This window comes from Thunnus thynnus, chromosome 11, assembly GCF_963924715.1.
Source record: "Thunnus thynnus chromosome 11, fThuThy2.1, whole genome shotgun sequence".
Classification (NCBI taxonomy): Eukaryota; Metazoa; Chordata; class Actinopteri; order Scombriformes; family Scombridae; genus Thunnus; species Thunnus thynnus.
The window spans coordinates 15,643,941-15,891,603 of NC_089527.1; the positions used below are offsets into that span (position 1 = coordinate 15,643,941).

General features: G+C 39.2%; 10 protein-coding genes across 13 annotated transcripts; 4 read left to right on the forward strand and 6 right to left on the reverse strand.

The window, feature by feature from the left end:
- Nucleotides 1–48,012: 48,012 nt before the first annotated feature.
- On the forward strand, nt 48,013–73,182 carry vwc2l (von Willebrand factor C domain containing 2 like). The gene is made up of 3 exons (XM_067603318.1): nt 48,013–48,515; nt 58,052–58,181; nt 65,249–73,182. The coding sequence occupies exons 1-3, from the start codon at nt 48,102–48,104 to the stop codon at nt 65,398–65,400; spliced, it is 696 nt and encodes a 231-aa protein (XP_067459419.1). The 5' UTR covers nt 48,013–48,101; the 3' UTR covers nt 65,401–73,182.
- A 1,823-nt stretch (nt 73,183–75,005) lies between these two features.
- On the reverse strand, nt 75,006–99,239 carry bard1 (BRCA1 associated RING domain 1). Its single transcript, XM_067603319.1, has 11 exons — nt 99,060–99,239; nt 97,276–97,332; nt 96,180–96,328; nt 94,529–95,613; nt 93,788–93,868; nt 91,399–91,571; nt 84,424–84,550; nt 84,182–84,314; nt 81,659–81,751; nt 77,104–77,201; nt 75,006–75,510 (listed from the first exon to the last, which is right to left on the reverse strand). Exons 1-11 carry the CDS (start codon nt 99,155–99,157, stop codon nt 75,163–75,165), a joined length of 2,442 nt encoding a protein of 813 aa, XP_067459420.1. The 5' UTR covers nt 99,158–99,239; the 3' UTR covers nt 75,006–75,162.
- A 1,324-nt stretch (nt 99,240–100,563) lies between these two features.
- Nucleotides 100,564–170,355, reverse strand: abca12 (ATP-binding cassette, sub-family A (ABC1), member 12). Its single transcript, XM_067603320.1, has 71 exons — nt 169,973–170,355; nt 168,747–168,824; nt 168,477–168,570; nt 166,307–166,457; nt 164,128–164,252; nt 163,608–163,681; nt 162,423–162,593; nt 161,542–161,735; nt 160,815–160,933; nt 160,461–160,561; nt 159,280–159,426; nt 158,494–158,660; nt 157,822–157,955; nt 156,916–157,046; nt 155,855–156,019; nt 155,370–155,581; nt 154,731–154,864; nt 153,417–153,531; nt 150,417–153,056; nt 149,318–149,430; nt 149,011–149,078; nt 148,404–148,552; nt 148,095–148,225; nt 147,595–147,737; nt 145,938–146,099; nt 145,481–145,698; nt 143,539–144,486; nt 143,258–143,364; nt 141,934–142,034; nt 141,286–141,485; nt 140,734–140,810; nt 139,985–140,115; nt 138,403–138,573; nt 135,939–136,103; nt 135,566–135,761; nt 134,936–135,075; nt 134,168–134,287; nt 133,913–134,003; nt 133,309–133,488; nt 132,237–132,564; nt 131,199–131,313; nt 130,477–130,806; nt 129,669–129,738; nt 129,431–129,565; nt 127,681–127,842; nt 127,265–127,448; nt 126,506–126,724; nt 125,500–125,696; nt 124,252–124,409; nt 122,849–123,082; nt 122,478–122,622; nt 121,863–122,109; nt 119,706–119,795; nt 118,639–118,726; nt 118,358–118,485; nt 118,030–118,117; nt 117,602–117,710; nt 115,247–115,301; nt 113,408–113,585; nt 112,998–113,113; nt 110,921–111,083; nt 110,342–110,595; nt 109,557–109,761; nt 107,955–108,064; nt 107,152–107,302; nt 104,464–104,598; nt 103,861–103,964; nt 103,417–103,509; nt 103,150–103,255; nt 101,968–102,105; nt 100,564–101,465 (listed from the first exon to the last, which is right to left on the reverse strand). Exons 2-71 carry the CDS (start codon nt 168,810–168,812, stop codon nt 101,361–101,363), a joined length of 13,491 nt encoding a protein of 4,496 aa, XP_067459421.1. The 5' UTR covers nt 168,813–168,824; nt 169,973–170,355; the 3' UTR covers nt 100,564–101,360.
- A 2,398-nt stretch (nt 170,356–172,753) lies between these two features.
- On the reverse strand, nt 172,754–181,493 carry pofut2 (protein O-fucosyltransferase 2). The gene is made up of 9 exons (XM_067603326.1): nt 181,255–181,493; nt 178,969–179,222; nt 178,582–178,726; nt 178,247–178,357; nt 177,515–177,581; nt 177,109–177,234; nt 176,375–176,555; nt 176,003–176,126; nt 172,754–174,010 (listed from the first exon to the last, which is right to left on the reverse strand). Exons 1-9 carry the CDS (start codon nt 181,428–181,430, stop codon nt 173,857–173,859), a joined length of 1,338 nt encoding a protein of 445 aa, XP_067459427.1. The 5' UTR covers nt 181,431–181,493; the 3' UTR covers nt 172,754–173,856.
- Nucleotides 181,494–182,460: 967 nt separating this feature from the next.
- On the reverse strand, nt 182,461–186,033 carry LOC137192551 (trans-1,2-dihydrobenzene-1,2-diol dehydrogenase-like). Its single transcript, XM_067603328.1, has 7 exons — nt 185,799–186,033; nt 185,056–185,167; nt 184,797–184,960; nt 184,451–184,703; nt 184,205–184,329; nt 183,485–183,635; nt 182,461–182,968 (listed from the first exon to the last, which is right to left on the reverse strand). The coding sequence occupies exons 1-7, from the start codon at nt 185,886–185,888 to the stop codon at nt 182,856–182,858; spliced, it is 1,008 nt and encodes a 335-aa protein (XP_067459429.1). The 5' UTR covers nt 185,889–186,033; the 3' UTR covers nt 182,461–182,855.
- Nucleotides 186,034–187,687: 1,654 nt separating this feature from the next.
- On the reverse strand, nt 187,688–194,377 carry LOC137192547 (tubulin alpha chain-like). The gene is made up of 4 exons (XM_067603323.1): nt 194,218–194,377; nt 189,660–189,882; nt 189,236–189,384; nt 187,688–188,979 (listed from the first exon to the last, which is right to left on the reverse strand). Exons 1-4 carry the CDS (start codon nt 194,218–194,220, stop codon nt 188,005–188,007), a joined length of 1,350 nt encoding a protein of 449 aa, XP_067459424.1. The 5' UTR covers nt 194,221–194,377; the 3' UTR covers nt 187,688–188,004.
- A 1,121-nt stretch (nt 194,378–195,498) lies between these two features.
- On the forward strand, nt 195,499–201,861 carry LOC137192549 (tubulin alpha chain-like). 2 transcript variants are annotated; one of them, XM_067603324.1, is made up of 5 exons: nt 195,559–195,574; nt 198,004–198,088; nt 198,337–198,559; nt 198,990–199,138; nt 199,233–201,861. In XM_067603324.1, the coding sequence occupies exons 2-5, from the start codon at nt 198,086–198,088 to the stop codon at nt 200,205–200,207; spliced, it is 1,350 nt and encodes a 449-aa protein (XP_067459425.1). In that variant the 5' UTR covers nt 195,559–195,574; nt 198,004–198,085; the 3' UTR covers nt 200,208–201,861. The 2 variants fall into 2 exon arrangements, with proteins under 2 accessions (XP_067459426.1, XP_067459425.1); XM_067603325.1 differs by lacking the exon at nt 198,004–198,088 and having other exon boundaries at nt 195,499–195,574.
- A 1,324-nt stretch (nt 201,862–203,185) lies between these two features.
- Nucleotides 203,186–206,504, forward strand: LOC137192546 (tubulin alpha chain). The gene is made up of 4 exons (XM_067603322.1): nt 203,186–203,271; nt 204,592–204,814; nt 205,165–205,313; nt 205,401–206,504. Exons 1-4 carry the CDS (start codon nt 203,269–203,271, stop codon nt 206,376–206,378), a joined length of 1,353 nt encoding a protein of 450 aa, XP_067459423.1. The 5' UTR covers nt 203,186–203,268; the 3' UTR covers nt 206,379–206,504.
- Nucleotides 206,505–207,042: 538 nt separating this feature from the next.
- On the forward strand, nt 207,043–219,046 carry dnajb2 (DnaJ heat shock protein family (Hsp40) member B2). Of its 3 annotated transcripts, XM_067603331.1 has the most exons (11): nt 208,000–208,286; nt 210,528–210,624; nt 211,098–211,207; nt 211,541–211,594; nt 212,005–212,124; nt 212,460–212,534; nt 212,863–212,992; nt 213,814–213,884; nt 214,270–214,569; nt 218,385–218,456; nt 218,633–219,046. In XM_067603331.1, the coding sequence occupies exons 2-10, from the start codon at nt 210,560–210,562 to the stop codon at nt 218,411–218,413; spliced, it is 954 nt and encodes a 317-aa protein (XP_067459432.1). In that variant the 5' UTR covers nt 208,000–208,286; nt 210,528–210,559; the 3' UTR covers nt 218,414–218,456; nt 218,633–219,046. The 3 variants fall into 3 exon arrangements, with proteins under 3 accessions (XP_067459431.1, XP_067459430.1, XP_067459432.1); XM_067603330.1 differs by lacking the exons at nt 208,000–208,286; nt 218,385–218,456 and adding an exon at nt 207,043–207,138; XM_067603329.1 differs by lacking the exon at nt 218,385–218,456 and having other exon boundaries at nt 207,997–208,286.
- Nucleotides 219,047–219,362: 316 nt separating this feature from the next.
- ptprna (protein tyrosine phosphatase receptor type Na) lies at nt 219,363–241,137 on the reverse strand. Its single transcript, XM_067603321.1, has 24 exons — nt 240,489–241,137; nt 237,747–237,797; nt 233,220–233,330; nt 232,668–232,785; nt 232,380–232,527; nt 231,777–231,972; nt 231,393–231,545; nt 230,088–230,213; nt 229,923–229,957; nt 229,574–229,836; nt 229,334–229,420; nt 229,054–229,133; nt 228,796–228,860; nt 225,958–226,167; nt 225,231–225,497; nt 224,970–225,117; nt 224,742–224,815; nt 224,076–224,153; nt 223,733–223,852; nt 222,696–222,862; nt 221,785–221,838; nt 221,162–221,226; nt 220,710–220,783; nt 219,363–220,526 (listed from the first exon to the last, which is right to left on the reverse strand). Exons 1-24 carry the CDS (start codon nt 240,562–240,564, stop codon nt 220,455–220,457), a joined length of 2,838 nt encoding a protein of 945 aa, XP_067459422.1. The 5' UTR covers nt 240,565–241,137; the 3' UTR covers nt 219,363–220,454.
- Between the last annotated feature and the right edge of the window lie 6,526 nt (nt 241,138–247,663).

Genomic DNA, 247,663 nt, shown 5'->3' on the forward strand with positions numbered 1-247,663 from the left:
CATTTTGAACATCGTATCTCAATATGAAAAAAGGACCCGCCTTTAGATCCCATGTTTTAGCTACAGTCAAAAACCTTGCGGCAGGGTTTTGAAAGTCTTTTTGACATGGCATGGCCATGACAAGGCATGTACATACAATAGCTTCAGTGTCTTAAAAACTGAGCATATGGTAGGTCAATTCTCTGCAATGTTCCTAAGACTGACATAATGATTAAAATTAAAGTTGGGATCAAATGTTATACCAGTATTTCTAGCTATATGTTTAACCTTGCAAGATAAAAATCCCAGATTTGCTGTGAATATTGAAGCCTAAAATGTGAATCTGTCATCTCAGAGTTTGACTGAAAACATTTATTTGACTAGTATTTTTGTACATCAGCTAGACAGTCCTGTGATGAATGTAGTATGTAAGGTATAATTTTGTGTCATTGGCGTAAAAATGAAATGAGATCCCATGGCAGGAAAATATAGCCCTGAGGAAGTGTTTACGGGACCCAGAATTGACCTGACCTTGAGGCACTCAAAACCTTATTTTGGTCAACGGAGAGACATAATTGTTTATGGAAACACTGAACTATCTATTTTCCAGGAAGGAGGAGAAGCAGTTTAGGACGTTGCCAAAATTTCTGACCAAGCCTTGGTAAGAATGCATCGGTTGGTAAACAGTTCAAATTTGAACAAAGTATATGCCAGCATCCACATTCATCAGCAAGTCATTAACCAGGGGCTCAGGCTCAGTAATGTGGCAGTTGTGGTCTAAAGGTTAGAGAAGCAAGCTTGTTACAGGCAGGTTGTTGGTTCAATCCCTAGACCAACAGGATAAATCTGGGTAACAAAAGCAATGCTTGCCCTTCCTTCATTACCACCATCAAGGTTTCCTTGAGCACTTAATCCCAACTGCTCCAGCACAACTGCTCATCAAACTGTGTTTGTCCATGTATCTAACTGTGTGAATGCGATTAGGGCATTCCTGCAAAAGAGAGGCTTCCTCTCTGTGAAACTTTCCTTCTATATATATATATATATATATGTGTGTGTGTGATGGTGACAGAAACCAAGTGAAAACTTCTCATACACAAACATTATCAGGAACCGTCTGTGGGGATAAAGGGCAAGGTGGAGTGTAATAGCTCCAAGGGAGAGAGGGATGAAGACCAGACTTCTAGTCTCACACACACAGTTATTAAAATAATCAATGACACATCCAATAGTTAGCAAGGAAATAATAATGATAATGCATTATGTAATTGCTTCAACCTTCTAAAAAAGTATAAGAGGTACAGGAGACAGAAATACCAGAGGGCGGCAGGGGTTGATTAAATTATCAATAGTTTTATGTAAAATTCTTGCATTAGGGTGATTGGCAACAACAAGCTATTACAGTATGAGCCAAACACAGACAGTGATGAATAAAAGTAGCTTTCATTTGTCATTTAGCGCAAAGACATTTCACTTATGTATAATCAATAGTTTTAAATGCAGTGTGATGACCCACTCTCTTTGCTTCCTGTTCTGGGCCTTGTTTCCCAGTAACAATCGATCTTAGAAGTTCTAAGAAGTTCTAGAAACGCTTTCCAAAGCAGTACTTAAGAGCAAGTTTAATACTTGAAATTCAGTTTTCTGTATGAAAGCGAAGGTTCATGAGCAGTAAACAGTCTACAGTCATTATAATTCACCCAGGAAGCCAGTTTAAGAAAGTAAACTTTGATTTATTTTGCTGCTACTCTGAAGATCATATTAAAACTAAAATGAAGCAGTGGAGATTCCTATAAGTTTCATGAATATGTGTCATTCATTCTGTCATCATTTGTATTATTCGTATTGCTTTATGTAAGTGTGAGACAAACAACATACTCACCATAAATAGAAAGAAAAGAGAAGATATGGAAATGGAAAACAAATGGAAGTGGCATTTGAGTCAGAAGAGAAGATGAATATATTATGAAGAAGAGGGAGAGGAGGACAATGACAACAAACATAAACTGGAGAATCAATTGTTGAATTGATTTTTACGTGTTGGTTTAGTTTTACTTTCTAATTTAAAGATCAGCATTACTCATTTTACTTCAAACATCATTTAACATAAAAGTATAGACTTATAAATGTACAAAAACAATGAGAACGTAAATAATACATGTAGCTTTTGATTCCTCCTGCAAGTTGCAGTGCTTCTTAAGATGCTCTTAGCCTCTTACTAGTGGACAGGACTTACTGGTTATCCTACGATCATTTCAAAGCAACTTCAGTTACGGTTACGACCATCTTAGCCTTAAGATGCTTTTGGCAAGAGAGGCCCTGTTCTACCCTGTTTCCCTCTGGCAGGAGCCCAGGTGGGTCGAGTAATTGGCTGCACCTGAGAGGTGGGAGTGGCCAAGGTCACAAAAGGCCTGCTCGCTCTCTTCCTCTTTGGGCAGCCTTAACACCATCTTATCTCATAGTCTCCATAATGCTGTAGTTCCTTTCGATTTGCACCTTATACAACACTACACACAGTACATACCTCTACTCATCCAGATGTGCTTTGTACTACTGGCTCCTTCCATATCCCCACACCTTATCTTAGTTTTCCTTATTAATTAAACTTAATTTGAACCATTGTGTGTGTGTGTGTGTGTGTGTGTGGACTCCTCTCTTGTTACAATACTGAGCCTAATTTGTAACAGCAGCTATAAGAGAATCAGAGGTTTCCATATCACTCACCAAACTAGTCAAGTTGGAAAGAATAACACTGACATTTGGATTGCAACTTTCGGATCACATCACTGCAGATCCCTTCCCAGAGGATGCATGTCGCACAACACCACAGACAGCTAAGTGTGGACTGCGTAGAGGGAAAGCTGCTCATGAAGTTGCTTGACTTGCTGGATTTTACGCACAAGAGATCTTCAGGTGCCAGGATTCATGGGCTTTGGAAGGGATTCTTCTTTGACCTTGTCTTCACAGCATTTCCCCTATATCCATCTAATGTTGTGACATTCATAGAGAGCAAGTGAATTAAGTCACTTGTTTGAATTTATCATTTCTAGGAGGCTTTAAATGTAGATTTTTTTACAGGTAATGAGCAAATTGTATTGGTCTAACAAAAAATGAGTGTCGGTGATGAACATGCTATGTATTTTATAAGAATAGTACTGAGAAACGTGACTTTTTATACGTCCGGCCCATATGTAATCTTAGCAATACAATCACATACATTCACCCTCCTTCACTCAATCTGTGTGTCTGTTTATTTTTTCAAAGCCTCTCTTCTCTTCAGTGATTCCGTGTGATTTCACCACTGCCTGCTGTGGCTTGCATGCAGTCCTCCGTGGTAGTTCTGATCACCAGACTTTAATCCAAACACGTCTTTGATGTTCCCAGACAGTTCGGACCCTGCCTCGAAATGAGTAGAACAAACAGCTGAATCAGATGACGTGTGTCTCTGAGGATCTTCAAGGCTGCTGAGGAAATGTCAGTGCAGTTTAAATTACGCATGATCTGATAAATTGAGCTGCTTTCTTGACATTTCTGCCGTCTCTTATTTTGTTTTGGGGGATTTTTTTCCTACAAATATGGCATCTAATTTTTTCAGTGGTGTGTTTGGAACATCCATAACACAGATTTCTTGTGTTTGTGAAAGCAATCTAGCTCGCTTCTGTTTGAATCCAGTTGGAATTTAGATTTGATTGAATTTATTTAGGAGGAAAAATAATTAAATCAAATGAATCAGTCTTATATCTGAAAATCATGAACTCTGAATACAGAGACCCCCATCTCTGTTGAAAAGGAATGGATGAATACAATGACTTGGCAATGAATCAAGATATTTATTGAACTGCCAAGGAATAGGGATGAATAGGGAACCATTAAGCATATGTACATATATACAATTGAAATGAATGAATGGGTAAATCAAATTAACAAAAACGCAAGGAGGGGCAATTAACTCTAAGTAAAGCCAATAAAAATTAAATTTTGAATGGGTCTTGCATCAACTCTGAGCATGGTAGATGGTTTTCCTACTGTTTCCGTGGTGATGAAGGTTTGATGATGGGCAAAGTTCCCAGAAAACCCTGAGCAAGGTGAAGCAGACTCGGTTATCCTCAGGTTGCCAGAGTGAAAGCCATATGAGAATCGTTGCAGTAGGTTCCGTGAAACAGCTTTGGTTCACTGCTTCTCAGGAGGATGAATACAGTGTCAGACTACCTGAGGCCACATAGTGGACACACACAGCAGGGAAGTGTCCCTGTCTCGGTGCATTCAGTGGCAGGCTGCAGAGTTGGATGCATGGAGCTCTAAACTAATCAGAAGAGTCCTTGGAAAGTCTTTAAAAGTTTAACTACAAGATAAAAATAGGAGATTACAAAAATAATAGATAATAGATAATATTCAAGTGTCAAACAGCACACCTTGGCTTGTGGCTTAGGCATGTTTGCAGTCTTTTGCTTCTTCGTTGAGTCTCTTTCTGGAGCTCTCAGCTCTCAGTCAAACAAAAAAAAAGAAAAAAAAAAAAAAAAAACGCCTGAAATGCTGGTCAGCAAGGCAAAAAGCAGAAGAGGAGCAACAGCCGCCTCACAAAGAGTTGTAGAAGTTTTTATAGTCTAGGCGCCGTGTTTATGGTGAAAGAGGATCCTTGGCACTCTTTGAGGGAATGCCTCGATTACTAATTCATTTCTTTATGTGAGGAGAAAACTGACCTTCAAATAAAAGGGAGATAATTTTATTCCTATCGACTATCTGAAAATTATGCACTTACAAATTGAATTAACACTCATTTCTATCACCAATGCCAGTTTCATCAACACATTATGAACCAGTGAGAACACTTAGAAATGGTAATATTGATTAACCAAATGAAATACTGAATAAAATCAATAAATCTTAATTTCCTGATCTGTAATGAAGTCTATTAAGAAAACATCATACTAGCAATCAAACATAGCGAAATAACACCCTTACACTGGTTAATATCAAATAAATCAAATGCAATAATATGTGTGACTTATAATTAACACGTTTTGAAGCAGAGTTTGAATTTCCATAATATCAAACTAATTAAATTGTTCATGGGAGTTAACATCAAGTTAACACATAGACTGTATAAAAATATGGACGTACTTACCGTGACTTCACCCGTTGGTTTCTGAAGAGCGGTTTTGAAGCTCAAAGTGAGCCGCTCCGGCCATCGCCATCTTGGCAGTGCATGATGCTATGTAACTCCCAGCCAATCAAAAATGGGCAAAGAGGCAAGCCGAATGGCTGAAACAAGCCACCTAGCAGCTGACAGACCTGTCACTCAAAGCAGCCATGTCCTTCATTATGCATAACTTTACGGTTTAATAAAATTTAAACGGGTGAGTTATAAAAAAAATCACCCCTCGTACAGTTGTCATGAAAGGGGAAATTAGCTATAGAGACCTAAACCGTTTTTTGTACCAGGTTGTAAACATGTTTATTTCTGCTGTAAAGTTGGGCATTTTAACATGGGGGTCTATGGGGATTGACTCGCTTTTGGAGCCAGCTTCAAGTGGCCATTTGAGGAACTGCAGTTTTTGGCACTTCTGCATTAGCTTCATTTTACAGCCCCGGAGGTTGCCGCTTGAGTTAACATTGGTTAGACAAGTCAAGATACCTATATATATTTGCACATTTAGTAGCATTTTCTGATTAATTAAGACACTTATTGTGCATTAAAGAGAGAGGAGGGGGAGGAGAGGGACACTCACTCAGGAATGTTGGACAGCTGAAAAGAAACAGTCATTCATTTCCAAAACTGTTCATTTTCTGTGGCTGGTGGTGAGAAGGCTGGGTTTTTTAGTCCTGTCCAATACTTCCTTGACAGCACAGCGCCTACACAGACAGACTGTTAGGTCAAAAGAAATCATAATGATTTTTGAAAGAATTAAACTTTTCTGTTATATTACTGGGTTTCTACAAAAGAAACTGTAAGACAGTGTTTTCACTCTTGGGCTGATTGGAGAGATGTTTTGACTTGAGGCTGTTTTCCCTGAGAGTTCAATATATTTGTGCAAAAGTCAAATTGGGTGGAATGTGATGCTTTTGATTAGACTTTGAGGAACCTCCCACTGATTTGAAATGAAAAACCAAAGAGAAAACTTGTGATGAGACTTGTGATGAGACAGTTTTATCACCTGCAACATACAAAACAGCATCCTGTAGGTTGATCACTCTCTTTGTTTGGATGAGGCAGCCTATGTCTCCATCTATCACCTATTGTTCAGTTGTGACTCACGGCAGCTTCCTCAGGCTCCTGGCAGGAGCAGAAAATCAGAGCTGATGTAGCCAGCCACTCATTATCCTGTGATTACAAGCCCAAGGAAAGAAAAAAAAAATCACCCCTACCACAGCATCGAGACACACACATACACACGAGTACACACACTGCCATAATTACCAGTGGCGTGGAAGACATTGCATGCAGTGAAACACATCCCTGTCTGACATCAGCAATAACACTTCTCCCTACCCTTGAGCATTGTCTATTTCTGAGCTCCTCTAACAAGCTATTGTGGAGCGTGTGTGTGGTGAGTGTTGTTTACATTCTGAAATGTTGATAAGTCCATCAGTATGAAGGTGATGGCTGTCAGAGTCCTCTTCATATTTTGATATGCACGGGAAATACTAATGATTACAACGATGATGAGAATGATGATAAGTTTGTGGTTTCATCTGTAACTCCCAGTAATCCTAAATGCAATTTGAAAGTGATTACATGTTGCACAGCAGTTTTCCCAATCTGCTAAGATGTATTTGTCTTAATGTGATGGCTACGCAGCACATATACTTCAGACCGCACAGCATGGACTTAATAGCATTTGCATGGAAAATGAAAACACAGTTCTTACCTAAGAACAAACATTTCTAGTAGACTGCACAACATTCATTAATGAAAAGTGAACAGTTGTCTGCCAAATAACCTTACCAGTGTCTTGTCACCTAAGCTTAATAACTAAAGTGTGTTTGATACTGCTATCTTAGGGATTTTGTCAAAAAGAAACAAGACATCTAGTAGCCTAGATGCACCTCAGAGACAAAGTCTAGAGAATGACATTCCCAATATGAGTGAGGGTCGTTGGTCCTTGGAGCCACATCATAAGTAGGCTGTTTGGGGCCTTGAGCATGATGGAGATGATTTACCAGGTTTGACAAGTCATTTTTGAGGGGTATTTCCTTTAAAAATGGTTTCAACTCATGTTTTTGACACCGTTATGATCAAGACAGTATTTACCCTAAGGACGTCAAAGGTCTTTATGACATTCTGAAGAGTTTTGTCCTATATTTGGGGGAAAAAATACTTTTGCTGCACCAAGGATGCTGTATCTTGCCATATTTGAATATGAAAATACAACCCTATCTCCTAGAAATTACATTTATGTTCTACTAAACTGCAACAGCAAAATATGTTCTGCAAGAGATGTAATGTTGGCTGAATCATGTTTTCTGTCAACCTAAAAATGAAATATTTTTATTAATGTATTAAAGTATTCGGCAAGTTGCAAAAATGTTGATACTGAACATAGGAGTAAATATATTTATATATATATGAAGTTTGTATATAGGTCTGAAAAAATAACAGTAACAAAACATAACCCTTTTGCAAGCGAGTGGGTACTGTTGAGTTTTACATTATGATGTCTTCCCATGTTAATATTATAAAGCTGGAATCACTATTATTATATGTTTATTGCATGTGTAATTAGGGTTTGGGGAAACAAAATACAGCTTTTCCTAGAACAAACTGCCCACATAACAATGTCAACATATGAGTAATGTGAGGAAATAATACAGCTGGACACCGCTGTGCTATAGCGAGAACGCAGGTGTGACCTGAGCATACTGTGCCGACAGCTTGTGTCTGTGAGATAAAACCTCTGCCAAAGAAGAATGGCAGCATTTACAAAGGACACACATTTGAGCACCAGCGCACACATAAAAAGGGGTAATGGTCAGAGTCTGCCCTCTTGTTACTGCCGAAATTGAGGTGTTAAGGACAGCATGGGGTGACAGCTACCTGATAGCAGACATCACCCCAACTCTTGAAATATAATGGAAGAATACAAATGTGATATAGTCTTGGATCTACAGTACACAGAAGTTCTGAAAGGAAATTCTACTCTTTCTTCCTTGTTAGCTGATGGTGTTTCTGGCTTTTATTTTAGTGACTGTTTGTTGTCAACGACATCAAAAATAGACAAAGTGCTGTGAAATTAGCGTCTGAATGTTTTGCAGGAGCAATTTTAAAAAATTATAAAACATAATAGGGAAGGCAGAGATGTCAATTACTCCAGTGTCCAAATGTGATGACGAAAATGCAATGCGGCAACAAAAGAAGTGTGTTTGAAATAAGAGGCAAAAGCAATAAGTCCTCCAGATTAAATGACAGAATTTGTTCTTTGTCCATGCCCTCTAGAACGACACATATAAGCGTTTTCTAATCTGAAGCCCCTCAAGGTAAGAACACATTGTGGTTATTGTCATGACAATGATAACTATTTGGTTAAGGTTAAAGAACAACCATGATATTAGGGAAATGAAACCCACTGACTGTTGGTAGGGAACAGGAAACAAACTGCAGTCTCCTGTGTTAAAGTCTGAAATTTTCATATTTTCATATATGAAAGTTCATTCTAAAAGGCTAAGTTTGAAAGGCAGCACAAATTAATTAACTGCAATGTAGCATGATGATAATTTATTCATTGTACTTTATAGAATATTTGATTAAAACTTGCATTACTTGCATTTTCACCTGCTCAATGATGAATGAAAAAGTAGTATTTTTCCATTATATCATCTATCTATCTATCATTAAATTGTACTTTAGTTTAATGTCAATTACTGGACTCTGTGCCTTACAGGGTGTAGGCTGCTGCTGCAGTTTCTACTGGGTAGTCAGTTAAGTCAATTAGTTGAGCTTGATCTGTCAGAGGTTTCTTTATGCACATTTCGTGATCATTAAAGCTAATATCAAGAGTCAAAAAGAGTAATTTTATCTTTCAGTATCTTAGTTTTTTTTCTTATTTCCATGCATCTAAATGTTCGACTAAATCCCCTACTACAGTAACGCACAGGCTTTCAGTCTCAGCCTCAATTAGGACAGAGCTCCCTTCATTAATCATTGAAGGGAGGCAATTTGCTCGCACCTGTCCCAAGTAGGAGGCTATTAAGGTTCTCAGTGAAAGAGGAGCCACAGACCTAATGGTTGAGGAGTAAATGCTCATTTACAAAATATTGCTTTCTTTGGACTGCTTGATGGGTGAAGCCCACCTCCAAGGCAGTTTTCTTCCAGATGAGTGCATAAACATTCAGTCAGCCTTACAAACATGTTATCCTCAGGTAAAGTGTGTGCTTAGTCAAGTCACAAAGATTGTGATTGATTTTTGTTACGCTTCCTTTCCGTTGTTCCACAGTATGTATTGGAAATGCCCTCTTGAGACAGGATTGCACTTCTGTTCACCCAAATCAAGATCCGATATTAGCAAAGCCATGTTTTGGCTATTGCAATGTAGTACCTCAGTTCACCAAACCCTCCAGGTGGCAGTTCTTATAAAACAAAGCTCAGTATACCATCTGTATTTACCCAGCCACCTCACTGCAGTCTCCCCACCCGTTTCATGCAGCATGCCAAGTTTGAGGTAATGCATTCAGGATTATGGCGCTGTGATGCCAACTCTCTGAGGACTGTCCAGAGTGTTTTTCCACTGGTCAGAGCAGAGGCAGCTTTGTGCTCTCTACAGTCCCACAGTGCCACACTTTCCCTTTCCTTGACTGTCTGAGCTTTGAGCCTTTCAGTAGTGATCATAATGGCAGGAACTATAACAGTGCCCAATAGACATTCTCCAGACAACATCCTACAAGGTTCCAGTGGGTAAATCATATAATAGGGCTCCCCTCCCAAGAGATCAAGTTCAGTGTGAAGCTGCTACACTGAGATGACCAAGTGACAATCATTGGAGAATTTTGTATATGAAATATTTACACACTCTGCACCGCATTGTTTTTAGAGCACACTAGACAAACAAGAAAAAAAAAAAAAACTCCCACCTGCTTTTTATTTCCTTCCTCTCATCCCCAAGGTTGTTGTCAATTGCTTGTTGTTATGACAGACAGCTTCTCAGGCTTCTCAATGGCACTTTTTCAGACTTATTCAGAGACAACACTGTAACAGAAAATGTACTGTCCTTACTTTCCAGTTTAAAGAAATTGATGGATAACAGTTTTCAAGGGCACTTTGAAAAATATAATTATAAATATTTAACATTTTGTAAATCTTAAAACAAGTAGAAGGTGGAGATGCTCTGCTCAAAATTCAACAAAAATGGCGAGAGGTGCTGAGGCAACTGCCTGTCTCACGTAATTAATGGTATTCTGACTCTTTTGTCCCATAGATGATACAACAGTATAATCTTTGTAAGGAAGTAAATTGGGATTTTAACCTATTTTAATTTATTTTAAAATAATATATTAATGTATTCAGGTTTTCTCTATGTCACATAATATATAGACACTATCATGTTTGTAACATGAATTCTTTTGTTAGGAGTATAATTGCCTTTGTAATAAAGAATCAAGGCTTGACAATGACATGGTAATTAAAGTTTCAAAGTGGTTTTAGAAACAAGCCTAATACATCTGGAAACAAGAGGTTAATACAACCACAGATTGTATTGTACTGTCAGCCCTGAGCGACGCTTATATCACCATTTAATATCAAAATCCAGTATTGAATGGCAGCACAGGAAGATTTGTCTCCATTTTCCACCTCATTGTCTATGTTGCAAGACTGAAAACTTGTTTGGAAAAACATAAATATGCCCAATATTTATGAGGTTTTATGAGTTTATTTTTTTAAATAATAATGATATAATGTTGTAATACTTGATTGAATCATGATTGAATCATGATTTTACTGTTTTATAAGGAGAAGATAAAAATTAGTTTTTACACATGCTGATTTATATTTTTGCATATCACAGGGGCTCAATAAGACAACACAAGAAAACCTCCTCTAGGGGAAACCTACCATATTGACATGGTAATGTTGCATGTATGATTTAATTACACAAGCAATTGATACTGACTTTAGCCTCTGCAGAATACCAAACTTCTCAGTCAGCACAAAACGAGGACAATGTAAGAGCCATTATTCCATAGAATTCCAAGCTTTGCAATAATAAAATGTTCTAAAACAGGATTATTGGTAAACGGACAATGAATACGGACTCATGCTTAAAAAGACTGAAAAGCCTTTGAAAAGACTCTGTAAAGCTCCCTGTAGTGTCTCACCGATTGCAAATAATGGACTTTTTCTTTCTCAAACTTTTATCATGTTGCACAAAAGAAAATTTTACACAGTATTGCTGGCCTGTCCTCCAATACAGACAATTGGAAGAGGTGATTATTGGAGTTGTGTAGCTCTCTATGAAGTGTTGCCCCCAAAACCAAACTTTATAAAAAAAAACATTTTTAAAAAACTCCAAAGGGAATCTCATGACAAGGCCATTTTTAAAAAAAGTGAAAAATAAAAATAAATAATACATTTTGGATGACATCTAACAGTAATGTCACTAATGCATTTACTCAGTACGACCACTTTTTTTGACATCTGCATATGCTGCTGAGTACTCCATTGACATGAATATACAATGCAGACATCAGCCAAACTGAGTCTTTGTTAAGCATTAACAGTTAATGCAGAGATGGCGGTGTCCCATTTTCAGGGATGTCCCTGTCGGCAGAGTCGGACCTATCATCTCTCTGGCAGACAGGAGCCGGACAGAGCCCAGAGGACGGGAAATACTAATTCACCAGCCAATGTACTGCCAAGCTGTCATTAATCTCCATGCAGCTCCAATGCTTTGGTATTAAACATTTATTCCATTTGCATACAAATCAGAATCCCAAAGAAATCTAATGTCAAAGCCAAGGCTGGGGTAAAAATCTTTTCTTTAAATATCCTTATGGGGCTGATGTGTGGCTCATCAGCTGGGGCAATGGTTGGGAATGAGGTCAGCGTCTTCCCTTGTTATAAGAGACCCCCAAAACCCATCCACCCATCAGTCAACAGATAATGAACAAGCAAGGCATAAAAATTATCACATTGAAATACAGAATTTTGTATATCCCTTTATAAATGGGATTTATGATGTGCTGCAGATTTAGAGACATATTAATGTCACTTTCTTAATGACCATTAGCATTACTTGGCATTAGCCTGTGTGCCTGCAATGCCTTGTGTGAAGCATACTTACTTCAGTGGGTGTCATTTCTTTGGGTTCACATCCACCCATCACATTTCATTTGATTATTTAGCTTGCTGTATATAGATTGTATGTAGTGAAATCCTCCACTTGAGACATTTTCAGCACCCTGATGAACGACATGTGAACGGCAGTCAGAGCCTTTGGCAAAGTCAGGAGGTTGGCTGTGAGTTCAGAGTCCTGACAAGCTCCAAAGGTCTCTCAAGTGTGTTCACAGCACAGGTCAACCACAGTCTTCCCTGGAGGTTGACCTGTAAGCAGTGGCCTGGCCACAAGAGATAAGGGTGGCAAAGATGGAGGCCATCATAGGAAGAAAATTGCACAAACACAGCAGGGCAAACAGATGGCAAAGAAGCTGTGATATGCCTGTGTTGTGCTGAAATACAGAGGCAGTGACCCTTATGAATTGGATATGTTGCTCACCAAAGCTTTATACTGGTTGGCTGAACAGGTAAAAGGATGTGAAAATATCGTGTTTGCTATATGTTCTTTAGTTGCAGCTCTGCGGCATAGACTATAGACGAACGTAGCGTAGTGTAGTGATATGTGCTGGTAAGTAAGCTTAACACCGAGTGGTGCACATTTGAGCTACCATTAGGTACTTTAGCTAAATTGTGTTAAATTGTGCGACGAAGGTCCCATTCAGTGTGAGTCCATGAGCCAGGGAGAGCAGGTGAGTGAACTGTCAATCACAGCTGTCAATCAGTGCCCATAAAGCAGACATCAAAGCTACTGTAAGTTTTCAAATCTTATTAACGGAAGAATAATAGGGCCCCGAATTTAGAGACCATAATGACTTAATAAAAAGATTGACTTAGTATTTCTAGAGACAAGTTGAAACTTTTTGAATGGGAGTCAATTGGAGCCAGCATGTAGCAGCCGTTGGTGGCATAGCATTTTAAGGTACTTATCGTATTGGCCTCAGCCTCAAGCCGTGGTATAGTTGCCGTTTTCTCTGCAGTAGCTCAATCATAATAATAACATTATGGAAAAGGCTCCTCTACTTCCAACAAAACAATTAAATTAATTATAGACGCCAATATCAGATAGCACTAAAGAAAAATTTGATATTACTATATCTATTGAGACCACATAAATAATCAGCCACGTAAGATACCTAAGAGGAAAATAAAACACAAAAATAGGTTTGAAATCTCTCTCCAGCATTCTACTCTATTACCCAAATCCAGTGTTTGACCGTGAAAGGCACTCATGTTGGGGAAATAAGAAAAAAAAATCAATAAACAAGTGCACCAACTGTTTTTAATCCGTTTCACTCATCCTCAAGCCACATACAAACACACACACATTCACAGAAACCTTTTATTTGTCCCAGAAAATGGTTTAAAAAATTAATAAAAAATCTCTGAGACATGAGGACACAAACCTGTGCCCTTGCTGTCCAAGGACTTTAAATCTATGTACCCTAAATTTCTTCGCAATAGCTGCATTTGAGCATAATTCATCAGATAGTAATGAAAGGGAAAGAGTGTTTTCAGATTTTTTATTTTTTTTAAATCCTAAAGTAGAGCATAACTTCCTTTAAATGAGTCCTCTTGGAAGCATACTATGTCAAAATCAGCCAATAATTGTGAAGGTCTTGCTGACATGAGGAACAAAGAGAACAACTAAGCAAAGGGTGAATGCATCACCCAGAACTATACTTCTAAGAGGAAATTTAACTTTCAACTTGGCGTTCCTATCCCCCTTTGTGTTGCATTTGCTTGGTACACTTTTGTAAAGGATTTACAAGGATTTTGGAATTGAGGGAAAACAAGTCCTTTACAGTTTCTACACACCTCATGGCAAGATCATCAGCTGGCTTTGCACACTTTGATCGGTGAGGTGAAGTGGAATACACAAGCAGAGCCCTGAAAGGTACACACGTAAAATGATTTCTTAAAGTTGTATTGACATGGTTAGGACCACTGTTGCAGTACTATAAAGTCTGTGACAGAAAGGTTAGTTATTATTCTGCCTCATCGACCTCAGACTAGTTACTCTATATCACATCACATAATGTGGTGTAGTCATTTGTAAGTATCTGCTCCTATCTCAAACAGAGTATCAGCTAATTTGACTCCTTTGCTTAGTTTTGAATCTTTTCCTTTCTATTTGTCTCGCTCTCAGACCTTGCTAATCTTTTTTAAACTTAATTTTAATTTTATTTATCGTAAATTAGTTGCTTTTTTTAACCTGACCAACTGAGCCGCACAAGAATTCCAATGTGCAATTTCCTCATCAATTGGCCAAGTTAATTATTGTAGGATAGAGCATGTTTGTGTTTGGTTATATCAGTGTGTTTGACCTGTTGGCCTTAAATCCTTGCAATATAATAATGAAATATGATAAGATTCAAGGAAATTGATTTTACTCACTGTTGAAACTATTTATTATTTCATCATGTCACATGAAAGAAATGTATCATCACTTACATCACAAACAAACTGAGATGGAACATCAGTGACCAGATCTGGATAATTAATTCCCAGAGGTGTCATGGAACTTGTCATCTTACTGATAATATAGGCATATTGCTTAATAAAGCTTTAAAATAATCTGTTTTTGTAATACTCAACTTTAGCCTTTAGACCTACCCAACAAGACCAAATATTCTTAAAAGGAATGCTAAAACTTTGCTTTATATTTGTATTACCTTCTCTGCATTTTTTAAGCCACTGACTGTTTATATAAAACTGTATAATTTCCTCAACACAAGTCACATAAAGAATTTTTTTAGGCTTTAACACATGAATGGCAGCTATTTCATCCTTAGCTCCCTCTCATCAGTGTTTTAATCAGGACATGATAATGAAGGGAGGAGAAGACAGGGTGCAGCAAGACGTGGAAATAATTCAGTGAGCCTCCAAACAGCAATATTATACTCTTAACTCGTCTGAAACAAATTTCTGGCACCGAAAGGTTAGAGGCTTGGATGAATACATTTTCAGTTGACTCATTCAGTGATTTGAGTCAGTAACTAACAAAATTCATTTAATGTGACTTCAAAGTGAAAAGACTTAGTGGCAATAGCAGTGGAGGCTCTTAACAGCAAATTTCACTTCTTCAGGTCTTGATGGGTTACCGAATGTTTACTGGACAAATATGACTTAAAACAGAATCAACATGACAGGACAGGAAAAATAAACATGATGCACATTGATTCTGATCATTTTAAATTCAAAACTACCTCTCAGTAGTACAAAATTGTCTCATGAAGCTAATGGTGTTATAATTTAAGAAATTTAGAGGCTGCATTTGTTTCCCTCATTTAATGTTTCAGGGTAATATACATGCACATATAGTTTTTCATAAATCTGAAGCACTCATAAGTTCCTTGATGATGCATGTAATTTATAAAAATTATAAAACCACACAGAGCATTTTGAATAACATTAGGCTCAGTATTTTATTCATCCAAATATGTATTCCCGAAATTGTCTGGGTATAATGTATGCATGAGGTTCTTTGCCAGGACCAGAATACAAATTATTGGAATACTTGGAACACAAAGGTCTTCAGTGAAAATCACAGTGGGATGGAGCAGTTGCAGACACACAGTGATGAGACTTCTAATAAGGGCTGCATGAAGTCAGTGCCTCACTCTCGGCAAAGATGTCGCATGATAAGACAAAGTGGCTTTGACACAAAATAAACAAGGTGATTTTCTCTGACACGGTTTTCATCTTTATAATATATATCTTTAAATCAGATTCAAAGACATTTAATTCAAAAGGCGATGTACGATAGTGATGCAGGATTATTCATGAAGACTGCAGAGTGAATAGGTTGGACACCTGCCACTGCCATTTTGAAATATACAGTGTAAAAATTCAAACTCCATTATCATTTTGAACCTGTTCCTTTACAGATTTACAGATTTCCTATTTATATATAAGGGCCAGTGTGGACTTACATATCTGTGAATGCTGGTATAGGCTACATGTAACCTCTATAGAGATGAGAGATGCTACAGTGGCTCAGAGACACAGGAGGTTCTCTGCTTGTTCAGACAACAGATTTTCATTCAGCTAAGTCCTGCCTTGTGCCGTTTGGCGAAAGTTCCAGGGCCCCTGTGATGAGAGTCTTCTTTTGCCTAGACAACCACCTCATCATGACTCGTGCTCTTGAGTGAGCATGCTCCACACAGTCTGCACCTAACCGGGTTGGGGTTTTCAATTGACTGGGCGAGAAACTCCCTCCCTGCCCAGCCAGCAGGCATTGTACCTGAGACTGTAGCTCAGCTCTGCCATTCTTTGCACTGGGCTATCAGAGCCTAGAAGCATGATGATAATCCAATTATTTCACAAAGTGCATTGTGCGCCTGGTAGGCATTATGCAGCAGCTCACCCACTGGTTTCGCTGGTGCTCCAGCTCAAGGAGGCTTCAGTGACAGTTCTTAAGAATGGGCATTGGCATAAAATCATCACCTGTCTATTTCAGCCAACAGCTGGACCATCAGAAAAAACAAACATTTATGATGCAGGGATTTATGCTTAGCAAGGTCTCCTACTATTACTGCATTATAACTGCATTTCTGGCTTATCATTGTTATTTGTCTATTTGTATTTAATCTAATTTTATCTAAATGTTTCAACTTGACAGTCAACGGCCCGTTTTCAGAAGCGGTGCAAGGAAGAGGAGTGCCATATTCTTCAATCAAGGAAATGGATGTTGCATCAGGAAAAGGATGCTGAATGGGACAGGAAGGATCCAAGTGTGTTTCAGCTATTTTCTCTTGTCATGCTGGTTTTGGTTCAAGGTCTTGAGATACCCTCTCCCATAAGCCCACAGGGGAAACTTCCCTTAAGCTGCTCTGTTTGAAGGGAACCCTGTTGATAGCACTAATCTCAGTGAAATGAGTGAGTGACTTGTGCGCTCTGTCGGTCCACCCTAATTGTTTGCTCATCCATGTGGGCACCAGCATACCAACTGATGTAATCTGTACCTGATTATATCATGATGTGCGTGTTTGTGTATTTAAATTCAAATTGATTATTCACAATTACGCTCACAAAAAGGTTTTTTTTACAGTGTGTGTGCACCAGCACTTGTGTGGAAGCTCAGTGTTGCTGTAACAAAATGTGTAGCACTGAGTTTTGCAAAAAAGCATCATACAAGCAGCTAATCAACAGACTCTTACTGATGTGTTCCAAATAATTAAAAAAATCACTTTAACCTTTTAACTTCAACACTTGAAAGAACTATCACCCTATATATTATAAGTTTTATATAACACATAATGACATACTCATATAGTTTGCTTATGACATGTAATGTAGCATGTAATTACAGTAACCAGTCCTAACTTAGAACTGGTATAAATAAGTCATTGTGCACCATCTATTCATAGCTGGGCAGTCGTGCTGACAGAATCGTAGGGGTGTGATTGGCATCTATTCATTTCCTCTGAACCGATAAAAGGCTAAATCAGAGTTAATCATTGACCCTTTCAGACAGATACCAAGCACTGAATGATGCAGAGGATTAGCTGTCTCTGCCATTCCCTTGTTTACTTCCTGTAATCGTAAGCCAGAAAATGGCTGCATAAATTGCACAAAACCATTAATCATAGCATACAATTTTCTCTCCTACTGCAACCCCTTCCCATGCAAAGGCTTTCATTTCCTGTTCAATCTCTTGACAGAAATCCAATCAACACTGGATCATAATTTATTCACACTTGGAGAGAGAATCAACTTCAAGTATATGAAGACATCTCATTATTTTAACACAATACACACACAAGTGAGACAAAGCCTGCAGTGCTGTCTTACAGCTGAAATATACCAGGCATGGACAGGGCATGCCACATAGGCGGGGTGGAGCAGAGTTTTCTACCTGCTACTGCGTGCATATTGAGTTTTGTGATAATGCAGTTGGTTATGAAGGGTTTGGAAGCGTAGGCTATACTAAGTGGTACTGAATTAATTAACTAGATTGTTTTAACTACAAGATCATGGATACGCATTGATTTGATTGATTTATTTTAATGTGCAATGTAAAAAGAAAAAAACCCACAAGGTTGCACTGCTCTGTCATTTTTTACACAGTTCTATGTAGTTCTTACCTTTTAAAGGGCCACATAGCCACGTGTAGAGAAAAAAAAAATAGACCAGCCATGAAAAAATAGAGATGAGCCGCGCAACACCTGCACAGGTGCACACGACTTCCATGGTCAGTGTAGCAGTGTCAGGTGATTATAATGGATGCATATATGCATATAATTCTGTTGTGGCCAGGCTGCGTCTGTGCCTGGTGTATTTTCGCTGTTTGCAGGCAGCAGAGAGAGATTGCGTTTTCAACTTGATTGACAGGGAAAGGGGATATAGATAGGAGATATAAATATTCTTTATTTTTCTTTTTGATGAAGAAAAAAGAATAGCTTTCCTTTTTTTGTGGTCCTCCTAACAAGGACATACAAACAATTGCTTACTGACTACTGGTTGTTCAGAGACAAGTCTGTATTCGCCACAATTATTAGGCGACAGTGGTAACTCATTGAATGGTACATCACAGTATCTCCAAATACCAGAGGACCCACAGCCACATCTCAGTGTCTCAATTTAACATGTGTACTCTTAACTGTGTAACGTCATTGCTTCCACCACCACTCATAATGGTACATCGTACAACTTTTATTCCAGGCCCAGGGTTTGATTATAACTTTCAGAACAAAGGAAGAGTGTAAAGAAAATTAGCTAAAAAACATTGTAAATTGTTTAAAACAGATTGATGTTGAGTAATGTCGATTCAAATGCATGTTCATGTTTGCATTGTAGTATTACTACAAGAAATAGAGATGCTTTCTAGAAATAAAAGAGAATTGTGCTGAAATTTAAAAGAAAATGTAGGCTGCTGATCAGATCACACAATTATATTAAACAGCAAGTATTCCAGTACTTTAAGTATACTGACATATTGAAATTAACAAATAAAAGAAATCTCCTGGCACCATATGGTAAAACAAATTCTTCTAAGCAGTGGCGGCTGGTGACTCACAAAAGTGGGGAGGACAGGAGGAAAACCAATATGGAATCTTACAACAAAGCGCATCAAACTATATCATTGTTCCCCCACCCAATTAAATCAGAGGGTTGGGGCAATTTTATGTGTCAATAAAACAAAAACCCCTGAGTGGTGAGAAGGTTGCTTCTTTAAAGATATTTGGCATTGTTTCTAAACAAAGTAGTGCTCATTTTAGCCATGGAGTCGTTCAGGTGTGTCATTTTACCAACAAATTTAAATTCAAATTTATAGTATTGTTCTATTGTGACAACAGATTTATGTTCTCATCAAAAACAGACAACATATCACATGATTTACATGTGTTTCTTATGTATTTCCTTAGTATACAGAAATGTATAAAGTACCACAAAGCTTATAATGTGATACAGGTTCAGATCAGTGCTGAATACTAGAAAGACTGAACCCTAAAAACAGTCACAGATCTAAAAGTTTAGGTTCACATCATGTATCAAGTACATGACTCACACACTCTTATCTATATGCATGACATGCAAAAAATAGCTAACATAGCTGACATATTAACACTTGTTATTCTAGTTACTTTAACTAGAATAACAAGGCTGAGCTTAAAAACGAACAATCAAGAAATTGTCACAATCAAGCAGCCAGACCTCCCTTACGCTCATTCACAAATCACTCAACATCAACAGGTGACTGAACAATCACTCAATTAAAAACTGGATACATTCCAAATGAATGAGTCCAGACAGCTCACTGTAACTTCAACAAGCAAACTACCCACTGCACATATTCACACAACACAGAAAGACATTTAACCATCAGAGAAGAAATTAGCGACCAAGGAGACAGTTGGTGCATCTGACTCACATTATCTGATTGTCTTCTTCTTTCTATCACGGAGATGAAGTATCCATGTCATAACATCCATTTGTGGCTGTTGGTCATCTTGTTTGTTAGTTAACAGAACTTTGTCACTGCTGGTTAACCAGTCTGATATCATTAGCAACAATGACAAACAAGCTAACTCTCCTGGTTGTTTCATTTAAATTATGTTGTTAACTTTCACTTGTTGTTCAGAGGAGTTCACTTCAGAGCAGTGGTATGTCAAGCCGCGGCACATCACTGTAGCCCCGCTGAGGGTCCAGCCCGGACAGCTGAGGCAGCAAGGCCCAAGGCTGCACCAGCAGCACCACCATTCGCTCCCCGGTGGCATCCTGCCACTGCTGCACCCCCCCAGTCCAAATCCATTCTCCTTTTAGCTTAACAACAGTCCTTAACAGTCCTTCAGGACTGCTACTACAAGCCAACTGTGGCGTTGGCTAACACAAGCTAGAAAAGATGGGAAACATGACCACTAAACCTGAAAAAAAGGAAATTTGGACTATTGCTTTACCGTATACAGTGGTAGAGAATTGAAAATGAACTTTGGAAACTGTCAGTGGACCATATGTCCATATTGTGTTCTGGTTGTTGATTGGTTAGAGAGGACGTCCTCCCTTGGGGTGTCATTTTATGTGTTTTGACCAATAACAGATTAGTATGAAAAAGAGAGGTACATTAAATTGATAGAAGAGATCCCACCCTAGGGAGGACAGCAGGAGCCCGTCCTCCTCTGACCCCCACCACGACTTCACACCGACTGCCCTCTCTCCTCCTGCCTGCCCTGCAAGTGTCGCTGTTGAAGCATTTTAATTAGAATTTCAATCATGGACTTTTTCCGAAGAAAGAAACATTATTTTATAAATGATACTGAGATTTGGTAAGATTTATTTCAACCAATTACTCTTTTTTATATTTTGATCATCTCCCTCTTGCTTCTCAAAAATAGATGAGGAACAACCTCCTCTGCCTCTATGGACCAGCCTCCTCTACTTCTGAGGTATATTGATCAACATAGCAACAGACAAATAGCAATAAAGAAATGAATACAAGATGAATAATAAATTAATAAATGAATAATCTTAATGTTTCATGTTACTTTCACAAAGCCCACTGTCCATAGTATTTAATATGTGGCCTATTAATTATGACAAAAACGACAGCACAACAGTCAGCCGCACAAACAGCACAAACAGGATTTTATGACTCACTTCTCGTTCTGTCATCTATTTTTTACCTCGCTCACTCAGTGACTACTTTTGTGAGTGGCTTATCTAGTAAGTAGTGTGAATGCCCAGAAGATGTCAGACTATTGTCCGACCACAACTCAACAAAATATGATTGGCTAAGACAACTGTTAAAATCAAATTCATGCCCACATTGACTTTAATTACACAGGCATTCGTTACAGCTACTGAAGGTCCTGGCAAGGGGAGTCGTTGATTCCCCCAGATACTGTCAGAAGAAAAACTGTGATCCATTTCTGTTATATTAACCCACTGTTCACCATATTAGTCCAAGTTTATAATAATGATCTATAATCATTATTTCAGTGAATGGAAATAATTTAAAAAAATATTTATTAGGAGTACAAAAAATATTTCAATATTTTTCTCAGGCTTTCACTGAATACCTTGAAGGCCCAGAGGGCTCCCCTCTGGTGTGAGTGTATGAACGTTGATGGTGGAATTGGCTGCAATGCGAAGGGCACCAGCTAAAATCTTGCCTTGGGCACCAAATTGATCAGGGCCGGCTCTGGAACAGAGGACTCGGTATTTAGTAGAAACAGCCTCAAGCAAAGCAATGAACTTTGTTGGCAAAGTAGCCTGCCAGGAGCCAATTATGATAAATGGCCTTGTAGGCTGTTTAACAATGCCTGCTGCCTGATAAAAAGCATGTAGTGGTAGTTAATTGGTAATTTTTTTGGTAAATTTTTAGATTTTTTTAAATTTTAAAACCAAATGTGAAGCCACATGACAGATCAAATGTATTAATTTCCTAATATTTGTTCAAGTCCCACTTTGATCAAAAACTCCCTGCTCTGTTTTTCTGTTTTTCCACTGCTGGTGATTAATATGATCCTGTCAGTGCAAAAATGCACACTTATATATATATATACATATATATATATATATATATATATATATATATATATATGTAGTTATACCTTTGACCTTTGAAAAATCCATCTTGATCTAAAGCAGAGGATCATCAGATGATCCGTAAAATGTCCAGGAGGTATCATGGAGAAAAAATAAAACAGTTTGTGTGTGCATTTAATAAATCGTGCTCTCAAATTAATAATTCATGCTCTTGAGTTAATAATTTGTGCACACAAATTACTTAATTCATACTCTTGATTGATTTAATAATTTGTGTGAAATTAATCTAACATATTTATTTTATCAAAAAAAGTTTTTCTAAGAAACTTCAGAGGTGTAGCCATGGGCAATCCATTTTCATATATATATATATATATATATATATATATATATATATATATATATATATATATATATATATATATATATATATATATAATGTAAATATGATTATTTTTTCTCATTAGGAAAGGTACAGAGGCATTACCAAATAAAATTGTGTATTACATAAATAAAAGACTGGGCACTATTTCTTTCAGCAAACCAACTCTGCAGGCTTAATAAGGAACTATATGATCAAGATTTCAAGAGACAAGCTTTGTACTTTGTACTGTAGAACCTCATCTGTTGCAGCACTTTGAAGGCCACTGAAAGTCCTGCATTCACCTGATGCTCCTCTTATGTTGTTTATTTACTTTTATGTACTTGCAATGTGTGTTATGTGGTTAACACTTCAATAACAAAAGTTTGACTGAAAACTAAAGCAGTATAAAAACATGTAAGGTACATTCTCCTGTGGAAAACCACCTTCAAATGGTGAAATAACCTTGACAGAGAGGTGGAGGTGGATGTCGAACATATTTTGTTAAAACCGGAGGCTAGATGGATGTCTGTCCAATGGCATGGTTGATATCCTGTCAAGTGAAGCAAACGGCACTCCTATTGCATACTGACAAGTCAAGGAAATCATTGTTGAACTGAGTGTGAGCTAAGAAAGATTTTTTTTTTCTTCTTGTGTCTCTCTCTCACTGCAGTCTGGGTTGTTCATCACTGTGAGTGATCAGTGTGTAATGATTGTGTATGTGTTTGATAAATACATTCACGGTACCTCTGGAATGAACAAATCAACTGATGCATGAAATAAACAAAAGACAGACTATAATACGGCTTCTCTTTTGAAGCAATTACCAAGCAATGAAATGTAGCATTCATAATCACATAGATGCTAATACACATCACTAACCCTCCATGGCTTGAACTCCCAACAACTTGTCAGGAATCCAGGATTCAACAGATTCAATCGCCACTGTGTGAGGAGTAAGGACTCTGATCAGGTGTATCAAATGGACAGAGCTCATTTTCTGTTTAGCTTTATTTACTGTTTGGCTGACTTCCTAAACTTCCTACAGTACATCAAAACTACATTACAAAAGGTCTCTGTATCATCATTTTAAAAATATACATCATAACCTTTTTTATATTCAGAGCATAATAATAGAGGATATGTCCAGAACAATAAATGTAACGTTCTGATTTTATTTAATTGGGGATTGATACATGTGGCTCCCACAGTTTATGATATAATCCAATTTCGGTTCATTTAATAATCAACAATTTTCCAATCACATCCAGAGATTTGAAAGTTCATGCTGTCAAATTCATGCACAAAGGAGACGTGTCTCATTGGACTGCCAACAATATAAGTATATTGTGCAATGTGCAGCAGTGCCTCCACAATTGAATTGTGTCTTTCCTTTGAGCTATGACACGGAGAGAAAGGAGACTGGAAACAGTTTAAACTCACATCTCTATTGATTTATCATTTATTGTTTGAGATTTATGAATTATTGTAAATCTGATGGTGTCTCTCATAATACTGCCACAGGCTTTTTAAATCACGCTGACAGTCTTATTATTGAGCTCCGGCAGAGAAGGCAGCGTAGCATGGAGGAATGTACCATCCCTGATACAGGAGGAGAAAATATTACCCCACACTCCCTGGTGGGGAGAAGTTGTTGCACCCGAACTACGTCCCCAAACAATTGCAATTGCACTCTCCATCACTCATAGCAATGAAATAGCAATGGCCTAACAGTAATGGAATCTAGAGCGACTCGTACTGCAGATCTATCCCACTAGCTTTGTTGATATTGCATGACTTCTCTCAGACACTAATAAATATTATAACAGCACTGTCACACTTAACAGTAGGTTGTGCATGCTTAGGAATGTCCCTGATGATAATCTACATGGATTCAAGTAATGCATTAATAATGGGTGCAAACCAAAAGAGAAACACAGTAATAGGCAATGTAAGGGATTATGGCCACTTTTCTTGCTGCAAGAGGTAACAAACTGAAAGATAAAAGTGCGTCCTAAACAGCAGAACTCTATAGGAAATATATGAACCTACAATTGTTAGATCTGTTGGTATCCTTTACACTGGGATGATAAAAAATTAGTATTTGAAGTTCAGTTTTTAGTTACTTCACGCTGCCTTTCAAGATGTAGAATACAATCTAAACAAAAACTCTTTGCAGGGACTGGAGTGAATGAATGTCGTAAGAAATACGTCCAATCACTGTCCATGTTTGCACAAGAAAATAATGTGAAAAGTGATTCTCTTATAAAGCCCATCGTATTACACTTGAAGAAACCCCATGCAATGTAAGTGCTCATCTTAACTCAGAAGAACAGCCGAGGCTGCATGCCTCATGAATAAAACTGTGGTCTTTAAAATGTCCTTCTCTCAATAGTCTCTGTTCTTTCACTCTGTATTTTATGAAGTATTTTTAAAACTGCCATTACACTGAAGTAGTGGGAATATGCTTTGGTTTCTAATGCACCATATCTACCTGATATACTGTATCTCGGATTTATCTCTGGCACTACGAAAAATGAAAATGTGTGCATTTTTTGGGAGCTGCCACTCAGTTTTATCAGAACCACTCAGCTGCCCTCACAACACTCTACCATCCATGTTGTTTGATAATAAAATGTTTGGCCTTTTTCTATCCTAATATATGAGTGCAGTCTGAGATTAGACAGATTCAAATTGTCCAAGATTCATGTTTCAAATTTAGGAAACACTGCAGATAAGGCAGTATAGAGAGAATAACATTAAACAACTTGGACACATTTAAGAGCCCTTACTCCCTTATTTTCCAACATAAGTTGGTAATGCTTAACATGTCATGCTGGTGACTTTTCAATCTACACCAAAAAATGTAAAATGGTTGCTCGGGTTCAGTTGAAACTGGGACAGAAATATGATGAATTCTTACTGTTTGGAATCATTTATGTGCTACAAGATAAGCACGGCATTTCTGATTAATGCTGAGTTCAGTTCTGTGGTGTCAGTGCTTTGTTCTGTCGCTTGAACTATTAGTAAATTGTATTTCTGCAGAAGGTCACTGTTGCATAGTCCACATGACAGGCTACAAAGCTGTCAGATATACTCAGGGGGCTTGTGTGGCTTCCTTTAAATGGATAAACAGGCATGCAAATCAATCATTTGTCATGCTGATAATATCGCTGATGAGATTTCTCTTGTAGCTTTCTCATTTCATGTTACAGAAACATTCTTGGAGAATGACATACTAAACATTTGAGCTGGGTGTATTGAAGATATATTAATTTCTGATTCATGTCTTGTGATTTACTTGCTAAATGTTTGATTTTATCCTCAACTGCAAGCTCTTGGAACAGTTGCCCGGCCATCATTTCATTTTCATTTTTTAGCCACACTAGCAGCATGACTCTGATGGCAATGTTGGTCTGTCAGTCCAGTCCAGACTGAAATATGTCAATAACTATCGAATTTTTAATTTGTCCAATACTTTGGTTTGGACTCATCACCCTCAGCTGTACTGTGTTAAGTGTGCCAGTATACCTGCTTAACATAGTGAGCATGTTAGCATGCTGACATTAGCATTCAGCTCAAAGCACTGCTGTATCTAAGTACAGCCTCACAGAACTCTTAACATAGCTGTAGACTCTTAGTCATGTTGTCTTTACTGTCAGGATAAGTAACACTTTACAATAATCACAATAATTCAACATGCCATACATCTACTTTGCAAAAATCAACCCGTGCAACTATAGCTCTGGTAGCTTCATGTACTCAGTGACACAGACACAGTTATAGAACAGTTTCTAATTTAGTCCATGAAGAGTGGGCCTATATGTTTTTTCGAGAAAACTCTGAGTCACACAACTAAAACACAGTATGTCACAGCTGTTTTTTTTAAATGGTGTGTAATTGTGTTGTCTTTAGAAGTAATAAGATTTTCAACTGGCTTGAAGTGCTGCCTTCCTCCCTTCTTGTGCAGGAAATTTGTATCACTGAGGAATACCTACCCAGTTACTGAAAGACCTTTCATGTGCATTAGTAATCACTCTGTCCTTTTTTCCCTGGGTCAGCCACATTTCTGGGGGTAGAGCAACTAAATGCTGATGGGACCAAAGCAGTGGCCACAATCCCATTTGAGCAGTCACTGGTACTTTGTCTTAAATGCTTTTCAATCTGCTGAAGATCACATTAGGCAGCTCCTTCTTATCGACTAATCTAAAGAGTTCATGTCTTCATCTAATTAAGGACAGTGCTTCCTTAATAGCTTAATGCTTAGGCTGAGTTATTTCATAAGTGTGCAGCTTGGCTAAAAGTCGACTATGTGCTACTCCACTGTCAGCTTAAAATGATATTTTAATACTACCTAGTTCTGTCTTTGTTCATGGAATTATTATTGTCATAACACACACAGAATGTCACAGCAAAAGTATGGAGATAATCAGCACTATTCTATTCATTACATGCTTAAGGGGACTTTTCTATCCTGTAGGTGTACAGTGGTGATTGAAACAGCGCTTATCTGGGAGACTTAATGAAGTTGCAAGGATCACAGTTCAGGCAGATATGAGTTATAGGCAGATTCAGGTCCAAGGTGTCCACGGCCAAGGCCTGCCAACTCAGTCTGTTTCCATGCTACTCTGTATGTCATGAGGGCAAGCCTCCTATTTAGACAAGGGAATGAAAGATGGGGCTGAGATGTATTATGCATGTGAATGCAGGGGAGGCAGGCATCTGCACTAACAAGCCAAGTCACTTTCACAGGGCAACACACCACCCTGTCTTTTCCCTTCACAAATATAGACTGCACTTATAGAGTTGGTCCACATGGAAAACTGCATCTAGTAGTTATAGCAATAATTTGCCAACTTTTCATTAAATGGCATTTGCAATAATCTGTCATCAAAAAACATGATAAGGGATTCAACTTTTAGCAGTTCAGAACAGCTCTCCCAGTCGTTGCTCAAGCATGTCATGACGTGTGGAATTCCAGACAAAAAGAATTAACAGAATGTTTCAGTTATCAGCCGCATGTGTTATTGTGTTTTAGAGCAACACAATATTTTTTATTCACATAGTATGCATATTCATACATGACATTACAAATTTTATTTACAAGGTTACTTTTAAAGATATTTTTTTTGTGTTTTTTGCACAGTACACAGAGTAGAAACAGGAAATATGGGTAGAGGTGTGTGTGTGTGTTGGGTGGGGTTGACATTCAGTAATGGCCTATGTCCTTGTGTTTGAATTGAGAATGTTGTGGTTATGTGGTAGCCTGTGTATCTTCGAGCACTAGTTCACCATGAGGTCACATATATTTATATTTTAATTTGCTTTTGTCGTCTCCAGGCTGAATCTGATCTCCTTTTATTTTTGTCAGTAGAACTTAAATATCAGCACTTCAAGTTGCTGAATTAAAAGTTGTTTTTTTTTTGTGGATTCTTAACTATTTCTTTTGTCAGCATTTCCCACAAAGGAATGATTAAACTAAACAGAAAACCTCGGTAGCTTACTCTATACTCAAAAGATGATGACAGAAGCACCATATTTTTTTCAGTTTGAACCGTTTCACTCACACTGCAGTCTAACAAATGAAGCTGCAAAAAATACTGGCATGTGTTCAGAAACGTACACCTGAAGCAAATTCATAGGTCTATACTGTGAACGTAAGACTCTGAGGGCAGTGCACACATTGACGGACAGTAGAAAGCATTATGTAAAAGCAGAATCAGAGTCAATTTTTATTGTGATCATCCCAGCTGACGAATACAATCTATTATTATATTGCTGTCCTTGCAGTGGTTGATTTCACGGATGAGAGCAGTGCCAAAGCAATTTTACATATTAATACAAAACATCTACATTTAGCTCACTTGTCTGCACTTGCTCTTGGTTGGCTTCCATCAATAAACAATTTCTGAAATCCTTCCAGTTTGGCAATTTTGCACCATGTGAAGTGGAAAGTCTCTACTCAGCAGGTTTCTCTCCAATGAAGGAGGTAGGCTTCTGCTGTCAGCCTCTTAGTGTCCACTATTCTGACTGTTCTGCCAATGAAGAATTTCTGTAATAAATAGCCCTTCAACCAAACTGCATTTAGTTGCAGAGTGGCCTGTGTCCCAGAGAAGTTTGCTGAGAATAAAGCAGCAATAAACTGACCAGTCTGTCATCAAGGAATTGTCCAAAAGAGGAGCCAATCTTCTCTTTCTGTCTGTTCTGGGCTCACTCTGTCGTGTGACTTGCAAATTAGTTTCTCTCATTTTGTTGGTCAACTGATAAGTCTGATCTTATGTTTGATCTCTGTGTCAGAAAAAAAAAAAAACAAAGGAAAACTATGCCACCTGCATGGACAGTGTAACAGCATATTTTATCACCAATCTAACAAGTCCCTCTGTGTAGGAAGAAAGCATACAATCTTTCCTCAGTGATCTGATCATTCAATTAATGTAGCGAAGCTGCGAGCTAGCCCAGGCAGCGAAACTCAAGTTCACAGCTGCATTCACATGGCATACTCCTCTGACATGGCATACTTTTCTCACTACAACATAGTATGTCCAATGCACCCTTTGAATCATAGCAGTATATTTCAACTGTCAGTGCCCTGATCACTCTTTTGCTGCATGTCTGTTGCTACACCACTCACTTGAAAGCTATGTTGTTGCTTGCAGCAACTGCTGCCATTGACAGAGGTTTGAGGAGGAAATAACCACGTTTGCATCGCGATTTCCTCTGCTGCTGCTGTCACTGGCATTACCCGTTGCTCCAGGACTCTGTTCAGCGGCTGTTCATCACTTTAGCTGTGGGAAGCCAACACACACTTTGGGGCGGAGGTCAGAGCTTTCATGACTGTGCTGTGGTAGTTCAGGGACAGCTCTTAAAGGGACACTTCAACCCAAAATCAAAAATACATATTTTTCCTCTTTTTTTCCAGTAGTGCTCTTTATCCATCTAGATTGTTTTGGTGTGAGTTGCTGAGTTTTGGAGATATTGGCCGTAGAGATGTCTGCCTTCTCTCGATTACAATGGAACGGGATGGCACTCGGCTTGTGGTGTTGGTTCCTCGCTGTCATTGATTGGGATAAATTTAGTTGAATTTGCAGGTTGTAGCTGCAGGTTGTGAACATAGAATACCAGTCAAGAGTTTGGACACACCTTCCCATTCACTTGAATTAGAAAGTGTGTCCAAACTTTTGACTGGTATTAGGCTGGCACTTAGAGAGTTGAGTTTCTGCCTACGGAAATTCAAAAGCAGATTTGAAAATTAAATAAAATGTTATCAAAAACTCATAAAATATACTCAACATTAATTGCAAAGCTACAAATTAATTATTTATGTTAAAAAGTGATGCATTAATATTATTCCTTTGGGGAAAGAAAATTGTCTCTGCCCCTAAAAAGTGTCGAGCCTTGGAGGTTGCCATTCCTGCTGTCATTCAGTTGCAGTCCTGCAGATCCACCTGTGAGCACATCTTTGCTGACGTTTAGTTTCTTGCCATGCTGCTCTTTGCTATCCTCCTAGCTTCATGCTATTTTTGCATTGCTATTAATTATGAATTAAATTCTTGTGAGCTGAGCTCATTTCCTGGTTCATTCAGGAAATGCTTTCATGCTAGTGGTTCAATGGTGATGTGAGTACTATTTTTTTTCAATGAGCATCATGGACTTAATTGGTTTTGCAGTGTAATCCCCCCTGAGTGTTGTTTCATTTCTGGGTGGGTATTCTTCATATCAATCAGATCTAAATGGCTGAGCTCATGTTTTGCTGTCTGCACTCCAGTCCAAACTTATATCCATGTATTGTTGGTCATCTGCTATCACACTAAAATTATAACTAATAAGAAGATATTGTCTGCTCCAAGCCATTAATTTGGGATTTTAATTATTTTCTGTGTAGCTGAGTATTGTAGCCTTATTCTGCACATGGTTGTACATTGCTGGTTTTAGATTCATCCATTTCACAAGATAGAATATTCCCCTGATGATCTGAGGTGCCTCGCAGGCGGATGGCCTCACAGCGGCTTGTGCCTAAGCCCACATCAGTTTCACTAGATAGCATATTACCCTTGCGGATTGAGGTGCCGAATTCCAGCCTTCACTGTAGATTCCCCATAATGGCTGGAGTTGGGCTTTGAATCTAATGTGGATTTGGGGGGAAGTTAGTATGATTGTTCCCCACTCCCTGCTGTGCTGAACGTGGTGCTTCCCTGTGTGGAGTAATGAGGTCAGATCCTAGGGGCCAAACATTAAGGCTGGACATTTACATACAATCCTTTCTATGTGTGCTGGCCGACTGAAATACTGTAATGTCTGTAATGAAAACTGTCTCAGTTTTCGTTGATAGAGAGGGTCTTAGACTCTTAGAGCTTTAACTTCTTGTTATTTACAACTCTGGACTGCTAAGAGACCTTACAGTGTCCTGTGAAGTAAAATGCCGTATGAATAAAAAACCTAAGGGGGTTAGGGGGGGCTATTATCAGCTATATACATTTTTCAAGAAGTAGTATATGAGTGGGTGTTGTTAGGATATGGAATATAGACTTTAAACCAGAGTCGCATAATTTAGAGAGATTGTGGAATATACAGTAATTTTAAACTTCAGCTTGCCCATTTTAAACTTTTATCCCATAAAAATGCTGTGAGGTCATTTCTACTCCCACTTGCACATTATACAGTAAGACTTGCAAAGGCACATAAATGCATGTGAGATGGGAGTTCCCACATAGTTTTTTTTCCACTTAAATAGACTGTTTTTATGTTGATACTCCTCTTACAATATATCTAGAGAAAGAAATTATTAATTTAATTTCATTATTACTATATAGGAGCACCGAGCGCTTCATTTTATTATGGTGATAAAGTTGTGAATAATTAAGCAGCCAGTCTGGCTTTTATAATATGCAGACTCATTTTAACCAACTTCACAACATTAGGCTGGTCCTATTCACAGACAGGCCTCTTATTAGAACCCTGTTCTGCATCAAATTATTCAGAACAAACACGAGAGCTGTGGAATACCAAAATAGGAATTAAGAATTAATTTGTAGGATAATTGTGATGCAAATTAAGGCAGATGTCTACCTCAGAACGAAATTCATTTGCTATTCTTGTGATCTTGGGGCACTCTCCCAGTTGCAGTTTATGACCAAGGGCGTTTCTTGCTATACGCGGACTACACATGTTGCGCCAATGTTTTTTTTTTTCTCTTTGAATATAAATTGACACTTTTGGTAACTAAGCGTTGAAAGCCTTCTGTTTTAATCTTCACAGTGATGATTGTGTGTAATTTGTTATTTGTTCATAGTTCATTTGCACCTTTATCTTTATGCCTGTTTCATTAAGCTCTACAAATACTTTAGTTGTCTGATTTGCAAAATGATTTCCTACTTATATCTTGCTTTTGGTAGTGTCACTTCATAATACTTCATTTTAAGTTTATTCTTGTTTGTAAATTTATGAGTTATTCAAAACATTGTGTTTTAAAACAAAAGTCATTTTATTGGTTCATTATTTATAATTTGCATGTTCGTTTTGATTTTGATGTTAACAATGCAGCAAAGGTCCTTTTAATTAAAATAAGTTTTTTTTAAGTGTAAAGAGAAGTATTTGGTTCCATTTATATGCATATGGAACATGATGCAGATTTGGTGTGTTGAGTGCTTGAAATGATGGGGTGGCGGGTGCTAGAAACGGTCTTGTTTACATCTAATGGGAACATAACATGCTGTCAGACAGCACTAGTGATGATTATTAGGGGTGTTTGACAGCATTTTGTGGAGTGGATCAGTTCCACACTGGGAAATGTAGCTTTTACTGAGAAACGGTCAGAATTCAGAAAACCGAAAAGAAAAAAAGATTAAATATATTTTGGGGTCGACCTCTTGATTAATATTCCTGATTTGAGAGAGAGTTTTTCTCTCCTGGTATCAGTATTCATGTCATGCGTAAAAGATACACCACAGGAGACAGCATTGCACATTGTACAGCCAAGTGAAAAATAGAACTCCATGTCCATTCGCTGTTATATTAATGGATGCACACACATTTATTGAGCAAAAAAGCATCAATCAGTGATATCTGTGTTTCTGTATTTTGTGTTAAGGTTACCGGAACACACATTTTGCAAACTGTATATGGATAATTAGGAATCATTGCTGTTGAATGAACAAAATCAGGAATTTAGGATTGACGTTAAGATAATACAAGTTAACATATCTGTCTTGTGTCTATGGCATCCAAAAGGCTGAGAATACACCTGACTACCCAAACATGTAAGCACAGACTATCCAAACTAGAAGTATAGAGAGAATTCTACATATTCAACTGCGGAGCAGAAGGTCAAGCAGGTGAAGGAATAAACTGCTCTACAAAGGCACAGACCAGTAATAATGATGTAAAAAAAATAGGCATGGACCATACATGATACCTAAAAATGTTGATGCTTCTTTGTCTTTGGACAATGCCCAGGCAAAGCAAGGGTAAAACATAGTATCTATAAACAAAATGTTTCTGTTTCCTAGTCCTTTTGGGCTAATTTGTCTAAGATTTTTTTTTTCTTTTTGTTTATTTTATTATTTATAATTCTTACTCTAGGTCATATTGATTACATTTATCTATAGTTTTGCAGTGTACACAAGCAACCTGAAGTTCGCCCCTATTCATTTTCTATGGGACATGAGTGAATTGCTTGCAGCTTGGCACAAAGTAGCACTAATTGTTGAGTTGTTCATTTACACAATGCTTGCTAAGAAACACTAAAAACTAAAACTTGTAAAAACTTGTTGACAATGAACCTCATGCAAGAACCACTCGTATGAACAGATTTGTTCTTAAGGGGCACGGATTTCAGAGAATTCGTGGCGTTCATCAATTTTCTTTTACTCAGAATTTTCTCTTCCATTCAAACAGAATTTACCTGCCACTTGTTTGATTTAGAATTAAAATGTCTTAATCTGAATGAATTAGGAGTTTAAATATGATACCAAAATCAACTAAAATAAAATATATTGCTAAAACAACATTAATGAAAAATTAATATTCTGTTCATCATGTTAAAATCATCATGGCTGCCAGTTTACTGAGAGGTTTCTTTTAGATTTTATGATTTTTAATGGCATATTTTGGTGCAGCTACTTCTACATTTCAGTTGCTAGGAAACTTCTCTCACTCCAACAGCTGCCACATTGTCTCTCTGCAGGTCTCTGTCCAGTATCATCATCTGTTGCAGCTGACAGTGTCACCTACTCTTCACCTACTGAAGGCTATAATATTTTCTTGTCTAATATGCCAGTCTGTCACATGACTACCTCTCATATTAGTCTTGCTTTAGAAAGATGTGTTTTACCATTTAACTTTATGTCAAAGCATTCACTCTTTATTTCTGTCACAGTACAGAGTTGATGACACATTGTATTAGCATTTTCTAATTGTTGCGGGTCCCCTACTACTGACAATCCTAAACTTATTATGTTTTTGTCTGCTGATTTCTGAAAATTTGTTTTTACTCGTTGGTAACACTTTTGTGAATGAAACTTGCCCACAAACAGAGTGGAACAGGTGGCCTTATATTTTGGGGGCATTGATTATTTTAATGATCAGGTCTCACAGACACACACCTCCTCACGAACAGGTGATTCATCAGGCTGAAACAAGTGATTTACAACAAGTTCAGGCAGTTAACAGAGATTATTGACTTGGAACACTTGTATGAGCAAACCTTTCACACAAAGAATACAGTCGTTAAGTACACTGATTTCAGACTAAATTTATCACTTAATTTCCCAGGCTCAAAACAAGAGGGTTACCACAAGCACAGACAGGTCCGTAAATAGACAGAGACGTGAGCTGCGAACAAATCATAAGGCAATTTATTTTTAATCAGTGCACAATAAATTAAAATCAAGAATAACAGGTAATTTTACTAGTATTAAAATACCTTATGTTTAAAATACAAATTCATTTAAAGATTCCCTCCAAACATGTACGTATATATAGACATGAATAATAATTTGTGTCTATCTGTTTTGTTTTTGTTTTTTAAACTTCAGTTAACTAATTAAAATTTATTTAAGTTACATCTCCTCCGTTTCCCTCATTGATATATATATATATATTTTGTCTAAAGTTTAAGTACAAGATGGCTCCTTTATTTCACTGAAAAGTCCATTTTCAGTGTATGTAGACTGGTGTCCACATGACACTTGTGCACGTTGTATACTGAACCACGATTGGCTTCCAGACTAGTTGTGATGTCACAAATCATGCTTGTAGATAGATGTTTTAAATGTAGATTTTCAGTGAGTGCAGGGAAACTTTCTGCTTTTAGCAGATGTTTCTGGTGAGCTGACAAACAGACACACACTGGGGTGAATTAACACAAACTGTTCCAGCAGTCAAGTTCATGTAAATGATGTGAGGTGAAAAATTTGTTTTGATTTTGCTTTCTGCCAAAACACACTTAGAGAGATGACAGTTACTGCTACTCTTTCAAGATGTATCATTAAAAAATTATATTTTTTAATTACACGAAACAACTAAGGCAAAAACAGTAGGTAAATGTTGTGTGTGGCCATCTCATCAGCTAGGTAACTACTGAGTAACTACTCAGCACAATGCATCACTTTACTTCAAGGGGCACAAAAAGCATAAGTAATGTTTAAGTAATCAGTAAATAAATGAGTCATTACTGTTGCATGCCACTTAGCATCTGGTTCAGAATTAATCAGGAATGACTCATGAACTTATTCAGGAGCTATGTTCTTATTAATGTTTTGTCAGTTATCTGGTTGATACTGAGTCATTCCTAAGTAACTACTCACAATTTTGTGTACCATATTATATAGTGTAAATTATTTATTGTCAGTTAATGATTAGTATAATCATGTGTCATCATGATACACTATAATGTGCCTCATCAAATCTTTAGAAAAGTATTCGATGTAAGGGACATAAATGCAAGAAGCCAAGCAATAACAGAACAAATACAGATTACTATCTTGCTATATGAGAAAAAAAAACAGCCATTGCCTGATAGCAACCTCTCACTGTTTGCTGAAGCTTCAAGGTTCCTTTTATTGGCCATAGCACTGTTATTATCGTATGTAAGTTTGTAGCAGCTGAAAAGTGGAGCGTAATAATTTGCAAGCTTTGTTTCATAAATACCCTGACATTACAGGTGAGTAATGTAAAATGACTACAGTGGATTAGTGCTACAAGCAAGAGCAGTGGGTATCAATTATCTTACAATCTGGAAAGAATACTGACATAGTGGGACAGAGGTCAGAGGAGCAGAGAGCTGCGCTTCAGTCTTCTGTGGGGTTAACCATGTAAAGAAATGACACTCTGTGCCACTGTTACAGCAGCAGGTTGTCCCATGTATATCCTATGATAACATGCAGCAATAATGATCAGTTCAGTATTAACTCTACTTGTATAATAACAGATAAATTAGATGTCTCTTGACCTTATTATGAAGATAGAGTATGCTGCGCCTGGGGAACACCTATTTGTCACATTTTGCTCTCTAGTTCTTGTCGTCACTCAACTCACTGAACAATTAGTCAACAAGTCAGGAAGGAGTGGGAGTGTATGTTTGGAAAGTACTTTTATAAATGGATAAGGGCATGAATATTAAAAGCATCCCAGATGTTGGGCTTGCTGCTAGTTACATTCATTTAACTGTTAAATGGGTTTGCATTTCATTTGCAGGCCCATTTTTAATGCAGTGTCTCTTGCGGTGGAACACCTGGTCTTATTAGTATAGTGCACAAATCCACATTCTGCCATCTGCAGTAGTGATGTCAGCACCTCGGTGGGTAACTATTCCCACCTCTACATCTCCCAGAATCAGTGTTGTTAGATGGAAAAAAGAGAGCCGATGAAGAAGGGGGTGAGCAGAGTGAGTAATAGAGGAGATGAAAATCCCTGCGGTGAGACGGGTTTGATTCTGCCAGAAATCAGCACTCCCTTGAGAAACAGTCTCAGAGCAGCAGAGACGGGGAGGATGGAGAGGAGCCATGTGCAGAAACTCTTTTGTATACTACTGGCTAATTATCAGCCCAACAAGAAACAACCAGCTGTTCACATCCACCACACACTATTAGACTAATATCACACATTAGCATGAGGAATGTTCGCCTGCCATCTTGGGAAAAAGTAGTATTCATAACAGATGATGGGTAAAGTTGGCATTACATATCTTGAATAGATGCTTAGTTTAGAAATAATTTCTCTTGTATTAACAAAGTGGTATCCTGAATATACATATTTGTGATCCATGCATGGTAAATAGTGTTTCCAGACTCCTGGTTTTCCAAGTTTTCAGATGCATTGTCTGGTTCAGAACATTTAGATGTCTAGCCAGAATCATCTTGTAAATTATATTTCATGACTCATGAGCCTCGATAATACTTGTCGTGGGTGGATTTTGGTGCTTTCACAAGCTAAAATGATTTTAACAGCCTTATAACTGGAGTGAGAGTAATCGCTATGACTTGTAAAGGACAGTTTCATCACCTGTTGGTGGTGAGATAGTAATATTGTAGTAAAAATAGTATTAGACCTACAGTACCTCAAGTGTTAAGTGGGGAATATACATATTTTACCAGTTCCCAAACCATTTAGGAAAATATTTTTAATTAAGCAACAGTGCAACTCCACGTCATCCATATCTGCTCTAGTTCATTCCCAGAATTTTCCAAATAATATGCTGGGGGAAGCTACAAGATGTTTTGACCTGAACACCAGCTAATGTTTCACTATGAAAATGTAATAACCAGTGAAAGTTATCATCTTTGGTGGAGGTCTGCATAAGCCTGTCTTTTTAATGCAACATTCATCGATTTAAATCAGTCCCAGTTTTTCAAATCAATGCAGCTGGCTTTTCAACCCTGAGCTGATGTATCGCAATTGATTGACTCTATATTTACATTATTTTTACCCCCAGAAACGAAATACATTCATGCCTTTATAACGGAGAGCTGGTAATTGGTAATCAACCAAGTTGATGAGGTAAATTCATTGACATTCAAACCAAACATGAAGTCAAAATACATAGGACAAGTTAGTGCAGACTGAACATTTAATGTATTCAGTTTTTGCATTCAATATATTCTGTTAATGAGTTTTGTATTTTTATCTGTTTTGACTGCTGCCCTGTTGCCACAGCAGCAGCTCAGGGTTCTGCTCCTCGCCTTTTGGTCAGCTTTAATGAGGATAATACTGTACATTAATGTCAGTATGAAGAAATCCTTTTCATCTGTTCAGTTTTCAACCAACATCCACAGTATTTTCTCTTCAAGTATAAGGTTATTGTACAACATACAGTACCTGTAGGGACCACATGTCAACAAACGTGAGTGCAGATGATTACAGAGTTGGTTGTGTTTGGGGTGTAAAACACACTGTTGCCTGCTAACTGCCCTTTCAATGACCTGGTTCTATCTAAGACTACACCTATTTGGTTGTATCATTCTGTTGTGAAACATGGACATAGAATAGTGTTTCTATTGAAATAGAATGTTTTTTATAATCATATATCCTTGCACACAGTTATCTGTAACCAAGGTTTAACAGATAATTCTTCCACTGACCACTTGAGATTTGAAAATGTTCTCCTAGTGATGGCATGACTCATGTATGCTTTTGATCTAGATCAACGATTTAAAACTCAACTACACGAGATATTTTTTTCATTTTTTCAAAATACAAACTGAGTCTAGGATTAGTAATGTGAGATTACCACTAAATGATTCACTGTTGATTGTCTGCAGATTTATCCGTATCAAATTCCAGTTATTCCATTATCATGGCCACGATGTGCACCACATTCAGTGAATCTCAAAACTCAAAACTTTAGAGTGAAATAAAAAGTGTTTGTGAGTGTTTCATTCAGAGGTCCTCACCAAAGTTACCATTTGAGGGTACTAACATGAATGATCGATAAGATAATAATATAAAATAAAAAGATAATAAAATATAAATACAATAAAACTGAATAAAATAATTATAAATTTAATCATATAGCCATAAGATTTAGGTGGATAGTTATTCCAAATTGTTTCTTCATTACAGGCAGTGTTTTTGTGACAACAAGTGAGAATGCTGTCAAAGTCAGCAAAGGTCACAATTTAGTAGCCCACATCCCCAGGGGTTAGTGTAATTCTAGATGATTACCTTTGAATACGCTACGGTCATGACTGACACCCCTTGATAGCCTTTGTAACCAATATAATTGGCTGCCAAATGCTGCAAAGCATTCCCTAGTGTCTTATGAGTATTATGAAATCCGAGGAAGTTCATGCTGTAACACACCATGTCACTGTGAAGCCAACTCAAAGCAGTAAATACTGGTAATCCATCCCCTCCCTGTGCAGCAGTAGTGTACAGACTGTACAGTAAGTGGATATGGGTCTCACATATGAAAATGACTATAAATGATGTCATGAATGATGATGATGCTACCATATGCCCACGTTGCTTGCATGTAATGTAAGGATCATGACGTGTACAAAGTGACATAATAGGGCTGATTGTGATATATATGTTGTGATAATAAACATACTGTTTTGTTGCTATGCCTTGGTCTGGTATGACAAGTAGCTTATGGTGGCTAATGTTTGCTAATGTTAGCAATTTTTTTGATAAATATTGCTGTGAAACTGACATTACTGAGTCAGTAATCAGTTATCATTATCCTGTTGTAGTGCTTGAGTCCAGGACTCAGACTCGAGTCCGATTAGAGTCCTGATTTTCAGGACTCTAGTCCTGGACGACTTGCGTACTTATGACTCGGAGTCGGACTTGGACTCGAGCATTTACGCATTCGGACTCGGAAGTTGAAGACGAGGACTCGAACTTGTTAATTGATAAAGAAGTAATATATATCCGATTTTTTGCCGGTCAAATTTTCACATAGCCACACTATGGTTCACGTCACGCACACAGCAGCAGCTCCGGCACAGACATTGTAGCCACACACACACAACCTGCACGTCGCGCGCACAGAAAGCCACACAAACACACACAAACACACACACACACACACACACACACACACACACACACACACACCATGCAGTCGCACACACATCGTCGTTGGTATGGAAGTTCTTTAGCGTGAGTTAAGAAGACACAAAGTTAGCAATTAGTAATACCTTTAAATCCAAAAAAATAATAAAAATAATCTTATTTAATTCTTCTAAAGAAAATCAGAATCGCCATATACAAGAAAATTGCAATCGGTGCATCATTAATATTAATATGAATTCACAGGTGTGTCATTTTTGTTTAATGTAACGTTAGACCTTTGTAATTTGTATGTCAGCTCTTTGACCGTGCGAGTGGAGCACTGGAGCCCATCTTGGAACTTGACTCAGACTCAACCTTAATGACTCAGACTTGGATTCAGGTCATGGGGACTCAACTTGGACTCGATTCAGACTTTTCTTTGGTGACTCGGACTTGGACTCAAACTCGAACACTAGGGATTCGAGACTCAACTCGGACTCGAGATTTAGTGACTCGACTACAACACTGTCCTGTAGGCTAAGTGCCACTTCTGTCTGTTCAAGTTAAATCGTCTTGCTTTAAAGTTTGACATCTTGTGAAATACACTGTTTTCTTGCCGTGATTTACATGAGAAGGTCAATGCCACTGTCATATGTGTGCGTTAAGCATGAAGGCAATTAGCTTAGCATAGCATGCAAGCACATCGGATCAGCTAGCCTGGACATACAGCACCTGTCAAAAGTTTGACACGTTTGACACATTTTCTTATTCAAGTGAATAGGACGGTGTGACTTTTGACTTGGAACTGTATAACACATTTAAGTGAGCTTATGAGGTGCTGGTAGGCATATTTTTAAAGTTTGGACAGAGCCCAGCTAACTATTTCCCCTTGCTTCCAGTCGTTTAAGATTAAGATTTCTTTATTGTCATCTCTCAGTACTCACATACACTGAAATGAAAGTGATCCTCTGTATTTGACCCAACCTATACACACACTAGGAGTAGTGTGTGTATAGGATGGATCAAATACAACTCCAGTTCTTTTTGCCAGTGCCTTGGTCAGGGGCACTGGCAGGAGTATTAATTAGGGATGTGCAGAGAGCCCAGTATTTGTATTTGTATCCATATTTGTTGAGGCAGCAAAATTATTTGTATGTGTATTTGTATTCAAATAAAAATGGAAAGAGGCTTAAAAATCCTGTTTTTGTTACGTGTGAATGTGAGTGTTCATGAATAAACTACCTTACGAAGGAGGTCCCCACACCAGGTCTCGAACTGGAGTCTCCCAGATCATAAACAACTGTGCTGACTACTGAGCTAAAACTTTACTCATCACCTCATTGCAGACAGACCTCTACCTATTTATACACCCATAACACAGAGACAGCTTGTAATGTGTAACATGTGGGGAAGAACTTCAAAGGCGATTCTTGCTCTGCATTTTTCAGTTATTGCCTATTTTTTACAACTCAACTTTGTGGAAAGGAGAGGGGGAACAACAGGTTATGAAGAGTCCCTTGGGAGGACTTTGCTTGTGTCAGTAGCTCAGCTTTATCTCTGGGGAACACCCCCAACTCTGGGAGTGATGTCCAAATTAGGAAATGTGTATCATGTAGCAGGTGGATGTGACTCCCCTCACTGAGATCTGAGGATAGACATAACAGCAGAGCAGAGGAGTGAAACTGAGATAGCGATGTAACCAACCTGTGTGCTGGTATTTGAAATGGTTTTTTTTCTTCCCAAAAACAAATCATTTTTAAAATATTTGTGTGAAACAAATATTCGTACAAAAAAAAAAAAATAAATAAACTTTGATGGTGAGAGGAAACCCAAGCAAACATGCACACTCTACACAGAAAGGACCTGGAACAGCCAGGGTTTGAACCCAGGACCTTTTTGCTGCGAGCCACCGTGCTTTTATGCTAAGTTAAGATTAAAAAAAAGGATGCTACACTATACGCATGCTTAACAGACAAACACAAGAGTGGTATATTCTCATGTAACTCTCTCCAAGACAGCAACGGGTTGACATAGTATCAGTTTTCAATTAATTTCATTGTATATTCAAGAAACTTGCTCCAATTAATTTTGCAGCATGTGTTGAAGTTTAAATACTGTATACTTTTAATAGGCAGCCAAAAATATATCATAATCATAGTACCTATTATGTACACTGTTGTTGTCGTCGGTATTCATGTAAATTCCACACAATAAAATCCAGTAGATTTGCATTTGATTCATATGCCAAATTGTCCCTCCAGGCCTTCCCTCCACTTCAACTCTATTTGCATGTCTAAAGCAGCAGAGTCATTAAGAGGCAACCAACCACAGCGATGCAGTCTCAGTGCTCAGTGCCTCCCTGGAGCTGCTGAAGCATCGTCAGCCATTGGAGAAAGTGAATCAGGGAGTCTCTACAGGTCCCCTATGGGAGGAGAAGAGAGCTCTTATTCTAACTCAGTGGAAAATGCCAGCACCCACAGGGGCACCGTTACACACATCTGGGATAATAAGTATCACAGGGAGACCCATGATCCACTAGCAAACTGAAACCAGAGCATAGATTCCTTCCCTGTTCACCGTTGCCATCAAGCTGACTTATCCCAAAGAGCCAATGAATCTCTCTCCCCCTTGCTTTATAAGGGACTATTTGAATGTCTGAATCAGTGTGCCATGTAATATAGGATGTGGTTTACAGGGCCACAGGGAAAAGTGGATGAGGTGAAACAGTGTGGGGCTATGAGATGCACTCTCTGGAAGGCAGGCTTGATTTGAAACACTTAGGCATACAATACACATGGCACAGACTACAAAAAGCTTCCAGTCTGAATTCATTACGTTGTTTCATACTGTCTTTAACCACCTATCATGCAGTTTCCCCTTTTGTTTCCCCCTATGTAGCTTTAAGGTTGTTAAAATAATCTTACATCCATACTGTCTGAAAATACCATGCTGCATCCTGTATTTATGTGATATTGAGTAAAATATTCAAACCCATGTTTTTATGGATGCACCATTCCATCAAACGGAAATATTCTAGATGTCTTGTGCATCATTTTATACATATTTCCCCCAAAACATATTTGGTATCTTTAGAAACTTCTATCTAGCATCATGAAATCAAATACTCTTTTCATTCTCTGAATGCTATGATGCAGCATCAGTACTAATAACACATATACAATGTGTAGAACAATGTAGGACCTTTCTATAAAATCAAGATGATTTAAGTGCTAATAAATTCATCATATTAAGATAATTAATTACTTTTCTGACTCCAAGCAGAATCTGCAAGACTTTTTTTTTTTTTTTAAATGGCATGTGGATCAGCCAGAGAGACATAAATTCACATTGTTGCGCAGTCGAATCAGCAAGGGATTGCAGGAGCTCAAGCCAAGGATTAAATTTGTCACAGTAAAACTGTACTACTGGTGTTAATTTAAAGGCAAGAACAGAATACTTAGCAAGTGAGAGGCATACTGCGTTGTTAAACATGAAATTCCCTATTAGAAACATTAGCACAAAGCGTTCCCTTTATTAACCCTTATTTCCATGGAAGAAGGAAAAAAATTATGCTTTACTCACACAAAAGTCTCGATTAATAAGACCCCATCCCTTTCCTCTATCTGTTTCCTCTCTTTCTCTTCTCTCTCACTTACTTCAGCTCTCTCTGCTTTCTCTCTCTCTGGCATTCAGTTTAATAAGTTACCGTGAATAGCGGTGACCGAATATAATGCCTAAGATTTGCTAGCAGGCTATAAATGTAGCCCTAATGGCTAAACCATTATAACATTTGGTACAGACTGCCATAGTGAATGTGTTGCTGCAGGAAAACAGAGGTGGTGGGAGGCAGGCTGGGGAAGGGGGGATGAAGAGCTTCCTTTCCATTAGCTGATTGAATTGGAACCCAGTCATGTGGGCTGGGAATTGTTTGCTTCACATCACACAGAACTGAGATGTAAACACTTCTGTTAGTGGGCTCAGGAAAATGTCATTTGAGAGCATCGTGCCACCAATAAGACTACTTCACCACCCAGTAAGACACAGGTAGTCTGTTAATAGAAGTGGTTGCTGTAGTACATTTCTCAGTACCGGTGTTGTTTTGTATTATCCACCCCATGTTTTTGGTGAGCCAGAGTGAAGGCCTAATGGACCATGGCATGCTGGAGTAGCTTGCCGGCTGTCGTAGACAACACAGTTCACATTAGGATCCAACATTTACCCAAGTGCAATGTCAGATTTAATAAATGATATATATATACTTATTCTGTCTCCATCACAGAGAGTGGTGTGAGAAGAGGGAGAAAGATGAGAGGCTTTATGAACCATAAGTGTTCCTTTTCTTTATAACCAGGTCAACGGCCAAGATGTTTCTGTACAGAGAGTGGGGGAAGGGATGTGGGTAGGGGGTTTGTGGTGCACACTTAGGCACACAGTGTAGTGCAGGCTGGAAAATGCATGTTTTTTTTTTTTTAGATCTAGGATGAAATGCATGTCTTAGAGTCTGAGAAATACATGTACTAAGAAAAAGACATGCATTTAGGAACCACAAGGGATTGTTTGGTGTTAATTAAAGGTTTCTTAATCTGAAACAAAACACATCTATGTCTGAATGGGGAATAATGTCAATTTTGTTAGAGTGAGGTGGGAAATACAGCCACCACGTGCAACTTGATGAAGTCAAATGCAGATTCTAAATGATGAGACAACAGCAGTGAACGTTAGAGGCAATTAAGGAAAATGCAAACACCATATGAGAAAGTAATGAAAAAGTGCGTTCCTCATTTCTGCATTCAATGGAGGAGAAAAGTTAACAGTGCAACCTCAGTTTGCCCTCATGTGTTTGCCTACTAAATGTTTCAGTTGACATGGTAATTATGCACTTTGTGTGTGTTACCAGGAGTTTGACAAACCTCTGCTTGCAAAAGGTTTTGTTGTGTTTGCAGCTTTGCCAGCATCTGCATTTCAAACACCTGCCACCTTCTAGAGATAACTAACCCCTGCATGATCCCTGTCAACGGCATTGGTTGCACTGTCTCACAACTTGAGTGACTTAACACTGTGCTCAGATGGATTATTATTTAGTTTAATGACAGAGATCATACACCTATTTTGAATCTGCTTTGTGAGCCTTTTGATTCTCTGGAATTAGGAAAATAACAAGCGGCATGTAGCTGGCAGGAACTGGCTAACGCATTGCTCTTTAGATAAAGTGTTATTTATGGAGGTTGAATGTCACCAAGCCTGAGCTTGATGCTGAATGTACTTGACAAATGTTACCAGAGAGCAGGCTAGCTGTTTGCAGCCCAGAATCATATTCAGAGGAGATGAGACCCAGGATATGCCCATGCATTAATGAGCATATACTCTTGATATATTTAGGACATCCTAATGTTGAGCTGCAGTGTTTTCTTGCACAGTCCACATCTTGGCTGCCTCAAACCTTAAAGGTTTTCCCTTTTATCCATTTCTCTTTATGTCCATCTCCTCCCATGCAATTAGTGAAGATTTAATAAGGGAAATTAGCATGGGATGATGGCCTTTACCTCATCAGAGGATGAAATGTCCCTCTAATTTATTACATTATAAATGTCCCTCTAATTTGATACATTATATCTACTACTGAAGACTAAAGACTAAGACCCAGCTCTTTTGCAAACACCTCTGCACTTGATGGACCAAAGGAGGGGGGAAAAAAAGAAAAAAATCTCCTTCTATGCAGTCTATGCACTCTATGCTTTGCCTCTGTGTACCGCCTGTTGACATCTACATCCTATTGGACTCAAACTTAGCTTTATGGCACATACTTGTGTTGTTCTCTCCTGACTAGATCCCTATTTATGTGGTATCAGCTCTCAGATGTAAATAAAAGTGTTTGCTAAATGAAATAGTAAATTGTAAATTGTACTATGAACACCTAAGCAAACGTGTAGATGCCACATGGGTCTGTTGTCGAGTCATAGTTAATGCCTGAAACCATACCTGCATTGCAAAGATGTATATCTTATATCATATATGCCATAAATCATTTTAAGCTAGTTTTCAGTCACCTTGTCACAACATGTGAATACATCTTTTTAATTAGACTGTTTGACCTTTCATGATGGGTCAAGTGTGCAGCAGATGTAATTAATAATAATTCATAGAGGTGAGTTTTGGACTGAGTTACCCTGGGCAGTGACAGGTGTTTCAAGTGAATGAGCTCCTATTTTGTATTAAAAAGCAGGTTTACATCATTACTCAAATAAAGGCCATGAACACATTGTTATATTTGGATGAGACAGGCCATAAGGTTGCCTTTGAAAAAATATGTATGATCCCTCGTGGGAATAACTAATTAAGGAATGATCTTTGGGGTATCACCCTTCATCTGTGCTAAGACTGACAGGCAGTGGCCCCTACGGGCTAACATCTGTAAAACAAAGCTGATGCTGCTCTGCAAACGCATACTGTATTTTTCTGTTGTCGTAGGGGCTGAGAAGTCAGACTCGCTTTTGCGTTGCACCGTGGAATACAAATGGGTTTCTGTAAACTGTGCCGCAAATGAGTGACTCAGGGAAACATGCTGCGGGTCATGTGTGAAGACACTCTGGCGCGGACAGGCACACATGCGCACGTAGACAGACACACATGCACACAAGCACACGCGTGTCCAGACAAAAAAAAGGCACTCACACATTTGACAGCTTTAGCCTACCCCCTCAATTTACCAGCTGCTCCTCTAGGAACCTCCCTGACAACTGACCACTTATTTCGTCGTTTGACTTGGTTTTAGCCTTTAACTCTTACGGTGCCACCTCTGGAGATGCAGTCGGAGTTGTGTTCGGATGGTGGGATGTGAGTGTTGTTGTGTCTGTGGGTGACGGAGGGGGGCGTAGGCCGCTCTGCTCTCCTCAGTGCAGGACGCAGGAGACAGTCGCTCTCCAAGGTGCTGAAAGTCGGAGCGCTCCCTCCTCAGTCTCGCCTACTGACGATGAAGGCGAGCTCTGCCGAAAACAACGTAGGCTATGAAAAAAAAGAACTGGCTTCAATCCCACCTGGTTTAATTTTCTATACTGTTTAACTTCTACCCTTCTGGATTTTCATTTCTGTTTTTCACGTAATCGCTGGATGTATACACACATGTATGTGCAACAAGACTGACCGCTGCTTTCTAATATTCACCTGCAGAAATACTGAATTGACTCCGGATTCTCAGGGACCGCTACAGAGGATTTTCTGGTTGCTTTTCTTTTTTTTTCTCGATCTCTCTCTCCGTACCGCATGCCTTTGGACGTGAACAGTGAAATTGTCTCTAAAAGGTGAGTCCGATGAGGATAATCATGAAGCAGAGCTACTTTTACGTGGATATCATTTTCTTTGCACTGGGAAGGGAGGATCATACCTCCAAAAGGCTGGTGTTTAATTTGTTTTAAATCCATCATCACGGCCGAGAGGGAGGATTATAGTATCTCGTGGAGCCTGGTGAAGTTTCCAATAGGCTATAGTCGACTATCTGTAATCTGCTCGAGCCCTCTATGTGTTGGGCTCTCTGGCTTCGGACTAAGTGGATAACAAGCAATTTCAACGCGGTGAGTTTGCCCTATCGCTTAATATACATCACTGTTGCCACTGGTATTTCAGTTGATCTGTCAAGACACGCAGCAAATGATTCCAAGCCAATGGCAACATTTATTTTCACCTATATTGCTCTGGATTCTGCTGCGTGTTTCCCCCTCCAAGGGGGTGATGCATTTTGGGTTAAATCACTGCGCATTTAACAATGATTCGGGAATTGTGTATGCTACATGGCTGATTTAGTAAGAACGGGTTATTGTAAGTCCAGTGTCGGAGCAGTAATTTGTTTAATTACTAGCTTCAATGGCATTTGAAACTGACTAATAGCTACCTGTTGTCTCTGGTCGCTCCCATGGAGTTTTAAATTGTACAAAGATAGCTAATAGGTTGGGTTTTATTGAATGAGTAGAAGACTGTGCGGACCCCACTCCACCCACTTCAGATAATGGATATTTTAACCTTTTCCTCTGTTGTTGAACGTTCATCTATTGCTGCTGTTTTGCATGGAGAGAATAATGTGTATTTGAACACCCCCGTACCACCACCACCTCACAGGCGCGCACATATAGACTACATGCTTCTGTTATCAGCAGCTTTATTTTCTTTCAGAAATAGTGGCATACGTTTAGTAGGGTGGAAGAAAGAATTCCATATGTATCTGGAGTTATAATAATGTGAAAAGAAACTTGATAAAATGATGCCCATGAGGGCAATTGGTTGCAGCAGTTGGATACAGCAAAGAAAATATGCCTGAGAATGAAACGTATTGGAAAGGTGATGTTTACTAGTTTCTAAGGTTGTGTAAAACAGCAGCAGTAGAGTCATCATCCATCATATCATCTCGTATTTTTTCCACTGCAGCCCATTTCCTCAAGTGGTCATGATGATGGTGATGATAATGAAGCACAGGACGGATCCGGAGAGGATACCGGGAGCCTAGGGATGAAATCCACACAATCTTGTTGAATGTGGATGTCGATGCCGCGGCGAAGGATGGGCCCTCTCCTCTCGGCCGCCTTCGTCTTTCTGCTGGCCCTGGGCGCCGTGTCTCCGGCTTCGGTGGGTAACCCCGAGGATTACGCCGCGGATGAGGCGGAGCGGACCGCCGGTGAAAACATCGTGTTTGATGACTATCGGGGGAAAGGATGCGTGGATGACAGTGGCTTCGTCTACAAACTCGGGGAGCGCTTCTACCCGGGACACTCGAACTGTCCGTGCGTGTGCACGGAGGACGGGCCTGTGTGCGACCAGCCTGAGTGCCCCAAATTGCACCCCAAGTGCACTAAAGTGGAGCACAATGGATGCTGCCCGGAGTGCAAGGAGGTTAAAAACTTTTGCGAGTACCGGGGGAAAACGTACAAAATTCTGGAGGAATTCAAGGTAAGATCTGATAAGTATCCAACATAGATCTTTTTTTAAAATCAATCTTCATTTCTCACATTTTTATGTTCAATCAGCTGCTTCAGTTTACAAAAACCCAAGTCATGGCAAAATTCTACCATTTAAAAAAGTAACATCAACATTTCCAATATGCATCATATCTCCTGTCTCAGGAGTAGCATTTATGATGTTTTGAGATACTGTTTCCAGTCACATTGCTGACATTTAAGCTTTGTCTTCCTGTATGATTATGAAGTCATGTGTATACACTAAGATCACATTTGAACTTATTTGAGGGCTAAGACAGTGCCCAACTGATGCTCCTGAGATTCAGTCAGTCTCAATCAATGAATCATTTTGGTCAATGTCTGGATGCCACTTAAGCAACCATCTTACATAGGAGTCTGTCTGGGCTGTTCATTTGTCAAAAAAAATCATATAGAATCAGATGAACACCCCTTACTAGACTTGCATGTTCATGACAAATAATATAGGTGAATCCATTCAAAAATAATGTAAATTTTAACATCATGAAGGTGTCATTTTGTTTGTCTCATGGGAACAAAGGCCAGATTTAAGGAATATTAAGTAGATTTAACACCTACTGTTCACATTGCTTTTGGTCTTGCAACTTGTTGACAGCAATCTTCTTGATGATATTTATTGTACAAAATTGCAAAAAAGCAGCACAGACCTGTAGCGCAGAGGGTTGTTAGGGTTCAGGTTAGTGAGGCTAGCGTGAGTATATACATGATAGTAAACGTATAAAGATAAAAATATCATGAAAAGGTGTTTATTGGCCAAGGGCATGAAGATGGCTGCTTCCTGGAATGATGTCATCCCCCTCTCTCTGCTCCCATCAGCTGAACACTCAACCAGCATCACTAAACAGACAGATGCTAGACAGTATTTTAATACTTTGATTTGTGGACAGTGAGTAATTGCTGGAAGATCCAGTTTCCTAGTGTCTCCTGCAAAGGGAGCACTGTTTCTACCCATAAGACCGGTGTCTTGGTGGTTGTTACAGAGCATGACATTATTGTCTGATTAGAAATGACACTAGGAGCATGACAACTACAGTCTGTGTTTAAACTGTTGCTGCCCGTGAGGAAACTTCCTCATTCAAATTCCTCACAAGTGGATTGGGGCTGTAAGTGATTAAAATATGGTATGACAACATTGTGACACATTGTGGCCTATATGTATATACACTAACAGTCAAAAGTTTGGACACACCTTCCCATTCAATTGAATGAGTATACTGTATGATCTGGAGAGATTAGTAGGCAGGAAAACAACATCATATGAGCCCAGCATTCGCCAGGAGAGACAAGTCCACAAACCTGGTTATATGATGACATGACTAATTACATATTGATTTTTCGAAACTCTGTTGTAGATACAAAACAGAGTATTGTTCTAAAACAAAACAGCTGCAACTCTCACCACAGATTTATTCAGAAACAGATTTCGGTGGACAGTTCAGAGGAAGCAGACAGTTTTTCCAGTTTAAAAGATTGAAAATAAGCAATGACAGCTCTGTGAGTAATAGGTTCATCCAATCAGGTGCGGGAAGGATTTATGTTTATATGTCAGTGAAGAAGAGCACTTCCAATCATCTATTTTGTGCAGCCAACTTGAAAGTGTACCTGTCCCTCAGTGAATGGCTGTTAAGTGTTGCCAGCTCACAATGAGGGAAGCTTCAGTTACACAAAAAAAATTGATTGGTGCAACCTTAAAGTTAGAGAAAGATCATGATGATTGTTAAATAATAGAAATCTAAAGGTTGGCTTACAGTATTAGAGGAAAACAAATCTGAGCTGCCTGTGTTGAAAACAAACACATATATCAAACTCTTAAATCATTTATGCTGAATAGTTACATATGAACATAATCTGCAGCAAAATCCAAGCAGATAGCAGTATATAAAGTCCTACTATTTACTTTTTTATTGCAGATTTCCCTGCAGTTCTGACTGGTATTTGGGTCTGACCATTCCCCAATTACTCCCACAAACCCAAGGTCCCCCAGAAGTAAATTGTGCTTCACAAAAAAAAACATCACAACCTGGCTTGATGTTAGTCATCAGTGTGAGGAATGACTGCATGTCTCTTTGTCTACGTCTCTTTACCTGCTATGAAAGGCTCTAGCAAATTGTCTTGTAATTTATAAAAGGTTTGGATTCATCATGACTTCAAAGCAAAACAAAGACACCTCTGCTGGGAGATGTTGGAATATGTCACACCTCTGAATATTAGCATGTCATGTCACATGAAACAAATTGAAGCAGGCAGGTGGCTACACAGTGAGTAAGCATCACTATTAACCATTCTGCTACAGTTTATCTCTGCATTTTTTTTTTTTTGAAAAATCTGACAAAACCCAAATGACCAGAAGGATAATAAATAAAATTAAAAAAAATTAAAAAAACAAGTGGCCTGGCATTGTCCATTCTAAGCTGCTGTTTATCTTCACTGGCATGTATCTAGTACATGCAGCTAGATAAGCGGAGAGTTACAGAAATGGTTTTCCATTGTTTACAAGGATTTTTAATCCCCCTAGTAGGGTCCACACTATTATGCTAGTGCAGAGAAAATAACTTAATTAACTAATCAGGCAATTGCTATAAGAATCAAGCAACAATAATTGAGATATGCAATTAATCGTTTAAGTCATTAATCAAGCAAAACTGTAATATATTGCTGGTCAAATGTGAGGATTTGCTTCTTTCGTGTTTTATATTACGTTAAAATGAATGCCTCTGGGATTTGAACTGGTTTTTATTCTTTTATATTAAATGATTAGTCAGATTAGTTAATCAAAAAATAATAATCTACTAATTGGTAATGGAACTAATTGTGTGTTGCAGATCTAGATTTTGCACTGACTTTAAGAGCTTGACAGTGATGTTGTTAATAAGGTCTGTGTGGTATTTAAAACCTGTTAAACCATGTCTTTAATTGACACTGATTGGTGTGTTTGCACATCAGACAACATCAAGCCAAGTCCTGCATTGGGATGCAAGCCCACAGATTTTGTTGGGCCACTGTGAGTGCATAAGCAGTTGCAGTTTGATGTGGGATGAAGTTCATCAGTAGTGCAGTTCACCTTGACTGGAGGACCCGGAGAGGGAAGGACAAAAAAATATTCAATTGTCTTTATTGATTATCTCAATGAAAATGACATGATAGAAATACACACACACACACACACACACAACTAAGACCACAGAAGGTGCTTTAATGCCTCCTCAGTCCACATCCAGTGTGAAGGTTGGGTCTCTTCGGTGAGGACATCAAAGCCTCAGAACCCTGCAGTGTTCAAGGAAATCAAAGGCTGTCAGTATCTGGTATACAGACCCCTGTTTAGAGATGCCGACAGGTTAACCTTTGGCGTGGGCCTAATTGGCATTTCCTTTGCAGAGATCGTGCTGCATTGTGCAGATGCAAACATTTATATTCAGTAGCAGATGATGGCGAAGAAATGCAGAGACACAGCATCTCCACAAGACAACAAGATATATGCGACAGTTTAGAGCTTCTGGGATGTCTAAGTTTGAATGAAGAATTATTGTAGGTGCACAATTTAGCAACACTTGATTATTTTCCTGTTCGTTATGCTGAATATCCCATCATGCCTAGGTTAGTTATTAGGTCCAGAGTAAGTAGTGTATGCAGTCATCGTCATGCAAGTGGTAATTGGCATTCATTCAACAGAAAGCAGCTGACTGCTGTGCAATGTCAGCCTGTCATTCATTGAATTGAATGCTGGTATAACTCATGCGTCAGCAACCTGACAAAACAGTCTAAAGTACATTTCCCAGTGCCAACTTGTCCACTAAAGTATTTACTTTTAGCAAAATAGTATTTAATATGATGTTGATTATGTAGGTGCAGATTTACTACAAGTGGGTGTATTTTCTACTCTTTTGTTTTACTGCCCTGTGAGAGTCGTGCCACTCAACCTCAGTAGGTGTTTCACCTACAGGGTTCCCCATCAGATGAGGAAGGGACCAGTCCGCCCAGCATGGCTGCCGGCGTGCCTTTGGCCTCAGCGCAGCTGCAATCAAGAACCAGGAGATATAGGGTGAGTTCAGATCCCAGATCGTCAGGCTAGGGCTGGGATGTGAACTCAAATGTGAACAATCCCGTCCATGCTTCCTGCGATCCCCCTAGGGAAGGGATGCAGAGTTGAAATAGGGGGGAGAGCTCCAACATTTTCAGTAATGAAGATACACACAGTAGGTTTAACCATCAGACTGCCTTGAATAGTTTCTCATTTAATTTGCAAGGAATATACCCGCTGAAATGTGAAGCCTTAACACTTCATTTCCACTCACCTATTCAGTGCAGTGCAGTTAAGGCCTATTACTGAGGAGGTCTTCAATGTTGAGGCAATTTCATTTTTTAGAGATACCAAACTGCACCTATAATAGATACAAATAATAGAAAATGCATACAGAGCTGCCTACACATCGCACATAACAGTAATTAGTGACTCTGCTTTGCAGCACTGATACCTATGAGACAAAAAGCAGTTGAAAATGATTGCTCAAATTGATTTTCCTATCCAATATGCCAGAGGCAACAAGGGTTCTAATTAGAAGATATTATTAAGTGCAAACAATTAGGCCACAAAGAATTTTCAAAGAAGTTTTTCTGATTTGAACTTGTACTTAAAGCACCCTTGTACAAATATCAAGAGTGTTTTTAGCATCCACCTCCCCTCATCCTCAAGTCTTGCCTCCTCTCTCTCTCTCTGTATTCCCTGACCACCGGTAAAATATTGTTTTGACTTGGACAACAGCATCATGCAGTCTGACTGTCAACCCATTCCCGTCACTCCTATTAACCGCATGGGTGAGTTTCCTGTGACCCTGTTGTCCAGCCTCGAAGTATTTTACATTACCATTTGCCCCGCTGAAGGTTATTTGACTATTCATTGCTTCCCTGCCCCGTCTCCATTTGTCTCAGAGTGGGAATGAAAAGCATGACAGCCGATTCACTCTGATACCCAGCCAATAAGATGGGGACAACAGGAGACTTTTCTTCACCAAAACATCTGGCAGCACGTCTAAATCCGCTGCTGGTGCTCTATTTTCTTTTGTTAGTCTGGGCTATGGCATGACTGATCCTCTTCACGGTAGACCTCACACAAAAGGACGCGCTGAAAGCACCAGGCACTGCTGAATACATTGAAGGAACCTTTGCTATGTTTCATAGGTACATGGAGTAGTTTTCTATTTCAAATTACATTTTCAATATACTTGTACCTATGAAGCATCTTCAGGCTTCCACCAGAGCTGCTTTAGAGGCCAATCTTTCAGATTAACTTGCAGAGAAATGCCACTTCAGCTTTGAAATGATTTATTTTTAAAGGCCAATTGTCATAGTGAATAAACATTACCATCTCTTATAGCTACAAACAGGAAAAATTGACCCAGTCATTCAGTTTGTACTTTATTACCACTGCTTTCTGCCGATCAGGAAACACCTCTAGATAGGAAAACTCCCAACCTTGCATACAATATGTCAAGAAGCCAGCTGCTCATTTCTTAGACAATAATAAAAAAATGAATGTGAGCCAGAGACAACAACAATAAAGTCTTACTTTGTTGTTTCTGGCTCACATTCATATTCAAAGATATTGATTGCATCGTCTCAAACCCAGTGAATAATATATGTTAATTCTTACGTTGAGTGTAATTTCAATTTCTTCTTACACTTCACTAGCAGCCACTGTTTTAAAATATACACTCGCTAGGGGAAACAAATTATAGGTTTATCAGATTTAGTCATGCATCACTAATGTGTACTTTAAGGACTATATGATGTCTAATATTCTCCTTCTCTATCTTCTAAAGATAGTAATATGCCTTATGGGAGAAAGGGGATACTGTAGCTGTGCCATTTGCAGATTCCAGTGCAGTGAAAGTGTGTTGCCATTTAGAGCAATTTCCTCTCTATATATGTGGCAGCTCATCACATATTAATCAAAATTGGTGTGAGCTGGATCCTTACCATCCACTTAAGTAACTGTCCCACTCCTGAAGCAAGTTTGTGTTTGTGTTGTGCTTTCTCCCATAATTACAGTAGCTACTTCGAGCTGACATGTAATCGACCACCCACTGCTAAGCAAAGGCTCTGTAAAGGAAAGTAATGTTATGTTCTTAGCCTGTTACTTCTATTACCAGCAGAAGCGGTAATACATTGCATTCACAAAATATTGATGCATGCTTTTGTGTTGATCTTGTTCTTATCTGTTTTTGTATTTTTTGTTTGGAAGGTCACCTGACCTAAACTTTGTGGAAAGATCTGTTTCTGTGCCAACTGAGCTGTTTGAGCAGTTAAGAATAAGATTGGTTTCTGGCTGCAAGGACTCTGCTGCATTTTGGTTTTAGTTTTTCTATGTTATCAGCAGTAGTGAAAGATAAGAGCATCAATACAGTTCATACTCCCCATTTATTTTAACTAACTAACTACTGCATAATGTGAGTTAAGGACATGGCAGACAGTGATGAGGAGCCTCAACAAAGGTGTATCCTACTTTCTATTACGGTACTCCAGCTGGCATATTTGGGTTTTTCAAAAAACAGGATAAGCACCTGTTTCTGACAACAAAGCATGATGTTTACATCAAACATTAACTGGGATTTTTCCCAAAACCTGATCATAACTGAGATACTATGTGCATGTAAACACACTGAGTGTGTTTGGACCTCCATTTGAACACTGTAATATATACAAAGTATGCAGCTCATTATTGTTAACAAGTGTTGCTTCAATTCCCTTATGAGAAATATTTGTTATCTTAACTAAACCTGGGAACTTAGGTTTTTTTCTCCTGCTGACAGTGTCAATGTGAAGTAAGGTGTAATTGCTCTTATATGTTGCCCAAGGTTAAAATACCTAATTCTCACTCAAACCACAAAGCTCGTGGAGAGCAACGCTTAGTGAGCATTATATATTTAATTACTGGCCCCGAGACCAAGCAGATATTCCTATTGGATACACATGCAGAATTGTAAACCTCATTGGTAGCCATTACATCATGAATACAGATTGTATGTGTCAGACACAGCCCCATTGCTCCACTGCTGACCCTGAATCCCACTTTACCAGCCCCCCTCACGGATTAAGCTTGTCAGGTTGACAAAATATAGCCCATCTTCCATATGTATGACACAACATCTTGCTGGTTAATTGGTACATTTCTGTGGGAGCGCTCAAACTGACAGAGAGAGATGACTGGTGTTTAACTCTGCAAAAGAGACATATTTTTGTTGCGGTCTGTTTATGTGAGAGCAAGTGTACTTCTTGTGTGGGTAAGATATGTGAGAACTTTCTGACAGGAATTTCTAATCTGAGGAGAGTCGAGTTTTAGATGTTCAGGTCATCTATAGGCAGTTATTAGCTAAAGTGCAGCTACAAGACAAAAGGAAAGGCCTCAAGATGTGTTTTACCGCAGAGATGGCAGATCAAATAACGTGCAACATAGTGAAAGAGCAGAAGAAATCATCATTACCATCGCTAAGGGTGTTAATCTTTAAAAACATAGATACAGAGCAGAGGCTTTTTATAGTAGGACACAAACAAGTTACAGTCGTTGCCATGCATATATTGCAGTCACTGGCTCAGCCCTTCATCATTTCCTTGTAAGGAAGCTGATCTTTAACAAAGTTTACTGATATCTGTCTGTTGTACTTTATAAAAATCATAATGGTTTCACGTTATGAAACCATTATGACGCATCACAGGGAGTATGTATCTGATTAACAGTTGAGACAGTTTAATACTTTTCTGCCAGAAGGAGGGAAATTGGAATAATGGGAGGTAAAAGTGTTTGTGTCTGAATTTTCTTTCCTTAGAGATCTAATGTACCATTGCAACAGTTATACTTTTCATTTCAACATAATTTTGGAGATCTCATTCTATATAGAGATTGTATGAAGTTCATGTCGCCATGCTTAACATTCTACTTTTCATCTCTTAATGTTGCTCATAATCAATTTGTGGCTGCAGTGCATCCAGACTACCATAAATTCCAATAAAAATACAAGCCTGACCACTTCCCATTTTGTGTCATTTATTGCATCCTGGCAAAATTGGCTGATAAAAATCACATTAAAGCATCCAGTGTTACCATAGCCTTTTCACTACTTTTCTCACACAAAACTGGATTATGAACCTTGGAATTGTCGTTATTGCTACTATTAAATTGTACTATCGATGGAAATATCGCAAATTTGCTGTAACTAATGCAGTCAGGATAGTTGATGGCATAATGACAAAAAAAAAAATCATAACACCAAAGCACAACAGTCAGTATTGAAAGGAACAGATTGACATTTTGGGAAACAGACTTAATCACTTTCTTGCAGAGAGTTAGATGAGTAGATCAATACCACTTTCATGTCTGTACTTAAATATATAGCTGGAGCCATCGGTTTGTTAGTTTCGCTTAGCATAAAGACTGGAAACAGGGGGAAAATAATAGCCTGGCTCTGTCCATACGTAAGAAAATCTACTTACCAACACCTTTAAAGCTCATTAGTACACACTTTATCCCTTGTTTGTTTAAATAGGGGTTAGGAGCCAAACTATGTCTTGGTCGCAACCAGTAGTGTCTCAACTGGTCACCTTCAAGAGTTATTTTCAGAATTTTACTCACAAAGTTGTTGTTTTTATAGATCAATTGATATGCATTTAAATACTGACTGCTGCAATTTGGGGAACATTTTTGGACTAAAAATCCCTCAAATGGATGAAACCAACCCAGTTTATTATGACTCATCTGAACCATTTTGTTTAGTCACAGTTGCTGATCTCCAAATACATTGACCTGCCTACCAAACAAATCAATCTTCTATCACTTCATTTTATAAATTGCAATAGAGTTATCAATATGAAGCATGTAACCCCTCTAAGGTTAGTAAAGAGTACTGAGTGGGTGCAGTGAGGTCTCCAAAAGACAGTTTACTGTGATGAGCAGAAAGAAAATCTAATATGATGAACAGTTGACCTTTCGTGATTTGGAAACAGTTTGTATTTTTCCACTCCATGTAATTGCATCACAGTTCATTTTCCGGTCAAAAGGCTTTGTAGAAGATAGAGTCAAGTAAGAGGCAGCAGCACGGAGAGCTGCATAGCACTGATTTACATGTTGCAGAGGTGGTAAGATAAGCCTCTGGACTGTTTCCTGAGGCAGGCCAAAGCATAATGCAGCAAATATCATCAACACCACTTTATAGACTCCCTTATTAGAACTGTAGAAGTCAGCTACAGGCTGTTTGTTGAGATGCAACTAGCCTAATAAAGCTGGCTTGTTCAATAATTTATTAACTTGTTTCTTTGTTTATCAAGATGGTGTGAGATGCATATAATAGGGACGTTTTTAATTGGGAAATATCATCAAAAATGCATATAGGAGCAGACTGTTTCCTGTACTGATCATGTAGAGCACACACACTCATAAAGGTGAAACCTACTGAATCATCTAACCCAGATTCTGTGTTTCTTTTCCCCCTCTGCCCACAGCCGTCACCCTGTGAATGGTGCCGTTGCGAACCAAATAATGAGGTGCACTGTGTGGTGTCCGACTGCGCCGTCCCAGAGTGTGTCAACCCTGTGTACGAGCCAGAGCAATGCTGCCCCATCTGTAAAAACGGTAAACACTCATCTCTTCTGGAATTCAATGCACACTCCTCAGAAGTCATTAAATTTTCATTAAACCAATGACGGCAAGCTTATCTGTGGTATCGCCATTTGATGGCCGCACCTTTAGAGGATGAGGATGTAATTGATGTTTTATGAATTAAAATTATTACCTTGGGCCCGTTGGACACTAATGAGCAGTACTAGTTTTAATTATAAATGACACACTAAGCAGAGTAAACATTAGCTCATTGATTAAAGGCATGGTAGGAGGGACTAATGGGTCCTCAGAGAGCCTTTTATCTCTCAGTGCCCTGACACCCTTGTCACACACAGCCAATCCCTAAATTAGAATTATAGGATTCCAATGGTTCATTGGCTATTTACAAGGCGAGGTGGGAGATTTCCCTTTGCAAGCACCAATCCTGAGGGACAGATGGAGCTTTATGACTAAAGTACAGTAACTGCTTGTCTGGAATGTGATCCTGGATGGAATGACAACAGCAACGCCTGTGAGACAAGATCAGGAGTACAGTCAAAATAGATTTTATTTTGTCATTTTACATGGCTCACATCTAAGCTTTGGATAATTAAAGAGCTGAAAGAGCTGGCAAAGAAAGTTTTCCAACAGAACTCTAATAAGTACCCAATAAACAAGAGTGTAGTTCCATGAATATGCTTTGTTATTGCATTCAGTCTTCTTATTATGTAGTGTCAGTCCAAAATTGGAGGAACTGTTTATGAGTATCCCTTCTGAAAGAAGGCAAAACAAATACCCTGAAATATTTTTTTCTTTTTCATTCTAGTGGTTGATCTATAAATGTGAAGAGAGGAATTTAGTTTGAGGCAGACCATTTCACCACACAGCTACCCACATTTTCTTTCACACTTTCTCTCATTTCCTCTTTATTCTCCTTGCTTTCTTTTATTCCAACGCACCCACCCACACACCCACACACACACACACACATTCACACACGCACGCTAACAAGCCTGCAGAAGCTGCTAGGAAAGAGCTAATCCAGGCTGACAGGACACAGTGACACCCTTGGCATTTCAGGGTAGGCCTGTCGTTTCTAGGCTCCCCAAGGGTGCCAGGTCAAGCTCTGGCAGCCAAATAAATCTCTATGGGAGAGGATAGCTGAGGGGTGTGGGGAGAGGGCAATGAAGTAAGGCTGCTTAGCTCTCATTTTTGGCCAAAGGACAGAGGACTGTGAAAGGAAGACATCCACTTATGTGCTCCAGTTAGACATGCAATCCGTGGGAGACAGCCAGATTTGTCTTCTACTTAACCTGCTGCAAGAGTTTGGTTTCCAAAAATTATTTGAAATGAGCACAACACTTTGAAAGTCAAATGTGTTTTGTACACAAAAATTGGTTCTCACCAGGGAAGGATTATAAGAAATAGACTGCAGTTAGTTGGTGTGGCGGTTGTGGTATATGTTTTAACCAGGAATTATGCTTCTCCAGGCTGCACGTAGGTGAATGCGACCAGGGGTTGCTTGGATGCATTCACATGGCTGTTTCTTTTATATTTGTATGTAGTGTGCTTATGTTTATTTTCAGACCCACCTCCTGACAAGAATGTATTCAACCAATTAACCTGCTTGACGTGCAGGTCCATAAGACACATTACTGAGATTTGGAAGGTGTGTGCGATGGCTCCTCTGCAACCTATGATTACTCATAACACCCTTCTCTGCTTGGGTTGGCAGAGATGTATAATTCCAGCCTAAGAGTATCCACATGGCAGCATTGCTTACGGTGAGCTAAATGCTAATGTCAGCATGCTAACATGCTCACAGTGACAACAATAACATGCTACTGTTTAGCAGGTAATGTTCACTATTTTCATCATCTTAGTCTACCATGTTAGCATGCTGACATTTTCTTATTTGCACTGAACACAACATACAGCTGAGGCTGATGCATGAGTTTTGCAGGTATTTGGTCATAACCAAAGTATTGGACAAATTGAAATTGCCTGATGATGGCGCTAGATGAAAAGTTTGGAGATCACCAAAGTCATTAGAATTAAGTCTCTGAAGACAATAAATGTGTGTACAAAATTTCATGTCAATTCATCCAATAGTTCTTGAGATATTTCAGTCTGGACAAAAGTGGTGGATCAATTGACAGATCAACATGACATACCTGGAGCCATGCTGCTAGTGTGGCAAAAATGCCCAAAACCTCAATCACAGTATAGCCACAAACAGCAATGAAAGGGGTTCAAGCACAAAGGGCAGTCTTCGACTCAATATCTTAATATTATAATATCTTCAGAATTTGAAAACATGCCACATGGTTGGCAACTATGAGATGGCCACCTGGGGATTCAAAACCTGGACCACTGTATTCCCAGAGAAGGTGACTTACTGAATGTGCCACTGGGGAGACATGGTTTCCACACACCTTCAAACAATTTGAGGCAATGCCATTACATGTGCCAGACTGGGGAATTGTGTCTGTTTAAACATAAAACGCTCATAACAGTCAAGATGTTGGTGAAAATATTATAGAAAAAAATCACACACCATTCTGCTGGTTTCAGGTGTATTGTCAAATATTTTGGCGGAATTTGTTGTAAAATTAGATGAAATGTTGTGCATACATTACAAATTACAGTGAGATATTGAATATCTCTGTGAACCCAACATTTGACCAATCTGAACACCATTTGAAACACTTCATATCTACCACATAGAGAATGTCTGTTTCAATTTTTGTAGCATTTGAATGAAGACTCGTGGAGATATAGATGCTAATTGATTTTGCATATTTTGATAAATATAGAGTGGACAGACTTCTGAATTGACCATAGGTTGCAGTGAGGCAAACTTTTGTCACAATTCAGTGGATGCACTGAAAAAAATTCAGCTCTGTGGGATGTACGGGTGACTTGTTTTGATTTTATGAAGTTTGGAATGTGAAGTGTCTAGAAATTTAGATTTGTTGTGATAAACCACACTAACTTCAGTCAGTCATTAACAAATTTTATGCATTGACTGAGTCATCACCCTAGATTGTGCAAACCACATTTCGTACAAATCCATGCAGCCTTTTACATGATATCAACTTTTCACATTTGTGGCACCGCCTAGTGGCAGAATATCCCAAGACTGCATAGCGAAGCTCTGACCTAGCATCAAAACACGCGCACCAAGTTTGATTATAATCGCTTAAGCCAATTTTGATTTAAATTTCTGAAAAACTTTTTTTTTTTTCCAGCTTGGTCTAGACATGCTATGTGCCAACTTTAATGCTGATAGCTCAAAATCTGTAGGAGTTGCAGCGAAAAAATAGATTTGGACAAAATTCAAAATGATGGAAAATCTATCCAGGTGCAAATGGGATCTATATTTATATCTGAAGAATCTATCTTTTTCTAATGGCCAAAAGTAAAGTTCGTTGTTATAGTGCCTGGCAAATTGGTATAATTTTTTTTTTTTTGTGAGTAGTGGGTGACATTTCCAACATATCTGCTGAGTTTGGGAGCTGTAGCTGTACAGTTTCTGAGACCCAGATACATTTAGGGCAGAAAAAGGAGAAGAAGAGTCCTAACAGAGACAATAGGATTCCAGCAGCTTTGCTGCTTGGACCCTTAATTATTTTAATTGGCCAACCTTGAACAAAGTTTTGCCTACAACTGAAAAAGTTCCTCTAATTTCAGTGAACAGTTTGTGGCATTATTGTCACATCATCCTGTTTAGTTTCACAGATGAAGAGGCCTATATGGACTACTATATGTCTACTCATGTCACATTATACACAGTGCTGTGGTTAAAGGGGTTGTTTCATCTCCACACTACATTTGCACTGTTCTGGCACAGGTTAAAGGTCTGGCTAAACCCATTCATTTTGAGATAAAGTAATTTAAGAAAAGTTTCTGGGTTGTTTACATTTTGTAACCAATCAGAAATGTAAATCAGTGGCCTCATTGCTAAGGGTTGAAATGTTATTGAGGAGTGTTTTGGCTAATTTGCCAATTCCGATTCCAAATGCCATTAATCATTGATTTGGAGGTTTAAAAATGTTTGGATGCTTAGGTTAAATCTAATTGAGATGTGAACATTTTAAACAGGATTAATGACCATATTTCAATGTAAAGCAGGTCATAACTACATTTCAACATCTAAAAAACATCTTATCTTGACAAATGTGGCCTGCTTACAACCTTGACACCTTCTAATCTACAAATAACCAGAATGACATGTTCTATGTACAAGCAGCAGTTTTTTGTGGATTAAGAAGTTTTTGGCAGGTGAATCTTTATGGAAGCTGTTCTTACCTCTAAGCAAGAACCATGATCGACTGTGAGCCAAACAGATTGTAATGAGTCCTTATATGCATTCACTCCTTCAGCTGTAGTCAGGAAAGGTATGATGTGCCGAGACAGTTGTTACACAGGACAAACATTTCTGACTTCACCAGATTTTATTGACCATGAATTGATCACAGGCTTGGACGGATGACCGTCTGTCCTTCAAGCTGTGACAGGTAGCTGAAACTGTGTCCTTGTGGCTCCAAATCTATCTGGCCATAAACAATCACACTTGGCAGCAGCACCAGTCACCCTCTTCCCTCATCAACCTCTACTGAGTTTGTCCTGTAACCTGTGCCAGCTGTCCAGAGGCAGATCAATGAGAGTTAAGACTTGGCAAGCGCTTTCAATGTCTCCTCTAAGCTCAGATCAAAGGGCTTTTATCAGGTCCGAATAGACCATGGGACTCATCTATGCTGAGGCAAAGGATGGGGATACTAGGTATCCAACAGCTCCCTTTGTCAGTGCCACATTTATTTATTGCCTTTTGCACCTTATTTTCACTCATACACACTGCAGGAAATTCAACTAAAAGAGAGTAGGACAAACCTCTGAAGCCAAAGTTTGTGAGATATTGAAAGTTCTTGTAAATGTTTGTTGGGGGCCAACCTTAATTTGCCTATCTTTAGGCTATTAAAACACTTGGTTAAGGTTAGGTAAAGGTCGTGGTCTTGGTTAAATACTGAAAAAGTCAGGATGACTTTTTTAATATTTAACCAAGACCATGAGCTTTACCTAACATTAATCAAGTGCTTTGAGTTGCCTAAACATAACCATCAACACATTAATGGGCCATTTTCACAGTATTCATTTTGACGTGTCATAGAAGGAAAAGCACTGGTCTAACTAATTAACGATAACAGTGTTCTATTTAAGTGTCCTAGTAAGCCATGGCAGTGTGACAGTTATCTAGCATGCACAATACCAGGACCCTTCAAAGTGAAGCAGCCAAATGGAATTCAGCAATCATTCATTTTATTTAATCTCACCTGCTTTTCCAACTGCGACATGTATACCTGGGGAACAAAATTGTAATACACTGAGAGTGACCGCTCTGCAGATAACATTTTTTGTTTGCAGCGAGCAGCATCAGATACATTCAGTACAAACATTTCTTCATTATGTTAATAAAAAACCAAATCCGGATGGCATTATGTTTCCCACAAAACTCTTTTCAGGCAGAGAGTTGATGAGGCTACAGAGATTGTGGCTGAGTGGTGTTTTTCAAAAAGCACTGCTCTTTAATGCAAATGTGTAGTGTTGAATTGGGTCCACGGCAAAAACAAGCAGTAGGAAAAGAAAAGCTAAAAAGGGTATCTTAGAAGCTCAAATTGGCCTTTTTCAAAGCAGACTTTTTGACTTTCCATAGCTGGAAACGCAGGTGTAACTAATAACATTAACAATGGCTTTGTTCTATTCAAGTGTCCCAGTAAGCCGTGACAGTGAGCCGGCATGCACAATACCATGACCCTGAAACTGAAGCAGCTAAATGGAACCCAGCCATCATTGTTTTAGTATTTACACCTGTGCTTTTCCCATACTGGCCTATACTGTTCTCAAGTCGAGTAATTGTGCAGATTTGCATGCAGCTGGCCCGAGTGCCCAAATGCATCCTGTTTAACTGGGCTTTTAAGGACGACAAAGCACAGTTTCACATTGCTAGCTTTAAGTTAGCCTGCACTAAATCAAATCCACCTGGACACTAAGATGTCCATGAATATTAGCCATGAAAGCTACTGTGTCTTCAAGAGTTATGAGACATATGAGTTTTTATGACTGCTCATAGAGGAGTCTTGAATCTGGCAGGTTTTACGGAGCTGAATACTGAGAGCGATCCAAAGTCACCGTCACACCAATTGAGCTGCTGACTGCTTAATTTAAATGATTAAAACTGGGGCGATTTCCTGGCACCTTCTGGCTCTTTTGTCTGAAGAGGTGGAGGTAGAGATACATTGCCCCAAATCATCCCAAGGCAGAGAGAAACAAATTACATATAATAATTTTATGTGATATTTACCGATACTGAATGCACTGCATCCTCACAAAGATAACACCGTTTTTGGCTTCCTCGAGTACAGATCCAAAAATGTACCCAGGGTAATCTGTCTCTCTATCTGCTGAGATGATCAAGTACATGAGTGTGAGGTGTTCCCGTGGTACAATCAAACACATTTTAGAATTAAAGGAACCTCAACAACAAAAGGGATCAACAAAAGTAAATCCTACAGTGTTTTAAGGATAAATCAGATGTCAAAATTAATCTGACTTCTTTATTGTTTTAGAAGTCAGCACAGCGTGTGTGTGTGTGTGGAGCGAAACTGTGTAAGGAATTGCTAAGGAGTTCTGTGGCCTTTTCATACAGACTGAAGTGATTAACACCATCCTCCCTACTGCCTCTCAAAGCAGCTTTCTCTCTCTCTTCCTCTGTCTCTCTCTGTACTCCAGCCTCTCTGTACTGCCAAGCCAGCGCCTGGCAGGCTTCTCTGCTCGCAGCGCATTAGGATGCAAAGCGCTCCATGTCGAGGGAGAAGGGGAGACTAACAAAAGCGCTTTAGTGTTGCAAAAACAAGCCCATCGGTGCATGCCCGTGAAAAGATCTGTACGTCTGCTCTGACTCCCCTAACTCCCTGCAGCTCTCTGCATCACTCCACCACCCCTCCGAAAAGAGAAGCTCTCAGGAGAGCCACATCCATTTCTTGTCGTTCTCATTCCTTCTTTCCTGTCTTTCTACCCTTTCTTCCCTTCCCATGCGGCAGGTCCAAATTGCTTTGCTGGAACAACGATCATCCCAGCCGGAATTGAAGTAAAGGTGGACGACTGCACCATCTGCCGCTGCCACAACGGAGACTGGTGGAAGCCAGCACAGTGCTTGCGGCGGGAGTGCCTCAACGGCCAGACGTTGTCATAGAGAGACTCCGCCGGGGATGGTGGAAAAGCTCAGGCAAGGCCCTGCCTACTGCACCATTTTGTATGATTGACAGGGCAGGAGCACAATTCCTAAGCAACCTGAGAAAGCATAGTATCACAGAGATGCTCTCACAAGCTTCACACAAACACAAATATAGCCACTGAGAAGAAGACGGAACTTGTCTCAAGGCTCTTTCCACCCTCCAGTTTTAATTGTCCTATATATTTTCAGAAGTTGACTTGCTTGACTTGCTGCTCTCACACAAAAAGTTTCTAAGCTTTTTGAACTGTTTCCTAACCATTGGCAATGTGAATTGCTCATGTTGATTTCTGTATGTATGTCATCAGCTTGTTGTATGTGTCTCCTGTCACAATCACATTGATGTTGTAAAATTCCAACAGCAGGTAAACAAACTGTAAGCACACTTAACGGCGCTTTTTTTTTTTTTTTTTGGTCACACAAGGATTGACACTAGTGACAACACTGCATTGGTGTGCTTGAGTTTCACGACTTCACCCTAAGAGCTTGTTTACAAGATGCACATCACACACAAATGTTTGTGTTTTCATCAGACTTTTTATCGCTATGGCAGGAACTCACCTCTAACACAAATGATGCTACTGTCAATTTTATAAACTATGAAACTATAAAATGCAGATTTTATTGATTATCATACCATAGTTTTGAGTGGTGTCTCTACACAATAGCAGCACGGACTAGTTAAGTTGGAACTGTAGCCGAACTGCAGGAAAGGTGGTAGCAGCAACAGTGAGAAGTAGTTTTTAAAGTATTCCACCGTAAGACAAGTAGGTGTTAAATTCTGCAATTCTGCATCAAAACAGCAACTTTTGGGCAGTCCCTTCCAGCTTAATTGTCGTTATTGTTTTCTGTCAGAGGTCCATATCCTCCAAAATATTCCCACCAACGAACTGCTTGAACTTGCTATCAAAGCAATTAGCAAGCCAAGAGCAGCCTGCTTTAATTTCCCTTAATCAAGGAGTATTCTGTGATAAATCATCCAGCTGGGTGCTTGGCACTGCCGCAGCCTGCATGCTGGGCACACTCAATAAGAACCAGCAGACAAAAGGGGAATCTGCGTATGCCTAAATGCTTTTAAGCAGCATTCACATGCATGTTGTCCTTGTGAGCATACAGTACCAGTCAAAAGTTTGGACACACTTTCCCATTCACTTAAATGAGAAAGTGTGTCCAAACTTTTGACTGGTAATGTACACAAGCACGCTATTCATCCACAATCTCACAGGCACAGTGTGTCGATCTGCACCCAATGAGGTACTTAAACCTATAAGGCTTGTTAAGATACAAAACTGTTACATTGCCCCACTGCTTGTAGATTATGTAATCTATTTCAGTTCCTCCCCTGTGTGATTTGTCTGAATAGCTCATCCAATGTGATGTGGCTATAGCCAGGGATGTAACATAGAGACAAGCAAATGTATTGCTTTGATATTTTCCCAGACCAGAGTGGTCCTCACGTGGTCCAGAAACTGCAAGAAAAAGCATCCAACCAGGGCCCACGACACAATGTTTTTTGAGATGATAAATACTAGTCATTAATTCAGAGGTGAATTCCAGTAAGCTCATGCCATTCATCACTAGAATTTTTTCCATTTCCAGAAAATCCGTTCCTGTTAACCTTTTATACCCTATTCCTGGGTGGTGATGGATGGGCTGCTTAATAGCAGCTCCCAGCACTTTGTAATGAGACAGAAATGAACATAGGATAAAGACCAATGACTAAAGAGGTATATTACCTTAAAAGGCACTAAAACTAATTTTTGGAATAATCTGCAAAGTCTGCTGCATAGTGTGGCGCGGCAGCACATGGGTGATGGAGAAATCACAGAATTGAAAAAAATGTGGGTGAGGTTCAATCTTGTGGCGATCGAGGTTCAACAATGGAGCTCAGGTCATTTTTATCATTAAGCTACAGTGATTTAGTGTCTTTCAATGTATAAAGACAGACCTCATCTATCTGGTTTGTGGTCTGCAGTCTCATAAAACAAAACTGACATCTATGGTTTGTCAATTACAGCCTCAGTACTCCAGACATTTTAGGATTAATAAAGCTTCATTCATCTTAATTACTCTTAAAGCCAAAATTATTTTTCAGCCTAGATAGATAGATAGATAGATAGATAGATAGATAGATAGATAGATGTACTTTATTGATCCCAAATTGGGAAATTCTTGTGTTACAGCAGCAGGTTATCCAGGCATTGCACAGTAAATACACAGTAAATATATATATCAACACTAGAAGAGAGAGAGAGAAATATATATCTATAGAAAAAATACACACAACAAATAACAAAATGAAATAACAATACAAGAATAAGAAAAAAACCCAGCATACACTATAAATATAATAAAATATAAACATAGAATATTATATACATTTGACAAGTGCGCAAAGTTGTTGAAATTTTAAAATGCAATGAGGTAGAGTAGGAGTATAAAGATGTGCAAAGTCACCATGAGCAAAGTTATTGAAGGAGCAAAACAGAGTGGAGTTTGGTTGAGACAAACTATAAAGCTGAGAGCTCTGAGAGTTCTCTGTTAGACAGATGTGAAGTGTTGTAGAGAGTTATTGCTTTGGGCAGGAAAGATTTCCTGTATCGGTCCTTGTGACAGCGAAGCTGAACCAGTCTGTTTGAAAGTGCTCCATTGTCTGTCCAGTAGGTGGTGGAGAGGGTGGTCAGGATTATCCATAATGGATAACAGTTTGTTCAGTGTCCTCCTCTCCACCACAACCTCAAAGGTGTCTGGTTTGCAGCCAATTACAGAGCTGGCCTTCTTAATCAGTTTATTAAGTCTGTTGTTGTCATCGGCTCCAATGCTGCTCCCCCAGCAGACTACAGTGAGGTTCAGTGCACTGGCCACAACAGACTGATAGAGGATTTCCAACATTTTGCTGCACACATTGATGGATTTCAGCTTCCTCAGGAAATAGAGTCTGCTCATCCCCTTCTTACATACAGCCTTGATGTTGGTCTTCCAGTCTGTTGTCGATGTGGACGCCCAGGTACTTGTAGACCACCTTCACGCCAACATCCTCTCCCAGAATACACAGGGGTTGTGTAGCCGTCCTTTTCCTTCTGAAGTCGATCACCATCTCTCTGGTCTTAGCCACGTACAGAAGCAGATGATATCTTCCAGACCAGTGTACAAAATCATCTACTAGTGCTCTGTACTCTGTACTCCTCCGACCCATCACTTATACACCTAACAACTGCAGAGTCGCTGGAGAACTTCTGCAAGCGGCATGACCCGGAGTTGTATTGAAAGTCTGAGGTGCAGAAGGTGAAAAGGAAGGGAGACAGCACAGCCCCCTGTGGAGCTCCTGTACTATTCTCCACCATTTCAGACAGAGCCTGCCCAGTCAGACAAAGTGTGGTCTGCTTGTCAGGTAGTCGGTAATCCAGAAGATGGTGGATGTGTAAGCCCTCATTGTGTGCAGCTTCTACCTCAGTAGCAGTAGCTGAATGGTGTTGAATTCACTGGAGAAATCAAAGAATGTGATTATCACAGTGCAGCTGGTTCCATCCTGATGCGAGTGAGCTGGCAGCAGCAGGTAGATGATGGCATTGTACACTCCCAGATGAGGTTGGTAGGCAAACTGCAGAGGGTCCAGTGATGATTTCACCTGTGGTCTAAGGTAGGCCAAGACCAGCCTCTCCAGCAACTTCATCACATAAGATGTAAGGGCAGCTGATCGATAGTCGTCAAAGCCAGATGGAGTCATCCTCTTGAGAACAGGAACAAGGCAGGACATCTTTCATAGCACCGGTATATTCTCCTGGTGCAGGCTCAGGTTGAAGAGGTGTTGCAGAATAGCAGATAGCTGGCTGGCACAGGTCCTCAGAAGCCTGGGTCTGATACCATCAGCCCTGCAGCCTTGCCTTCGTGGAGTCTCTCCAGCTGTCCCCCAAACTGGCCAGTAGACACTGTCAGGCAAGCGAGGGTGCTCATCATCTCATTGGAGGAAAGGCACTTCAAAGGTGGGAAGTATGGGGCCAAGGAGCTCACTAGGGGGGATTGAGAGGGGAAAGGCAAAAGCACTGCAGGCAGTGGGGGTGTGTGGTGTGTGGTGGAGGAGACAGTTGAGGGCTGTGTATTAAACCTGTTGAAGAAACAGTTTAACTTGTCCTCTCCAGGCTGTCCACTGGATGTCTGTAGGCTCTTTTATACAGAGATCCTGCATTATAGCTGTAAAGAAGATCGATCATTAAGCCGCTTTTGCTTTTTTACACTGAACCAAACAAAGCCGGCATAATGCTGTCCCTGTGTGTGTTTTTACATAGCATGCCGGCATTCTGGATTCAGAGGCGTGACATGTAACACAACAGCATCAGCTCCCTGTATCGCCTTGCTGGCTGTCCCTTTTACACACACACAGTTGATCCGGCTCTGTGACTACCTCCGTAGCCGGCTTACTGGCGGAGAAACTCTGACCCTCCACTCCGTACCCGTACCTTTTATACAGAACAGCAAGGCAGAATAAAGGTGCAGCATTCCTGCCTTAACCAGGCTGTGTAAAAGGGGCTTTTCTCTCATCTTGAATGCAGTGATTTCCTTCATTCCAATCCACACATTCCTCGTGTTGCTCTGCTGGAGTTGCTGGCCTCCAGCTTCCTCCAGTAGGAGTCTTTGCACTCCCTCAGCTTCACCCTCAGGTCGTGCTGTACACTCCTCAGTTTTTCCCCGTCCTTAGACCCGAAGGCTTTCTTCTTCTTAAGTAAGTACTTTCAGGTCACTGGTGATCCAGGGCTTGTTGTTAGGGAAGCAGCGTACAGTCTGGGCCAGCAAGGTGGTGTGTTCACAGAATTTGATGTATTCTGTGATGCAGTCTGTCATGCTGTTGATGTCCTCCCCGTGTGGCTTACAAAGCACATCAAAGCAGTCCTGCAGTGCCTCATTAGCCTCCTGAGTCCACTTCCTCACAGTCCTTGTGGATACAGGCTGCATTTGGGTAAGAGGGACATACTTTGGTGTCAGCAGAACCAGGTTTTGATCAGATCTGCCGGGAGAGGGGGGGAGGGGGGCAGTTAACATACTGATAAAATGTTGATCATGTTTTGTCCAGTGTGATATGATTAAAGTCCCCAGTAATGGCTACAAAAGTATTGGGATGCTGAGTTTGAAGTCTTGCAACAGTGGAATGAATAGTGTTGCATGCTACTTCCACATCAGCTGATGGAGGAATGTAGACAACACCAACAATGGCAGACAAGAACTCCCTCCTTGGCAAGTAATATGAACGCATCCCCACAGCTAGCAGTTCAATGTCCAGACCACAGAAACGTTCCTTCAAATTAACATGTCCAGAATTGCATAACCTTTCACTCTCATACAGTGCAATCCACCCTCCCTTGTTCTTACCGCTCCGTATAACATCCCTGTCCACCTGAATAATCCTGAAGCCAGGTACAACCGTGCTGTGACCCGGGAAGTGCTAGTGTAGCCATGTCTCTGTGAAACACAAAATGCTGCACTCACGTTCCCTCTGGGTCTTGATCAGCACACTGAGCTCGTCCATCTTATTGCCCAAGGCCTTCACGTTCCCCATGATGATCGCTGGAACAAAAGGTTTATATTTCCTTTTCTTCACTCACCGCTTAGCTCTGGTTCTGCAACCCCAGCGTCACCTCTGCAGCTCCTCCAGGATTTAGGGCCTCACTCTGGGCAGTAGCACTGGTTTACTTAATGCGATCAGCTGGCCACGTGGGTAAACAATGGCCTTATTCCTCTCTGCATGACTCCCCGTTACAAAGAGTATAGAAAGTAACAGAAAACCACATGGAAAAATTGCAAAACAAAAATTAGCCATTGCCACTCAGTCACTGAAATGAAAAAAACACACACGAACAAGAAGATAAAGTGACAAAGTGATGAAAAATCAAAACACCCAGTGGGAGCTGCTGTAACAGGCTGCCACCTAGCATGGTGCCATCTTAGCTATATGTGTATCTGCAAATATATTGGAATGACTTTACTGAACAGTAACAGAGAAAGACTGAATGAGTGTGCTGGTTGACAGGGCTCAGAGGCATTGCTGCCACCGCCGATGCCTTATTGCTACGGCTCTAAATAAGATTCACAAAGCATGGTCTTTGGCTTCATGCAGTATGAACAGTGCAGAATGCTTTAAGTGCTACTTTGTTTGTACTCTGTGCAATGGTTTACCTTTATGTTTTATCCAAAACTAGCTATTATTTTGCCCTTCAACATTCCAGTAACAGTCCGCAGGGTGAATTAGTAGGAGAACAAGGACACAAACGACTTAAAATACACCATGCTCATTGATAGGAGTAAATAAATAGACAGCAAAAATGGTAGATGGGATTGTCAAGTAAGTATCTAGGAAACTTGATCTGACTGTGCTGATACATTGCATTTGTTAAACTCAACTAGAGGTGTCATGGCTGCTCTTCTACTTATTTTTGCAAGCTGCTTGCACCAACTGGGTGTGAAGGCAGGAGTGCAGAGGCCGGAGTGGTAGGTGTCAAAAGACAAGGTTATGCTCAACTGTCCCTCTGAAAACACGAGCTGATCCACGCTGCTAGTGGGGAGCAAAAAAGGGGAAAAAAGACAAAAAAACATATATTCAAAGCAGGTAATACAAGTGGAACGACAGCTGAGGTAGTTTTTTTTTGTTGTTGTTGTTGACATCAGGACTGTAACGGTGCATTCATTCGATTCTTTAAACAGATGTCATGAAAATGAAGTTTATTCCTCTCTGACAACTAGAGGATGGGAGAAAAACTACTGCCTATGATGGAGTTAGGGATATTTTCTTCTTTAAGAATAACCCGAAACAGTTTTGAATCACTCAGATTAACATACAGTAGATATATATGGTATGTGTCACTTTAAAAAAAAATGGGCTGCATTTTCTAAACGCAAAATGTGTTTATGTGGTACACATCCACTACACACAAATTACATTTCTCCTTCATGTGAGGCTGCACAGTTTCAAGGACAGATCAGCATCACAGTCTGTCTTTGTTTATATATCTGCCAAGAAACTGCATCTTTATGTCTGTCTGTGAATGTCTATTCAAATGACCCCATCTGTTCTCCCACCATTCAAACCACAGGTTTGTACGGTTTGAATGGTATACCATCTTGTAAAGGTATACCATGCGATCTTTCCATGAGACACCGATTTACTGTAGCTGGAAACAACAAAAGATTGTTTTATTCCCCCTTATGTTATTTTAATTCACAGAACTGTTATATAAAGTGTGCCTGAAAACCAACACAGACTAGTGTGTGGAATAGGAAGAGAGAAACACTGTTATTATACAATCAATTGTATTAGTTTTTGGGGCACCAAGGGTTGGTTCATGTGGGACTCAAATGTGGGATAGTATCATTTCTATAACAAATCTGAAATTTAAGTTTAAAATAGGTTGAGAGCATATTTGATTGTATATGAATACATGCTCGCACAGGTTCACCCAAAGCTGTGCAAGAAATACATCCAAATTTCAAAAGGTTTAACACCCTTGGTGCTCCCCGTGTTGTTCATATGTAAATACCTTCAAACGTATAATGTGTATTCTGACATCTGAGGTGGAGTAAAAAAAAAAAAAAAAAGACTCAAGAAGTAAAATAATGTGTATTATTCATTGAGACACAAAACTATTTTGTTAAATAGACTTGAAAAGAAGTGTTACTTGGCAACAGTGAGTGTGGATTTCTTTTTCATGTTTATCTTTTTTTGTCCATGTTTCTGGACCCCAGATCTTCTAAGATGGCATGAAAACACACCATAGACACAGCATTTCTCTGCGCCTGAATAGATGGCAGTGGGTAGCATGTGAGGTAAAATTCAATTTAAAAGAGGATGCTGCAGGACAAATCTCCATGAATTCAGCCACATTTTCTATAACAATACATATGAAATATGCCCAGAGTTTCCACCTTTCTATAAGGAGAACATTGCAGAATAAATAAAAGTATAGTATTTGCCAGGATCATGAGCTGTGTGAGAGGGAAAAATAAGAAGATACCAGTGCTTAATGGTTTTGTAATGCTCAGTGAGTTCAAGGGCATTACTCACAGGTTCATTCCTCCATTCTATTTCATTACAAGTCAGTCCGGGCTTCTATCTTGTCCACACTGCTAATTGCCTTCTCCCACCTCTCGCCGTGGACAAGAAAAGGGAAGCAATTTTATGCAGCACATAGCAATCAATAGCAATTAGGTGCATCCCTGACTAATCCTACTGAAAATGGCATCTTGGGAGATGGCCAGCAGAAGACCTCTTAAAGCTCATGGACCTGCAGCCCTACACTGTTGGAAGGAAATGTACACACACCCACACACACACACTCCTTGTGGACACAAAAGAAAAGTTTAGCTTTTTCTTCAAAGCAAGTGCCAGCCCTGTGACGGAACAATTAATTGCTTTTTTTTCCTACTCTACACTTCATATTGAATCTCCATCGATCTGTTCGGGGACCCGCTCGCTCCATTTGTTTCAAGCGGGCCTCCTCAATTAGATAATTAGATAATTGTCTTTTCCTGGTAAACCACTGCAGATTATGGAAAGCAACTCCTCTCAAAAACTGTTCATTAGACATTGCAGCAGACAACAAATGACACCAACTACAACCAAAAACAAACCTCCAAATGAACTAGAAACTGTGCAAAGGTTAAAATTGTATGAAATTGGTGCAGTGTCAGCAGTGATGAGTTCATTGTTTTGGTGAAAAGGGAGCAATTTACCAGTCAATCTACTCGTGGTCATGAGGTTTGGTAATTACCAAAAGAATGAGACCATTAATACAAGTGGCTAAAATGAGATTCCTTCACAGGGCAACTGGGCTCATCATTAGAGACAGGGTAACAAGCAGCATCACTGCTCCTTCACATTGAAAGGAGCTAGGTGAGGTGGTTTGGGGCATCTGATTAGAATGTCTCCTTACACTCACCCAGTGGAAGATTTTCAGACACGAATACCTGAAACAAGATCACAGTGGAGACCTGAAATATGTTGGATGGATTATATACAGTATCCCTTCAGCCCTGGAAACGCTTGGAGATTCCCCACGAAGAGCTGGATAATGCGGTTGGGGAAAAGGACTTCTGGGATACCTAACTTAGCCTGCCGCCACCGCAACACGGACTGGGAAACCAGGAAAGCGTGAAGGGAAAGAATCTCCACCGTGGCTCAATGGCATGAAGTTATCAGATTGATCAAGCCCTGTTAAGCACCTCCATGTTGCACAATATTACATTTGATCCCTTGTCACAGGTTGCATATGTCTTTAAGTTGGGACCAGTTCCACCAAAGAAAGATTTCTCAGATTGTTTAATTTGAATAGTTGCTAGATGCCGCACTATCCAACTTCTTACAATCACAATTTAGATTTAGCTAAGTCCCCCTAATTTGTGCAGCATGAGTTTGATTTTTCTTCTTTCCTGTCCCATTAAACATGTTAATGTTTTATGGCCCTTGAAGGGCTTCTGATCCTTTGGTATGAAACTACTGGTTTATTCTGTTTATGTTGGAGACATTATCACACCATTAGCACCAAAAATGAAGAACAGAAAAAACACAAACTGCTTTTTAGTTAGTTTGAGCTACATTATTTTAATATTGTTTGTGATTTGTATAAACAGTCTCACATCAACTTAATCACCACGTTAAAAAAAACAACAACAAACAAATTATGCTCAAGGATAAGTGATACCTCAGTGCAGAATTATTAGTGAATATGTAAAAATGGTTTAGACCAATGTTTGAGGGTCTGGCACAGGGAGGAGGCAGAAGGCTGCGATGCAGTCTATGAGCCAGGTGGAGGGAGCTGACCACACCTTGCCACGCCTAACCACTGCCGGCTTGTGAGGGCCCTGGGGGTCAAAGATGATGTACTGGGTGCAGAGGGCCTGGTCGGAGCCTGGCAGGGCGTGGTAGGCAGCAGCACTCAGGGTTTGAGTCACATCGCTGTCTGGCTTCGGCTGCCGGCTCAGGAGTTTACCTCCTCCCTCCCGGAGCAGCTTGGTGAGCTCATCTTTGGTAGGCATCTTAAAGGAGCCCAGGAGGAAGAAGAAACAGCCGTCGAAGAGCGGTGGGAGCTACAAAAGATAAATGATTGGAAATTCAAGCATTAGTAAGAGTTTTGATGATTTACTCAACCTTGGTCTAAACTAATGCTTCCTTCTGTATCAAAAACCTGGCTCAGAAGAAAAAGGACCTGTTATCTATTATCTCCTTCCAGTAAAACATGTTAGTCACTCAGTGCCAGCAGCAGGCGAATAATTTCAGTCCTTATGAGAGCAGTGGTAGAAGGATTGAAGTCTTTTTGTTTATGATGAAGATAAATATTTCTTTGCCACTAAATAGGCTCCTATATAATACATGTCTCAGTGTGTGGATACTTTCTTTGTATTTACTTCTTTGCTGCTGAGCCAGAAAACATTTTATCAGCCCGCTTCTCCAGACAAACTCTCAGCCACTTACCACTGGTGTGTTTAATGCAGCAGTGAATTAGGCCACTGGAGACTGTTCAATTCACAGCATCAGTGAACTCAAGTGTTTTGGTGTGTAAATTGGCTCTCTCAAGAGTTTTGAGCAAGACGGTTCTTTGACTACACTTTGGTTGGATTTAATTTTGTGTCCTTAATATAGGATTATGATTGATGATATTGTTGTGTTTCTAGAATAGACATTTCAGTCTGCACTAGAGGAAACATAACAGGAGACGCCAGCGATGAGGACATCGCCAATGTACTAAAGAACTTGTGTTCATTATCATGTCTGCCTGCCTGGGGTCATCACAACAACAAACTCAGTATTAGTCTGCTTCACAGGACTCTGGGAGTGCAACTATCCTTCGGGGAATGAATAGGTAATCACTCACAAAACACTGTGCATACATTAAATGCTTATCTGAAGTATTCTCTACCTTTGAACATTTTTCATATTTTATTGCTTTCTTACATTGAATTGCTGTGGATATGATTACAGTTTTTAACCAATAACCAGAAAATTATGCTTTCATTTCAAAATGAAAACAAATCTCTCAAATATTTCTTAGTATAAATGAAAAGAAAAACAATTCACAGGACATTAATGATGTTTTAAAGCCATACCTATGTAGCTTTGGCTCTGTTTAGTCATTGTCTTTCTGGAAAATAAATCCTATACCAAGTCACTGTTCTCTTGCAGGCTGCAGCAAGTTTTCCTCCAGGATTTTACAGTATTACACTTAATCCATTTTATTCTCTACCTTTACAGACATTCCTGGACCTGCTGTTAAGATGCATCCCAGCAACAATGCCCTGCTAACACCAGGCTTCATGGTGTTTCTGCTGATGTATGATGTTTAGTTTCCACCAAACATCACCTTAGATATTGTCAAAAAGTGCTCCCTCCCTATTTGGTACTTATCTGTCTGCAGCCTTCTGTCTTGTGTTTTGTATTTAGTATTTTGTTTCTGTTCGTTGGTGTCAAAAGGAGATATTACATCCACAGTGGTTTTGTGCTGCAAAATATACAACATGAAAAAGTGAAGGAAGATGAACACTTTTAATGGTATTTGATGTTGCTGATCGATAACCGTGCGTCACAGCCTGGGGGAAAAAACTTTTTTTTTTTTCCAAGGACTGATGGTCTAGACAATCTATACCCATCTTTTTCATATGTTTGTTCGTCTGCTTCTCATTTACCAAGCTACATCTGTTGATGCGGCTACGCTGGGGGCCTTCTCCTGCTTCGTGTTCGGTTTCGGGCATCCACTTGCCTGCCTGCAGACATGCCTCCACCCCTAGCATCAAAGAGAGAGAAAAAAAAAATTAAAGCTACAGCCAATTATGTTGACATGAAAGAGTGTGACAAGGCAATTGCAAATGGAGGATGACAAAGCTCGTGCCCATTTTATTACGAGTTGGAAGATTCCAAGTATTGGCAAAACTTCAGCTGTTGACAGAGAAAGATGCCCACGGCATGATGGAGTTAATGATACAACCCTCATTTTAAGTAAAGCATCTCAAGCTTAAGCAGAATTCAAGCATCATCTTTTTCTCTCCGTCTCTCAGGGTTTTTTACAGAGTGAAATTAGAACTGTGACAGCCAGCATCATGGCATTTTTTGGAGAAGAAAAGAACCTTTTATTCTAAAACAAAAAGAGAAGCTTTTCTAAAGACAGAAAAGTTTCTTTAAAAAGTATAGGCAGATATGGAGAAGGGGAAAAAATTCACATATTTTAATGACCCCTCACTGTCACAGATGAAATATGCTTCTGAACATGACACAGATCACAGTGCTGCTGTTCTCAGTAAGTGTTCCATTACGGGGTGTCATGTTGGGCCTGTAGTATTTTCACTCAAAATCTATAAAGCTAGATTTTGAGTGAAAATACTACAACTTTTCAAAAAGGCATCAAGGATGTCAAAGAGCCCTCTGCATAACCCTTGGCCTGAATATAAATATTTTGACTATGAAAGTGCAGAGACTCCTCACAACAGTTTCCAACCATAGACTCAATGCGTAGTATATCGACATTTTGCCACACTCACACAAGCTGTGACTCATTTCACCTTCAGTTGCCACTTAGTGTTCCACACAGTAACTTCCAGCTGCGTGATATGGTGACATGAACAGATTAGGGTAAATGTGTGTGTGTGTGTGTGTGCCCTGTCATAATACAGCACCCTGACATGAAACAGCAAATTACATACATACATATACATGCAGAACAGAACATGGGGTGAACTGTAATTACATTTCTTCATCCACCTTTATTATAGCTTTCATTTAGCAGGACCCTGCCAGAGACTTAGGCAGAGGAGAGGGGAGATGCTAGGGTTAATCGCTCCGGATGATGGCACCTAGAGCTGTGGAGTCATTAGCATTTTGGCTAACTACTTTGACAAAGACTGAATGCAGAGAACATCTCAAACCCCTTCCTTCCTAAGTCGGTAAATGAAGAATCGGATGAACCCATTTCTTTGAATAACCATGAGACCAGCTGGAACTGTGATCTCTTTATGAGTACAATAACTAGATAATAGGGATTGACTGATATGAAATTCTTTTTTTAAGTTACATTGTTGGGTATTTTTTGCCTTTAATTAATCGAGAGCTGTAAGTGGATAATCAGACAGGAAACAAGGGGCGAGACAGAGGGGTATGACATGCAACGAAGGTCTCAAGTCGGAGTCAGACCAGGGACATTGCAATAATGTGGCATGCACTGTAACCATTCAGCTCCCAGTGCGCTTTTGATATGAAATTTTTATGGCCAATACTGACACTGCAAGTACAATAGCTTATTCTTAATCAACAGTCAGTATCCAACCATTGTCATGCTACACAATAAAACAAGTATTCAGTAGTGCACAGGTGGTATGGCAGCAAAACACCAGCCCACCATGGGGAGTTGTGGGTGGTGTCCATGGAAAACGTCTTGTTGGCAGTCGAAAAGAAGCAACTGAAACTTGTGTATTTGAGGAACACATGGGTGTACACACACCCCCTCCAGGCAGCAGAGACAAGAACTACAGTGCAGGGAAATTATTCATCACAAATTGGGAGGAAAAGGGGAAAGATTTTTGGGAAATATGCCTTTTTGCTTTCCTTCCAAGAGTGGCATGAGAAGATCAATTTACACATCATGTCTGTACATTAAGTTTGGACCTATAGTCAGGATGTGGTTAAGCTTAGCTAGCTTAACATGAAGACTGAAGGCAGGTGGAAACAGTCTGACTGGCTGTCTACCCACACATCTAAAGCCGTCTTAATTACACAATGTGTTGTTAAACCCATAATAGAACAGAAATGTAAAAATCTCAGTGTGTGCAGTAATTCTGTGCAGCATCTTTGCTATAGTGCAGGTTGCCAGATACAGTTGGCAAGCACATGTTCTGATTTCCATGATGATACCACACCTGGGGACCTCACTGTGACAACAACACTCCAGGAAGTCTCTGCACTCAGCTATTGCTTGCCAAGAAACAGTTATTATTACATAGCTCCACATAGCACCACAAAAGGTCCTTTTTGACCAACTAATGACACACAATATGTTCATTTTGGAGCTTTAGATGTCTTGGTTTGCTTTCTCTCCTGCCTCCAGTCTTTATTTTAAGATAGGCTAATCTAAATCCCAAAATGTTGAACTATTTCTTTAAGTGATAGGCGTGTAAGGGACAAAAGGATTTAAACCATTTTATGATGTCCAATGAAACCTTAAGGCTTTCAGCTGGAATGAAGCCCCATCGGGCAGTATGAACTGACTCAGGTTGATTTTCAAATATAAAACTGAGGTTGCTTTCCTGAAGATACTGTACTGCAATGAAATGGAAAAGGTAAGCCAGGGCTTGGCCTAGCTGAGAGCGATGGCATACAAAAACATGTGACAGTGAGAGCTCAGCTACTTGTGTGTGTGAACACACACATACGCAAGGATAGAGACAGATAGGATGCCACCACGATTGTCATGAGGGGGACATGCTGTGTCAACTGCTCAGCCTGTGTGGACGAACAGGAAGAGGAGGGGCTGAATATGGGGTCCAAACACACAAACTCTTATATAGTGACACAAACACACACCTAAACACACACACATTCAAACTTGAAGTAGCTTACTGGCAGAGACAGAGAGAAGTGTGCATGCCATTTTACTCTACACACACACACACTCACAGTGAAGAGATGCTACTGACGGATACACCACTCAAGGGCACACCAAGGTGCCAGAAAGCTGTTTGACAGCAGGTCTCTTTTTAGCAGACTTCCTCTGAATATGTGCTTGTTGACTTGTTTTAAGGATACCAGGGAGACTGGCTGAGAATGCCTAATTTTTTGCAAAGTGTTCATCTTGGCATAAATCAAACAGGAAAAGAGACTTAGCCATCTTTTCATTGCTAGAGATATTGAAGCCTTGAGGCACATTGATTCCCAGATTCTCCCCTGCTGTTACCCACCCGCTCTATTTGGCTGTCAGACGTGTAAAGCCGGTGCGTGTATACACAGCAGCGAGCACAAACAATTTACCTGAAAATTGCTTGTTGTGGAATGTTATTTTAATGTTTCCCAGGACATTCCACGTGTTATAGAAAATAAAAAGTATTGGATTTAGAAGTTCCTCTCCTGACCACAGAGAGCCTGATTTCTCCTGAAAGGTTGCAGCAGAAAGGAAGCACAACATCGAAAGGGCATGTCTCCAACGACTTTGGTACTTCACTTTAAGACAAACTGCACATTAGCTAATACAACTCTACGCTAGTTCTTTCTGAAACAGAGATGGCTGGTAAAAATGTTCTTTGAAATCCAAATAAGATTACTTGTGCAGCACAATCCCTCTGTTCTGCACTCTAGTCCAACAGTTAGATTTTTCATACTTGTCCGATACTACACCAAGAGTCAGAGGCACCCATCAATAACTTAACATACAAATTTGATAATTACTTTCATTTGCTAATGCCTGATAAAGTAGCTCTGTACCATGTTTTGAAAATGGTCAATAAAGAAGTTACTGAGCCTAGATGGCTGGGATCACAAAGCTAGTTAGCAACAGTTGTTAATTACAAACCAATCACATACAACATCAACAAATCAACACTGGATTATTGAATGGGAGATAAGATGAGATAAGAAATAGTTGATATCCATGGGGATATTTGGTTATTATCACGGTGGCAGAAAGAAATATTCAACAGAGTAAAAAATATACAATATAATCACACAGCTAGAAGAGAATAGAAGCAATAGAAATAGCATAATAATTTACCGAAACTAAGGTTAAGGCTATAAATAACTAAGAGTCTACACTGAATACACTACATTAATCTATACTATCTGTATAATACTATCTATACGCTATAATACAATCATTGAACTACACTTGGAGTTACACTACATAAACTATATGGATTTTCCTTTCTTTCTGGAAAACTAAAGCTCATATTTGCAGCCACTAGTCCAGCGCCTTGTTCATACACACTTCACTTGTGTTATGTTTGGCATGAGGATCAGTACAGTATATAATGAAAAAAAATCTACTATTTGAATGAACTCTTCCATTAAAGTTTTAAACACAAAACAAGATCCAGCTTAGGCTACAAATGCATTTAACATTCAGAATATGTTGGATAAAATCTGCCTCAGCGTCACTGCAGTAGTGCTGCTGCAAGGTTCCAACAGAAAAATAGATTAACGTGACATTCAAAAATAGCATCTACAGAGCACTTCTCTAGCTGGTGGCTCACACCCTTTACTTACAGCTGTATTTCACAACCCAGCAACCAGCAAGGAGACCCAGAAGGGCAGAGTAGGTGGTCGGCATAGGTCCTTCTGGCACCACGACATGGCTCACTGGAAGACAGAGATACAAAAAAAACAAACAACAAAACTTGAAAATGTATAAATGAGTTGCACTACACCACGTACACAAATAGCTAGGGATGGGAGTTGATATGATTTTATTGATACCAATGCCATTATGGGTCCGATTCTTTATCGATTCCCTTATTGATTCCTGATCAATTTTTTGTGTGGAAAAAAAAAATATATGAAACATAACTGGAAGATAAGATGAATGGTTTGCAGCCAAAAGTTAACTGCATTAATTAATTCATTAATCTGAAAGCATCTTACAGTGTCCTGTCCGTATGAGAATAACAAACTGAGGGGGAGGCGGAGTGCTGAGCTGTGTTGTTATTAACATCGTGTCTCCAGTAATGAAGAGCAGCCTCTCTGCTGCACTGTTAGCTCCAGGGAAGGCCATCGCTGTACAACACGCTGAGTGGGCACAGGGTTTTTGAGGTGAAAGGGACAGACAGTTGGTTTAAGTTGTTTAATGCTGCAGTGTGTGTTGGTCAGCCGGTCTTGTTTGTTACTGCTGATCGCTGCTCCGCTCCGCTAACTTTAGTCTCTGGGTGACGGCGTAGAAAGTTCACGATATATTTCACGTTTGTCTCGCAAAGGTAATTGTTTAGTCATTAAATCAAAACATGTTTGCAATCGCTGCCTTTTTCAAGATGAATTACAAGATAGCTGAAAGTAACTTTAGCGTGTGTACGCCGTAGGCAATCCGGAGGCTGCACTTCCCTTACAGCTGAGTTCTGCTGTTTTCGTTCTATCAACATCACATGCTCGGGCATCAATGAGAGGAATTGATAAGCTCAGAGGCATATGATTCAGATTGATTGGATAATTTGGAACCGGTTCTCAACTAGAACCGGTTCTCGATTCCCATCCCTATAAACAGCTGCCATCTTCTTAGTGTGTCTGACTGCTTCCAGATTGAATGGCAGACTGTCCAGCTACTGAGTGCGTGTATGTATGTTACTGGTGCAAATTTCGATAGATGGATAGCTAAAGTCTAACCTGACGCACCAGATAGTTTGTTACCTTCTGAGAAGTCATCCTTGGAAACTGGTTGGAAAAGGGAAGGCACTTTCAAAAAATACTTGGCAGGTGATTGGATGAACCATCTTTCTATCACCATCTATCACTGCTTTACCTTGCTAGGCAGCTGGATTCATAAAATCACAAGATCGTGTGAGAACCCTAACAGGATGCTGATTGGTCCAAACCATCAGTGGTTCACACACACAAGTGCATAACTTGAAGCCTGACAAGATGGACTCTCATGTGATCTTGCAAATCCAGCTGCCTCGCAAGGTAAGCTAAATTCAGGGGGTCACCAAAGTTATTACAATTCATCCTGAGGGACGTGAAGGTCTGCATGAAATTTCATTGAATGAAATCACCTCTAAATGTAGTTCATTTTTCACTTTATTAATAATTTGCTGATGGCTCTTACTTTGCTTGGGTGAAGAGGTTAACTCACTGCAAACCTGTCAAACAGTTCATGGCAACACAACAAAAGGCCAAGCAACAGCTTATTTCATAAAATGCAGCACTAAAAGGACACATAATTATAGGTTAATTAAAATTTAAATACAAGCTTATTGCCTCTTCATTCAACAAGTCAATGTGGTTGACAAGGGCAAAATGAACATAATTATATTTCCAGGGCAAAGTCTTCTTACACTGTGCACTGACCGTGAATTCCCATGGATTTGTAGCCTTAAGTTCAAAATGTAAACCATTCTCTGAAAGCACCGACTCTCACCCCTCCAGTCAGAGGAGGCAGAGTTGTGAGAAACACTTTTTCATTAGTGCTTATTCATCACCCCGACAGTACCTCCAAACGTTTTATGAGGAATGATTTCAATTACTTTTGCTCTCTGGTGTTCTGCAGGCCATTACTATGCAACAGTGAAGGAGCTGCTGTATCACAGTGATGTATACAGCTCTAAAAGCACTTGTTAGTTACTGTTGAACCTTCACGAGTGATAATGCTAAATCACCTACTCTTGGTTTTTACAATACAAAAGGGTCTGTGTAAGGCACTGAAGCCTATAAAGCTCGGCTCAGAATGAAAAGGGACACTCAGGCAACAATCCCATCTCTAAGGTGGTGGAAGTACTGTACAGTATATCATTTTCATTACAAGCATCAGGACCAGGCTAGGGCACCTAATATATCTCTCAAACGAACAAGGCCTCAAAATGATTGGCCATCACGGTGTCTGGCAGTGAACAAGCTTACCGGCCATGATCCCAATGTACCAGCAATTGGCTGATAGCTGTTGTTAATCTGCAGTGTTGCTAAAAGCCCATGTGTCACAAATAACATTAAAGATCATATGTGGCTAGGCTTCAAAGGGGTTTCATCTGGTACATTATGGAAGATAAAGCCTGTGAGGAGGTTGCTGCTTCACCACACAAACAGTACCTGAGCCAGAAAAGGTGTCAGCCATCCTCCCTCCCAGTAGTTGCCCCAGTTTGGTCAGTTGATGCTGTTCTGTCTGTGACAGCTTGCTGCTCAGAAACACCATACTTTCATCCCTCCTCACACAGTCACTCACCTGAGAAAGGACATCAAAACACAGTTAAGCATCATCTAGGCTTATAATGCAAAAATAATCGCTTCTCTAGAGTTAAGAATTTTAAGGGAAAAAAAAGATGCAGACGTACCACAGAGAGACTGGCTGAGGGGCTAAAAGATGTATTAACATTTTGGGTTCCTTCTGAGGCCTCCTGGAAAATCTCCAGCATCTCCAGACTCACTGCGTAATCTGCAGGCCGCCTACCATGCAGATTACTGTGAAGAAGAAAATTCAAAACATAATGTGCCTCGGTATCTCACAAAGCACAAACACTTGTGTACTTTTGCATTTGCTGTAATGGAGACAATCTGCAGACTGCAGAGACCGTCAGATATGTTAAAACTGATTAATGAACTAAATAATTACTTGTGTTTTTTTTTCTCCAAATTTCCTGGCACAAACACTGAAACTTGTGAGTTTTGATAAATCATGCTCAAAATGATTTCAATTTTGCTTGAATACACAAGAGATCTGTAAGCTAACAAAGTATTTGAACTGAGGCAAAATATGCAAGACATTTCTAAAATGTCACTTTACCCTACTCTAATAATATTACAATAATATTTTTATTCTGCAATAATTCTTATTTTTAGAGCACTTTTCAAAAAAGTTTCAAATAAGGCCAAAAATTTACAATAATAATAAAAAAAAAAAGTGAAATAATAGAAAAAGACAACTGGATGCTCTCTGATAAAGAAGAAGGGATTTAAAAGATCATACTGACTCGGCCACCCTTATTTCTTCAGGCAAGTTGTTCAGAGTCTTGACTGCAAAGGCTCTGTCTGTTCTAAAGTGGACGTATGCACATTTTCAGGTCTTATATTCTGGGGCTCTAACAGAATATCTTTGCATGATTTACAGTTAAAATAACTCCTTATTTATTTTATACTGTCACTTTACGGAACAAATGGCTGTTTGTGGGTATGCACAAACAATCTGATGTCATCACAAGGAGGAAGTAGAGATAACTTATCAAGCGGAGCTTTTGACTTTCAGGGAGCATTTTTTTTTTTTTTTAACATACGTTCACCTCAAATTTTGGATCGTTGACCGTGTTTAACGTAGACATCTGACATCCTAACAGTACAAAAATAAGAGAAAATCACAAAAAGCGTGACTTGTCACCTTTAAGGAAAGAACAAAAGGTCTCTTTGCAGAAACTACTTAAAATACTTTGCAGAAAAACCATGCCTTTCAACACATCATAAAGTGCCTATATACACTTCTGACTAGCGAGACACACTTGAGCTCTTCCCTTTTTCAAATTGTCTCTCCTTGTTTCACAGATACCGGCTTCTTATGAGGGATTCTCCAGCATTTGGCTAGATGACAGGACTTAAAACCTTCTAATCCTAAATCTATGTAGCTAGTTAACCATAGACATTTCTGTAACCAACCTGCTGTTCTGACTGACTGCCTATCAGACAAAGCTTTCACAGACACTAATGCAGCATTGATGTTACTAAGCGATAAGTCCAAAACAAAGTCTTCTCCTAAACGATAAACACTCTGTCATATCGTTTCATCACAATCCAGACCATTTTTTTTTTAAGTCACTGGCCAAGCATAGCACTAAAAATCAATATTTGCAAGTCCAAAGCTCTGAGAAAAAAACAATTTGAGGATGTCACACCCTGCTTGTTCTGTGAAACTGTGCACCCATGTGTGTCATTCATTTGGTGGAGCATAATTGTTTGATATGAGGGTGAGCTGAAATCTGTCCTCTGTTCTTCTTCATTCATGTGTCCGTATCCAACACACTAGACTCACTGCATGCAGAATGTAATTACCAAAGGGCTGTATGACATTAGCTCATCAATTACATACATTTATGTTATGAGAAGACCTTATAATGCAATGCCACAGATGGCCGCTAGATGCTGGCTCTAGAAATACTAAGTCTTTTTTTCCCCCCAAAAGGTCATTATGGTCTCAATTGCTAAATTTAGGCCCTCTTAATTAGTGTGCTGGTGATCATTTTGGAAATTATCTCTAAACTGCTGCTCTCCCAGCTCAGGGACTGAGTCAGTCTATTGTTGCAATATTTCAGTAGGTTTGATGCTACTTAATTACAATACCTGCCCTGTTCAAACCAGCTCTAATGCAAACCAATGGGTGATGTCACACCTCACTACGTCCATCTTTATATACAGTCTATGGTTACAACAAGGACATTGAGGAAACAGCTTTCAAGTACATCTTTAAGTTGAAGTTTGAGCTGCATGAAGCAAGACTGGGGTCACCTTGAGGAAAGAGGGAGAGGAGAAAAGAATGAAGAAAATGCACAAGAGGAGGATGAGGAGGAGGAGGAGGAGAGACCAAGAGAAGAACCAAGCCCAGCAGGTTGTCTCTAAAAGATTAGGCGTCAGCAAAGATAACACCTGGGGGACAATTAATAGGTCCACTGGTCCATAAAATATTTCATTTGGATTCATACCCCCAGCCACATATACACACACAAATACAAACAAACATAAAATGTCCTTGACACTTATATATATGCGCACACGCAAGCCGGTTTATGCAGCTGCACGTGACAGAAATATCTGAAGAAAAAATAATAAAGCGTGGAAAATTGAGCAGGAGGTAAAGTCACAGTCACTCTCCCGCAAACCCCTGCTTAAGTACACAAGTGGGAGGAAAGGCAGTGGTGGTTTAAGTGGATACTCACTGTAACCACGATTCTTATTCTGACCGGGGGAGAGGAGATTGAAATATTAATTTCAAGCTAGATATGAATACAAAGCGAGCGATGCATGCTTCCATCAGTTCACATCTAACACCATTCATAGTCTTTGTAGATGCCGTCTCTTCTTCGCCGAACAAACAACATAACAACACTATCGCTGATAATCATAGCCTTTTATTCTGTCTGTTGATACATACTTTCACAAACCACTACAGGACCTGTCTGTGTCAGTCTACATGCATTTTTTTTTTTTACTTAATGTATATGTATTTATCTATGACTACAGCCACATTTCTGTTTCAAATTTGTTCTCATATGTCTAACGATAGGAACATGTGGCAAGACTGACTGGCGGGTTGTAGGCGAGGCCTGAATGCATATTTAATCAAAAGGTTCATTAATCACATTTCCTTCTTATACAATCCACTCTGAATTTATCCTGATATTTGGATCAGCTGGGTATTCCAGTTTATAGTGATGATGCGGTATATGACTCACCGCGTGCCTCCGTTTAACTATGTAGAAGCACTGTGTATTGTAATTCTTAGTCATATGCCCTTCTCTGACACCAAACTGTGTAAATCACAAACAATGAAGACAAGGGCATGTAGCACTTTGCTTGATGGACCTGAAAACTGCTTTATTCAAACCAATAACAATGTGTCAAACCTTGTTATTTGAGTGGTGGAAAAAAATCTGAATAGTATGGGGGATAAGAACAAAAATCATCTGAATTGTGCACTTTCTCTAACAAGAGGCAGAAACTTTCCACACTGACTGAATACATGCAGTATATTTCAAAGATGGGAAGAAATGAGAAAATGACATCTATTCATTGGAAGGTGAAAATATCCTATCTTATAGACAACAGCCGTGCTAATCCAATTAAACAATATGTCTCATGTGATGTCTTGATCCAAATGTTTTTTTCTGTGTGTATTTTAAAGCTGAATATGAATTCTGTATTCGGTATTGTATGTAATATCAGAGGTGAATTCGCTGATTGATGACATTTGGAGACTGTCGTTGCTTGTTTGTTGTTTGTCTCTGTATGTAGTATAATTATACCGACCCAGTGTATCGGATTGGTGTTCGGCATGTTAATTAACGTCTGTAAGGACTCGGGCTTATGGTCATTAGGACTGAGTAAACAGCCAATTTAGTCATGCTGGATGTCTTGTTTCCCATATTTCATAAACGCAAATCAATTTTCATATCGCACTGTTATGGACTTAGTGGCCTATTGTGTGCTTAAGAGAATTATTGGCAGTAAAGTACACAAAATTTGTAATAAATATATAAAATATACCACCGTGTTTTAAGTTTGTAAACATAACTACCACATTGTCTCATTTTAGCTGTCCGAATGTGCTGCACTGGTAGATATTTATGCTTACAGGACTGAGACTCATGGCCGTGAGCCCTGCGTGCATGCTGTGTAGCTTCTCAGAAAATGCATAAACCTGTCATTTTTCAGATAACAGGGAACAGTCGACTACGTAAAATATAGTAGTATTTAGTGGAAAGAGTAATGATATATCACTGCAGTCCCGTAACATTGTCAGACTCACAATGGAAAAAAACGCTAAAGGATCAAAATACAGCAGAACCAGAGATGTCGTCTTTTTTACCCTCACTTTTTAACCTCGCTTCTCCACACCGCTCCAGAGTTTTTTTTCAAACCTGTAGTCTTCAGTCCCGAGTTGACGTCGACTCCTGTGCAGTTTACTCTGGAGCCTCAACAGGCTTTATACAACTTTTTTTCACATATGCAGTAGTACTCTCCAAGACCTGTAAACAGCCTTTGAAGTGTAGTGTAGCGGTGGAGTTCTGCTTGCAGTTTGCCTGTTTTAAGACTTCCTTCAGTGTTTTTAATACCTTGCCAGCAAGTCAAATACTTGAGTGGGACGGCTGTAGGACTGGGCCCAAACAATGAAAAAATGCAGCCCAATCCTTTAAACCAAGCATACACACACACAGACATACACAGAGGCACAATGATGATCTGCAAAACCTGCATTTAGAAACCCAGAGCTGCATGCCAATCATTCCATTAGAGATTGCATTGGCAGATGTCTTGGTTTGATTCTTCGCTGAGTGTGTGCGTGTGTGTGTGTGTGTGAAGCAAGGGGGGTAGCTGGGGCAAGGATTGCATTCATCTTGCACCGTCACAACAGACTGCCTGAGTCGCCGCTTCTTTTTTGCTTTACAAGGTAAAGAAGAGAAAATGTAAGACCCGGTTATCAGGACCCATCAAAGCAATAAGACAAATAAAATGTAATGAAGAGGGGAGAGGACAGAGGATGATGGGTATAAAGTGATTGCAAAAGAGAGCGGTGAGTGTGCAACACAGCAACACATACTGACCCTGATCAACTACTCTATTGATCCTACTGATTAACCAGCATCCTTTCCCTCATCATGGACATTGTATTATGCATCTACCATGCCCCCGCAGGCCAGAAACGCTGATACAGCATCAACTGACTGACCAGCGACTAATCAGCACCAGTCAATTTCCTTAGTCCTCCTACCTACAGTACTAATGCACACCCTGTTCTTAACAATAAAGGGCTGAATTCCTGATAAAATGCCTGGAAAACTGGCATCAGACATTTTACTCAAGAAGTGGAAAATAAGCACTGGTCGAGACATCAGAAGCACCTCTCTGATGTAACGCTATGAAACACAACAAATAAGAACTTTCTTCAAATTGTAAGTTTCCGTTGAGATTTCTACTTCACTTGTCTGACTCAGGTGGACGGTGTAATAGTGCGTCCACCTTTACATACACAGAGGAGCAAAAATATTTTATTTTATTATAATTAGGGCTGTAGTCAACCAAAGAAATTCTTGGTCGACTAAAATTGTACATAATCTTCAACTAATCGATTAGTTGCGCGCGCGCGGGGGGGGGGGGGGGGGGGGGGGCAGCCACACATTTCTCTGTTTTGTATCTTCAGGTTAGGCTAAACCATTGTTGCTAACTTTGGAGCTAACCCCCTTCACTTTTCCAGCATTTGGGGAAACAACAGACGTGACTTTTTAGCATTTATTAACTGACACACTGTAGTCTGTACTGTACCAGACTGACAACTTACTACTGACCTTTTCCTCTGCTCCGCTTGCATTCACCGTCACTTCTCTGCCCCTCGCTCTTTCCCACTCGCTACGCAAACATACTCCTTAACGGAGCCACGCTACCAATAGTTTCCAAGGCAACGACACAAAAGTTGACTCACGTACCGGAACAGCGCTGCACAGAGACTCCCAAACGCTGTCGATTTCAAATCAAAATCAAATATTAAAATTTTTTTTTGGGGGGGGGGGGTTCTCGTTGTGTCATTATGGAGAAACACTGATTCAGTAAACGTTCAGTACGTTCAGTAAACGTTGAGTACAGTTGGACCCAGCGGTCTCCATTAGGTTGGGCGAGTTCAAAGTTGTGAAAACAACGGGGGTGTTTTGAATACACCCCCGTTTTCACAGGTAATTTGTTAGTCTGTCACTCCCGCCGCAGGAAATAATGGATTACTCCGGGAAAGCTATTGATGTAGCACTTTTCTCCTTATGAAAATAACACGGAGATTATTCGACCAATGAGAATTTAGTCGGACGAGAGCATATCGACCAACTAATCGACCAGTCGACCAGCAGACTACAGCCCTAATTATTATATCACAAAGCAATGCAATCCAATTCAACACCACAAACCACAAACATACTTTTCTGACAGTCTCAACAAACAAGCCAAATCGTGGCTTTGTTGCATTGTATTTTGTTCTTCATACACAGCAGTAGCCTCATGATCTCTAACAAATACCAATTCGGATATCATACTAATAATAATTATAAACTGAAATTTGATTAAAAGACACAAAATAGTTATAAGTTGTAGGTTGAAATATGCAGTATTTAAAATATATTTTCTCCTTTCAACAGCGAACAGATGTGTTTTGATCTGCATCTTATACAGTGATGCACAGTGATTTTTTTGTCATTTTTTGAAATTAAGTTAACGCTTGATAAATTCACTTTATAATGTGGCAGGGATCAAAACACTTTTAAGTACGAGGTTAAAAGTTCTGTTTCTGTTTTGAAAACAGCGACTGAAAATTCTTGTATATAGGTCAGATCCTGGTCAGCACTTGATGATTTTGTCTTTGAAAAGACCAGTGCCGAGCAATACACGCCATCTATGCAGTTAATCACTTGTCACGCATCTACCCTTTTTCCACAAAGCAATCCACGTTACATGTACAGGTCTGATCTTGTGATGGGTCACTACGTGATTGACTTGAAATGAAGCAACCCTTTTATAAAAGCAACACTTCAGCCTGCAATAAACTGAAAGTATGAAAAAAAACAACTCACAGTACATTCTGTGAAGCTCCGAGCTGCAGCAGCATTTTGACAATGGCTGGGTGTCTGTTCCTCACAGCGTCATGAAGCGGAGAGTCATTCTCATAGCCAGGTGTATTCAATAAGGCTCCCCTTGAGACCAACACCTCCGAAACCGCCAGGTGACCCAGGTTACACGCCTCATGCTGAAAACAACAAGCAGCAACATTCACAATTTATCTTGCTCTTCTTTGATCTGTTTTTTAGCCTCAAAATACAGCTTTATCAACAGCGTGCAATCTAAACTATCCATTCTGAATCCCTATGACATATCACTGTAAAATGTATGTTTTTTTCCCCAGTTGATTCTGTTTAAGGTGAGGTTCAACGAGTTCAAATGAATGTGAATCTACATAATGTATAGAGAGGTTTTAGATGAGATGTTCAGTTCCTCCTTGGGATATTTTAAATGTATAAGGTAGCTGGGTAACTTAAGAACCGTCAGTCAGATAGTACAGCTTAATCACACTTCATTAATTTGTAGAATATAATTCATACTGAGTACGATCCACTGAGGAGACCATTTAAATATCATCCTGACCTACTTTTCTAAAAATTAAAATGAATGAGGGATATAGCTTAACTGAATTGTTTTGTTTTTTTAGTTTGTTTGCATATTTGTAGCAAAGTTAAACTACAGTATGAGAGCTTTTCATTCGGAAATGAGATTAAGACCAATTGGCAACAACCGCACTGTATTTAAATACAGCTGTGATCCCTTAAATCAATTGGGCAGCTGATTTTTTTCCCCTCCCCGAGCATCCATTTGGCTCAGGTCATTTTTCAGCAGCACACATCATACTTTTTAGCTTACACCTGCAATGGATAACACAGTTACTTGCTAAAGCTTGTGGAGTTATTCCATCCCAACTACTGTGTAAAAACATTTACCTGCAACACAAACCAGCAAATATTAAGGGAACTATGCAACTGTTGTTTTTATTTGTCTACTTGCATCTCCCTGATTTCCAACTCATACGAAATAAGAGTGGGGTTTTGTAACAATCATTTCATGTAATCCTGTGAACTTTCCCCAGTTCTCACAGTTAGGAACCAAAATTTATGGATTTGTAAGTACTTCTTAAAATCTGGTTCATTTTTTTTGTTGTTGTGACAATTTAGGGTTGATAAAGACTGTGAGCATACTGTAGACTTAAAACATTTTTAAACCCTGTAACCCTGACTGGACAATAAACCAAAGCAGTTAAAATGTTGCTTAAGTCTAGATGATTGTAGCATGTCAAGTGTCAACTTTGACAGCTCTCAGCCTTTCCAGATAAAAACAAGTCAATCAAATATGAATATGTCACACCCTAAGCTTATTGGTAGCAATTTTTAAAAATATATATATATATATTCTGCCATTTTTTATGCCTTTATTGGACAGGGACAGTTTAGAGGTGACAGGAAACAATGGGAGAAAGAGACAGGGAATGACATGCAACAAAGGTCCGCTGCCGGAACTGAACTCCAGATGTTGTGGTTATGTGGCGCGCATCTTAAACAGTAGGCTACCGGGGTGCGCCTATTTGTAGCAATTTGAAAGATCAGCGGCAAACTGTCAAAACTCAAATCGAAAACTCAAGTTCGAGTGCAGCATCTTGACAGAGAGTAGCAGGGTGGGGAAATTAACACCTGCCACCATCCAAACGCTGGTAAAATATGAAAGTGGCTGATAGATTTCAGGCTGAAAATAATGATTTACTATTGAGTGGCTGGTGAATTTAAACATTTATCTGTCAGTGGCCGGTAGTAAAAGTTAATTTCCCACCCTGCAAGTAGCCGTGTAGATGTGCTGCAATAAGATAGCAGCAAGCACTCTACTGCTTGCTCTCAAATAGAAAACCATGGCTCAGGCAGCACTGAGGGATTGTACAACTTGTCAGGTGCAGGCAACTTCGGGCTAAATTATTAAAAGAGCACGAGCCTACATATTTTCGGGGGAAGAAAGTAACAGCAAGAGTAATCCAGACAGGAAAAGTAAGCTTCTATGCATATTCATAACAGCAAACAACACACAATGATTACGCATGCTGGTTTACCAGTGAAGACACTACAATAATTGGTAAACGGAGAGATGCAAATGTTGAGTAAATGTAAGAGACGCAAGTATGAAAACCTTCCTGTTGTCAGAGGTTTGGTAAACCAGAGTAGCACAGGGTGACTAATAAACTGTCAATAACCTGTGTTAGGGATGAGAAACACCACAAATACATTCCATCAAAAGGAAAAACAGCCCAACCGTGTAGAAAAAATAGTCATTTAACAATTGCTGTTTTATTTATAAAACATTTAGTCACCGAGAAATGTTCAATACAACAAATAAAGCTTTCAGGTGTATCACTCGGTGTATTAGTCTTACCAGGGGTGTCCAGCCAGCGTTATCCTTCAGGTTGGGGTCAGCCCCCTGGTCCAGTAATTCCTTGACAGCCTCTACATCTCCCTGCAGAACCCAGAAAGGACAACAAACCTGAGGTCAGAATTGCAGACCTGTAAACACAACCGTTCAAACACAGTAGCTGATCCCAGTGTACCGAAGCCTTGCTGTTTATCAATCACACTCCACAGTAGGCCATTGATTACCTTGTCTAGGATCTAGAGGGGGATTACGGCTGTGTTTGCAAGGATTACTGTAAAATGCTTTATTCTCACCAGACCTGAACTTGTACTGTGTGATCATTTGAAGACTAATGTGTGTGCAACTGAAGGGGAGAGAACGCATAGGAAGAGAAGATATTCAAACCAGCATGCCATATGAAAGAAGGAATAATGAGGAACATTAAATGGCCAAGTTTGTATCCTCCAACCCAGAATTTAAAGCCAACTGACACGTCTTTAGAATTTTAAAAAACATAGCAACAAATTGAGGGACAGTATAATTTCATTTTAATGAAGTTTGATTCAAGTAATCCATATTTGTTTATAATTTAAATAACCAATGTATTCAGGATGTAGAGCAAAAATAGTGTTATTCATTTTAAGTCCTCATTTAAGGAAAGACATGCTGTCGGTCTACTGCAGAAATTGTTCAGAATTGCATTTGTAGAATACAACAGAAAACAGGATATGGTAAATAGGGTGAATTATTCAGAAACCTCTTGACCTTTATAGCAGCTAGATGCAGTGGAGTCTCTCCCTTGTGGTTCTTCTTCATAACTGCAGGGCTCCCTGTTGTGGGCCGGCCAACAGACGTGTGAGTAGAGGGAGATTTTCTACCTGCGACAGAGCGGGGGCTCTCTCCCATCTCTTCTCTGGGGTTTGTGACTCTCTTTTCACACCTAGGGCTAGTCAAAGATGGAGGGTAAAGGACAGCTGGAGACATCTGACCCGACGATTTTCTCCTCTGGCCCGGGGAGGCCCTGGGCCTTTTTGGCGTAGTCTCCAAGGTGATGACCTTCTCCTCTGCTCTGGATCTTTTTGATGAGTGATTTGGGGGAGATACTTTGTCCTGTTTTTCAGGATCAGCAGTCGTGATGGGGTCATTTGCAGACGGCGTGTCGTGCTGGATGACGCTGTTTGACTTGTTCTGACAGAGCTGGGTTTGGTTATTGAGTACAACGATGCTGCCTTCTGAGAGACTCTCCCTCATGGTGCTCCTGCCAGGGCTGAGGGAGAGTTCATTAGTGCTCCCCTGTGACACTTCAGGCTGAGGCTCGTCAGATGTGACTGCAGGGCTTAGGAAGGAAACCCTTTTACTAGACCTCCTTGCCCCTTCAGTACAGGGCTGCTCTTTCTCCGTTAAGGCATCTACCCCCTCAGTAATCCCCCATTGCTGGTTTATGGTCTCCAGCATCTTCTTCTTCTTCTGCTGCTGCTTGGTCTGTTTTTGTGTGGTCCTCTTGGCCCCTTGTACTGACACCTTCTTGTTGACAGCGTTCTTCTTGGTTGACTTGTTCTTCCTGTTCTTGTTGTCGGTGTGGCATTTTTGAGCACAAGAGTCAGAGCAGGAGTCCTGGGAGGATGACATGAAATTGAAAACTGACAGGTCCTCGCATTGAGCGGTTATGGTACCTGGCTGTTCTGCGGTTGTTTCTCCAGGAGATCTGCTGTCCGGTACAGTGACCTCTGAAGGCTTCTCCACTGTGCAGCGTACCTTACGGCTGCGAGGGCTGAACCAGATCTTGAAATTCTTCTTGTGCTTAAGTACAGGGCTCTCAGTTTGTGTTCTAATCTCAGCTAGAGGGGAGTCTGTAATGAGGTGTGAAAAAACAAAACATTACACGTTTAACAAAACAAAAAGTTACCCTGCAGTGTATACTAAAATGTTTCTTTGTAAACTGCTGTCAAGAAGGTTCTTTGTGTTTGTAATAACCTTGCACTACCCGTTGAAATGAAAAACTTTAAAATATGCATTGCCAACCAACAATACTGACATCTGACAGATGTAGAGAGGTACCTATTCAACTTCCTTTACCCTATTTCTGTGTAAAATTATATTAAGAATATTTCTTCACATTTCAAGTACAGAGTATAGAGAGGTGCCGTGTAGTTCTTTGTCAAAGCTGAGCTCTACCAACAAACACTACCATGGTTAACTGCATTGCATAATTACTGTCGATATCAGGATGCTGAATGGGCTTTAAAGATAATAAACTACAGGAACAGGCCACTAATTGTGACATTCAGAGATTAGATTGGCGGATGTTAAATGTATTAGTCAACAATTGATAGAAGGGGGCTGATGAGCGCGGTGTGAAAGATAACGAACAAGACACATAGATTTGAGAGAATGACTTGTTCGTTGTGCTTTCTACCTGGCTCTTCTATGGGATTCAGCAGGGACTCCAAAGCACAAAAGAGCTGTGTGATGCTGCTGAGCTGCCTGTTGATTTGAATGTCTTTCACCCATGCGGGGCTGTGACACACCACGCAGCCATCTCCTACCCGGGAGCCAGCACAGGACCTGAGCAATAAACATATCTTGGATTAGAAATACAGTTTATGGTTCAGTCAGAAGAAATACAATGACTGTATTGATTTACCTTTTCAGACCATTCAGTCATGAAGAGATGGAATAAATTGAGGCTATACTTTATGTCTATAGGGACATTAACTGCCTTCATGTCAGACTTTCAACACTGTAAACCACGTACCGCCAAGAAACCATGTCATTGCCACGGATATGCAGTATTTAATCTGCTTAAGAAATAAGCCCCAAAATGAAAGTAATGCATGTTAACTATAACATTTCTAAACTATACAAAAGGTGTGACATAATGTGCTGCAGCTAGTAGTTAGTGGGGTTCAGCGATATGTTGATTTATATTTTAATGCATTTGAAATTTGTCAACCACTATCATTTTTTTTCTATATCGTTTATACCAAAGCATCTATCTCTGGAAAAAAAAAAAAGAGAATGTACAGTACCAGTCAAAAGTTTGGACACACCTTCCAATTCACTTGAATGAGAAAGTGTGTCCAAACTTTTGACTAGTACTGTATTTAAATAGCTAACTAAATTGTTCCTTGATTTTTTGCTTCCCTAATATGTATGAAACACCTATTCTGACATTATATCTCAAACAATAATTGATTATTATTACTGATTGGTTGATCCAAATAATATTAATGTTAAGCCCATAAACTAATTATTATGCAATTACTTGACTTTTATATGGAATAAAAATCCTACTGAATTTAACCGCTCCTCAAGTCTGACAGGGGGAAGCAAAAGAGCTTTCTCACTGTGGACATTGTGTTTTGCCGTAGCAGGAAAACATTACAAAGACACCATTAAGATTATTAGTTGCACCTGTGTTTGACAAATAAAAACATTGTCAGCCATGAGACAGGTCTATTGTAAATGAGCATGTCAGCAAAAAAAAACAAAAAAACATTTAGTTACATTACCTGCACAGCATATGCTCACACATTCCTAGACACACAGGTTCCCTCATTAAATTTGAGCTGGAAAAAGACAAACATTTAAAGTGAGTATAGTCAGTCAAAATTTGCAAGGAAACCTTGAGCAACCTCGGGCGCCCCGAGGACTGCGCTCTCAGTCCACGCTCCTGACCCACAGGTGGCGTGATTCAAAAGTGGCTACTGGTGGGTAACTTTTCTTTCTGGCATACGCTAAGGAAATAAACGGTATACTGTCAGTGGAGCACAAGTGCCTTTCTATTCCTAACTTGCACTTGCCATTTTCAATTGGTATACCATATGCCGATACATCAGAAGTGGATTTCAATCTCTGTGCTGCAAAGCAAGAGCTGAACCAAATTATAAAGTTTGCTGATAACAGAACAGTTGTTTTGTTGTAAGACAAAGATAACTCCATTTGAGGCAAATTTGTGATTTTGAGTTATATAATAAAAAGAAAAAAACATTTAAATCTAGACTTCAGGAGGGCCTGCAGCGACCACTTCCCATTGTACATCAAGGGCACCACTGTGGAGACAAGTCCACACTGCAGAGAGGACCTCATCTAAAAATTTAACACCACCTCCCAAATCAAAATGCCCTGCAGACACGGAGAAGAGTGAACTTCTCCTTTTGATCATCACCACCCTACTATAAAAGGGTAGTATAGAGAGCATCCTAAGCAGCTGCAATGCATTATAGTCTGCATCCGAATAGCCATCAGCACTGTGAAGGAGTCGCTCTTACATTTTTCACAGACTCATTCATTCCACTGCAGTCTGGCTGCACGTAGTGAGCATCCTAGCATCCATACTCTGCAACTGCTAATTCTTCTGGGAAGTCATGTTTCAAATACTCACCTGAACTAAATCAACCCACCCAGCATCCCCTAATCACACAAGCACAAACACACACATACACAATAATTCACAGCAGCACCTTACAGGGCAGTATGCTCTGGACTGTACTCACAACACTGAACACATTTATGCCTTAACCTTGGATGTTTACATGCATAATCTGATTTAAATTGCATAGTTTCTGTGCTGCTACTTATCCAAACCATACTGTTTATACTATTTATCATTGATGTATCATTGTGTTGTGTCTTCTATAATGCTGCGTTGTCATACACTTGTAGTCTGTGCTGTACTCCCGTGTTAATGTTGCACTGTGATTTTATAAATTTCATCCCAGTATGTTACAGCACGTTTATGGAAGGCTTGTCAATGAAACCCTGCTTAATTTGAGTTAATTTGAATACACGCAGAAACAAGCAGACAAAGAGCCAAAAAGTTGTTAATTCTAACTTGGAAATGTTCAAGAGGCCACATTAAACGTGCAATTTTCACCAATCAATTCATTAACTTTGATTTCAAAGGTCCCAATCCAAGTTTTAATCAATTGTTATCTGGTATTTTGTTTCCAGACGCTTTGCTTTTCCACAAAAATTGACTCATGACCTTTTTAGAGCTACTCTAAATAATAAGCCATTTTTCAAGTGAGCGAAACATGATTTAGCAAGTTAAAGACATTGATTAAATAACGTCAGCCTGCAGTAATCAGTCATGTCCCACCAGTTTTGACAGGCGTTACTGAAATCAAGTGTTGTTGACAACTTTAACGTCAGTAAGGTAAGGTCATCTACCGATTCAAAATAAACCCAGTTTAGCTTGACAAACGTATGGTTGCTAGCGGCTGTAAAGTTTATTGTATTGTTAGCGTTAACGTTATGCAACCAAAGAGCTGGCCAGTCTAACTCAGTAACTTACCATTTTGAGCAAAGTAGCAGTCGTCGAAAGTTTGCAACGGCCTCCTTAGTGTTCTTCCAATCCTTTGTCTGTACGAGGACATCGTTATCCATTCTCATAAGATTTACTGTTTGTTTCCTGGCTCGTTTATAACTTTTGTTTATGAACCAAGATTGCAAAACAAGCCTCTCCCGCCAAAGATTTAAGGAAGTGACCTGTGATGGTTCCCATGAACATGGTGATGACGTGTGTTTCGACCCGCCCCTCTGCCTCTGATTGGCTGTCTTCGTTGGTTGGGTTGGTTAGGTTTAGGTATGGGGATTGCGATTGGTTAGAGCTAGGGTAAAAATATCAGTGTAAGCCAATCAGAGGCAGAGTAGGGCGGGTCATGACTTCGCCATCCTAGGGAAAAAAACGCCTACCCTAGCATGATGGTGGGAATTTAAATTTGATCTAAAACCAAAATAAAATGAAAAACAAACTCACAGTATAACAGCAGAAGATACGTACAGATACCTTTTGTTTATTTAGTATCTCCTCTGTTCTTAAGCTCAATTTCTTCTGCTTCTTTAGGCATTTTGAGATTTAGGAGTCAAGGACATTTATTGTGTGCACATTTATTTTATCCTCCTACAATTTAAAATATTCAATGAAATAAGGAACATTTACTTTAACAAGTTCAACTCTGTAATTTCAGATTTCAAAGAGTTTAATGACCACTCCAAATTAAAAATACTCCTGTGGCATGTTGATACATATTGCTGTCCAATATGTATCAAGATACCACAACCTTAGACACAGTGAATGACAAACACACACACACACAACAATAATGTTCACATTACTGTTATTATTCTTGTGATATTGTTCTTGAAACCTTCATGCCAATAAAACCCTCTGAATAGAAATGAATTTATATATTTATATACCGGTCCTGTCATCTGGGTGGCTTATGTGCAGAAGCAATACAAAAGACTTTTTGAAAGAGCAGGTTTATGTGTCTATGTCCACAAAAAAGGGAATGAATTCCCAAAGAAATTGAGGCAAACTGCTATGTCAAAATACAAAATAATAGCTACAAGATAAAAACAAGATCAACATGTATCAACCGCACACCACTCTTCCTCAAGGTCAAACAATCCTATGCTCAGACAAATGAATCAGGTTCAAGCTTCAATGGTGATTGAGGCTTTGACGAAGCACTGCGCTTTGAATTCTTTGGGAATTAATTTTTCTGTAAACCTTAATTGCCTCCCCATGCATCTGAGCACCTGTTTTGTCACATCACTGTCAGATCCAAGAAGCAGCTCCCCATTTGTTTTTAATATTATGTCCTCTTCATTGGGACACTGATGTTTAAGACAATAACATCAAGTTTGATAAGCTCCAATAATCAAATAATGGTAAAGATTGACTGAAGACTGAAATCAGCTAGAATATCAGTGGTGTAGGCATGTCTTGAATGTGATTCTGTGCACAAAAATAACTGAGAAAAGCATGTTCAGTAGAAAGAAAGGAACAGTAGTTGCATTTGAAAAATAGCTTTATTAGAATTATAAAAAATAGGCCTGATACATTCAAGACTATGTGGAACTGGTCCATAAGCAGGAAAGAGTCCATTAAATATTCAGTACATTCATTCTAAAAGTTAGATATGCTCTAAGAGGAGATGTTAATGAGTGGGGGAAAAGTGCATATAGAGAATATTCTTCTGAGTGTATTTTTCTTTCATGAAATTACATCCAGTAGGCATAATTATGTGTTCATCAGGAGAAAATTTTTTACTTCTTTAGACACGTAATCTTGTCTTGCCAATATTAAGCTCAAATGAAAATGATTATAAATAGAAAATGCAGTGTTTTTGATTGCCATGGTAGGATATTGTGATAATTAACAGTTCCCCAACCACAGAGAGAAATTAATAGACTATACGATTAACTGTATCCTTCATAAATAATGAAATCAAGATTAAAGGTAAACATACGAGTGCAGTTATGTGAACTGTCAGATAAAATAGTGAATTAAAAATAAGACTTCAATTTGTCAACTTCTTCCATCTGTGCATGCATGCAAATGTGCACAACACAGCATGTGCATATAGTCTCCTGCTTTTTAATAACAGTCTAATTTGGTGAGGCTAGAAATTTAAGTCATTCTACATATTGTCAGTCAGGAGACTTTCAAGAAATAATCAGGATTGTCAGGTTTAAACTCTTAATATTCACATATATATATCAAGGGCAGATTTACAATAAACAGATAGTGTGTTTTCATTTCATTGTGGATTTACAGAATATGGAAAAGAAAAGGCGGCAGTCAGCTCTACGTTTGTACTGCCTTAATGGAGCCCAAGTTGTCGCATTCTTCCTCGCTGTGAATTGGTACGGTTTCCATACCAATATTTCCCATGGCAAAGTTGATGAAGACCTGTGGAGATTAAGTAATACTTTAAGTGCAATGCCAACATATATCTAAATATATATATTTCTTTTCTTTGAAATGTTTAATTTTAGTTCATCTCCTGGTCAGTTTTCCTCTCCGACCCCCCTCTCTTCTTTCCACTTATGGTATCTTCCAATCCCAGAGCTCCAGAAGGGCAGATTGGTTGAAGAATATCAACACTGGCTGCATATAAAGCTCATGGATTCTCTCCCTAACTCATATTCCATTTATTTTCCCTCAGGCATACCCTCTGTCAGCTTTCCTCTGCCTCTTTTAAACTTTCTCTGCTCAGTCTTTCACTCCCACTCAGCTTTCTTCTGTCCCTGCCTCCCCTCCCAGCCTTTCTCTTCTTCTCTCATCTCCTGTCCCTTTTTTCTATCCCTCGCTACCATCTATCCACTCCTACAAAAACTCACACTAGTTCTACCTCTCTCTCTCTCTCTCTCTCTCTCGCACCCTCTGTTTACGTTCTGTATCTTTTTCTCACCTCGTCCAGTGTGGTCTGGCTCACAGAGAAGTGTTTGATCTGCAGAGCATTCTTGTTGGACTCCAACTGGTCGAAGATGTCGGCCACCCCTCCTGGTGCAACTGGAACATGATATTCCACCATATTCGAGTGCTGGTCCTGTGTTTTTTTTAAAAAGATGCACAAGTAGAGGTTTATATATTCTGGAAACCATGGTGCTGTCTGTAACCAAAATTCAGTAAAATACAGGCTGTTTACACCAAACTGAACAAACTAAATATCATCCATATCAACAAAATACATATGTCAGCTCGCTCAATCTCGCAAAAATGCCAATATTGTTTACTAGGGAAAAAATCCACATGCTGTTAATTTACAGTATATGGGGCCACACTAATATCTGGAACATAGCAATGGCCCTAATGTAATGAGTTATTTCTACTCCTAGCTGAACCTGTTAGTCCTGTTTGATGTGGAACAAGCCTGTGGGTATCGAGGTATTAATGCCAGTAACACATACATCATTTTATATTGATTCTTTAAAGCTGAATTAGTCAATATTTTATGTCAACAATGGATCAAATGAATACATGTAACATGAAAGGGGTCGATCACAGTGATGGACCCACAGAAAATTATCACCCAACCCTGCAGTTTCGCTCAGCTCTATAGAGTTCTCATTTTTAGTGTCTTTCAGCTAATTATTTTGATTCTAGGGTTTTGATCAGGGTAGTGATTCACTCTCACTACTCTCATTAATATGTTTCAAGCTGCGGCAGCATCTAAAAATAGGGCTGCTATAGTTTTTCCACGTAAAAAAAAGTTAAATTTCCTTGTTAAAATTTTCAAATTTACATCTGCTCTCAGTGAAATTCCCCTGAATAAATAAAAGTTAAAAAGACGAGTCATCCAACATATGAAAATGTGTCACAGGAAGAGAAAAGACAGGAATTTTGATATAAATATATTGTTTAAAAAGTGACATATATTCGGTATATAACAAGAGATAACTGAACAATTAACATAGGAAAATAGTGTCTTTAAGAGCATATTGCTCACTCATACAATCACTCTTAGACTCTTCGGAAAAAAGAATCACACATACAACTACTTCTCCCGGCAACATTCTACTGCAATCTATACTTAGTCTTTTTTTCTCCTCACTACCAAGTACTCTTGACTACTTTAGCTGGCAAAGCTCACCTTGAGATAAGTGCTGGGGAATCGGCGCTGCATGAAGCCAGTGATTGCCTCTGCATCACCGGCGGCCTCGGCCAAGTACATCTTCACAGTGAACCCGCTGCCGAACCTGCACAAAGGAGATTTTATGAACAAAGAACAGTGTTATTACATGTCTGAGAGGTGGGAGTGAGGTGGTGGTGGTGGTGTTGGTGGTGGTGGGGGGGGGAGTGGAGGCAGGTCGGAGAGAGCGGTGATGGCTGGATTGGAGGATAAGCAGAGGTCACAAACCTGTTCTTAATGTGCTGCAGGGAGCCCAGGCAGCGGAATTGACCTTTCACCATGATGGCAAGACGGCTGCACAGTGCCTCACACTCCTCCATGCTGAGATATAGAGAGAAAGATAAAAGGTCATACTTAGACCCTTTGAGCACACAGTAATTAGTCATGCCTGCTGTCACATGAAAAAAAAAATTTGAGTAGTCATCCTATGTGTTATCTATAGCAAATGTGGAAGCAAGTCAATACCATAATTTGCTATAATGTTGACCAGCTATGTGCAAAGTACTAACAAATGTCACCATACTTTTTTATCTGTCATTGCAGCCCTAATCCTAAACAATTTGTGTAATATTCAAAATAGTGGAATTTAGTTATATATTTGCCAAATGTTTCTCTGTTAGCGGTGTAGGTGCACTGTGGCAGGTGTGTATGTGTATGTGATAGTTTTCTAACCTGTGAGAGGTGAGGACCACGGCGCATTTTCCTCTCACTTCTTCAGAGATGATTTTCCAAAGGTGTCGCTTGGTGCGAGGGTCCATGCCAGAGCTTGGCTCATCCTGTAGAGAGAGGATGGATGAGAAGAGGTTATCAGTATGCATGACAGAAAGAGGATAAGGTTGGAATCAGGATAGAGAGATCAGGGGAGAACAAGGAATTAGGGAATAAATGAAAACAAAGACAACAAATAAGAAAAGAGGGGCAAAGGGAGAATTCAAGAGAGAAATTGCGAATTTAAAAAAAAACAGAAGAAAGGACAAGTATGGAGAGAGTTGAGGACAGAAGGAAGGAGAGAGAGGAAGAGAAAAGAGGATTTGATAGAGACATAAGGTAGAAACAATACTGAAAGCTAAGGGGAAGATTGCCCTTGGGTAAGCCTGAGGAAGCAGACTAATTACCTATATGAAATATGTCAAGTCCAGGGGATCAATATCTACTTTACGTCAAAGACCCTTTCAAGTGGAACAGTAGTGTAAAGTTAGTTTAATATTTGTTGTCTGGTGGCCAATTAGGCAATTAAATGGGCAGCTAGAGTGGTGCGAACAGGTGTGTCCTCACCAGGAGCAGGATTTGCGGATGTCCGATGAGAGCCAGCGCTGTGGAGAGCTTCCTGCGGGTGCCGCAACTGTAACCGTCAGTGATGATGTTTCGATGGTAGTTGAGCTGCAGCCTCTTCAGTAGGTAGTTCACCACCTATAAATGAGACATGCAGGCAATTATACAGTGCAAGAAAAAAAAAACACCAGATGAAAAAGGACTATAGTTTTCAAGGCACTAATATTTCATTTAAATACTTAAATGTCAATTAGCATTCATTTCACGTTTTAAAGTGATTAGACTTTAACAAGTGCATACATTCTCTATGACATTGCCAACCATGTTAAAACATAATAATGAGATGCTGAACTTGCTAGTTGAAAAACACCACAATACTGATATAAAACATAAAGCCGCCCTGTTAAAACCACTTGTATGCAACAAGCAACAACACTTTATCTGATAAAAAGAAGCACAAAACCTGAATGATGAGGAAAAAAATAACATTGTGAGTCAATAATATTTGCTTTTTCTTCTTACAAATAGGTTTCTGTGTGGAGAAATGTAAACATACAACCCTTTGTCTGCTGCAACGTGCTAATCAATGTAGTAGATGTCTAATGGCCCAGCAGTCATCTGCTGGGAATCAGTATGTTTAATGATTATTCCGCATGCCTGTACGGTATGAACATCAAGGAATATGAGACAATTTTATGGACAAGTATACACAAAGATGAGGTCAAACCACCATCTGTGGGTCCAGCAGATCAAAACAACACAGGACCTTTACAGTAAGTTGACTTTCCAGTCCTTAAATCCATCAACAACGAATCCAAGGCTTTGTCTCAGGGGTAAAAAAGTCCAATATGCCACAACAACACACACTTCAGGATCTGATCACAGCCAGAAAAGGTGGATAGTAAGCTTTTCTAAGGAGGCCCTGTTTATTGGCTATTTGATATTGATGCTCATTTCTGTTGTTGCCTCCTCCTTTTCTGTCTAGTAGAGCTGCACTGCAAATAACTTGAAGTATCTTGTCTGTCCCTCTCCCATGCATATTTAATTTTGTTTGTACAATGGTGGTGACTTTACTTAGTGACTTTATTTCATCTAAACCCCATGCTGTCCTGCGGCTGCAGCTTTAGAGAACAGGGGCTGATGCAGCATAATCTATTCGGTGCACATCAATTTATCCTGTGTTTTAAACCACACTGATAGCAGGGATGAAAAAAAACTTTGATAACAAATAAACTCACCTAACTCTTAAAATGTGTAATTTGCACGTTTATCAGTACTGTGCTTGTCTATTAATCACATGAAATAGTGTGCTGTAAATACCAGTTAATTTCCAAATAGCTTAAGGTGATTTCCCATTGGTAAGCTTTAGCTGATTTCCCATCAGTTAGCAAGTTTGGAAACCCGATCAATGGAGCAAGCCAATTCAATAAATAGATTAGTTCACTTAGATTCTCTGCTTTTTCTCTGTAAGACGATTTGCTCTGTGATTCTGTGTTCACTGATCCAGATTATAGGAATATAGTGAAGAACATTATATACTTCAGACAAATACAGAATATCTGCAGCTAAATTTGAATTATTAACACTGGCAACAAAGCATATTACTGACTGATTTAGATCAAAGTATGTTTTTTTTAATGTTCTCTCATGAAAGCACCTTTCTATCACCTTTGATGTAACAGCTCATTAAGCCTGACAAAACCATGTCAATGTGAAATGACCCCCTTAAGGCTTGTCTCATTATCCACAGCTAGGGACTGTCAGTGGGAGACAACATAAGAGGAACTCTATATATAACCTCATCTTTGTGAATTAGACTGACACTGATGCTGTGGCCATTATAACCATTGTTGTCACTACCCTGACCAGAGAAGAGGAGCTGTAACAACAGCAGCGATGGCTTTTACAGCCAGATTGATCCATTTCTGTGCCTCGCTGTCTATGGAAGTACGTGTGTCTATGAGCATCCTTGCTAATGTGTGTGCATATTTCTGTTGATAACAAGAGTGAGATTGTCAGAGACAATCAATGTTTTGTGCTTCTGCATCCTAAGTTGGTGTAGAGAGAAAGAGGGACAAACGTACAGCAGATAGATGCTTTTCTGCATACAATTTAAACTTGTCACGATGCTTTCTACCAATTTCCACACACCTCTGCGTGGTTTCTTTTCTGCCTCTTATTGGAAAAAAGAAATATTTCTGGCAAATCAGAAATCGTCTGTTGATTGGTTAATCTGCAGATTCCTCTCATGTCAGCAGCAGCAACAGCAGAAGACAGGCACACTCAGTAATCACCACAGAAGCAAGATTGATTAGTTCTCAGAAAGATAAATGGGAAGAATGGGGCTAAAGTGACACGTCAAATGAGATCCTCTCATCATCAAAGTATCGTTTAAATGTAAATTTGCCTGCACTGAAGCACACAGCATCAGCTTAATTCTGAAGTTTGGGTTGCATGAGCTGACAACAAAAGCTTTTACATTTTGAGCTGCCCAAGATAGTACAGTGTTCAGTACACATCACTCAACCTTACACATCCTCTGATTCAGTATGCATGGAAGCATCAACAGTTACTAGTCCTGCGGTGGGAGTGCACCTCTGAATTTATATCAGATCCTGTGTCATTTTGTGGATAGTGTTGTCACTACCCGGGGCTTTGAAAAGGAGCACAGAGTCTGCAGCTCTCCATTACCTTGTCTATCTCCCTCTTTGAGATGCCGTGAATGCGAGCATAAAAGTACAAGTGTTCCTCTCCGGTGAGCAGATTGTCCAGTGCGTCCACCTGGGGACAGTAGCCGATGTTAATTCCCTGGTTACGGCACTCCATGATGTCTACCAGCCGTCTGGGGAAACACACAAAAAAAGACAAATTCTCTTGAGAGGTGTCCACCATATGCTATAGAGCAGGGTGTTCAGTGGCCCTGTTGTTTGTAGTGTGCTGTTCTTGGAATACCCACCATACAGTTTCACAATGAAGCAGCTATAAACCAGTATAGGAAATCCTCAGATAGAGGTATGAGAGCTGCTACTTGTTAAATCCCAAACCATTTATGTTCAAATTCTGGCTGATGGAAAGCAATAACAACTCTCATCTGTGAATATTTGTGTTGCAAATTTAATCTATCTAAGATTCATTAGACAGTGCACGCTGGGCACCTGTAAAGATGAATGCTTCTATCTGAGAGAGGTTGTTTCTGTCATTTTGTCTACTGTGATTCTCATAAATCACCTTTAGTTTGCAGGAATGTGCTTTAAGTATGAAATTAACAAGCTGATGTATGTATTTATGTATTTAGTGTGCAAGTAAAATGTAATTGTGACCCAAAAAATGTTTAACTCTCAATAAAATGGATGGCTGAAACATTTATCGCTTCTCAGTTTTGATGCAAGTCAGCACATTGCAGGGAGCAAAATAAACAAGATCTTAATGTTTTAATTTATTTTTTTCATGTTTGCATGATGTGTGCTTTAGAAATAAAATAATGATCAGCTTACCCATCCCAGTCCTTGATCTGTGCTGTGCCATCAGTGGGGCTAACATCTCCAGTCAGCATCTTGAAGGTGGTCGTTTTTCCTGCTCCATTCACTCCCAGCAGACCAAAGCACTGCAAATGGACACTCTTTGTTTAGTGACCCTGAAGCATTTGACCACTATACAGTACACTATGATACAATGACAAGCTTTTTCAAAGATTACATAGATGTTCAGGTCATTCAGATTTACAGGGCTAATAAAACATTTAGTGAGTATTACCTCCTACAGCCAGCCATCATGCAGAGGGAAATTATTTTAACCCCTTCCCATTCCTGTAAAATTAGCCTAAAATGCCTATCCCAGGCATACCCAAAGTAAATTGAAAGCTGTACCATTTGGAGTATATGCATGGTCTCATTTGAAAGGTAACACTCTGAAGGTGTTTCCCCAACAGTCAGTATCATTGTAAGAGCTTCTGGCATTGAGTAATAGAAGTGTGAACAAACTGAAGTAGAAGGATTTTATTTCCACCCTGAATATTTGCAAACAGATGAGTGCAGATGACCTATATCTGGGATTTATAAGATGGAAAACACAATGGGACCACAGCATGGAGCCTTACCTAGTCCAAGTCCAGATTTGATAACAATACCACAGAAAATTAATATTTTATACGTTTTTCTAAGTGTATGTCTAGGCGTTTTCCAAGAAAAGGCCATTTGGAAACTCCAAAATTAGGCACATCTGCCAGCTAATTTGAAATGATGTAATTGATGTAATTATGTGTTTTGGACTAAATATTTTACTGAATTGGATTGACTGGACCTTTGCCAATGTGACAAGACCATTTTTGACGGAGTTTTATGGATCAGTTGAGTAATATGAAGCTTCATAGGTGAGTTTCCTGAATTTTGTAATTGTTTTTCTGTTGGTGGTCTGACAAAGGCGTTGATTGTACCTGCTGTTGTGATTGTATCTTGAAATGGTTTGCATCAATCGAATCCCAAGAATCTTCGCTTTCCAAAGATGTGTGACCAGTACCCACTTAAACATAGCAGTTGTGTACATAGCATAGTATGTGTATTTAACAGGCCTGCAGGCTGTCAGACTGTTTGATTCTAATAATTGATCCCTTATTTGACAACTGACAATAGCCTATAAGAACATGAATGATATTTAACTTATTTAATTGTCTGAAATTAGTTAGACTATAGGCTTTGTGTGACAAAATTACATTAAAAATATCAATTTTGACCAACCTATAGTCTATACTTAAATATACAGCTACAAACAGTGCCTCCAAATTTTCAGTTTCAAAACACCAACAGTGAGCTATCAGTGAGTTTACCTTTAAATAAGATTTATGAATAAAATCTTTCTACAACTGTTAAGCAATACCAGTGACTTTGTGATTATTTGGCCAATTACCTGCTGTTGTCAAAAAAGGTTGATAAAAGTCATTAATTACATATTTTCCCTTTAGTTATCATTGTGTATACTGACTTGGTTGATTTAATTCCAATTAGTTATCTATATTCCTACTAGGGGTACAATTGACCTATTTCATTCTACCACTCACAGGGTGAAACACTGCCCTTACATATGATATCTTGCAGGCTTACCTCTCCTGCAGGAATGCCCACAGAGAGCCTCTTAACAGCATGGACCTTCTTGTTGAGGTGCTGATAAACCTTTGTGAGCTGGTTGACCTGCAGAATGTCTGAGCTTGCTGCTCCACTGGATACCCGTAGGTGCTCAGTGGCTACATCTTCATCCTCGTCTTCACAAGCCACCTGGGGCACCGTCTTTCTGCCGCAAATCAGACGCCTGCAAAGGGAATAATACTTTTTCATAACATCCCCTAGGTGTGCATATCATTTGTGGGGGCAATGTGAGACACAGAAAACAGGCACACTTACAATATATTTGGGGGTCAATATTTTTGGCTTTTATAATAATAAATAAATCCAGGTATTTATCCTTGTTCATTTTTAATGTAAAAAAAAGTGTAATTTAACTTTTTATATTTTTTTTAATTGCTTGGAGTAACTCTGCAGTGCATATTCATTTCATTTATATCTTCACTATCTATTACATGAGGAATATTCTGGGCTGCAAGAGGACTATAAACCACAAGGAACAGTGTCTTCTTTCCACTGAAAAAAAAACTTGGATGTGCAGGGACATCAAATCCAAGTCAAAAGCATTATTTTATGTTGTAAATATAAAAAATCCTTTCCACAACCAATTCAAGGCATATTGCTTGACAAAATGCACTGCACAGCTACAGTAGAATAAATTTCATATTCTGTACATATATAAGAATATTACAAGGTGTGTGCACAGGAGTTCATCATCATTCACAGCAACACCATATTGTCTCTTGCGTCCGTTTTTCTACTCTCACCTGACTTTGCGCATGACAAACTTGTTGAGCAGGAGGCGCAGGGTGAAGAAGACCAGGCCTTGGATGAAGGAGGAGATGAACATCCAGCCCAGGGCGTCTGTGGAGAATGGGTTCTGATAGGCATCAATGCCGTAGCCACTGAGGAGCTGGACGTCTATGTTCATCCGGGCCAGCTGCATCAACCCGTTCCCAAAGTTGAACTGGGGGAAGATTAGGAAGCTGTAGCTCAGCTTCTGGAAGATGTCCTGGATGATCTGCATGAGGGATAAACAGAGGAGAAGACATTGAGAAGGAGGTATAGGGAGGAAAAGAAATGACAATATATAGTAAAGTGAGATCTGAGGTGACCAGACAGCTCATTCTGATCTCATCTTCACATTCCTGACATTGGATACATCCTCAACCTGTGAGGTATGTTTGTTCTTCTCACTCCTGTGCAACTCAATATCACCATAGCTACAAGGACTGTTAGTGTTACGCTGTCAAATGCATTTCATTCAACAGTTAATGAACAAACGTTTAAGTGTGCATTATAGAACTGCCACAAAAGACATCTCAACTCAGGCAGTTTATGCTGACCTCAGGGTTGTGCATTGAAATTTGACCCAGGAAGTAGAGGATGGAGGTGGATATGATGGTGTTGACACTAATGAAGAGGTTGATGCACACGTAGGTGATAAAAGCCATCTCTGCATCCTTGAAGACGCCTGACAAGAGATACATCCAGGGGAAGGTAGCAAACCTGAGGAATTGACAATGACAGAATACTTTTTTTAAACACAGTAAAAATAACTCCACACATACACCTTAAAAATAGTTCTGCTGTGATCTGGATGGGTTGGATTCCAATACAGAAAACCCACACTGAAAATGTATACAGTCAACATCACAAATATGCCTTCCTGAATGACATGACCTTACATATTTTAAATGAAAAGGCCTGAAACTTAAAGAAGACATAGCATGCACATTTCCATATTTCTATATTTTTAATCTGGGGCTCTACTGGAATATAATTGCATGATTAACAGTTCAAAAAAACTCCTTATTTATCTTTATACAGCCCCTCAGTTCAGCCTCTTGCTAAGGGCAGAAAAAAAAACGTTGCAAACAAAGCGTTCAGGGCAGGTTGAAGCCTGGCCTTTTGACATGCACGGAGCATTTCTACATACGTTAACCTCGAGTTTTGGAACTTTGACCATGTTTAACATAGATATCCAATATCATAACAGTATATAAATAACAGAAAATCACAAAAAGCTTGATTTGTCCACTTTAAGTATTTCAGGCCTTATACAGAATAAACAGAGCAACTCCAGGCCTGATGAAAATAAGCACCAAAGAAATCTGAAAAGTGAAAGGAGGAAAAATACCACACCATGAGGAGGGTAAACATTCAGTCATGATGCCAAAAGGGAGGAAGATAAATTACTTCTTCCTTTATTCCCCCAGTGGCAGAACATCGTTTCCCCCCCTTTTTTTTGTTCTTCTCTCTTTTCTCTCAGATAATCTGCTTGTTCATTTGATTGGGGTGTCTGGGTCAGCGACATACAAAAAGGAAGAGAGGGAAGGAGAGAGAGATGAAAAAGAAAAAAGTAAGATGAGAAAAGAAAGAGACAGACACTAACAGATAGAGCTAGACAGAGACAAAGCATCTGCGTGCCATGCCCGGAAAAAAAAGGTGCTTGGTAGGCAGACTGCGGGTGCCAAGCCATGACAAGGAACAGAAGCATGAAGGCTGCAGACCAGACCAGGTGGGTGCAGGCTGACAGATGGAGGGTTGTGATTATTCATTGCTTGGGAGGGAGACATCTGTCTGATAAATGAGAAGCAGAGTGCTGACTTGGCCTCCTAAGATCTAGGGCTCAGGACTGGACTTGTGACAGCAAAGGGAAACACAGAAGCTTAAACTTCAGCTACATTTGGGGTAAATTATGTAAATAATTCCAGAAATCCAGATGTGGGAAACGTGGCATGTTAGTGGTCACATTAATTTTTCAGATGATCGCTGGCCTCAGTTATATTGTTATTGCCATTAGCCCCATTGCTTTTCAGATCCCCATCCCTCTCTCTAGTATATTTGGCTTGAACGAGATAAACACATTGGCAGTAATTTTTCTGTTAGCCTTTCAGTCCTATCACCATCTGTCTTTGCAAGAGAGTCTGAGAAATTGAGATGTATTTGCATTTGAAAAACAGCAGCTTCCTTATGCTCTGTGCTATAAATCCAACCCGGTGGCACACAGAGTAACATGCAGCAAAGGCTGGAAAATACGGTGTCACATATGTGAGGAAATGCTCTTAAAAACATTTCATCAATTAAACGACTTGATTGCAAATCCTTTGCTCAAAACACATGCTCAGTTTAGTTGAGGTTTGGCCATAAAAAACACTCCTTGGATGCTTTAGCTGTATGTTGAAGATCACTGTCCTGCTGTAAGACGAAGTGTTGTTCAATGAGTCTTGATGCGTCCACTTAATCTGCAGTCACTTGATCTGAGCAGACAAGATGTTTCTGGAGATTTTGCATTCTTTTCTTCTCTTAAAAGATTTATTCCGATTTTACGCTCAGTACATCAACATCCTAAAATCCCTCTTAGCACATTATCAGACTGCATGTCAAGAGTGACAGTTGTTATGAGGCCAAAATACTCACCCATAGAGCACCAGAAGCAGAGTGATAGCAGCCAGATTTTGCCGATCTGTGAATGCTGGAATCTGGAAGGCTGCAATCACACCGACGGTCAGAGCGACAGGAATCAGATAGGTGACCTGTGGAAAAGGATGAAACATGGTGAAGCAACACAGAGGTATATCATTTAATATACTGATTATGAATCAATCTATTAATGATCTTATAAAATATGCATATCAAAAATTGTACAATCAACTAATAAATAAGTTATTATTTGGGTCCGGCTATCTTTTAGAGATATAATGAGTGGGCAATGTTTGCATGTACAGTTCAGTTTATCTTTTATTGAGCACAATTTTGATATACAAGGGTTTGACTAGATTAGCAAGATATTCATTGGGGTCTCCTTTCAAGCAATTAGAAGATGTTACCATGTCATAAAAGAAGTTAACAGCCCAGTAGAAGGGCTCACTGATGCCAGCTATGTGCTGGAGCCTCTTGGAGCCGCTGTGGTGCTCACTGACTTCATAGATGGCAAAGCTGGCCGTCGTGATGGAATAACCTGTCAGCACACACATAGCCACAAGGATCTGGAGCATTCCCTGGACACTGTGAGGAAACAAGGGGATCACTCAGATGGTACTGATAACACTTGTCATTCATTGTCAGTCATGTCCTTAACTAGTGAATTATCGTATGTGTGTTTGTTCTTTACTTTCGTACGGCTGCAGTGGCTATAAGTGTAACAACGTGTGCAAACAATGCATTCAGCGTACTCCGGTGAGCCGAGTCACATTGAATGAGGCGACCTTGAGTGATTTTTTTTTTTTTCTGAAAACAATAGCCTGTTTTAAAGTCCTACAAACTATTATACGGTTCCCTATTAAGACCTGACTCATTTGAACTATTGAAGTGGCTCACAAGAAATGGAATTCCATTAAAAATAAATAGCTTTGTTTAAAGAGATGCTTGCCTGTGACAAGATAATAACCGCAAAAGAAACTGATGGCTTCATGTAGAGAACAACCTCACACTGCTATTGCTGCATAGTCAGTAAACCAGTGGTGCTGCTGTGAGGGTGCACAGGCTATTGTCCAAACTGGCCCCCAGACAATCAGCTGCTTTGATCCCTCACTTCCTCTTCAACCCCTGTCCTTTTACAGAAACTGTACTGCTACCTTTTCAAACCCAAGAATCTCATGCTTTCTCACCGAACCTGCATGCTAGTACTTTTCCCTCTCTCCTTTGGCCAGGCCACAACACCACCGACCAAACAGAATAAGCTGCATGAGGCTGAAAAAAGAAGATGAAGCTGGCAGAGTGACCGAGTGGGAAGGAAAGAGAATAGCAAAGAGGGACATGTGGTGGGCGTTTTAGGGCAGCTCTAACTACAGAGGACAGCCAGCAGCAGCAAGCTACTGAGCTGGCTTGTTATCAGTATGGCCAAGATAGCCTTAGAATGTTTCCCCTGTGGGCAAAGCTACCACACTTTGAGAATCAAGACATTTGGAGTAATAAACTTGTTGTATCTTTAACATAGCTCAGGCCAAATCAATACATCAAGTGAGGAAGCAGAATATCACCCTGGGAGGAGGGGTAATTGCGTACTCGCAATTATATCTTAGCAGGCTAGCAGCCACATAACTGCTACACACATTAAGAAATGTGGGGAAACTGAAGGCCAGTTAACACAGAAATGTCCCGTGAGATCGTTGGCGTCACTAAGGCTCTGGAGAAGACGGACCTTCATGAGGTCATAGCTTCAGCTCAATCCACTCTCTGAATGACTGATTTGATTTGATCCACTGGAAGACACGTTGTATACATACATGCAAGCCCTCATTCCAAAGTCTGGGTATCTAAAGCAGTATGTAGAGTATTTTAAATAAACTCATTTTGGGAAGTGAGGTAGAATCAATCCACCTCTATGCCACCTTCAGGGTAAACACTCATTTTATTGGGACTCTAATCAATAGTGCTAGCTCAGGGAAATCCATTTAGAAAATCAAATATGGGTAAATACTGCTGTCATGTACCTCCGTGCCCTGAGTCCACCCTGACTTTGATGTCCTGAATATGAAAGAAGGATGCTTACATAATTTATCTTGGGCTAAGCCAAACAACAGCCAATAATATTTATTGTGCAGTGAGTAATTATAGGATATCTTCACCAATTAGAATGCTAATAAGGATCTTTTTTTTTTTTTTTTGCAAATGCAGCCATTGATATTGTTGAATTCTAACAACACAATTTAAAGTGCAGTCCTTACATTGCATCTTCATCGTCCACTCGGCCAAAGTAGGGCTGACTGGAAACTGAAATGGCTGTAATAGGGAAGAAGCAGAGCATTACGTTAGCAGCAGAAAAACAACAGGATACAAGCTATTTTTCAGCCCAGGAAACAAATGAGCAATGATATTCTCTTAGCCTAGGACACAGTCAATTTAAAAATATAGTGCAGAATGATTTCATTTGCCAGTGCACACAAAGGAAATTGAATTTTCGTTTATCATTTTTTTTTTCCTCCACATACAGAGTCTTCTAGATGCTCACAGACACGAACTGCTACCCTAGATGTTTCTGCTAACGTTTTCTGAGAGAGGAGAGTGTGAAATCACACAAAGCACAGCAGCCCTCAAGCAGGTTTGGTGGAATTGATGGTTTTTACCAACTAATTCACGTCTGATCTGTAATCATCAACACTACATCAATACTCCTCTGAAGTGGTATGTTCCAATATCTGGCTTGCATCTTTCCAAATGGGAAACGACATTAACTATCAAAAAAAAGTATCGATCTACAACATTTTTATAACATTTTTTTTTATATCCACTTTTAGTTCTTGTTGCCTCAAGAAAAGACAGTTTTTTTCTACTTTGTTAAGGGTTGCTTTAGTTTTTTGTTTGTGTGTTTGTTTTAATGTTGGCCTGGAGACGGGTGTCTGACCAATGTCATCAGTGACATGTGCACATGCTGGGGTTGAAAAGAAACCAGAATTACTAATGAGAAGATCAACATGTGTGAATTTGTTTCTGAGCCTTAAATTGCGCAAATCATAAAAGTAATGGGTGAAAAATGTTCTTTTTTCCAAGAAGGAATCCCTCCAGTTAGCGAAGATTGCTTAATTAGCTGTTAGCTTCAGCGATCTGGTCAGACTTGGCAGCTGTGCAAAATGATGGCTTTGGATGGAAAATGCATCATGTTGTTACCCTTATAATTTCTGTGAGAAAAAAAAAATCAGTAAGTGTGTGAGTTTCTTTTCATGACCCTGTGTGGCTGATAAATAATACTAATTAAATCCTGTACTGACATTGTTTCTTATGAGCAAAGCTTTGTCTTTATACACCAAAGTCCAGTGTCTAATAGAAACAGACGGATTTTCATAATGTTACAAATATAATACCCAGCATGACTGTGTCTTTGCTCTTCACTTGTGCAGCAGTCAAAGAGCAAGAATTTCATGCAATGCATGCATGCAACATGCAGCATGCAACTTTTTTGTTTTTTATGCTTAAATTACGTGGGGGGGCCTATGTGTGTTTTCCACCCTACTTGCTGCTCATGTATCCTTGACTGTTTGCAAATGGGAAACCTGTCAATTAAACAGTTGAGCAACTGTATCTTTTCCCTGCAGAACAGAGCTGACAGACTTCCAATAGTAGGTGGAGGTGATCTGAATCTTAGGTGGACAGGAGTATGAGAGCACATCTGTGGCAGTGGGCACTTATGGTGAGAAATCCTGAGTGGCGATGAAAAAACAGTTTGATGCAGACCTCTAAAGGATTCCAACCAAGAGTTGGTATCGTCAGACACAGTGTGAGCATTAGGGCATCACGTATGACAGATAAACTATCACCTTGAAAAGTAATCTCCCTCTATCTCCACCTCTGACACCCCCAGACACTGCTGTGAGTTAGCAGGTAACAAATGATCGCACTCTACCCTCGAGCACTTTTATATGCATGTGTGCGTGTATGTGCTCCCGTGCATGTGCTGTATGATTTTATGAGCATTTCTGCATGTGTATTCGTGTGTGTGTTTGAATGTTTGTGTACTCATGCCCGCAGGCAGATGTTCAGGGTGATACTCCGAGCTGAAACAGTGCTGAAAACGTGGTTTAGCCTTTTTCTCTTCAACATAGCCCCCTCGCTCATAGCAGTGCTCATCAGCATTCACCATGCATAGTGATGTGAGTCTAAGGACACACAGCACCCCCTGCCTTTAATCCAGTGCAATGAACCATAGGTAAACACACTGTCTTCAATTTTCTTTACATTTAGTAAACAAAATGCACTCTGTGTGAGAAATCAGGAGCACCTTCCTAATACTGGTGTTCATCCCTTTTGCACAATCCCAATCATGTCTTGTGTCAAACCTTTTCCTTATCTTATCTTTTAAAATCAGGGAGTGCTGTGTCTGTAGGACTGTTTCTCCATAAAATAATATGTGAAGGGTTTTTTTTCTAAAATCACTAAAATATAGCAAAATAAAAAATAAAGAAAACGATTATTTGATTCTACAGAACGTGTCTTTTTGGTTCCTTGAAACTGAAATCTCAGACTGTTCTTCCCTTGTCACTGAAACTTCTACTTTTCTTTTTTGCACCAGCTACTCTACAGCTTACCATATTTGCGTGGGTCCTTGTCTGCTGGAAGATTGGAGCGTAGGATGAAGTTGTTGAGGCTGTTTAAGTATGCTGGCATTGTGTGGTGGCCCTCGGGGTTGAACCAGACCTACACCCGTGCAAGCACAAACACGGACACACACAGCTCAGGGTATATAAATCTACTACATCTCTACAATATAATTCTTTTCCAACATTTTGAACCTCAGGCTTTAATGACACAATGAATGCAGACGTCATCATATGAGATATTTCCACAATAAAACAGTGCCACAATCTTTGCAGTAAACCATATTTATTATGACACTGAGGGTGTAAGAATGCAGCTCCATCGGTGAGAATGTCATGTTTTAGCTTTCAATCACTCCTCAGTACAAAAATTAAAGTGATACAGAGACAGGCAGCAGGAAGGCAGGAGAGACAGTTACCTTAGATAGTGTACGGTTTTTGGGCACCGCTGTAAGGTCCATTTGTAGATCAGGAGGGAGCTGCATGCCAAACTCAAATCCACCATACCTGAAAAAACAAGTGATACACCGTGTTTATGCTTGTGTGTTTTTCTTTTAATCAACCTACAGATGAGAGGCATTTTGGGTGCAAGCATGAGACCCCAGATTTATGTATTTATATATGACTGACATGATTGACAAGTTATTAAAGGTCAATGTGCATCCAGTTGAGCAAACCATCAATGGAACGTGGGCTAAATTCTTAACGTGGCTTCATTAGGTTGATGTAAACACAGGCTGCATTCACCTGTTCCTTATGAAGTCATTCGCCGTGGCCACCAGGTAGTTCTCCACATTGAAACCACTCAGGTTGTAAACAGTCTGAGAGGAGGCGATCTTCTTATGGGGCGGCTGAAAGTTGTGCTCATCACAAATCTGCATTATATGGAACAGAGAAACATATCACACGTGCTCATGAATGTGAGCGCAGAAAAACACATACTGTACATGAGAACACGAAAATTCACCCACTCATACACACACACACACACACACACACACAAAGTCTTCTTGGTGACCCAGTCTCACCTGTTCCTGACGGGTACATTTACAGGCAGTAAATGCTTTGGAGCTTTTCCCGCTGGAACTCCATTTGTTTGTGCTTCTTGAGCAGACCCTTGAAAAGAAAAACATTCACAAAGTGAAATAGTGGCTCAGTGAAATGATGGGAGTCTGCAGTGCGTGATAATGCCACAAGACTATCCCTAGACACACCCCACAACACATCTTAAAACTGAGTTGATATGATGGCCTGAATAAAGGGCAAAATCTGCAACCATTCATACAGTGCTGTAGCTCCGAGCTTACATGGATTTATAAGATCAGGTCCTGAATATTTCTCTGATATCAGTTCAGAACAGTTCTCAGTTCTCTGTAATATCATATTGTGAGAAATTTGTGCTTGTGTGGGTCGATGTTCAACTCCCCCACATGTTGCTGTCTGCCAAGTGCTTACAGAGACAATTTGTGCAGATTGAAAAGATTGTAGCAATACATGTCATTGCACACTTAAATGCATTACCTTAGACATAAGTTAGTTAACAACAATGGCTCATGGAGGGAAATCAAGGGACCATATATATATTTTGGTTTATATAATGTAACCTATCATGAGCAGAGCATGCAGTCTCTTTTGCACCACATGAACTCTCACTCTCTTTTTGGGGCAGGGAGTTTTAACATGCCTCTGAGGTCTGGTTCATGAGTGCCAACATTGATTTCAGTGCCTATAAGGGGAAAATCTCCCCCGTAAACATTAGGTGTTTATGGAATACAAATGATGCTCTAACATTGCAAGAGTCCTGCTGCAGGCTTTCAGCCACATGCGTTGAGCTAAGCAGCAGGAAAATAGAGAGGAAGGATTTGAGAGACCAGAGAAAGAGAACAGCAGGAATTGGAAAGAGGCAGACTAGTAAAATGAAACAAGGTGAGGGAGGAGGCGTGTAAAGAATGACAATGGGAGAAATATGAAAATACTGTATGTGCGGAAAAGAATGGAATACATATAGGCACTGAGCCTGGCCGCCCAGAGTATCACTGACAAATTTATCATTTTCAGAAAACAATAAGTTGGTATTTGAGGTGTGATTACGTACTGGTTACTGGACTTGTCGAGGCAGTTGTTATCGATCCCCGGGAATGACATCATGGTGTCCGTCAGCCGGCTGGAGTTTGGATTCTTGTCACTGTGAAGAAAGAAAACAAGAAGTCTGCCTTACTGCCTTTACTCAAAGGAAAGGAAACACAGAAATTGGATGACTTACAGCATAATTACCGTAATAACAAACAGATTTTTTTTCAGTTATTACAAATGTTTTTGAATCAATCCTGGCATTTGTGGCTTTGTGAATAATTAGAATTCAAGGTTGGCCTTTATCACGGTTGTCTCAGTAGACAGGACGGATTAAGAGTAATTTATTGACTAACAACATTGGGAATAAAATAACCACAGGGAGCCTTATCAGTGATTCTAATAAAACATCCTTACTGTGAGGAGCTGGACTGATTATACTCCAATTTATTTATTTATTTATTTATTTATTTGACATTTTAGGTGGATTTCTTTCATTCAAACCTTGTCCTGCCTTTAAACACACACAAACACTGAAAATCAAACATTACACAGACGCTACATTTGATCAATTCATACAGACAAGTGAGAAAACACAAGTATCTGAGAAGATTCATAAAAAAGTGATACTCTAGTGTTGCGATCAATAGTTACAATACAAGAGGACTGAAACATATTTGACTCTCAGCTACTCACAGCGCTCTCAGCACCGCCCGCCCCCAACCCTAACACTGCTCTAAAAATAAATAAATATCATTTTCCAAACTCTTTTCTATATCAAGCTAAAGAGGAGCGGGGAGAGCGCCCACACGGTCTTTGATATAGATTGGCACCTCAGCATTTTCTCCCTTGCTACATACTCCCTTGATCAAACAACAGCACTCCTCAAGAATGAAGACATCTCGCAATCTCCTGACACTCTTAATCTCACTCACTTTGATCTCGTATCTCAGCCGTCTTCATCACAATCATCTCTTCCCCTCACATTCTCCCTCGCCCCCATCTCCTTAAGGTCCGTCTGCCCTTCAACAAACTACAGCTTCACATTCATTTAATAACAAGTACGACATGTCATCCCCCACGTATGATGTGGGAACCTCCTGGGCCAATCAAGCAATGAGATGCATCAAAGATTCATCTAAATCAGACGTGTTGCACTTAGCACTTTCATGGTTTCAATTTGGGGACTACTCATTGGTCCAACAACCCATTATTCTGAAACCCCTATAGTTCGAAAAATGCCAAATTGGACCGAAAGCCCATAGTCCAATGGCCGTTATCCTGAAAACAAAAGCCCACTACTCCAAAGTCCTGTTGCTGTGAAAATACACACTCTGGAGATGGAGTTCAGTGACTCCCGTCCTTACTACTTTCCAGACTCCATTAACATATTGCTCACTTTAACAGATAACGTATAAATCATAATATAAATCATAATGTATGTATGACTCCTAAAGAAAGACTTTTCATTTTGTCTGATATTTAATTTTAACAGCTCTTCTGTGAACTAAGTTAAACTAAAGTAAGATATGAAATGTTACTGTTTCATTCTGACATTTGAAACACCACTAGTCAGCACATCCATGCAATTTTTGTAACGTGTGATTTCATTAAATCAGAGTACTGCTTTGTGAAACATGACGGCGAATTCATCCGAAGAACTAAGTGAATTGTAAAAATATGTTTGATAAGTTAATTTACGTTTTAAATGATTTACGACGAAGTTCAACTTTAATGGAGCCGAGCTCATTGGTAAATATCTACTCCTTCTAAAAGAAAATTTATGATTTCTTACGACTCATAAATAGACAATAACTAATTCGACAAACATTTAACATAAGTCGGTATTAATTTTAGCTCCATGTAAAGTGAATAAATTTGATGTTTCCCAGATAATGCTCATCTGCCTTAACGACGTAGTTCACACATTTTTATAACTGCTGATTTATTGAATCGGAGTTCCACTGAGTGAAACATGATGCCGAATTGAATTGAAATGCCACCTGGGTCTCAGTGACATTGATCTCACCTTGCCATATGAACAAATAAACGAGCAAAACTGTAGAGTTCAATCAAACTGCTCCAAACATGCTCGGTGTAAAAGCACCCTGATTAACCCTGTTTACCTCTGTGTACTCCCTTCCCTCCGCTCCCTTGTATTACATTTGCCAAGAAGACTGACCTGAAGAAAGAGTAGCTTGGTCCGATGTTGTAGAGTGCAGGGCTGAGCTCCAACTCAGGATAGTCCCGCAGGTTGTTCTTGATGGAGCCCAGGCCCATCGCAAACACAACGAACAGAACAGGAAGCAGGATCTGGGAGATCAGGCCCTTCCAGTCTCTACGGCTGTGGTGGAACCTCTTGATCAGTATGGCTGTCATCTGCTGCCAGGCCAGGGCCATGCCGCGCACCGTGGACGAACCTGTGAGCTCTAGAATACATGAAAAGTGTCACAGCATTGAGTCAGTTTCCTACTAATTCACTTACTTCCTTACTCTCCTACTTTCCTGTCTGCTTTTTCTCTCTAAGGCGCTCTGAGCTAAAGGTTAATCGGCACATTGTATCACAAAAGATGGCAGCGCAATCCATCAAAATAGGTGTTCCAATTGGCAAAGTTGTAAAGTTGGCTCAGTAAGTATTGCAGATTAAATTTGAAAATTGAAAATCTAAAATAATGAACCAGGGCAAAAAAAATTTAAAAATAATGGATGTGATGTGTGCAGGTGACAGAGCAAAAGACGAAAGGAAAGAGAGGAAACAACAAAACAAGGAACGTGAGTTAAAAGTGATTAGACGTACTGATCTGGTCACCGAAGCTGGAGATGCTCCCATTGGGGTCGGTAGGGAAGCTGTCGATGGATGCAGTGTCAGACACTGTTTCTGAGATTGACAGAGGTCCATCCTCATCCCCAGCTCCTGTGTTTCCTGTCAAGTGGAGGAACACCTGCAGAGACAAAAAAAAAACATTAACATCTGCGTATGTCAGACAGTGTACCAGTATAATTGCATGGCTTGTGATTATGCTTATATATAAATATGAGCAAGTACAGCTCCTCTGTTTTACACAGTGAATTTAATGCACCTCAGCAGTTGTCTCAGCAGTTTTTGTTTTCTCCACTATGACTGCTCTGTAACCCAGAGTTTTTGTGTGTGGGTGTGTGTGAGCATACCTCCTCTAGGGTGGTATCAGAGATGCCATAGCCCCCGAGCTGGAGGGAATCCAGGTTGGCGTCAAGCGCAGTCATGAGGGAGCGGTATGAGGAGGCGTTGGATGAGGTGAACGGGGGCAGTGAATAGACCAAGTCGCCCCCCTGGGCCTCCTTGAGTCGCGCCTCAGGTACATGGGCTTGGACAAAGGACTTCAGTTCAGCATTGTCAAGTGGCTCAGATTCTAGGTTCTGCACCTGAGATAGAAACAGAGAAATAAAAGATGACTCATTTTACTTTCAAGATTACAAGATTACTTTCTTAGACAGGCTTGTTGGCACTGAGGACAACTAATAAATTGCTGCCAGTGGCTTAAAATTATTTTTTTAATCTCTCTTTTTTGTGTCTGTGATCTTTATCCCCTGTTGGTATGGTTAGTTCACTAGGATTATCCACCCACTTTTGGAAGCAAGACCCTTGGTTATAAAATGTTGTTGCTGTTTTTCATTAATGCATTGTCTAAATAAGGTACTAAGTCATGTGACTGAATTATTAAGAATGAGAGAAACTGGCAACACATTTTGATTGACACAGCTAAGGGTTTCTACCTTGAGGTTATTCAAATAACTGAGCACTAACATAAGAGAAAGCTCGTGATAAAGCTTGAAACATATCTGACAATTTTACACATTTAACTCATTAAGGATATTGTAGTTTTACACTTACAATCTTAACAATTTCTAATCAAGAAAACAAAAACGCTAACAGGCAGGATAAAAATATAATAACTTGCTATATTAGGAAAGCAGCTGAACATCCAGTATGCTGTAAAAAGTACAAACCAGTTTGCAGCAGTCAGCCGAGCGTCATTATTTTTCAGTTTTTCAATATATCTGATACCAATCACACTGTTATATATTGTGTGCAAAGCTAGTGTCCAGTGCGGAGGAGATAAGGATTCATTTACTCATGAACGGGGCAGCTCTTCCATAATAATCTTACCACCATAAACATTTATAATTTATGCTGGCTGAGCATTTTCCAAGATGCATCATTGTTAGAGGGAAAGCCTGGGTAAACAGCATCACAGATATGCTGTTACTTTGTCACTCTTAAGATAACGAATGTGGCCTTGAATCATTGAGCATGCACTTATGCTAAAATGCTAACATGGAACAAATGACTGCTGGAGATACATGGACGCTTTTTGCGTCTACATTCTCATTTAGTGACGACAGCGGCCTGGTCGTCCACAAACATGATTCATTTCTTGTATGGATATGAAGAAAAATCTCTTACAGTAAAAAGGAATAAAGATTTTAACAATAATTTTGTGTGGTGGTAAAAACAGTCAATAACACAGTCTGACTGCTGTTAAAGCGCTTTAGTAAAACATGGTGACTGGGTGACCCTTGAGTATAAATACCTTCTTGGTGAGAGTGAGTTTGTAGCCTTGACCCAGCTTGTCTTTCAGGTAGAACGGGGATCCACAGCATTTTAATCCTCCTTTCTCCAAGAAGGCTATGCGGTCACTCAGAACTTCAGCTTCATCCAGGTGGTGGGTGGACATGATGATAGTGCGTTCTGGAAGGACATACAAAAATGTCCATTATTTATGCATTGATATACTATTAGTGTATGTATTATTATACTATTCAATAAGCCATAACTATAACTCAAATTGAAGCTAAAGGGATTTGTGTGAATATTAAAGTATCTATCACTCCTAAATCCTTTGATTTGATGTCAGTGAATCATACTCGGTAAGCTTATGTTTACCAGCAAAGCTAGTCTGTGGTGCTTTGTAGTAGTTTCAGAGCTTTGAGAATGTTGAAAGAACAACATGGGAGGAATATTTAGATGTACTATGGCAAAATTATTCTAGGTTTTCATTATTTTCCTTTCCTTGGGAGTACATTTAGGCATACAGATTCTCAACAACACACATGCAAACAAACAACCAAAAAAAACAAGACATCACAAAGACAAAGTCACACACAAGTGGCAGGCACATACAAATCAGAGAAACAGGCGCTCAAGCAGCGAGCGGTGCAGAAAGTTTATCTTGAAATAGATTCCCCCCGGCACCAGACTCTCACATTCTATACATCTGAGACACAGCCAATTACACAGGATATTTTCCACATCTACAATTGTATGACGTTTAGCAATCACCTCGCCATTACTCCAGATGTGGCTATTCTGTGAGAGCATAAAGAAAAAATACCTCTGGATTTATTTTAGATTAATTATATACTGAAAAGTCGGAAGCCCTACAGGGTCAGCTCTAAGCTCACTTCTCTTTCCTGCTTTTTTTCCTTTGTTCCCTCTTAGGAAGTAGTAAAGGGAATGCATTTTAAGAAGAAAAACATGAAATAGATGTGTTTTATGTATATGTGATGTATATGTGTTAGACTGATAATAAGAAAAGAAAAACACTGTAACACTGAATTGATTATAATGTTAAAATCTGAAAGGATGTTTCATACATACATGCACACGACTTCTTGTCGTTATTAATAGTGGTAGCAGTAGTGGTAACAATAGTGCTAATATAAGTAGTACTAGCTGTAGCTTGGGGTTCAATGGAAAGTTTGTGACCTCAAATTAACGGGAATGCTTTTTAAGTATTGCTGTACGTTGTGTACTGTGGGTGTGTGTGTGCGAGACTCACGTTTTTTATGCTGGATAACAATGTCCCAGATGCTGCGCCTGGAGCAGGGATCAACTCCTGTGGTGGGTTCATCCAGAACCACCATGCGGGAGCCCCCTATGAAGGCGATGGAGATTGACAGCTTGCGCTTCATGCCACCCGACAGGGTGCCCACCCGCTTGTGCCTGTGAGGATACATGTCTGTCTCCTCTAGGATCCTGGTTGGGGGGGATCGATGAAAAGCATTTAACATGGAGCTCATGCTAAACATACTTTTTCTATGCATTACAACCCGGCTTCTGAGTAATATTTCCATCAGTTCCATCAGTTACCCGGCAGGGGTTTCTTAAGTGGTACAGTTTCTTGCCTTTAGGTACATGTTCATTATTGCTTCTCTTGTCACGCAGAAACCCTCCAGAAATAGTTTCATGATGCAACCGGGGGTTCAACCCATAACTTAATGATGCCACAGAATAACGATTTTTCTCATACTTTCTCCCCTAAGCTTGAAACAGGGAAAAAGATGTTCCTAAAAATTATCATATAGCAGTAGCACAGTAGCATTCTCAGACTGCACTTAGTGGTCTTAAAAGTATCTTATGTATTTCACAGCTCTGAAGATTTGGGGCGTGGAGGGGGGAGGGGGAGTTCAGGAATAACAGGTCTAACAATTATTTTGTCCGAACCACAGATTAAAATCCTTGCATCAAAGCAAGTGAAGCCATAAAATCTGTTTGACTACAACCATATCTTAACTTGACTTGAACTTTTTTAATTTCCCCTGTGTAACCACTGATGTCACTAGTGTTGAGTACTGGCTGCTGTTCACTGTTCAACTCTCATAACCCCTACCCATATTTCTTTTTTATTGAAGGAACATGCCATCGACTGAGCTAAGTATATCATTTCATTATGTCTTTAAAAAAAAAGGTTGTCAAACATATCAAATGGCATCATGAAGAACCCCTGACATCATCGTCAAGACAGGGTGCATTATGCTGTCTACACTGGATGATTGGTCACTTACGTTCGGACTTGCTCATGCAGTTCCCTGTTTGACCAGTGCGGGGCCTTGATCAGGCCGTACAGCAGCAGGTGCTCTTTGGTGGTCATGTGGTCAAAGAGGACATCATATTGCATGCAGACACCCAGCTCCTTGCGAACGTCGTCAATGTTAGTCTGCATGTCTCTGCCGTACACCTCGATAGTGCCGGATGACGGGGCGAAGAGGCCAGTCAGGAGAGACCTAGGCACAGAGCAAAATCATTTATCAGGTAAGTGAAAATACTGGGTTGATAGATACATAAATGTACATAAATAAATAGTGACTAAAAGTTTTTTAGTGACTATTATTTTTTATTTTTGATACTTTTGATCACCAGCACATTCCTCTTAAATGATTATTTGTGGTCCGGGGAATATTATATGACATAACCTCTTGGTTTTGGTTGATTTTCAACATTGTTAAATCTTATTCTGCTGCTGTACTCATTGCACGTTGCTCTGGATAAGAGCATCAGAGAAATGAGTCACATTTAAAATGTAAATGTAAGTGCTCCAGTTGATGAAGACTCGTCAGGCTAATCTCTAACATGGTGCATTTGCTGTGCCAGATTTGGACAATACAATCTCCCTGTCAGCAGCAGATCCTTGAGATGATTAAAGGGAGGCACAAATCAAATTTAAAACACACAGCATACAGTATATGAATGGTCAAAATGCATTTGTATGCATCCTAGAACATGCTGATACAGTGAAAAAGGATAGCGTTTGTGCTAAAACATACATGGTGGTGGTCTTGCCGGCTCCATTGTGACCAAGCAGTGAGGTGACATGGCCCTCGTAGAAGGAAACATTAAGGTTTTCAATGGCTACTCGGTCGCCATAGATCTTAGTGAGACCGTGGAGGGCAACGCCTTCTGGGAGCTCTGAGAAATCCTCACCTGCCTGGCAGGAAAGAGTGTTCTTGCCTGAGAGAAACATGGAAACAAAGGCAACCAGTAAATCAAACTAACAGGGGACTTGAATTAAATGAAAAGGAAGAAATATAAATGTGGTTAGGTGCTGGGGTTAGAAAAAAAATGACAGACCATGAAAGGAAAGATATTGTGTTCTTGCTTCAAAACACAACACCGGAGGAGAAGCACTGCTTATTGTTATCTGCTGATGGGTAGTACAATGTTTTGGGTTTTTTTTCTGTACCTTTTCCTTTGTCGCCAGGGAAGACAGGCTGGTTTTTATGCATGATGTTGGTGAAGAGGCGTCCTTTGCCTCCCTTACTCTGTGACTTAAAGCAGCAGCACAGGTCCATCCAAAAGGAGGCTTTGAAGGGGAAGTACCACGGTGCTGGGATGCCATATTTTCCTGATGGACAAAAAAGAACCAAAGATCTCACGTGAGTCTTATTTATTTATTGGGACCATGTACAGCTTTAAAAATAACTGTTACCATTTGATGTATTGTACCAGAGTTATCTTATAGCTAATTTTCAGCTGCAATCCCTTCAGCAGTCACAATTTTAAAAAAACATACAGCAGAACAATAACAAACAGTACAAAGCAAAAAACACACAGGACACATAATACAAAATACAAGCTACATGCTCATGACACTATTTCGAGACAAGTTTAGCAAGCAATGCATAAATGGCTATATTTGCTTCATCTAGGGGTAACAGTGTGCACTCTGCTTACTGCAGTAACTGAAGCAATGATTTCAGCAATGCTGATATTTTATGCTAATGCTAATATTTCCATTTAAGGATCAGTTCATATTTAAGCCTATCTTCATACAATACTCGCATGCCCATATGTGCATTTAAAGGGTTGCTGTAATTGCTCCTCTTGTCCATACTGGCTGCAAAAAGATTCCATCTTCAGGCAATTTCAATGTAAGTGATGGGGAACAAAGTTCAGTCTGTTCTGTGCAAATGCTCTGTATAGATACCAACTTGATTTGTCTAAGTCCACTAAAGCCTTGAAGGGGAACTCTGCCGATTTTACACATCAAAGAATGTACTTTGAAGTACTACTGCATGTGAAAGATGTTGTATAAAGCCCTTTGTAGCTCCAGAGCTGTACAACAAATTGCCACAAGTTGGGGTTGGAACTGAGGACTATAAGTTTAAAAATGAAAAAAATCTGGGGGTGCTACATTAACTGCTAGTAGTATAACACACCTGAATCTGTACAGTCGAATGAATCCAGTCAATTGCATTGTGGGTAATGTAGTCAATGTGTTAAAATTTGCATTGGCTGAACTTTAGAATGCATTTTTGCACAAGAAAGGACTGTGGAATTTGCCTCTGCTTAACTAAAATTGCTTTAAGAAGGAATCTCTTTGTGGCCAGTATGGACAGAATAAACAGTTACATTATTACAATTATGAACAATAAACTCTTGTCAAAGAACACTGAGTACATTGTTAGACTAATAATATTTGACAAAGTAGAGGTAATCTTTACAAACCCTGCCAGATGTCCTAAAATGGTCACAGAACACAACCTGACTAGCTTGATGAATGAGGTCTATTCTGCTGTTAACACATTCATCTGTACAGCAGATTTGAGTCAACAAAAAACACATTTTGCCTCTGCAAGTGCTAAGAAGGGCTACTAACCCACAGCCAATAAAGCTCAAATCAACAGACCATCAGGACTAACTGGATAGAAATCAAGAAAAGCAAATCTGTTCACCTTGACCATGTTTTGAAAGTAGGCTGAGCCTGATCTCCCTTTTCTGCTCAAAGCACAGAATAATGGGGATGTGTGTTCTGATTTGGCCATTAGAGCTGTAGGACAACTTTGCCCAACAAAATGGCTCAACCCAAGAAATAGAAGTGCCTTTATATATATCGTGACATATTATTGTTATCAGGACTTTTGGACACCTAGACTTTGAATCAATTTGCTTTAGTTTTGTAAGTCTTTTTGATTTTCAGTGCTACGGTTTACCTGGGAAGACCATACGGATGTAACCCCCGACAATGAAGTAGAGCATGGAGTCGATGAGCATCAGCCAGCACAGCCAACCAAACGACGCTGTGTCTCCAGCCATGGGCGAGGTGTATGAGTTGCTCCACTGAATTCCTGAAGAAGTCAACAGAGGAAATGTTTTATTTTGCCTCCCATTTACTCAATTGTCTTTTATGTCAAAGAGATCTTCTTTTATGCTAGTCAGACACTCTAGTACCTTCTCCTTGGGACTCGTAGCGAGAGATATATTGACTGGCGTAACTGAAACAGGTCGGGGAAAATAAACTCTGCGGGAAAAAGAGAATCAAATTGGACAGGATACCAAAACAGAAGCAATAACAAAAAAAAGAAATACAAACAAATAAACAGTAGCCTCTTTTTTCCGCCATGCCTTTTTGTAATTTCTGTAATTTGACCACTCTATGGTATGAAGTGATATACTTCAAAAGCCTTTCCTGACATGATATGAAACATTTCGATCAAGGTAAGGCTTTAGATGAGTGGGATGAAGTTATGTTAAATAAAAAATGAATTGTCTGACCTCAAATTAATGATCATTAGATGTCAAGCACAATAAATTGTTGTAAGTTCAGTAAATGTACGGAATTTATGTCAGCATAAGAAGGTAGTAGAACTGCAAACAGAAAGACATGCAAACTGTCTGTTTATCTCCACTACATCCCTATTACTTATTCATGTGAAAATGGAAAATAATAATACAACCTTATAGTAGAAAACAAAGGCAAAGGCTGCTGTTTATTCAGACATTTTCATAAAGGAACTGGAATCTTTTGAGGCTGCGCTAATATATTTTGAATCATAATGTCAGTAAAAAGTTGTTTTCTAAGATGAATAGAGTAAATAACATTTTGAAGTAAAATGAAACGACATTATATCTCCTACTTCATTCCTCATCTAATTCAGCTCCAAGCATCTTCTCGAGCAAATTATATTATTTGCTGTTTTGTTTTGTTTTGTCATGTTATACATGACTAATGATAAAAGGAGGTTCAGAGGTGTCTCACCAGGCCGCTCTTCTGAGCCCAGGTGAGATTGGTCTCCAGGGCCATGACCACGATGAAGGGGAAAAAGCAGAGGATGTAAAGGAGGCTGCCACTGAGGCCGGCGATGTAGGTCTTGTCAAAGAAGGAGCTGACCAGGTAACTGAAGGCCAGGACGCTCAAGCTGTAGTCACAGAGGTACAAGAAAAGGAGGAAGCCATCGCTGTGTGAGAGGATGCCGCCGTACTTCAGCACCAGTGTGAGGATGAAGACGGTTAACACCAGGTAAATGGCACACTCCAGGAACCAGGCGAAGAAGTGACTGAGTGGGTTGACTCCCATCATCTTCATGTACTGTGGGACGAGAGAGAAAAAAAATAAATGAAAAAAAAACCAAACTGAAATGTCAATTAAAAACAAAGGCAGTTTCTGTGCTTTCATGCCACTGGTGTTGAAATGTTTAGAGTAACAAGATTTGAAAGTAAAAACAACAAAACCTGGAAGTAAGTGGGAAGGAAAAGTCATTTTAACACTTGTGGTTGTGTTCAAAAGTCAGTCAAATGACTGTCAACTGTTCAGAAGTAATTTTGTATTTGTCACTCAGCCATAAAAACAACCAAAAACAGAATGTGAGTGTCTCTATTTTTGGAAAGACAAAAAAAAAAAGGAATGGGCACTATCTCCCGAAGTCTGTGTTTAATGCGAAAGTACATGTATATTTATATGCATATATAAATAAAAATTACCTCATGCAGCCTCAGCTCTCTCTCGTGAACCAGTTTCTTCACAAAATCAGCCACGAACAGAACCCAGGCAATCATCAGCATGAGTGGGAAGACAAAAGAGATGGCCTCCAGGTACCTGGGGAATACAGAGATGTCAACCGTCAATCAAATGTTTAGAAAACCTAACATCCAATCACTGTCAACAACAGCAGATGAACAGGCCTATAATTCAGTTACTGGCATGACAAGGACACAGAGTTGCAGAGCAGAAGAGCAATATTCAAGAGGGAGATTTTTGACAGCCATGTTCTGATCCTTGTATTATTTACGCAAAATAAATGGCTCTATATATATTTTCTTTGCCCTTATAATATCTGGAGCCTGATACAAAGGTGTGTGCTGTTTTTCATACTACACAACCGTATTTCACGGCTATCACGTCAGGAATTGTGTTGCTGTGTAATAAATCAGAAGGACGGAGAGGCGAGGATCACCATATCTCTTAGTAGGTCTGAAGGCAGCCAGCCAGAGACAGTGGCCCGCTGGTGCTTCTGAGATGAGATATCAGCACTGTCTTAAGAAGCACTCCAGGGCAAGCACAAACATAGCCATTACATTCAAGCATGATTTATTGGAAACAATGTAGTCTATCGATGCACAAGTTAATGCCAGACCCGTGTTGGACTGGATATACACTACAGAGATGAGTGGTGTTCTTTATAGATGGTTATTAGAGACCTGAAAGCTGTTTGAGTGGTTGAGTGTATATGTGCACAGACTTCAAAATTGAACGCACAATAATAGTGAATATTCATGGACATGGTGCCGAGCCAATTATCATGAGAAAGGCTCCTGTGAGTGACTACTTACTGACATTCCCAAGTGGCAAATGAATAATGAGAGAGCATGCATTATTCCACATCAATGCCTGTACGTCCCCTCAGAGACACTGTGTATGCTTTCACGTTTCTGTGCATGCATCCATACGGGAGCATGTTCATACTGCATGTGTATGTGCTTGTGTGTGTAAGCATCCTTGTGTACAATGAGGGCACTCACTCATCTCGGAGATGGCATGGATAGGGGAAGGGCTGAAGCTGGACAGCTGCGTCTGTGGCTCTCTGTCCAGTCTGGGTCTCAATGATAGCCCGTTCAATGTTCTCCTGCAGGTACACAAAGCCCCGGTTGTAGCGCAGCGTCTGCCTTGCTGAGATGTGTGAATCCTTCACAAAGTAGGGGTCCCGGACCCGGTCAGTGCGCATGACGTTGTCCATATGCATGCGGATGGTGTAGCTGACTTTGGGAGGCAGGGAGGACGTGGAGGAGGAGGACCTGGCCTGACGCTTCCTGGATGACTCCTCATCTTTGGGAAGCTTGAAGATGACACCTTTAAAACAGATTGCACCATCTCACTGCAAATATTTTGAACTGAAGTACGACATTCAAACATCAGACTAGCTCTTTATAAGTTCCATGCCCTAGATAAACTGTTGCCCAGAGTCAGAACTCCCAAAAGTGTCCTCATCTAAACTCATTATGAAAAGACAAGACACCTTTAGAGGAAACGCTGTAGATTAAAAAATGTAAATGAGTATATGTTTGATAAGGTGCTTAATAAACCTTTGAAGCTGCCAGCCTCTGTCATGAGCTAGGCTTACACACATAAAACCTTGGTGTTATTTTACTCATAAACCCTAACACAATCCAGTATTCATTTTAGGCACAATTCCAGAAAAAGTAGAAAATTACTGCACAGTGACAGGCAGTGTTTTCTTTTGTCTGGCTGCTTGCAAAACTGGGCTGGAGATTTCTGTTTTGTGGAAAACCCCAGTGAGTAATCTATTGAACTACACCCTATTATAAAGGGGAAGATTAATCAATACCATAAATCTTTTTTAAGTAGTTACAATATATAATGTGGCGTAGGTTTAGGCAAAGCAACAGCATTTTGAATAGGACAGTGGTTCAAGCGAATGAAAGTGACATACACATAGTTTAGCTGTCAAAAAACACAAAATTAGCATCTACATAAGCACATTATAAACTACTGTAGGTTTTGGATGCATATTGCCTTGCTGACTTGATTGACTTTTACCATAAAGCTGGTCAATTATACCCAATATTTACTCACTTGCATAGAGATTACGGTTCTTGGCGAGGTCCTGAGCCTCAGTGTTGAGCTGGTCAGCTGTGTCGTAGCCACGGTAGCGGTCAAATTTGATACAGGAGGAGAGATTCACCATCAGGGTGGACAAGGTGGTGATCTGATTCAGCACATGTTTGTTCTTCTCCAGCATCTCTGTCACGTTAGCTTTGGCAAACAAATGGGAAAAAAAATTACTGGCAGTGCAAATGCAAAGCAAGGTTTTAGATTGCTCTGATTGCCATATTTAAGTGATGATATTTGTTGTGTCTGCTCCGTGTCAAGCTCAGTTATGTTATATGTTAACTGAGATGAAAATGCGGTCTGACAATACAAGGTAATCCAATTAAATACCTGCATGTCAAAGTCAGACCTTGTGGGAAACATGACTGACATGCATAATCACATTAAGGAGAGACACCATAAATTATATGAAATTTGTTGAAATGAGCGTAATGCTTCCTGTAAACCTAAGACACAGTGCTATTTTTTGATAGCGTGGATATTTTACAGGCAAAATGTGAGGGAGGAATATATAGGTAAGCCTGGTATCTTCTGCTTACAAAAGTAAGACCTTCAAATGCTCACTCACAGAAGCTGCTGAGCGTCTCCTTCATACTGCCGACATTGATGTCTGTCTGCATCTCAATGAAATTCTTCACAAAGGCGTTGCCGAGAGAATTCTGGGATGAGGGGAGAGAGAGCGGGAGAGACGATGCACAACAATCAAGACTCAGCTGCTGCAACTCGTCAAAGACCACTGCAAAGTTTATCTGCAGATTGTCAAACAACAGCGAGCCAGCTAGAATAATCAGATATACAGAAAAACATTTCTGAGTTTTCATACCTGCAGCATTGGCAAAGTGTGGCTGAGTATGTCGGCGGACTTTATGATGTAGCTGGAGGATTCAATCCAGTTCTCGGAGTACTTCCTCAGATTTGCAAACTCCTGCAAGGTGCTATTGGCCTGTGCAAGGACAGGACAAGGACAAGAGAATGTGAAATGAAATGGCTGGGTATCAGCAAGATTTCATTACCTGCAGTGTTTGTGTTTGTGTGTGTGTGTGTGTGTGTGTGTGTGTGTGGCTGCTTGAGTCTGTGAAGGTCGCAGTATACTAAAAACGTCAAACTTGCTGAAAATAGAGCCACAGTAGAAGGTGGTAGTGCATACAAGTATGTGTACACCTCCTGCATCTTTGTATTTCTTGTTTATCACAGTTGGGGGCGCATGAAGACAGAAGAAGTATGTATAACCTAGAAAAGCTAGAAATAAAAACGACAGACTATGTTAAGGAGCAGCTAACAAGCTGAGGAGCTGACCCTGTGTTTTTTGGGTTTTTTTCTAGTGCAGGGTTTAGAAACACAGGGAAATTCATTTGAAAAGAAAGTGAAGTTGCCACAACACAAGCTCAATCACCATCATTTCCACAAACTGTGTGAATAAATCCTTGAAGCAGGTCAGCCAGCAAACCTTTGTAATCCAGTCAGTCACCAATGTGCTACTTTAGTTATTAAACTTAAAAACCTAAAATTGGTTTTCATAAAATACACTACAACTTTGAGAGTGTGTGTGGGAGGAGTAGAGGGCATAATCTATACTGAATTTACAGTATACCTTCTCCATTATACCCCTGGTGATGGGTGTGTCAGGGGTGTAGAGGATTTCCCCCATCAGCATTGGTTTGAGGAAAGCCCAGGCGATGGCTCCTCCTGTGGTATTGACCATGTCCAGATACATGTTCATACAAAAGGGACCTACAAATGGACAGAAAGCAGGAGATCCATAAGACACACAGTATTCACAAGGATGCAATGTTACATTTGTCCAACATAGAAATGGGGTATTTTTTGTTAAAATGTTTAGACATTTTGAGGATTATTTTTGAGCTTAGAGGATAAGGCTGGTGTTATTTGATATGTTTTGTAACAAATCTCATGAAAACCAAAACCAGGAGGTTGCAGGACGTTGTAGGTGGGATTGACTCAAAATGAACTACATGTTCATCGTAATGAAGGAATACTGATTTTAATAGTTTTTGGACAACAATTAAGAAGGATCAGTTCATTGTTGTTTTTACTGTTTTCATGGGATTTGTTAACTGTGAGAATAACATTGAATATTGCCACCTTTGCCCTTTAAAGCTGCATTAGGAAATACCAAATACATATGTGCTAAAAATGGTAATTGCACTGATGATAAAATTCAGTATATAAGAGCCCAAAATCTGTCCCTCTCTCAACATACTGGCATTTCGAGGAATCTTGAACCTATCAATCATCTCCTCCCTCTGGCAGTTGTCGGGGAAGGAAGAGTTTGAGTCCGATTTGATGGGAAGTTTGGAGATCCCAAACAGAGCCAGGATACCATTACTGCACAGCGCTCGAGAGAGGGTGACGAATGTAGCTCGGCTAGAGATGCTGGCCCTCTGTCCTCTCGCCATCTGGGTAAAAACAGATGTCAAATTTAATGTTGTGTATGCAGCCGAGTATAATCACAAGAACATTATTGAGAACTGATGCATTTGAAATCATTATTTTTAGCTCGGTGTAAGTTTATTGGTCACACAAACAAAGAAACACTCATGAATAAGCACTGTACAGTAGTAAAGATTACACACTTGGCTGAATTCATTGTTGGCTGCCAGGTTGAGGTCTTTCATGGAGAGCAGGTAGCTTTGCAGCTGTTGAATGGCAGGAAGCATCTTGCTCATCGTGTTGGTTATTATGTTAGCCATCTCGAGCATGACTCCTACCAGGTTCTGCATGTCTTCAGAAAGCACCATCTGAAAGAAAGAGCCCATTATTCACACTTGTTTCTATAGTTTAATGTTTCTCAGTATGACTATTCTCTTTCTTCTGTAGTCTTGAAATTTAAATTCAACAAGGGAAACTGACATATAAATATTTTATGTTTCACAAGAACGGATTTCTTAGTCCTGCAGATTTTTTTTTTTTACAGCTAGATAGGTTGTGTGTGCAGCAACCTGCAAAATGCTCTTTCAAACTAAAAATTCATTTGAATGAAAGTGATTAAATAGTGAAGGCCATTCCCCAAAATGAATAATCCTCTCTTAAGAATATCTCAAGTTTCATTCCATCTGAAAGTCAAATTTTTCTCATTTTTATTGCAACAGCTGTCACTCTTGTCCTCTCTGTCATTTGCCTTTTTTTTTTCTTTTTTTTGTTTCTCTCAGTCCAGAAAATAGTCAATAGTTTGGTTGTATTTGTCAAGGCAACAAGACAAAACAAAGCAAGTAGTATTAGCTGATGTTTCAGGCAGCCACAAATGTATTTTAGCCAACGACTTTAGAGGCTATTATTTATAGCCAATCTTTGTTATAATTTTCAGTTTTTATTTTAACAGGAAACATTTTTTTAGTGTAGAGGCTCAACGATGTTGTTCAGGGTCAATGACACATGTTCACATTACTCTCCCATAAAAGTCAAGCAGCCAAAGATGTCTTTTCAACATAGTGGTGCTGTCACTGAGATCTGCAACCATATCAGTCTCAGTTATCCATGGCCTGAAACTACAAACTGCCTTATTTTTTTTATCTGTACCAGGTAGTCAGAAAATAAAAAGTTCTGTGAAACTGTGTCCATGGCAAATTATAACTTCTGTAATTAGTAACACACAAATTAAAAAAAACATTCATCTCAACGTGCCAGTGTTGAGATACTAAATACTGTAGCAAGCTTTTACAAAGTACAGTTTCTCAAGTGTTTTGTCTTTTGTCTCCTCTCCACTTGTAGACATTTGTCAGTGGAATAAGTAAACCTGCATTAACTTATTTTTTTGCCCACTTGGGGGCAGCAGAAACATGCTGTAAACACAACATTGACATATTATCACTATTTAGATGATAAGGTGAATCTGTTGGCAATCAGTTGCTTATTTACACATCATACCAGCAGACAAGGAGCAACATTAGCATTCATTCCTGTTTTAGGCCACCTAGAGAATGCAAGTCTAATATCCAATCTCCTTCTAGCTCTGGTTTGGCTTCCACCAGCTCCTGAGGGAAATATCAGGCCTCTTTAGTAAGCAAATGCTGCATTAGTTAGTTGCTAACTTTGTCTGTCTCTTGTTTGGTGCTATGAAGGTAGCGTGCACTGAGTTTATCAGTGTTTTTACACTGAAAACTGGCTGAGAGCAGTGAGTGAAGTTGTAGGCTGTAAAACCAAAACAATGATCTGAAAGACTCTGTAGAGCTGAGGGGAACTGCAGAGTCAGATGATGAATCTCTATGGGTTAATCACTACAAGCTACACCTTTGACATTACATGTAGTCATTTTTATCCATTGTTAACATAAAACTATTAATTAGAAAAGCTTTAAATGCAACTAGATTAATTAATCAATCAGCAATTAAGTGTTTCAGATTTAGTTCCAGTGCTGCCTGCAAACTAGAGGTATGTATGTACATCTAGTAGTGATGGAATTTTGATTAGAAACAAAAGGCAAAAATAAGGACAACGAATAAAATTAAAAAGCAGGAAGAAAATAACTGAAACTACCTTTTTATGGTCACATAGAGAAAATGTTGCACTTCAAATAGAGAAGGAGTCTATTAAAGAAACTTGTTTGTATGTTTTTTTTTAAAAAGGTAGTAGGCTATTACGTGTATCTATTGTAGGTAACTAGATTGCTCTACACCTTGTTAAGTCTCACGTTCAAATATGAATTTGAATTATTTGGGATGGACAGTGTTTGTTTTGGTAGATCAAGTGGAAGAACATCAGTTATAAAATAAATTATTTAAAATGTGTTAGCTTTGTCTAGTGAACAAATATTGTACTATGCAAAAGCATTTTTCTCTGCCTTACATGTTCCTCAATGTCCTCAAACAAACACAATGTAGTATCAAACATGCTTTGTAACTTCCCAACAGAAATGAATTATTTCTGTCATTCCTTTCTTTTCTGTCCATTCACCCATTACAGAGGAACATGCAATCACAAAATTCACACATTTTCTGGTCTTTTTAGAAAATTACAAGGGAAAAAAATCATGAACAGCTGAAGAAAGTCAACTATGGTCTTTTTCTCTTGACAAAAGACTCAATCTGAATTCAGCCTTACTCTGTAGATGAGTTTTTCCGTGTTCAGATGGTAAGCCATCAGCAGTGAAAAGGTGTACCACTGCTGGACAGACATGGAGCAGAAGGTCCTGAAGATGACCACATCTGTCTGAGTCATGTTCACAGCTGCTGTGGAGTCGCAGTGACGCAGGTTGACGAACCACGATAGGATCTGTTCCAAAAGCATTAAGAAAGTTATGGAAACACAAACAGGCATAAACATGATCTAAACCATTTTATCGTATTCACATCATTGATACCAGTATCCCACTTTGTTCACCTGAGGCTTCATAAGGTAAATAGGCTTCCAAATCTTGTGCTAGTGCAGCATTTTGTACCCTGGTGAGTGTAATTTCTCTTCCATTTAGTGAAAACAACATGTGGTATGTTAGGGACAGATCAGTCTTACTGCTTTAAATGCTTGGCAAGAATTGTGAGCAGTCAAACATGCATGCTGAGATTGAGAAAATTTGTGATGATAAAACAGAGACAGGAAAAATGCCACCTCAGTTTAACTGTTCTTGAAGCTGGCAATCACAGAAATGTGTTTGTTCCAATTCAAGGGACATTCATGAGTCACATATAGAAGCTACAACCACATCCAATATTGTTACTATAATCACCTGTATTGTTTGAAGACAATAACGTGTTACCATCAGCTGACAAACTCTATTTAAGTGATTTTCTCTGCAACATAGTATGTGATGTACTAGCAAAGCTTTTCAGAACATAGCGTTGTATTCCACAAAATCATGTCTGCTGTAGTGAAATGGAGGACCATGTATGGTGACCACTGTGTGATTTTAATTGGACTTGCAATTCCATATCCATTGTAAAGACAGCATCTTAATTTTCTTTAGCCTAATTGATATTGTATTAAATAAGACAAGCTGACTTTACAAAATGCAGCTTTTGTGCTATTAGCTGAAGGTTAAAGGGTTATCCTACAATGAAAATGAAATTTCATTGTAGTTGCACCATGTGACACTTGCCTTCGGCAAAGTATATAGGCCTAATGAAAAAACAATACAATTACGCAAGCGGACATAATATGCTTGTTGATAAAGGGAACTGCAGAAATATGTTGGAGATATGAGGGTGTACTTGTCCTAAAAAGAGTAATGTAATGTGAGCATTACAATATGTCTTCAAATTCAGAGAGGTAGTAACTAAAGAATAGGTTCACAATTTTTCAAGTCTGTCTTACAACAATAGTCAGGTGCCCATATAAACATTGCTGTAATCAGTCGTCCTGTTCATACTGACCATTAGTCAAATCAAGTTAATATCTGACTAATTTGGACAACTGAAGCTTCATATTAGCTTAAAATATACTTTTAAATACATTTTTGCACAAAACAAGGATTGCAGATTTTGTCCCCCGTCACTTATATTGTAAGTGCATTATGAAAGGATCTTCTAATGGTCAGTATGAACAGGAGGAATGATTACAGCAAGAAAAACGTGTCAAGGTTTGTTTGGGCACCAGACTATTATTTGGAAAATTGTGAACCTATCCTTTAAATATTCACTTGTTCACTTGTACCGTATGTGGATTCATACTGAGGATGTTCCCGATTCACCTGTAAGTTGTTGTTTGGTAGTGCCGTCTCCATCAGCAGTGTGAGAACAGTTGGATCAAAATCCATGTGCTTCTGAACATCCAGAACGAAGGCTGTTTTATTCCTCAGCAACTCACCGACCGTCACCACTCCTGGTAAATAAAGTGGTATACAGTAAGTGTTAAAAATAGAACCAGTATATTCTATGGTGAATGCTATACAAAAACAACCTGTAACATGTTGTAGTCATTCAATGAATTCTTCAAGTAGGTTATAAATAAATTCTTAAGCTAGTACTGTATGCCATGTTTTCTGCTATTGAATGGGTGCAGTGGCTACCTTAGGGTGTGTTCATATGTAGCTTTATTACCAACACCTGTTTTGTCTTATATTAAATAATCAAGCAGCAAGCAAAGTGGTGGCCTTAGATACAAATGAGCAACAAGTGAGCTGAAATGAGCAGTCTGTTGTTATGGAAACAGAGTTTGTGATCTGCTTTTAAAACATTACCCTTTTAAAACAAAAATGCCATGTCACCACAGCTTTAAATCAGGGGGTTGGACGGTTCAATACTGACTTTTGCATAATAAACTACATTCACTGAGTCATATAAGAAAACAACAAAATCAGCAACAAGGGGTACAATCTGTGTTGAGCAAATATCAAAAATTAAGGGAATATCTGTTGGGTGTACATTAAAATTGGTGTAAGAATGTATAATATGATATTGTGAAATACAGAGACTGTTGTGATATAGAGAAATGTCTCACCTGGAGAGGTGATGTTAATGTTGAGATAGCTCAGGCTGCTGGTGTTCAAGCCCAAACCTTGAGTAAACATAGAAGTCCTATAATCCCATGCACACACACACACACACACACACACACACACACACACACACACACACACACACACACACACACACAGAAACATAGACACAAAGAGAAAAATTCACTTTCATCAAGGAATAGAAAAGTATTTTTGTAGAGGAAACTTCATTTCAATAAAATAAATTGCTGCCAGGCCTCCTGCAGGCTAAATGGGCTGAAACTCAGTTAAACCAACAGTAGAAGACATATACTGGCCCCAAACGACGGCAAGAGATAAGTGTCTGATTTTGTGGACTTCAATAGCCTCAAATCCTGTGAGGTGAGCTCTGCCCCGACCATGCTGTGATACTATTTAGCAAATTATACCAAAGGGATAAGTGAGATAAAGATATAGACAATGGTGAGAGCAGCTTTCTCTGAACCAAGTGCCCCTCACTGCTGTGAAAACCCTTAAAAGAAAAACATCTGAGAAAGATGAAAACAACACTGTACCAGTTTGTCTTCACATCGTAGGTGCTGGGGTCTCCGATGATGGTCTGGAAGAGGGCATCAATCAGAGTGGTCGTGTTCATCATCAGATTCTGCAACAGGAGCTGGAAGCTGGGTAGAAAAGTGCCACACAGCTGACCCGGCTCCAGGGAGAGGGCCGACATCAGCACACGCACAGTCTCCGTATTCTCCAAGGTGCACACCTAGAACAATTCAGTCAACAAATCAGTCACACCATGACGAGTTTCTGGCCAAGTCTCTTGATCAAGCACATGCAACAGAGATTGGTTGGTTGGTTATGAATTGCCACCCACTGTAGCATGGGAATATTTTACTTTAGGGTTCATTTGACGACTTTAAGGTTAAAGAACGGCAATACAAATAAAAGAATTTGATCAAACTGAGTTTTACTGTCTGTGATTCTGTCTTTTAGGCTTTAGATCCTGACAGCATTAGCATTGTGATGTATATGCTCTGCAGTATAACAAGAAACAATTTTAAATTTCAATTCAAAATTTTTAGAATTGTTAAGTATTTCTAATTATAACTGCACTTATTAAAACATGTTAATCATTCAACGTTCTGAAGTACTATTTTTTCCCATTTTGATAAATAATAAATGTGTGACAATGGCAAGGTTGCTGCAGAGACCTGGGATGTCAGGTTGTTGAGTTGCTCTGTGACACTTGTCAGGTTAGTCTGGAAGAGCTTGGCGGCTGTCTTGATGGTCTGCTGCATGAGGATCAGGTTCTCTGTGAAAGGAGGAGAAGGGAGAGAGCGAAGGGAAGAAAAAAATGAGGGTAAGAAAGAGGTTATTAGAGTTAGACAGAAAGATGGGATGGGAAAGGAAAAAGAGGGCAATAAGGTCTGTAAGGTGACAGAATAACATGACATCCCACTGGGCTTCATTACGACTCGCACCATTACGGGGCAGCGTCGTCAGCCAGCGAGCAGCAAATGATGTGCTTAAAGTGAAGGCCTGTGCGGGACTGATGGGACCAGAAGGGTCAGCAGTACTAGATGCTGTCGTGCATTAAAATACATCTGACAAGTTCTAAGACACGCACCTCCTCAGGCTGCAAGATGTGATGACAGAATATGTAATTAGGCCAAAATTAGACAATGAGGATGTTTAATTTCAGGGTTCTCAACACCTAGAGGCCTTTGCGACAGCAAGAGTTCACTCTGTGTGTGTGTGAAGAATAGTGGGGTTGCAAAGAAGTGAAGCTGCTGCTGCTTACAAAGTGATTCTATGCACTAAAAACATTATCACACAAGCACAGACGCCAATTAAAAGGAGGTCATAGATGTCCACTTGTGTGAGTGCGAAGGGAGACGTTTAGCGAGGGCAGACAGGATAAGTGATTGAATTCTACTTTGCTAATGAGATTTAAAAAGGTGCTGAGTGGCTTTCTGCTGGAGAAGGGCCATATGGCCCTGGGCTCTTTGGGAGCTCAAGCTAAGCTGGTGTGAAGTCTTATTCCTCATATCTCCAGAATGAATTATGCTTCACTATAATCATGTATACAATAACAACAGCATTAACAAAACGGTTTATAGTCTTCCCATGGTCTCGCAATAGTTATGAGGGTCAGAGAAAAAGATGGCACTGTTCCAAGCTGTGTGATGGCATGGGCTGACAGACTGTGCTTATAAAATGCATACATACTGTCACAGCAGGTATGTAAACACAAGCTGCAGCATCAGTGCGAGCACTACAGCGCAGCAACAATTAGACTATGCATGAATGGGAGGAAATTCACTGAGGAGTCAGTGGGTAAAGTCAATTTGGAGAAACTGTGAGGATAAAGCATCAATTTGGGGATTCTCCATTTAAAGGCAAAATGAGAAGGATTTGTCAGTTGCCTTTAACTAATGAGTGCACATTTCTCATTATAAAGCTGTCCTGAGTCCAAGAAGCCTCTCATGATCCAAATGGAGCCAGAGAGACAATAGATCTGAATCATAAAGTTACCTTGAGATTCACTGGCAAGTGCTCTGGTGATATTTTTAAGTACTGAGGAGAATGGAAAGCCATCGGGAAGCATACCAACAGCAATCCTCAAGAGATCCATTGATGACCTAGGGAAGATTAAACAAGGATTCTTTATGAAATGGGTGCCATTAAGGCAAGATAATGGTGAAAAACAAATCAAAAGGCAAGATTCAAAGCATTTAGACCTCAAACTAGATCATGCCAGATTACGCAACTAGAATTCTTAAAGCCATATGAGGGCCAGTGCAAGTAACACTTACATTTGAAACACGTCAGGGAGGGTGAGGAAGGAGAGCACCCCAAGAGTAGAATCAATGGTCTCTTCCCGAGAGGCATTCAAGCCCCATGGCATGTCTCTTGTAACACCCTTCATCACAATGCTCAGATCAGGATTGGCAAAGAACATGTGGGCTGTCTCCATAATTTCCTCTGGGTTAGGAGGGACAGAGATGGCTCTGAACATTGCTGGGTAGTCAATGTACAACAGGTCTATGAAGTCATCCATGGGGTCTCTTGTGGGCATCAATGGAGCCTCACGTCTCTGTCGGACCTTCATCATATGGTTACTGCCTGTCATTCCCTGCTGATGCATACTCAGATGATGGTCCATGGGGGCCAGAAGACCACTGGTGCTTACCAGCTGCCTCAGCATTGCAATTGTGTTTCCAGCTAGGTCTTCAAACAGCCCCATGTGTGGTGGCATGTCCACATTCATCTGGGTCAGGATGGACAAGAAAAGCCTGAGGATTTCGTATATTTTGGGCAGAGCCTGAGTCAGCAGATCCAGTCCAGATGCTTGAGAGGAGGCCAACCATGCAGACAACTCAGCCACCTTCTGCACAATCAGTCTTGTGTGGTTGGATGCCAGAAATTGCTCCAAGGTTTGGTAAACCATAGGTGTGTCCCCAAATATCTTCATGTTGATCATCAGTTTAACGGCTTCCCTTATCATGTCATCAAGAGATGCCTCATTGAATCCAGAAAAATTTCCCCACATCACGGAGAAGATGTCAACCGAGGTGATGTTCGCAGAGGATAGGAAGATCATTGCTGCCTCTGTGAAGAGGTCCTGGGATGAGCTGCTGTTTTGAATGAGGTGGGAATTGTCCAGGATGTGGCTCAATGCTTTCTCTCCAGCCTCAATGTACGGCTGAAGGAAGGGAGCCACACTTAGCAGTTGACCTGTGAGCAATTTGATGGACGACAAACTGTATAGGAGAGAAAGTAGATGAATATCAGGTTAAGTTCATTTTTCAGATATAGTCTCATAAAAAAAAAGAAAAATTGTGAGATGAATTGTGAGACCCAAAGCAATTCTATGGAAAATGCACTATGGAGAATTTTTTATAGGCCAAGAGCATTTTTACTAACTTTTTTTATGCAATGCAAACCATGCTTTTTATTCATTTCTTCGATACAGTGATTCCAAAGAGATCTAATTTCTCAGTTTTGGCCAGGAGAGTAATATTTCATCAGCATCTTACTTTGTACTTATTCGCATAGTTTTCCCATTTCATCCTTGATAATAGACTGCAGCGCATATCCACTGTGATCAATGATCTATAACTCATGTAGTCAGATCTGATTGATTCCCTGCGATATGCAGAATGTGATCCTTATCACCATGCCCGGCTCATTATTGCAGCTGGCGTATAAAGGGAAATCAATTTTAAGAGGATGTCTCGGCTAGCTGAATCATAGTTAAGCAGCTATCTGTGCAGGGCCTGCCTGTTTTTTTCAGGCAGACATGCACAAAATTAATCAAGTGATCACTCCAATTCATTGTGTAATTATGTATGAATAAAACTGGCCTGACTGGTGCATTGTGGATGATGTAGTAATAACAAATGGAGTTCAGTGAGTTCATGTATAGGTGAGTCTGTGTCTGGAATTGTACAGAAAATGTTCAACAATCTGATAAAATACTGTTAAGAATGATCAGACTGTCATATTCAGTGTTTTTTGTCTTGTGGCTGCACTGCATTTTGATGTGATTGCACTGCACTGTCCTCATATTCTGTGGCTGCACTGGGTCTGGTCTGTGTGGTCTACTGTGACTCCTGGTGATCATAAAACTGGGGATAAAAGTGTGCTGCAATGGATTTCTCCTCATGCGACTGCAACAGTGATTTATTTCTCTTCATCAGTCATGACAACACATGTTAGGAATGACATAATTTGATTGTAGCTGTAAATGGTCACCTGTTTTGCAATTGCATGTCTTGGAGCTGCATGTACCAGTGAAGCTGTGCCTCCGGGCTGAGAGGCTGGCCTGCCAATGCAGTGAACTGACTGGAGAAAGCCATGATGAGCTGCTCCGTCACAAGTGTGCGGTTGATGTAGGCTTGGTAGAGAGATTGTACAGACTTGACAATCTTGGCAGCTGCAGCGCTCGCAGTCATTGGTCCCACATTCGTGTACTGTGCAAACAACATACAGCAGAGATGGACTGTTAGCACTCTGGCAGCTTTCCCTGTGTGTCAACACTGCCATCCAGTGGTGAAACTGTGAATTGTACTTGAACTTTTATGTAAAAAAAGAACATACTTTTCTTATTTCAAAATTTTACTCTGGTCTGAGGGACACAATCAGAGTGGAATACCCTACAATCAATTTTGTTGTTTTCAATTTCCTATCTAATTTGGCCTAATCTACTCACACTCATGTTCATGTAGACAATCTGTTCTGCAGCATAGGCCTCCAGAACAGGCTGCAGGTCGATGTTGCACCACATAGCCATGGTGGTGTGGTTTAAACCAGCTGCCTCTCTTACTGGCTCCCATAGTTGGAGAGCTTCACTGCACTCCAATGTGCCATTGGCCTAAAGGGAAGGGTGTCAACAAAAAAGCAAACGCATTGTCTTTCACATACATTGTTCACAGAGAACCGGTTCAGTTAGCAAAGACAGATAGAGAACTAGAACAAAGTGTCTGGGAAACAAAAGACAAAGGCACAAGGGAAATATCATATCTCTGTTATGCAGTTTACAGAGAAGAAATGAAAAGGGCAGAAGTCTCACACAGGTATCATCACTTCTCATTACACATGTCCAAGGCACACACCCATACATACTGTACTGTATGCGCACACACAATGGGTCAACTATGCAGTTTATGCCATGCCAGAAATCTCTGAGAGGCTGTAACAAGATTATCCCTAAGGTATACACAAGACAAAGAATAATACTTTAATAGTGTTCTGCTCATATGCTATACAGTATACCGTCAGACCAACTGATGCTGATTTTGTATTCTAATATCAATGCATGAGAAAGATACAGTATGCACTGAGGCAGTACATTAAAGTTAAACAAATACCATGACTGTGTAATATTATAATATATATAATGTAATATTGAACAGTAGACTGAAGTAAATTAAATGAGCATTAATAGTAAATTAAAGGAATACTTAAATATTTTGGGAAATACACACATTTGCTTTCTTGCCCAGCTATGAAAAGATGGATGCCAGTCATGTTCACTCTTCATTTGCACAGTTTAAAGAGATTTAATGTGTTATTTAGTGAGCATTAGAGGTGCTGGCTGACAGATTTTATTACCTTTGGAAAGAGGCAGGCTAGCTGTTTCCAGCTGGTTTGAAGTCGGAGTGGACAAAAAATTAATGGCACCATTCTATATTGTTGTCTTATTTATTTATTTACTTACGTTTTCATGCAAACCTACACACTCATAATAATCTATCTGTGAAAAATCAAAAATTGGTAAATATAGGCTCTAGTTTGGGTAAGAATATGTGACAAGCACTTTGTTTTTGTTTGTCTTTTTTTTCTTTCATAGTGTATTGTAAATAAGAGTTTTCTATCAGTGTCACCAAGCAACAGCACTGACAGCACCAGCAAAGTAACAAATCCCAGCCACTGTGCAGCTGACTGATATAATATAATAAGAAGTAATTCAAAATGTTATGCAGTCAGTCAAAACCATGTTACGTGTGTCCTGGTATGAGGATGCTGTCTGTCAAAAGCCTTTTGAAGGGTAAACATGCAAATGTCTATGTATGGCAGGTGGAACAGACAGATTCTAAAGCAACAAAGAACAACACACCCCATACGTGCTTTTACATCAGCCAAGAATTTGGTAACTATTGATAATCAGTTGTGACGCCAAGATAAGAGAAAGGTATTGCTGATTGCAATAATGCATGAAGATTGTTGAAATGCTAAAGTAACTCTCTTCCTCACCTGTCTCTCTAAGACACATGCAAACACGTGCACAATAATCATGCCAGCAAATGATAAAGACAGTGATATAGTGTGTACAAATGCTATCCTGGGGAGAACTGTGGTAGTCTAACCTGCTGAACTGCCTGCACCGTGTGTTCAATGGCGAGCTGCATTCTTTCCGAGACCGCAGACAAGTTAAAATGACTGCTGTTCACAGACTGTACAATATCTGTCATCAGGGTCATCACAGGCTTCTGAAGGCTTAGTATCAATGCTGAAAGAGAGAAAAAAGTAGACAGTATGAGCAATACAAATGGCTTAAAAAATGATTACAAGTTTTGAAAAAATCAAATAATAATTACTGAAATACATCAGGTATAGAAAATTAGTTATATTTATGAAATGGTGCAAGAGACCAATAGGTGTTTCATGTATCATGGTGTGAAAGGTGCACTTAACTTAAGGCATAACTACACCTGTAAGTCTTCAGGTGCCATGTGTGTTTGTTATTTTACCTTTACTGAACATAGTAGACATTTTTTCCTAAGTCAGTGAGTCTTGCTCCTTCTTACTAATTTGGATCACAGAGCAATCTGTCCTTGTCTTAGCTACACAAACATAGTGTTCTCACCGTTCTCTGCTTGCATGTTGTTCACCATACTTGCTATGATTTTTTCAAGTAGTGGGACAACAGATGTGCCATTGTCCCATAGCTCTGTTCCTTCGACAGTTGACAGTATGGACTCTAGCATCTTTTCAAGTCTGTGAGAAAACAGAGCATTTTTGTTGAGGGGCAATCACAGAAGCAACTAAACAGAATGCTTTATTATGAAATATATAAACGTTACTATCACCTCACACAGACATACAAAGTATGCAGTTCAAGGTTAAGGTGTTGTCTAACCATCCACTTTCCATCGCAGGTGGCGATTAAACTTACTTGTCCCAGGTTTCTTGGTCTGCCTGCCCAGTCATCACCTGTTCCAGGACAGGAGCAAGATGAGAGAAGCCCTCCAGTGATGGAGCAGTTGTATGTGAGCCTGGACCTCCCATGACAAGTGACCAAAGCATGCCCAGGAGTTTGCCCATCTGACCAGAAAAAAGGGTGAAAAAGAGGAAAGCGTTCTGTTTTTCATACACTGATTTTTAATGTGATTCAATGCAAAGCTGCAACTACAGGAATGTTCCATATACGCTTTGATCCATGAAATATGATAGGAACACTGCACACAGGACACACAACTTTGATAAACAATAAGATCCTTTTTGTTTTGTTTGTCTGTCAGTGATGATCAATGATATTGCATTTCAGTACCCTCATGAGTGGTTTGTTTTCATGTGTCATTTGTAACTGGGTGTTGGTCAACAATTCCAACAGAAGAACAGAGATGACAGAGATATACTATCAGCATTTTATTTTTAGTGGTCACCTGTTTAACCCTCAGGACTTCTGAAGGTTTCATTTTAAGGCTTTTAAAAAGAGATGAAACAAAACAAACAAAAGAAAAATATTTCATACACACATGTGGCAATGTTTTAAGGCTTACCTGGCCAATAATTACTGGCAAATTTTCTGCTGATGCATTCCCAAAACTTGCCCAGAGACTCATGTTGCCTGAAATCACAAGAAATTTTGTTCATACACTGAATTTCAATGTCAAATATACAAACACAGTCCTCCTTGTAAAACGTACTCTTACAACAGAAACATTGTGTGACTTTGATCCACAGATCTTTAGGCTGTCTGGCATCAACGCTGGAATAATGAAGTGCACAGTGCAACCTCCACTCCATCAGAGTTCATCAGGATTCAACATGATGTCCACCTACAGTGACATTGAGAGGCTGACTTGCCTTGGCCAGACTCCAAGATGAAGTGAGTGATGTTAATGAGGACAGAAACGTAGTCCTGGGCTGTGCTGTTTGGCGGCAGGAGGCTTTGGACTGTCGTCATCTGATTCAGAATCCTTAAGAAACAAAGCACATCAATATTTCACATTTGTGTCTCATCAAAAGGTCATCATATCTCATAACATTTTATCAAAGGATTGCAGAGGGTGCAGCTGCTTGCTCTTCATCTTTCTGTTTGGTTTAAGTTTTCCATCTGGACCTGTGGTTCCTAATTATGGTCCCTGGAATTCAGAGACCTGCTGGTTTTTGTAACAGTTAGCTACTTGGTGACTCTTTAATTAAAAGTTAAAAAAGTCTATTAAAGGAATAGTTCAACATTTTGTGAAATATGCTTATTTGTTTTACTGCCGAGAGTTACAAAAGAAGACTGAATTCATTCATATCTGTCCATTAAATATTAAGCTGGAGCCAGGAGATGGTTTGCTTAGTGGAAGTAGAGGAAAAAGAAAGCATGGCTCAGTCCAAAGGCAAAAAAATCTGCCTACAAGCACCTCTAAAGCTAATTAGCAAGTTATGTCCCATTTGTTTAATCCATACAAAAACCAAAGTGTAAAAACAAGTTCAGGTTTTACTGGTGCTTATGTGCTGTACTATCTCATGGCCAGCATGTCGTCACCGTAAGGTTGCCAAGCTACCAGCAGAGACTAATTGAACTTCCCAAAATGTCAAACTATTTCTTTAATTAGCAGGACAATCCAACTAAAAGCATCTTAAATACCAAGGAGCACATATTGACTTCTGTCATGCCAATGAAAGAATACTGTCTAAACTGTCTCCTGTTTAAGCAATTCTATTTCTCTATACATACGCATTTATAATTACACATTGAATTCCTTATTTCTCTCTTATGAAGACAGTACAAGAAACTAACGCAGTAGGCCGAACCCCTGATAGATTTTTATTCTGGAGGACTACTTTCATCATCATTCATCATTTCAAGTCAAGTCAGCCTTGCATAATATTGCTAAAATATTTTTACCATTTGCTGATTATAAGATTATAGCAGTTTTATCATTTGCTCCAATGACAAAGTGTCACTCACATCTGATTCCAGTTGTCTGGTCCACTGGCTGTGGAGAGGGTCTCAAAATAAGTGGTCACGATTTTGATTCCAGAAAGCAGGTATTCAGCGAACATCTCTGGTACTGTCTGTTGAATGAGGATCTCAGCTCTCTTGAGGATGAGGAGGGAGATGTTAGCTGATGAGGCAAAACTCAAGTCTGGTTGGAGTATGAGCTTTAGGGAATCCTGCACAATTTCCTGGATGTTTTGCTGTACAGAAAGTGGCAGGGGGCCCGTGGCTGCGGTCAGGACCTGCATACCACTTTGGAGTGCTTCCGAGATAGCGGCTAAGAAGTGGTCACTCTGTAGGCCACCTGGTTGCTCCGCCAACATTAGGGCTTTGCTCAAGGACTGGGTGATGGTGCCAATGATGGAGAGGTAGGCCAGCTGATCATCATTGAGAATATTTGCTATCGTCTCAAGCAGGAAGTCGAGGTCTTTCACAGGGGTGGAGACGTTCATGGAGGAGTTTCCCCATTGGAGCATACTAGTGAAGACCAAGGTGACATTGGGTTGTTTCATCCACTCCTGTATGATGTTGAAGTATAGCTGAATTTGGAGCTCAGTGGCATGCAAGAGGGTTGTGTTGAACAATGGCCCTGAACCGTAGCTATGGACACTGTCATTCTGAGCTTGAAGGTTGACCTTTATCAATTCAAGTAGATGCCGGAGAATCTCAACTGTTGTTTGGCCAATTTCCCTCAGCCCTGCACCATCTATTGGGTACTGGAGGTTGTTCATCAGGTTACCAATCTGGTCACTGATAAACAAATTAAAATCTGCCTGCGCCAGCTGTAATGTCACTTGCATGTGTGTGAGGCGGAAAAGGGGCTCAAGGAGGTCTGAGTAGGAGCTTTTGCTGGTGACATTCTCCAGCCTTTTTAAGTACCATTCCACAATCTCCAAGTATACTTTATTAATATACATGGGGTTTGCTGTTGAGGTGGCGTTGAAGATGCGGTTCAAGGGTTCAGGGTTGGCGGCTACTTTTAACAGGTTTTCAATCACTGTGATTTCATTCATGATCTCTGGAGTGTTCAGATGGTTCAGCTGGAGGTTCATCTTGATATTGGCTAGGGTGATGTTCAGGGCATGTATGACAGCCATGTTTGTATTGGAGCTGAAGTCAACTTGGACAATATCACTGATAGCGCTATTGACGATTAACGGGATTAGGGAGAGAATGTCTGTCTCATTATGGAGAGCGGGTATGTGTGTCAGGAAACTGCTGACCCCGTTTATCAGTTCCTTAACACATTTGGTTGTCACTGTTTGGTTATGCTGTGGTTCAAAACACTTGCGAGCATTGACTATCTCCATTATGTTCACCATTAGGTCACTGATGTTTGCAGCTCCAGCTAGGGCAGCGATGTGATTCAGCTCTTCAAGGGTTAGATTTGACTGTTTCAGAGCATTCTGGACTTGAGACACAGTAATATTTGGTGTAGCCATGACCAATCTGATGAAATGAAGGGTCTGTTTGAATGTTTCCACATTGGAAGCATCCTGTGGAGACAGGAGGAGTGAGAAGAACATTGATGCAATTTCCTCACGTTCCTCTCCCCCCAGAAGAAAGTTGGGTGTAGCTAATTTGATGGTGACACTACCGTTGGCCGAGAGCATCATGTCTAATATCTGTTCCACGAATGTGAAGATTTCTGGGATCCCAGCCAAACAGTCCTGGCCTGTTGCACATGAGGTCATCTGATCCTGCAGAGTTTTGAAATCCTGGAGAAAGAGAGCAGCTTCCTGCTGGACTTCAGGTGGAAGGAATGCTACAAATTTCTGAATAACAAGGTTCTGGGCAGCATCGGGTCCAGCCTGAGTGAGGTTCTCCAGGCTCTCAGGGGTGAGGAGGTTGAGAAAGTCTTTGGACAGCAGGTGGAGGTCAGTGACTTGAGCTGTGCTGAGCTGCCCACCTGGTAACAAGACATGGTCGATTTTTCGCAGTCTATACAGAGACACCACAAATTCTTGAAGCTGGCGCATGTACCCAAGGATGATGTTAGTTGGGTCACCATTTGGAGAATCCATCACTGTCTTCAGTAGCTCCATGGCATGGAGAATGGCCTCCACAGTGCCTGCTGAGGTTTGGTTGGTGAAAGGCTGGATGGCTTCTCTGAGACGGGCTACATCATCAGGATGGAAGTAGTCAGAATACGTGAGCAGAGTGTGCCCCATGATGTGGGGGAGAGACATGGTGAGGTTACCCTCCAAGGAGAGAAACAGCATTATTAACCGCTCCAATTCAGGCATTGTTGGGTCTGTCTCATTGAAGGTAAAAATGTGCTGGTTAAGCCTGCCAAGCTTTGAGGCAACATCAAGAACTTTGGAGACATTTATGGGGCCGTCACTGTAGAACAGAGGCAGTAGTGGTGCCAGACCTGTAGACTCTAACAGGCTCTCAATGAGGGGAGGCATGACCTCAGAGTTAGAGATGTTTCTGTCAGAAAGGGTGGAGATCCTTTGGACAAAGCCATCCAGGTTTTTCATCAGGTTAATCATGTATGCGGAGAGCGCGTCGCCACCTTGGATTTCTTGTTCCAAATATGATACTGCCAAATGTTTATAGGTGTCACCAAACACATACTGCAACAGATTCACAGTTCCTTTGAGAGAGCTACAGAGAAGAGAGGAGTGGATGAGACAGTGTAAGAATTTTATGCATACATTACTCGAAATGTGTTTTAAAAAGTGACAATAAACCGTCTTCTGCTTGTTGTAATCACTTTGTTGGTACTATACTCAATTCCACATTTGTCCAAAGAAGCTGCCTGTTTAATCATGCTACATATTACATACTAACAGCAGCAATCAGTTAATGTTAATCATTTAATTAAATTGTTATTTTTAATTAATCAACATCCTATCAACAGTTAAAAGTCAATAACAAAACAGAAAATTCCATTTCACAGTATATACATGCAGTCTTCACATTTAATATGATATCATTCATTAAGACTCAGACTTTGCCACTTACTTCACCAGGACGTCTTGATTTGGTGACATCAGTACCTCAGTCAATGCTTGAACAAACTGGTGCCAGTTCAAACCAGTGTCACAATGAATGTTTGAGGTATAGATGTTAAGAGAACCTAAAGGAAAAGCAAAGATATTATACATTCACACATACTTGAATTGGTTGTGTTTACTTAGTTATATAAATAATTACTTTGTTTTGAATAAACTACTTTAGGTACTTAATGAATACATTTAACAGAATTTGGAGAGATATTTACTGCACGTATTCACCCTGCTCATATTTCACAGTCAAATTAAGTTTGCGGGTGATGCCACCATCACCTGCCGTATTACAAACAACAAAGAGTCTTCATATCGGGAGAAAATTAATAATCTTGCAGTGTCCCGCACAGATAACAGGCTACTGCTAAATGTCTGCAAAAACAAGAAGCTGATAGTTGATTTAAGGAAAAGGGAGGCAGTGAAACACACCCCTGTCTACATCAGTGGGGTGAGGTGGAGTGGGTAAACAGCTTCAGGTTTCCTAGGAATCAGCATTAAAGAGGACCTGTCATGGACATCATACATATCCACCCTGGCAAAGAGGGCTCAGCAGCGAGTGTATTTTCTAAGAAAACTTAGGAAAGCAAAATTCTTATGCCAGGTTCTTATTAACTTTTACAGAGGGAGCAATAGCAAGCATCCTGACTGAAAACATAACAAACTAGCATGGAATATGCACAACCCAAGACCAAAAGGCTCTGCAGTGGGTCATTAAAACCGCCCAGAACATTACTGGTAGACATCAAGCAGGCATCAGTGACATCAGTGAGGTGCCTGCTCAGGATCCAAAAGATACTAAATGTTTTTGGTTTTCTTTTGCACATTACACTACTTTTTTTTATTCCTTCCATCTACTTTTATATTCTACTTTGTTCTATTTATTACCTATTTGTTTTATCAAATTGTAAATTTTAAATATTTGAATATTTGTTTATACATGATCTGTATGTGTAGTGTGGGGGGTCATTTTGCAATCCTGTATTGTATAATGACAATAAAGCTAAACCTTGAACCTTGACATGTGAGCTTCATAGCAGACCAGTGACATCCTTTATTAATTAATTTAACATGACTATATGAGGAAAAGCAAAAAAAGAAGAATGGAAAAAAGAAGAAAACAAGTGAACAATAAAACTGTCGAATTGCCATTTCTTTTTGTTGGTTATTGTATATTTGAAATATATTAATATATGATTTATACTTTCAATGGACTTTTTAGTTGCTGTATACAAAGGGAGATACAAACAGAGAGAAAATAAACGAGACTCACAGTTTGCTGGCTGAGTTGTGACATCAGGTCTGTAGTTCAAAATCCAGTAAACCATGTGGAAATAGTTCTTTACCTCGGGCCACAGTTGACTGTTCTCAATCTTTTCTCCAAAATCCACCATGAACAAGAAAACACTAAAAGCAAAGCAAAGCAAAGCAAAAGCACAACATTGTTGAGAAAGTGATGACACATGACACCATGAAATGAGACACTGTGCACATAATCTAAAACACATCATGGTGGAAAATTGATCCTCCTTATCCACTGATATTTTCTAAATCAATTCAATGAAACAGGCCATTTGCAGAGCCTTGTCCAACTTTAATCTATTTTCTTCACTGAATAAAAAAATAATGTCAGTTGGCCTGGGCCTATGTTAAAGGCATTTTAAATGTTATCTTTCTAAGATGCCCATTGCTCTTTAGTTAAAAAAAATTGGCTGCTATGAAAGTAAATGAAAACATTACTTCGGAGTAAGACTAAAGTCATTTATAAGACTTTAAGACTGTTCACTAAATAGCAGTATTTTTACAGGATATAACTACCTGTAATCAATCATTTGTTCAAAGCAAATGTACAGAGCACAGTAGCTCTATTAAATGAAACCCTGTAGATATATAATCATCACATTATAAAAACCTTTGTTGAAGAGTCCCAGTGACATTCAGAGTGCTGTTGCCTGTTGCCATCCAGTTCATCCAGTATTCTTCACCCAGCTCTGTGACCAGTCTCTCTGTAAACACTCCAAACTTCAGAGTGTTATTATACAACTTGCGCCACTCAGAGAGAATCATGGGAAGTGTTACATTATAGTCTCCTTGGCCTGTCAGAGTGCTGTAAAACTCTTGTGCCTGTGGAGAGACATAATATGAAACAAGATTTTAAAAACACATCTGATTTTAAAGAAGTTTATTGAATCCCAAAGCTTTAAATCAAGAAAGCGCATTACCAGTCAGAGGGAGCAAGATTTAGTAAAATAACCATAGATATATCAAGTTTATTTTTTTTTATTTAATTTTAATAATTTAATTTTATTGATTTTTTTTCACAAGAAAACTCAACAGGACACCTTTAAATATTTATAAGTAAAAAAATGACTTCTGATGAAGTTTAGTAACTTTTACCATCTGAACCAAAGGCAGCCACTTCATCGGTAGAGATTGCTGTACAGTAGAGCTGTTCTGGCAGATCATTGATCTCCACACCTCGATCTCTACACTCTTGGTTGACAACAGCCACTCGAAGGGGGCCAGGACATCCTTACATGTTGAAGACCCATTTGCCAGAATCTAGTGAAACAGAAACAGAAAGAGTCACCTGTGAGTTTGCTGCCTTCAGTGTTGTTGTTTTTTAGCAACTTGAGACAACTAGACAGATTTTAAAACAATGCCCAGTTTAATCCACTTATATAAGGTACTCATTTGGAACTGAAACTAAATGTAAATGTACCAAAAAAGTCAATTTAATAATCAATGACACTGTAAATTTGAGTGCATGTACAACTACAGTAAGTACAGGAGGTGAAAGCTGAAAAATCTCAATGTCACGGTCACATGGTTGTCATTGCCCTGCTGACGCCAAGAGAGAAATAGGAGGCCAAGAGAGTAGGAAAAAGGTAATGCTGATGAAAAAAAGTTGCCGTCCTGCTTTTTAGAGACAGTGTCCATCACCTAATGTCCATCTGAAGAGCAATTTCTTTTTTCTTACTGATAGAATTGCAATAGGTTAATATTGGCCGATATAAATCATTCGGGTTCTTATGCCTAGGTGTGTAAATTTTCTAGGAGAATTTACAAATTTACAAAGTTGCAAACTTTGAAAGTGTCATAGGTTGAACACCTATGATAAGTAAGTGTTCAGGTAAGATCTTTTCTTTGCTGTTGCCAACCTATGGTGCTCATTAGCCTCAAGGCTTAGTGTTCTCCTTGATGTAACAACAAATTATTCCTCCAGTACTTCGTGTACCATGACAATCAGCCAATCTTTAAACCTGTCTGATTGCTTGTGGTGCAAGAAATCCATATTTTACTGACTCCACCCATCTAAGCAATGACACTGACTGTAATGATGTCTGAAACTAAAAAAAGAAGATGAAGAACATCAAAAATAACTTTTTGAACTAATAAATTTCTTTAGGAGATTCATACCCAAAGACTTATGGTCAGTTGAAATACAGCTTGCGTACCTTCATAATGACTTCCATTCCACTGTCCAGGATACGACCGATCCAAACGCTTGCCTCAGATTGGTTTGTCAGCAACGTAAGGTAAGTCATTTGGAGTCGACCGGTATCTTTCAGGAAATCATCCATCATGTCTGCAAACCAGAGACAGTGTAGACAACAAACATACAGCAGAGACAAAGCCAGGTCAGAGGACTATATTTATATTTAAGGTTTAAACTGAATTGCAGTTTAGGTAAAAAAAACAAAAAAACAAAAGTACATTTTAAGCACAGTTTTAGAAAGAATTCCACCTACAGACACCCAACCACTTGACTTCAATTTCTTTCATGCAGAACTTCCCAGGAGGTTATTTGGGATGTGTAACAATTTTCTTTTTGTGTGTGTGTGTATTCATTTCCCTCATGTAAACTCCTCTAGTCCTACTTTGGGTTAAAAAATCCCTATCTATCATCGGTCCCCTGAGAAAGGGTGTGAACTTGTTCCATTCACCTCTAGGTTATACGGTACATCTGCCCCCGCAGAGAGAACAATAGTGACTGTGGCAGCATGTAACAGAAAAAGTATGTCATTCTTCTTACACTACACATAATATGTCCTGTGAACAAGTTAACATTAAATTTAATCTCTCTGCTTTTGTTCTTTCATTGTAAGAGCTGATACCAAAAGTTGATATTTATCATGTACGTCTTATTTCAACTATTTCTATCAAAGTTTCCTGTCAGAATCCATTTTTATCTTGACAGGAAATACATTGTCTATGCTTGTGAGTAGACATCACTAGGAAAAAGAAAGACCACCACCAGCAGCTGTATTTAACAGTGATTAAAATGAAAGAAGTAATATGTCAAAACTATTAGTGCAATGACAGGAGAGTCTCTTTGTGAGTGGGCAGTTATGTGGTCTTACCTTCGACGGTGTCAAGGGCCAGTGTCGCTGTCTGCATGGACTGAAAGCCGGATCTGAGGATGCTCTGGACAACCATGTCCACCTCAGGGACATTTTTTATAATTTCCATCACCACATGACCAACCTCCAAGAACCTGCCAAAGCATGAAGGCAGATTCAATATAAAGTCTAAATAAAACTGCTCATATTACAGTGGACACTTTAGGGAGAACTTCTTTTTTTTACTAATTAGTGTAAAGTTCTCCAATATTTAGCCTGATGTATGCAGAGAGAATAAAAACATATATAAAAATAAGTTTGGTTAATTTTAGATAAAAATGTAAGTATTCTAAAATGTTGTGTATAAAATACATCTCCCAAACATTTTTTGCAGAAATTTTAAAGCAGATGTTTGTTTCTGTTTTTTTTTTACCTTCTTATTGTACTAGAATGTTATAATAAAATGTGTATTTGGCCAACTTTGGCTGAACAAAAATATCAACCTGCCCACTAGTAATAATTTCTTAAAAACTCGTTCCACTTGTATGAACATTTGTGTAACATTCAGGAAGCCCATTCAGTTGCTTCAACGGAAATTGCCTTTTAGTTTTTTGCAGCACTTGGTAGTCTCTATTGCATTTGTTTTACAGCTGGTTGACAAAGTATGTAGAGAACATACAGTACTGTACTTACAGCTCCTCGTCGATGTTTTGTGGTTGTGTATCTACGCTACGCCGGCTTCTTGTGATGTTGGAGCCTCCCTGCCCCCCTGGGGACAAACCTCCCATCAGACTGTGGAGCAGCCCTTTGGCAAAGGCCACATCATGTGGAGCAACATCCGTACTCCATGCCAGGAGAGCCTGAGAATATCAGTTATATAAAGAGGGAAAAGAAAGGACAAATAAAGGGCATGCCAATAGTTAGATTTTCAATATACCAATAAGTTTGTTCTGTAATATAATATACTTTGTAATTTACTGAATCTGTAACTTGTATGAATGACATGACTAATTGCCTTATGCAAGCTTTAGATTTAGTGACGCCTGTCTGACTGTTTGAGTGAGTACACAAAGTAATGACAGAATAAGCTAACGACTGATGATTGGGAATTATCTCATCAAAACACGTCCACCATAGTGGCAGCACTAATTGGTTATCCTTGAGGTTTCTGCTCCCCAGGTGCGACCTGGGAGTTGCAGTTGCTTGTTGCTATGGCCAACAGCTTTTCTTGTGGCCGCGGGCTAATTATTTGGTATACTCTGAATCTAATTACTTGTGAAGGTGGCACTTGAGAATGCAAATTAGGAGGAAAGAGAGAAGAATACAGACAAGCAACGAAAGAGAGAGCAAGATTGAGAAAGTGAACAAAGACAAGAGGAAAAAATGCTGCCCACACATATCAAGTAGCTGACTCATGCCTGATTTTCTGTGAAATATTTTGTTAATGATGATAACATCATTCACATTATCTTAACCTACCTGCTTGGCCACCTTGTTAGGACTGATCCAGCCCAGAAGCATGTCCACAGTGCCTGTAGTGCATGCTGCTGTTAGCCACAAAGGGTTGCTGCTGTTGTCACACAAGTAAGCACGCACCATGTCTCTGTCCAAAGTCAGGCCGATAGCCTAAGGAAGGGAAAACAATGGTCAAACTCAAATTAAGTGGTGACTCATTTGCGGAATAAATAGTAAAATAAATAGTAAAACAGTAGTATCAGAATGTTACTTTAAAGGAACAGTTTGACATTTTGGGACATAAACTTATTTGCTTTCTTGCTGTTAGTTGAGAAAACATCATCTCATATATTTCCGTTAAATATGAAACTAAAGCCAGATATTTAGTTTAAGGACTGGAAACAATGGAAAACAGCTAGCCTGGCTCTGTTCAAAGGTAAAACAAATTCACCTACTAATTCCTCTAAAGGTCATTAATTGACATGTTATATCTTATCTGTACAAAAACAAACGCTAAAAATTACATGTTCTGCTTTTACCAGCTGTTATGTGCTTGAGTATTTCTTGATTGACTTTCAGTGACTTTCTGAAGTCTCATTGTCATCATGAGGTTGCCTGACAGCCAACTGAGACTACAGGAAGTCACAGTGAAATGAGATATAACGTGTTAATTAGTGAACCAAACATTTATTGTTCCCAATTTCTCAACTGTTAGGATTTGCTACTTTTATTTGTCTCATTGGATAGTAAACAGATTATTTCTTAGTTTTGCACTGTTAAGTAATATGAAGATGTCACCTTGGACTTTGTTGAAATTGTGATTGACATTTATCACTATTTTCTCAATTAATCGAGAAGTCAATCTGCAAATTTATCAATAATGAAATCAAACATTAGTTGCAGCCTTAATGGGGTTGTTGTTCATTTAATTTGCAAGTTCAAGTTCACATTCACAAATTCAAAACTGAGACACAAATGTGACTTCTATGCCAGAGGTCAGAGTGGGTGGGACCAGTTTGGCAACCCTGGAAAAAAGGTGTTGTGTATTTATTTAAAATTTGCAATATGCAAATTTGAAAAATATGTATGAAAAGGTATATCAAGGTATATCATTCGGATCTGACTTTATTTCATTCTCCACATAGTAAAGAAATGTATGCCCTGACATGTTTATTTTGTACATAAAGACTACGGGTAGCACGTACCTTATCCAACGGTATCTGGACATCTTGTAAAACCCGTTTCACAATTTCACTCAGTGAGTCATTGTGCAACGTGACAACATCTCCAAGGGAAATGGAAACATCTAGACAGAATCAAATCACGTCAGCAGAGAACTTGACTGATGACATTACTGAGGTGTTATGATATCAAAGGTGAACTGTATCTGCACTGTGGACTACTGAGCCACCATTTTAAATAAATTATACCATAAAGTTATATTATAGTGATCAGTGGTTCATTTACCTGCATATTTATAATCATACACTTAATATTCCCTCATGCATTTTCATCAAACACACACTCAAAATTGCAAAGAAGTGACAGTACATAGTTACCTTTGCCAGGCCAGTTTTGAACATAGTGGATCACGTTGATGCCTCCAACAAGTAGTGGGTATACCATGGAGACTGAGGCGTTGACTTCAGGGAAATTACTCTGGATGACATGCATAGCACTAGAGAGACCACGAGAGAAAAATATTTAATGCTCATGATAACACGGAACATGCAGCAAACCCCTAACAGAACTAATAATTAGACAAACTCTAACTTTCCCTGCTGCTAAATCCTGAAGTCTAAGATAATGGGGGCTTCAAACAGGGCTAGGGCTAAGTGTTTGAAAGCAAATACAATATTTCTAAGCTGAGGTCACCGGGGGTCGATTTTATTGTGCCTCAGTTCAGATTTTTAAAACGCCATCCCATCCATACCAAAACAGTCAGTGACTTTTGTGATTCCCCTCATAAACATCAGTCTCACAGCTCTTTAGAGCGAGGTGATTCACCTCACCTCAGTGGAAACTAATCATTAAAAAAACACAGGACTCTGCATTTAAATTAATAATTAATGACAGAAATTGTGTACAAAAATAAAATTTCAGACCAAAGGAGCTGCACTCACAGTCAACAATGTGCCCTGGCCTTTATTAAATATTAAATATATTATACATTTGATTCTACAATTCCCATCATGTCTCTTTTGTGTGCAAACCTTTCTAAATAAACACCACCATACAGTAGCCCTTCATCCACTTTAGATTGTTCCACCATTAAAAATACATTACCCCTGTATGTTGGTGAGAACGGCCTCTGTGTTGTCCAGTGCCTGGTCAAGAGAGCTTGGGGAGAAGAACTCGGGAATGGCTAGAAGGCTCTCCCACAATGAGGACTGATTTTGCAGCTGATCAAACACCAACACCGCCATCCCAGCAAACGTCATCAGCTCGTCTGGTTTTGTAAGCATCTGCTCCGTCAGTATCTGAAAACCAGAAAGGCAACTTCAGTCAGTTCAAAAACAAATCTCACGAAGAAGTTCATTAAGATTAGCACCATCATGTTGTCCTATCAGCAACCAGCTGACACATGCAGGCATAAACCCACATACTGTATGTATGCACACAAACACACACACACGCACACACACATTGTAAGGGCAGCAGCAAAGGTTAGATATCACAGGTAACGTACAAGATAGCGATCAATCATAATTAATAACTAAGAACATTCCTCCTTTGACATCTACTGGTTGCTGGTGCGTCTTTCAGCCAGGTATTTAAAGGAATGCTGTCCATCATGGTTTTGGTAGTCTGGTCCACTGGTCAAGATCCCATTGGGCTTGACAGCAGGTGTGATCATCATCAAAATATGGATAAGTTGAGCAATGGGCTGGTCAACCTAACTCATTGTTTTCAGTGAAGATCTGTTTTGTATTTTGTCAGTTCGTGATTTTTACAAGTCCAGAAGTATGAGCGAATATCAGGAAAATCTATTCAACCTAATATCACATGAATGACTAGTTAATGTTCAATAAGGCTGCTCAGTGATCAACAGAAGATTATATTTTTACAAGGCTGCCATTTGTTTAATTTCTCTGTGACTGTGTGAGCATTAAGGGGAGTGTTGTTGAAATATAGCATGGTGTTCATTGGGATGAAAAAACACACACCTGGTTTAATGTCTGGAGAAAGGCTTCAAACACAGTGTCGTTGGACTTGCAGAAAGTGACCACAGCATAGGTGACGGGGTTGGGTGAGGTTGTGTTAATCATGGGCAGAGTCGTGGTACAGATCAACCTCTTCAACAGGTGCACTGACTCCAGCATAGCGTTCAAAGCCTCCTGCAAAGGATATGATTCATACTGATTCAAGTTATTACACTTAAGCATCCATTAAGTGAAGCTATTCATTTATAAGGTCATTAATGATTGATTTTCTGAGTACAATTGTTGATTGTACTTCATATTCCAAATATTTTACGATTCCAATATCACATCTATGAATGAACTATTGCAGTGACTATTTATTTCTATACCTACTCAAACAAAACCCATTGTAAACCAAGTAATCATCATTCACACAATACATCATAGCATTATAAAAAATATAACTCTCGATGACTCTAACCAGTTATGCTGACTAAACTCTTTTGGATAAATTATTAATTTACCTCTGAAATGCTTTTACAATGTGATCAAACCTATTGAGTTTGCACTCGGCTTGACATTCTTATGACAATATTAGGTCAGTATAGCCGTGGTTAATAATATACTGAAGGCTTAAGACTTTGATTTGAGTTAAGAGACTTAAGTGAGGATTTCAAACTTCACATGGACCAGACTTGAACTGGAGACATTAAAGCAAAAGCTTGGCCAATTTTGACCCAGTTATATCACCGAGGAAAGAGTATGTGTTTCAGGATATTGGCTTTAAATACATTTTTCCTTTGTTTTCATCCCTTTGGAGCAGTTTTGAGGTGGGTGCTCTCCTTTTATAATTTTTTTATGAGTGGCTTGAATAGTCCTGTAGCTATTAAATTGAAGTAAAACATAACCATTTCTTGCTTCAATAGTGGTTACTGCGACTATAACACTTTCTCCGTTATAATCAAATGTAATGCGCTACAGTTTAAATGCAATACAGTGTTGTTTGCAAAAGAAAATAAACAGACATATATTCTAAGTAAACCTCCTAGGCCTCCCTATAAATCTGTCAGTTTTTTTTCTGAGGTCATCTCATGGCCAGTACATAAGAGACCAAACAAGGTTTCAATACTGCGATAACAGATATGGGAAACAGGCTCTTCCTTATTCTCAGCATTTTTGTTCCTCTCATTGTAAGTTAGTAATACCCACCTGATCACCCAGAAGAGTAGTATTGATGGTGTTCATGAAAGACACATTGTTAGGGTTTCCTTGGTTAGGTAGACCTTTAACACAGGAACACATTGTTGAAAAATTGGTAGTGACTGTGGCAGTTACAGCAATACCTACTATCATAGTCACCACACAATGCAAAAATGAGAAGTGCAGTGAGTAAACAATGCCCATATTATCTAAGAATTATGGTTCTTATGGTAATAGTTCAACATTTTTGGAAATATGTTTATTTGCTTTCTTACAGAGAGTTAAGTGAAAAGATTATTACCATACTTTACTTTTATTACCACTGTCTTTTAAATATAAAGCTATGGCCAGGAGATTAAGCTAAGCATAAAGCACAAATTCAAATTAAATTCCCAGTTAGAACATATATAAAAGGTCTACTCTATTTATTTTAACTACTGAAAAATACAATAAAGTGCCCCCCGAAGTACATAATTGAACCCAGAAGTGTGAAACTATACTGGAAAAGTGGAGGGATATAAAAACATACCCAAGACGTTGTTCAAGGCCTCAATCACTGCTGTAGGATCGTTGCTGGAGTCATTGGGGAATGCAAAGTTGAAAAAGTCTCCCCCCTGAAGCAGGTTTGCCAGTGGGGAGTCCGGGGGGGTCGACCTGCCATATAGAGTAAAAAGAAAAATCAGATGAGACAATGTGCAGTTGTGTTGCAGCTGTGACTTAATTCACTTTAAATAAAAAAGTTAGTCTTCTTAGAGAGTTTAATTTATGTTTCTGAAAAGCTAAAACATTTTCCAGGGTGTTCTAAGCTAAGTGGGTATTGTTAACTGTATTGGATAGCAACATTTGAACACCTTGACAATTTAGATATAACAACATTGTTTTTGTTAGCATTTGTGCCCATATATTGTCATTGAGTGCTAACAAAATAATCATCCTTTTTGGTTTATCTTGGTTAAAATGACATGATGACCTTAGATTAAGGACTAAAAACTCCATGACTCCATGATTCAGAAAAAACTATGAAAAAAATGTTCTAGAGAGAAAACTCGTGACAGAGGATAATGCTAGCTAAAAAAAAAAAAGGAGGTGGGACTTTGCCTCTCTAAAAAACAGAACTTGACTAAAAATAGCTATGACAGGGCATTAGGGTTAAGGGTGCAACAAACAGGTTTTCCTATCAGTCATTCTACGCTCTGTCAGGAATTTAAATGTCTGTGACAACACAACAACTTATGGAACAAAACCAACCAGAGACAAAACCTTCCACTGACTGATGCTGGTATTGAGCGCTTGGAGTACAAAAAAGTAGACAGGTTACAGCGAATAAGGTGCCTGTTTCTTAAAGATTATGTAACTCCAAGTGTTGACAGAGTTGTTTAAAAAAAACACAGTAGAAAAAGGACAAAAAAGAAGTCAGTCATCTACTATTTTATAACAGAAAAACAGACAAAAATAGACCAGGTTAAAGAAAGATTAAGACACATTTGTTTGATATCAGTTGTGACTCAAAACATAAAACTGGTGTGTCATAATCAGGAGTTAAAAGAGTACTCCACCGGTTCAGCGTTGCATTCCTATTGACCCTCAGCAACAAAGAAGTGCTCGGACTCTGTAATTTTGTCTTTTAACTTCCTGTTAAATAACAGAAGCAGTTCTGGTGTAGACAGGGAATTAAAAAACAAAATTAAGGATGTGTCACACTGTGTACATTGACATCTGCTGCTTGTGATCATCATGCTTTATTTCTTCATCCAAAACACAGATGAAATTCATTAAGTTAGTTATATTATTACAGTCCTTGGCATGGGCTTTTTTGTTGTTTTTCAATAAAATAGTGAAAATATATGTTTTAATTTATGTTGAAAAATCTGCTTTCCGACCAACAAAGTAAAAATCATCTGGTTTAGTGATCATTTGTGAAGAATGGTTATAAATTCATAACTTGCATCATCATACTGATAAGTTCACATTAGAGCTCTTGAAAATTTCACCATAGAAACAGCTACAACAACGCAAAGTAAGTGTTCCCAACTGAGAAATGTACAGGAGGCAGTGTGAGCTGATCAGGACCACAACCTTTTTTTTTTCTTAATTTCCTATAGCCAGCAATAGCCGCTGGAAGTGAAGAGACAAAACCAGAAATGGGTCAAAAGAAAAAAGGCCAATAACTTTGTCCAACTCACAATGGACAGTTTTAAAAGGTATCAGATTCAACAAAGGTATCAATTTTTTTTCCGCACATTCTTCTTCCTTGTCATAACTTGGTGCTGACATTACCCACAACCTCACTTCTTTCTAACTCCAACTCTTCAGCCTCAACCAATGTTGCCTTAAGGGTTTAATCAGACTTCATGCTGTTCGAATTTAGCTACAAAAGGCAGTGAAATCAGTGAAGTTCCCCTTAAGGAGAAGCGCTTCCCTCCACGGAGTGATATCTGCTGTTGGTGTATTTCCATGAACACACTGACTATTCATATCACATGATGCTGCTATGCCAAGTGTTCCTCAAGGGTCCTCTGCACACCTTTTCAATCACATGATACTGTGCCAATGGAGACATACTGTATGTTTAAGATGCACATGTTTTCATGTAGCAGTAGACGCAGTAGACGCAGTGATACTGCCTGAAATTATAACTTAAATATGAATTAGGCATTTCTGCAGGATAGATCAGGTAATGTGTAGACTGTACAGATGAATAGGGGTACCTTGCAGCCCTTGGTGATCTGTGTGTAGACTTTGATGCAGCTGGGTTCACCAGATGTGACTTGTTACGACAGTGGCTGTCTGTGTTACACATGAGGGTCTGCAAGAAAGGGAAGAAGCCTGTGCTGGGTAGGTTTCGAGGACCCACATAACCTAGAGGAGACAAGACAAAGTTGTTACTGTAGTGAGAATACTTTAACACCACTCCCATTAAAAATTGTTTCAGAATGCCACGGTCAGAAAACTATTTGAGCTATTGCGTAAAATCAGAACATAAGGAAACGAAACATAAAAAGCCTGAAGATCAGGGCGCAGTCAAGCCACCATGACTGAACTGACTGCATGGAAAAGTGCCTCTCTGGCATTCATTCTTGTTCATATTCTCACAGAAAGCAGTGTTTCAAAGAGAATAATAGCCTGGAAAAAGGTATTTGACTAAGCTTAGTCATGGCATTCTTGTAAGTCATTATGAACTATAGAGCACATAAACTAACTTTGAACAAATGAATTACATCAAACCTCAAGGTTAACGCCTAAACTCACACATACACAACCACTTGAATAGAATTAATGTACAATTTAGCTGGGGTGATATTGCACAATACCGACCCATGAGTGTAAAATAAAAAGAATGAAAAGGCAAGTATTTAAACATCCAACAACAAGGGAACAACATTGTGTCCATACACTTAAAATAGAACAGTAAGAGGCACTAAAACCAGCAATGCCAACAGTTTTTCATTATTTGATTAGAATGAAAATGCAGAAGACAGAATGCAAACGTTGCATTTTAACACTTGACAGCATTACTATTGTCTAACAATAGTAGAAAAGCATATCATTTGGCATCTGAATACATTTTTATATCGTTTTCAACCGTCTAATGGACAATAGTTACTGTATATTTCAATAATGTTCTTAAGAAAGTATCACTACTGTAAATGTGAGAAACAGTGGTTCGTGTTCAATTAATTTCTGAACAGTCTGGTCATCCCTTCATCTACTGGTTTTAAGCTGTACTACCTGATTCAAAGCTACAAATGGTTATGTAGTCTGATCATACAGACTTGCCTTTCTTGCGTGCGATTCAATACTATGCCTATTTCCAGCATGTATAAAACAAACAACCCACCACACAGCACTCAACAGCGGAGGAGAAGTCTATTGTTCAGATTCACTAGAATCTATAATAGGGCGAGCTGGGGTGATTAAATTACATATGAATCCCTGTATCCATTGAATCTGATCTAACAAAAAAAAAAAAGACTAAACAAAAGTGTGAGGGTAAATTGGTTGCAGTTAATACCAGGAATACAAATTTTACTGATGCTGTATATGATAGTAAAACTACATACTTCATAGCACACATTAACAGGTGTATAAAAGAATAAGGTCCTCTGAAAAAGATGTTGATGCTGTGATCAAATGTAGTGTCTGTCCCTCCTTCTTCAGCTAACTACTCATGTTATGTTAACACAAAGTTAGAAATGGGCATGTAAGTAACTCTCCTTCTCTAAACACCTTTCTCAGATTTCTTTCTCCAGAAAATAAGAATGAGCTTTCAGTCAGTTGGGTTGATAAGTAAAAGAGAACAAACATCATGTCATCAGTTTGGGGATAAACTTACATCTCAAGGACTGTTGAGGAAATTTGAGGTGAACTCTCCACTTGTTTGCTCTGATTGTGAAATTGGAATGTTTCCTTGTGTGTTGCGGCTATCATTCAAGATGACAAACAAAAACCTGCGCTCCGTGTCAAGTCAATATTGTATCAATGCAAACTTAAGCCGACTTTAGCTTTGCCTTTAGTTCCTCAATTTAGATTTTGCTTTACTCTTTATGAAACTTGTGATAATATCAGAATCATTTAGTGACCTGTTTTGTATGTTTTCAGAGAGATGACTAGATGTCTTGTTTATCTTTGCCTTAGTAAAGGGTCTAAGTTTAACTTTGCCCAGGCAGCATTCAGACTAGACTAGATATGTAGATATGTTAGACGGGGCTGTTACAGTCTACTCTGTTATGTTTTGTTGAATGCTTTTTTATGGTTGCTTTTTACACTGTATTGCATCATCCTGTTTGATTGTATAATATGAAGACTTGTCTTTGTAAAGACACGAACAAAACATAGACCTACATGAAAATACTTCTTCTCTCTGTGTTTTACACTTACATGTGTCTCTTATCACTGCAGGGAACTGGTTGCGGGTCACGGCGATGATGATGAAGATGATCAGAGGCCAGATGATCAGAGTCAGTGACCACACCTATAAGATGGGATATCATAATACACAGAAAACGACAATCAGTGCACAGTAATAATTTATTTATGAAGAGATTTTCCAGAAATCATTTCCAAAATGGCAATGTGATTTATTTATTTCTAACAATGGTAAAGTCAGCTGATGGAAAATAGGCATCTGTGTGATTTTATGTCACTCACCGGCTGTCTGATGACACCCAGCCCATTCTTCCAGAGAAGAAGTCGCAGCTGCCGGAAGAAGGCCATCAGTAGAGGAAGCTAAAGTGAAGGAAAATTGTATCAGTCCATTGACAAATAATTGAGACCACACTGATTTGTTTCCAATAAACTATAGTATGTAATAGTATGGTTCTATAATTTAATGTGCACATATAGTTGAAGTTGAAAGTTCACAACTTTTAAGCCATAGTGGATGAGAAGTCATTAGAGCGCTCAGGGGAATCGACATTTGAAACCGGGCAACTGAGCTGAGGAAAATTTTGTGATATGATCGAAAGCTCCACAACAGTAAACCTTTTGGTGAGTTTATTTGTCAACTGTAGGGGACTTAAACTGCAACTTAAACTTAAACTACTCTTTGGACTGACATTTCATCTCCCGTCAGCAATTGAACTTGAGCTGAATCCTCAGCTCCTTTCAGCACTTTCACTACAACTGGATGTGTCAAAATCATTTTATCGGCCCCGAGAGTGTTCCTGCAGCAAACTCCGGGACACCTTATAATTATTTACACTCCTGCCTCAAAGAGCTGTAGCTCATCCTCAGGTGATTCAAAATGCTGCAGCCTGTCTTCTTACTAAAGCAGACAAAGCGCATGAAGCACATTACTCCAGTGTTGGCCTCTTTCATTGCTGCCAGTGAAATTTAAAATTAAATATAAAATTTAGCTATCACCTGTCAGGCTTTACATGGTGAAGCACCTGAGTTCATCTCTGAATTGCTATGTCCTAAACTTTAGAATACTTAACCTTTAAGAATTTCACACTGGTTTTCTTAATTTTTTTTATTTTTTTTAATTTTTAAATATTTTTGTTTGTTTGTTGTTTTAATCCTCATCCTACCAACATATCTAACATACAAGACTGGAGACCCCAAGAATAAACTACTGTAAGAAACAACCACCATAGCAAAATGTCATCTTATTTCTTCTCACAGCATGACTAGTTATGTAATTTATGTCATCTGGAGAAAAAACAAACAAACAAACAAACAAAAAAACATTATTATTATTTTAGGAATGTTACAGCTAATTTGCATATTGGGTTCATTTGCGTATTGTTTTTCTTTAATTTCTTTAACCCTCCACCCTGATACATTTTAAAAGTTACCATAGCATTTCTTAAGAAAATTAGCTGCTTGAATTATTGATCGAATGAGGTTATGTAGTAATGTGTCCTTGAACTTACCTGGCTGCGTCTGTCCTCTGAATTGATTAAACTGATTGTTATCTGACTGTAGCTGGCAGGTGTTTAAGTAAGGACATGGCGCTGCAGGTGGCCCCTAGCAGGATGCCCTTTCCATCAGATGGTTATGGGAGTAAACACCGATCAAATTTACGCACAAAAAAAAAAAGAAAAAAGAAGAAAAAAGAGAAATATCCTCTTTAAATGATGCCGCGATTGCTGTGAAAATTGTGACTTTAACAACTGCCTACGCCTTTCTGCTCCTTGCCGTTTTGCTGGTGTGTGTGAGTGACTCTAGCTTTGTGTGAGAAGATAAATCTGTGAGAAGGGCGTGTACTGAGACTGCAACCTGTCCGCCCAAAACAAAGGAGCAGCACATGACTTCTGGGAACAGTTTACCCATTATGACAGACTGCGGGCCGCTTAAAGTTATTTACATCAAATCATTTACATTATAAAATCAAACAATTATAGGATAATCTTTCTAATAGACTTTTAGAGCAAGGAATGACACATCTTATAAATTAAAGCTGTTGTGAAATTATTATTCTTTATTGTTGGTTGTTTGTAGATAATGATCATCAATCTACCTACACAGTCACATGGTCAGATCTCAGCTTAATTAGACATTACTCGACCCTCCTGACACCTAACTGTAATGTAAAAGCTTAGTCTTTAAAGAATAGTCTTTAATGTATTACCTTATATTATACTGTAATATGTTTAATATATTCTATAATCAGTTTATGTAATTAATCTTTTTACTGTCTCCAAAATATACTCACAATAACCTACAAATATTATATGTGATGGTCTTGTTGAGGTTTTAACCTTTACATACTTTTCATATGCTGACTCATAAATAGTCTCTATACCAGACTTAAAAACGACAAATGTATTTTTCATTCATAAATGTCTCATTAGTCATTAATAAATGGGTTAATGAAGCTTTCAGAGAGCAGAAAGAGTGTATTCTTTAGGTTGTATTTGTTTATGGAGAAAAAAACATTCACAATTTCACCATACAGTATTATGTTCCTATGTTACCTAAAACAGTAGAACATAACCGCTATAATAATGATTTCAATGAGTGTTATTGAATGTGAAGAATGCAACAACATTTTTGAATAGTAATTTTTAAAAAATTTTAATACATACGAGTCAAATTTAACCCTCTCTATGTACAACAATATACAAAAAAAGTTGAAATATTTCCATTTTTGGATCACTTTAGGAACAGTCATAAAATTTAAGTCTAAAAGAAAGGTGTGAAAGGTGAAAGATTTTAGTTATATATAGGTTTATAGGTCCTATTCAGGGCAACTTCTACATAATTTGGAGTGATTAAGTGATAAATAAAGTGATTAATAGAGAGAAATATAAATATCTAATTAAGCTGACACACAACTGACATTTCACATTATTTTTCTCTAAGGTACAGCATGGATTTAGAGGGGGCAGGGCAACACCGAGCATCACATTACGAAAGCTTGTGAGGTGTTGCTGGAGAGGTGTGCGTCTCCGTTGGGAGAAGTCACACTGATATTGTGTGGAGGATCCACAGGGAAACGTGAAACCGTGCAAATCACATGATTACTGTATGTTGAGAGGGAAAAGACAAAGCAAATCCAAATTATACTCAGGAAAAATAATGATATAACAAACAAAAGTATATGATTTAAAGAACACTGTAAAAAACAATGTCTGTCTTTGCCACACCTCACTTTAGTTCACATCTCAACTGCCAACACAAGTATGTGAAGGCAAGAGGCCAAGATTTCAGCAACTGTGCATACAGACAATGCTGAATGATGTGGCAGTTTTTTTCTATTTAAAACATGAGCTTGTACTAGACAAGACAATCCAGTCTGCAATGTTCTTTTCGACAGTAACATCTGCCAGGTGAAGCATTATAGGCCTGTGAAGATTCTTTTCATTTCCAGTCACTTAAAGGGCAAAACAAAACAGGGTTGGGTCAAACAAGTGTATAGGTGACATCTGACACTGTTGCATTGTTAATCTAGAAACATCAATAAGAATTCCCTTATCAGGGTAGTCATACTGGTTTTTCATCTTGATAGCATGCCAGAAAAAACTGTCAGGGCTGCTGGTAAGCAGGATTCAGGGTAAACCACTGGCGCCCGAGGCACAATTCCTCTGATTTAATTCACTTCATTAGGTTGGAGAACTTGATCTAGAGTTAAGCGTAGACATTTTCTTCAGGAATTTTAAAAAGGTTACAGGCGTTCAACGGCTTTTTTTTTTTTTTTTTTTTTTAAACTTTTCTCAGCCCTAGAAGAAGACACAGAAAAAGAATGTATAAAGATGGCTGCCTCTTAATCTCACTTGTAGTATAGACATAGACATACAGTCATACTAGAAATCTCTGCTGCTGTTTTTAAGGACTAAATCATAGGTTTGTGGTCTAAATTATATCAATTTAGAGGTCCACAGCATGTAAAATATTTGTACCCCCTGCTCTAGCACACTCTTTTCTTTCTGAGTTGATCTATTTTAAACAAGCAGACTATGACTATGTACACATGCTCCACAACACTCTCATCACTATGAATAATAATAAGTACATAGTCTGACATTACATGAATTTTCTAATAATCAAGTATATACAGTATATATTTCAAAACATCTTGTTTGCTGGTACAGGGATTTTTACATAATGTCATTTACATCATTGTTTTCAAACTTTAACTGCTGATTTTAAATGTAATTTAAGTGAATAGACAGCGTCTACCAAAAATAAACATTTTCACACATCCCTTTTTTGTCGTATTCAAACTTGGTTTTATTCAACACCAAAATCATACACCTGCTGTACAAACCAAGTCATGAGACAATGCCCATACCAAACACTTTTTAATCCAAATGTGTGGATCCTCTGGAGGGATCTGGAGGGAAAGGGAAAAAGTTTGTACTGCAAGATAACAGCTTGATGGCTGGCTAGTGTTGAAACCCACGGTGACTCCTTTGTGTCATCTTGTATCATCAAGTATAATACTACCATAATGTGCTCTATGTCTGTGGCTAAAAAAGACAAGGTAGAAAGAATACTCAATTATCAAAATTCTTCAGAGTCATATTTCCTTCTTTTCCAGCATCAGTGACATTGTAGTGTAATTCCATGTAACAAATGTCAATACTGGCACAAATATAAAATAAGGGAGGAAAGTTATTCTACACAAACACTGAAATAACAGTGGAAGTAGATGGGAAATGTACCTCTTTTTAACAAATCTTAAGTTAGGAATCATTAGGTTCTGTTTGGTCTTTAATCCTAATAAAAACACATGATTTATATGCTGGATTTACAGTCTTCAATGCTTCTTACATGTAATTTATGAAATTTAAAAAAAAAAAACTCCTGGTCAAATATTTTGTAAAAAAAAATAATTCAGCATTTAAGTCCAATTGTAGACGCTCAACACCTCTGAATAGTGCTGAGTCTAATCACTGCAATCTTAAAAAAGGTTAGAATTTTCCCATACGGCCACACAACACTGTCTGTTGCAGTCATGTAAAGACACTTTTTTTTTTTACCAGTGTTGCTGGCATTAGCAATAAATAACAGAAATTATGTAAAATGCCACACTGTCATGAGAATCCACACTAAACATACACAGATGTAAGTGTTAAACATTACAGTAATACATGTTTGGCAGCACAGTCTTGGCCCTTTGAGCGTAAGTTTCAGTCACAGTGGTCACTACAGACCTGATTGCACAACTCAATAACCATAAAAAGTAAAAAAAAAAAAAAAAAGAAAAAAAAAGAACAGCAAACAGTTAAAATACTTTGTAAATTTCATACAAATAAATGTCACTTTTAACACTGTTTTTGGCACTTCTGTGTGTCAGGAAAGTCAGATTACATCAGTAAACTATTTTCCAGTGCGTAGGCTGTTCACATTCCTTCTCAGTGTCCCCGCAGAAACGGTTGTATGTAGTTTTGGGGTTAAAACCCAGGATCTCCCTCTCTTCATGGATCCGGAAAGAGAAGGTGGACACTGATGTTCCTATGAAGAATCTGAAAAAGAAAATTGAAAATAAATAAATAAATAAATAAAAGGACAACAAAAGCACTGTACACCATGCTACATTAGCATGTGCATTGAGCGCAGCATGTGTCATCCAGACTAGTTTTTCAAGTTGAAATATTTTCCATGGGCAGGTTCAGCTAAAATATTCGAGTTACCCAACATAACATTTAGTTGTTTCCAAGTTAAGTTAGGTAACTGGCATTAGCTTACTAGTACTCAATAACCACCTTTTTAAAAAGAATCATCAATAATACACGGATTACAATACATAACTACCAAATATACACAGCTTGCCTTTTCATACAGGGCTTTCAGAAAGTATTTCACATTTAGACACATTTTTAATTGACCTTTTTTTTTTCTTAAATCAGTCAACGGATCAGATCAGTGTCTCAAATCAGATCTTTAAGACAGACTGTCCACACTGTTATTTGCAAGTGATCAGATCGGCACGGGTTGCTGTGGGAATGACGTAGGCGTCAGTAACTTTCCAACTTTCCAGCTTTCCAATAGGGGAGCATGAGAAATGGAGATCCATCATCCCCCGAAAGTGCTGTCAGACAATTTATTTCAGCATCTGTCGACAGACTGTTGTTCTCTGTGTTGTCCTCCGTGTTGTCCTCCATACCGCTCTGCTAGTAGCAGCATGGATTCTGCTCAGCTGCTCTGATGCACTCCCATCACTCTGGATTTGACGTGTTTCGTGTTGCAAGTGGCACAAAAGACACTCTGAAATCCGATTTGAGCATCAAGACCAGTCAGACTGAGTCACATCTGTAGAAATCCGACTGGAATCACAAAAATCACATTTCATGTGTTTTTTTGCTGTCCAGAATTTCTAAAATCAATCTGGATACAATTTGGATATGCCAAAAAATTGATTTGGGCTGGCAGACTGAACAGGGCCTAAGTCATGCTAGCAGCTCTGTGAAGCTTTGGGCTTTGCATGGATGTATTATAAGAGCTGGATAGGGCTCCGCTCCAGTGGCCACACTTTTGATCCATGGAGGTTTTATATTTGTAAAACTTTCCTCATGCCGAGAAGTCATTTAAAAATCTGTGACGTCATCACAATGTAAAGTCTATGGGCTGAGCGGGAACTCGTGGGCGGGGCCAGCGGGAGAAACACTACTACACATATTCAGTGGGCAGCATACCTTTGGAAGTAAACCCTGAAGCTAGAAACTTTTTTGGCGTATGCGTCAGGTGAGCAATTCTTATTGGACTGGATAGGCACCATTTTCAGTCTGGGATCCAGCTCTTACAAAACATCCATGCTATTATGCTAATGTTTACCATGTTCACCATCTTAGTTTAGTGCGCCAGCATGCTATTTAGCACTAAACACAAATCACAGCTGAGGTTGATCGGAGTGACAAAAAAATTTGCAGTTCTTTGATCATAAATCAAAGTGTTGTACAAATTAAAGTTTTCAACTGATAAATATGAAATATTTTGAAAGGTCCCAACAGCTATTACAATTTACCTTGTGGGGAACAAAAATGTCTGTACCACCTTAATGCAATCCATGTTCAAAGTGTATTTTTCACTCGAACCAAAAATGTCAATAGTGCTACACAAAAAGTCAGGAGATCACAAGTCATTGAAATACATCATCTGCGAACCACAATGTCTGTAACAGATATTTCACTGGATCAGTGAAAACTTTATACAGCCGGTGGTGCCAGAGGAAATGTCAGCAGATGATCAGCATACATGTTGTGCTGAATTTCATGGCAATCCATTTAATATTCATTGAGAAATTTCAGTCATTTTCAGAAAATCTTGAAAACTTTTTAAAGGTTAAATCAACACCTAATCACATGCGCCAGAAAGCAGTGGTTTAAATGAAAAACCCACAGCTGCACACTTGCAGTTAACAAAAGAATCATTAACAAGTAAAATCTGTGACTCTTTATTGTCTGTTAACAACTTGTTACACTAATCATCATGTAATGAATACATGTAAACTAATTTACCTTGCATGGGCACAGATCCACTGGTCAATGATGGCCACCCCTCCATCTTTAAGGAGCTCTAGGTCCTCTGTGGATGATTCAAACCGCACCATCTCTGGCAACAACCTGTTCAGCTCCTTCAGATCTATAGGATTACATAGTTTACACAGGATTATATAAACATTTATAGTGACTATGATTATACTGATATACTACTACTAGTTACGATCATTATTATTACTATACAAGGTCTTCTTTTCATTATTATCATTATAATACCTGGAATTCAAAATAAGCACAATACTTTACATAAGAATAAGGAAAATACTGAGGCACCTATGTCAATATTACGATTTTGACATTTGTACATTGAATGTGTTGGTATGTCATTACCTTCCTCATCTGCATCTGTTGCAACAAACACTTTGTCAAGTTTGTGCTTCTTCATCAGGCTGCGTATTTTTTTGACTGCCCCCTTAAGGCTTGGTACATCCTCCCTGTGACCCCAGATGAAGTCCTTTCTGCGCAAGTGGACCCCAAGATATGGACCACCTTTAGCTGAGCCCAGCTTGGCCTGAAGAGAAAATGGAAAAATAGCAGAACACAGCAGAAATTATGTATTCAAAACTTAAAGCTTGGTAATCAAATGGCTGAAATGAATGGTTGTTTTCAAGATTCATCAATCCCAACGCCAATCCATGAAACTGCAAAATCAAGATATGGAGACTCAAACAGCGCATATATTACATATGAAAAAGTTTATGTCAATTTACAACACAATAACAACAACTCATAATATTACAGAATGATTGAGAGGAGGTTTGTGAAAATTTTATGCTTAAATGTTCAATTTTATATTTAACATCAGCTTTCATAATAACAAAATAGTTACTTTACTTCATTAGTGGACTGATACTAGATTTGGTATGGCTCAATAAAGAACAGGCCTAATTTATTAAAAATATTTTCATCATCACCCTTTTAAAGATGCAAAAACAATCCCAGCAAACAGGTAACTGATACAGTAAATGGTGATGGTCCCATTGCTAGTTAATAATGTAAAATTCCACAGTCTTAATTCCATCAGTACAATCACAGTCACAGCACAATCAGATACACTGACTCACCTTCATGCGAGTCCAGTCCTCACTGTATATGGTGTGGTCTCTGTCATCTGTAGAGTTCAGGTACTTTGCTCTGAAGTTATCTCCTATGAGTCGCAGGTGCTTGGCAAAAACCATACTGCGGCGTGTCTACATTAAATAAAGACAATTACAGAGATTCCTGCATCATTTTACAGATAAGATAGTTTGCCTTGCAGCCTAGGTTTAAAAATGCTCCCGAAAAATGAAATGCCACACTGTATGTTATTTTCAGTGATGGTCACTGAAAATAACAATGCTACAGGGTAACACTACACAGACAACAACCAATATCTACTAACGCTGAGCTCAGATCAAATAAAAAAATATAAGAAAAAATGTGTTACCTGACACACCAACATTACTATTATGATATTAGCCCATTACTTACATCCCAGTAATCCTTCCCAGCATAGTGATCATGGAGGAGTGTCTCTGCTCGGTCAAGCATAACTGATCTGCAAAACAGCAGCATCCAAACACGTCAATCCCTGTAAGTGCCACCAAGATCTGAGAGAACAAACTGTAATTATCACTTAAGCAGCAGATCGTCTTTCAGCAGGTTTTGTGCTTAATACTTTGGCCGTTTCACTTAGACATTAATACTTTTGAAACATACGTCATCTGTCTATCTTTAGCCTTGCACATATCCTGTATATTTGAGTTGATTACCAGATACTGAGAGAGAAAAGAGATACACAGAAAGTGTTTGGATATTTGTAAAACAATTCAAAAGCCAGTAGGTGCTATGACGTATTGGCCAGTTATTTTATAATTATTATAGAAAAACCCAGATTTAATTTTCAGTGCAATTGCTCATGTGTGTTGTTTTTTGAGCGCTTGCAAATGCAGTGTCTGAAATTAATTTTAAAGGATTACCTGCACCTCACCTCTTCATACATATACAAGCCATAATATTTAATATGCTGTACATCGTTTACTCAGCCTACTTTCAATGCTGTTTTATGTGTAAAATTAGATATTGTGTTAAATCAAATATTATTTACAAAAAGGATACAGTTTGATAATTACAATGAAACACAAGACAAATTTAATCAGGTGTCAAGACACTGTGTTTGTGTATAAGTATATTTCACATCAACATGTTGCTTTGAAGACTCACGTCACCGTGATGTTTTTCTGAAGAACTGGGGCCATGATGGAGGCATGGCCTTGAGCTGATATACATGTTACATTTCGTGCTCTTGTCTCCTCATAGCCCCAAAACCAGCCCCTTGGAAACAGACACAAAACAAGATAGATGAGACAGTTGATGATGAACGGAGAGACAAGAGATGTGTAAGCAGAAGAGACATCATTTATGCGGAATAACTGTGAAAGTGATCCATCATTGTGTGTTTTGTCTTAAAAAAAATCAGAATTCATTTTCTTTGGCACTAAAAAAAAAAAAAAGAAAAAGATTTGAGAAACCCTGCATGTCAAAAAACATCAGCATACCTGTAGTAGCCCTGTTTATCTTTTGAGTACAACAACTTCTCAATGCACGGCCGCTCGTCAACTTTTTCCTCCCATTTCCCATCAGTCCATCCCTCAGCATAGTTCTGCAGCACCAGGACCTGATCAATGAATGGGCCTCCATTCTCTAGAACCAAGGGAGGAACAAAACACATTGATTTTGTGTTTGGCTTCAACACACCTAATAAAGTGAGCAGGGAGCACTCTGTTGTAAAAGCTAATTAAAAAGTGGTGACCGCGCAATGTGAAGAAGAACCACGTATACATACAGAGAGAGATAATGAGGTTTCAGTAGGTTTGCATGCCAGACAAGTGAAAATCTTTCAGAAACTGTAACCCTAGTCTGAATCGCCAAAATAAAAAGCTCACCAGCAATGAATTCCTCATACTCGATCACAGGCACGTTGGCCTGCAGGCTGGTGAGGCTGAAGAACTCTCCCCAAGGGATGCGGATCTGGTGGATGTTGGGGCTCTGCCAATGATACAGGCGACCCCATGGGGGAAGCACAAGGACCCAGTCATCCCCCTCCTTCCTCAGAGTTTTCACTAGGGAGGCCATACGGATGTAGACATCTCTCCGCAGGTTGAAACCCTCCGGGGGGTTCACGTCATACAAAAGGTATCTGAGGTAACAAGAGAGGACATAAGATCTTGAAGTTTGAGCAGCAGGAAGAGTGAGGGATGGCTGTCTTCACAATACACTGAACCTACCTTGATCAAATTCAAAATGTCAGGTATCATCTGTACAATAAAAGCATGTCATATTACAGTTGTTTCTTTCCAAATTATGTTTACTCTAGGACCTACAGCTAGTTATAATTTATAATGTTTTAGAAAACTATTCTTTCTTTCTTGGCAATGTAGTTTCAGTTAACTAGCTTTTAACTATCCAAGCTGTTCACATCCTGTGCCATCCTGTCTGTTGCCAACTGTCTAACAAATAGTCATGCAGGATCATCATAAAACGATTCCACAAACAAAATTGTGCCATGATGCAGAGAGGTCAGAGAGGAGAATGACACATCAAGAGTTACACAACAGGTAAATGCTATGTTGTGGTTTTAAATGCTTTTGTTTGGTGAATTGGCTCCACTTGCTGCTGTTCTGTTTCATTTCTGCCATAAGCCCGGGGCTTTCTGTACAGAAAGGAGCTTGCAGCTATACCATCATATTTTGCCATGGCATCATCATTCCAGTTGTAAACTAAAATGAGAAATGCATCGTGCAATTTCTTGAGACAATATACAAAATGTATTGGTACCTCTATGACCTCCACCAGCAGACACAGGACCAGCTTCTCTCCAGAAGTTGTTGCCCTACTAAATAGCTGACCCATACTGTTATTAAACTGGACTTTGCAGCTCACATCCCTCGTTCAATCCCTACACTTTCATACATTTCATCAAACTGAACTTAACATTGTACATTGCATTCCACCTCTTATATAATATAATTCTTTATTGCACGTCACATTTGATTTTTGTTCTTGTCACCTTCACACACTTCATTTTTGTCAGTAGCGCAGTTCATACTTCCTTTGCACAATCAATATTTCATTTCAAGTTTAAATCCCATTTCAAAGCTATTATTATTCAATTCTGTAAACAAATTTAAACAGTTTTATTTAATTTTAACACTACTTTGTGTATTTCACTATCATTAATTACCACCTTACTCGTGTTCTATTTTTATTCTTCTATGTTGCGTTTGTGGTAACAAACGCCAAGCCACACTCTTTGTATGCTTGCATTATATGTACTTGGCTAATAAACAGATTCTGATGACAGTGAGAGAACCATCATACCCGTTTACTCTGGGAATACCCCGCTCCATTGCAGAGTGCTGAGGTCACAAATGAGGCAAAGGATACCCCTGTAAGGTGCTTTATCAGATCCAAAGCCTGGGCAAACAATTGCCCATGACTAAGTATCACTACCAGTTAAGTAACCCATACCACTTTATCTCAAAAGGTCAAAATTCAATTCAATCCTGACATTAGATATCACCATGTGACATATACAAACACAGCATCCTCTATCTTTCTTCTTTAACACGAATTTGGTTCCAACACATGGTTACTACTATTTGGTTTAATCAAGTAAATACACCCTTAAAATGAATATTTAACGTTAATGTCTAGACCAAAATTACGGACATCCCGAATATGCGAAACCCAGATGAGCACTTGGTTAATGTTTAACGTTAGTCGCTGGCGACATTGCATTTCAACGTTAAGTTGCTCAAAAGAGGGCGGAAAAATACATTTTATCACTATAAAGTGCTGCTTTGTGAGAAATCAACACGCCGAATTTCACTACTACGCTATACTATTTTGTAAATGTATTAAAAGTTGCGTCTACAAAGGCTGCATGGATATCACATGCAAAGAAGCCATTAAATTAACAACTTTTTGAATGGAGTCAGGTACACAATTAACGTTACCTCAGTGAGAGTGCGGGGCTTATCAACACAAGCGGCCAAGTCTTACGAAGGGAATAGAAAGACAGCCTTAAAATGGCAAGAGTGTAACGTCAAGCTGTACTGACTGCATACATAAACGCCAGCGTTACATTTGAACAAAAGTGAGTGACTGTAACTTACTTTACGTTAGCCAAGAGTAGCTAGCTAACAGTAACAACATACCAGTGAACTCACCGTAGGTCCCGGGCGGCAGCGATGGGTACACTAGCCGTGTGACTCGCACTGAACGCATTGTCAGTGTTTCCACTTTTGAATAATGCGAAAGCGACTAAAATGGATAAGCAGAATGCGGTAAAATAATAAGTTGAAGCGATGAATATGACTGGTATATGCAGCTGTCTGTGCGCCATATTTCCTCAGAGCCACGCACTTCCCGGAAGGGTATAAAGCGTCTGTACAGTTGCCAAGCAACCATCACATGCAGCCAGCAAGAATGTTTTGTGAAAAAGCTGTTTTTGTAAGGATACGTTTATTAGCAGAAAATGGAAAAAAATAAAATAAAAATAAATAGAGACGTTATATGTATATCTGAATAAATATATCTGCCACAGAAACATAAAATTGTAAAAACAAAACAAAAAACTGACTACTTAAAGCCCCCTCCACTCAAAAATGTTTTTCGTTTTGTTCCTACAGTGAGGTGTTTGGGCTTCACTGCACATTCATCTGCTGAAAGTGGAAAGTTTCTCAGTGCTCATTGAAAATCCAGTTTTAAAGATTGGGCCTATAAGAATGATTCGTGACATCACAATTAGTCTGTGATGCCAACTGTGGTCCAGACTGTGACAAGTGTGATGTGGAAACTTGAAACCTCCAGTGCACATACACTGAGAATGGACTTTACAGTTAAGTAGGAGACATCTTGTGTCCAGCAGTTCAGGCTGATTTATGGTAGGTTGCTTGTCACTTTTGATAAGTGCCACTCAACAGCAATTAAAGAGTCAAGTGACGTTTTCAATTCATGCTTCAGGTTTAAATTGTCTCCATAGTAACCAGACACATTATCCCAACCGGGACTAATTAAACAAGGACATTACAAGGTATCTAAAGTTACAGACCAAAATATCAATAAGAAAGTTCAGTGAAAACTACAATCTCCATGGCGACGTTAGAAAAAAGTGTCGCGGACACTGTCATATTTTGTCGTGCAGTGTGATTGGATAGTGTTGCTGTCACAAATACATAATTTCTGTCAAGTAACACACAAAAGTGTTGAGCGACCTACCATAAATCAGCCTTTAGGCTTCTGAAATTAAATATATTTGCGTATTTATAGATTCTGAAATTTTTAATGAAGGAGAAGGAGGAGATGTAATTTTAAGGATTTTAACAAGATAATTGGAGGGTTGTTTTTTGTGGAAGAACCATATCAGACCCAAATTATTACTCAGAGTAGAGTATTTAATATACACCTTAAAACATGTCTGGAGGGGATCTTTAAGCAAATAAACTCAGATGAAAACTTGATTAAATTTGTACAAAATACTTGAAAATGAATGGATGAAAATTCAAACTTTAACTGAAAAAGGTTACTATTACAAATAATCTCAATAGGCTTTTCCCCCACAGATGACAGTTTCATATGTCACAGTAGGAAAAACATTGGCATGATTAATAAAAACTAATAAACAATGAAAAGTCTAAATGTCTTCTTCTGTGAAAAAGGCCTGTTCAGTTTCACTCTTGTTAACTCAGTCCATTATTACTGTGTACACTGTTTAAAAAATCATGTCACAGCCGACTAAATGAAATTACACCACATCATTGAGAATACATCACTGAATGTTGTCCTGGTCATATGTCACCCCCAGCTGTCTTCTGGCCTCATCTATAACTTCTGCTAACAGGCTGGAGTGAGCCCACAGCATCCCTGGACTCTCCTTCAGTCCTACCAGGAAACAAGCAATCAAAACCAATGAAAAGAGACTAAAACAAAAGACAATTTCACAATGCATCATATCATATCTGCAACAAAAAATTGTATGGCATCTGGGTGTGTGTCTTTCTGTTATATAATTAGTGTGAGACTAAACAAAGGAGCCGATCATATCATATCTTTCACAATGGACATGACGCCGAAGGTACATTTTTTGGTGTTTTTTTTTGGTAAAACATGTTAAGAATCTGAATCGCTTATCTTCTGCTCAAGTTTATCAAGTAAAAATAACAAACACACGTGGTTCCAGCTTGTGAGGATTTGCTTCTTCTTGTTCTACTTTATATCATTCTTTAAAACAGTAAATATGTTTGGAGACTTTTGGTGACTGTCAGGAATTTAAAATGTTAATGAATTCACAGTTAGATATAACAAAGCACTGAAAAAGTCAATAAATACATTTTTAAAGGATCAGACTGATCAAAGTGCTACAGCTTTTACTTTTTTAAGCATTAGAGTATCTTGTACCTTTCAGCAGACAGCGACGGACCTCCTCAGCTTCGTATCGTAGACCTGTGCTGTTGGTGAAGTTTAGCTGCATGCCAGCCTCGGGCAGGGGGAAACCTGTCTCTTTACCATTCACCTCCAAGGTTGTGGGGCACCACATATGGTTGGGTACCTTATTTGGAAAATCATTGTCACATAACTTGTCATATAATTTTAACATTTCAAAACATTCAATAAATAAAGTGAATGTTCTCTTTTTGAATTTGTGTATCTGAACATTATGATTTATCATCTGGCAATCTTGGTTGCTGTTGCTGTCTGGTGCAGGACTCTCAAATAAAGAAATCAATTGATCATGTAAATAGTTAATATTTTGTATTACTTCATTTGCTGGTGTTGAGTGAGTCTGTATTTTCATTGAGGAGCATTTATTATGGACAAACAGCCACAGCAACGAGCTCTTGCTTTCAACTGCTTAGCAGCTGCACAGATAAATAAAGCCTAAATGTACACTAGTATTTGAACAAGTTTTTGTGTGAATTTTTTGGTGATAAAACCACACTCTTGTTCCAAATAATGATGTAATAAATCAACAGGACTAGATGACGGGGGGCATGGTGTGTATCAAATAAGCAGTTGTTCCTCAGCTTCAGCTTTACTTGAGTTTAACTGTACTTGAAGCTCAATGCTAACATGAGCACTGAGCAATCTTAGCCTATGGTATGGTGTATTTCATGTTACCTTAATGGTGCCTTTGGTCCCAATGATAACAGCATCACAGGTCGACATCATAGTGATGGAGCAAGTGCAAATGGCTAGTCTGTTTCCTGAGAACTTCAGGACCAAAACTGCAGTTCCATCAACACCTGGGCAGAAGATGGGCAGAAGAGTTTATCAAAGAAATAAAACTCTTTATCAACTAAAATGATCATTGACAGAATCAAAAGCAATATTTGCTTGGTAAACTGACTTCCTTTAGACGATCACCTGAGTCTATGCGATGTCCTGTGGCTTGGATGGACTCAGGCCTTTCACCATTAAAGACCATGAAGACAAACTGCAAACAGTAGATGCCCAGGTCCAGCAGTGCCCCTCCACCGAGCTCCCTATCAGCCAGGCGGGGGATGTGGGTGAGAGGAGCCCCCAGGTCAGCCCTTACCATCTGAACATCACCCACCTCACCTTGGCCCAGCAGCCTCCTCACTTCCAGGGATACAGGGAAGAAACGTGTCCAGATTGCCTGGACGGAAGACATGGTATGGATTGGACAGATGAATGGTGAATGATGAGTGTGATTTTGGTCAAAAATGGCTGTATTTATGCTGTAAACTACCTCCATGAGAAAGACACTGTTGTCTCGGGCTGCAGTGATGAGTTCCTTCACCTCCCTTGAATTCATGGCCAAGGGCTTCTCGATGAGTACATTCTTTTTGGACTTCATAAAAAGCTTGCCGGTACTCAGGTGGTAAGGATGGATGGTGCCAATGTAAACCACATCTAGAGAGGGAATAAGAGACTAATATTCAGTGTTTAGAAACATTATTTAATGCATTTTTAATAAAAACATTATGCTACATGCTGAAAGAACCCACCAATATCTGGATCTTGTGCCAGCTCATCATAACTTCCATATGCTCGAGGGATGTTGTGCTTTTTGGCAAATTCTTGAGCATGCTGCAGATCCCTTGCTGCAACAGCCACTATCTGAGGATGAGGAAACACTTTTAGAAATGCAGTAGTTATTTGCAGTGATTTTCATGCCAATGATGTCATCATTAATTGTCTTTCTGGTGTTATCAGATCTAGAGATGACAATACTCTGACGCAATACGAGATGAACACAATGTAGGAAATCAGTGTAACATCTGCCCAATAATATAAAGCTATATTGCATATTTTGGCAACTGTCCAAAATAATATGAGAATATGAGTAAATATTTACCAACATGTAAATGTAAATGACAATGTGAACAGAAATCAGTCAACAAACACACAAGCAAACGATAGGCCTTGAAAGATAATTTCACTTATTACCCCACACACTTAGGCCTAATAAGTTACTACCACGTCTGTTCTCTCTGTACTATGATGCTAATAAAAGTATTGTGATTGTGGTGCACAACACAATTAAGTTGTTGCAACCAAGCAAGAGTTGATTGCGCTTATAGGAAACAGATGTCAGGAGAATCGACTACACTTTCACTCTTCCTTTTACAATGTATGAAACTGCATTTATCGTTTGGGGTAGGTATAGGACACAGTATTGCACAGCTGCCACTTTCTGCAACGTTTCGGTGGGTGTGTGCATCAGCTGAAAAACATCGTCAAAAGTTACCTCGTGGTCCTCGGGAGTTAGGGTCCGTAAAGCAACCGAGAAGTCATGACTAATCTTGCCTGCACTGCATATCCCCCAGCGTGTTGCCATTGCAAGCTAGCGCCGGTGCTTTGTCAGGTTCCGTTGTTGGGTAACCGGCGTTGTGTTGACAGACTGTTTTTTAAGAAAATGGACGTAGCCACCGTGACGTCATCCATTGGTTCCCGTCCACCTTTTGAAGCCTCGAGTTTGCATTTTGGCCGTAGCCATCTTGGATTTTTGGAGCCAGAAGTGACCACATTTGAACCATGGATGATAAAGAGAACTCTCTTTATACATCCATGATTTGGACGAGAGGGCGGATTCTACTTCTAATTTTCACTAGCAAAAAAACAGGCTTAAAACCATTCCAACAAAATGTACTTACCGGAAAAACTGAACATCTGATTCCTCAGAGTATCTTTTAGTTCAACCAGACGTTAAACAAGACTTTTTAGGTTACGCCATGGTTACGTTATCTAACCAATGTCGCCATAGTAGCGACTTGTCAAGCACAACGTAGCCACGCCCTAAAGCATAACCTGCTTTATCATCAAATTTAAATTAAATGGGACCATAATTTACAAAATGAACATTATGATATCATTTGAGCAGACTTGAAACTAGCGACTGAGATCATAAACTCATTAGGAAACTGTTTACTGAGGTAATAAATCAAGTGAGAAATAGGGTCATTTTCATATAGACTTCCTTACAATCGGTGTTCTTTTTGGAGCCAGTGGAGTCGTCCCCTGCTGGCTATTAAAGAGAATGCAGGTTAAAGTCACTTCCATATTGGCTTCACTTTTCAGAGCCGGAGCTACCATGGGTGTATTATAAGAGCCCTTATAATATTAGAGGTAGTTAGATTATAATTATAATTGTAATTATGACTTTAATTGTAATTATAAGAATAAGAGCTCTTATAATACTTCCATGGGAGCTACCCACTTGGTTAGAATATGGACTGAAGTGAAAAAATGAGCTGTTCTGGAATTTCAGCAAAGTTACACCAAGATGTGATAGAATGTGTTGTCATAGTGCCTTAAAGTACGGACAAAGTCATAAGACCAAGTATATCACTCATTACTGTATATTTGAACAGGCTGTATACACTACATAATCACCTACTATAGGTATATAAAGTAATATGTCATTTAAAGACAGAGAGCCACTGAACCAGAGTCGAATACCTTGTATGCGTAACCATACATCATAAAGATGATTCTGATTTTGATTTGTCTACAGTATTTGCCCTAATCCTGTTCAGGGCAGTGTTTAGCGTCACATGGGTCTGAGTGTCATAAGTGTCAGCAGTAAAAGTGACTCCACTATGGCAGAGTTCTTCTGTTAGAAAGATAGACTGTTTGTAATCACAAGTAGTAATAGTAATGTACAAAGCCTATATACATTTTATATATTTGTACATACCTTTATATTGTCTGTGTCCATAATGAAATTTTAGCATGCTTGGTGTTTTATAGTACAACAGAACATTGACCAAAGATCAAAGACAGACTTGTTTGTATGAGTGGTGTGTCTGTGAGAGAGAGACAGACTGCAAATTTCTTCATGTTTTAACAGCCCATCAGTTCCTTCTCAGGGGAGATACTGAAGTAAAAGTGGCTTCACAAGCTGGACTGGACTGGACTCTAGTGGCTGTGCTATAAAACTACAGATATTGAACATCCCCGCAGAGTTTGGTAAAGCAGTGACACAGCAAAAATTGTATTTTAGTAGATCTAAAATAGAATAGAAATAAGCTGATCGTGGCACAAGTTACATCTAAAAAAAAGTTTCATGCCTCATAGAAACAGGATTTTTTGAGTCTTGGTGAGTGCTTTGAGTCAAAAAAAATAAACAGAAGGCAATATCTTTCAGGGTAAGATTTATTGAGCAACAACAGAGTTCAGACTTAAAAAAACCAGGCCATTGCACAATGTTTCATCTTTTTGATAAAACTGAATGTAATAAACAAGTACACATTGACATAATGTCAAAAGTAAGAATTTTGATGGCACAACAAAGAAATAACTTCAGACCTTTAGGCTGAAGGTATATTTTTAGGTAAATAAAAACAACAAAAATATTGCTAACTTTGAAGCCAACAAGCAAAATATGTTCCACTTCTTAAATATTTTCTATTTCATAAATAGAGTTATTTTGTCCCTGGAAATAAGTGGCCTGTCTAATATTCCTCTCCTTCCTCATCATCTTCAAATGAGTCAATCCCCACCTCTTCATAATCCTTCTCCAGGGCAGCCATATCTTCTCTGGCCTCTGAGAACTCTCCCTCCTCCATTCCCTCCCCGACATACCAGTGGACAAAGGCCCTCTTGGCATACATGAGGTCAAACTTGTGGTCCAGACGAGCCCAGGCCTCAGCAATGGCTGTGGTGTTGCTCAACATGCACACAGCCCTCTGCACCTTGGCCAGGTCTCCTCCAGGAACCACCGTGGGAGGCTGGTAGTTGATGCCCACCTTGAAGCCTGTGGGGCACCAGTCCACAAACTGGATGGTGCGCTTGGTCTTGATGGCAGCAATGGCCACATTAACATCTTTGGGCACCACATCACCACGATACAGCAGACAGCAGGCCATGTATTTACCATGACGAGGATCACACTTCACCATCTGATTAGCTGGCTCAAAGCAGGCATTTGTAATCTCTGCAACAGACAGTTGCTCATGGTAGGCTTTCTCAGCAGAGATGACTGGGGCATAGGTGGCCAGAGGGAAGTGGATACGAGGGTAGGGCACCAAGTTGGTCTGGAACTCTGTCAGGTCAACATTCAGGGCTCCATCAAAGCGAAGAGAAGCTGTGATTGAAGACACAATCTGGCTGATAAGCCTGTTCAGGTTGGTGTAAGATGGGCGTTCAATATCGAGGTTCCTGCGGCAGATGTCGTAGATGGCTTCATTGTCCACCATGAAGGCACAGTCAGAGTGCTCCAGGGTGGTGTGGGTGGTCAGAATGGAGTTGTAGGGCTCCACTACAGCTGTGGAAACCTGTGGGGCTGGGTAGATGGCAAACTCAAGCTTAGACTTTTTGCCAAAGTCAACTGAGAGTCTTTCCATCAGCAGGGAGGTGAAACCAGAGCCAGTGCCTCCACCAAAGGAGTGGAAGACCAAGAAGCCTTGGAGACCAGTGCACTGATCAGCCTACAGATAGAGCAAAAACAGAGAAAGACTGATGAAAACCACACTAAGAAAGCTATTGCTTGGTATAGTTTATTTTCATGCTAAAGTTCTTTCATTGATGATACATGATCAAAAAAGGAAAAAGGAATCAATATTTTGCACATAATGTCGATTGCAATCCAGTATTCTTCAACACCTATGGAGCCCTATGGAGTTAGAGGGCAAAGCCTGTCTCAAAGGGAATGAAAACATAATAATAACCCCTATGGTGCCTTACCAGTTTGCGGATCCTGTCAAGGACAGAGTCAATGATCTCCTTGCCGATAGTGTAGTGTCCACGGGCATAGTTGTTGGCTGCATCTTCCTTTCCTGAGATCAGCTGCTCAGGGTGGAAGAGCTGGCGGTATGTTCCTGTGCGCACCTCATCTGGAAAATTACAAGACAAAAGCAATAGTTCAGAAAACTAATTCATCTATTTTAAGAAGTGCTATTAATATTTATATATTTATATATTAGAATCATCTCAGGTTCATTACAAAACCTTGTAGAATGATGGATGGATGATTAGGATGGATGGATGACAAAAATTCTCTCAATTTTCACATGGAATCTCTATTTTGCAATGGCAATACATGACATATCATTCCTGATACCTAAAAACACAGCATGCTTCATTCCATAACCTTCCTGTTAGTACTGACCAATAACCGTGGGTTCCAGGTCAACAAAGATTGCTCTGGGAACATACTTCCCAGCCCCAGTCTCACTGAAGAAGGTGGTGAAGGAGTCATCGTGGCCTCCTACAGGTTTGTGGCTGGGCATCTGGCCGTCCGGCTGGATGCCATGCTCCAGACAGTAGAGCTCCCAGCAGGTGTTCCCCATCTGGACACCAGCCTGGCCTACGTGGACAGAGATGCATTCACGCTTGGAGAGAGAGGGGGGGGGATAAAGGCAGAATGAGGAAGGAAGAGGAGCAGGATAGAAGGTGAAAGGGTGGTAAAGGATAGGGGGGATATGCAGAGGAGACAAAAGAAAATGGGGAAAACAAGGAAAGGATTGAATATTATTAGCAACTTTGTATTGCTCTCTTCCAGTGATTTAAGACAGCTTTACATTAAGGATGGTGACTTTTGCTTTGCTGTTTGTTATGAATGTTAAAATTCAAACACGTTTATGATCAGATTTTATACATAAAAGCTAAACAGTTGAAGGAATCCACAGGAATAATTTAGAATGTCTGCCACTAGGTGGAAGCAAAGAGATATATAGGGGAAAGAATGTTGAAGGTGAAATAACAAGCAAAACAGATTTGCTGCAGCTGTCACTGGATCTCATGTGACTGTGTGTTTGAGCAAGGCTCATGAACTAAAATGGAGGTGGAGTTCAGATAATTTCACATTTATACTATGAAGACAAACAAAATGGAGCCACTAGTGGCATGACCAAGTCACAGTACTTGAACACTGCACACTGTGTTGTGTTTAGACCTGAAGCCAAAAATATCTTGAAAAACAGCCATCTACATGAGTTTCAGGACTTTATTCCACTTAACATTTACCACTGCATTTGCATTCCCCTTAAGTATTTGCCTAAAGATACACTAAATTACTATTTGGCTATACAAAGCAGACTGTGTGAGTCAAAAGATGACATGTAAAGTTTGAAAAGACTTTATACAGCCTTCATGTTGTTCTTATGTTAAACAAGACAATATGCTTAAGTCAGACAGACAATCTGTAAACGTGATGCTTGTGTAACAATTAAATCTAAACTGAATTTGAGAAAAACAATCTAAATACGGTAACGTCAATCCATTTTTCTCGTACTTGGATACTGCACAGCACAAAAGACTGCTTTGATTTACTGAATTTAGTGAGTACTGATTGGGACTCAGAGTAGGGCTGGCTTATATATTGTAAATGCTGTGAGGTGATACAAATTTGTCTCAGAGATTTTACCACACCTGTTATATTGTGGTAGCTATCCCTTTTAACATCTCTGCTAGTACTGGACCATTGTGAGCATATTACAAATCAACAAGTATAACTGACTAACTTACAGCAACAGTGGATTTTTTTTTTTTAAACAGTAAAACTTTTTTTAATCATGCGATGGCATGCTTTGTTTTTTTCTTTATTTGTTTGATTATCCAAACCAGTCATTTTTGTCTGATTAGTATATTTTTGCAACATTTGAAAAGATATGACTAGCAAAGATCAATAACAACATTGATTATCAAAATTGCTATCAATTTCTGGTTGATCAACACAGTGATTATCTAACTTAACACTTCGAACCTAGACTAACGTGTATGTTTGGGTCATGAATTTAAAATAGTAAGCATATCACTTAATTCCACTCCATACAACTATGACAACCTTTCACATACTGTAAATCCACCTTGCTTTGTGACAGGCTGCTATTTTCATCGTTACCTCAACTTTCCCCCTCTCAATGATCAGACTGACAAGTGAATGTGCTGGTGGGTGAGGGGGCTGTATGGGGGAGGGGTTTAGAGAATTATGCTTAATTATTTTAAAGTTTGTTAAATCTCACTAAATCCATGTTGAACAAGAATTTTGATGTTTTCAATACTTAATTACCAGCAGTTCCCAGAGCCATAGTAAGGGCAGACAAGACAGCTTCTCTTTAATGACCACAGCTAATGTGACCCCCCTTCCACTGGCCTGGTTTTCTAGGTTAGCAGAGCTCTATGCAGCAACTATTTTAGGTTGCTCATGCTAACCTGACACCTAGCTGTAAAGTGACTGACTGTTTCAGTCAACACTGACTGGCAGTCCCCAAAATAGTGGTCTCTGCCAGGTTGAAAACTGTCAGCAGAAATACATTTTCTAGATCCTGTCACAGTGCGAGAGAGAAAATGAATGAAATGGAGAGAGAAAAAAATGAGCAATCATTTGTTAAAAGCTTTTTCAGGTCAGCAGACATGGGAGCAGAGATCCTTTAATACCCCAATATTCACAGTACATTCAGTACAATAGACATAATGTACCATAAAAACAAGATAATTAGGGCAGATAATGATTCAGCTGAAACATGTCAAGACGAGAACTACCATGTATTTAGTTTATTATATGTTGGCCAAGGACAACCATGCATCGAGCAGAAATATTAAGTGTTTGTGTTCATTTCCTTTGTTTGTTGTTGTGTCGTTTGAATGTTTATTGCATTACTTAGTTGGGGGTTTTTGTTTTGTTTTTTTGCCGTACAATACAGTACTTGTTCTGTCCGACACTTTGGTCTAGGCCAGACTGGCATAAAATTTAGTATGAATATTTATGAGTCCTTGAGGATGATTCATGATTTTGGAGAGCCTGATCATCTGTGTCTCAACACCAACAGACTAAAAACTTCCACCTACAGGTCAAAGTGTCAACTTTTTTTTTTAAATCTACCAGCTGGATTAGCATGATTTTTCATATTTTTAATCTCACTAACATTTACTTAACACTTCTATGCTCCCAAAGGAATATCTGCCCATTTTGCTCAATAAATGACTTTTCCTCTAGCACCGTAGTTCAGTTTTAACTTTGTAAGCAAAATGCCCAGAATGTCATACAACTGAATACGGGTAATCATGGATCAAGATGAACACCACTGATTTTCGCCAATAATCATGATAAACCTTCACTGCCTGACTATTGCATCAGACATCTTTCTGTCCGCCCTTCCGGAAAACCTAGTTAGTGAGCTACTTGCTAAAGATGGAAAACCTCAACAGAAATTTGAATTGCACAAAAAGAAATGCAGCTACATCAGGCAATGCAAGACTATGACGACCCCTCAACCAAAATCTACACCTGCACACAATAAAAAAAATCGACTGACTATCATGACATTTGATGATTACATTTCTGCGTCACAAGGTAAGGCTGAATTTGGTGCTCCCATGATGCTTTCTGATGTGTTATGCTGACACATCAGAAACTAACTTGTCATGCAGCTCATTGCCCAAGCATTCATTAAGCCACTTATGAAAATATCTTGCACAGGGAGTAGGAAAGCCATATAAATTCACTGAAGATCCTTGGTCTATTTAGATTTTTTAAAACCCTTTCCCTGATGTAGTACAGTTCTATACCATACATTTAGTGTAGCTCTTTAGTACAGTTATACAATTTAAATGTAATTCAAAAATACGTTAAACATTAACAATACAGGAACTAACTTTTATGAGTCAGGACTATTTGATCAGGGCGGGAGTACTGCAGCTGTGTATTCAGCACACAATGAAACCCATTGGTTTTTATAAGCATTACTGACAATGGTAGAAAGCTGTGTTTATACTACACAATGCAAACAGAAGACAAGGTTGTGTGCGTGTGTGTGTGTATGTGTGTGTTAGTGGAATTCCTGACGCTGGCACGTAAGACTAACCATGGCATATATCTAACAGTTATTAAATTCAACTTCACCAGTATTAATGTAATTCACAGGGAATACAAGTTGATCCCTGTTTCCAATTTTACAATGAAAAACAAGTGCTTTTGCTTTCTACTGTATGGAAGCAACTTTCAAATTGTTGTTGAAGTTGAAGTCTGGACCAATAGTGACTCATAGTCTGCATTAGCATCATTTGAAATATAGGCTAATATGTTGCTGTTACAACTGTACCATGGCTGTTTGAATTTGAGGGGAAAAAATATTTCCTGCCCTGCAGAAACAGGCTACTTGCTTTGTCTCAATCTGAGCTGACATGCTTTATGAGACACACCTAAATTCCTAACTGACACATACTATGTGGCTATACCATACACCTAAACACCTAGTAGTCTGAAAAATAAGGCATTATAACTTATTAAATGCTATGAGACAATCAAGCAGTGCTCTTTAAATAATATATCAAATGTTAAAAATTTTTGCTTATTCATTGTTGTTAGATTTGCTGTTTGTTATCCTTTTCTCCTGATGTGCTGAAAATATAGATTAATCATCTCCACCTGCTCAGTCAGGCTGGCAGCCAAATGCAGCTCAGCTTTTCTGCCAGTCATTGAGTGAAAGATCTATTTCTGACCCAAGGGGTCCTGCTACAGGAGGACACAGAAGGAGCAGCTGAGAGTTGCTGCATCTCACCGTGTATCATGACACATTTTTCCAAGCACATTTAAATACTGGAGGTTTAATGACATATGTAAAACTGAAACAGCTGAAGATATTACTCAGTTGTGGGAAGACAAACAAAAATATAAAACTTTGGTGTGGAGATTTCTCTGAAAGAAAAGCTAAAAATATGCTTACCATTGTGCCTTCTAAGTAGATTTTCCTTTGAAAGAAAAAAATAAGAGGCAGTTGGCTTTATTTTACGTCGTGCCTCTCACAGCGGCCGTCAATGTGGTCCGGGTGAGTAAGTAATGCCAGGTGGGCGAGGACCTGTCACGCTATATTCCACTGCAAACCACTCCCACCTGTCTCTGACGAGAACGCGCACTGGGAGCGCGCAGGTCACTTCATATTACACGATCCTATTAGAATAGACTCTGATCTTACTGCAGGATGAGGACACTCTTTCTTTCAGAGATGTTTGGTTTATTGATCAGTTGACTCTGATAAAAATGTACATTGTCACGCTAATTTTGTGCCACTAACGCAATATAGTAGATCCAAAGTACATGCGAATAAAATAAAAATAGATATGCACACAGAAAACTCCTACCGAGGCTTCAAAACGGGGAAAAAATGTATGGCAGGAGGCAGCTACTGAGCGAGGCCTGTCCTCTATAGCACTTTAATCCTGAACCTGGGAATCGTGAGTGAATGAAATATAGCCTATAGGGATTGGCAGGTGCAGTTTAACCAGCTCTTAAGTAGGCTGCTACCATTTACTATACCAGTAAATGTTCAGTACACACAGGCAATGTTGTGTTGCAGTGTTTAAAGGGTATTTTTGCCTGATAAGAAACATTTCCAGACACATCTTTCTATCTCTTTCTCTTTGCCTCCGTATTTCCATTTTATGCCTCTTTCTACTCATACTACACTACAATGTAGAGGGAAATACTGTAGTTTTTACCCCACTACATTTAGTTGACACCCATAGAAGAACCATGACAAACTGAGATCTTGCATAGAAAACACAAACTTATAAAATAGCAGCATCATCTCAACAAAGTATGCTAATACACCTTAATACATCATACTCATGTAAAACTATAGAATAACATTCACAAGGATCATTATTCTGCATTGAGCACTTTTACTGTTGATACTTTAGAGCATTTTTACAATGTAGTATTGCTCATTTTACTTATGGATGTCATCGTAGTCTTGCATTGCCAGATGTAGCTGCGTTTCTTTTTGTGCAATTCAACTTTCTATTGAGGTTTTCCATCTTTAGCAACTAGCTCGTTAACTAGGTTGACCACTTGTATTTGAAAACAACACGAGACCAACAGAAAGGACAGAACGATGCCTAATGGATGTATGAGCTGGATAGAGCTCCTCTGCCCAGCCCTGCAGCCAGTTTTTTCCCAGTGGTCACTCGCGGTATTGCAGCGAAAAATCCCTCTGCGGCCCAAAAAGCATTTTCCCCATTGACCACCATTGGAAAAGCGACGCCTGTAAAACTGTTGACAGGACACCTCCAACTGCAACGAAGGTCAGTTACGACTTTTTCTATTATGATTTTTTGATCCATGGAGGTTTTACATTTGTATAACTTTCCACAAGCCGAGAAAAGCTATTTTAAAATCTGTGACGTCGCCACAATGTAAAGTCTATGGGCCGGGGGGGAACTCACGGGCGGGGTCAGCAGAGAAAACACTACTGCGCACAGTCAGAGGGCCGCATACCGCAAGGGTACGGCTATGGATCACGCCTATGCAGTCAGTTTCTTGTTGGGCGGGACGTTACATCCTGCAAAGCAACCCAGAACACCACATGGAGCCCTACATGAAACTGCATATGCTGGCACTGTAACCTTTTGAAAGCTAGAGGTCGTAGTTGCTACATTATGAGTCACTGAGTGAAAAACATAGTTTGACCAATACATCCATGAGTGTGACAAACTGTCATGTGACATCTTAGAAGAAGTCTATTTTCTCACCACCACAGTCGATCCTGCAAAGTATTTTTGTATTTATGTCACCCTGCTACTGCCCTGCTCTCTTTGTAAACTGGGACTGTTAGTCTCTAATTTGTAATGCAATATACTACTTATCTGCATTGCTTAATAAAGTGCAGATGTTTTGGTGAGTTTTTACCATATATATATATATAAATAGTAGGCTAAACATTGTGCAAATTATCTCTCCATCTCCCTTTTTCTCTTTCTCTCTTTCTTGCTAGCACTATTATGACCCATTAAAGACTTAATTGTGGAGCATTAGGGACCTATACTCTCAAACAATTGAAGTGGGTCATAGCTTTATAACTCAGGAAACACCTAGAGTGAGTCAGATGAGGGAAGACAACAGCAAGGCGTGTACTTTCCCAGTGATATCTATCAATGGATAACCTCATAGAATATAAACCAGACCTAAAGATTTGGTATAAAGTGTTCACATTGTCTATGTTTTGTGTGAGCAGTATAAAAAGTAAATCAACACCTTCTTCTCTGCAAGGTAATAAAACACACTGCAAGTATATTAAGCACCAACATGTCACCAAAATGTTTTCATTTAACATTGCATGGCTTACAAATAGCATTCGCTCCATAGTCCTTGATGAGCTGTTTGTGTTAAAAGTGTATGATAGGAACATATATCGTCATAGTTGTCACTGATGAGTCTCACAGCCTCAGGAGAGACATTAAAATGATTAATGGTGCAGTTGATGTTGTGGTATCACTCCTCCTGGCTCAAAGTTACCCAGGTTTATTTCTAAGATAATGAGAGAGGTTCAGCTTTGTCCTAAATTAGTCTAATTTGCAAATTTGATTTGATTTAACATCCACCTTTTTTGGTGAAAATAACATTCTTTCAAAGAGGAGGGTAGTACAGATTTCCTCAATGTTTTATCACAAATAGATTATATTGAGCCATGAGCAATTCCCACATGTTTTGAACTCTAATATTACAGCAAATGCCTGCTGGTCATGAGAGTGGTTTGTTTTCAATGGTAGAGCTGCGCCTTCGGCCTTTGAGCCATGGCATTGTATCAACAGTTTACCTTACGCTTGCCAACGGAAACAGGCAGCTACTCTGCTATCCAACTGAAACTCATGTGAACACGATTATATAACTCTTTTGATATGAACAACTTTCTGGAAATATGAATAGAATGAGAATGGCATTCAGGTAGACTTTAGTAACCATGATTTTAGGCTTTATTTGGCTTATTTATGGACTATTTCCATATTTGATTTTTATGTTTCATATAATGAAACCACACTCGCAGGCAGTTGCTGTTTACAACCATTTAGACACTGCTTGAGGCGATTCACATGTATTCAGTTTCTCTGCTTTCCCAAGGGGTTTAAAAACCAACAGGGAATGAGGAGCAGGTCTCATATATATTGAATTGCTTTAAAAAAGACTGACAGTTCATTTCAAGCTGAGAGTGTGGGAAAGTGCCATGCATGATGTATTTCTTAAATTACACATACATTTTAGTTTTGTTAAAGGTGCCAGGGTGATTCAGAACAGCTGTTGAGTGTTTAGGGATGCCAAATTTCCATAAATATACATTTATCTCAGTCTTATCTGATAGTTTTTAGCATGTATTTTGTGTGAGGACAAAAACTAGTCTACTTACAGAAAACAATCTAATTACGAAAGGGGAGGCAAATGTGTTCAAATTCATATATTTGATCATCAAATACATCTTAATTGAAAGTCTGATGACAATGACATAAATAAGTCAATAATCGTGAAATACATATAAGTTATCTTTCCCTCATCCAAGGTTCTGCTTCCGCTTTCTGAAATATGAGGTGCACACACACACCGGACTCACAGACTCACACAATGAAAAGGGTGGTGACCTCCTTCTGCATTGTGTGTATGTCTGTTGAGCGGATGAGCTTATCATGGTCTCATCAGTAGGTTCTCTGATTACAGTTCAGATCAAATCACTGTTCACCTTAAGCTGCAGGTATATAAGAGCAGAGTGACACGGCTGCACCACATCTTCTTACCGATACCTGAACATTGGAGAAGAGAGATTAACAATGGTAAGATATGGTTTAGTCGAGTGAAACTTGGGTGCATACAACTGTATTTATAAACAATTGTGAGATATACTGCTTTTGGTCAAAAATAGGTTGATTTTAATGTATGACTTATGTGATTCAGATTTTTAATCAGTTTTTTTGTCTACATCAATGACTGACACAATATAACAACTGGTTTTAAAATTTTTGTAGCAGTAATCTAGAAAGTAACCAGATGCCAATTGAATTGTGTTTCTCACTCCCTGCAGCGTGAATGTATCTCTATTCATGTGGGCCAAGCTGGGGCTCAAATTGGCAATGCATGTTGGGAGCTGTACTGCCTGGAACATGGTATCCAGCCAGATGGACAGATGCCTTCTGACAAGACTATTGGGGGAGGAGATGACTCCTTCAGCACCTTCTTCAGTGAGACAGGGGCAGGAAAGCATGTTCCAAGAGCCATTTTTGTCGACCTGGAACCCACTGTCATTGGTCCGTGCCAGTTAAACACCTGATGAAACATTAGACTGAATATTTTCTAAAATGTAATGTATTTTTATTACTAGCAAAGCTATATGTATCTTCAGAGAATATGCTTTGGGATGGATGTTGAATTTTACATCAGTTCAGTTAACATTTATATTTATTCTGATATGAAACTTTGTTGAAGTGTAACCATTACCACATTTCACATTCAGGTCTCTACAATAAATGCTAAAGTATTTCAAATTCTGAGAATGGCATTATTATCACACCACATTCCAATCTTTACATTATACAAAATATAAACATTTATGCAGATGATAGTCATCTTTTTATTTCCAGAACAAAGATCTATTGTGTCACTGTGAAAGCAGTGCAATACAAGTCAGTCTAAGGAGACCTCAATCAGTAAATCCAAATTTGTTGTTTCGTTGTCTAGATGAGGTGCGTACAGGAACCTACCGGCAGCTGTTCCACCCTGAGCAGCTGATTACAGGAAAGGAGGATGCTGCCAACAACTATGCCCGTGGACACTACACCATCGGCAAGGAGATCATTGATCTGGTTCTGGACAGGATTCGTAAACTGGTGAGACTTACTAGTGTATGTTTGTAGTATGTTAAATTTGTTTTTTGCTTGAATAAATAATTAATTGAACATTACTGAACTATTAAATTTTCAGGCTGATCAGTGCACTGGCCTGCAGGGGTTCCTAATCTTCCACTCCTTTGGGGGAGGCACTGGCTCTGGTTTCACCTCCCTACTGATGGAGAGACTCTCTGTTGATTATGGGAAGAAATCAAAGCTTGAATTTGCCATCTACCCAGCCCCTCAGGTTTCCACAGCTGTGGTGGAGCCCTACAACTCCATCCTGACCACCCACACCACCCTGGAGCACTCTGACTGTGCCTTCATGGTGGACAATGAAGCCATCTACGACATCTGCCGCAGAAACCTTGACATCGAAAGGCCAACCTACACCAACCTGAACAGGCTCATCGGCCAGATTGTGTCTTCAATCACAGCTTCACTTCGCTTTGATGGAGCCCTGAATGTTGACCTGACAGAGTTCCAGACCAACTTGGTGCCCTACCCTCGTATCCACTTCCCTCTGGCCACCTATGCCCCGGTCATCTCTGCTGAGAAAGCCTACCATGAGCAACTGTCTGTTGCTGACATCACCAACACCTGCTTTGAGCCAGCTAATCAGATGGTGAAGTGTGATCCACGTCATGGTAAATACATGGCCTGCTGTCTGCTGTATCGTGGTGACGTGGTGCCCAAAGATGTCAACTCTGCTATTGCAGCCATCAAGACCAAACGCACAATCCAGTTTGTGGACTGGTGCCCCACAGGTTTCAAGGTGGGCATCAACTACCAGCCTCCCACGGTGGTTCCTGGAGGAGACCTGGCCAAGGTGCAGAGGGCTGTGTGCATGTTGAGCAACACCACAGCCATCGCTGAGGCCTGGGCTCGTCTGGACCACAAGTTTGACCTCATGTATGCCAAGAGGGCCTTTGTCCACTGGTATGTCGGGGAGGGAATGGAGGAGGGAGAGTTTGCAGAAGCAAGGGAAGATATGGCTGCCCTGGAAAAGGATTATGAAGAGGTGGGTACTGACAACATGGGGCAGGAGGATGAAGGAGAGGAATACTGACCTGAGTTTAAATCACACATATATATATATATATATATATATATATATATTACTGATTAATATATTCCTGATTAGGAGGCACATTTTTGTTTCTTATTTTTTTTTGGGAGTAGACAGACAGAAATGTATGAAATATATGATGAAACCAACAAATTATGAATGAGTTCAGAGAATAACACATTTTAATAATCCCTATATTTACTATCAAAACAGACAGAATTTATTTATTTTGTGCCACTGCTCTGCAGTCATGCCTTATAATAAATTGCACATATAGGTGAACTTAAAGTATATGCTGCATACTGTGACACTAATTCACAATACAGATTTAACCCATAATCTTAGTTTAAGACTATGGGCTCAGTTATAGCCCAAAAACGTGTTTTACTTATTACTTACAGTACTGTGTTAAAACATTGTATTTGCATACAAAGTAAAAAAACAAATAACAACAACAAAACTTATTGTCAAACATATCTTGTTTTGGACCTGAAGAGATATTTTCTTTGTGCAGTATCAGACTCAGAAACTTAGGCCAAACCCTCTCTTTGTGCACCTCCCCCCACTATCCTCTCACATGTGGAATGTAAGTTATGAAAGGGCTCCTATGTCAGTTTCTATATGCCATTCAGCTGTGACTGTGTGAGAGCAGAAGAGCGAGAAAATAACTGACTAACTCACTGACTAGTGTTTGTGTAGTTCATACTCAGACATTGGCCTGCAGCAACAATAGAATCCCAGTTATGTATGAATCACAGCTCTGTGATCATAAGAGAGCTGTTGAAAAGCTGTACAAGAGAATAGCAGAAAACTGGCTTCGACATTCATTGTTTGTTTTAAATCTTCTTCATTTCAGTGGTTGTCAATATGATATTTCTCAGTGTATTCTAAGTTCATCCTACTGTAACACTGCATTATACCATGTTATTTGATGTAATTTTTGTCATTTTAAAAGGATAGGTTCCCAGTTTTTCTGTCTTAAAACAATAGTCAGGTCCCCATATGATCATTGAGGCAGGTTTTCATTTCTGCACTCATTTTTCATGTAAATAACAGCCATTAAAATATCCCTTCCAAAAGCACTCTCAATGTAAGTGATGGGGGACAAAGGGCACCGTCCTCGTTCTGTGCAAACATATATTCAAATGTTTATCTTAGGCTAATATTAGTCTTCAGCTGCCCTAATTAGTCAAATCAAGTGGATATCTTCTAAAGTTACCACCTTTTTTATGCAATTTCCCTCTTTTTGTTATCCTTCCTCTGCACTGCAGCTCAATAGGGTAACATCGTTTGGGGTTACTCAGGATCTGTAACTTTGGAAGATATCCACTTAATTTGACTAATTTAGCTGCCTGAAGCCTTATATAAGCTTCAGATTAATTTGAATACATTTTGCACAAAAGAAGGACTGAATTTTGTCCCCCATAATTTTAATTGAAAATGCATTAGAGAGCTTTAATGGTCAGTCTGAACAACAGGAATGATTAGAACCACCAAAACATCTTTCAATGTTCATATTGGGGCCTGACTTGTTTTGAGACACTTGAAAATTGTGAATCCTTAAACACATTTGTTACTGGTCAGCATTCTCTTTATCATTAAAGCATGTATTTTACATTTGATGATCAAAAATAAAGAACTTTGTAGACTTTTACTCAGCACATCTTTTTTTCCAGTGCCATCATGTGAGGGTGCAGATGAGTGTGTGTGTGCAATTGTTATATTTATATACATTTATATGTTTGCAGTTGGACATTTTGCATGCATACATAACAACTCATTTATGCTTTGCTTGTTGTATAGTCTCTCTAGGATTGGTTCACAGGAGTTTGAGCATCACCATGGTACACTGATAAGAAAGTAGAAGGGACAACTGATATTTCCATTTAAGCCATTGCCACCATACACATGTAGAGCAACAGGAGATGAGGCTTGTGGTTTTCTGTAAGGTTTTCTGTAAATGATAAAACAGAGAAATGCAAGAATTACAATATGCAGTTAACCAATATATGACATCACATGATTAGGTATCTAACAAAACAGTGAATATTAGTACTCCATGGGGGTGAGTGGTAGGCCTGCCACTGATAAAATTAGTACTACATTATGGTGAAACATTACATTAAACAATTACTCAGTGAAAAACGCTAAATATTCTAAATTAGGTCATAAGGATTCTAGATATTGCATCTCCTTAATTAAGAACTGCAGAGAATGAATCATGCACACTGCACACTTGCACACAATACTAACAAGCTGTAGGCTCAAGAAAACAGGCAAGGTGACCACTGTAGCCTTTACCAAAATATACTGGTCAGGCATTTGATCACATTCAATCTACATGAATCTGCATAACCAGTAAACTACAACAATATATGAAGAAAGTAATAAACTCACTTTAGTAACTTACAACTGTAGGTGTGTCTCTGAAACACAGGTACAGAGGGCATTCACATGTGGTTAGTGTTGCCGCCAGCAAGAAGAAAAGAAATGGGCGGGATATATAGAGCAGAACATGATTAGGAGTGAGTGAGCTCAGGTGAGAATGGGTTGTTGTCAGGCTTCTGCAGAGGTTGATGGTGAGCTGATCATTTGAATCAGGTTTGTTGGAGCAGGGAAACATATAAAACATGCAGGGCAGAGGGTTCCCAGGACCAGGAATGAGAAACGTTGAATTAAACTAACTCTAGAACATTGAATAGTACATCTCTCCAAAAAGTCTCTCTCTCTCTCACACACACACACACACAAAATTAGAAAATAGGGAAAAAGTGGTTAGGATAAATCAAGAGTGTTATTTCTCCATAAGCATTTAAGCTCATACTGAAAGACAAAGCAGATAAATGTAAGGGTGAATGATATGACAGACAGCATTAGGGACTTCCCTCTTTTTTTTTTAAACTGCTCTTTCCTCCCGCCAATGAGCTATGCAGCTGCTTGCTGAGGCTTCCTGCCTGCCCCCCTCCACATCCTTGTCTATATAAACCCTGACTCTCCCTCTCCTCCGCACTTCTGCCTTGTGTCTGAATCCTCAACGTCAGTCGAAGGACAAGCAGACAAAATGGTGAGTAACTGCTCGGCTGATGACGTAGCCTTAAAATTTCCTCTCTCTTTCTCTCAGCCTCCCTTTGTCTCTGTTTCTTAGCATTAGATGGATTACACAGCTAAGCCTTTTTAATGCCTATAAGACCTCTTTTCTGGAGTTGAAGGCAACTGATACAAAAGCAGCTTTATTGTGTTAGGTGGCAGTAGTTGTGAGCTGAATTTCTATTAAACTTTTTAGGGCATGTCTGTTGAGAGTTCAGGAATGTACTGGAATAGTTGCATATGACTGCAGTATTCCTCTCCAAGTCATTTCTGTACTCTTGGACAATCTAGGTCAGATGACAGACACTTTATAAGTTAGACTGCTTTGTCATGTTCATACTTATTTAATATATACAGCTTAGCAAAAAAAACAACAAACATATCCAACTAAAGGAAAAATAAGTAATCAGAATCCTAATAGTGCATTTGTTAAGGAATTACAGTGATCTGGACTAAGGGAGTGATCAGGGTAATCGTGGCAGTGGGGGATGGATAGAAAGAACAGAGAAAAGAGGAGTGGTCTGGGCTAGGCAGTATGAGTTAGTTGGCAGCCATTTTGCAGCTGTTAGGAGTTTTTTGGGAGAGATGTGGAGGGAGAGAGGGAGACAGCCCTGACTGTTACACAGCACTATGCAGCTGGACAGGATGGGGGAGGAGAGAGACGCAGAAGGGGAGGAGATGAGGAAAGGGAGGAGATACAGGATGGAGAAGTGGGGGAAGGTTTTCCCATCTTGTTGAGGCATGGCCTTCCTGTCTGCCCCATACTGCATTAGTTTGTATGTCCCATAAAACTGGTCCTCATAGGCAGCAGGGGACACTTTAAAAACTGCATTTAGCTGCACTTCCTGTCCAGATATTCTGGTTTCCACTGCAGTAAATCCATAGTTCAGCCTATGCTTTAGTCAGGAGACTCTTAAAGCTGCATTAATGCTGATTTACTCATATGCACTGTGTAGCACTGAGCACTTCAAACAAACTGTTCTGGCATACTTAGCAGTTTCCTTTCTGAATCCAGTGTAGACCCCACACCAAAGGTTGTAAGTATACATGAAGTTCAAAGAACGAACACAGGGGTCCCACACTAACTATTTATGATTAAATACATTAGATGTTCTATGTTGCCCTTTTTCATCAAATAACATGGCAGTTAGTTTAGTCAGGCAATACATCTCGAGCAAATATACAGTAACACTTTGCATTTGGATAGTAAATGTGTGTCTAATTACAGGACTCACATTTTCATACCACATTAGCAGCCACCTTTGACTTTAATCAACCTCTCTCCCCTCTAATTCAGCGTGAGTGTATTTCTATGCACGTCGGCCAAGCCGGAGCCCAGATGGGCAATGCATGCTGGGAGCTGTACTGCCTGGAACATGGTATCCAGCCAGATGGACAGATGCCTTCTGACAAGACTATTGGAGGAGGAGATGACTCCTTCAACACCTTCTTCAGTGAGACAGGGGCAGGAAAGCATGTTCCAAGAGCCATCTTTGTCGACCTGGAACCCACTGTCATCGGTCAGTAGTCCGTAAATAAACAGTGCCCAAAACACACATTTAGGACATTGTGAATATTGTTTTATATCATTAGCATAGAGGTAATAGATTGGCGCATATTGGACAATTTTCCTCTTCTTGCACACTATTTACCATTTATAATTTACATATCATATGTTTTGATTTTGACTTGTGCAAACAAATACAACTAAAGCCTCAAACTCATGAATCAAGCTGGCACTTCACCACACCTAATTGGTAAAATTAATACTCATATCTCAACTTGCAGCAATATCAGAGTAAATATAACATCTACAACATTCTTCACTCATGGACATCATTTCTTACTCTTGTCTTCAACCGTTTTACAGATGAGGTGCGTACAGGAACCTACCGGCAGCTCTTCCACCCTGAGCAGCTGATTACAGGAAAGGAGGATGCTGCCAACAACTACGCCCGAGGACACTACACCATTGGCAAGGAGATCATTGATCTGGTTCTAGACAGGACTCGTAAACTGGTGAGTTTTGTTTGTTGATTTCATACTTTTAGAGATTTTGCTGGTTGGAGTTGGATTTTAAATAATCAAGGTGAATTTCCCTTTCAGGCTGATCAGTGCACTGGCCTGCAGGGATTCCTCATCTTCCACTCCTTTGGTGGAGGCACTGGCTCTGGTTTCACCTCCCTACTGATGGAGAGACTCTCTGTTGATTATGGGAAGAAATCAAAGCTTGAATTTGCCGTCTACCCAGCTCCCCAGGTTTCCACAGCTGTAGTGGAGCCCTACAACTCCATCCTGACCACCCACACCACCCTGGAGCACTCTGACTGTGCCTTCATGGTGGACAATGAAGCCATCTACGACATCTGCCGCAGAAACCTTGATATCGAAAGGCCAACCTACACCAACCTGAACAGGCTCATCGGCCAGATTGTGTCTTCAATCACAGCTTCACTTCGCTTTGATGGAGCCCTGAATGTTGACCTGACAGAGTTCCAGACCAACTTGGTGCCCTACCCTCGTATCCACTTCCCTCTGGCCACCTATGCCCCGGTCATCTCTGCTGAGAAAGCCTACCATGAGCAACTGTCTGTTGCTGACATCACCAACGCCTGCTTTGAGCCAGCTAATCAGATGGTGAAGTGTGATCCACGTCATGGTAAATACATGGCCTGCTGTCTGCTGTATCGTGGTGATGTGGTGCCCAAAGATGTCAACTCTGCTATTGCAGCCATCAAGACCAAACGCACAATCCAGTTTGTGGACTGGTGCCCCACAGGCTTCAAGGTGGGCATCAACTACCAGCCTCCCACGGTGGTTCCTGGAGGAGACCTGGCCAAGGTGCAGAGGGCTGTGTGCATGCTGAGCAACACCACAGCCATCGCTGAGGCCTGGGCTCGTCTTGACCACAAGTTTGACCTCATGTATGCCAAGAGGGCCTTTGTCCACTGGTATGTCGGAGAGGGAATGGAGGAGGGAGAGTTCTCGGAGGCCAGAGAAGATATGGCTGCCCTGGAGAAGGATTATGAAGAAGTTGGCACTGACAGCATGGGAGAGGAAGATGAAGAAGGAGAGGAATATTGATGAGTCAAACATCATCCAGGCTTTGCCATCACACATTCCAAGAGTTATCATGAACGTAACACATTCCCAACATTCTGATAACCTGTGGTGGTGATGTCAGTATTAATAAAAGTTTTCATCACAACATTTTAAGTGAACCTGTGATTCTTGAACTCTTCCAGCACACTGTAGCATGGCTGTTAAGCAAGTATTTTATTGTAGAGTAATTTTCTACAACATTCAAACCTCTTTCTAGCCTAAAATACTAATGAGTCATCAGAGGTGATTACCAGTCTATTGAGCTTTGCATTTAACTTTTATAAATGTGACAGATTTTACTTGGCTTTCTGAGACAATTGGTAATGAATTATCACTGTAGTGTGATTTACAAAGATAAGAAAATACTTGGGCAAAATAATATCAATATTATAAATCAGTACAGTACAAACATATGTAATACTACATTTTATTTTGCTATTCGTGGAGGGGATTTTCCCATAGTTGCAATGCTTTGCAGGATTTTAGGTTTCAGCTTGCAGCTTATTCATTTATGAAGGAAATTCCTGTTCCTCTGCCTCTGCCAATTTCCTGCGATGTTTGTGCCATGTCGCAGACTGTAGATATAAAAATATAGTGGGTTGGGCTGGACTTCTTGCAGTGGCTTCCCTCGGCCACTAGATGGGAGCAACGGGCACCGAGTTAAGTTGTAAGAGTTGCTCAGTCATAATCATTGACCAGCGTTTGTCATACCGCTCGATGAAGATGGACCGAATATTACACGGTGAGCTCATCATATAAACCTGACTACTAACTCCAATAATGACGATCTAATCAAACTTTCTGATTATTTTCAGTTAGGTACACTTCTCTGGTCTACCAGGAACTTTCTCGATGAATTGTTGGACTCTTAGGCTTTATGATACAATAAAGTGGAATCATAATGGTAAATCATTGCTGGTGCAAGAAACATGCAGATCATTTACACAAATAAGAATACTAAATTTCAAGTACAAATCTTGTATTTCAAATCGCACTTAAAAGTACATAAGTATTAGTAATATGTACTTTAAGAAAGCCTATATGCAATGTCCCCTGTCTGAATTATATATTATAAAAATAAATGTGTAAAGAGCCTTCTCATGTCGTAGCCCTTCAAGGTGGAGCCAATGGGCCTATTGTTGGGTACCTCGATGTGAAGTCATAGGCTACTGAATTTGAAAGAAGGCCACGTTTTGTATACAGTTTTTATATGCAAAGTAAAGCTATAGCAGAGCACAGTGGAGTAAAAAGTGCAGCATTCCCCTTTGACATGTAGCAGAATAGAATAGCCTATGAAAGAAGAGGCTACTTATGAATGTAAGTATTTCCACGGTTTCATGCAACCTTAATGCGGTTAGTAGGCTTATCTGAATAGAAATTATTTAGTAGTATGTTGGCTACAAATGTAATAATTTGGTTTATATATCTACCTGAATAGTGGCCATATGTAGACATCCGTGACTACCATCATAAATTACTGGTGTAGCTAATTATTATGCCTCATTATCAGAGAGCAACAGGCAGACGCCGATGCAGGGCGGGTCTACTGACGTCTCTAAAAGCTGGCATGTTCTAGACGCTCTATTTTTTCTCTCAGCTGATGGTGACGTAGCTGTGTGCGGCTTTAGACCAGCAGCACACAGTCAGGACAAACAGGGCCGTTAGTTTTCCCTGTGGGGAGCGTAGAGTAGACCGCAGAGGCATAACGGTACTCTGCAGTGAGATTGTGTTGTTAGAGAGTGTCTGTGTCGGGGCGGCGGAGCGGAGGAGGCTGTCCGCGGGGCTGTCGCAAAGAGACGGGAAGCGCATTCCAGAAGAACCGCTGTTATTGTTGCAACAGAACCGGCGGACAGACGGTTAAATTGCTCACTGATCAGACAAGAGGCTCAGGTAGGTCCAGCTTAGGCCACTCAAGTTGTGACTATCCTACAGGCAATAGACCGTGTTTTAGCCACTGCAGTTTGTTATTATAGATGTCTAACTTTACCATATTAGGAAATATTTGTCACCAAAACTCAAAATAATGTTAATTTTTTACCCTTGGAAAGTTCTTGAATACAGACAGTACGCGTGTGTGCCTTCAAGCTACATCTGCCAGTGTGTGTAAGTTTGTGTGGGCCCACTGTCATGTCAGCAGCAGTTGTGTCGGATGGCGCTAGAAATAACATTGTAATAATACAACTGTGAGCGCATTGCTGTTCCCGGGGGTGGGGGGTGGGGGTGGGGGGGCATATAAAGTTAAGTTTAGTTATTTTACTTCAGTTTGGAAATCCCCCCCAGCCCTGAAACTGTTACTGTCCACTAATGAGATTGGCATGCTGACTGTGGCTATAATGGAGCTACTGAGTTCTTTTAATTTCAAGGGCAAAATTACTCACCAGAGATGATTCCACTTGTAATTATTTTTGCTGAAAACCCATATAGACATTAAGAATATGATTATAGATCATATAGCAATGCAGTACAAAAAAAATTGAATCAGGATTCAGTGAAATTGATCTTTTCAGCTGTATTTATAAAAAAAAGTTTGTAAGATAACAGGAAGTTTTCAGTTATCAAGATCAGAGATATTATAGAAATTATAATCACTAATTCAACTGCTGTGATTATGAATTGAAGGAATGTCATGCTGACCATTATATAAACTCATCAAATTAAATTTAAGGAACATTATCTTATTATCTGAGTACTGTTATGAGCCTCTTCATGCATGTATCTCAGATGAGTCGCTGATCTTTTCATAGATAAAAGTGAAAGTGTAATCTATAATGGTTCATCCACTACCTCCACACTGAAGTTATTGCCATAGTTTTGACACTCAAATTAAGGTATTAATTATAGTCTAAATAAACATGGCAATTAACATTATGTGATGTTGTACTGATTGTATGTTAGATGAGTCATTCTGACAAAGCTTTAAAACCCCTTTACTTCTGAGAGAATGCAGCTTTAACAAGCGACTTTTCTTAGTACCAAACAGATGATGACTGAGCTTAATTTGCTGAGTTTAATGAGATCAAGATTACCTAACTTCTTCCCCTCCTTATTTCTCCTCATTCTTGTTGTTTCTCCTTTGCTCCCTCTTTGCTCTCTCTGCTTTCTCTCCTCCTCATTCCTTTCCATGTATTTGTCCTCCCTCCCACATCAAAACAAAGTACAATCTCAGTGGTAATTCACTTAATTCTTCCTGGGCTTTTATATTTTGAAGTCAAAATAACCCAAATTGTCTTACTACTTGGAAAATGTCCACTAAAAATGCAAAAATATTTTGATGTAGCTTTACAACTGGCAAAAGATGGAACAAAAAAAAGATGACACAGATGTCAAATATGCAGCACATTAATTAAAGAGGAGTCTACCTCTAAAGGCCCTGCGCTCCCACCACACACGTTTTCAATTTTTATGGCTGATTAGCTCTCAGCTCAGGTTAAAGTTGGGCATAACTATGCTGGGAATAGAGTGTTTTCACGGCAGACATTTTGACTTGTCAAAGCAGGAAAAGCACATGTGTAAATAATAACAATTACGATGGCTCCATTGCATTAATTGTCCCAGTTAACCATGTCAGTGAGTGAACACGCACAATACCACGACACTGAGAGCAAAGCAGACAAATGGAATGCAGCCATCATTAATGTCATTAAATTCACCAGTACTTGTCCGCCGCTTTGACAAGTGTGCCGTGAAAAAGGTCTACTACATGATGTCATTAAACAACATGTGCTAATAAGGATTTTCACAGAAGACAAGTAGGAAAAACACAGGTGTATGTAAGAATAAAATGAATGTTGGCTAGATTCCACTTAGCTGCTTCAGTTTCATGGTCCTGGTATTGTGCATATCGGCTCACTTTCATACTGTCATGGCTAACTGGGACCATGGAATAGAAATGAACAAAACTCTGAGAAAAGCACCTGCATTGCTGAACCATGAGTTTGTAGAGCCTGTTGTGTCTGACCAAATTGTTGACCACCACTGCAAATTAACTAAATAATGTGCATAGAGCTGTTTCTTATCCTTTTTTGGATTCTGGGGAATATCATGGATGCCAAGGTTTTCTAAACTTTTTGTTATCAGGGTCAAAGTTAAGTATATTACTCAAAATAAAACTCTGTTGTATTTTCCTTTCAGGAGTGGTGTAGTGAGGGGTGACAGAAGGAGACATGGTGGATTACTATAACATCCTGGGAGTATCCAAAACAGCCTCTCAGGATGACATCAAGAAGGCGTGAGTATCCCGGACTCCTGATAAATGTCAGGGCTCTTAACACAAAGTCATAAACTTTAAAGCAGTATTCCAGTAAAGTAGAAAATACAGATTTTGAAAATCGATTTGTAGTGTTTGAACTTATTACTGTAAACTGCAAGATCATTTGAGCAGTTTCTCATTTTTATGTGTCTGGATTTGATGATTTGATTTCAAAAAACATTCTTCTTAGTGAGAACATATACTGTACAAGTATTTACATTAAATGACAAAACACCAAAATACACTGCCTCATTATGCAGTGTGACTAAAGAGGTTTGAGAATTACTATGTAAAATACAGAATTCCTAATAACATGGAGTGCTTTTTCTTCCATGGCTCTGCATAGTGCACTGTTTATGAAAACAAGAGAACTGCAGTATGTTAAGTATAAGTGCATTTCTTTTTATGTGATTGGTTGTGTGTGTGTCTCTTTGTTTGTGTTGTGTCTTCAGGTACAGGAAACTGGCCCTGAAATGGCATCCAGACAAAAATCCAGACAACAAGGAGGAAGCAGAAAAAAAGTTCAAAGAACTGGCTGAGGCCTATGAAGTCCTGTCTGACAGTAAGTCACGACAGTGTGCATGTTGATATACGTATGTACAGTATATCCATGTGTGTGTGTGTGTGTGTCTGTGAGACGACTGGGTGTTGTCATGTGACTGTGGTGCTGATCTGTATTGATGCTGTAAGTCATGAATCTGAATCTCTGTGATGATGTCAAGCTTTTCAGAGAGGAAATTCAGTTACAGAATCCTTAAATGGATACACAATAGTTAAATTCTTTATCTAAGTTAATATGAATGTGTTGGGTGTGTGTATAAGAAGAAGTAGAGACATAATGATGCTTATGGATTTTAATACCATTGTTGAATTGTACTTTGATTCTCCTCTACAGAGAGTAAACGTGACGAGTACGACAGATTTGGAAATGACAGAATGAGACACAGAGGTAAATAAAAAGGCTTTCCTGCAGTGCTTTTGAAATTCTGCGTCCATAATGGTTTGGAAAATTGTCCAGGACGTATGAATGGTGGTGACCTCTAATAGCCAAATTTTCCTTCTCTTTCCCTTCCTTCTGGTTTTTAACTCCTCCTTCTTTCTTTGGCCATGATTATTCTTTTCACCCATACTGGACATATTTTCCCCTCTCCTCTCTTCTCCTCTCATTTCTCCTTTCCTTTTTACCCCCTTTACTCTCTCTGCTTCCTCTCCTTTCCTCATTCCCTTCAACACATTTCTGCTCTCTCCCACTTCCCTGCACCCTCTCATTCACACTCACTCTGTATGTTTTCCTTCCGTCACACTTTTTCCTTATTGTTTAATCTGACCCCTCTGATCCCAACCACTTCATTTTTCCAGGTTCCAGCTCCAGCCCAGACTTTTCTTCAGATTTCCCAGGTTTCACCTTCACATTCCGCAACCCAGATGAGGTGTTCAGAGAGTTCTTCGGTGGCCAGGATCCCTTTGCTAGCTTCTTTGGTAAGTCTTATTTGGCGTTTACATTGGGTTGGTTTAATACTCTATATGGCGAAATTTAATACTATATATCAAAATAATTGCTCTTACATTCAGCCAGTTACAGTAAATTAGACCATTTTAATTTACGATGGGTCCCCTCTGGACAGCTGTTAATGACTTTGGGAGTCCGCTAATCCTGCTTTAAAAATGATAGGAAATTTGCATTTTTCTGTCCATTCACTTGTAGAGAAATAAATGAAAAACACTGATATTGTTAGTAAATAAAAAACACATCTTACCTAACAGTAGCAGCAGGAAGGATTTAGTCTTAAAGTATTTATCTCTCTCTCATTCAGATGACTTCTCATCATTTGGAGGCTCGTCCTCTCGTCTCGGCCCCAGTCGCTTCTTCTCTTTCCCTTCAGCAGGAGGTAAACGGTCACATACTGTATTAAGAATGTTGCATGTAGATTACAATATCTTGTAGCTGTGTAATTTGACATCATAGAATATCATATTGTGGGCACAATGTTAAAAGCAGTGGCCCAAGAAAAACTGCTTTATATTTGCATCTGTTCCATTTTTGTAATTCTGGAAAGGAGAAAGGGAACTGTGTTTAAATATTTGTCCGACTGTTCACTACATCTGAACCTTATTTTTGTTGTAGAGAGAAAGTGATGTTATTTTTACAGAGTAATGATACATCAAAATGACTCTCTTCTTATCTCCTCTTATCTCTGATCATCTGTCCTTCTTTAGCTGACTTTACCTCCTTTTCTTCCCTGGGTGGTCTGCATGGGATGGACAGCATGGGAGGAGGGATGGGCAACTTCAAATCGGTTTCTACCTCCACTCGCATTGTAAATGGCAAACGCACCACCACTAAGAAGTATGTAATGTCTTTCCCAACCTGGGATATAAAGTATTTAATGCAGAAAAGTTAAAACATTCACAGAAAAGTATCTGAAACCTGACACTTTTGTACAGTTTTATTTCCCAATACTCACTCATTCGGAATTATCTTGATGTGACAAACCTCACTCCCACTAATAAACAGTGGTTTGCAGCTCCACATGGTAATGCAGTTGCTGATTTGGAAAGTATTTTTACATTTTTAAAAAACATCTTTCTCAGGGTGTGATTCATTTTGCATACAAATATTATATAACTACAAACATGAAAGTTACGCAGTGTGGCAAACACATTTTTATGTCACTATGTTTTGAATTTTATTTCAGTGCAACTGGGTATTTCAGTATTTTTTCTTATTGAAGGTCATATTTTGCTGCCTATAAAGTCTGTTCTTGTTGACTACAAAGAATGGGTATAGAGCTATTATTTTAGTCCTCACAATGTCAGTACTACTTGTCTGACATTGTCTACATTGGTAATAGTGCTGTTATTACTGTAAAAGTTCCGTGAAAGAGGACCCACTCCCTATGTGGATATAAAGGGTAACAAAAAGGTTACAAGTAACAAAAACACAACAATTCTTATTTTCAGTTGATTATACACTAATTAAACATACTTATGAATATTATATTCCATTTTTGCCAAGTCTGTTCCATTAGTTGCCACTAAATTCTACACACTGCACCTTTAAGTTCTTATATACGGTGACTTTTTGAAAGTGAGTCACAGACACAAACACAAAAAAATGATGGAGGCATTTAATACCGCCATTTATCTGTGTATTTGTTTTGCTTACAGGATAAAGGAGAACGGGCAGGAAAGAACAGAGATTGAGGAGGATGGGGTGTTAAAGAGAATCCTAATTAATGGTAAGATCATATACTGTACAATGAATAGTGTGGTTGAAAAGTTTAACAGTTTTTGTACTGTATGTGATTTTTGTGAAAATTTCAACCTTGCTTCATGCCTACGTAAAAGAAGCTCTCAGTCAAACAGCAAAATCCAACAAATTCACCTAAACTGGTTGACAAAACTAATACTGCATGCAAATATGGAGCAAGAGAGCTACATTTGCATTTGCAAGTCAAGTATTTTTTAACTTGGGTATTAGAATAGAAGAAGTTCTAGATATTGTTGTTAGAGTTAAAATTGTATGGTGACAAGCCTATAGTATGTCAAACACTCTTCTGCATGTGTGTGCAGATGGTAATTCATGTTGCTTTTGCACATACATAAGTGTTGTGTTGTTCTCAGGTGTGGAGGATGAAATGGCGCTTGCGCTGGAGCTGAGCCGACGAGAGGGACTGCCCCATCCATCACCTCAGAAGCCACAAAGCCCAAACAAATCATCTGTTGAGCCCGACAGATCCCGTCCCAGCCCTTATTCTGCAGGCACATATCGGTCATTTAGCTCCGCTCCCTTCTACAACTACGGAGGGGTTAGTGGAAGCAGTGAGGATGATGAGGAAGATGAAGAACTGCAGATGGCTTTGGCATGCAGCCTGTCAGAAATGGAAGCCCAGCAGAGAGCAGCTGTTACCGACTTCATATCAGGTGCTGGGGGTGGGGTCAGAGTCAAGATTAATAAAACTACTACCCATAAAGGAGTCAAGGTTGTTAAGACAAAAAATTCAAATGCAGATGGTAGCGAAACGGTTGTTGAAGAGGAGAAAGAGGAGAAAAAGGAGAAAGAGAAAGAATGGCAGTCTAAAATGGGCTCAGGGCCTGGAAACAGGTGGGGAAAAGAGGGAGAGGGAACCAGGGAACCATGCTTGTCTCCTGAGTCACCCACAACTGCCAATACTACACCACTAAGCCAGAGCAGTGAAGCAGAGTCTGAACCTGCCATAAAAAGTAGTGGAGGCAGTGGGAAGAAGAAAAAGAAGTGCGGGTGCATTGTGTGCTAATGCAGCTTGTGTGCGGGGGTTTATTTGGGTTGCCTTATTCTTTATACTTACCTCAGCGATCTGCCTACAGCAAGGCTCTAATGTAATGTGATTGCCAGACTCTTATTTTGAGGCAGTGCCTCAACTGATCACAAGGCTTTTGTGTAGATTTAACACATCTAAAATGGACAGTGAGTCAGCTTGAAGTTTTGTGGTTTCTTGCTGCTTTTCTTTGTCAAAAGCCAACCCAGACATTTCCACATATTCTACCCATAAAGCCAAACATTAACAATGTTTTGTTTTTGTGCATGCAAAGAAATACAGAGGATCGTTTCTGAATGTACATGAATTTGCCAAATATTTACGTAGACAGAAAGGAGTGGGATTAAGAGGGATTTAGATGTGGCCGAAGTGATTTTAATCCCAGTAAGGGGAGAGTGATTTCCTGCTCTCAAATGTGTGTGTGTGTGTCTGTGTGTGTGTGCTCATGCATGCGTGGTTTTCTGTGTGCGTCTTTGTGTGTTTGGGTCAGTTGGGACCGTGCCAGAGAATTTTCTCATTCACTCTCTCTGGCAAAAGGAATGTATCAGAACTGTGTCACACTCATCCCGGCCTCAAACAATAGATCCAAAGTAGACCACAGAACTTTCTCTAGTAAACTCAAACTAGTTTGATTTGAAAAAATAGTGTTTACTCATCAACTGATAGTGATTTCTCGAATATGTATTTGAGAACACTGTACTTTGCAAATGCAAATACGGTACTTTGTTAATACATACAAGCTCACATGACAGAATTGTAGCCTGGCTTTTACACTGTTGTAAAGTTGGAACAGTCAGGCTGCTAGTGAGACTAAATATATTAATTTGAATGTCTTTATGAGAAAAAAATCCTTGATCCAAACTACTGTAGCTTAATTAAAGGTAATCAGATTTAAGATTAAGTTTTTTTGGGAAAGCACTTGAAGCTGGAATTAAATATTTTGTACAAACCAATGTGCACAGCATTATGATTGAATGTAAATCCCAGTTGCGTGTAACATGATATAAATGTTTTATATTTTTATCCTTTTGGTGCCTTCGCATGTCTGAACTACGTAACTACGTGTTTACATGCTTACATCACTGCAAAAGTGCCAAGTCGGAAAAAGAAAACATGAATTACAAAGAAAATGTATTTTAGTCAATGATAGGAAGCTTTGGCCTATGTTTCCTCCTTAAGACGGAATTGACAAAATTTACATTTTGTGATAGTGAGTGTTGTCAAGTAATTTACTCAGGTCTGAGGTGAGAGTGATCATCATGATGGTTGTGTGTGAGTAAAATGATAGCCTTTCATCCCCCAAATAATGCTAGTTTAATTTCCTGTGGACTGGTTTGAAAAGTCAGGGTAGGGGAGATATTGTAGCTGCATTTTCCTTCTATCAGCATGTGTTGATAAAGTGCCCTTGATCAAAATATTAAAACCCCACCTGCTTCAGTGAAGCTGCCAGTGTGTGCAAAACAATGTAGACTGTTGTACTGCAGGGCAACTCAAACATCCCTGCGCTGATTCCCTCCAGGCTACTAGTTAGTATAAGTACTGCCAAAATGAAGGACATATCTATAAGATAGAGAGTTGACTGTGTTTTGGTTTTGACTTGTGATGTTATGTTTTTACAGTTTACAGTCATTCAGTTATCCATGTCAGCTACTGCTGAGATGGGTTTTGTATTTTACTAAAATTGCAGCATTTTATTTGTTTGCCAGTATGTCCCCATCTTTGCACTGGAGCATACTGGAAAAAAAACAAAACTGCTGAGCATAAGAGCTGTACGTGTGTTATGTGGGCAGAGGGAGAGAGGTGAGATATTGAGTGTTTAATTTTAGGGTTACCATGGTACTAATGAAGCCCAAACTTGCCTGGTTCCAGACCTCTGAGTCACAGCCTTCATTTCCAATTTTTTCAGCAATGTGAACAATGAAGTGAGAACACAAAGACAATTCAGTCTGAATGTCCGGCTAACTCTAGCTGATAGCTACACATGCACACATTCGTAGTGGAACACTAATAATTGTCTGAATGGAGTACTGTTTTAAATGTTATGAAAGTAACAGAAACGTCTGTTGGTGCCAAATCACAACGGTGTTAAAAATAATTACTACAAGTAACATGTTAAAACATTTTTTTTTTTACTACTGTTCAAAGACGTGCCTGTCTTAATAAGTGTCTGATTACAGGCAGTGTCCCTTTTCCTGTCCTGCTTTTACAAAGCTCATTGAGCACAATTTGGTTGTCATATATTTTTCATAAGTGCTTTATATAATTTATACTGTATGAATTTTGCTTTCACTCTTAAAGGATAACAATCGTCCCTGATAGAATTGCAGGCTCGGCTGTGAAAACATACTGGCATTTCAAACAAATTGAAATTACTTAAATTTTGCTCTGTTTACTTGAGTTGTTTATCATTTCTCCTCTCCAAACTGTTATTTGCTGAGTGTGGATGGGGAACGAGACAGAGAGAGAAAGAAAGAGGCGGATGGTTCCATACATACAGTTAATATATATATATATATATATATCGACCTGTATTATTTGTACTACATTGAACTCCCCTGTGTTTTTGTTCTTTTTATTACAGATTGTTAAAAAGGGAAATAACTAATAAAGATTGAGCCAAAAGAGGAGTTTGAATATTTGATTTTTTTTTAAATGTGGCAGTAACTGCTATGCATTTTTACACCAATTTTCACAAATTTCTTGTTAAACTACTACTATAATTGAATTGATTTAATTGATCATTTAATTTATTTGATTTGATTTCATTCATTCAAACCAGTGTGTCCCCGTTTACATGCACAGGTCCTGTCAATATGGACCATTTATACTAAAACTGGCCATGTGTGTAGCAATGAATGTTGTTAATACAAGCATGTTTGTTCCTGATTTGTTCATCTCTCTGCTCATCTCTGCCTCTGGATCCTTTCCTCTTGCAAATAATGTAATCTGCTAAACCTTTTGGGTGAGAATGTTTCATCTGTTTTCAATGCAAACTAACTTGTTTCAAGAATTGTATTGTATTGAGAACCATTATCTTGATAAGAAATACAACACTGTCATCGTTTCTAAATAACTCTTGCAGATTTCTAATTTAGGCAGACTGCTTGGCTAGGATATTACTGTTTGCATGAATCACAAATTTAAAATAGTAACAGAAAATTACTTCATCTCACAGGTTGTTATCTAACACTCTTTTGCTTAAAGTTTTGTTTTGTTCATCAGCTGATGACGTGCTGGTACCAGCTTATAATGCCTGCCTTGCATTGTTATGTTATTTGCTGTTTGTTGGCTGACATATCAAAGAAATAAAACATTTTTCAAAATTTGTAATGTGACAACTTCACATGTAAGAGGCGTTTGGTCTCTACATGTGGTACCACATTATGGACACTTAAGTTGGAATTTTTGGTTTTGTCTTACACCTCCTGCTTCCTGTTTCAGACTCAGACTTCGAGGCCTTCACAAGCTAACCTGATTGGCTCATGCTGCTCTGTGCCCTAGCCCTACCATGAGGTAAAGAACCAGTGTGAACCCGCAGCACCCAGAAAGTTGTTCAGTCATTCCTTCCCCTGCCCTCAAGCGCCATGTAGCTCAGATGATGCTCTAAGTCCCATCTTTTTTTAGAAATCACCTTGATACCTGTTTTAATTACTGAAGTGTAACATGTCCTTGTGCGTCTATTCTTACAGGTCAAAGGTCAATTCCCCATGATGCACTTGTCTCTCACTGCCCACCATGGCTTCTACCTGCTGAATGACACTTAAAAAAAAAAAAGATTCAAATGTGTATTTTATATGTATGTGTGTGAATGAGTGTACATAACTCCTTCTGGAGCGAAAGACTGGAAACTTTGTATTTTGAAACTCGAGAAAATAGCTCTAATCATCTCTGCATTAAAAAAACATGATGTTTCTGCTGAATTTTAACTAATTTTGTTTTGTGAAACCAGTTACATTATCAGAAAACATTGTACGCAGGGTAGAAAATGACCATGCTGAGAGAATAATTATCCCTGCAAATGGAAACTGAAATGGAAAAACATTAAAATCTTATGAATCATGTATAAAGCAGGGAAAATAAAGCACTTCCTGCTGACTACTCTGTATCGGTCCGTGGCAGTCTATCTTGTGGAAAGGGAACTTCACAGTGAATAACAAAAGAAGATAAGATGCCAGCAATTAATTTGAGGTAGAAAAAAATATAATTGACAATATTGTAATGCAATTATTTTTGTCTGTTCCACTGCAGGAGGTGACTATCTGATAAACTTTCAAGTAATGCAGTGCTTGAATAATATATTGATTTCATATCTTTAGATAGAATACATGGGGCAGAAGAACCTGTTTTAATGTGCCATTTTAAAAGCCCGCCCACTAAAAACCTTGGTTTTGAAAATGAGCACTCAAGGATTTTCTGCTCTTTGCTGCATCACATCACAAATTTATTCAAGTCAAAAATACATTTTTATAGATATTTTCTATCTGTCTGCTACATGAAATAAACACAATCATCAGGGTGAATTATTTACATTAATCACATGGTTGTACACCGAGTAAGACAATAAAAGAATCCAACAATAGGAGTTCAGAGAGAGAAAGAAAAAAGGCGATGGGTACTTTATGGTCAATGTACGGTCAATTTATGGTCAATCATCTGTTACAAAATGACCAGTTAAGCAAACAATCATGTTGTCAAGGCAAAGACAAGCCTCACAAATAAAAACTTGCTCGAAATAAACACACACACTAGACAGCAGAATACAGTATTCAGGTGGAAATGCAACACCACACTCAGAGTTAAAAGAAACAGAAACCTTACTGTGTATCAGCAAGATTACCTTGGAAATTTGATAAGTGTGTCAATGGACTTAACATTATTTTATCATTATTCCAAGTAAATTGAAATGTTTAGCACAACAGCCAAACAAATGCTCCGTGTTGGTGGTAAACCATCTGTTGATATTGACTGATCATTTGAGGTAATCATGTCATTGTGTCCAGTAAAAGGGTTGATGACAATAGGCAAAGATGGAATCAGATGTCATTACAATAGGTAAACAATGTTTTAATATTATGTCATTACAATCATACAGAAGTATACACTATTCTATCTGACTGTGTGATCACATAACAATGTCATTTGGATTCCCAAGTTTTTACTCTTTGTAATTCACATCTGATGGCCTCAATGTCGTCTAATTAGGTAAAAACCGCAGAAAGAATAATGAGTTCCATAATGTTGAGAAAAAAATTCAAGTCTGCATTTACATACTGGCAATCACTGAATGCATTTTTTCATAAAATGAAGTTCCCCAAAAGTTTTAAAAACCCAATGATTAAGTACATGGTGAAATACTGCATGCTGAAAACAAGAGCAGTAACTGCTCCAAGTGTGGCAGAGCAAATTCTTATGTACAGTGATGGCCAGACATACGTAACTGAGTGTGTCCTTAGGAGCGTGTATTTGTTTTGTGCCAGTGTATGTCCTCGGTGTGTTCTCCGGTACTGCAGCTCACTGAGGCAGGGCTTTCAAGATGGCATTCACCTCCTCAGCTACTGCTGTCAGCGCAAATTCAAACTGGTCCTGATCAGACGAAGCAAGAACAAGAGAGGTGGAGAGAAAAAATAGAAAGAAGAAAGGTGGGAGAGAGAAGGATAGATATAGGACAGAGGGAAACAGTTGGGTTATGATAGATATCCACCATAAATAGCAGGGAAGTGCTTTTATACTGTGACAAGCAAATGCATAAACACAAACTGATGGTACCTTGGTGCAAACGAGGCCAGGTCTCTGGTCTCGGATGTGCTCCAGTGCAGCTGCAATGTCAATCTCTTTCACTCCTAACAACAACAGGAACAGTAACAACATCAATACAGTTTTAATACCGTAAAACTTGCTAATGTACCCACAAGCTGTTTTGTGGAATAACCCCCATAAATAGTACAATATTTCACTGTGTTAAGCCGTATTTAACTACAATATCACTAATAGCTCCCTCTGCTGTAACTTATCAGTGTACACACATAACCCCCTATATGCAAACTTTGATATAATTATACCCTCAACCTGAACTGTTGAACTTCCAAAATGTTCCATTACTATTTTGGCCATCGAGGCCATTCTAGGCAAAATGTGTAAGTACTGGATCATACACTATATATACATACAACTTTGTGTGTGTGTGTGTGTGTGTGTGAGCGAGTGAATGAGCGACTAACCTTTGGCCATGCGGTTCAGCACCATGTCAATGAGGATGTATGTGCCAGTTCGGCCAGTGCCATCACTGTGGTGACAGAGACAAATAAGGAAAATGTCAAAGCACATATACTATTATGAGCAAATAATATTATAAATTATTAAATTAAGTGTTTTTCTTTCCAAACAGAACATTCATATGTTTCGTATGTTTCTAAAAATTCCAGTGTTACTTTGGAACTTTGGAAAAAGACAGATGGTCTGATAAATATGAACAAGTGATGTGTTAGTGTACTACAAACAAAGTGATACACTACTGTACACTGGTTTTTGCCATTATGATTATAAATGTTTGTCATTTTTGGTAAAAGCTATAAAAATACAGTACGACCACAGTCAGAGATTAATGTAATTCTGCGGAGACTGGGATGTAAATATGGAAATAAAGCTACCTTCTGTGACTGTTTAAAAGGTGAAATTGATTTAAAACAATATATGGCATGGTGAAAAGTTATTTTAAGTCTTTGGTTTACAAAAGCTGGATTAGGAAAACTGTTTTTTTTTTCCTCCAAATTGAATGTGTGGTGTTGGGGATGCCACAGTTTTTAAAGAAAATGTGTTTTTTTTTTTTGTTTTGTTTTTTTACCCGCAGTGAACGATGATTGGGCAGGAACGACCTCTGTAGCATTTATTCACCTTCCTGAAAAGCAGGAACAAGGGAGAGCAGGAAAAGAAAGAAGAACAAAGGACAGAAAAAAGGCTTTATTATAAATTATTTATTATAAACTTTGCAACTGACCTCGTTCACAAATTTATTGAACATACAGAAGTAATGTATAATCAGTAATCATGAGATTATTAAATGCATATAAGACAATATTATGCAGCCTCGGGTACATGTGTGTTGTGGTCAAATAGAAGGCAATGAGAGGAGAGAATATGACCCAGTAGGATGGATGGAGAGACATAAATGACAGAGGTCACCAGTAAAATTAAGAATGGAAGAAGGAACGGCAGGACAGGAAAAAATGGAAATCTCATACTGCGGCAAGGGAGGACATGGTAAACAGGAAAGGAAAGGTGGAGAGCAAGCAACAGATTCACTGTCCCTCTTGCAGTAGCCAGTCACACCTGCCAATGCTCATTTTTGTGACTATGCAACTGGAGCCAGAGTACTAGCTGCAAACCACAAAAATGACACTGGGAGATGTTAAAATACAAACCTATCAACCTGCACACTGGGAGAGAGGGAGAGAGAGAGAGAGCCAAGATGGTGGGTAGGGCATGAAATGCACAGCATGGGGGCCATGTTTGATTAAACACAGTGCAGGATGGCAGGGAAGATGGGAAACAGAGAAAAGAGATGGATGAAGGTCATGAGGAAGAGTCACCGTCACATTTCAGACACAGACTGTATCTCCATCCTGACAACCTGTTTTCTCTTTTCTGTGTTTACTTTAAGAAGTCGTCTTAAATCACCTAACTTGCAAATCACTTGTTGAATAAAGGGCACATGAGGGGGGACAGTCTGCAGGTGTGCTTTGTGTACTTTCATACCTGCGGAAGTCGAGCAGCGGCCGTGTCGAGGTGGGGATGCCATCAGCCGGCCAGCTCAGCAGGTGAAACTGCGTCAAGGTTCTGGTCTCCTGCGTCTGAACGTTCTTCAGATAGAAGCTACGCACCAGGAAGTCCTTACACCAGATATGCTCTGACACCAGGTTCACCTGATTGAGACAGAGGGAGGTGGCAGAGAGAAAAGAGATACAGATGAGAGGATAAAAAAAATGTGACTAGACTGAAGGAGAGGTGGCTCACCCACTGAATTTTGTAAGCATCCAAAAAATTTAATGCAATATACAGACATCTTCACCTACAACTCAGTGAGAGCCATTATTCCAAAATTTACTCTGCACATATTGAACACATTATTTCAGAAAAAAAGGACTGTAACAGATACAGAACATACAGTACAATTTATTGATTTTACATGAGAGGACTCAAATGTGTAAGTGGCCTCGGTTTGGCACCAGGGGGAGACATATCATCAAAGAGAGGGGAACTGACATCTTGCATTGTTTTTTATAAGACCTTTATGTCAAATTCCTCATTTAAACCATGGGTTGACACAGTATTAAGAATATTTATTCAAAACATTTCATGTTGGAGGAGTTTTTTCTCCCCTAGGAGACCTTTTAACTCTCTCAGTGCTAATAGACAGTAGCTTAAGCAGATGAAAGCATCGCCCACCTGTCTGAAAAGGTCAGCAATCGGGTTGAGTTTTTCTCTAGAGATGATGCTAATGTGAACAAAGATGTGAGTTCACAATAGCTTTGATGTTTTGCAGACCACATGGGCAGCAAATAAAGTAAATGACAGGAGTCCTGCTGTAGATGATCATACCGTTTATATAGTGGAATAGAAGAACATTCGTGACCCTAATTCACTCACAAATCTGACATTTAAACTCTGTTTTTTTCCTGTCTGAAAAGTCTGAATTTTATATACTGTATGTATAAGGCTCTGCTCCTCTTGTGCATATATGTCTTTTGAACAAAATGTAGATTAAAGGTCCTGAGCTACAACAGGAAGTTAACCTCATAGATGTGGTAGAGTGATGAACCCTCATCAGGCCAGTATCGCTCGCACTGTTTCTCTCCATCTTCCACCAGAGCTGTCATCATCACTATCACTGTGCAGCCGTTCTCCCACACCATCTGTGGGTTGAATAGCACAAGCACACACATGGTTGTAGACACACACACATACACATCTGACCCATGTGACATTAAATAAATCTGTATCATCTGGCAGTAACAAGACAGATTTCCTGCAGATGGATTGAATGATCTATATGGTTTTCATTGATCACTAAACAGAGAGCACAGTCAGTAAAGTTGGAGGAAGACAGAAAGATAAAGAGGCAAAGATTGTACTGACCTGCCAGAAATCAGCAACAGTGTGAGGCAGAGGTCCTTGTGTGGCGATGTAAGCTGGTTGGCGAGGGTCATGATCAGACTACAGGTTACAAAGAAAAAAGAGAGCAGAGGTTTTTCATACTGAGGACACTACAAAAATATATCAATTTCAACAGGAAGTCCTGATAAATAGCAACTTTACTGATGGAACATTTAAAGACTAAGAAAAACTATATTTCCATAAAATTATTATACAAAAATTAGATCTTTCTATTGTTAATTTTGCTTTGGGCCAACATTAAATTCAACAAAAGCCATGTTAAAAAGATGAGTGAGCTGCAAACTGGTCCCAAAGTATATGGATTGCATTTGAAATTTAGAATTAGAATTTAATTAGCATCAAATGTTCATATTTTGTAAGAAATACGGGCTTTAGCACTGCAGAGTGACTGTTATTGTGACTGTGACATGCAAAATGACAAGATGGCCTGAGTATTCACACTTCACAGATTTTCTTTCTGTTGTAACAATGGATTAATTTCTTGCCGAGGCCATCTCCAACAATAGTAGATATGAAAATAATCAAAGAGTGGCAATTCATTTAAATCATGATGCAATGCACACCATTAATTATAAATATCACATAACTTAAAATACTATGGATTGGATTGATTGAAGTATTTCTTACAATGATGCTTGCGTTGATGTAATCTTGTTTATTGGGGTTTAGCTCAGTTTTCAGCTTCACGCGGGAATGATCATCTGGAAAAGAAAACGGGTGTTAAATCAGAAAATGATTCAAATGTATGAAAATGGTATAGTGCTGTGCATGTATGCATACTTGTTTATTAAACAGGGTGATTGATGATTGATAGATGCATGACAACTTGACAACAGAAATGACTGATGAACTAACAGGGGAGGGCTTCAGCCTGTCTGTTCTTGTCCATGTTGCTCGGGGCTTGAGCCACAGCCACTGAACTAGGCTCAGCCTGGTAGGAGCACAACGCCTCCCACTCCTTCTGAAGGCGGTCCTTATTACGCAGGTGATCCTCCATATACGCCTGACATAGAGATGCAAAAAAAAAAAAAGAAAAAAAGTAGGACGTTAATATCTGCTCATTGAGGACAAGGATGATTTTTTACACCTGGGAGTACATTTTCTCTCTAGACTCACCAGTATCATGTGGCCAGTAGAGATGTCCATATTGGACTGGGCGGGCTCTTCACTCCAGGATGGGGTGGAGCTGTGGGTGGAGGACGGGCTGTGCTGAGGACCATCACTGAACTGGGAGGAAACGCTGCTGACGCGGGACGTGTCCGTTCCCCGTCGACCGCCAGCACCTGTGGCTATTGCAGACCCAGCCATGCTGCTGCTCACCCCGCCCACACAATCCTGGCGGCACAGGGAGGATTTGGACGCCATGTGCTGCCGACATAGCTCCTGAGTGAACAATATCAATATAGATTAAATTAACAATCAGTTATTGTATCATTATATACTGAATATACTGTAGATACACAGATATAACAAAACAATGACAAATACATTAAAAAATCTTGGCTTTTACGCAGTTGTAACCAGTAATTGTTTAGTTTTGATGAATAGTGATTTGATTACTCATTGTTTCAGCACAAATATGAGCATATTATGCTTACTGCATGTCATTAACATTCTAAGCATAATATTCATAAGCTGTACACATTCATCTGCCTGCTCTAAGAGACATTTCTTCATAATAATCTGCAGCATATGCTCACATCTCATTATCTGGCTCATCATACTTTTCCAATCCATTATGACATCGAGCCATTAAGGCTAACATGAAGACAAAAAAAAAAAAAGAAATCTGGGAATAAAAAGGGCCTTTCTTCAATGCTGAATCTGGAGTATGATGCCTTACCTGGTAGTCAAAGTGTGTTTCAGCTCCTGCCTCTGGCCCCAGGCCAAGCTTGCCATTGGCCACTTGGTGAGCGTAGTGCCTGAGACACGCTACTGCCATGGCCAATACTAACACTCCTCCTACGACTGCCATGGAAACAAGGGTGATGACTGTCCCACTGGAGCCCTGGGAAACCCTAGTTACTTGAGGGAGACCCCGTGCATCTGTCCTCTGGGAAAAACACAATTACAAAGTGTTGTAAGCATGATATGGGCAGGGGAAAAGGAACACAAAGAAAACAGATAATTATCTCATCAAAGTGCTGTCACCATTAGTCAACATGCACATCTAGTCATTTGAGAGCAGTCAGTCAAGCCTAAGCTTCGCAGGGGAATCTGCCCTCACCACTGGAATTCATGTTTGTTTTTTTTTCTCCTTCTCAGCTCTTGGGGTGAAAACAAATGGGAACGTCACTCCTTTCATTTAAAATATACGTTTCTCTGTAAATACACGTGACAGCAAGGTGTGCTTAGTGAGAGGTTGAAGCAGAGTTGTGAAGACATGGAGGTCAAGGTACTGTAGTATATAACAGGAACAGATTTAAAAGACAGCAGATGCTCCGTGGAGATCAGTGAACCGTGGTACGGTACATGCCATACATCACTGCTGCAAGTTATAGTCTGCCCTTGTGTGTCATTCCTCCTCTTCATCCTCTTTTCTATCTTTCAGCTCTTCAGCATTACATTACAGCATTACCATTTTAATGCTAAAGCAGGTGTACAGTCCTGTTTTTATCACATACACAGACAGAGCACACACACATACTGAATATCCACACTCCTGTTCACTCAAAATGTCACTCCATAGAAAAACTGCAACTGCACAAATAAAGTAAATGAACCACTTGCAGGCCTTGAGAGAGAAAAAGCTTTTTAAAAGTCAACACTGAAGAGCCAACCATGAGCTCCAGATAACCTGGCTTTTGATCAGGTCTGAAAATGATCAACAGGAGCAACACAAGACCTGAACATAGAAAACAGGGAGTATCATCTACAAAAATATTTTAGTTTTGTCTTAACTTAGATCATATGACAATTTCTGAAATGGAAGAACTCAAAAGAAATTGGCACTTTTTTATGGTATCTTTGTATGCTGAAGTCTCAATAGCTGTGCTTGTTCTAGCTTTAGCATCACCACTATTTACATGGTTACCCTTTCTTGAATTAGAGTATTTATTTGCATTGATTCATTTCTAACACTTTTCTATTCCTATTTTTTTCTTTGCTCACTCTTTGAATAAAAATAAGACACACACACGTCTTATTTTTATTCAAATACTTCAAACAGCATCTGGGGAGCACATCGATTTCTCCTTAGTCTCTTTTTAAATATACAAATCATTCACTCATTTCTGTTAAAGTTAATTGAATTAATCTAAAAAACTGTCATTTTGAATGACTTAACCGTGACTGACAAACCTTGCTAATGACAGAACTTCAATACTGAGTGATTTTAAACATCCTGCCATCTCGGAGATCATATCAGTACCACACACACACACACACACACACACACACACACATTCCATTAATGTATTGCCAGTATAATTACAATATTATCTCTTCAGTCCTGAATAAAAGCGCTGTGTGCGCGCTTGTGTGTTAGCCTGACATTCAGACTAAATTGGCATTTCGTTATTGATCCATTTTTCAAAAAATTGGAGATGCTTGTGATGATTCAGAGGTCTGGAATGAGGCATATTGTGTGAACAGGGAATAGGTTAATGACACCTGTGACTGTTGCCATAGCACCTGGGATCTGGGAGCCACAGCAGGGGGAGGTGGGAGGGGGGCTGGAGGAAATGAAGCACCATGGCAACAAGTGAAATGCTGCTTGTTACGAGGTGTCGCCTTGATAATTTGGTCTGGCCACTTGCCCTCCAGGTGGCACATCTCACAGGGGTTTACACAAACACACAAACACACACACACACACACACACAGACTATTACAGGCGAAGTGTTGTAGTGGGTGGAAAACATGCTCTATACAGTAAGTAAGAAAAATGTACTGCCTTTGTCTGCGTTGCCTCACATACAGCGTGGTGCCCTGACATCAGGGGTCTTGCACTTGTAATGTCACTGCTCTTACAAAAAGCTGAGCCCATTTTTTCCATCAATACTTTCTTTAATGATATTTGATGATGGAGCCAGCAAGGAAAAAAATATGCATTGATTGGTTCTGATTATCAAATAATAATTTTATATATGAATTTTTATATTCAGTCTACTAAAAACATACATTTATATTACTCCTTGTGCATACCAAATATACTCCACCTTTACAAACACACCACCAGAACCAGTCCTCCACATGCGCCACGTGGTCATTGTCCTGGTTTTCTCCCAGCACTAACACACATAGCTGTGTATCTATGTGTCCAATGTGAACCATTTCACCTGCATCCAAATCACTTAACATCCTTGGACTTAAGGGTACAGAATCAGTCCGCCTTGTAACTACAGAAAACCATAGAGCAATCCTACACAAGACACAACACAATCCTCTACAAGATAGATAAATACAAACAATAATGAGGTTTACTACCAATGTTTTGTAGTCATGATGTGAAAACAAGTGTGTCAGGAGTCACTTTTGTCACAAGCAGATCTGACAATCTGTCCCGCTAGATCCCATGAGTGAACAGATTAAAGGAGAAATGGTAAAGAATACAGAGGAATGATTATATCTCTGTTGCCTTGACAACTGCTCCATATGTTACCAGTAGAAGGGGTTACAGGGGAAATTTCCCACAGAGGCTATTCAAGTGTATTTCTGTGTGTGTGTGTGTATAAAGTACCTCTCCCACACCAGTCTGTACAATCTTCAGGCCTGTCTCCGACTCCAGGAAGTTCTTTTCAGATACTGTTGGGGGTTGGGGGGGGACACAACACACATTTTATTGTTGAATGTGAGGAAAAGGCGTTTGGTGAAATGATATTTGAGAAAAAAAAAACTGTTAGAGTGAGAGTACAATACACCCAAGTTTCACTAACATGCATGCGTGTATGAGTGGGTGTTTGTGAATGTGTCTGTGTGCGTGTTTTTCAAGTCTTACCAGCTTTAGCAGCCACCTCTGCAGCAGTCATGTTGTGTTCATTCTGGCGGATACGAAATGTCAATGCGGGGCCCACCACACTGCCAACACAACACACACACACACACACACACACACACACACACACACACACACACACACACACACACACACACACACACACACATTGTTTTAAAATGTGAAAAACATTTCAAGTAATTAGAGTAAAATAGTAAAATTTACATGCACGCTCTCTCCCTCTTTCTCACACACACACACACACACGTACTGGTGGTGTTACCTGATGTTGATGAAGCTGCTGGTTGTCAGGTGTATTTTATCGGCCAGTAGCTCCAACAGCTTCACTCCATCATACAAACTCAGAGGACTGGAAAGGAAAAAAATCATTATCACCAGTGACAGTCTACATACTCAGAGTGATGTAGGTCTTTCCTGAGAATAATAACTGGCTCAAAAGGACTTTTACAGGCTGTTTGTAATAAACACAAGAAATGAAAGCTGAATTTGATCAAGTACAGACCTCTGGTTGGTGACAATGTACCCATACTCCTCCTTGGCTCCTGTTCCCTCCACCAGTGGCGGTCTCTGCTCCCTCAAGCCCTGTCCAGCTTCAGCAGGAGCAGCCTGAGGACGCTGGGAGGCAGATGGGGGGCTGGTGCTCTTGGCTGGAGGTGTGGCTGCAACCGAGGCAGAGGAAGGGGCAGAGGGGGCATCAGGTGGACCGGGAACAGGGGCAGGTTTCTCTGGCTTACTGGACATACTGTCTGTTTTTAACAGCTGCATCTACGGGGGAATGATAGAAGACCTGTCAGTGTAAGAAGAGTATGATTGCCTCTATTGAAAGCTGATGACAATGGATACTGACGTACCTCCTTGAGGGTAACGAGGTCTTTCTCATTTGGATCTGTGTTGAGAGAGAAAAAGATAAAGCATCATTCAATTTCATAATAATTGAACTCAAGTGTTAGGTAATAACATTATACTATTATATCTACTTTATAGTTGTAACACAGTTAATAGCTAGGAGACTGTACCTGTTTTTTCTTGGGCCTGCAGCAGCTTCAGAATGAGAGCTAGCTTGTAGAGCTGCTCTTGACTGAGCTCTCTGGGGTCAACTCCGTACTTCTGCAGGACTCCTGACATCCTCTGGAACAAGTGGTCTGACACAGGAAGGCAAAGTTAGCATTGTCTTTGCACATATCCAATAATATAATACGTAGATTATAACATAACATTGACAGAAGCCATTTTTCCCCATTATGAATACTTTTACTTTTTATAATTCTTACTGTACTTTTACTAGGATTCTAAATGCTGAACTTCTACTTGCAATTGAGCATTTTTACAATGTGGTATTGCTTATATATACTTTGTAAGGGCGCCCATACTGTGAATCTGTCGTAATATTTCTTTGGTAACACTTTCTATGACGCCCATGTCTATAATGCATTATAAACATACTTATAATGCATTATGATCTGCTTGTTGCACTGTATATGTATGGTTATAAGCACTCATAAATATTCATAATGCTTTATAACAATAATCACAACATATTATAAAGCATTTTATAATGACTTATAAGGTCAAGTATGACCAAGTATGTGAGTATAAGTTACCCAAATTGGAGTACACAATTTCTGTTATGACCTGTTAAACATATAAATTAATTTTACAACGTTTTGTGTGTTTTTCTTGCATAGTCTCACAGAACAGGCCCATGCCCCCTAGACAGTAACGACCACGGATGACTAACTGCGCTGGCCCTTGGCCAACAGCTTAATTCTTCGGCTGATTGGTTAGCGTAGCCATCTGTGGTCTGGGAGACCGGAGTTCAAGACCTGGTGTAAGAACCCTCCTTCACTACACATATATTTAATGATATTTTTCTCACTTTCCCTAAAGCATTCAATGGATGCAACGCATTGTAAAATGATTATAATGTATTACAACTATGAGTATTAGACCAGCAATTATTAAGTATTATGATACTTGACTTTATATGTCATTATAAAATGCTTTATAATGTGTTCTGATTATTGTTAGTATTATGAATATTTATGATTGCTTCTAACTATAATTATACAGTGCTATAAGCAGATTATAATGCATTATAAGTATGTTTATGATGCATTATAGAGATGGGCGTCATAGAAAGTGTTACCATTTTTAAATTTTGTTTCTGTAACACATTAAAAGGTACCTCTCTGCTGTGCTGTGATAATAAACTTATCAATGTGATGATGTCTTCTCGTCCTTTTTTCTTGGCCTGTATCACAAAGTATTCTTCTCTTGAATACATTATGTAAATTAAGTATAAATAAGTTCTTTTTCCTCACCATTGTTTCCAGACAGGGTGCTGTAGTCTGATGGAACCTTTTTATTCTGCGGTGTTTGTTGCCTGCCTGTAGTACCGAGTCTCTCCTCTAGAGTGTAGTCTTCCACGTAGTCCACTGGTATATCCAGTTCCAAGTCCTCGTAATAAGGCAGACCTGCTCATGGTGCAATAGATAATGATTGTAAAGAGATCTGTTGGGTTTAAACTTTTTAAAGGTATAACAGATACTGTAACTTACAAAAAGACAAAAATCAAGCATTTTTATAAAAGTTGTATTGTGTTATCATGTCTACTTGACACTTCAAAATTCTTACTTTAACGTTTTATTGTTTTTTAAGGTTCTTTCTTTTGTGTTTCATTTTAGCAATTTATAAATCATTTTTACCTGCAGGAGCCATGGAAGCAGCCCCTCGGTGGCGATAAGATGGCTGTGCAGACGCCAGGTAGAGAGACAAGGCTTCTTGCAGCAGCTGCCTGTCACGCTCTCGCTCTCTCTGATTGGCCTGGGACCGTGAAGAGGGACGGGCATAACCACCTACTGCCCCGATGAGGGATCTCTCTGCTTCATCTTGGTACCTATGCTGTGATTGGGAGAGATTACACTGTTTGTTGCTTGTTGTGTTTTATTTTTTGTTTTGTTTTTCATATTCCTTGTATTTCTGTTCCTTGGTGATACTCTAATTATCTTTTATACAGGTCTCTGATTTATTTACCACTATTACAATGATCTAGCATGATCAATGTGTTTAATTTGAGATCGTGATTGTGTCTGTATCAAGCTTTTATGAGCTTTTATTTAGGGTTTGATGTATAAATGTTTGTCTGTTGTAACCCCACTTATGGGACTAAGAAAGTTTTCTAAAGGCCACAAACCTGAATTTGCTTAAACCCTCCTGTACCTGATGAAGAGCCAATCAGATTTTGCACAAAAATCTGATTGAAAAAAGTGTGTGTGTGTGTGTGTGTGTGTGTGTATATGTGTGTGTACCTGGTGGTATGTGTATGGGTCGATGGAGGCTGTCTGCATGCGTAGCGGGGACTGAGGAGGCTCGACAATCATGTAGTCCACATAATTGCCAGCAGGAAGTGTGGACGCTGTTTTAGAAGTGTGGTGATGGGGGATGTGCTGTTTGGACCTGGCAACCCAGAAAGGAAGAGTGAAAATTAGGAGGAAAAGGAGGGAAGGATAAATGAATAGGTCCAGAGGGAAATTTGTCTTCTGTAACATGGATATTTCTATATATTCAAAATATGGCTGTAGCTGGACAGTACTTACTGAGATGAATGGGAAGAGGGGGAAGAGGAGTTTGGCTTAGAGGGGAGGGTGGTGTGGGGAACTCTCTTCAGTTCCTTTGATAAGATATACTGGGTGATGTCGTCCTGCCAGGAAAGACCTGCACACATACACACAGCAATTAAAGAAAGCCACATAGGCTGAGAGAAAAAGTGAAAGACTGAGATGTATATGTTTCTTATTGAGTTGTGTTCAAGTGCTCATATTATGAATGTATTTCTGCCTGTACTCATAAAGTTTCTATGGATTTGATAACTGTCAGAAATGGTCAAATGAACTTCACTATGACAATCACCACAGTCCCCTACATATTTAATTAAAAAAAGAATATATATATTATATTGTATTGAGTGTTTAATTTCAATAAGACTAGCTACCTGGAGGTACAATAATGTAGTAATGTGACAGAATAAAGGGCAAACTTCGATGTAATTAATAAAAAATAGCTAAAACGACTTTTGTGTTTTTAGTGCAGTTACTCAGAAGCAGTGGGATATTCACTTTAACAGTTTTAGCTTTGTAAGAGTATCTCACCTTGTAGCATAAGCTGTTTGAGGACTTCCTGCATCCTCTTCAGAACAGGAACTGTCACCTGGTACTGGACCAGGTCCTGCTTAGAGCTACGACACTGTCCAAACAGCCCATCTAGAATAACACACACACACACACACACACACTGGTGAATATTTTGAACCCCCTTTTTTTTTACCAGGACAGTCTCTTCAGATTTCTTTGAAGATTTGAAGCTGTAAACACTTCATCACAAATATTTCAGTGGAGCTGCCGTTGAGCTTCAGTTCTGTGCAATGCTCTTCATTCTGACAGTATGTGTAGCCCACACCACACTAGCACACAGCAATGACTCATAGTTTTGAAATACAGCCCACACACTTTATACTGCTTGTCACAGTCCTCCCGACAACATTCTACCACTGTCGGTGAGTGTGTTTTTGAAAGTTTCAAACACGTTTATTTGAAATAGTCGCTATTTCAAATGAAATATAGTTGCAGGCAGCCCCATGGCAACAAAAACACTTATAGCCTTTCCTCAGTATTCTGTGAACTGTCCTCTTATCATGAACATAAACAATATTTAACATTTAATTCATAAGTCACACTTTTCATGCATTATTCTGGCTTCATAAAGTTAGTATGTGCTGTGGGCCTATTGCGTTTCATTAAGGAAAACAAGTGTCCATTGCTTCTAAATCATAAATAAATAATTCTAATTTCAGAATAGCAGATTAGAAAGGAATACTGTGTTTTTCTATACAGCTTACAGTATACCTTATGTTTTGCCATTTCATACATATTGTAGAATAAATAGACAGTCATGGTTCTACTTCATTTCTGTTTTGCAGTGTTAAATCCTCTAAGTGGTTGGGTAAGCAATAATGCGAAGGTCTGAGGCTTATGTTACGCTTGTATTGTTATGATATCACCAAGTTTTTCTTTGTAGTCCACTGCTTATTGACTATTCTGAAAATCCTGATTAATACTGTACTCGAAATCTACATGACAAATAGTTGATGCTGATGCTATTATATGACACAGGATATTACATCCTGGTAGTGTATTGCACTGGTAAAGAAATACAGTAGCTCTGAATTGTGTTGGTGAATTGACTAATGACACAGACAACAGCAGCAGAAATGGAAGATGAATGGAGAAAAGACAGCTAACTGCACGGCTTGATTGGATTGGGGGACTATTTCTGGAGCTTGGAGTTATTTCTGCTGAAGTCATCTTTGAGCAGGAAATATAGTATTAACGTTGGACAATGGAATCTAAATTTAAATGTACAGAAATGATCCACGTGGCTCAAAGTACGTGATTAAAAAATGTTCCAAATAAATGATTGGAAAAAAAAATACTTGTGATGATAAGCAGCAGTGTCACATTCTGAAGGAGATGTAGGTCATGCATGTTCATCATCAGAAGAAAGGTGTGTGTAGTTACAATCAAGTCACACCAACCAATCTATGGACATAAATAAATGGTACACTAGAAGTTTAATTAATAGTCTGATTGATTTCCATCTATATAGTACAAGGGGCTCTGCGTAAGGAGAATTAAGGTGACAACATATAACCTTGTTGTGTTTAACACTGGTAAAAGACACTGGCTATACTCTGACAGGCTCTATAGGAATAAATGGGAGATGCCTGATGCTTGAACTCCCTGCCATGACACTATGACCTTAGATGAAACACTGGAGCAATGGGGACTGCAGGACATGGACAAACCAGCAGAGCTTGATTGGCTCTACACATTACCACAAACAGGCCAACGACAAAACCTCCTCCTCTGACTGTCTTGGAGAGGAGTGAAAACAAGGGAAGAGACACACACAGCTCCTGTATGAAACCTAAAAACACTACTGTCTCCTCTTTGGATGCACCACTGCCTTGGTAAAACCTTAGTGAACATTATAAAATGAGCTGGAATCTCTATAATTAACAGTGAACAAAGGTAGAAATGAATCACTTTCCCAATTAAGATTATTTTGTTTGATTCAGTTCAAAGATTCATAGTCACTGACTGTGTAGTTCTTAATTTTTTAATTACTCAATTTTAAATTGTAATTCCTCACACCACTCGTTCCCACCTAAAAAGAAATATCATAAATTAAAACCATATATTTACAACGTAGCTCATCCACATTATCTGTGAGAGGGTCAAAAAACAGAGGAATTGAGTAGAAAGCATTTCAGTTATTAAGTACTTAAATATTTCATAACAACTTTATTTTTTTCTATAGAGGCTCTGCTGTCTGGAATCTGCGTCAAACGAACATCAAAAGTAGGTTTTGTCGTGGGAAATCTTCAAATGGGCCGATAAATCTTCAGGTCATCCACAACTTAGCATTAAGCTCAAAACTTATGAGAGAAAGACTCAAAAAATACACTTGAAGCTGGTAGAGTTCAACGTGAATAGGTTTAATGTGCAGTAATGAGCAATACAAAACAAACCAAGGCCTTTATCCCGAGATAAAAATCCTAATGCAAAATCATAAAACATGATATCATATACTTCTCGTAACCCCTCCTAATGTGGAGCTTATTTTCTAGACTCCACCTTGTATTTTGATCATATTCAAAACTATTTGGTCATTTTTGCTGAGTTCATTAGTGACCTTGACGCTTTGGTAATAATCCAAGTATGATTTATCTTAGAAATAATACTGTCTCAGCATCTTCCACATTTCCCAAAATAAAAACGGGCCTACTGGCCTTTAATCATCTTACACAGAGAGCCACGTTGCACCACTGATTAGCCTTCTTTTTAACTTCCCTGGGAACACTGTCTCTTATTGACATAAATGTTATCTTTGCACATTTACTGGCACATTGGTTTGATCATGGGAAGGCAGTTTCCACCACAGTTTTCTTTCAAAAAGCCACTAAAACAAAATCCGATGAATCCTACATAGATGTAACTTTTAGTTAATATAGTTAGAATTATAACTTTATGATTATTTTTCATTTTCTTTTTGTTTCTATCTTAATTACAATACATACACAATACACAATAAAAAAATACACAATACAATTTTACTTTTTTTTAATTTTATTTGTATTGTCTACTTTTTCAGTTATTTCATTCATTTTCTGGTCTTTATATTTGACTTTTTTTCAAAAAATGTGACTTTAATGTTGTTTCTTTTATTGTTGCTATTACGTGGACCTCAGAAAGACTAGTGACCAATTTGTGGAAGCTAAAGGGGATCCAAATAAAGAATAATGAATCCTTGATACCTCAAATGACATTACAAGTGAAATGACTTATTTAAAGACTAAAGTGATGCATTGTACAGTAAAATTCTCAGTCCAAGCATTTACTGAACATAAGCAGAAGGTATAAATTATTTAGGAGAGATGGTATTGTGTCAGTTAATAAAATGCAGTAAAACACCTCCGGGACCACTTAAAATAAACTCAACACAGTAGCTTATTCTTTATAAGGTGTTAGTCACTGTGAGACCTGTAGGTGTCTATTAAGACTGTGGTGATAATGCTCTCTGTGGTTCAACAAGCTAAAACAGTCTTCGTTGATATCTAAGCACAGATTTGCATTGAAGGTTCTTGTAAATATTTTGCACCATATGGGCTTCATTACCAAATTTCCTAAATAATTTAGTAAACAATATAATTTAACATATTAAATTATCATATATTATATATAATGCTTTTAAGACCTTGGTTCTGACCACATCTTGAAAAAAGGATATTTTTGATTAATTTGTCTGACTGTGTTCTCCCCTGTTCATCTGGTTCATGGGTTTAAAAACAAAAAAACAAAAAAAAACTTAACCTAAAAGACTAGTGACATGCACAGTCATTCTCAGACAGTAGGTTTATACATCTTGATACATGCCACTGAAGCAGGGGATAATGACACTAACTCTTATCCACCAGACTCTAATTACATGGAAGACAGACAGAGACAGAGGACCCATGTCAACCAATCAGATTGAAAACAGATGAGTGGTCATTACACCAAACATTTTCCTCCCTAGTACTATCGTCAAATCCACAGATGTGCCTGAATCCAGCCCGGTGTCTGTTCTTGAGCTGCAAGTACGCCGATCCATTTTGTATTCTGTCCAATGTCTGTGCGTGTGCGCAAGTGCAATTTCCATCGAGAAGTGCGTAAGTGTGTGTCAGTGACTCATCACTGTATTAGCACAACAACTGTGGGGGTGTCGACCTCACCGTGATGTCAGTGTTGCCATGGAGACAGTGGAGCAGGGAGGGGCTTAGATAAAGATGATGAAAGGGAGAGGGGCAGGTGACGGAGAGAGGAAAAATCCTTGACTTGTGTTTGATTTTCTTATATGGCCCTTTTTTTGTCACCACACTTCTAGTCACATATACCGGCAGTGCGTGTGTGTGCGTGTGTGTGTCTGTTCAGGTGTGAAGTTAATAATTGAATATGTTGTAGAGGTAAAGGAATGATTAAGAAATAAGTCTGTATTAAAAGTTTAATACTCAAATTCAAGTGAGACATTATGCTTGATTTTGTGTGTCTGTGTGTGTGTGTGTGTGTTTGTATACTCACCATCTGAGCAGAACTGATCCCTTGTGCACAGTTTTCTCTCAAACAGGCAACCTGATGGAGAAAGACAAAGAGAGGGCTAACTCTTACTCAGAGCAAAGTCTTTCACAGCAATTTCCATAGCAACAACTGCTTTAACTAACACTTAAATGGGTGAAATCAGAACATCACAAAGTGTGCTTAACCTTGGTACATAATTAACCTCAGATGTACTGCACTGCGATAAACAAAACACACAACACCCTCACAACCTTCGCCCTGTCTGTTACATTTAAACCAGCCTACACTGTGCTGATTACTTATAAGACTGTCCAAGGAGTGTCATTGATAAGCACAAAGCCTGGAACTTGTGAAAACCTTGAAAATCCCAATTATCTTAGTTTTATTTGGACAATTGCGTTTTTGCTTCTGGTTAGAAATATTCAAAATGACAGATTATTGAACAGGTTATCTGTGTTTCAACACATATCTTTGATAAATATGACCAATTTTACAGACCTTTCTTGTTTTAATAGAAAGGAGGGAGAGGTTATTTACTGACTACTGTCTTTGGCTGATTTGTGATTGAAACAAATGCAGTGTTTGAGTATTTTGGGACATTCCTTTGTTAATCATTTTTTGCTATTTCTTATTTTAGGTTTGTGAGTAAGACCTTGGAGGGAAGGGTAATGTGGGAAGAAGCAGGTGGTTGGCGATAGATAGGAACGTAACTGTCGGGCCGTCTGTCTTTCTCTCTCTCTCTCTCGTCACAGCTCCTTTCCAGAGGAAAATCACTTTTTGTCTCTCTGTGCATGTATGACAAGAATAAGTAAATAAATGGTAGGAAATATGTGTGTGTGAGTGTAATTGAGGAGAAATGCGCAGTTAGAGTATAACGTATATATTCCAAATTATATTCCAAAGACAGCAGGTAGCTGGCTGGCTGAATTGATGGATATGTGGGTTGAATGCAGAAAAACAAATTCAGAACTATTTTCTCTATTTTTTGAATGAAGTGACGCAGTGCCTTACAGCATTTTCAGTGACTCACCTCTTTTTTCTTTGAAGAAGAACACACACACACACACACTGTACAAGCAGTGTGAGGGAGGATCTTGTATTTCTTTGACACCTTCTCAAACTTTTAAAACTGCAACTATGTTTTAATAAGATATGAGGACATGTGATCAATTCGAATGTGTGAGAAAGACACTTTAACACATGTTCAGACTCGCAGGCACATGAGGCACATTTATAAGTTTTGCTCTCATGTTGAAACTCTCCAGTGTCAATAATGTCAGTGAAATAAGCGGCTAGTGAGCCCAGGTGATGGATCAGATGAAGCCATGTGGTGGCCTATGGTTGATGGCAACAGGAACAACAACAAAAATATTTATTGTTTATAACAACTATTCTTATTATTTTAAATTGAAAAATGTGTTCTTTAGCATCGTATGAAATCCAGCTATGGTGAGCAGATTTATGGAACACCTGACCTAATGTACAGTATTTGTCAAAGCACCAGGACATCATTTGAAGAGATGTTTGCTCTAACATGAACATCATACTGTTTGCATGTGTGGATGCACAGTCGGACATATGGACATATGGCTAATCAAATGGATGAATGGACAAAGGCAAAGGAGCAACAGTGGTTACTGGTTTCTCTCCATGGTGCTGAAATCTCAGGGGCTTGTTATTTTACTGTTATTTGTTCATTGTGATTATTGTAATTTCTCATTGGTTTCCTCAGTGATACATAATACCACAGCCCCTGCTATCACAGTGAGCCGCTTTATATTTCTAAAATAAACTGCAGCCAATAGTTTCTGTACTGTTTCTTGAAATTTGGTGACTGTATTCAAATGATGGATAGATCAAAGTAATAGTGGTGGAGGGAAGTTGATGGGGGTGGGAACCCTTGTGTGAGAACAAAATCATGCTCGCTTGTTTTTGTTGGAGACAACCTGAGGGAGTAGGGAGAGAAAAAAACATTTGGCCTTTCTCGATCTCAGTTGGACTTACTGATTGAATTAACTCCCTACTTCACAAATCACCACCTAAACAAGTAAGACAGACTTTGGTGGAAAAAGAAATAAAACCCATAATTTGATAAGGATCGTAATAACTCACTTCAATAACTAATTTAGTCAATATAGTGCACTCCGTCTTAGAAACACTTTGAAAACCCTGTTGATTAGAAGCATCTTGCCTTATTTTATGTTAAGAACATTGTTCTGCTGTCACATCTTCATCTTATATGATAAACACATTCCAGTCAGTGTTATTCATGTGTCCCCAACAACTGGATTTGGCTTTGTTTTTCCTACCCCCAAAAGAGGACATCAAATAATAACAATGTTATTACAAGGGCAGCATAATCATTCATTGCTTTACCAGAAAACAAGAAAATAACATTACCTTTTAAAAAATTAAAATTTCCCCATCACTCTTTACATCCTCCATCTCTCCTCCATCTCTGTTTAATCTCATTAGACTGTCATCCTCTACATCATATCTGTCTTTGGCAAATATATATAACATTATTACAATTAATTTCATGAGGTTAAAATTATCCTTAACGCACTTATTTTGTGCTGGGAAATTATAAGACCACAGCATAGGCTACCATAGGGGATAAAGTACAGTGAGATGATGTCGCCACTAAGTCATCATCTACTTGATACACCATGCCCCTGGGGGAATTTTTACAGAAACATATCTGATACAGGGATCATGTCACCACCGTTATTATCATCATCTTACCGTATTTGTCTGAGATTCCCGGTTGGAAAAGCACCGTTAAAAGGAGCAGAGCTCGCCATGGCTTAAGATGTTGCATGATCCGTTCACAGCAGCGTCGGAGGTGCAGGCAGAAAGATGCGGAGTCCCTTTCGCTTTTTTAAATTTTTTTTTTCCTCCTTTAATTTCCCATAATGACCAAAAGAGCCGGAGCCAGTGTGAGCAGCTCACATTGAACCCCAAAACCCCATGTGACAGAAAACATATAAATAAATAGCTGGGGAAAAAAACCTCACGTTGAAAAGGCGGGGCATGAGGATGAGGAGGAGGAGGAGGAGGAGGGACAGGCTGCGAGCATGCAACGTAGTATGGACTCACGACCGCACAGCTGCGGAAATAACGTAGAAACTGAGGAGCTCTCTGATCGACCTGCAGCTACGTCATCACGGCTTTGAAACAGAGAGGGAGATGGGAAGCGTCACGTTTAATATTCCACCTACTTGTCCTATAAAGTGCATGAATGCACACAATATTCATTTCCAACAAACAGTCCAAATAGCCTGCAGGCGCGCACAGGTACAGTAATTTGACAAGGTGTCAAGGCTACTCCTTCATTAAGTGCCTGCCGTTTAAATGTGGGATCGTTTTTGAATTATCAAAATCTCAGCTGTCAGTATAAATTTTCTGGACCTCTGGAAATGTGTGAATTGTGTCATATAGCTGTCCCATACAGCTGGTATAACATGAGACTGAACTTTATTGTGTTATCCTTGCAATTTATCAAAAGAAATGTCTTCATTATTGCAAATATATGGGACGTTGTTAAAATGTGAACTGGCTGTTTTTTGTTTGTTTGTTTTTCATAAATTATAGAAAGTAAGGAAACATGAGATATGTTGCATTGTCTAAGGGTCATCATGCCTATACATCTACCCCTCTAGAGGAGCCTCATCTGTTCAGCTCAGCCCAGGCAAGACCCTAGTGCACAGAGATCCAATATGTACAAACAATAACATTTAATCAAGAAGAACATTTCACTGTTTTCTCCTAAAATATTTAAATGCTACTGCCAGTGTGGATATTCGTCTTTCAGCCCCAGTTTCTTTTCCCCTTAAGCTGTTTTGACATCGATACTTTGAAAATGCCCAATTTTAAGGTCAATTTATAGTCTTAAATAGTCCAAATCTTAATTGGTTGCCTCCGATGTTAATTTGTCAACTGAAAAAGTATGGCGGAGAGCTGTTTCATTCCCTGAGGAGTTGTCACAGCAGTTCATCTTGTCTAATTGTCCTCTTGCTCCCTCTTGTGTCTATTTCAACTACTTGATGATAAATACTGTTGTCTATAGAGGGGCATCAGCTGCATCTGCAAATCCACAAGGCTGCTTTCTTTGAATTGCAGTTCATTATTTTTTTCTCACATTAATTTAAAATACAAATATTTTCAACGTAGTTGTTTTGGCACAGTGATGATGAGGGTCATACACATAGCCCAGGCTCTTCACATCACCTTTAACCAGACCACAAACTAGAGAGGAAACTGAAATTAATACAACAACAGCATATAGTTTATATGTGTCTTCATTCATAAAATACTCAATAATGAATGAGAATGTCTGCAGTGCAATACATTGCTTGTGTGCTGAGCATGTATATTTTTTTTGTGGCATTACATCACATGAGATTGAGACAAGTGGAACAGGCTACAGTGTCCGGTTTTTCATGCCCTAACCTGCTCCAGATTGCACAGGTAGTATTTTTTAAGTATAAATTGCTAATTTGCAAGATCTATGTTCTGATTATGCAATTTTAAATGTATTTTTGAGCTGATTATATGTTAAATAATGTTTTGTGCAAGCATGATAAGAATGTTTTGTGAAAATGTATATCTATATAAATTAAAGCCAGGTGTCTTCCTCATGAATCTTCTGCATTACCAGACTTCTTCATTCAGCACTGCTGTCATATGATGTAATAGGTTAAGTTTACATGTTTAGCACCCCATCCAAGAAAAGAATAAACATGATCATAATAATAATAATTTAAAAATAAAAATAAAAAAAGGAAGTCATTCTGAACTTAAAGAAGGAGAAATACTATATCTCTGACCTCTTAGTTCCCTTTGAAGCCTTTGAGTTTTTTTTATCTGTTGCAGAGGCCTGGCTGTTAGAGAGCATTTGTAGTCAGGGCCCTGAATCATCAGCTGCAGGAAATAAGCCCATCTCAGTCAGTATCATCTATTTAATTTCTTCTTAAATCAGAGAGAATATCCTGGTTTTATTTGAGTTTTTTTTTAAATTTTACTTGAATTGTCTTTTTATTTCTGTTTTATTTTTTTTTTCTTTTATCTTACATAACTGGAATTGGTTTTATTTGTTTCATCATAAATGATTTTATATTTTGTGGAATTTAATTTGCTGCCTTGTGTGAAGCACTTTGTAACCTGGGTTTAAAAAATAAAAAGTTTTTATATCACTGGAAACTGTATACGTGTTCAGCAGACTATGAGTCCAACAAAAGACTGCCCAATGAAATTCCAGATTCTTGGCTTCGACCCTGCTATTCACACATAAGCAGCATCCAGTTAATGTCAAATAATGTCATGAGGATCAGTATTGCTCGTGCTCTAAATTCTTTGAGTTTTCTTGCACTGAACAGTAGTTGTGCATTGTCTTCTCATGAAATGTTGCCCATTTAACAGAAAGAATTGAGGGGCAACTGGAGTGTAATTAAACAGATAGATGCCTTTTTTATCTAGTGTGACACATAAATGACGAGGTTTGATTTGATGTCTGCCGCCTTCTGTTCCTGACACATTGTGCTGCTGTTGGGTTTTGATATCATATATCTCCTAAGATAAATGGCAGATAGATGTGGAACAAGTTTCCTGGTAAAATATGTCTATAAAGTAGTTTCCAAGTCACACATTTGTATGTAATCACTAATGTGCAAACACAAGTACAAAACACACACACACAGTCTAGTATCGCTCTTTCTTCCTCCCTCCTTTACTCTCATACTTTCATCCTTTCGTCCTTGTGTCACTCTTGTACAACAGCTCAACTAATTGGCATGTGTGTATCTGTGTTTGGTTGGTTGCTGGGCAACATGCATTCAGTGTTTATGAGGGATGAAACCAGCTGAACACCCCTCACCTATACACACTATTTAGGTCATATTAAAACATCATAGGATTTTCATCACCTTTCCCTGGGCTTTCTCTCACTATCCACTGCTATTATCACATTCTGCAGCTCAAAAACACCTGCTAGAGCTAAAAATGTAAATCTTTGACTCAATTACGTACTTTTTATTCACTTTAAGGTGAAATAATATATCAGTTGCCTTTGTAGTGTTGTCCATGTCCACACTTATTTCCACATGTTTGGTGGGTAAAAAAGGACCCTCAACCATTTCCCATCATGCCAGTCTTCCTGTCATCTACATTGCTAGGCTTCTGACTGCCCCGGCATTCCACATGCCAGATGCTCCCCTCCCTTCCCAGAATAAATACTGCACGCTTAGGAAGTTGTAAATTAGTAATTAAGTTCACAGGGTTTTTCCCCAATTATGTCACATAAAATTTAATTTTAGCACAAGAAATGTACTAAAAATGATTTATATCACACTGAGTTTGGGGGGAAAAAAGTCAGGATGAATGGCAGTTATAATATCTGATTGAGAAGAGGAGTGGGTTGTAAATTAATTTTAAAATCAAATAAATTTAATGAAAATGTTTTCTGACCCACTCATTTTGTCAGATTTTTAAGAATCCAGACAAAGCAATAAAAAGAGATCTATTGTATATAACATGACTTGATTATAAAAAAATGTTCTGATGCAAAGTTGAAGAAATCACTGTGAATATTTTTATATTGTGATATTGCATCCCATCCTTATAATAGAATCAAGGCATGGAGTGGGGTTTGGCTGCTACGTACTGTTGATATTTTCAGACGTGGTGCGTGCATGTGTCTGTGTCTATAACTATTTTCCCAGCAGTGATGCGGTCTGAGTGCTAATTTAAGGGTGTTTTTTCTAGGCTACAGGTCAGATGTTGCCTCTGTGTGTGGGGTTGCTAAGCAACTCATAGGTAGCACATTTTCTGCTCTGTGCTGATGATGTGCTCTCCAGCTGGAAGTCTCCTTGGGAAACTCCAGGATGACAGCCCCCGTCATATCAGCAGATAATGCAGTCTAAGTTACATACTGTTCATATCAGGTCATTTCGCATCATCTGTGACAGTGAGAAGCCCTTACGTCATTTCTGGTGTATGTGTGTAGTGGCTTGGGAAATCGTCTGGAGTAACACTTTGAGCAGTTGACTCTAAAACTCATAGCTGAAACTAGTGAGGTCATCATTGTTAGAGTGGCATATGATAAATATGTATCTCATGTTTACTAATGTCAACATTTGAATATGTTGTGCCTATCTTTATTTAGTCAAATCCTATTTTCATTTAATGTTTGATATTTAAGCTCGTCAGCAGTTATATTTATCTCCAGGGCATGCCAGAAAAAGCAGCATCATTATTCTTATTTTTGTGAAGCATGTCAAGCTCTGTCTTCAGTCTCATGATCCTTTGGGAAAGTGACTGGACAACAGAGTTCAAACAGGAAAGCTATAAATAGAGCTGACACCACTGGCAGCTGACACACACACGCTGCTCTTTGAAACACAAATACATGCTTGACCACACAAGACGACCTGCTCGAACTCCACCCCCGCACGCAACACATACACATGGACACTCATACAGTAACAAATTGTTTCTCATTTGATGCCAGTAAGAAATGTTATAGGTCAAAGGGTTTGAAAATAAATGTGGTTGAAATTGCAGAAGACCCCAAATCTTCCTCTACATTACACAGAGGTATATGTATATATGAATACAGACTGCTAAAGAAGTGTGTGACAGAGAGAGAAGCATCTTCTAAAATTAAAAATGTCCCACTGCATTTGAATGCTCCAGTTGCAGGCCTCTTTTCTTTGCAGTCAAAAATAATGTCAACATGCTACACCATACGGAATGACGACAAAGTAAACAAACTGCTGTCGCTACAAGTCATAGTCAGAAAGCGTGTTGCTAAGAGGGATTTCTGCAGCTAAATAGCTACCTAGCCAGCTAACTGACATTAGCGGCGCACTTTTCCCCTGTGAATGTTTGTTTGTTGGCTCGTTCAACAAGCTAAGTTGCAGGACAAGACGTGTGTTCATACTAAGTTAGATAAGAAGGAGACTGTAACAGTAATGCTAATGTGGGTTGTTGTTCAGTGTGTGGCTCTCGTGTTTTGTAGCAGGCTGCTGTCAGGCTCAGTGTGACCATCTGCTCTGCTCTATAATAAAACGCCACATAATCACTTTATGCAAGATTTGATTTGCTGATCGAAATGAGGTCTCCAGCTGTAAGCGGATGGCAGAACCATATTTCCTCAAAATGATGTTAAACTATGGGGCACAATCACAAAATCAAGAATTTAAAATACGAATTTCTGCTTTGATTTTTGATTTTTTTTTTTCTCAAAGGAGAACACAGGATAAGTGATAGTTAAGTAGACACCGTATGCTGGACTAGATAATAAAAAGGCAGTTTAATTTCAGTTGGACCTCAAATGTATAAAATGTCCAGGAAGTGTTTTAAAAGTGTGCTATGACTTGCGTCAGACTCACAATAAGGGCGTCAATTTCCTGTGCCAGACTGAAAAATAGCAACAGAAGAATGGTCACAAAAATGGGGACAGGCTTAGATGGGATGGACGCAGCTATACAGGTTGTTGTAAGCCAATTTACGTAAAAGATGAATTGGCCTTTTTCTCCATGTGACATGAAAAGTGGACTGAGTGAACTGGTCTTAGCAAAGGCTACTGGATCTGTGTAATAATTTTGTCAATGAAAATGACATTGACCAGATGGATTTGTCAGTCACTGCTGATTAGGGCAACATGCTGCTAACATTAACAAAGAGGCATGAAAATGATGTGGCAATTCAGTCCGATTAGCAGGCAAATGTTATGCTTCTATTCAGCTCTCGGAGGAATAGTTAGCATCTCACAAAAGTACAGTCATCATCATCGCTGTCATTATTATCACTATCATTACCATCAACACATTCGCATATTAGGTCCTGGGACACATGGCAGGGCAGAGATGCCTCACTAGTCCCTTTCAGCTACAGCTTGGCTGTCTGACATGAGCAATGTATCTCAGTCATAGACCAACAGCATTCATTCTTCTTTCTAGGAGAAAGGACTACTGACATTAAGTGGTTATGCATTAACCATAACCACTTAATGTTTATCCCTAACCCTTTCCCTAACCTTAAACCTAATCTTTACTTTTGATAATAAAGTAAGTAATGTTACTTTTGTTAACATCAAATATCAAATATATAATGTGAGAAGGCCGCCTTTAGTGATGAACCATCAGCCAACTCTAGGTAACTGTTTTGATGTTACTGCCCCACACTTTCTCCTGTGAGGTTTGAATCTGAGCTGACCCCATTTCCAGCAGCAGGCAGCCATTTTCCCCCAAACAAACTTTATTTTACTCAACTCTATGCTTGCTGCCCAGCACCAAACAACAGAAAAAGTTAGTGTGCATTTAGAAAGCTAAGTTAGATAGGTGACCAAAATAGACCAAAATATTTGACTTACATTCAACTGGTTACCAAAATTATATGTCAGGGCTGTGTGTCTGTCAACTTGTTGTGGAGTTCTTTTTTCACCCTAGTGGCCAAAACTGAATTAATGCAGCTTTACTGTGGTGATTATACTACCCTTAGCTCAAAAATTGATGGCTTAATTTGTGGATTTTTGTGTCCAGGCTGGAAGTGAGTCCCTATATATACTGTTAATTCATATACAGTATCATAAATTTAACTAACATTTAACCAGACAGGGCATGAGTAATTGTATACTGACTCATGTTGTGTGAGAATCCAGTGGAGAGCCATCATGACAAAATGGAGTGTGACCTTCCTGGCAGCAGCTCTATCAGTCAAAGCATACCGCTACTTATGTAATCAAGGGTAAATATATAACTCTATTATACCTCTATAGCTACTGACAGGGAAAACATATATAAATCATATGGTGCAGTATCAAGACACTGTGTCATATGTCAATAAGGTGAGATTGTGTATCTCTACAGATCAATAAAGTTGCAAAAAACTGAATAGTATGCATTGGCTATTTCAAACAT

What these genes read in the sequence shown, in the direction of transcription:
- vwc2l (XM_067603318.1), top strand. Translation starts at nt 48,102, where the DNA reads ATGTGGATGTCGATGCCGCGGCGAAGGATGGGCCCTCTCCTCTCGGCC. An exon ending in AAATTCTGGAGGAATTCAAG is followed by an intron (nt 48,516 to 58,051) that starts GTAAGATCTGAT and finishes CTCTGCCCACAG; the next exon opens with CCGTCACCCTGTGAATGGTG. An exon ending in CTGCCCCATCTGTAAAAACG is followed by an intron (nt 58,182 to 65,248) that starts GTAAACACTCAT and finishes CCCATGCGGCAG; the next exon opens with GTCCAAATTGCTTTGCTGGA.
- bard1 (XM_067603319.1), bottom strand. Translation starts at nt 99,157, where the DNA reads ATGAGAATGGATAACGATGTCCTCGTACAGACAAAGGATTGGAAGAAC. An exon ending in TGTGAGCATATGCTGTGCAG is followed by an intron (nt 96,329 to 97,275) that starts GTAATGTAACTA and finishes TTTATTGCTCAG; the next exon opens with GTCCTGTGCTGGCTCCCGGG. An exon ending in TGACACCTTTTCTGGCTCAG is followed by an intron (nt 81,752 to 84,181) that starts GTACTGTTTGTG and finishes TCTGTCTTCCAG; the next exon opens with TGAGCCATGTCGTGGTGCCA.
- abca12 (XM_067603320.1), bottom strand. Translation starts at nt 168,812, where the DNA reads ATGGCCTTCTTCCGGCAGCTGCGACTTCTTCTCTGGAAGAATGGGCTG. An exon ending in CTACTCTTCTGGGTGATCAG is followed by an intron (nt 162,594 to 163,607) that starts GTGGGTATTACT and finishes TATCCTTTGCAG; the next exon opens with GAGGCTTTGAACGCTATGCT. An exon ending in CAACATGCAAGCAGAGAACG is followed by an intron (nt 147,738 to 148,094) that starts GTGAGAACACTA and finishes TCTCTCTTTCAG; the next exon opens with CATTGATACTAAGCCTTCAG.
- pofut2 (XM_067603326.1), bottom strand. Translation starts at nt 181,430, where the DNA reads ATGGCGCACAGACAGCTGCATATACCAGTCATATTCATCGCTTCAACT. An exon ending in GCTGCCGCCCGGGACCTACG is followed by an intron (nt 179,223 to 181,254) that starts GTGAGTTCACTG and finishes TTGTTACCTCAG; the next exon opens with ATACCTTTTGTATGACGTGA. An exon ending in AACAGATGCAGATGAGGAAG is followed by an intron (nt 176,127 to 176,374) that starts GTAATGACATAC and finishes GTAATCCTATAG; the next exon opens with ATCTGAAGGAGCTGAACAGG.
- LOC137192551 (XM_067603328.1), bottom strand. Translation starts at nt 185,888, where the DNA reads ATGGCAACACGCTGGGGGATATGCAGTGCAGGCAAGATTAGTCATGAC. An exon ending in AGGACATCGCATAGACTCAG is followed by an intron (nt 184,330 to 184,450) that starts GTGATCGTCTAA and finishes TCTTCTGCCCAG; the next exon opens with GTGTTGATGGAACTGCAGTT. An exon ending in GGACCAAAGGCACCATTAAG is followed by an intron (nt 183,636 to 184,204) that starts GTAACATGAAAT and finishes TTTCCAAATAAG; the next exon opens with GTACCCAACCATATGTGGTG.
- LOC137192547 (XM_067603323.1), bottom strand. An exon ending in CCTGGAACCCACGGTTATTG is followed by an intron (nt 189,385 to 189,659) that starts GTCAGTACTAAC and finishes GTAATTTTCCAG; the next exon opens with ATGAGGTGCGCACAGGAACA. An exon ending in TTGACAGGATCCGCAAACTG is followed by an intron (nt 188,980 to 189,235) that starts GTAAGGCACCAT and finishes CTCTATCTGTAG; the next exon opens with GCTGATCAGTGCACTGGTCT.
- LOC137192549 (XM_067603324.1), top strand. An exon ending in CCTGGAACCCACTGTCATTG is followed by an intron (nt 198,560 to 198,989) that starts GTCCGTGCCAGT and finishes TTCGTTGTCTAG; the next exon opens with ATGAGGTGCGTACAGGAACC. An exon ending in TGGACAGGATTCGTAAACTG is followed by an intron (nt 199,139 to 199,232) that starts GTGAGACTTACT and finishes TTAAATTTTCAG; the next exon opens with GCTGATCAGTGCACTGGCCT.
- LOC137192546 (XM_067603322.1), top strand. An exon ending in CCTGGAACCCACTGTCATCG is followed by an intron (nt 204,815 to 205,164) that starts GTCAGTAGTCCG and finishes ACCGTTTTACAG; the next exon opens with ATGAGGTGCGTACAGGAACC. An exon ending in TAGACAGGACTCGTAAACTG is followed by an intron (nt 205,314 to 205,400) that starts GTGAGTTTTGTT and finishes TTTCCCTTTCAG; the next exon opens with GCTGATCAGTGCACTGGCCT.
- dnajb2 (XM_067603330.1), top strand. Translation starts at nt 210,560, where the DNA reads ATGGTGGATTACTATAACATCCTGGGAGTATCCAAAACAGCCTCTCAG. An exon ending in TCCCTTTGCTAGCTTCTTTG is followed by an intron (nt 212,125 to 212,459) that starts GTAAGTCTTATT and finishes TCTCTCATTCAG; the next exon opens with ATGACTTCTCATCATTTGGA. An exon ending in CTCTTTCCCTTCAGCAGGAG is followed by an intron (nt 212,535 to 212,862) that starts GTAAACGGTCAC and finishes GTCCTTCTTTAG; the next exon opens with CTGACTTTACCTCCTTTTCT.
- ptprna (XM_067603321.1), bottom strand. Translation starts at nt 240,564, where the DNA reads ATGCAACATCTTAAGCCATGGCGAGCTCTGCTCCTTTTAACGGTGCTT. An exon ending in CCCTCTTCCCATTCATCTCA is followed by an intron (nt 232,528 to 232,667) that starts GTAAGTACTGTC and finishes CTGGGTTGCCAG; the next exon opens with GTCCAAACAGCACATCCCCC. An exon ending in TACATTGTCACCAACCAGAG is followed by an intron (nt 229,421 to 229,573) that starts GTCTGTACTTGA and finishes TTTCCTTTCCAG; the next exon opens with TCCTCTGAGTTTGTATGATG.